This window comes from Oenanthe melanoleuca, chromosome 5, assembly GCF_029582105.1.
Source record: "Oenanthe melanoleuca isolate GR-GAL-2019-014 chromosome 5, OMel1.0, whole genome shotgun sequence".
NCBI lineage: Eukaryota > Metazoa > Chordata > Aves > Passeriformes > Muscicapidae > Oenanthe > Oenanthe melanoleuca.
In genome coordinates this window covers 15355433-15564783 of record NC_079339.1, presented here as the reverse complement: position 1 = coordinate 15564783, position 209351 = coordinate 15355433, and the positions used below count along the sequence as shown (strand labels likewise).

Sequence of the window (209351 nt, the reverse complement as noted above, 5' to 3'; positions counted from 1 at the left end):
GTGGAGGGCATTCCTGCCAAAGACAGGCAGTGGCTGTGCCCCCACCACTCACCCAGGGGCTGCTCCACCTCCCGCCGGGCTTTGGGCTGGTAGAAGAAGCCGCGCTCGCCGCACACCAGGTACAGAGCCTCCACCAGGTGCGAGCCGCAGAGGTGCTGGTTGACGGCAGCCTGGCTGCTCCCGGGGCTGGAGAGGGCCAGCAGCGCCAGCAGAGGCAGGGAGCGGAGCCACAGAGCCATGGTGGGCAGGAGAGACACGGGAAAAGTCTAGGAGGTAAAAACGGGTTGTAGTCAGGCGTCTTTTTATTTCAGCTCCTCGGGCATGGAAGTGAGAACAAAGTAGGAGATGGATGTTGTAGTTTGAGAAGGAAGGATTTACAAGTGACAGTAAATGATACTGACTGTAACCATGAGTCCATCTCCATGCTCCGTCAGCCTCAGGCTCCCTGCTGTCCTGCCTCAAAGGCTGGCAGAGCCATTCCACCATGCCCTTGAGAGCCAAGATCAGCAGACCCCTTCAGAGGAAAAACCCTCTCTGCCCTTTCAGAAGGGGCTGTAATGGGTGATGATGGCCCAAAACCAGCACAGTGTCCTCAAAGACTGAGGAGCCCTCATTCTCTTTGGTCAACGAGGCCCACTTGTCACTGCCTGCCTCATCAGCTTAAGGAGACAGGTCTGCACAACAGGTAGAAAGTGGAAGGGAGGCAATCCCACTTACCCAAGAGGTGGCAGCAAGAGGTGGAGAGAAGCTTCCTCTGAGGGATGAAGATGGTTGGTAGCAATGTCCCCATTCTCTCTTTCCTGTATTTATATGCTTTATGTTAGCCCAAGTGACACAAAACCTACCAAGAGCCCCTCCTCCTTGATGACGCTCTAGCCAAAATTTTGCTACTTGTGCAAATTAATTTCTCTCTGCTTAGCATCCACAGGTCTTTGTGCAAGTTAAGACAGAAGCAACTGTTTGCAGTTTCCATCTCATTTAGTCTGCTCTTTTTGCTTCCCCAAGCTCTGTCCTGAGCCATCAGTGACCCTTTTAGCAGGAGATAATGGTGCTGTTAGAGCTGCAATGACCACTAATGACACTAATGCTGGCAATAGACACCGTTGGCATTGAGGTGGTTCAACAGCTGCTTCTAAAATGTAAAATTAAAAGCAAACATGTTAATCTGTTTGATTTATATTACCTCGGAAAGTATGCAGCAATGGGCCCAAGTGGTTGGTGAAATCATGCTCCTGTCAGGTGTTAGGAGAAGGAAAACACATTATTGTGCTCAGGCTCCCGTGCACAGCGAGGGACACGCGCCCACAGCTCGGGCAGGGCAGGAGCAGCACCTGCATTTGGCAGCACACCTTGGGTGGTCGCTTTGCCTCAGCACAGGGCCAGAGTTTGAGCATTTGAAATTGTGTCTGGGAAAAAAAAAAAAAAAAAAAAAAGCCTTTTCCCCTTCTCCCCCTGAAAAGCTTCACCTGCCCCTTCAAATTCCTGTTTGGGATTAAGCAGAGTAAGCCTCAGTCTCTGCCACTTGCAGGTGGGAGCTCTGAGTATCTCAGCTCTTCTCTCTGGGGCTCTGTCCAAAATGGTGTCCCCACCACCAGGAAACATTCCTGGTAAATCCCAGTGAAAACCAGGAGACATCTGATTATCTCCATTCTGGTGGTAAGTTTGATTTTTAAAGGAGATAGATAGTGGGTCAGCAGTGGTTCTCTGGCTTTTATAGGTCTGATTCTGGTAACAGACCTAGCTCTTGCTCTTTTTCACAACATTATCCAATTTTTGAGTACCTTTGTGTTCAACTTTTCCACCACCAATGGCGAGCTTGTACTTTTTTTCTGCCTAAAGTATACTTTCTTTTTCTTTTCTCCTTTTATTTTTTTTCTGCCTGCAAAGGCCCATTTTAAATGATGGGGATGAGATCATCTTCAAACTTCCCATTGCTCCGACTTTTGAGACTGCAAGTGCTCAGCACCACTGAGCTGGAGACATTTTCATCTGTTTGAACTCCCTTGCTTGTTTAACTTAGAATAAACCTGATTCTCCATACACAGGACAAACCAGAAGGATGCTCACTGAAATCAGCTCAAGGACCTGAGATTCGAACCATGCCTTTGATTCCTTGAGTGGTCAAAGTAATTCCATCCATCAACATCTAGGAGGTAGGAAGTGCCATATGCCCCTGTCATGGCTTTGAGTGTGAAGTATCATATGTTTGCTAAATGACTGTGATTGCAAAAAGGCTCCTGAGAAGCGCTAAATCTCTGATGAGAGCTCAGGGACAGGACCCATTTGCTCAAACGGATGCAAGACAAGGTTATCAGTTACATCCCCTGCCATGTAGGTCTTTCAGCCCCCTGCTAATAAATCCAAGTTGTGATGCTCAACTACAGCTAATAGCATTTCTGCACAATGTGTAACACTATCTCTGCCTCTCTTCCCCTCAAAAAAGATATTGGATGTACTTGAATGACCTAGTGGTATACCCATGGAGAGGGGCTCAGGTTTCAGCAAGATAGGGGTTCAGGGAATTCACTTTCTTACTACTGGTAAAGGTGGGGGATTAGCAGCTAAATAGGATAAAACCTGGCATTTTACCCCAACTGAAGCAGGTTGCCAGAGCCAAGAGCAGAAGTTTAGTGTGACTCATGCTTCCTCAGGAGCAGGAACCTCGCACCTGCAATCTCACACAGAGAGGACAATGCTCAGCATTGCCCTCCAGATCCCCTTGGCAATCATTTGCCTGCAGTCATCACACTGCTGGAGGTTCAACAGACGATTGCCTTGGAAAGGCTCCTGAGCAGGGTGTTCCCCAGGTCAATCTCGTGCTGAGATTTGCCATTTAGGCACTTTTGGATGTTACCTGAATGAGCTCGCCTGAACTCATGTTTTATTGACAGAGAGACTTTGTAAGGAGGCTCCTCCATCCACTATTGTCTCCCTTCTAGGCAGCTTCCCTGCCAGACTCTCCCCTTCCCTGAGGCTCACAGCACCGATGCAGCAGAAAAAGCTGCTTTATTTTGCTTTGAAAGTGCCATGTTCTTAGCTTGATGCTTCTCTTGCTCTTGGCCAACCAAATCCTGGAGGTATCTTCAAAAAGCTCGTGGCATTCCTGCAGCATGCCGCAGCAGGGGAAGGGCTGACTGTACCCAAGCGTTCAGGAATTCCTCTTGGCTCGCTGCAGTTTGGGTACAGAAATAAGCCAGAAGATTTATTGGAAGGAAAAAAGATATCATGCTGGCTCAATGTTCAGCACAGGCCAATTTTTTTTTTTTTCCCCAAAAGTTTCCTACTACGATTTTTTTCCCCTTCCAAAATATGATCACTTTGATTATTTATTGGAAAACGTATTTTCTTACCATAAATGGTCCTCTGGAATATGAAAAATGCTAGCAGACATATAAATGGATATAAAACGGATACAAGCTGCGGAAAGTTTTGTCTTAGAGGGAAAACTCCCTGTCAGCAGTGAACTGAGAGAGGGGGGCCAACTGGGGAGCCCATGTCTAGATGGAAAAGCTTTTTCTACAGAAAAATCTCCACTTACTCCTTCCAGGCTGGGCTTCCCCGTGATTTTCACGTCATTAGGCAGTGATGAGCCCAGCACTCTCCCATTGTTTCAGCTATGCATGTGTCCTGTGATCCCCCAGATCCTCGGGTCCACATTGGGCTGGCTTGGCTGAAGGTGGGAGAGGCTGGGTGGGAGTGGGCTGCCCCTCATGCATCTCCAGACGTGACTCAAAACCACCTCCCTTCCTCACATCCCCCCCAAGCCTGAGCAGTTGCATCAGTGGGAACCAGGCTTAGGCAATCCCCAGTGTCATGTAATCGAGTTTTACAGTCCACTGCCAGCACAATAAAATCTTTACTACTGTAGATGTCTCACATTTTCAAACCCCGTCCTGAAAAAATAACAAGCCCACTACAGGGGAACTAGTTAACAATTACAAGTTTGTGCAAGTTTTAGTGACAGCAAAGGTCAGGGCTGGAGGCCAGAGAGTTCTCAGCACCCAGGGACCCCAAAATGCCACCCACATCCCCCTTGCTGCTCTGATGCCCTGCAGTCACTGCCACTGTCCTTCCCATGCTTGTGCCTTGTCCCAGAGGAATGGCAGGACCCACACAGCAGTGACCACATGACTCCTCTTCCCTGTGGGGTGAATCCAGTGGCCTTTGAAGCAAATAGCCCCAGTGCTCATCTGTGCTGTGCCAGCAGCCTGCTGGAACACAGCCCCAGTCACCCTGAGAGGTCTGCATTCCCAAGAGCAGGCTTTGGGGGTGACCAGCATCCTTGGTGCTCTGTTTCCATGTGGTTTCCAGCTGCTTTGCTCCCACTGGTGTGTCCAAGCACATGTGCAGTGGCACTGGTGTGAGATGGAGGGCAGGGAGGTGAGCCTGGCACTGAGGAGGGGGATTAATTCTGGGAATATCCACAAAGGTACGTGGCCTTGGGGAGAGAAGGGGCTGCTCTAGCAAAGGGTGAGGCTTTGGCTTATCTGGAGTCACACAATGAGAGATGCCCTTGCTGCAGAGGGGCATTGTGCAAGCAGAGCAGGGGGATGCTGGCTGGGATACAGCTAATCTCAGCTATAAACTAATCTGGGCCTGGCTGCAGGGCATGTGAGCTACCCCCACTGCCCCACGGCCACCAGGCTCAAGATGCTCCTGCTGGACTGTGGACTCCACAGTCTTCCAGGGTCTTCCAGGCCAGGGACATTATCCTGCTGCTTAGAGCAGAAATGGTGGGTTTATGGAACAGCAGTCTCCCAAAGCTCAGTGTAACCAAGCAGGTCTGACCCAGCAGCTCCATCAGCTCTGGGCTGGCTGTGAAGGGCAGAGAGGGCTCTGAGTACAGGCACACCCCTGGAGATGCAGTTCACTGGCAGGAGATGCTCCAGGGAGCAATTCCAAAGAGCCAGTAGCTTCCTTTAGAGAATAAGAGAGGTTCCCAGGTGTGCTGCAGCTCTGAGTATATATAACCCCTGTCACAGGGAAATGGTGGCCTCTGGCAAGCCCAGCTCACCAGGGACCTCAGAATTTGCAAATTAGTTTGGCTACACCTTGCTCAAGTCCCCCTGGCCTCTGCAGGCTCAAACCTCTCCACAAGTGCAGCTACCCAAGTAAGCAAGACCAAATTTAATGATCTCCAGAGTAAAGCTCCCAAAATCTCTCCTGTCCACTTTGGGAAAAGCATATGCAAGGTTATAAATAGAGATGGAAAAAACAGCTATGCTTCTTTTAACCCTATGAAAATATTAACAGCCACATGTTTTTTGAGAAGGTAAAGAAGAAAATAGCACCTAAGAGTTGTTATTGGTTCCTAGAAACAGCTATTAGCAGACACAGCAGAACAAATTAGTTTGTTTATCAATGAGGAGGAGATTAAATCTGTGGCTATTAATGGCCCAAAGTAATCCCTGGTGGAGATGGGGAAACATTAGAAGAGGTGATGACGTCCTGCCAGAGGACGAGTACTGAGAAACAAAAGTAACAAATAACTTCCACTGAGTGGAGGGGCAGTGGAAAAGCAGCCTGATCAGCACTGATCTAAAAATACCCGTTTTCAGCACTGATACCACGTCTGTCCTTTGTTTCACTGAATCCACGAGAACAAACAGAGAGGATCTTGTCCCAGTCCTCAGGAAACAGCCATGAGGGGCCATTGAGTCAGGGGGTTTGTCTGGGGTCCAAAACTGTAGGGGCTGAAGTCTCACCGTGCCACCAGCATGGTTTCCACAGCAGGTGGCATCACAGGCACCCTCTGGAGCTGGAGAGGCCTTGGGTGAAACAGAGGAGAGCATGACCTGGTCCTTGGTCCTGTTGCTGGAAAGGATGGGCAGACATAGCAGAAAGTGCTGGGTGCTGAAAGTCTGTGCTTTAGGCAGCCAAAGCAGCAGGTGGGTAAGGAGGGAAATGCCAAAAAACAAAGGAATGTTTTTTACTGGCTCAGACTGGATCTGTCCCAACGGTAAAGTGGTCTCATGGACTGAAAATAAATCATTGTGTCACATACTTCTGTGTTTTCTGCCACTGCACATTGACCCAAAACCCCGTGTTTCTCCATGACTTCTGGAGGTGCTGCTTGCTCCTTCCCCTTCACAGCACTTCAGGTTCCTCCAGCTGGGTTGGGATCTGAGGCAGGAGCTGGGATTTTTCTCCTCCTTCCCCCTCGCTCCTACAGCATCATCCATGTGGCATTTGGTGTTTTGCCTACTGGCACAGCTCTGTGCCAAAGCACCTTTCCCAACACTGCATCTGGCAGTGAAAAAAAAACCCCAGCTCACCATTGCTCTGATGAGCTGTGGTTGTTCCCAGGCATCCACCTTCCTGGCACTGTCATTCCTCACTCCTAGGATGCTCCACTGGGGCCAGGAGGTACTGAGAACTTGCAGAAGGGAAAAAGTTCCCTTTTCCTGCTTGTGGTCGGCCGGACCCACTGCAGAGAGCTCTGATCTCCCCTGCCAGGGAACGGGAACTCCCAGGTCTGATACCATTAATTATCGCTGGGTAAGTGGATTGTTTTGAGCACTTAAAGCTACTTTAGGGATTTGGATGCACATCAGTAACTAGTCCACGGGCTTTCCTGCGGGTTCCTAGACAAGGAGGTGTAAATCCTGCTGATAAGGCTGGTTGGTGATAGGGGGCTGGGGAGGGGCAGCAGGGGGCTGCTCGGAGCCAGGCACAGGGATCTCCGGGGCAGGAGGGTTAAGCCCGGTGCTGCAGCCCCCTCCTCCTGCTGGAGAGCCCCTGGCCGGGGGGAGGCACTGGGGTGCTGCGGGCACTCGGGGTCAGGCTGATTTACAGCAGCAGAGGAACCGGGGCTGCTAATTCAAAGTTGCCGCTTATCGGTGTTTAGAAAGCGAGCTCCGATCTGTTGGTTAGCGATTTGGCCTTTGCTGTAAATAGAGGGGCCCCGTGCTTTGCTCTGACATTTTTGTCTTATTATCTTGTCTCAGCCTCCGAGGGAGGTGGGAGAGTTATTTAAGGCTGACCTTAGTGGAAGGAAAATGAACAACTCCCTTACCCCACCCTGTTTTTCTCTCTAAACCCTGGGTAACAACTGTTGCATCGAAGTATCTGTGCAGGATACTTAATCCTCCACCGTCCCTGAAAATATTTTGTAGATCAATTCACCCTGCTGTGCCCAGAGAAAATAATCACAAAGACGCCATGTAGAAATAATGTCAGGAGAAAAAAAGATTTTCTGTCATTATTCCTCCAGAAAAATCAATGAGGATGGGCCTTGAATCCATCAGAGAATGGAGTTCACCACCTAGCCTGTTCAGCATTGCTGTAGTTTAGGTTTTATTCAAACTAGGTTGGAGTTGGAGAGAGTATTTTGGATTGGGGAAAACTTAGAGACCCATACCCTCTACAGCTCTGGAGCAGAGAGTTCAGGGGATGCACAAGGAGTCTGAGTGGGTCCCATCCATCCCTGTTGGGACGTGCATGGATTTTTTGGATGTGCAGAAATAAACACGTGCATGTGCTGCAGCTGCCCCTGAGCGATTCACACCTTACACAAGATGTTCAAAGTGAATTGGTTAAGAGACACAGGAAGAAATCCTCGTCCATTTGGAGCACAGCACTTGCTAGACTGAAAAACATCTAATCTCCAAACGCTTGTTTTATTGCCCTGTCACCGCCAGCCCCACCAGCTGCACAGTGAGAGGGCAGCAAGGCTACAGTAGCACATCTGGGTTCTTCAATCCCCCACCTAATCTTTGCAAACCTCACCATTCACTTAAAAACAACAACAAAAAAAAAACAAAACAAAAAAAGATCACCACCCAAACTCCCCTCCTGATCAGTTTTCAAAGCATTTCGGATACTTTCCGCTTTCAGCTGTGCCAGAAAAATGTCAAAAGATCACCTTTCCACCTAGAAAACCTAGCGCTCTTCCAAACACTGTAACGAGCAAGTGTCGGAAAACTGAAAACAAATTCCTTGCAGTGGAAAGTGCAGTACCCACTCTGGTCCCTGGGGGAAAGCCGAGCCTGTTTTGAGCTGGATTAGCAGCCGAGTGACAGCTCAGGTCAGCCGCAGCCTTGTCCGCATCAGTTCCCGTCCCCGGGGAGGCGGTGCGTGTGTGCGCGCATACCTGCGGCTACGGCGCTTGTAAATAATTGAGCTCTCCTGATCCCCGCCACCGCGGCACAAGAAGAAAGATTTGGTCCTGAGGGGGCTGACAGAGGTTCAAGCCCCAGATCTGCCACTTAGACGCTTCTTCCCAAAGCTGTTTAGGCATGTAATTACTTTTCCGGCTCTGTGCCTGGTCTGGGTCTCTGATTCTCTGCCTCCTTTTATCTGTCAGCTTTTTACAGGGACAAGAGTACTCCTCTACCTCCCAAGCATGTAATGAAGATGAATTCATTACAGCTGTAACACTTTAACGAGCACTGTTGAAGATACAGGGTATCCTTACAAGTCCTAAATTAGGAAACTCCCTCTCAGAGTGTGCTGGGGTGCCTGGATGCATGGCCCAGATCCGTGCCGGCAGTGCATTAATCCACCTCTGTGCATGATTCTGGAAGGGATTTTAACAAGAGAAAGAGTCTGGCTTTCATGTAAAAGCCAAGTTTGCAGTAGTGACTGGAATGAGTTTCCTTTAACATGAGGATAACTCCAGAGCAGCAAAGAGTGAAGGGATTGGGCATATCATCTGGTCTCTGGATGTGCATCCTGACTCCTGGGCATCCTGTTCCCCATCCACTCGGGTGCAGCAGACACAGAAACAGTGAGAAATGCTGGGAGAAAATGTATTCAGTGAAGGCAAGTCCCCTGGTGTTTTACTGTTTAAAAGAGACCTCCCAACTACTGTTTCATGCATAATTGTGCAATTGGTAATATCCTGCCAAAGAAAGGCTTAGATCATCTCGGCTGCAAAGCATTTTCCACCTCCAAATAAACATTTTGCACGAGCACAAGCTGCAGGTCTTCCACCATAACGTGGCCCAGGCTGGGTTTTGCATGCTACCCACAGGCAAGGCAGCTGACCTCTATCTGGACAGCAGAAGGATGCAAGAGTCAAACTCAGGATGCTAGACCAGAAATATATTTTTTTTATTCTTAATATCATGTGAGCAGCAGCACGATTCCAAAATGAAAAATAATTCTGTTTCATATTTCTTTACACAGAGAGACAGACAGACAGATGCACCCACAGCAGCAGCAGCAGCAGGGACAGCAGCGAGACCGCTCAGCGAGGCGCTGAGGCAGGCACACACCAGAGGGGTGCTGGGGCCTGGCTCTGAGGAAGGCTTTTCCCCTTTCTCCCTCCCCTGACAGGATTTAACCTGGGCTGACCCATCACCTTGGCTTTCCCCAGACACTTTTCACAGAGCTTGCAGTCACGTTTGGTGAGGTTTGGGGGGATGGTGTGAAGGATCCCGTGACCCACCCAAAGGACATGAGCTCTAAGCAGCCACATCATCCTACAAATCTGCTCCATGGTTAGGAAAAGGGAATTCATAACATCTTTTGGTGAAGGGTGTGACTGGGTAGATCCTCACAGTCTTTTTCTCTGAGGGATCTCGAGGCCAAGCTCTGAGCTCTGAGTAACCTGGTCTAACCTGGAAGGTTCCCTGCCTGTGGCGGGGGGTTGGAACCCAAACCATTCTGTGATTCTGCAATCTTGTTCAAGGCAGCTCTGCAAACCTAACCAGCCTTGTGCACAGTACTTGAGGGACACCTTAAGACAAAATTGAAAGCATGGGAAAAATCCAAGACAACTCAGGAAAAAGCCTAAAACCAGGAATATTGAAGAGCTGCAGGAAATCCCAACAATATCACAGATTGCAGCAGGGGCTGTGGGTGCCTCTCTAGCCCACAGGAAGCTGATGGGTGATAGAGACCAAATGTTTCCTGATATGAGAGAGTGGATGAGAAGAGACTCAAGGATTCACTGCTCCTATTAGTGGGACTGTTACAGGAAACAGCAATAATCTATACCAAGGCAACATCAGAACATCAGCAGTGGGAAAATTGTGTTTTGACAGGGTCTATCCAGTGACTTGAAATAAGCTTGTCTTTAGAAAAGGAATACCATCTAGTGGCACAAAAAGGCAATAAGGATGTGCAATGGCAATTAGAGAGTTGGATGAATTTGAGAAAAGAGAAGGAAAAACTACAGAAATAAGGAAGGTATTAACATATATAGTGCAGTGATTCGCCCTGGAGCAAGGGAGAGCTCAAAAGGGACCTGATCATAGTAAATGCAAAGCTAAAATTAGGCACTTGCAAAAGCAGATTGGGATGCAAAAATTAAAAATAACTGCTGGAGCTCCAGAAAATGGTGTAGAGAACTGGATTGGGAGCCATCACAGGAAGATGATGTCAAGGATGATATGGGCAAATGGGAAAAGAAAGAGAAGTTGAGAATAGCTGCCTATCCCACAAAGACTCCACATGCTGTCCTGGGGTAGATGGGTATGGCAGATCAAACTGCTGTAGCTGTTAAAATGAAGAAAAAAATACCCCAAGGCAGGTAGCTGCAGATATGAAGCTATTGAAAGGAAGCACAAAGTAGAGAAACTGCTTATACTTAGAATTAAATGGGGATTAAGTGGTAAATTGATTGGAGTGTGTGCTCCACCAGCTTTTTATACTTTGTACACCGGGCACCTCCTCGATAAACCTTTAATCTTGCCACCATGGGCATTTAATCAAATTGCCCAGCAGGATGGTGGGACAAGGATCCAGTTGGCACAATCACTACCAGTCCATGAGCTCGAGGAAGATGGACTGTCTTTAATAAACTGATAGGGACCTGCTTGGATGTCGTGGACATGAGCAGCAGGACGTGACACCATGTTCCAACCAACCCCTCCCAGTGGAGCACAGGTACCTCCATGGTCCCTGGCAGCCCTGAGGCTGAGTCAGGCTCCTTGGACAGGGCATGAATTAGGAGAGGCATGGCACAAATGCACCCCCACGACTCACACTAAGCTTCCATATGGCAAAATGCAGGGGAGGAAGCAATAGACAGAGTTGCTTTCACATTAGGAAATAAACAATATACCTTTACTTGCATCCCACAGGGCAGAGCACCTGCCCTGCTGCACATGCTTGTGTGAGCAAAGTGTTTGAATGATGTGTGCAGGGGACAAAGGAAAGAGATTACCTTATGTGGTGATGTTCAGGGAACCACAGCTACAGAAGAGGAGGTACAAGAGAGATGTAGCTGAGTTTTAAAATTAATAGAGCAAAAGGGATTTAACGTCAACTTAAATATGGCACAATTAAAACAACCTCAAGTTAAATGCATGGGCTTTGAAACTGGTGAAACAAGAAGATGGATAAATGGCAGAAAGGTTAAGCTTTCTGTGAGATGAAGACTCCCACTAATCAATCCCAACTCTGAAGAAGTTAATTTCTTATGGCAGCATATCTATAGCTGTGCTAGTATCTTATGGCAGTGTATCCATCTTTGCTAATAGCAGCAGAGCCTTATGGAAATGACAGGAGAAGAAGCAGGGAGGGAGCTGGAGCAAAGACCAAGACAGTGCTTTATCTGACATGAAAGAAGCTGCTTGAAAAGCTTCTGCACCCAAATTCCCAGCTAAAGGGAAATTATTCATAACAAGAATTTCAACACGAGCTGATACTGTGGGAGCAGTGCTATTACAGAGAAATAGTGGAGGAAAATGGATACCAGTAGCACATGAGTTGTCTCCAGTGGCTGGACCAAAATTTCCTTGGCCATGAGAAAACCTGGTTAGAGGCAGTCTGGGCTGTGATGGAGTTTGAGGTTTTCCCCTCAATAGTGCAGCTGTATCCCAGTCTCTGCTCTTACATGCAAAGGGAAGAAATGGATATTAGTGTGGATATCCTCTGAATGGAAATCAGGAATGATCCAAAGGTACTGCACACTCATGAGAGTGCTACATTTGAACAAAAAGGAAAAATAACCCAAGACAGTCCTATCAGTGGAATGAGGGAACAAATAGTGGGCAAAGTAGAGAAAGGATCATGCCAAGGAGCTTACAGGCTGTGAGTAGAAGACAAACCCTTCTACCAACATCTGTCTACAGATAGCTACTGCCTGGTAGTAGAACAAAATACTGGTTGCATAATGGGGGGGGAAAGCAATGGCAAGCACATGGTGGGACACCTATGAAGAAAACAGTTCTGTTTCACAAGCTTAGAGGGAGAGTGGGAATAAAATATATGTAAAGGATGTTAAAGTGATGTGAAGACTACAAGCAGTACTGAGAAATAATTTAGTGAGCAAGTAGCTAAATTAACTCAGACTTTGTTTACTGCAGCCCAATCAGGTGTCAGCTAAAAAACAGTGGGATGAATAGTGTGGCCAGTTGAATAAGAGCATCCTACACTTCTTTATGTAGCTCATTCTGGCTGTCTAAGGTAACTGTCATAATGAGCTGCATAAAAAAGTGTAGGGTACTCTGAAAAGAGTGCAAGGAGTTTACACTTGGCCTCAAATGAAGTAAGAAACATAAGACATAAATAAAAGTTGCATAAGGTGTGCAAAAGTGAATTAGTAAAAGAAAGCTGCCAACTCTACTGCATTGGCTAAACTAAAGAGTGTGACAAATACTGGCCAGGGATCACCCCAATAAATGTCACAAACTAAAGAAGGGTATCAGTACCTGTTTGCCACAATAAATACCTTTCCTGGGCAGGCTGAGGTTCTTCCACCTAAAAGGAATACAACTACTGAAACTGTAGCAGTGCTGTTAAAGGAGATTGCTCATAGGTACAGAACAGTACCTGAGACAGGGTAAGATGAACAGAGGGGAGGGCTGGGAAGGGGGAGGTTTTAAGTGAAGAATTCAAGCCTTAATAACTAGCCTGGGGATTAAGCAAGGACTATTTAAACCCTACCACCTGCAATCACCCAGAACGATAGAAAGAAATGAGTCGGACCATTAAAAATAATCTAAAGACAATTGTAGGACAATATCCAAAATGATGGGCTAAAAAGCTAACCTCACTATCAGTGGCTTCAAAAGCAGTGATAGATTAGGGATTGGTTTACCATACTTTGTTTGGATAACCTGTCTCTTAGTGGCCCTGTGTGTAAGAGTCTAAAATATTATGGCAAGGTAAAGAAGAAAGCAATGCTATGGTAGAAGAAGCAACAAGAGAAAAATAGGTAAAATGAGAGAGCAAGGATCCAATTCATATCTGGCTTATGAAATAAAGAGCCAAGTAATGTATCTGAAAACAGATTAAAAGGAATAAAGCTTAGAGACAAAGTGAAAGGGAACCTATTAAGTTATTAATGAGATAAATCCTCAAAGATATTAAATAGGTGAGGGCAATAGTAAACACAAACAGGTTCATGTTTCTCAGATGTCTCCCTAAGGGGCCAAAAAATTCTGGAATCTGTCACGAATTTGTCAAGAACAGAGGCCCTGAAAATGGCCCAAAGAGGCACCTTTAGTGCCTGTGCAGCCTGAGCCCTCCCACCCAGAGCCTGCCCCAGCTCAGCCTCATGTCCCAAAAAGCGAGGGAGTGCAACCCTCCTGGTGCTCCCCTTCCCTGGCTGCAGCACATCTGTTTGTGTGCTGGGTTACCCTGCCAGTTTGGATTATCTGCAGTTTTTACAGGACACCAGATTTTACTGCAGCACCTGGAAAAAGCAGCAGCTGACAGAGTCAGGGAGCAGCAATGCAAACTCCAAGGCAAGGCAGAGGAGTTGAGGTCTCCTGCAGTTTCAAGGATTTCTAAATTGGCTTTTTGCTCCATATTAATGTGTTTGGTCTTTTTATAAATTTCATTAATTTTAGATATTTAAGATATTTAAGAAGGCAGATAATGACTGGCATTGCTGCAGGGTTTGGAGCATCCTTGCTGCTTTCATGGGCAGCAAGCCAGGAGCTGGACCCTACCAAAGGAGAGGAGAAGCAGCAATCTGAAAACCAGTAAAGTGGCACTGCTCTTGTTAACAACATCATAACCCATGCATTAACTATACAGACATAATTGTTATAGCTTGCCTGTTTGTTTTATCTTTTTTTTGGTTTGTTTGTTTGTTTTAGTCTGTTTTACTGAAGTCACCAGTAAGATTTTCATAGCTAGATAGTCAAACTATGGCCTAGCCTGCCTTAGTCTTGCATAGCTTGCTCCAGCTACTTAATCTAATGGTAATATTTGAAGAACCCAAATGAAAAATTGTTACAGCTCTTAAGGGAGCCTTGAGAGTTACAGCTCACAATCTGGATCCACCCAGATTGGGAAATCATAGCTGCAGCTTTGGAAAAAGTGCTCTAAAATGACAATAACTGCATGAACTCGGTAGTTTTATCAGTTTGCAGGACAATCAGAAAAGGAGCAGCTTGAGAAAAAGCAGCTAGCCCTGGTGTCAAACTGCTGATTTCAGTAATGGCCTTTTAAGCAATTTAGGAGGAATTTAGGAGGAAGGGTCAAATGAGAAAAGAAACAGAAAGGAGAGACTGAAGCAGGCAGGAGACCAAGTGCTGTCAGTAGCTAAGGAGTTAAAATTTGAGAGAACTGGGGGTAAAGCACATATATGTGGAGGTCTGAAATGGGATAAAGAGCAATGGATTGTAAACTATTATGACTGAGCCACAGTAGAGGTAACACTGGAGAACAATGTTAGCCTGTTAACAGCCAAACCCTCACTGCCAAGTCTTGCAGCTCTTCAAAGAGGAAATTATAAAAATCATATATCCTGGATAAGGATGGCAAAAGTCGACACAGAAATGTTATAAATGATCATGCAAACAACTCTGTGCAATTCTCCCCTTTGCTGTTCCCCACAGCTGTTTAGCAGCCTCCACACATCCCAAGCCCAGCTCTGATACTGCACAGCTGCATAACCTTGGGCCAAACTTCTGAGCAAACCGCTAAGTTATGAGACAGCCTGCAAAAAGATAAGAAGGGCAAAAGCAGGGGGAGGAAAACTGAGAGCTTTGGGTCAGATCAAGCTGTTAATATCTACACTGAAAACTGCATGAAACTGGGTTTGAGCATCCAAACCAGATGTTTACCTTCCTTGGAAATGGCCAGCAATAGCATTAGTCACACACCTGAGCTACATCAGGTGATGGTAATATTAGGAGAGCTAAGAACAAGACTCATGGAGTTGTTTTGGGGATATAAAAAGGCAGATTAATTTTTTCCCCTCAAACTGCAATTTTAAAAAAATGTAGCTTTTTGTTGTTGTTGTTGAATCAAGTAGATTTTCTCCTCTTCCTTGCACTCAGGAGCCTAGCACACATCATCTTGACATCACCTTGTTAGCTTTTTGTCTCTGCTAAGCCTCCTCCACAGTCAATAGAAAAACTACCCAAAAGTACCCTTGGGTGCACCCCGCTGCCCTCCTCCGAGCTGGCCCTACACACAGGAGTGGGAAGCTGTTGGGGTCGCGTGGTGCCAGGCAGCAGTGCCAATGTTTGGAGACAGGCAGGAATTCCCGGGCGAGGGCAGGGCAGGGGCTGGGAGGGGCGGGGGGCTCAGTTCTGTACTAACTGAGAACATTGAGCGCGTTCACCAGCGAGTGCAGCTCGTCCCTCACGCTCTCCAGGGAGTGGCAGATGGTCTGGGGGCTGTCCAGGAGCTCGATGCTGTGCGTGTAGGGCTCGTATTTCACCGAGAAGGGCCGCTTGATGTGCGCCGCGTAGCTCCTGCAAGGCAAGGGGCACGGGCTGGGTACAAGGCAGGGGTCCTGAGTCTGCTCCTACTCATCACCACCGGCCCAGGAAGATCCCACAGGTGGTCCTTTAGGCAGAGCTTCCACCTTTGCAGCTCCACTACAGCAGTGGCCGAGATCCCTTCTGTCTGTCAAGGAGCACCATGAGTCTGGCTGTGGCTTTCTGAACCAAACAGGAGGGTACACCAAGCTGGTCACCTCCGTGGCCACTGCCAGGCATCCTCTGCTGCAATTCCTTTTTCAGAAAGTGCCAAGGGGATTTAGAGGCTAATTGCAGGGAAAGCCCGTGGTATTATCGTATTATACTACTAAATCCTTTCTGACATGCTTTTATTGACTAATCTCTGCTTGGGGAGGGGGGAACTAGCTGTGTGCCATATTGGGGATAGATTTGACAGGCAGTGGCTCAGACCTGAGCTAGAGGATGAGAATGGTGTCACCAGAGCTTTGTGCTTCAGCACAGCTGCACTGCTGTACCCAAAGCCAAATGCAGCCTGAACATCAGTGATGAGCTTGATTTTACCTGATATCTCTCAAGAGCAAGACCTTGTTGCTGCTTTTCTAACGGAGAAGTATGTGGTCAAGTGAAAGTAAATCAAGGGTAGGGCTTCCCCAAAGTTGCCCACACTCACTTCCAGCGCTAAGATTTGTATACTTGACAAGTTAGGGGGGTTTTTGGTGTGAATATAAAGCTGAAAATCTGTAGTTAGGTGCTTATGGCTGCAGCCTTATGCTGGAAAGGCTTGGGAACATGAGGGGAGAGCCAGCTCTAACAACAGGCAGCTCCTCTCCGCTGCTGAGGCTTCACCCTTTCGCTCCTGGATTGCTTAGCTTAGGCTACCCTCTTGTGGCACCGCGGGTCTGCTCTGCAGGGCTCGGGCAAGCACAGCCTTTCCCAGATGGGGACAGATGTTCCTCTAGCTGTACTTCATGCCTGGAATGGAATTGGAGGAAAACACAGCACGGAGGGCCAAGGGGAAACACGGTTCAAGGTGCAGGCTGGTGCTGATAGAGAGCTGCCATGACATTGCAGGAAAACAACCAAAAAAAGTGTAAATAGATTCTGCATCCTCACATTGTCCTCCTCCTAAGAAATGTGGTTCCTTTCAGTTCTACCAGGCAAAGTCTCACCTCTCTTGTTAATGCCATGAGCCACAGCCATGGCTCACAGCACAGCTGCTAGTGGCTAGAAACTTGCCCTCCAAAATAGGTGTGCTCACCTGACCCTTTTTGAAGCAAATAGATACAGCATGGCTACTTGGAAGGGCACTGGGGGACTGCATCCTTTCCAAGAGGCTTTTCTCCAGGTGTAACCCTGATACTCAAGCCCGTGGTGGCAGCTGCCAGTAAGGCAAAAGAGACCATGCTTTAATGTTTTCACCTCACAGAGTAGCATCTGTGTGGTCTCTGAGCTCTTTAAAGAGGATAATTTACAGTGCTTGTCACAGTCAAGACCCTCTGGCCTAATCTTGGCTGTGTATGTGGTGTATTTTCCCTTTTTAAATACAAGGAAATGACTCATTAGGCAGCAGTTGGGGTTTTTTAAAGCAGCCTAGTATGTGTGTGTGAGCACGGGCTTCCCCAGTGCTTGCTTTTGAGCAGCTGGACTCCAGGTTGTATGAGCAGTGCAAGTGAGGGTAATAAAAGCAGAAGTTGAAATATAGCAGTCCTCACCACGTTATTTATATTAAATACCCCTCTTGCAGGAACTGTAAAGTCATGTACGTCATGTTCGCCTCATCCTGTCTTTTCCTAAGTGAAGATAAAAATGGTATAGACAAAGTTTTCCTCTGCCAATCAGAGCAATCCAAGGACTGAGCTTTCCTTCTGTGGACAATTCTGGGCAGCACCAAGAAAATGCTCTTCTGAATAGATGTCTGTGGGTAGAGCTGACCCTTACCATCCTGTTTGCAGTCCCATGGGATGGGGAAACCAAATTTTCATGGTGGGATGGTGTCTGGGGCCCACTAACCAGCCTAGGAGGCAAAAGTTCATTTTCCCCCTGGATAGATCTATTCATGTCAAGCATGTTCCCTGTAGGAACTGGAGAACTGCTTTACTTTGGAAGACCTGATCAAAGTTTTCAGAGCACTTCTGAGAACCTGGACTGAAAGCAGCCGTAATGTCAAGCCCTATTTCAATACATAACATCTAAATTTCCAATTGTTTGGGTCTCTCTCATTGCCCAGTCCTACCTCAGTTTATTTTTGGCATCACTGAAGCTTTCAGACACAAAATAAACAGGCTGGTAGTTCTGGTCCTGGTAGGGCTGAAGAGCTGCAGCATCAGGGTCGAAGTCCCGCACCTCTGGCTCGTCTGACAAGGAGTGCTGTGGACAGGGCAGACAAAATCCAGCATCAAACTAAGGGGATTGGAGCACATGTGGGGTAGGCAGAGGTGGAGAACAGATGGAGGAAGGCCATTGTGCAGAAGCAGAATGTTGTTTTTCTCTACAGGGCCTAGAGCAGAGGCAAGTTATGGTGGGACTTACTATGAGCTCCCCATAGGAAGAGAGGAGCCCAGCTCCGTAGGCTTTGACTATTCCATTCTGTCTGCAGAGCCCAAACTCCACTGTAAACCAGTAAAGCTGCAAAAGAAAAAGAAAAACTCCTGAGGGACACAGCTCCTCACCCTCATCTCCCTGTCACTTCTGAGCCCTTGCACCCCTGACAGGGTCTGGAGTTGTTTAAAGGCACTGGCCTCTTTGTCCCCTCTCCACATTTTGCTTTCAGAGAAAAGTGCTAAGCTAAGTTGCTGCTACACCAGGACAGCCTGTGTCCCTGGGCTTGTTCTATCTGCTGTGAGATGCTGCTGTTTGGTGTCCTTGGAGCAGGACAGGTCACCTTGCTGAGGGAGAGCCAAAGGAAGCAGATGTCATTTAATCCCATCCCAAAGAGTCCCAGCAGTGCTGCTGCTGGAAATACGATGCTCGATGATGCTACTGGTGCCCGAGAAAATTGGGTTAATGTGCAAGTGAGCTCTGCTGTTTAACTGATCTCTGCTCTGCACAGTCATCATGAAAAGAGCAGGGCTGGGGCAGCTTGGGTGGGAGCTCTGAGCCTGCAAATCTTGGAATACCAGGCTGGATCAATCCCCTTGATCCCACAGAAGCACTTCTGTGCCCCCATCCAGTGAAGGGGAAAACTTACCGTTGCTAGTTTCTCAATTTCTTCATCAGTTGCTCCCAGAGACGCCAGCCCAATGTCCTAGGAAGAGAAGGGAAGAGGCAAACATCAGGACAGGTTTGGTCTGAGGGCCTTAGACACTGATGGCTCTGTTTTATTGCCTCAGGACTACACATCTTGCTGCCCTGCAGTGCCAGGCATCTGCTGGGATTTCATCGTGCTCAGACTAAAACCACTTTGTTGCAGAGTCAGTATTAGGGTCTTGGTCCATCACTGGAACTCTGGAACATTGTGGTTGATAAGAGCAAGAAAGGTTTAGGTGGCAACATCGGGGTTTGGGAATCCAAATTCCCAACCTCTCAAGGGGGAGGAAGCAGACAACCACCTTACCTGGGAGAACTGAGCAAAGGTCTTGTCAGCCAGCATCGGGACATGCCCCAGCAGCTCGTGACAGCAATCCCTGCCGAGGGGAGGGGAAGGAGGAAAACTGTCAGCAGCAGACAGAGTGTGTCTGTTGGGGAAAGGGCAGCTGCTGTCCAGCTTTGGGGCAGGAGCCACGGGCAGGGCGGTACTCACGGCTCGGGGGAGTGCATGGGCGAGGACGCGTGGCGGATGTACTGCGTGCACTGGAAGACGCGGAACGCCAGGCTGGCCAGGAAGTCCCGTGCTGACAGCAGCCCAGCCACCGGCCTCAGCTGGAAGCCAGTCCTCTCTGAAACAGCACACACTGTCTGGGTGAGGGGCACGGCCCTCGGGCTGTGCTGCTGCTCCCTGGGCTGGGAGCTGAAGGGCTGCACCAACCTGATCCGCCTGCTCCTACTGGAACAACAGCTGCTCTTCAGGGGCTCAGCTACACCAACCTGATCTGCCTGCTCCTACTGGGAACAACAGCTGCTCTTCAGAGGCTTGGCTACACCAACCTGATCTGCCTGCTCCTACGGGAACAACACCTGCTCTTCAGGGGCTCAGCTACACCAATCTGATCTGCCTGCTCCTACTGGAACAACACCTGCTCTTCAGGGGCTCAGCTACACCAACCTGATCTGCCTGCTCCAACTGGAACAACAGCTGCTCTTCAGAGGCTTGGCTACACCAACCTAATCCGCCTGCTCCAACTGGAACAACAGCTGCTCTTCAGGTGCTCAGCTACACCAACCTAATCCACCTGCTCCTACTGGGAACAACACCTGCTCTTCAGGTGCTCAGCTACACAAACCTGATCTGCCTGCTCCAACTGGAACAACAGCTGCTCTTCAGGGGCTTGGCTACACCAACCTAATCCGCCTGCTCCAACTGGAACAACAGCTGCTCTTCAGGGGCTCAGCTACACCAACCTAATCCGCCTGCTCCTACTGGAACAACACCTGCTCTTCAGGGGCTCAGCTACACCAACCTAATCCACCCGCTCCTACTGGAACAACACCTGCTCTTCAGGGGCTTGGCTACACTAACCTGATCCACCTGCTCCTACTGGAACAACAGCTGCTCTTCAGAGGCTTGGCTACACCAACCTGATCTGCCTGCTCCTACTGGAACAACAGCTGCTCTTCAGGTGATCAGAGGGGTCATTTGACCACAGGCTTGCCCTTCAGTCACAGCCCCCTGTGCTCACCTGCAGTCCCCACCACTTGGCCACCACTCTGTCCTCTGTGGTAATGCACAAGCCACCAGCTCTCCTCCTAAATCTCAGCTCACACACTACTCCTTTTGGGTTCAGGCTTCCCATCTGTAGCTATCCCCACTGGCAGAGCCTGAGCCTGGGTTCCCTGGGCTCTACCCACCTTTCAGGAAGCGGGAAACCTCCTCCAGCTGAGGGATGTTGTTCTCATTGTAGCCACAGAATTTCTCCAGCAGACTGAAAGCTTCAAGGTACTCCTTGCAGGCATGGGTGGGGTACAAGCTCTTCAGGGTGCTGTACACCTCCTTCCTTCAGGAGGAGAGGTGGCAGGCATTCAGTGGTTAATGCATCCAGTCCTCTCCTGTGCTCTAGCTGTGCACTATCAGGGACTCATGTCTTTAGGCTCTGTGTCCTTTTGCCTTTCTCCACCTAAGTCTGTGTCTCTCAGCATTGACAGAGGTATGTAAACATACAGACACACATTCAAATGAACCTGCAAAGGCAGCAGCTGTGTCTGCACAGACCTATTGCTGCTTTGGAGGTCAGAAGACTGTATACAAGGTATTATCTGGAATTAAAATATTCCCAGTAGGTTAATTCCTGAAGCTGCACTGTGAAGACAGTCAATGGAGCCAGGAGATGATCTTGTTGAGAAGCCTGTGTACTCAGCTCATATGAACTGGTCTTGTTTTCAGAAACACTCCTGCAGCAGCACTCCTGGAAAAAATTCATGTTCAAAGGGAGTGCTTTCCTAAGTGAGGCCCTTGGGGTACCACACATATATTCACCATGGGCCTCATATTTCTTCCTGCAGCTGTGATAACTGTGCTTGGTTTGGAGGCTGCTGCTGAGTCAGGACCCTCAGAGAAGTGGGGCTCCAGATTATCTACCTTGCTCTCTGGGGAGCTCCTTTGGAGGAAACTCCAGGAGGCTGCAGCAGGAAAGTGTTCTTTACAACAAGCCATTGAGTAGGATGCTTGCACTCCTGATGCATTTTTCAAGAGGTTATGCCCTAAATGTTTGGGTTTTGATTCCCAGGTTCTAGTGGTGAAGAACTAGCAGTGAAATCAGCACTGCTAGTGAAACCAGCACTCACCAGGTAGCTGTCTCCTCAGCTGTGTACTCCACGTGAGGGATGGGGTCCCCACTGCAAGAAAAAGGCACCATCACTGAGCAGAGCCCCAGCCAGGCTCCTCTTCCCTCTGAGAAGGAAGCACTTTGGAGAAGCTCTGCGTGATGCTCATAAATCTTTAAAAACCAAACAAAGGGGGGCAACACCTTAGTACTGGGTCATTTGCAAGGTGCAACAAATACATAGAGGCAAAGAAAAGCATGAGTCTAGCCAGAGATTGTGAATAACAAGGGATGATCAAGAGTTTAGCAGGCATAATTCTTACCAGGAAAAGAAAAAAGGTTTTCACAGGAAAAAATTGACGAAATTACAATTTTGCTTTTTCTCATCAGAGTTAGAAGTTGTATTTCGTAAATCTTTCTTTTCTGTGTTTGGACAAATGAGATATTAATATACTGTAAAGCACAGTTTCTGAAGGGATGCCTGAAGGGATGCTACACAGTGGCTCATAAATGCTAACCTGCAGGTGAGATGTTAGAGAAGACCTGTTAAAATGGTGCCCCATCTTAGGACAGGATCCCTGTGTCACTTGGAGCTCCTCCTCTGGCACTGTGACTTTCTGTGCATTTAGTATTTGTACAGGATAAAAACATCACTGTCCATATTCTGGGCTTCCAGTTGGCAAAGTACATGAAAACCTACAGCAGAAACCCTTGCTGGGATCACACCAGTTGCAGGTGTAGCTCAAACAGGTGACCCACATAATTTCTGTAGTCTGCTTTCAGCACTTTAAGTCCTGCTCAGAGAGTGAATGCTACAGTGAAAGGCAGCATCACTGAATAGGATCTAGGGAATATTTTAAAAACCTAACTGAATATTAGACTCTGTTTGATACTGTAGTGAACACACTGAGTGCTATCACTGCATATATCAGAATAGAAGTATTAAGTAAGAGTACAAGGTATAGTCTTAAATCTTTATAAGATGATGATGAGAACATTACTGTAATCTATTTAATTTAGCAGACAGAGTTAGGAGGCGAATCATTTAACCTATAAATATACTCATAGCAAAAAAAAAAAAGAATTATAGCAGTATTTTATCTATAGATGAAAGGCATGTGTGATCCATTGGGCTAAAGCTATCGAAGTCCAGCTTAGAAATAAAACCCACATTTTTTCATGATCTGGATAATGAGCCCTTGGAATAGATTTTCTGGGCATGGGGTAGCTTTTTCAGTACTTGAAACACTGAAGTCAAAACTAGATGCCATTCTAAAGGGATGCTACATTTCCAAATGAAGTTTGAGGTCTAATAGATATATATCTGGCTTTTGTTATGCAGGAGGTTTATTCTTACTATACCCTTACCAATGTAGGAATTAGTGACAACAGATATTTTTTAATTAAAGTGAGACTGGAATGCAAAGAGAGGAGAGACACAAAAAGGAGCCAGAAAGTCTGAATGGGGAGACAAAACATAAAGGAAGAGAAATGTCATACAGGTAGCACAATGACTTCCCAATAGGTTCATTGTCACGTCATTTTCCCCACATGAATATTAGGAAGGAGACTTACTGCTTATAGTGAAAAGCAATCTCTGCTATTGATTTCCTTCTCTGGCGATACACCTGGTCAGAGTAGCCCTGTGGTGACAAACAGGAGCAGAGACAGGACTTTCCATCAGTTACTGAAGTTTCTCAGCCAGGAGGATTCACCACTGGCTGGAGAGGTGTCTCTCAAGGTGCCAATTGCACTCCAGTGCCCTGGAGTGCTGCACTGAGGGGTGCTCTCAGCTCCTGCTTCAGAGGGACAGCTCAGGGGTTTGGCATCAGGGGTGAACACACAGACTGACTCACCGGGTGATCCAGATCCAAGTCGGGGTCAAACTTGGTGACCAAATGGTGGCACTTGTCCAATTCACAGATTTTTCTGGGAAACCAGTGAACTGTGGGGAGAGAGAAAGTGACAGTCTGTCTGTGGAAGTGAAGATCCCCTAAAGACAAGGGGCTCTGAGGCTGAATAAGATACGCCTCATCTGGTGTACCAAAGGCACACATACAACATGGCACAGCTACTTCCAGGCAGTGGTTTCACAACCTCAATGCTCTTTTCCTAGAATCATGTCTAATGCCATGATTTACAATTCATGACTTCCTTGCCCATCTCTCAGCAGAGTATTTTGTGGCAAATTTAAAGAAGAGGATGAAAATTAGATTTTAATGAATGATTCACATTAAAAAACACCCAGAAATCCTGCTGGTCATATATCTCTAGGAATATTCTCCTACAATATCATTCTACAATAATCATCCTCTCTTCAGAACAGGATGGCACAGGAATTGTCTTGTAGATTAGTGCTGGAATCTGTACAGAGGTCCTAATATGTAGGTAGGAAACTACTTTGCATGTATAATATAAAATGCTGCGGTAGGGATGGAGAGCTCATTAGGAGAAGTGTGAGAAAAGCATGAAATTCAACCTCCTATTTCTATTTTTTTCAATCTTTTACCAGAACAACAGGGTCTGTTGTGAAAAGGACAAGGAGGGAAATTACTTTCAGGATTCAGGTATCCCAGAGGCAATCCCTTCTGGTTTGCTCAAATTCAGCACACAGCTGAATATTCCCTTTTCCTTTACTGGGAATAACAAAATCTGCCCCCTGCTTCTACAGGGAGAGCTCAGCCTCTCCACACAAGTGAAAATGTTTGTAAGTTCCTTACATTTGTCCTCCTTAGTGGTCCTCACATCTTCTGCCACCCTCTTGATGGAGCTAATGAAGGTGTTGAGGTCAGAGCTGTGGACTTCACAGCGCACAAAGTATTCCAGTTCAGCAGTCCCTTCACGGGGCTTTCGGCTAAGCCTGGTCTCCAGGTGGTGAATTTTAGCTTCAAATGTCTTTTGAGACATGGAAAGGAAGAAAAAAAAAAATTAAGCAATATTTGAAACACTTTTTTGCTACTACCCAAAGATGTCCATATGGACACAGAATCACAGAATGGTTTTGGTTGGAAGGGACCTTAAACATAATTTCATTCCAACCTTCCTTACATGGACAGGGTTAACTTTCACTAGACCAGGCTGCTTGGAGCTCCCCCCAACCAGACCTTTAACACTTCCAAGGATGGGGCATCCACAACTCCGGGAAACCTATTTCAGAGCCTCATCACCCTCACACCATCACCAGTAAACAATTTTTTGCTACTATCTGACCTAAACCTACTCTCTTTCAGTTTGAATACATCCCTCCTGTCCTGACACTACATGCTCTTGTAAAAAGCCTCTCTCCATCTTTCCCCTAGACCCCCTTCAGTTATGAGAAGGCTACAAGAAGTCTTCTCTTTTCCAGGATGAACAATTCCAGTCTGGGATGGATTCCTTCTTGTTTTTTCACCTCGCTCCCGTATAAAGACACCCATCAATTCCACACTTTTTCCTTCTGCACAAACACCGAGGCTGCTCAATAACGACCCGAAGCAGACTTCCACGGTGGCAAAGAGAAGCGGCTGGCGTGGCAGAGGGCGGTGTTCCGTCCCGGGCCCAGCCGAGGTGTGCTGGGGCTGCGGTGGGAGCGGGTCCCGCGGGGCCGGCGCTGCCCGTGGTGCTGAACCTGCGCTCCTCTGGGTTCGCCGCCAGCGCTGATGTCGTCTCATCGCTATCGGAACCCACCTCCCACACGGAAAAAGGAGACAAAAGGATGTCTGTGGTCTCCCAAACGGCCCTGATGGATTGGTGGGTATTTTCTTTAGCTCAGTGAAAACTGGCAGTACAAGCCCAAGGCCCTAGGCAATGATCCAACCTTCCCAAAGTTCCCGCAGGACCTTCGACAGAGGGAGGGACACAATTTCTTTTGTTAATCAGAGGCAAAAAGATGAGAAGGAACAGATGCAATGTCACAGGTAAATTAAATTTAGGACAATGTTTTTTAATGTACCTACCAACTTCACTATTACATTGCCCCCTCAACAATCGATACCTTTGCATTAATCTGACAGCTGTGATTGCATTACCTATGCTTCAGCTGCATGTAACACATACAGAAGAGTGAAACCAGCTTCCCTGCAGCCTGGTTCATGATGAGGCAAATGTCATTATGCCCGTCTGCTTTCATATCTTGTACCTGCATTGCCAGAGGGATCTGGGAAATGAATCTTCCTCTGTTGGGACTTGACATGCTTGTCTTTTTATTATATTTAAAGCTCTCTCTGTGACAAGCTCAAAGAGCTTTTTTGCTCCAGGAAGAAAAAAACAATATTTGAACATAAGCTGCTGCAGCTTCTCGCTTGATGTTTTTTAAATTGTTTAAATTACAGAGTTTAAATGCAGTATAACATAAAATCTACCAAGAACAAGAGTTTACACATCTGCTCTGTACCCACTGAGCAGCCTGTTGAATGTGACAGTGATGGATTTGTCATGCTTTATCTGGCATCTGTGTGTTCTGGGAAGGAGACCCCAGTCATCACTTTGTCTGCAAAGTTTGTTATAAACTGTTGCTCTTTCAGTCTTGAGACAAGATCCATATATTGCCCAGAAAACAGCTTTTCTTGCAAGAGTCCTCATTGAGAAATTGCAATTGCTGAAGATCTAAATGATTTTTGTAAGATTATCAGAGGTAATACTAAATGAGCAATGAATAACTAGAATGCCCTACAGTTTCAGGCAAATACTTATCCCCCAAACACACTTTTTGTATGTTTATAGTTTTTAAGTGGCATAGTGGTATAGTGTAGATAGCTCCAAACAACCTGCTGTGACAGGACCTGCTCTGAGCAGGAGGTGGGACCAGAGACCTGCAGAGGCCCCTTAAAAGCCACATGACTGATTAATAGGAACAAATTGTCCTCTCCTTCCACTGCTGAAGTCAATGAAATTAAACTACCATAGATAAAAAACATCTCAGAACCTCAGTGTGCAAAACACTTTTGAATCATTCTGGATGAAAACACACTATATGAATGCAAGCTGTCATGCTTGGATTACTGTTTAAATAGGCAGCACTTATCTCAGTCTTTCCATTCATGGCACTGAGATCCTATATAATGCAAAATTACATTGCTGGCTAGGGGGAAAATCTCTATTACCAGTTTTCTTTTGTATTAATGGCATAGACAGGATGCATTGCTGAGGAGAACCAACAGAATCTTTAACGTGTGAATCAGAATAATCCTTGAAATCAATATGCCAGTTTTATACCCAGGGCAAAGCTGTTTCTGTAACTGTTTGACTGAGGACCATTGTGGTAATGACCCACAAGTGAGGTGAGTTAGGTCTGCAGACAGGCAGGGCACACAGCTTGCTTTGAATGTGGGATCAGCCCTGTGCCTGAAGCTGAAGTGCTGAGCAGTGGGAAGGGCTGTCAGAGTACACTACAAGCCATAACAGTGTGGACTGGAGTGTGAAATTGGAAATAATTAAGCAAAATTAAGGCCAGAGCTTAGCACTGCAAGACAGAGGTATGTCTCCTTGTTAGTCATGGCAAGTGAGGACACATCAGGGATGAGCAAAGCATGACTTCAGAGATATCAGACAATTGACTGATAATCTGAAGTAGTCAGACCGAGTCTGAGTCTTTATTACACTCAAGTGATGCTTCTCACAGCCCAGTCACAAAAGCTGAAGTGTGTTCCTTGAGTACTGCACAACAGGTACATACTCACCTCAAACACCTTAAGGACACGGGACAGTGGTGAAGTCTTGGATCCCTTGAGCATGAAGAAGAGGTTCAGCATGGCTCTGCCATCCTTCTCCTCGAATACAATGGTCTCTGTAGACTCTGCAGCATCAGTGGCTGCAGCTGCAGCCTCTCTTTCCTTCCTGGCGTCTTCAATGAGGCTTTGACGCCGTCCAATGAACCGTGGAGACTGAAGGCAGAACAGAAATAAATAACACTGCCCACAGGGATGCAGGAGACCAGAGGCATTCCCAGTAGCTGGATGAGATGTGACTGGTGTGTGTCAGCAGAGGAAGCAGGGAAAGGCTGGGCTGACTAGCCTGGATTTGTTAAGGAAGATCTGCTCATGTGGACTGAGGTTTTAGAACTGAGCTTACAGAAATGTAGGGCTTTGGGGGGAAAAATCTGTGTAAAATATCTTTTTAGCATAACTGGAGAGTGGGCTTCTTCCCTCACCTCCCCCAGCAACAGTTTTCATTATCCTCCAGAAAAACAAGACCTAGAAACAATCTTATGTGGTTTTCAAATATCTGATGAACTCAAGTGGAGAGACATCAGATAAACCTGAAGTCATCTGGGAAAAGGTACTTTGTGAGGGACAGGTGAAACCCACAGCTGTGGCCTGGCCAGGAAACATGAACTGTTTGCAGGTGTATTAGCAGGGCATCTTAGCAAAACTGCTCCCAGGATCCAATATGACATTTACTTTTGACATTAAGTGGATGCTTATCCGCTGAAGTGTAATTGAAAACACAACCATATACCCTAGAAAATAAATTCCTCCCACTGTAGATTTGTAGATATCTGTAGATTTGTTTTGTCTCAACAAACTCCTGCAGATTTCTGTGACTTGGAATTGAACCTAAAATGCAACTCTGTGCCTGAGGTCGTGTTAGGACACCTGTTTATATTTATATAGAACAACAAACTATTTCAACCACTGCTGTTTCTTTTGTTATACAAATAGCTCATATACCAACTTATTTGTTCTTGGTCTTTTTACAACCAGTTTCCTATTTCGAGGCAACGCATCTGGCTCCACTTTTCTGTGTTCACCCAAACCAGATGACAAACCTCCAGAGCTTGCTAAAAGAAACCTGGGGCAGCACTGAAGAAGCACACAAAGTGAGACTGGCTGCAGTTTTCCCTGTGACTACTTTGAAAATATTTAGAACATGCTAACAAATCAGTGCTTTCCCTACCTTGTGAAAATTAAGAGTGTTTTCCTTATAAAAAGGCACCCTGATTGACTACTAAGTTTATTTTCTCTCTGATCTTCAAAGCCCACTATCAGTAACTTATGTTTCCTGGGAGAATCCTCTTGGATGCTTCGGCAGAGTAAAGCTGACATTTTAAATACAGCCTCAAAAATTCAGCACGTCGAGGCACCAGCCCACGCACCTCTATCTGCTCCTGTTTCAGTAAAGATACCCCTCTGAAATTATATTTTCTGATCCATCCTTTATTCCTCAGGGCCTGGAAAAACACCTTCTAATAAATAAGTGCATGCTGCTGCTTGTCTAAATTGGTGGTGTTAGTGCCCAAAGAGAGCAGGCATCTAACAAGTGATCTTAGTCATAACTTTAAAAATCTTGTGTAAAAAGCATGTGCTCAGCTTTAAGCGTGTGTTTTCCATCACTGCAGCATTTTAAGCTAAGCTGGTGTTTACTTTAAAGTGCCTGCAATAAGCAGGGCAAACAGCCCTTTGCCAGCCACAGAAAATGATCTCCACATCCATCCCAAGCCAGGCAGTGCTTTACCTAAGGGTGCTTTGTCACACTCTGCCCCAATGTGCAGCAGGATTTTACTTCTGGGTTGGAGAAGGGGAGAGGAGGGAAATTAGACCCCCATATTTAGGTTGTAAACCAGGTTAAAGTCCAGCTGGGTGGGGTTTAAAATGCCAGAGTTGGGTGACTGGAAAGCTGCACCAGGAGAGCAGACAACCATCCCACACATGTGTTGGGACTTGGTGGCCCCTGACAGGCAGGAGTGGGGGCTTTGGACCCTGTCAAGGGGTCCTGGAAGTTTCTTAGCTGCATGATGGCATGGTTTAAGTGGGTAAATTGAAAAAAATATCAAAACAAAGCAGAAAAAGGCTGAATTTTGCTTGGGAGGGGTGTGCCTGCCTGCTGCCTCCTCTTCCAGTGGAGGCTCCTGGCTGCATGTTCCCCACCTCACTCTGCCCCTCACGTTTATGCTCATTGGGCTATTACCTCCTTTTGCTGGAAATTAGGAATGTGGCATATTTAATAACCAACCTGGTCCCTTGATAAATGCCTTCCTTTCTCCCAAAGGCACCATTACATGGCATTTCTGCATTGCCTTGCAGACTTGCTCCCTGAGTGCATATCTGGCTACAGTGAGAACTGTAATTTGATTTTGCAAAGCATTTATTTACCTAACCAGGGTCTGACTCATTCACCTCTTCTGAAGGTTAGTTTGCACCTCTTATGAAGAGTTTGTTCATTTTTCCTTCCCTGAATTTGCTGTAACTCAGAGTGCCCAGCCTGCATATTGTTCATTAAAAATACTGTGTTCTGAGCTATTTTCTGCTTTTTTTTCCCCTGATTCATTATTTGAAGCAATCAGGAAGGATTGTAAAGACTGGGGACATTAATGTCCCACCCCTGCTTTCCTGGATGCTTTTTCCTGCTTTTTTGGCTCCAGTGGCTGTCTCTAACCAAACTCTGCCCCAGCTACAGTCCCAGGGTCTCTTGCAAAAACTATTAGCAGCAGAAAAATTTTAATACATAACCAAAGATTTTTCCATGGAGTTTGATGTCTGGCTGGCCCATCTGGCATGTAAAACACCTGCTGGTGTAGAGGAGTTCTGGGATTGCAAAGGTCTGGGTTTCCCCCCCTGCAGTTTCCCCTGGCAAGGGAACCCCTCAGACCTCCAGAGTTGATGTGTGCCAGATCACCCACGGTCACAGAAACAACACAAGGGCCAGGGACATGCAGTGTCACACACAAATGCAGAGTCATGCCTCTTGCCTGCTAGAAGCCAGGGTTGTGGGGATCTGTGCTGGGTGAGAGCAAAGAGAAAAGCTTTTCATGCATCCAACTCTCAGAGCAAATCCTCACAGGGCAAAGTTTTAATTTTATTTGTTTTCCCTTTTCTGAAAGTTTTCACTAAAAACAAACACAGACTAAGGTTTTATGTACCCTCCAGGCTGGAGGAGCCACTCACCCCAAGCCCACCTGTTGAACCTGAACTCCCCTGGCCCCTATGGTCAGTGGCCCATTTTTTCATAAAACGCAGAGCAGCACCCCAGAGGGTGTAATAACCAAACACTCCTCACTTCTCCAGACACTGAGCATCTCTAATACTGATTTTACAAGTTGCTTGGAAAATATCAGGTTTTCAAGGGCCACTCAAGTATTCATTATTTTGCTGGAATGAAAAGGACTGTGTGAGAGGGAAGCCTTCCCTGATTTCCATCTATTAGAGAAAGCAAGTTTACCTCCTTGTTTTATAAATGTCTCCCTTCTTTTCCAGCCAACTCCACTCTCCAAAACACCTTTCTGCCAATGCAGTGGTTGATTTTAGTGAGGTAGAGCATTGCACAGGGTTAAGAGGAGATTGAGTGAGAAAGATAATAGGTTTAAGGAAGAGAAATGGGAGCTTTAAAAGTGACCTGCTGGAGTTTGGCAGACATCTGCCAAACACATCTGCTACCTAACCCATCTCTATTCCTAAGTTCCTCCTGCCAGGCATCCCAAGGGGGTCCCCTCCTGGTGCACCCATTGCCACTGGCTCCTGCATTGACACCTGCTGCCCACCCACACCTTTGCCCCGCAGGACTGTCCAATATTGGGAGTTTTCAAGCTCATCCTGCCTGGCAAGGCTTTGAAGTGAAGAGCTGAAATGTCCCTGTCCCTACAGGAACTCATGGGTTGGCCAGGCTTGGCTTTCTAAAGACACTTGACAGCTCAGGGGGAAGTTTTCCTCTCCCTCACCTGACACATTCAGATCTGGTGTGTGCAGAAGCTTTCCCTGGGCTAAACACAGGGCTGAGAACACATCAAGAGGACTGGGAAAAGAAATGGGGGAAGGATGTTCTGGGAGATAAACTGGACACAGCAGCCATGAGCAAACAAGTTAAACTGCCTGTGCCTTGTGTGCTGTCTGACAGCCCCACTTTTTTATTATGCTAGAACAGGTGAAATCTCTGCAGTTTAATGCCTTGAAACCTGGAAATTGTTAAAATCTTCAAATTGCCCTTCACAGGGGGATTCCTTGCTATTCTTGCCTTAGGTCTGTGGGTCATTCACCTTACTTTTGGTTGAGGTGGTTTCATTTCCAAGTTTTCACCCCATAAATGTTTTCATTTCACATGTATCAGTATGTAGAGAGAACTGTTGGAGTAATTTCCCTTTGCCAGCCTTGAGCCCGGGCGTGCCCATGTCGGGGAAGTCCCACAGACAAAGTGTTGGTCCATCTCTCCCTGCCTGCCTCTGCCTAGAGCTATGGGAGAGCTGTGGCTTTTGCAGGGGGAGGGAAAGAAGTGGGGTAGGGTTTTCTTACCATGATGGCCTCGGCTTGCTTGGAGTCCAGCTCCGACACCGCCCTGCGGAAGCCTTTGGCTGCAGAGGTGGAGATGTTCGGGGTTGGCATCTTTGCTCTTCCACGAGCTCTGCTGCCTGCTTTCCAGCTCCTTGCCAGCTTTTTATAGGGCAGGGCTGACGTCAAAGACTCTTTCAAATCTTCTCTTCCCCTGCCACCTCCCCATCACCACCTCCCTCCTTTCTCCCCCTCGGGCTGAGGGAGGAGGGGACGTGAAGGAGAGAAACGTGTCTGTCCCATTAAATCTAATCGCTACAAAGATTGCAGACACCCTGCCTTCACAGACCAGACAATTCCCCACCTGTTTGCCTGCATCCAAAATATTTCTTCTCTAATTTACCCCTTCCCTCCTTTCCCCCTCCCCCCCACTTCTGGATGGAGTTCATTCTCATTACGTGTTTCAGTCCGACACATTTGCTTCCCCAGCCTGGGAGTTGATGAAAGGATTTTGATCTGTGAAAGGAAGAAATAAAAGGAAAGGAGAGATGTAGCCCTCTCCAGCCTTTTTTTCCCCTTGTTTGCCTTGTCATGGAGGCAGTAAAGTAATAGGAAAATAACACTGATTCCCACAAGGGAGCTGTGGGACTGGATGCACCTCCTGGTGCCTGGCTGCTGACAGCACTGTGCCTTCCAGGGCTCCCCCTCCACCTCAGAGCTTGTCACTCTGACAGCAGGAGGGCAAAATCTGACTCCCCAGAAATGAAAAAGGCTTGGAAGAAATAACCTGGAAAAACCCCTCAGTCCTGCCTTCCTTTGTGCTTTTCTCCTCTTGCAGTAATTCCCAAGACACCAAACGCTTGAGTACAGCTGGGGCTGTGGCATTGGCAGGTCAGACCATCCCACGGTTTCTGCTCTGCTGTGAGTAAAACTGGCACTTTTCTGATTAGGTTTGCAGCATCTGTCCCACCCAAGCAAGTGCTGCAGGAGTGCATGGCTGTGCTCAGTGTGAGCTGCCCCCATCCTGGTGCCATGCCACTGACTGCCACAAATCCCTGTGGCAGGGCAGCTGGTGCCCTTTCACCAGCTGGCTGCCCAAGAGCTCCCCCACAGCCTTGCTGACCACAGCACTGACACCTGGCAGGGCTGGTGGCTCATCCTGCTCTCAGCAGGACAGCTGGGGTCGTCCCAGCCTGCTGATGCTTTTGCAGTGCCAAAAAGCTCTGGAGGACCAGCAACCCACTGACCTCCTTGAGGATGCAAAGCTGCTGATGTTTGGCAAACACCAGGGAGAAGGCAGTGTGACCAACACTGGAGCTGGCAGCAGCTAAAGATTGGTGCAGTGTTGAGACAAAATTGATTTTAAGCCGTGTTGAGTATCTTCTCCTGTTGCAGGTGCTGAGGGCACTTGGCTGTTCAGTACAGTAAAAACCAGAGGAAGGAGTTAAGCAGCCATCAGGGCTCATCTATCCCCAGCCTGTGTCCTCCCATGAGGTATCACCTCACACACTGAGAACAGCCCTTGATTTTGCTTTAATTTCATCCCTAATCCCCTCTGAGTCTCCTAAACTGTCTGTTTGCTCTCTGCTAAACCCTGGATGCTCAAAACACGAGATAAAACCCCACCAAAGTGAGGGAGGGCAATGCTGCCTGGTGTTGCAAGATTTTCTCAGAAAATATTTTGGGGGCAAGTTCCAAAACCCTCCACTGCCCAGGAATTAGTCAAGGAGCAGCACTGAAGGCTCAGTCACCTCCTGTCTGCTGGGGTGACTCTGGGGACCCTTTTTCTGGGGCATACAAATCAGCACAATGCTATGGTTGATTTATTTTGTGTCACTGACTGAACCATGGTTCTGGACAGGTTGGGATGCCTGGAACAAAGCTCTGAAGACTGTATGGAAAAGAAGAACCCACTCCAAAAGGGGCCACAAAAATAATGCTCACATATCTTTTGTGGTAGGCACCAGTGAAGAGCCCCCAGTGGGGATTCTGTAACACCATGAATGACAGTAAAGTTGACATATAAAGGACACAGCTCTTCCTCACAATCAAGGATGAAGCTGCAAAGGTACTAAGGATGAAAAGGCATCATTGTGCTAGGTAGTCCAGAAATATTTAATTAAAACTGTTCAGAGATTTTTCTAGTGTAACATCCTCTTAAAAAGAAGCATTGCCAATGAAGGGTCTTGCCAGTTTTGCTGGGATTTCATTTGGAAAGGAAAAAGGGACTTGGGTAGGAGGAGGGTTACAGGAAATGCATTTGAATTTGTGGATTAATTATTATGGCTTGCACTACCTTTTTAAACAGCATGTGGAATATGGAATTACAACATTTTTCATTTGAGGTTTTCAGTTCCATTTAAGAACAAAGACAAAATTGAAATTAATTGATTAATTTAATCCCTTTTCCTTCATGCTGTTTTCTTACCTTAAAGTCAGAAAGAGAAAGCATTTTGCTAGACCTATTATTTTCAGAAACTGACTTAGTTTAAAGGTCTCTTTAGAGACATATTTACCAGTGATGATAAACCTACAACCAGCCATCACAGCAAGTTCCAGTTATCCAAATCTGTAATAAATTTGCTAAGAAGATAGGCTTGAAATGTCAGTTCATGTAAAGAATTTAGAAAATTGGCAAAATAATAAATAGGGGATGAGAACTCAGCCACTCAGCCTTCCTGCAGGCCATAACCTATTCAGAGATCACATATGAAAGCTTTTCTGACAAGCAGAGGAATTAAAATGTGCCAAGGCCATCAGACAAGTTTTCAAGATTATTGTGTGACTAGATGCAATTTCTCTGAATATATTTTCTGTTTTCCTTTTGTCTCGTTACACGTTGTTACTTCCCTTGTGAAATTCAGTATTTCATCAGGATCATCAGTCCTTCGACTTAGTTATCTCATCCCAAAGCCCTTGATTTTTAATCCCTGGTAAATTAAGCATACAACTCTTTTATTCATTAAGCCCTGCTAACCTGCCCACCCCACCCCTGTCTGGTGATGAGAGTCCTGCATTGCATGGAAATGCTGTCCAGCATGGAGCCAAATTCTGCTTTCCATGCAGCCAAGGGCAAAACATCCAGATTGCCATGAAGGAGTTGCCAAGGTAAGAATTTCACTCTGATAAGAGTGGAAAATCAGGCTGGTTCTCCTGTCCTGGAGGAGCTGACAGAGGAGGGAATCTGGGAGAAACTAAGTGGCAGCAGGTGCTCCTTTTGGGCAGCAGGGTGGGGGGATGTCCTTCAGAGCAATTATCAGCACAGCTGCAAAAGGACAGGCATTACTTTTGACCAGACACCCCAGTGCAAAGCTGCTCAACATATTTTCCACCTGTGTCCTTCCAGGCAAATTCCCACCTTTTTTGGAAACCAGCCACATCTTAGAATTTTTCATCTGTATAAACCACCTGTCTGGGCCCATGTTTAGGTTCTGCTGATATAATGACTTTTTGGGGGTGTAAGCCTATTTGGTTAAACCAAGACAGGTTTGTCTCAGCTTTTGTCATGTTTGACTGATTACCAGATTTGCTGATGGGGAAGAGGAGCCTTTAGGAAGCCTTACAAAGGAAATAAGGACAGATGGATGGGTCTTCATCACTGCTTTGTTTCTCATGCTCCAGCCACATGTCCATCCCTGAATGTGTGGGGGTGCTGTGTGTATCCAGCTGTGTGTTTTAAGGGATTAATCTGGCATAAAGCAGCCATGGCAAACACACTTGGGCACTGTTTCACTGCACTAGTCCCCAGACAGAAAAGTCCACAAACTGGGATGTTCTGACTGCTTCCCTCAAGGGTGAAGCAGACCCAAAACCAACCCAGGAATGGGTTTAAAGTGCAGAGCTCTGCTGGTCCAGTGGAGGCTTGTTTCACCTGCCACTGGGTGCAGGATTGGTGGTGCAGAGATAGAAACAAGAAATTAATATCTGTGGCTGGATCCCTGAGGTCAGTTTGTGCACCCTCAAGCCTTGTTCACAATAATCAGCTTTTCTGGGCACCTCAGGTGTGGGACCAAGGGGAACCCCACGTGCCAAACATCCACCCCAATTGTGGGGAGCTGCAGAGATCTCCACAAACCAACCTGTAGCCTTGATGCAAGCCCAGGGTGAACCAGTGGCAGAGGCACTGGGCAGGGGTGGGGGTCTCTCCCTCTCCCCCTCACTGCTCTTCCTTCCACCCACCCTCTCTCTCCCCCTCTTCCCCTCCACAGCATGAATAATTACAGTCTGCTGCAATTCTGAAGCAATTATAGGGGGGTGAGCCAGCTCCATCAAGAGATGTTTTTTCCTCTTCTCCCTTCACAGCTCCATTCAACATCCCCAAGTGCCACAAAGGAGTTTAATAACCCATAATGACACCTTCACATCATTGCATCCTCCCTAAGACTGGGCCAGCATCAGGAGGGAAAAAAAAATAAAAGGGATAATTAAAATCCTCACCTCCCTCTTAACTTTGCAGCCTCCTATCATCTAGAAAACCTGGATTTTGTGCTGATGCTGTCTCCAGTGAGATGAGCCCTGGGGAGGGGGCTGCAAGCAGCAGAGATGGGCTAACTCTGCAGACAGGGCAGTGAGATGCTCTGTGCCACCCTGGGAGAGAAGCTCTGCCATTCCCTCCACTCAGAGGCAACCTCTGGGACATGATGGGTCTCCTGCAGGGTTGCTCTTCCAAGGCAAAGTCAACAGCCAACTATGTTTAAAAAAAAATTTTTAAAATAAAAACATGCACTTTTCTAGAGTGATGGAGTAGGGCTATGGCATTTTGCTGCAGGGTGTGCCAGTACATTTTTACATTTTTACATTTTTACAGGAGAGATCTGCTCCACAGATCCCAACCAATGGCTTAAGGACCAAGGCCAATGCCCTCAGCAGCTGAATGCAAACATCCAAGCCAGAGATTTCACATTTCAGAAGGCCAGATTAGCCTTTAGCTAAACCTGAGAATATTCTTGTAACCCACAAGAAATGTCCTTCTACCTCCTGTTTTGAAGCTGGTCTCATAACTCTTTTCACTTCCACATTCAGACACAAAATTCTCTACTCATGATGTTCCAATCTTGCCTCAAAACCCATTAAATCTCTACTCATTGCAAAATGGTGAAAATAGAATTCTGGGATGATTTAGGAGTAATTAGCTTTTCAGAAGAAAATAACCTGATTTTTGGGAAAACAGTGAATTGTTTGGGGAAAGGGGTTTCAGAGGGACTGAAGGCTACCCAGTATCTTCCCAGGAACTGAGAATTTAGCCCTGAGTTTACAGAAGCAAACCCAGCTCTCTCTTTCAGCAAGTGAACCTGGAACAGTGAAAATTCAGAAATATTGTGTTGATGATTCACCTGCCTCTGCAGAATCCAAAGCAACCATCTTGTCTCAGATCAATGGGGAAGCACTTAGGAGCAATTTTCTCTTTGGAAATGTGGCCAGCAAGCAGAGAGTCAGGAGCAGGTGGTGGAATACAGTGCACACCTCTTGGAACATGCCATTTAGTGGTGGTGTAAAATTAATTGATGACACCTCTGCCCCACTGTATCTCAACTTGTGGACAATTTCTTTAACAAGATCATCAGGGAATGTCATCTTTGTGCAGAAAGGTAATTTATGTGTATTGCAACAGGTTTTCTGCACCACCAGTACTCTTGTACTCCTGATTTTATATAAGTCTGTGACACCAAATATTTTACTCCTAGTTCCTAGAGTTTACTTCCTTTAAAAAAAAAATAAAATTAAATTAAATCCTTTTGAGAAGTGAGGAAAGATTAAAGATTCTATGAGCTCCTAGAGAAGTGGAAAAACCTTCAAGAAACAGTAATTATATGGAGGTCTGGCACAGAATTTTTGCACATTGAGTTTGACAGTGAATTTGCTTTTTTTGGGGGGTGGGGGAAGACTGTGCAGCTAAAGAGCAGTCAGAAAAACATTATGACAAGGAGAATCAAATGTCCAAAGCTAATTTTATTGTCAACCAAGAACACAGAAAACAGGGTCTGCCTTTCTGACAGCTCAGCTCATGGCCGTGGGCAAGTCATTTGACTCACTGCCTCATTTCCTGCCTTCTGCCACCAGGCTGGTAATTGCTGTGACCTTCAGTGTGAAGAACCAGTTAATGGTGGGCAAGAGATGCAGAAATCAATAGAAATATCTGGCTCTCACCTCTTTTCATTCCTCTCACCTGATGCCTGATAGTCCATCAGGTCTTTGCATTGCTGAATACATGTGGAAAAGGGATTCCTGCTACTGCTTATTTTGCTCCAGACCTTGGGAGTCCCAGCACTAAGAGGTTTGCAGTGACCTCAGTTTTTCAACTCTTCCTGTAGATGAAAAAAGAAATAAGAATGTTAAGGACATGTCTCCATTTTATTGCCAAGTTCATTAAATCTCAGTCCTGCAGCATTCATTCCTGAAAGCTGGTTTTGGAGAATTTAGTCTTTCCATGGCTGGTGACCATGGTGTTTAACCTCCTTGCTTATTCACCCACACCATGGAGTAAGACAGAATTTATGTAACTCAAAGCACCATCAGAAAGGAGAAATACAAGCCTTGGTGAGGTACCAAAGCAAGTTCCCACTGCCCTTGCAGAAGGAAACCTTCCCTGTGTGTTGGACTGGTCTGAGCATGGCCAAAGCTGGTGACATGGGACCTGAATGGACTTCAGCCCATGGTCACCTGTGCTGTAGGAGCTGCTGCAAGGCTGCACAGTGTGGCTGGGAAGGGTCTTGGCCCCATATCTGCTCTTGGTCCCTTCCTCTGAGTGCTGTCCCCCTCAGTTTCCTGGCCACCCATCCTGCTGTTCCAGCTGTGGGAGCAAATGGTGCTAGAAGAGGACAAGGGTTTTCCATCAGTGCTTTGTCAGTGCTTGCCCAACACACTCCATGACATGGATCCATTTATCCATTTGACATGGATAAATCTTCCTCCCCCTCCTCTTACCCCTTTTCTCATCTTCTGTAACAACAGCTCAGGTCAACAAGGTGGACCAGCAAAATGAGCTCAATGCTACTTCCATGTGAGCAGCAGATCTTCCACTTCTTACCCAGGCAGTTCCCTCTCTCCTCAGGCACTGGAAGATGAAAACCATCCACCTGTCAAACAAAAGGTCTGATGTGATTTTAGCATTACGTGTCACACAAAGGGTCTCAGACCTATGAAAATGTCACCATATTGACTTTATACAAACGTTTATTCATCGTTCTGTTTATGCACAGAAAGATGTTTTGCATTCAGCATAGAACAGTGAGATTTGTTACAAACACACAACCAGATCTCCACTGGAAATCATCACCATCATTCCACTCTCGAGTCAGTGCTTTCCTACTGATTCACATCTGCTTGGGATCTCATCTGCCATTCCTAACAGGTAGTCATCAAGTAAATAAATACATGAAAAAGAGCATGAGAAAATATTTTCCTCTCCTTTCCAGAGGATGAATGCAAGTGCATCATCCATGCCAAGGTTCATTCCACCCAGCAGGCTTAAGGGGATGACTCATCAAAGCCCTGTTCTTCTCTTCTGGATCTTCAAGGTGTATCAACAATGTTTTATTGATTCACAGTCAAGGAAAGTAAAGAAAGAAAAGAGTCTGGGATCTCTACTGGAACAATATGCCTGGCTTCAGTACTTCTGCCATTAAGCTGCTGGGATGACGCCATGGAAAAACATTTATGAGATTATTTTTCCTATCCTCCCAAACGGTGGGACTGTCACACCACTTATAGATCTGGATCCCTAAGGATCTTTAGATTCATACAGGTCTTAGTGGAGAAGAGAACAAAAAGATCAATAGCTGAAAGTCAGGCAAAGAAGAAAAGTTCAAGTCAGCTCTAGGACATGTGTTTTTGATAGTGATGGCAAGCGAGCCAAATGGGAATTGGGAATGTTTCCCTTTGCCTGAGCTGCACCTTACTTAAAGGGTTTGTGCAAGACAGGACAGGGTCAGACTGATGGGGGTGGACACCCGTGTGCAGTGCAGGAGGAGATCCAGCTGTGATGACCCACCAGGCTGGGACAGGGGCACATCCTGCCCCCAGCCAGGATGCCCCAGGAAGGCAAGGTAGACCCTCCCTGCATAGCTGAGGTCCTTCCACCTTGCACCTGGCCAGAACTGGTCTCAGAAACCTCACAGATTTCCTGAGAAAAGACAGGTAAGAATACATCACTCCTGCAGAGGAAGTTTCTTGGCCTTTCCCCACATACCAGCTAGGAAAATTCATCACTTAACGTGGTAGAAATTACGTGGTTTGAGTGCTCATCCTCTCCCCTTTCCCTGCATCAGGAGGTTTAATAGTACTTTGGCTTATTTAATTTGCATCAGGGACGTGCTGGATGGCAACGAGGTGGGATGGTCCAGGAGGAAAAGCACTACAGAGTAGAGGCTGAAAACTCCCTGGATCTTCATTGCTCTGTCTCCCTTCTCGTTCCTACTTCCGAAACACCACCCAAAGCAAATAAATACCTCTATAGGAGGAGGCAGGATGTGATTTTCTCCTCTTTCTCATATTGATTCCCTGCCTCTCCTGTGGGTTTGCTCTCCCCCACCTCCCCCTTCCCTTCCTCCCTACCCACGTTTGACCTGAGCAGCAGCAGAAGCCTGACCATAGCCTGAAGGGATTTGCCTTGTGCCTTTAGTGGGATGGAGTTTGGATTTCCTTATCTGTCCCCAGTAGGGCCATGTGTTTTTTCTCTGCTCCCCCTCCCTGCAGATGCGTGTTGAGGGCAACAAGAGACAAGGGGTCCTTGTAAGTGCCTTATGATAATTGCAGAGCAGAGACTGCTCTGAAAATCTAAATTCCTCCCTGACATTTCCAGTCTAAAGCTCCCACTGACTCAGCTGCTGCTTGTGATATTTAAACAAGGATTATCTCCTTTTTCATTCTTTTCTTTTTTTGATAATGGGATGGCAGAAGGTTAGTTTAACACTTTCCTATGGCTGGTTTGGCTGTTACAGATCCCATACTCTTCAGGACTGTAACCCAACCTCTGCTTCCCAAGTCCCTAGGAGGATCAAAGGCTGCTGTCATAAAAAACAAGGATCTTTCCCCAGATTGTCATCTTTTCCAAATTTTTCTCCAGAGTGAGCTTTAGCATACCTGAAAATTTACAGCTTTGAGTGTAAAAGGACTCATCCCACTGGCTTCTGCACAACTGCACTGAACATCCCTCCAGGTCCCCAAGCATTCCACCTTACAGCAGATTTCTGTCCACTAGAATAGATTTCATTTCATAGGGATGCTGAGAAACATCCCCACAAAAGAATCTCAAAGAAAGTGCAGGGCACTTTTTGACTCCAGAGAGACACAAGTGCAGCATCACTAGGAGAGAACATGCACTAATGAGAGCTCTCCATCAGTTCAGGAATCACCTGGCAGGCAAGGGACAGCACAGCAAGTAAGTAATACCCACCCAGCCCTTCATTTCCATGCTTGAAAATTGTGTCCAAAATACAGAAAGTTGGTCTCCTTTATGACAGCACAAAAGAGACACCCAGCCCCAATCCTTCCAAGAGTCCCCATCATCCCAAGAAAGCTCTCCATGTCCTAAAGGATGCTCTGGGGTACACAGGCTCCAGAAGGCTGTGGTGGGGATCATTCTCTTGGAGTTTCAGGAGAGCTGCAGCCTCCTCTGCAGCACTCAGAAATGGGAGCAGGATCAATATGGCTGATAACCTGTTATTAAGGCATGCACTGAGTCAGAGTCCCCTGCCATTAGTAGAGGTTTAAATTGGCTGAGAAGCTGGTGAGGATGAGGTGAGGAGGAGCCAAGGGGAACTCACAGGGTGTCTAGACTGGGGTGCAATCCCAGCACCACATGCAGGACCAGCTTCCTTCCCTTGTCCTGGGGTCTGGCAAATAACTGAGCAAAAGACAAGCAGTCCTTTCTGCTTTCCAAAGAGATTGAGGGGTTAGAAGTGGGGAGGGGCACCCACAGCCCACTGTGGAGGCTGGACAAATGCAAGCAGTGCAGATGTGCTTGAAAGCATGGAAGGGGTGGGCACCTGGCATTGCTGGAGCCAGGGAGGGTGAGGATGGAGAGAGGATCTGCATGGCTCTGGCAGAGGCAGTGGGGAGTGGCAGGGCCCTGATGTCAGTCTCAGCACGTTCCCTATCGCACTGCAGCAGTCAGGCAGAGCAAACATCCCTGCATGGAGCTGCTCCCACCACATCACTGATAAGCAGCACGGGCCAGGAGCAGGGACAGCTGCCTGTTTTTCCCCATGTTTCATGACACAGGGCTGCTTTTCAGCCCTGGCAGCTCCTGGAGAAGGCCTCTGTTAAGCTCCTGTTTGATCAGGACCAGCTCTATTTGGAATGCCTCCCTGCTGTGGGAGGATGACAGCTTGGGGCATCTTAAAAGGGGAAAGGGTGCAGAGCTGGTGTGGCTCCACTGTCTGTTTTGGGGCACCATCCACCCTCCTCACCCCCCTCCAAGGGTCAGGAGTGGGCTCAGGGACATCACCCAGGGCAGGAGCAATATGGGCCATGCCACACCTGGGGTGGGCAGAGCACCTGGTCCCTTTCTCATGGTCCCCCCAGCTCAAGCACCTGGTTCCACTCACGGGGTGTCTCCATGGCAATTTGCAGCTGCCAGGCACTGGAGATCATGGCTCAAATAAATGGTGCTCCCTGGTTTACTCCTTGGGGATAAAATTAGAGAGAAGGAGTGCTCTTCTCCTCCAGCAGTGGATATAGCTGAGCACTGGCTGTGCACAGACCTCCTCTCCTGGCACTATTCTCCCTCCCAGAGAGCAGCAGGACACCAAACCAGTCAAAGAAGTGAAGCTTAGGCACAGAGAGATAATGGGGGACTGAGTGCAAGGGTGAGACTGGCTTTCCTTAGATTATCCTTCCTAACTTCTTGTTTTCACAAATTACCTTCTCCATCTGGTCCAGCTCTGTTTGAAGGGCCTTCTGTGCCAGCAGCTCTTAGGGGCTAGTCAGGTGAGAAGGTGGTTAGAACTTCTCTGCCAGAGAAATCCATGCTCCAAGATGGAAAACACATTGTGGGTAGTTCCCACTGGTCTCTTTTTGGTCACCTCTACAGGCACAAAAAGGACCTGGAGGACTCCTCATTCCCAGGGAGGGCTTAAAAACTGGAACTGAAATGAGGTTATCCTCTGCTCCCCAGGTGACATGTGACACACTGGATGGCCAGATGGCCGTGGTGCCCTTCCAAAGGACCTTGACAGGCTGAAGAAGTGGTGAGCTCCAGCAAGTGCCCAAGCCCTGCCCCTGCAGGGGAGCACTCCCACGCACCAGCCCACGCTGGGAGCCAGCCTGCTGGAAAGCAGCTCTGCACAGAAGGCCCTGAGGGGCCCAGCTGAACCCAGCCCCATGCAGCTGCTCTGCCTAAGCAGGGAATGGAACAGGGCAATCTTCCAGCCTCAACCACTCTGCCATTCTGGGATCACCAGTGGAGAGAATACAAAAGAAAAGGAATATAGCAGCGCTTGGGAAAAATCCTCTGCAAAAGCCCACCTCCCCCCTAAATTTAAAACACCCAAAAGCAGGCAAAATAAAAGAATGGAAAAAGACAGTCTCCTTCCCACCAGCTGGTCAACACCCTTTTCAGTTTGCTGGGACAATTTTTATGTAAGGACCACTTAGTGCCCTTGTATATAATTAACAAGGGCACTAAGTGGTCCTTATATAAAAGTACCTGATTACCTTCTTCTGGTTGCCATGTCACATTGCAGCTACTCCCAGATGGATCATGGGGCTCTGTGCTCAGTGCCAGGGGTCCCTGATGCCCGTGGGGCAGCTGTGAGCTGTGCAGATGTGGCAGGAGCACAGGAACAGGCTGCTGCTTGTGACGTGCCTGCTGGCCAGCACCAGCCAGCCCCACTGGCACAGAGTGACTCAGTGCTCCAGGCTGGCCCCTCTGAGTCACACACAGCCAGGGAACCTCCCACCACACCCTCCAGCTGTTCTTAGCACAGGGGGACAGGGGCAAATGGAGGCTCATGTGATTCTTCAGCAGGTGGCTGTTGTTTGTCCATCACTGTAAGGGCTTTGCAGTTCCTAGAACAGGAAGGTGCTGCATTTCTGTTCAATAGTTGCATCAAAAGTCATATTCACATCATTGCTAAGGCCCTTCTGCAATCCTGACATCACACACTGGCCCTTCCCTGTCTCCCATCATGGTTGTTCTCTCAGGGCTCCAACACAGGGTAAGAAAAACAGGCTGAGTTCCCCAGAAGTGCCTCACGAGTTCTCATGATCCCTCTGCCATTCTCCTGTCTCACTGTAGGTGGTAGGATTGACCATGGGTAGGTCAGTCCCTGGGCTTTTGCTCTTGCTAGCAAAATGTAGAAATGCAGACCAGCTTCTCCCAGTGTCCACAGCTGTGCAGGACATAAATTTCTGCTCACACTCCCTTGTGCATGGCTGAATGAAACTCCATTCTTGAGAACTGGTGGCCTGGAGAAGTCTGCAAGATGGTCCTGAACCTGGAATCTCCTTCTGAGTGCCAAATTGCCTTAAAATAGGAGGTAAAGCAGATGTAGAAACTTCTGTGTTTATTTTGTATGCAAATCAGATATAAAGTCCCTTGGCCATCTCCACCCTGGCTTTTGGTCAGTGCTATCAAAATTCTGTTAGGTCCCAAGGAGGTGTAATCAGAGATACATCTGGGAGGAAGTGAAATCCAAATCATCCTCTCAGCTCCCCTGTCTCACCACCCACAAAAGGAATGGGCCAAAAATGTTCCTGATGTTGCAAGTTTCTCCTCACCCTTTCTCTGAAGCCTCCCCTCTGCCCCAGGCTGCTGGTGGTCAGCCAGGAGTTGAACTGGGATGCAGAAGGATGGAGCTGCTCCTGAGGACCTCTGCCTTGATGGGGGGACACATCAGAGGAAGATTGTTAAACTCTGGCATCACCCAGGGATGTTCCTATCCTCCTTTCCATTGACACAAGCTTCTTATGAACTTGGGAGATAAAAAGATGTGAAGAAGTGGTTTCCTGAGACAAGAAGGACTTGGAACAGCTTTCTGCCTTTCAGTAAACATTCATTTATTTAATGGGTGCAGATGGGCATGAGGAACCCTGAAATCTCATCCCCCTGTTGAATTTCCAGGAAGCCAAGCATGCTGAGTCCAGCTGGGCACACAGCCCCAGCCCATAGAAACCTCCTTGCCCTCGTCTTCTCATGACAGCATGTCTGCTCACCCTCATTTTCACATTTCTGATGGGACTCTGCTCCGCTTCAGGGTGACTGTCAGCAATCTCTGGGAATGGGCATCTGCTTCTCCTTCCCCATCAGCCCCACCTGCAGCCTGGGGATATATCCTGACAGCAGACAGGGAACAGCTCCAAAGATGAGCATATCCCAAAGATGAGCATATCCCATGGTGGGGCAAGGCTTGCCACCTCCCTTTCTCTACCCTCAAAACCCACACCACCCAAAAAGCTTCAGTTCAGACTCCTCTGTTGAAGTGATTGTTCTGGACCTGAGTTTTGGGAAAGCTGGGCACTTGAGTAGCTTTTGAAAAATTATCTGTCTGCTGTGAAAAACAGGGCCACAGGCTTCATCTGAAACTGTTTCTAAAATGCCTTAAACCCCCTGATCCTTGTAATGGGTTTTTTACCTTGTTTTTTCCTTCTTTTCTGTGTTGCTACTACTTTCCTTATAAGTGGAGGCATGGGTCAGTTTTGCTTCACTGCATTTCTTTTCAGCATTAAATAGCGACCTGCTGAAGTGGCTCAGGGATGTGCTGGCATTTTGCAGCCTTTTATTAGGCAGCAGTCCACTTGCAGGTGCTGGAGAGGGCTTAACCACCGTGGCTGTCAGGAGGCAGGGAGAGGCGAGGGAAGGGTAATTGAGGGTTTAGACAGTGCCTGGCTCCACCAGACACCTCTCATCAAGCCCAGGCAGGGCTATTGATCGGCCTCTCAAGTGGTCTGCCTCTCCTATTAGCACTGTCCTCAGCAAGGCACAGGGTATTGCAGAAGTATAGATTGTTGGTTGTGATTCCTAGTGACACCGGAGGCAGGTGGGATTGGGAGGCACAAGAAAATAGCAGGACATGGTCTCTTCATGGGGAAAAAGACAGGGTGTTGCACCAGTGCTGAGGCAGGCCTTGGTGCCATCGCCTTGGGTGTGGCAGTGCCTCTGAGCTGGTCTGGGACAGTTCCATGGTAAATCCCTCTCAAACGATGTAGTCTTAATTGAAAGCACCCTAAATCACAGACAGAAAGCTTTTCTGTTCAGGGACATGAGCAGTTAAAATGCACAGAGGAGTTAGTTAGGAACCAACTAAAAAAACCCATGGAAAGCTATATCTAAAGAAAGTACCCTTGGTAAAAGAGAGGACAGCATTCTCTCTAGCAAAGCAGTTTGATATCTTAACCATGGGTCTGAGAGAAAATGATGGTGGCTGAAAAATTTCACAGATAGGGACGACCCGGCAGTGCAGTGAATGCAGAGAAATCTGTAGCTTTCTGTGTAGTGTTTTAAAGTGGAAAACAGATGAAACAGATGACCCGTGCAAGACAGGGGTGATCTGTGCATGTCTGAGGCTACCAGGATAGTGTGGGCTGTGATGAACAAGTGACTGCCTCGCAGGGTGCACCATGAGAGCTGCAAGATGTGGGAGGAGGAAGATGCTACTGGGGTTGCAAGGTGCCATCCCAGCAGCGAGCAGACCCTCACAAAAACAGTGCTGCTCCTGTGAATGCTTCCAGTGTGGGTATCCCCAGCCCCGTGTGCGGACAAGGTCGTGTGAGTAATCCCTGGTCTGCTTTGGGGCTCCACCTGCACCTCACTCGCTTTGCCAGGTGATGCTGGACAAAATCGGGGCACAGACAAAATCGGGGCACAGACAAAATCGGGGCACTGACGAAATCGGAGCACTGACAAAATCGGGGCACAGACGAAATCGGAGCACTGACAAAATCAGCGGCAGACAGGGCACGGCGGGGTCTGCGCCTCAATGGCACGGAGGGGCCGGCTGCTCTGCCGCTGTTTCACCCTGGGAAGGCGGAGGAAGGGCCGGAGTTTGGGAGGTGCAGTCCCGGAATGTCGGTGCTCGGCGGGGCCGGGCCGAGAGGGGCGGGAGCAGCAGCGCAGTGCGGCGGCAGCGCACCGGGAGGCGCTGCGGGTCCGCCGGCAGCCCGGGCATCCCGGCACCGCAGCCTGCCCTGCTCCCCGGTATCCTGCCTTCTAATTCCTCCCTGCTCCCCGGCATCCCGGCACCGCACCCTGCCCTGCTCCCCGGGCATCCCGGCATCCCGGCATCCCGGCATCCCTGCTCCCCAGTATCCCGGCACCGCACCCTGCCCTGCTCCCCGGCATCCCGGCACCGCACCCTGCCCTGCTCCCCAGCATCCTGCCCTCGCACCCCTCCTGCTCTCCGGCCTCATGTCCCTCAGCTCCCTCCCCGGCTCTGTAGTGCAGGCAGCCCCTCTGCTGCCCGATCCGGACAGCAGCACACGCGAGCCTCTGGCAAAGAGCGGCACAAGGGGCAGTGCCACCCGAGCGGTGACATCTGGCTCTCCCTGTCCCGGGGCTGCAGCTGCTTTTGTGTCAGAGGGACGGTACAGTGCCGAGCCCCTCTCCAAGCCACTGCAGCCCACACCCGAGGCGTTTCATGGATTACTGAGAGATATGAGACCTGCCTTTTTTCCTTTGACTGTGTGCGCTGCAAACGGGACATGAAGATGATTAGAGGGCTGGAGTGCCTCTCCAGCAGAAATAGGTGAGAGAGTTGGGGTTGTTCATCCTGGAGAAGAGGAAGCTCCAGGCTTTAGACTGAAAGAGAGCAGGTTTAGATTAGTTATTGAGAAAAAATTGTTATCTGTGGGGGTGGTGAGGCACTGGAACAGGTTGCTCAGAGAAGCTGTGGATGCCCCATCCCAGGAAGTGTTCAAGGCCAAGTTGGATGGGGCTTTAAACAACCTCATCCAGTAGGAGGTGTCCCTGCCTGTAGCAGAGGGGTTGGAACTAGTTGATCTTTAAGACCCCTTCCAACACAAAGTATTCCATGATTCTATGAAATGCCCTAGGACAGGGTTTGCACTTGCAGTAATATTTTTGCAGGGGGAATAAGGAATGAGCTTCTTACCTGAGGAGTAACAGATTTCTTTGGTAATCCTATGGCAGACTCCTGAGGTTGAATGATCTTCATTTTGTGACAATCTACTTAAAATCTCTGAAGAATTTTAATCCAAACTCATTTTAACCACAATTTCTATAAAATTTGGTTCTTTTCTTTCTTTTCCCCATCCAGCCTGCCCAGGCACCCCATTGCTGGGCTCTGGTTTCTCATCAGTGCAGACCAGCAGAGACATGGGAGCACAGAGATAACAAGATGTTCATTGGGCCAGTGATTTGCAGCAGTCCTTTCCCTGGGTGCTCAGTGACCCCTCCATTAGCCTTGAAATGCAAAATGGGATGTTTTTCAGAGAGCAGATCTCACTGGCTCCCTCCTCTCTCTTGGGGCAGGTGGCTCTGAGGGATTGAGCCATGACAGTCACAGCAGTTCAGGCTTTTAGGAGGTGAGCACCCACAGCCAGACTCAGACATCCCTTGCACCTGAGAAAAGCTGCTGTTGCTGCTGTTTTGACACGGGTTGAGCACTGCCCTGCGGTGGACCTTATCCTTGAGTGGACAGGAGAGCATTCCTGACCAGGAACATCCCCAAATGACCTGTTAGTGACAACCAACAGCCATTCCCATGCTACCTCTCTCCTCTCTTGATGCTTCCAGCCCTGTGCAACCCACTCTTCCACCCTCTGAATCCCAAGAAAAAGAAGCCTTTGGAAGCTGGGGAAACCATAGATATTCATGGTTTCTACTCTCTTTGGGACTTTGTGGCTGCAGGAGCTCCCTCTGCCAGCACAGAGGAGCTGTATGCTGCTTTCCAAACGTGCTGAGCAGATGCACCAGCCCAAGAGGGCACCTTTACTGCCACAATGCTGGCTTCAAAGATTTTGGGGTTTTTAAAGGCGCTTAAAAGCTTTCAAGGCTGTCTTAAGAGTTTTGATTTCAGCTCCAGCAGTCAGATCTAGCCACGTACCCAGTCTGTCTCACACCATTGTCACCACTCAGGATTAGAACCGTTCCCACTCACTGATGCATTTTCTCACCCTTGTTACTGTGCCATGCACTCCTGTTCTTGCTGGCTGCACTGTTTTCCAGTTTCAGCCAAGTGCTTGAAGGACTGCAGGAATCTCACCAGACTGTGGCAGGCACAGGCTGCTTCTCTGTCTCTCTGCATTTCTGCTGTTGGGCTATGGGAGGAATGCAGCCCCTCTCCTGAGAAGTGATTTGCAGGTAGGTGAGGTGGGTGAGTGAGGGAAGGAGGGGAATCAAGAAAGGAAAAAATACATCAAGCTTGCCACAGATGAGAAGGTGTCACAGTCTTTTTTTGCCTGTGGGTCCCTTGTCACACAGCTGGGAGAGGGGACAAATGTTTCCCCCTTGGCATCAGCTCCAGCTGGTGAATGTTCATCCCCTTGGGGAGGAGTGGCTGAGGGTCTCCCACACACCACCATACTCCACTTCTTCATTGTAGCTTTTCTGTGGGGAGCAAAGAGCTCTGGCACTGAAAAAGAAGAGGCTGAGGTCTAAAGACAGTCATTGCCCTTGCTCTGCTCATGTTGTGTGGGTTTGCACATAGAGTATCTCCATCCCAGCAGAGCTTTCCAGGGATGAACAGGAACAGATCGGAGTAAACAGGTTTGGAAACTGTCAGGCAAGCATTGATGAGGTCATCTGATCTGTGACTTATTCAGGGAAGTGGGAATCAGAATGTGAAGGGTGGAGCATGCTGTGTTCAGCAAGTGTGTTTCCAAACTGGCACCTGCAATCAATCCGAGCTGCAGCAGCACATCTCCAGGTCAGGGAGGATGCACACCACTGGCTATCAAGCCTGCAGGTAGGGCCTGTCCAGTCCCACATATTTAGCCATCATCTCCTTTAATACATCCCTCAAAGGCAGGTTATTGGTAGCCCTTAATAATAGGAATAGCATTAATTATGAAAATGGAGACTAAGCTGTTCAGAGTTGGAGGGGGAGACAAAGATTTTGGGTTCACAGAGAAGATGTGGGGTGCAGCTAAGAGAAGTGGGAAGGCAGCAGAGGCTGCAGTGATGCTCCATGGCAGGGGCTGTGTGGCACTTAGGGGGTCCAGGCATTTGCCCCAGCCCTGCTGCTGACCCGAGCATGGATGAGATCCAGCATTTTACACAGCCAGATGCATGTGCAGCTTGCAGAGCTGGAGGCTGAGATCTGCCACGGGGCACATTCCTGTCCCATGAGGGAGAACATTATTAATCTAACTATCAACCTTGCAAACTCATCCTGGATCTCACAGGAGTTTTTACAGGCAGTTGCTTGCAGCAGGTCTCCCTCAGCAACCACACACAACCTCCCTTATCACCTCTTGCTGCTGTTTGTGCCTGAGCAACACGCTTGTCCTCGCCATCTGTCCCTGCTAATGGCAGTGCAAGCCCTCTGCTCGATCCATGTGGGGAATGGATCCCAAAGGAGCTGTCTTTGCAAGGCTGGGGAGCATTAAATGTCACTGCTGCACAGCCAGTGAAGGGGACTAGGGCAGCCAGGTGCAGCAAGACCCCTTGGCAGAGACCACTCAGCAGAGGGGACCCACAGCTGAAAGAAGGGCAGAGAGAGAGTGGGGGAAGGTGAGGGAGGTACAAATGCCACCAAAACCCTCCAGGCACTGCAGCAGCTCCCTTGAAGTCCCTGAGAGCCCTCTTTCTGCAGCATATAAATGGTGACCACAGGCATGGTGTGGGAGCTCTGCCTCCCAACAGCTCCAGATGAGCTTCTCCTGCTTCCATTCAGTCACAAGGGTCCCTGTGGACACACAAAGCAGCAGGAACAGAGGTCCTCTGATGCCCTGCCAGCCACTCATTTGCACAAAAGATGAGGGCAGCAGGGCCACCTCCTTGCCTGTTTTCCACCTGTAAAGAGGCAATTCTTCCACCATTTCAAAATAGTTCTTTGGTGGATTTTCCCTGGCACTTGCACAGCTTCCAGGGAAGCTGAGTGCCACTTCTGTAGATTGCTCAAGCAGATGCTGTGTGTAAAAGTGTCTCCTGTGTTAGAATAGCATCCTGCTTCCTTGCCTCCAGGCTTGTTGGGAAGGGCTCAGGCTTCCAGGTGATGTGACAGATATTTGGGCTTCAAGAATTTCTGCTGGTAATGCACAGCTTGCACCAGAGCAAACCCAGCCAGAGGAGCACAGGGATACCAGGGGCTGGGTACCTCTCCTCAGGGCTCCTGGAAAGTGCTGCCTGCCAAACAGAAAATTGCATTACTGAACCCATAGTGGCTTTCTCTTCCACACCATCTTTTCAGCCTTTTGGCTCCCTCCAGAGAGCTGCTCAGAACAGCAAATTAATAAAAATATTTAGTTTTTACTTCCCTTGGACCTAGATCTGAGCTTCACAAAGGAGTTTCCTTGAGGGTTGCCATCCTTTTCTCCCCCAGGTTCTCTCCCTTCTCCTTCCTGGGGATTGCACTGCAAATAAACTGCACCTGTAGCACCAGCTCCAGCAGCTGCTGAAAGGAAGGCAAAAGGGGGGATGGATTCATCCTCCAGAAAAGAGAAAACCATCTCTGCATGCCTTTCAGGCTGCAAATGGTTAAGTGTTGGGAGAGATAGGAAGCAGCTCAGCTAGAGAGCAGCACAGGCACAAAATACGATTAAATGAGCAAAATGACAGCTTGTCACTGCAGGGCTTCAGAAACTGGAATAAATGATATTAAAGAAAACAGTCTATGGATCCATGAGGAAGTTCCCACAATGGCTGGGAGTGAAACCTTGGCCCTCTGGCAGATGGGGGGTTCCCAGCTGTTTTCATCTGTGTTCTGCTGTCCCCCCCCATCCCTTTTCCTCCCTCCTGCTGGATGCAACACTGCAGTGGGTGCCCTCCAAAGCACCCCAGGGGACAGAGGGCTGGCTGTGCTCAGAAATGACACTCAGAAGGAGAAATGTCAGGGTGGCACTGCCCCAGGGTCTGGGGGAGCCCAGGCAGCCTGCAGCCTTCACTCTGCTTGCCCTCTGCACTGCAGAGCTGGAAGAGCAGCTGGGATGCTCAGCCACTGCATCCCTGGCACAAGGATGGCTGGGCCAGCCAAGGGATACCCTCAAACAGCACCTCCCTCTCTGCCACACCATCTCTTGGTTAGCAAAGGGCACAGAAGGGGACTTCATGGAGTTGTGCTGGGGCTGAGAGGCAGCCCAGGTCAATGGTCAGCCCCTGGAGCTCCTGTTATGAGTCCCTGGGGTTTTCCCACTCAGGTCCCCGTGCCCTGAGCACCGAGCAGCCCTGGGACCAGGCACACCAGTTACTTCCCTGATGTCACTCACCTTTGCACTGTAAGTGGGTGGACACATCTTGTTCTCTTGTAAAATGGTGTATTAAATCCCATGGAAGGGCTCCTAGCAGTTTTAAGGAAACAAAGGACAGCATGGATGCTGCTGTAGCATAACAAATTTTCTTGAGAATACTTAGTGGCTATTCCTGTCCCTAAAAGCTGTTTTTTCTCCTTCTCCCTCACAGTTCTGAGCCCCAGAACCTGTGTTAACACCAGCTAGCTGCTTGGACACTACTATTCCTAGGTAATCCTTCAGAGAGTGTTTTGGACCCCACTACAGCAACTTTAATTTATGTTGCCCAATCTGCAGTTCAGTTAATAGCTCACAAGCAAATTTTCTAAGTCCTCCAATTTCTCACCTTTTACCAAGCGCTTGCTTTTTTAGCAGATTGCTCTGGGGTTTCTGGGGCAGGCACAGAGATGGACCCTGCACAGAGGAGCTCTGACACCCACCTTCTGCTCTCTGACCCTGCCAGGGCAGCTCTATACTGTGATGGTGGGTGCTGCAGCCTCATTTTAGGGCTTCAGCACCCACAGGGCAGAGGCAAGGGCACAACACAGGGGCTCCCCAGCAAAAAAGCAGTTTTTCTTCCTTTCACCCTCCATAAAGTGCTGTTTGTGCAAGGAGCTCAGGACATGGCAGGGAAGAGATCTTATACCCGGGGACAAGAGCTTTCCTCTCCTTTCATCACAGGGCAAGTTTTCCTCTAGATTCTGTTAAAATCCCACATCTCACAGTCCTGTGGGTTGCCCACAGCATTCCCATGCCAACATGCCAGTTAGGGTAATTAACCCAAGACCCACTTGTGTCTTTTCTCTTTCAGCTTCACTTCCACCAAGGTGGTGGGAATGGGACAGAGACCTCACCAGCAGCATCCCCACAGGCTCTGGGTTTGAGGCTACTGATCCTTGGGTGTGGCTGGGCTGTGCCAGTTGGTGTTCAGGCAGGGGAGTGCAGTTTTCCCCTCAGCTGGTTGGCAGCTGAAGGCTCAGGATTTCTCCAGCCAGCACAGGATCCTGGCCCTGGGCTGCTCTGATCAGGGTGAGATACAGCCTTGCCTGGGGCAATGTGTTTTCAGCCTCTGCCTGCCAAGGTGCAGGCTTCACGGGGCTGCCAGAGGAGAGACAGAGAGCTGGGAGGGGAGAGACAGTTCGGTTTTCTCCTGAGCCAGCTCCAATTTTGGAGAAGTTGTGCCTGCATTTCCAGCCTGAAAGCACACCCTTCCCTTCTCCAGGGGCCTAGAGTGCCCCTGCATTAACCTTCCTGAGTGAGGTACCCCCCAGGCTTTGAAACTTCAGTGTCATAACCTGTTTGTCCTGTTTGAAGCACAGGGTAGGGCTGGGGAGCTGACAGACCCTGAGCAGGCTGTGCCTCTGGCTACCCTGCATCCTCATGGCTCAGCAGGGGAGAAAGGGGGAAAATCACTCCTAGAGACTCTGCATTTTGCTGTCTCAAGGTGGGACCCCTAGGAAGACCTTACACAACAGCCATTGATGCAGCACAGCAGGTGCATGCACATTGTTGGTGAGCAGTGCTGCTCATCCACATACACCCTGGAAACACTCCCTGTTTCCATAAACCCTGTATTTACACCTTGATGCAGTCATGGCATGGCTAATGAGGGAAGTGGGCCATGATGCCTGTGCATCCATGAGATGAACAGCCAAAAGAGATACAAATCACATTTTTATTGTCAGCAGTGCTGTGTCCAGCACATCTTTTCTGGGATTTCTGTTACTCAGGATCTCTGAGGTTATTGATGCAACTTGTCACTCAAAAAAAAAAAAAAAAAAAAAAAAAAGGCTTCAAAACTTTCTTAATAGAACAGAATTTTCATCTTGACATAGTCAAGACTACTTTCAAATATTTGTGGTCCTATATATTTGTAATACATTTGTAGAAATAGGGGATTTATGTTTTGTTTGGCTCTTTGATGATGAAGATAGTGGCTTTGTATTGCTTGGTGCCTGACAAAATGGGACAAAGCCTGTGCCAGGCTCCAAGATGAATGCAGTCAGGAGTGGGCCAGCACTGAGCCCTGGACAGTGTCTGGGCACCCAGGCTGCAGGACTTGGTAAGGTCACAGGTGAGCTCAGGTGCAATTCTCTGCCTGTTTGCTGGTCAAGACCCAACCTGAACCTGGTATGAGTAAGATGTCTGAGCAGCTGGCCAGAAAATACTTTGAAACCCACTTGAAGTGGCAGTGGGCAGTTACCTGTTAACACACCTCGTTTCCTTCAGCGAGCCCCTGTGACTCCTTCTGGAAATGTGCTTTCAGCCCAAGAACAGATATGAAAGTCCTTTGGCACAGAGGCAGGCACGTAGACATGTGAAGCCCTCGGACCTGGCACCTCCTGGGGAGTGAGCTTTTATGGCTTGGTGGCTCAACACGTGCTCCAAGTGGGGCCAAGCACCTTTGCCTTTTGGAAGTGACAAACAGAAAGCCAAGCACTGCCACCACCTGACAGGAAACTCCTGCAATCAGTGAATCACAAAGCAAGCCGGTCATCTTTTATCCCTTTTTCCCTTTTCTTTGTTTTGTTTTATTTTTGGTTTTGTTTTTAATGACAAAAATAAAGTGATAAGTTTACTTTGAAACTCCTTCTCGGCTTTAGTGCCTAGGAACTTAAAACAAAGTGGTTTATGCCCCCCCTCCCCACTCTGATATCTCTGCTTGCAGGTGGCAGAGGCAGGCTCAGCCTGATAAGATTGCTGATAGGGGGGCAATGCACAGAGCAAATGTGCTCATTAAGCAGGAATCTTTAGAAGCCAAGGATATTTGCCTAATGCCCTCCTCCTCCTCCCCATTCTCTGGAGGCCAGGCAGTGGCTGGTGGAACAGGAGGGCAGCAGAGGGGCTGGGGGCAGAGCCAGAGCCAAAACTCCAGCAGGCACACAGGGTGCAGGACTCAGCTGGTCCCTTGCCTTTGGGATTGCAGCCCAGCTTGGATGTGGGTCCCTAAAGGCACTCAGGGCTGTCTGGTGAGCCTAGGGCAGCTTCACCAGACTGGCTTTGGCACAGCACCTCTGAAGACACCACTGCAGAGTGCCTCCAGATTTGGTGTCATGTTTGTCATGCTGTGCAATAGCTTGCCCTGGCTTAGCACATGATAAACGTCTTAGTCATGGGGAGCAAAGATAGGGAGCAGGCCAGCAACAAGCACAGCTCTGTTCCACCTTTGTTTGAAGAGCAATTGTTAAGCAACCCATTTTTGTTGGCCTTTTTAGTGGTTTAGTGGTTACACCAGACATGTTTCGCTCTTGCCTTTTTCTTTTCAGGAGGGGATAAAACTGTCACAGTGAAAGGAAATAAGTTCCTCTGATTTCTCTCTGTTTTCTGCTTTTTGGCCAAGCATTTCCATACACTTGAATTCATAACTTCCTTCTTCCTTATTTATTGTTAATTAAAATAAAAGCACAGCTGCTTGCCATGATGGAAATAAGAGGGGGAGGCACAAAATGATGGTGTGTCCTCTCCATCCTTGCTCTGCTCCTTCCCTCCTCTGATGGAGCAGGTCAGACAGCCAGGGACACCAGGGCTCAGGGGCTGCTCCAGCTTGAGCAGTTTGAAGTTTTACAAGTCTTTGGAAAGATATAGCCCTAAAGAGTATAAATGTAGAGTGTTTCAGCCAAGCAAGAAGGATCATGGGGAGAACAGATTTGGGAAACCCAGAGTTCCTCATGGAAGAGGATTTCTCATGCTTCCATGAGTTTATTTGCTACCCAGCAACAACACCAAGAAATACCTGGAAACTCAAAGTGGGATTGCTGTAGCTGGGTGTATTTATAACTTGGTTTGATTGCATTTCTCAGCTTGGCTCTAAAATTCCTGTGGGAACTTACCAAAAGATAATGATAGGTCCCAATCTCCATGGCCTCACCCCTCTCCATGCTGTGTGTCCTCTCTGGCACAGCCTTCTCCCACCACATCTCATCTGTCAGCTCCATGGCAGTTACTTAGGGCAAAAGATAACATGCAAACACCTAATTAGCATTCAAAGTGCCCTGCAGTACCAGCTCGTGTAACCACTATATAACAAAGCACAGAGACCACAGATCACAGCCCTCTGCCCAGCCCTGTGGCCTGCCCAGGGAAGCAGCACCAGATGTAAAACACAAAAGCTGCACCATCTCCTTTGCATGTTAACCGGGCAGGCTGGGCAATCACGGGCAGGGAGCACTGCCTTGGTTTCCCTGAGCCTCCTGATTTGCTCCTGTGGCCCAGACTGGGAGATGTTCCACCTCTGTGTCCTCCAGGAGTATCCTTGTGCTGGTTCAGGTACTTCTTCACCTGAACCATCAAAACTACCAAGGGTTTTCCCATCACTGATCCCTCACTGAAACGTGCTGCTTTGCAAAACCCACCTCCAGCAGCAAGACATGGGCAGGAGGGAGATTTCACAGACCTCCTACCAAACAAACAAACAGTTTCTTTGTGTGCCATGCTGAGGACTGCACAGCTGAGTTGCAAGGTGAAAAGGAAAGGTGCCATCTCACAGGATAAAGCAGAACTCTGCAAAGATGTGAAGCCAACAGGGAGGGATGTGTGGAAACAGAGTGCAAGTGAGGGATAGGAAAAGGGGTTGGTGTGGCCTGGGGAGATGAAGGACAGGACTGAGGTGGGCAGGGAAGCACAGGCCATAGGAGTTCAGGGAGGGGTGAATGGCACAGAACAGCCCCTTCCCTTGCTAGAACCTTGATTTCACATGCCAGGGCTGGTGAGGGAAGTGGTGTATCTCCTGCAGCAGCACAGATGTGGCACAGAGCCTGGCAGAAGCAGACCCTTCTTGCTTAGAAGAGCACAGTGTGCTGGCCATAAACAGGGCATCAGTCTGGCCCTTCTAGAAAACAAACAAAAGCCAGCCCAAGTGAAACTCACTGACATTCCAGAAATAACAAATCTGCATCTCTCGGTGTGTAAATCACACCGGCGGGAGCTCAAGCTGGGACACGCCGGCTGGTTTCTGCCCCGTGCCGCGCTTTAGCCGGCTCTCCAAAGCAAGCCGAAAGGCTGGGCTCCTCCTCCCGGGGAGCCGGCAATAGAGACAGACACCCGGAATTACCGCTCAAGGCTGTGCGCTGCCTCCGCGGGGATCCGTGCAAAGCAGCGTGAGAGGACGTGACACGACCTGCCGCAGGAATTGTGCTGAAACTCGGAGCGTGTCAGAGCAGGAGAGCAGCGGGCAGCGACCGGCCAAGATTAGCCGAGATAGCGAGGAGGAATGGCATGTCAGAGGAGGAGGGGGAAGCGATATGGCTACGGGGAAGGGAAGGCAGGGTGGAGCCAGCCATCCGGGCTGGTGCCCTGCCAAGGTACATATATGTTCATTGAGCAATCCTGCTCCTCCGCTCCCCCGGCAGCGACGGGAGCGCACACCTCTGCGGAAAGGGCGCATCAGGAATGCTCCACCGAGCCCAGCAAAGCACTCCCCAGACATGCCCCCTGCCCTAGGGTGGGCCAGGGTGTGCTGACAGTACTGCCAAACCATCGGGGAGCTGCCTGGGATGGGATGGGATGGGATGGGATGGATGGGATGGGATGGATGGATGGGATGGGATGGGATGGGGATGGGATGGGATGGGATGGGATGGGATGGGATGGGATGGGATGGGATGGGATGGGATAGGATAGGATAGGATAGGATAGGATAGGATAGGATAGGATAGGATAGGATAGGATAGGATAGGATAGGATAGGATAGGATGGATAGGATAGGATAGGATAGGATAGGATAGGATAGGATAGGATAGGATAGGATAGGATAGGATAGGATAGGATAGGATAGGATAGAAAAAATAAAATAAACAACAAAGAAAGGCTGGTAAGCCAATGTCAGATGTGTAGGAGAAGGATTATCCTACACTTTTGGTAGGACAGAAGGGGAATGGGATGGGAAGGGAAGGGAAGGGAAGGGAAGGGAAGGGAAGGGAAGGGAAGGGAAGGGAAGGGAAGGGAAGGGAAGGGAAGGGAAGGGAAGGGAAGGGAAGGGAAGGGAAGGGAAGGGAAGGGAAGGGAAGGGAAGGGAAGGGAAGGGAAGGGAAGGGAAGGGAAGGGAAGGGAAGGGAAGGGAAGGGAAGGGAAGGGAAGGGAAGGGAAGGGAAGGGAAGGGAAGGGAAGGGAAGGGAAGGGAAGGGAAGGGAAGGGAAGGGAAGGGAAGGGAAGGGAAGGGAAGGGAAGGGAAGGGAAGGGAAGGGAAGGGAAGGGAAGGGAAGGGAAGGGAAGGGAAGGTGAGGAAGAACAGCTTACCCAGAGAATTTGTGAAGTCTCCCTCACTGGAGATATTTGAGAACACTCTGGACACAATCCTGTGTCACAAGCTCTGGGATGGCCCTGCTTGAGCAGGGAGGTTGGACAGATGACCCACTGTGATCCCTTCCATCCTGAGCCACTCTGGGAGTCTGTGAAAGCCTAGGCAAGGACAGAGACTCATGATCTGAAGTTGGGGTTTTATCAAGGCCAGAAGGAGCCATTGCAATCCCTGATGCTCCCCCACTCCAAATCATCTTGACAGCCACCCAGACTCATAAATCAGCACATAAAGATAGTGAAGGAAGCCTTCATAACTTCTGTGTCCTTCCACACACTCAAGTCTTTCTTTGAAGGTATTTTTCCTAATTGTCATGGCTTGAGCAGGTCTTTCCATGGCCACTAAGGTGCTGAGTGCCTGGGAGAAGGGTTTTAGAGCAGCCCAGCACCTCTCTGCCACAAAGCTGCAGTGCTGAACCCTTTGGTTCCCAGGCTGTCCTCCCAGAAGGAGGACCATGGATGTCCCAGAGATGGTTGAGGTCTAGAGCTGTCCTTGAGAGCTGTCAGAACACATGAACCTCGTTGCTGAGTCTCCTTTACATATGCACTGGCTTTTGTTGCTGTTGGTATTATTAGTTTTGTTTTCTTATAGCAAATCCTGATGGCACAATTCAGATGGCAGGAAACTCTCCCTCCCCTGAGCCAGTGAAGAAAAAGATATTAATTTTCTGTGTTGCCTGCCTGCAGCCCACACATCACAGATGATCCTTTCTGATGGAAACCCAGGACTGGGGGCCATGGAGCAACCCGGGGCAAGACCTTCTGTTGAGAAGCAGTGCTGCCTGCAGGAGGAGTGGGGCTGGGGCCAGCCAGTGGGTTGGTTAGCACAGGAATAATCCCTGGGGCCACTGCTGCTCCACCAGGGAAACATGCTGCCAAGCAGAAATTAATCCCAAGTAGAAGGGGGTCGGGTGGCAGCTCCCTTTCCATGCTCCCAGGGATTTCTGCAAGCTGTAAACAGCTCTTAAGAGCACTCACCAAATAGGAAGCACTTGTACCTCTCCACACAAGTATATATTCCAGACAAGAGGTGTGCAGGCTCTGGGAGTCTTGCTGCATTTCCGTGCTGCTGGGAAGCACTGGGACAGGTTTCAAGGAGAGAGGATCATTTCCAGCTCTGTTGTTTGCCCTTGCAAAAGGAGGGCTAAAATACAAATAGAGCACCCAGAAATAAGGCATCTGTAGGTTTACACTCCTCCATTCCTACAAACAGTGCCAACCTTCACTGCTGCCTGGCACTGGGAGGGTGAAATGCAGGACACATGGCAGCAGAGCTGTCTGAGACTGCAGTGGGAGTGATGGTCTCTAGCCCCGTGTCTCTAGCTGGACAATATGTGAGCAGCCAGCATGTGACACTGCTGGTATCAGGCACAGGCTCACAGGGCCACTGGCACCTTCCCAGCTAGCCCAGGTCTCCCCAGAGCAGTGCCAGCTGTGACTCACATGCAGGACTCCCACTGTCCTTCCATCAAGGCACTGAGATCTGTGACATCCAGGCAAACCAAAAGACACCTTTTGTACACACATGGCAATTTTTGGGGCTGTCAGCTGCTCACCTGCTGGTCACAGCACACAGGGGCTGTCACAGGTTTCAGTGAACACCAGCCACAGCCTCGTCCTTCTCTGAAACAGCCACCATTAGACATTGCTGACCCCAGCATTTGCATGGATTTGATTATGTGGCAGAGCAGACTGGAGCCTTTCTGTTAAGAAGCCAGGGGCAGAACATCTCATTTGCCTCTCCTCTCGTTCACTTCCTGCCTATGTGCAAACTAAATGTGAGTGATGGTGCAGCAAAAGGCACCCCTGGCAAAGCACAGCCCAGGAGGAGCACAAAGCAGGGGAAATCACAGGTTTGCCATTCCTTCACCACAGTGAGCTGTGCTCAGCCTCCTTGGGGTGTGCAAGGCAGCAGCAGGCCAGGTTCACAGCATCTCTGCCCAGCCACCAGCAATTCTACACCCTCCTGACCCAAAAGCAAAATGGTAGTGGTGACTTGCCAAGAAATAATTGCATGAATTTTCATGAGCACAGTGTTCTTTCCATTCTTGCCTATGTCCACTGTTTGACCCTTGGGGAAAAGACATAAATGAAGATCCCTCAGACAGTCCTGTCACACTGATGGATCTATTTTGCCATTTGAATGCACAAGGGAATTGATGCTTTCACATTAATGGGGTGAAATATGCTCTGTTCCTTGAAGTCTGAGGCAAGAGCAGAGCTCTGAGCTTTCTCCTTTCAATAGCCACAAAATGCCAAGAGAAAGTGGAACTGACCCTCAATGCAAATTATGTGCATCCTGGTAAAAGAGGAACACTTCAGCCAGAAAGGTTTTAGCTCTAAGCTTGTTTGCTGTGAGGACAGCATGAATATGAGAAATCAGGTGTAGTGCTCAGGGCTCTTCTTAGGTCCTGCTGGGGTTTGACACCAGCTCTGCTCTCACTGAACCCTGATTTCACACACACACATGTATTTTCTTGCTCTTTTGTTTTCAGCTGAGATCAACAACAGCAACAACTGGTCATAAACCAGCAAGACAGCAAGGGAGGAGGAGAGAGGACATGCATTTCACCTGGAGGTGAAGCAGTGCTAGCATGAAGGAAGGTGCAGAAGGCACTGCTGCAAACCTGATAAGAGGGAACTCACATGCTGGGACCTGCTCAGGGTTAGAGAGCTGTTTGTAGCATCTGTGTCATTATTAGCCCCACATGTCCCATAAACAGAGAAACAGCATGGAGCAGAGTGCTAGCAGGTCCCAGTTGCAGGGTGGGAGGGAGCACAGCAGGACAAATGACAGTCATCCTCATCCAGGAGCAAACACAAGTCATCCACACAACAAGTGCAGCAAAGACACAGATGCATTGAATGAACCATTGGATCTCTCAGTATAGTAACACCATCAAAATTACACAAAGCTGGACTTCAAGGGGTAACTTTAAGTGGCACTAGGCTGGGCAGTTGGAACATTTGCTGTCCAAGAGACACGGGTAGTGTGTGCACAGTGTGTGCACAGTGCTCACTGCACAGCTCTCCTTAAGGATGTGCATGTTTGAGCCCACATTTGAGGCACCTGTTTCTGAAGACATAGCCCCAGGGCTGAGTTTTATAGCTCCCTTTGGTGATAACCAGTACATCCAAGCAGTCAAAGAATGCAGTTACACACGTGGCCAGCTGCAAGCAGAACAACAGCTCATGAAATCTTTGGTACTTTGCAAACAGAGACCAACCTTATCATCTCTGTTGGTGTATATATAAAAAAAAAAAAAAAAAAAGCCAGGGCAGGGCAAGGTGGATTGAAGTTCCACAGGCTATGCAGAAATCAGTGTGTGCAGTGGCACCTTGGCTGCAGCCCTTGGCTACACCAGTGACCTGTGCCCAAAAGAGGTCTCAGGAGCCACCCAGAGACTGGATTTTTCCCTGGGCACCTGTTGTGGTTTAACCTCAGCTGGGATAAGAGCACCACTGCTCACTTACTCCCCCAACCAGTGGGATGGGAGGAAGAGAGCTGGAAGGGTAAAGTGAGAAAAGTAATGGGTTAGAATAAGAACAGCTTAATAACTGAACCAAAATATAACAATAATGATACTAAACTGTAATAAAAAGAAAATAATAGAGAGAAATAAGCCAAGCATTGATGGGTACCTGAAGATACAAACAGGTCTGTCTTTAGAATTGCAGCCTATAATCTAGAGTGCTTCTAAAAAGCTCAGTAGGTGCTCAGGAGCCCCATGGACCTGAATCATCTACAAACCCCAGCCCTGAGCCAGCATTGCTAATGCATTCTTGGCCAGATGACATGTCTGAAGAAACAGTTTAATGCATGTTACATTCAGTAAAACATTACAGCATTAGTATAGCTCCTTTGAAGAGATCATTTAAGGACACAGGTAGCAAGGGAAGCAGAAAACATATCTGCTATTGCAGGAAAGGCTATTGCAGAAGAAAAAAAATGACAGATCATTGTTACCAGTCCTCTGCTGTGACAATGAACTGCAGCTGGGGGTGAAAAATTTCTCTTTTCCTGGGTTACATTTGGCGAGATCTCAAATCAGAGAAACTAAACCACAGCCCATGGTGAGCTTCCTCCTGTTCCCTTGATTTGCTTCACTCACATGACTTTTCACAATCAAAATTGCTCAGCAATGCTCTGAAGAGGTGGGCTGGGAGCGCTGTGTGCTCTGCTTTCAAGTGTTTTTTGTGACAAAGCTTTATTACTCTGGCAGTGGGGTGAAAATCATGCTTATTCTGGCCTTGGTGCAGTTTAAACTGAATAATAATTTCACAAAGCAGCTAATAGGATAAATTTGTAAATGCAGTGAACAGAGATGTTTTGAAGAAGTAGAATATGGCATGTGTGCTGCCAATAGGGCTTTTCTCTTCTGTTTCCAAAGAAAGCTCTCAGAATAGGTCAAGGTCTGGGCACTTTGGGGATTCAGCCTTTGTCTCTACTTGCAGAGGTTGGCACCAGGCTTGCACCAAGCCACATTTGTCAGCAAATGACAAACACCTCTGCTGGCATTTGGTGGGAACATGGTGGTCCAGCCTCACTCCAGCAGGACAAGGCTGCAGGAAGGAAGAGCACTGGGATGGCAGGACAGGGTTCAGCCTTTCCACTGCCAGCTGGAGTCCATTATATGGCTCAGGGGTGACAAGTGGCACATCCCCAAGGGACAGGGCCCATCCAGAGCAGGAAACTCAGGGGACAGTGAGAGACACAGGCACCCCAAGAGCAGAGAGGGTGAATGGTTGGGAGGGCTGGTGGTCGGGAGGGCCAGTCAAATAGGTTACAGCCACACACGCTCTCCAGTCTGACTCCTGTTTCCTGGAAGAAGTTTTATTGCTACTGAAATGCTTCATGCTCTGTGAAGCCCTTGCCAGCTGGAATCGTCTCTTTGCACCTGTCTTTTTGTTTACACAAATCCCTTCTCTAATAGAGCTAATCACTCTGCTTTGATAAATCTGCCAGGCCCCCGACAGGAGCTCCCCCCACGCTAAACAAACACACCATTGTCTCGGCCAGCCTGTTAATGGTTAAACTGGGAGAGGGTGGCAAGGGGAAAAAGAGGCATTGCACACAGGCACACTCCTTCTTTTTCCTGCCTCCAAACCTACTGGTTTCCCCATCCATTGTGGGGGCTTGAAACTCTGCCTGGGTCCCTGATGTCAGCTGGGGACACCAAGTGTGGTCTGACTGCCTGGGGATGTGCAATTCTCCGGGAAGCATCCAGGGCCAGGATGTGAGGTAGGATGGCCATCCCCAAAAGAGGAGTGATGGGGCAGAGAGAGGTACTTTTAGGATGCACTGAGGAGGACATTAGGCAGGACAGAAAAAAATTTAAGTCAATCTGAAGCCAGAACAGCGAGGTTTAAGAGTGTCCCAAGTAAGGAATGTTGACTACCAAGAGAAGATGGAGACAGAAAAATGAAAGCTTGGGCATCAAATAACAAAATCTAGTTAAAAACAAGGAACAGGAGAGATTTGATTGCAGCAGTACTTTCCTCCAGCAGATCTCCTCCAGCTTTGGAGACCTGGTCAATGCCAAAACCTTCGAGCAATGCAGCACCAACAGAACACCTCATTGCTCCCAGTGCTCTGCTGCACCCACATAACCCTCATTTAAAGTTGTGACAAACACAACTCTGCTGCAGATTTCTCTCCCTCGAGGAAGCACTATACCACTGCTTCCCTTCACAGAGCCTTGGCTGGTCATTTTCCAGCTTGTGTTGCCCAACTGAAGTCACCTCTGGTGACACTGCTATCCAGACTCTTCTGCATGCATAAAGTGAGCAAATGCAGAAGTTTTGACATGCTGTTTCATGGTAATTGAGCAATGCCTGCAAAATTTGGTCGTGCCATCTAGCTCCAAGGCAGAGCAGCAAACAAACATTAGGCATCAGCCCTTTGCTGATATTAGCTGCATCTGTAGGAAGATCTTTGAATGCAACAGCCAGGAAAGCTCTTTAGCAAGTTGTAATCGGCCTTGTGGTGTTCAGATGAAACCAGTGTACCCTTTACACCAGCTAACAAATCCATCAGCACCGGTGGATGATTTCTGGATTGCTTTGCTTGGGCCTGCCGTGTGCCTCAGGCAAGCATTATTTGTTTAAGCAGGGAGACAGGAGGTGCCCCGGAGGCAGCTCTGGCAGCCTCAGCTACACTCCAAGCACCAAACAAGGATCCAGCCTTGTCCCATCTGCATTTGCATGGTGTCCAGCCCACCCACATCCCCACCACCATGGAACAACCCTGTGTGCCTTGATGTCCTTCATGGCTGTAAGGGAAGAACCAGCTTTGTTGGAGATCCATAGTGGGCGCCCTTAGGATCTCAACCTCAGGTGTGTGCACTCGTGTGTCAGTGCTTTAGGTCCTTGGAGCTGTGCTCGGGAGAGGCACGGAGCTCTTCAGCCGAGGGTGGCAGGCTGAAAGGGGCAGAGGGACGGTGGCACCATCCTCGCTGCTTCGCGGGAGGTGCCCTCGCTGGAGACCCGGAGGTTAACTCCCTGGGGAGGGACGAGATTGCCAAACTGCGCGATCAGGGACTTGTTCGTGCACGGGCTAATCCTTCTCCTCCGCTTGTGTGGGTGCAGGAGCCTTCCACTCCTTCATACCCACCCCCAGAACAGGACAAAACTTGTGCCTGAGGATGCAGGGGAGCTGCGAGGTCAGGAGGCTGGCAGCGCCCGGCAAGGGATTACACACGGTACAGGGAGAGAAAACAATAGCAGGAACTAAGGCTGATACCAGACACTAGGAGGTTTAAACCACCGATAGCTTTAGCAAGCGTTCGGGTCCTCAGGCACCGCTCAGGCAGAGGGAGGCAGAGCAGATGGGGGTTTGGGTGTAAGGGATGTGTTACTGCAGCACCCACCGCAGCCAGGCAGCCCCACAGCCTCCCAGCCGCCCGGGAAATGGCACACAGCGAGCAGGGATAGAGGAGGGGTTTCATCCCTTCTTCCCCAAAAATTAATGTCAATGCGGAGAGGCAGGTGCTCCTGGCGCCCTGCCCTCCGCTCTGTTTACAGAACACTCCTTGAAGATTATTTGTGTTGAAATCTTTCGGCTTTTCCCTCTCCGTGTCTTTCCGCCCTCCCCCAAGCCCGTTCGCATCTCTCGGCCGGTTTTGGTGCCCGCGGGCTCTGGGCGAGCATCCCGAGCGGAGCGGGGATGCCCCGGCAGCGTACCCCGCTTCTTTGTGCCCGGGCCATTGTCCACGGGCTGCCGCTGACCCCGACATTTCCATCTGAAAAGCCGCTCTCCAGGGAAAGGGGCAGCTCCCGAACCCCCTCCTTCCACCTTTCTGCCGTGCTGTCCCTCCTGTGCTTCCCCCTCTCCTCCTCTCCCTGCTCCCCCTTACTCTGTGCCTTCCTCATTCTCTCTCCCCCTTCTCCTCCAGCTAGCACCCGTGCAGGTTGTCCCGGGAAAAGAGGGAAAAGAAGAGAGAACAACAGCTCCAGCCAAAGCCCTCGGTGGGATGCGAGATGCTCGTCTCTCCTTGGAGCATGAAAAATCCCAGCTGTGGCTCTGCAGAGCCTTTTGTTACCCATCTCAGCCATAGAAATCCTTCAGCCATGTTTATAAAGGGATAGCACGGGGTCAATGGAATAAGCACGGACTCTTTCCTCCCAGCCCTCTTGAAAGCATGCCCTTTTAATGGGGAAATCCATGAAAAATTAGGTAGCTGGCTGTATCACCTTCCTGAGGGACAGGTACAGCAAACCCAGGGATTTACAACCAAAGAATCACACTGCATTAAACATCTTTACTGCCTTTCAAATCCATTCACCTGGGTGCACATCACCCCTATGAGGCTCCAGGAAGACAAACTGAGGCTTCAGGAGCACCTCACACTCCCATCCACCCCTGGCTGGTCCTCACTCTAAATCCCACTCAGGGACCACAGAGCCACCAGCACGGACCTGTGGCATTTTGGAGTGAGTCAGCCCAGTGAGACAGACAGCCTATAAGCAGCTTTATGGTCATCTTCCCACAATTTCAAAACAGAAAGTGGCTGAAACAGGTTTGAGGCAGTGTTTGAAGGTTGCAAAAGATAGAGGAAAAAAAAAACAACAGTGCACTCATTTTAAATTTTTTTAAAATGAAAACTGACACTGAAATCTGTCATAAAAATTCCCATTGATTTCATCCCCACCAAAATTTTGCTTCATGTGCTGGGGATGGCTCTGCTCAGCAGCAGCCTGTGATCCTCCCTGCAGGGTTGAGGGGGGCTTCCAGCAGCTCCCCATCTGAAGGAGTCCATCACTGAATGCCGAGTGAGCATCCCTAACATTCACTCAGAGGAAGAAGGTGACCTTGAATGGCATCTGCATCCACTCAGCACCTCCTCAGGGCTCCCAGGCAGCAGTGGTCAGGCTGAACTCTTGTTCTACCCAGTCACTGAGTTTTGGTAAACAATGATGAATGCTCTGGTTAAACTGTTGCAGCAGTATAGCTCAGCCAAATATTTCTCTGCCTGTAAAATAAGCAAACAAACAACCGTTTAAGTTGATTGGTGGCAGGAAAAAAATGGCATATTGCAGAATAAACTCCTGAGGCATTAAGAAACCACGTGGAGAAACTGTCCAGCACAAAATGAGACATGCAAGCTTTTATGCTTTGCAGTGTACAGCCAACATATGAGTGGGATAGCTGAGTGTAGTGGCAGCAGAGAAAAGATTTAATGTTTCCAGCTGGTTCTTTAGTAAGATGTTTAAATCCTCATCTTGAAATGACAGGCCAAATGACTTTCTGTCACTTTGTTATCATTATGTTGTTTTCTCTGCTGCTGCTGGTCCTCACACAGCAGTCAGCACTTCTGCTGACAAGAATGACTCTGAATAAGTCTAACTGGGTCGACTTTGATAGTTCTTTGTTCCAATCGTCCTACTGAACTGGGATCAGCATCTCTGGCAGATTTGTCATGGCAGAGATGACAAGCAGTCAGGCTGTGAGGGCAAATGCTCCATGAGCCCCAGCAGCCAATGCAGCCATTAAAGAGCTGCCCAGGAAGCTGCAAAGGGCTCCTCTGCTTGGCTGAGGGTCCCAGCTGGGCTTAGAGGCAGTGAGGGAGCTCCAAAACCACCATCAGGATCCTGGAGCTGCAGCTCTTCCCTGCCAACACCAGCAGCACCTAAATGTGCAATTTCGTGGCTCAGATAATTTTCTTTGTTTTTAGCTTTAAGTTTTATTTCCTGCCCACCCTGGAGCACTGCAGGCTGTGTCTTTGTGGGGGATTGCTGCACAGCTCAGATGCTCCATGTCACCCTCTCCAGGAGCCTGGTGCCCCCGAAGGTCCCTGTGGCAGAGCCAAGTCCCCAGCAGCAGTGTGCTGCTTGTCAGGTCGTGTTGCTCACACAGAGCCTGTCCCCACTGCCACCACACTTCCCCTGGCAGGAAGGGCATCACTCCAACACACTGTGCACAGGCACAGCATCCATCCTGTGCCAGAGCCAGTGTTGTACACACACACACAGAGGAAAATGAGCCTTGGCCTCCTCCCTACCCTGTGTGACAGTGAGCAGCAGCAGGGATCCCACAACATGGGATCTGCTATCCTGCATCTTCTTCAGGCATCTCCATGCCAGTGGCAGCATGGGGCAGGAGAGGTGCCACAGCAAGGCAAGCAGCTGAAGTGTTCAAAAGCAGCTCCCTTTGAAACCAGAACACAAGCCAGCCAGCAGCTCCAGCTAATCCTTTCCTCACTGTGCTTGTTGCCTGTGTACACGGCTGGCTGGCTCTCCACGTGTGCACAGGGCAATGTTAAACCCCCCAGAAAAGAAGAAAGCAGGTCAGCAAACCAATCCCCCAAGGAGCACTGGAAATCAGTGAATGGGTCTTAGCTGTGCATTTTGTTACCCAAGGAAGGCGGCTTTGCAAAAGGACTTTCCAACTCACCTCTGGGCCCAAGACTTCCTTGTAAAAGCCTGTTGGACTTGTTGAAACATATTCCAGGTGTGTAAGTGATGCCCTGCCTTGTGCCTTTCACAGTGCAGAGCCTGGGGCCTTGAAGTGAGCAGGGAGGAGAAAGGAGGGAGAGGTGCGTGTGTTCAAATTAAATGAAGCAGAAAGAGAAAGCTGGAACCCACAGTGCCTGGGGCAACACTAATTGAACAGGTTGAACCTGATGGAAGTGCAAAGGAGGCAGCAGGAGGGATCCTCGAGCTCCTGGCTGGTGATACAGACCCAGAGCCAGCCATGCTTGGAAAGCTCAGGTAGTGGCAGAGGGGGGACAAGGTGATGAGGCAGCTCATTTGGGGCTGGAGAAGGGACACTTGAAAAGAAAAAACTAATTCTTCACAAGCATGACAAAGGGAGGCAAATGGCAGCAAGGACAGGCCTGCTCTCACTCTCACTGTGCTGCTCCTGGGATCCCCAGCTGCAGGTCTCAGTGGGATCCCTCTCTGGGATCAGCTCTGTCTCACAGGTGCACACAGGGATGCAGAGACTGCAATGCATGAGCACAGAGCTGCTCAGCACCCTGTGCCCAGGGAACCTGGGGGCTCCTGCCTGGCCTCCTCCTCCAGAGATCCCAGATAACATTACATGCAGGATCCATTCCATCCTCAGCCCCAGTTGCAGGGATGCTGTCCAAAAGCCAGGGCACAGGGACCGTCATATTCTCCTTCCCAGTCTCAGAAGAAACAAAAAGAATCCTACTCTGCAAGGGACCCACATCACCACTTTCTCACCAGTGAGGTTCTCTGTCCTGTGTGGGAGCCAGTGGTGATGGGGCACTGCAGAGGACACTGCTCACACTGCTGTGATGCCCTCACATCCATTCTCACTTCCTGCTCCTGTCTCAAAAAGAGAAAAGGATCCCTTGGCTCCCAGACTTTGCAATGATTTCAGGGCCTAGAAGATCATGCCTCTTTGATTTTTTTTATTTTTCTTTATTTTCCTTCTTCTTTTTTTTTTTTTTTTTGTTTACCTTCTTCTTCCTGTCTGTGGCCCCTGCACCACAGAACAATGATAAACAGCCTGAAGGGAGAAAACATTGCACTGTGGAGACCTTTGTTACTGACTGCAACAAAAACAGGTAATGTGGCAACCCAGTGTCCCTTCTGGACCTGGTTCCCAGCTACTCTGTGAGCTCTGCAGATCACCCCCCACCCTGAGTCCCCACTGCTGGCCACATGGCAGAAGTGGTACAGGACACACCTCTGATCCCTGCTGCTTGAAACAGCACAGTTCAGCTGCACCTCAAGGAGAAAAGGACAGTTTTGTTGGGATGAAAAGCTGGTTTTGTGGGTAAGCTTTCAGGGCCTGGCCTCTGCCCACCTGGATGCTCGCTCTCTGGACAGCAGTGACTCCAGGCTGCTAATTCAGACCTGTAGGCATAACTGCAATATAAACTGCAAATAGTCATAATAATAATTAATAAGCATGCTGAAACATTCTCTGTTTAATTAACATCAGCCTCTAGCAGCTTTATCTTGGGGTGAGTGGCTACTTTGTTGGCACTCTGCCTTCACACTGTGCCTTACCCTCTGTGGCTGGGGCACAAAAGTCTTCACTGTGCAAATGGAAAAGTTTCTTTTTTGCTCAAGCTCCCACCAAATGACTGAACCAGCACCTTGCAGACTGCCTCTCACCTGAGTAAAGCTACAGCCAAAGAAATAGCAGCCAGAGAAGCCCAGTTGCTGTTTTTACCTTGCTGTGGATAGTCTGAGTGCACCCAGGGACAAACATTACAGCCAAAGGAAAACAAGGAGTGGAAAGGTTTCGAGTGGTCAGGCTAATAAATAATATGAATAAATAATAATAAATAATTCATGGTTTGAAGTAGGGAGCTGGTAGCACTCTGGGACAAAGGACAGTGTGGCCTGAAGGGGCACAGCACTACAGGTTCAGGAATAATGGGTTACCTGCAGGCTGCAGAGCCTCCTCAGCATACACCAGGCACTGGCTGCCAACATCCAAAATGCTCAGGTACAGCTGTGGAGCCACAAGCAACAGGTGCTGAGCACCCACCTGTGTCCCCTAGGTGACAGCCAGGTTTCATGGGGGTGCTGAGCAGCACTTGGGTAAAGTCTCTGGAGCAGGAGCTCTGTGGCTCAGCCACCTCACACACATGTGGCCACACTGAAAGCCAAGCTGAGGCAGCTGGGAGCTGGCAGTGAGCTCCAGCCTTGCTCATGGCTCCCTCCCACCCCTCTTATCGTGGGGGCTGAGGGCTCAGCCCTTGACCCCTCCCAGGCAGGTGGGGAGGAGAGGCATCCCCATGGCCCTGGTGGGAGCAGGGTGGGCGTTCACCCATCCTGTTCCATCCTCTGCTGCTTTGAAGAAGTGCATCTGTAATCTTTATGAGGCCTTGGAGATAGGAGCATTCCTTGTACATGTTAAACCACACTGGCCACCTGCTGCCCTCTCTCTCTGCTTTACCCCACATCCCTCCCCAGTGAACCCAGTCTGAGCTGCAGCATCCAAAAGGATGGCAGGACAAACAGACGAGCAAGGCTGGCACTTGGATGTCTCTTGCTTGGCTTCAGTCTGCCACCATCCTAATGCTTTGTGCCTCCAAGAAATGCCCTGCTCTGCTGCAGGAATTCTGGGGAAGTGTGGATGGGAGAGGCTATCAGAGCTGGTGCCAGCATCCAGGTGAGTGTGCAACTTCAGGGCTCTTGTTGCTGCCGGTTCTGAAATGGATGTTAAACACACAGAGCACATCATGGAGGGCAAAACAGGGAGTTAGAGGGAAAACGGAGGGCTCTTGACACCTGAGCTGCCTGGCCTAGCTGGGCTCTTGGTCCAAGCTGGACACTGGCGGCTGCAGAGTCGTGTTCCAGCAGAACCCAGCCTGGGCAGCACAAACAGTTTGGGCTTGCCAAGAGGGGCCAGGACAGGGGTGCTGTGGCAGCCTGGTGTGGGCAGGCTCCACCCTGGCCAGCCGTGCCCTCTCCCTCTGCTGAGATGCAGGAGATAGGGCTGCTGCTGCCATGTGCACCAGGGATGAAGAGCTACATGCAAGCTCTTGCAGGATCAGGGCTCCTGGTGGGGATCTGCTGTCCTCCTGGCTTTTTAATGAGCTCTCCTTGTAATCAGCCCTGTAAAGCCCAGGGTGGGGAGCTGTTACTGATTAACATCCGTTGTCTCCAGGGAAAGTGGAGCAGGGGATCTGCTGGCAAAACCAGCGTCAGAGGAGCTGCAGCCCAGCATGGTATGGCAGAGGTGCACACCCCACTCGTGTGTGTACCCACACACGTCCTCTGGCTGTCTGGGGTGAGCCTGCCATCGCCAGCCTGCCCCTGCCGCCCTGTCCTTTGGTCTCTGCGGGGTCTCAAAGAGCTTTGAGAACGATAGCAGAGGTGCAAAAGTCCTTTCTGGTGATTAATACATCATGTGTACAAAGAAGGTCTGTGGTGAACGGAGGCTGGAGCCGGGATTAATTGCATACCTTGAAGTGGAGAGATTTATGTAAGGAAACAGACTTGGCGGGCTGCCGTGCTCTGGGCTGTGTTTACCTGCCTGTGCCTCCCCACACCTGTTGTGCTGCAGCACCAAAACATTATTTAATAACACTTGAAGGGAGATGTTAACAGTCATGTGCCCTCCCTGCCTGCCCCACCTCCCTGAGCGCTGTGGCGAAGCTCAGCCTTGCTTTGTCAGGCTCCTGGGCAGCCAGCCTGCCCACTCCCCTCCAGAGCTCTCCTGCAAGGGGCAGCCCCATGGCACCCCTCAAGCACCCCCAGGCTGCGATCAGGAGCCATGGGATGGATGCAGAAGGAGATGAAACAGGATGATGCTGGAGGCCAGCTCCTCAGCTGATGGCAACCTGAGTAGTTCCCTGCCAAATCCATGAGCAAAGCAAGGCTTCTTCCTCCTGAGCTTGAAAACACTGGCTGGACGCACAGACATTTGCATGCATGCAGGACTGTATGTATATGTGTGGGTATATAAATGTATGAACAACAGAGTTCAAAATGTTTATAATGATCATTCAAATGAGAGACAAATAATGGGTAAAACCCTGTTCAGAAATGCTTGGTTATGAAGCTGTTTCTTTAAAGGGATTTGGTTATTAATTGAAGTTCGTTTGTTAATTTGCATCCTTATCTGCAAGGGATAAGACTAAAAAGGGCCCCATGGGACTCTAAATGGGAGCACATGAAGCTTTATTTCTTACCAACAAAGCCTCTTGGTGATTATAAGCAAATGAGGGGGCACTAAGGACGTTTGGAGGAGCAAAAATAGGAAGGTATCCCACCTGCTGGAGAATGACCTCAGTCACCAAAACTTCCCTTCTGGAATTACAAGCCCTAGACTGATCTCTGGTTGTCTCAAGGTGCTGTTTCACCTCCTCCCCTGCTGTCACAACAGGTGACATGACCCCTGGGATGATCACCCCGAGCTGCCAGCACTGCCTGCCTGAGAAATGCCAACCCCAGCAATGAGCCACCACCACGGGCAAGCCCTCTCAGCCAGAGGCCTAAACTTTGCCCTTGAACACCCCCAAATCAAAAGCACCCAGCATCAGCTCTCACCGTGGCAGTGTGTTAAGTGCAGATGAAGTTCACATGGTGTCACTGCTTTTCCTCAGTGTGCCAAACCCCAGCACGAGGTGCACCCTGCTGCTCTGGGAAGAACCACTCTGGTGTTTGCAAGGACGTCAGGCTGCTCCAGCCAAACAATCCCAAATGTAAGCACTTGGCACAAGTAGAAATAGGAACACCTTCCCTTTGCACTCTCCTCCAGTGGCAGGGATGAATAATCTGAGTCCCAGCTGAAGCTGTGAAAAGGCATTATAAGAAATGAAGAAATCATTGTCATCACTTCTTGAAAGCAAGGACTCTATTCTGTCCTGTGTCAACACAGCACTGGCAAAGCCAGGGTTTGCTGCACAGACAGGAGAGAAAACAGAGGGAAGGTCAAGTGAAACTCTGTCCCCTGTGAGCAACTACCCCATGGTTTTACACTTTCTCTTCTCCCACAAGGCAGGTGAACCAGCTCCTTTTGGCACCACAGTCATCACTAACCCTGGCTGTTCCAATCCTGACTCCCTTCTGCATTATTGAAGGAAAACACTGGGGCTTGGGTTTCTTTTTACGCCTCCGAACAGAGTTCAAAGGAGCGACTGAGAGCTCTCCATTTCAATATGAAAAGAGCAGGGGAGCTGTTTTCCAGGGCTCACCCCCCTCGGTACAAACCCGTGCCGCCTCATTTCACCCGATCATCTCAGTGGGGGGCTCCGGAGGGGACGGCCGGGGACAGGGGGACAAGGTTCTGCGAGGTTAATCGCAAACTGCTGCCGCATTCATCGCGGCCGCGCCTGATTGATGGGCACATTAATCACTGCCCGAGAGGCTGGAGGTGAGGCAGGAGCGGGGCAGGGGCTGGGACAGCGGAACCGTGCCAGGACAGGAGCGGTGACACGAGCAGCACGGGCTGGGAGACACGGAATGGCCACGGCTGTTCACCCACGGAAAATACACGTGGCGGGGCTTCTTTCAGGGAACAGAGGGTGTCTGCCCCCTCCTAGCCGTGCCATATGTACGTGCCCTCCTGCACAGCTAAGGGCAGGAGTGGAGGCAGAGAGGAGATGTCTCCAGCCTTTTAAAAGTGCTTTCCGTGGGGAATAGAGATTGGGGATTCTGGCAAAGAGGAGGGGCTCAGAGCAAGGTAGGGTGGGCTTGTCTGGCAGCCATAGGGCAGTTAATAGATTTTCCATCTTCTTTATGGACTGGAATGCCTCTGAGGTTTTTACTGAAACAATGAAGGAGTAAAAGCCACCCAAGTGAGGTCAGATGAGGAGCTTGTGTGGGCGAGTGACTCCATTCAGAGACAAGATACTGGCAGATGCATTTTCTGTCGCTCCTTACAATTTAATATACTCTTTCTTTCATACTCACCCAAGCTGTTGCTCGCATCTCTAGGCAGGCTGAGGGTCTGCCTGTAGTAATGAAATGTCCAGCAGTGTTATCTACCTGCAAATGATAGCTGGGACTGGCAGCAGGTTTTGGCACACTGCAATGGGACCTGTTGCATTAGAGAAGCTTCTTGTGCTTTGCACTGCAGACATACGAGCCTCATTTGGGCAGCTGTGCCAGGAGGCTTGGGATGATTTGCTTCCCTCACTGCAATTGCTTCTGACATGGAACACTATGGAACAACCCATATTACTAAATAATGAGACATTTCTCAGTTGTCTTCTTCATCCCACCTTCTGCTGCCTCTTGCTTGGGATACAGGAGTCAGTGCCTTGAGAACATGTGCACACCAGTCCTTCTCCTAAACCTCTTGCCCAAAGCAACAAGAAGGAAAGTTCTAATAGTTTCTAATAGGAATATCCTGCAAGTATACTTTTTAAATTGTTTCCCTTTAAACAGCTGGTGTGACATTTTCAATCTTGCTCTTGTAATGTCAAAGACAGTGTAACATTTGAAACTTGTATGACTGCTAGAACATAAGAAATATATCACCCAGATTGTGTTGGATGCATTTAGTGCCATTTCAAGGTGAAGGATTGATGCCCAGTGCACGAGGCTGTGGGATATTCCAGTCTGTCCCATGCTGATCAGGTGTGGTGACCACCAGCAGGGAACTGGGGTCTGTTTCTGATACTGCCTCAGAGGGTGCAGATATGATACAAATGCCACTGGGAGCTACAGCAACCCGGATTTCAGTGAACTTTGGGGTGAGGAGGTGTTTTTTTCAGACTTCTGGGATGGGGGGGGAAGAGTTTCATCCTCCACGAGCACCCAGGTATATAGGGCAAGAGGCAACTCCTCTACCTGTGACCACCTAAAGCTGGCTGCTGCTGACACACCTCCTCACCACAGACCCACCTAGGGATGTTGAGAGGGCCAGGCATGCCCTGGGGCGCTGATCCCGTGTCAAGCTGTCATCCTGGGGCAAGCAGAAGGAATTGCTCTCAGAAAATGCCTCTGTCTTCGTGGGCTGCTGAAGCAGATGAGTAGCCAAATGACTAACTGAAAGTAGGCACCGCACTCCTGGATGGCCGAAGGGAGGTATTTGGGCTGGATTTTATCCTCTCCCATTATACCCAAGAGCGCCTCTTTCACCAGAGGCTGTTGACTTTCAAACTGAGTTTCTGCAATATCCACTGACAAATAAAAAGCAAGCATCAGAAAATGTGCTTTTATTTGATTGTATGTTATTCTCTCCATAACTAAGGCTGCCAGGCTTGTGGACAGGGTCGGGTTTTTTTTAAGCATGGCCACCTCAGATCCTCCAGCAGGGCTCTGTAAATCTGGGATTATGCTGAATTAATTTACTCTCTGACAGCTATCTCCTCCCAGCAGCAGATTTTCCTTTCTCTGCTTCTGGCAAGGACTGCATTTAGTTCTTTCACAAAGAGCATCTCTCAGCATAAGAGTTTTTGCTCAGACATTTAATCATCAATAGCTATATTAATTTAATATTTATTTTAATCTGAATTACATTCTCTGTGTTGACCAGCATTATCAGAGTTGTAAATCCCAGTTTAAGTAAGAGCCATCATTTCTCAGCTGCAGTGATCCTGGGCACTTCCAGAAGGGTCCACAGCTCTTGGGGACCTATGGAAAAATTCAGCTCTCTCAGGAACCTGTGCTTAGGCAGCCTGGGTGAAAACACATCCTTTGTCATCTCCACCCAATTTTTACTTGAGGATCTTACTACTGCCTAATGAAACCTGCCTGTTGATCTGCATAAACAGGGATGAGGGTGTGCCAGGCATCTTGGAGCGGGCGGCGTCTTTGTGTGAAGGAAGGCATGGTCCTTGAGTCTGGAAACATCTCTAAGTTGTTTTGCCATCCTTGGTGCATGTTCCAACGGCAACATTATTGTAAAACAGCTTTGTGTTTACTTTGTGTACAGAAAAGATAAAATCAGCATTTATATGCAAACATGAACCAACAAGGAATTTCAAAATCCTGCCATTTCACTCTTCGGAGAAGAAGAGCCAGAGTTATTGTGTAACCAGAAACATCTGAAAGCTGGGGATTTTTCTGGGTCTAAATTCAATTTAGATTATAAGGAACTAATTTAGGATCTGACTGTATCACCTTGGGCAGCCAAAATAGGATCTGAAACTCATGGAGACTAAGGCTTTGGGGTGGAGAGCTCTCCGTTTCGGACAACCTGGGGCACTGTGTGGATCTGAGCTTTGCCTTTATGAATAAAGCTGGTGAAGGAACACAAGCCAGATGCTCAGCCAGGGTGAGCCACTGAGCCCACTCTGATACCCTTGTCTGCCCCAGGGAATAGGGGGTGCCCATCCTAGACCTGCCTTTCCAGTGTGCACAGCTGGAGCAGAGCGTGGCACAGGCACATCTGCTTGTATGTCAAGGCCTGAAAGCATCAGACATAAAGATGCAGAATAAAGGCTTTCACTGGGATTTCATAGCTGGAGCACTGTATTGAGCCACAGTGCATTTATGAGTGCTTGGGAACATGTTCCTGGCAATGCCAGGCTGGAAAATATGGCAGGACAGCAGAGGTGAAGTCCTGTGCAGGACCACAGGCCTGGCAGGTGACTGAGCTCTGCCAAAGCCAGCAGGGACTAATAAAGATGGATAAACCAGCAGGAACTGAAGGGAAACATGCAGGGGGGAGAAAAGCCAGGAGAGAAGTGAGCAGCCCCCAGGCACAGCAGGATGGGTTGTGGGTAGGCTCAATGTGTGCACAGAGCACAGCAAATGGTTTTTCCTCCCCTGTGAACATCCCCAGTGCAGGCTGTGGCTGGACGTTTGCTCTTCAAAGGCCCACGTGTCCATATGCAAGTGCCCTTGGCAACTCCAACTCAAGCCTGGCTCTGCCCCTCCTATGGGGCTGGCTGACATAGGCATTTCAATGAAGTGGAAGTAGGGATGCACTCTCTTTTGGGGTGAAATCTGCATCTCCACCTCACTGTAGGATGCTGGCAGGCTGATTGTCCCTGGTGCACAAGCCATTTCCTAATAACTCTTTCATCCTCATCCCCCTGAGGCTACCCCTGCCTCGCTGGGGCCAGTGGGGCTGCAAAAGGAAGCACCTGCCCCAGGGCAGCTCTCTCCATCCCAGCTTCTGCCCATCCCTCGCCTCAGGGTTTATTTACCCGGGGGTGCAGGGATAAATGAGGATAAGAAGGTAGAAAAGGTCATCTGGGTGGTGGCCACAAAGGGGCACATTGTGCCTCCAGGGAGGGGGTGGAAACGCCCGAGGAGACACGGGGGCACTTTGAAGCAGTCTGGATGAAAGCAGGGAGGGGAGGGGAGGGAAGAGAGGAGGGGGAGCAAAACAGGGGGAGGGGACGACACCAAAACCCAAAGAGCGACAAAGCCTCTCCCAGCTGGGGCACAAGTCAGGATGGTCCCTTTATTTAGATGGATAGAGCCAAGAACAATGTGGGGCAGCCAGGGGCCACCCTGCCCCTGTCCCTCACCAGCCCTTTCAATCCCTTCTCCCCACTCCTCCCCTCCCTCCTCAGCCTCTCATTTTCCTCTATATTTTCCATTTTCTTTTTTTTTTTTTTTCCTTTGCTCCCTGTGCTCCACCTCCCACTTCCAGCTTTCTCCCACGGTGAAAGCACAGATAAAGAAAGTGGGTTGATGTCTGGTGCAAAGTTAATTTTAAGTGGAGATGGGCAGGGGCAGACCAAAGGCACTGGAGAAAAATGGGCTTGGGGAGGACCCTGTGAGGAGAACCCCTCCCTAGACATAAGCTGTGACATCTGTGTCTTGGCAGAGTCTTCTGGTCCCCAAGCTGAGCACTGCAAATCCTAGGGCAGAGAGCACTCAGGGCTGCTCATGCCACACAGATCCTGCCCTCTGAGATGTTTCAGGAGCATATTTTGAATGTCAAGGCTACCCCCATGGCTGGAGGAGTCTGGGGACAAGCTGTCACACACATCCATACCCCTACTTTTTCCAACCTGCTGTTTTTCACCTGACTTTTTCTCATACTTGCTATCACTTTGTTAAGGAAGAAGCAGATCCCAGGTTTTTTCTGGTAGCTCAAATGTCATCACTTTGATGTATCTATAACTCAGAGGTACCTTAAAATGAAATTTTAAACCAAGCTGACCCAGAGTGAAGTCTTTTCTTCAGCAAACGGTCTGCTCTATATTTTGACCATGAAGAAATTTGTCAATCTCAATAAAATGTTCATTTTGGAATGAAACATCATTGCATTGAACAACTCTGAGAATGGACCATTTTCTAATGCAAACACTTCACTTCTAAAATCCTTCTTATTCACTGCATCTGCTTTTCTACAAAGAATGGTCCCAAATCCTGTCCATCATACATAGCAGAAGAAAACCTCTTGTGGGCAGCCTGTGTGGCCTCCTGCCCCAGTCTGTGTCCCCCAGAGGACACAGACATGCTCTGAGCCCTCTCCAGCTTTCTGCACCTCTCATGATTTCTGCAATGTGCACAATAAATGCAGCCTGTGTCTGCACCCCAGATCCCACCGAGGAACATGACACTGCCCTTGCTTTCTCCAGCAGGTTTTACTGCACAGAGTAGGTTGGTTATGATTTCTGCTAGGCCTGAAAGAGTGCCCAGAGGTCCCTTTAACAAGCTGTGTTTCTCTTTAACAGCAAGTCTTGCCTGCCGGCAACCATTAGCACTCAGCATCAAATTCAGCAGTCAAATTCAGCTTACACCACGTCTGAACTTGGCTTAGGCACTGGTTTTTCTGCCAGTGCATCACTGTTTTCAACTCCAGTCAGCACTGTTTTGAAGTTATTACTGTCTGGTGGCTGGGGTTTTTTTAGTGCATCCTAAATGAGCTTTGTGGTCTCTTCACTTCAAAAGCTTCTCTGCTCTCACCTCCCTTTACTGGCTGTCCTCTAGCAAGACCAAAGACCAAAGGGTATAAACTATCTCAGCAGCACTGCAGGGCTGTGCAGTGTGCAGGGATGCAGCCTGTGGGACACTCCTGGGGGCTGGGTTTGGGAATCAGGCAAGGAGATGGTGCAGAGCTGTGCTGGTTCACCTAGACTCAGTCCCCATCCTTGTCTCCATTCAAATCGGGCCTGAATACAATGTGCTGCAAACTGCAAGCTGCTTTAAGCACATCTCACCCTCTCCATTGCCCAGTTTCCTCTGGTATCCCCTGGGTGAGGAGAAGGCACAGAAGCACCCTTGGCACTGAATCACATGCAGGTGTTTCACTGAGGGGAGAGTTCCTTCCATCCTGGCTTTCCTTTGATAAAAACAAGCCCCTGGTGAAGGCAGGCTGGTGCCAGTAAATGGGAATAAGCAGCCTGTGCAGAGGGCTTTGCAGGTACTCTGCTGGAAAGGGGATGATGGTATTTACTAATACTTCTAAGCTAGGCTTTTATATACCCAGTGGGTTTCACCTGCTTTTTCTGTGGCTGGTTCTGCTAAAGGGACTATGGCTCCTTTGTGGAGCCTTGAAGGAATTGTATGTGGGAAACAGAGTGAAAGGGAAAATGTGTTATAGTATTGCAACACTTCCTACTAGTATTTAACATCCTGACAAAATTCATCTTTCCTACAAAAAAAACCAAACTTGAAGTGCTTCATTCAAGGGAAAGATATTTGCTGTGTTATAAAAGTGTCAACATTTCACTTACAAATTGGTCATTCTTTTGGCAGTGACTTTAACAGAAAATTCCCCTTGGGGCTATCATGCCTCTTTGTTGGTTTCTCTTCCCTTAAAAAAAAAAAAAAAAAGGCAAAACCAAACAACTTAAAAAGCAAGCACAATTTACTGGGTCTGGTGAGTGGGTAACTGTTGTACTGCAGGCTGTAAGCGCTGGGGCTGAGGCCAGGAGATGAAAGGAGAGAACTGAGGCTTCTCCAGCAGCAAAGTGGATGCTCACAGGTCAAAGCCTGAAGCTCTGCCCTGGTTCCTGCAGCCTTACCACAAGTTTCTCCTTTTCTGATGTTTATGCTTCTGCTGTTATTAACATCTACCCATAAACAAAAGCATTTCTGGAAGGGGAGGGAAGGGTGTCACAGACCAATACTTGAAATCATTTTCCTGGGCTTCTTGCTCTGATTTAATGCACTATGCTCTCCACTGCTGCCCACTTTCTTACTCTTGCTTCTCCTTTGCATTTCTATGTTTCTATGATGGCTTTGGCAGGTAACAAAATGGATTTTTCCTGCTCACCATGCGTGGTTGCTGGTATTGGAGCCTAACATCTGGCTGGGGTTTCTCTGAGGATCTCTCTCCTGCCTCACCTGTAGCACAGCTGTGACAGGACTTGTGAGGGTCACTTCATTTATTCTTTTGCCACCTTGTTGTGCCTGGGGACAAGAGAGGTGACAGCATGGCCGATGCCCGAGCTGGGCAGAGCCCGGCCAGCTCTGCCTGCCGTCGGCTGTGCGAGGGGCTGCCTTTCCCTCCCAGCCATGCACCCTCCCAGCATCCTGGCCCGCGCCCAATCCAGATAAGAAATGACTGAAAATCGTTGCTGCTAGCCAGCTATTCTGTGACCTGCACGAAAAGAGTGGAATGACCTCGGGACTAGTCTCGGCACACAGCCGTCTGCCCACAAACCGTGGCCGCAGAAAAGCCTTGCTAGGCAGACCGAAGCTGGCAGGACAAGAATTTTCTTGGCTGCTGCTCCTCAGGATGGGAGGGGAGGCAGCAACAAGCTGAGCTCGCCTCGCTGCCTGCTGTCCGTAACAAGATCTTTATGAGGTGTTAATGTAAATGTGAGTTGTTTTACATTGAAACCAATTGCGGGCTATTTTCTGCACGACGATCTGTGGCAAAGAGGGTATTTACTGGTGGTACCTAGTGGTGGTAGGAACAGGAGAGAGCCCTTTTCCGCTGGACTCTTATCTCCTAATGTCCTGTTTTCTGTGGTGCTGGGCTCTGCTGAAGCCACTGTCCCTTCAAGGAGGACCAGCAGTGCCATTCTGCCACGGGGATGCTGCAGGGCATCCTCCTGCTTGCTTCCTAGGTACTCCTGTGGTGTACCAGCCTTCAAGGATGCTGCACAGGGCCTTCCTTCAAAATTATTTTAGTAGTATGTGAAGAAATTCGTAAGGAGTGCAGCCATGGAACCAAAGCTGAGGTTGCCCATGAGGGACAACATAGTCGTTTAAACACTGCCGGGCAGTAATGCATGGGGCTGCTTTTACCATGTGCTAGGCTTTAAGTGCTTTGTGTAACAAAAAAAGCTTCAGTCCGAGTAACAAGAAAATGACAAGGAGTGGACCGTGGTTGAAAACTGAAGGGTTCTTTAGCCTGGGGATGGGGGCAGCTAATCTAGACACCATTCTGCAACTTGTTTCTGCTTTATTAGCCATGTCTGTGGCCTGTGAAATGCTGCTTGGGAAAATGGGAAACCCATTGGTGGATGGAGATGTGGGAGGTTTATAGAAGTGTGCTTTGTATCTGCACATTGAGAAGCGTGTGCCCCCTGGAGTCCCCAACCTTTCTTTTTTTTTTCCCTCTTAGTTCTCAGAATTCCTCAGCATATTTTCTTCTGCCTCAATCTGACTGACTCTCCTGCAGCCCTGTACCTTAGGGCTGGGTTTGTGTCTTGCTGGGAGCTGGGGTTTCCATTTTAGGCACTGAGTTTCTAGTTGTACAGCTAAAGAGAAATGATGTTCTCATCGGAGGCATTCCCCATCCCTGCCACAAGCGTTTCGTGTAGCAGTTTAGGCAGGCACCAGGCTTCCTGGGATCCCTTAGGGCAGCTCTTGGTTGATGGCAGCTAACCCAGACACTGAGGGTCCCACCATGGAGTGTAGCTGGCTCCTCCAAGCAGGGAAGTACCTGGCTGAGAGACAGGTCTGCTGTTACTCTCGCTGCTGGCAGGTGACTCTCATGGTCAGACTGCTTTCATCTCCAAGTCTTTGAACTGGCACGTATTTTGCATAAATGGAGCAGAGTTCCAGGTGTGAGTTTTTAGGGTCAGAACTCTTCTCAATGGGGTCCAAGAGGTCTTCAGGTGGTGCTGAAGATGAATGAGCTGGGCTGGCTGCAGGTACCTGCTGCAACTGCCACAGAACCCACCTTGCATCCTGCCCAGTGCTCCCTTTAAAGGGTGGAATGATTCAGTACCTTCTCTCTGGTGTACCAGAGCTCTCTTCAGCAGCTGCATTGAGAATCTGCTAATCACTTGTCACCATGACCATGGCTGGGGAAAGGAGTCCCTCTGTCCATCCTGTTCCTAAAACACACATACGTCCTTTTTCCTGCACCATCTTCCCCCTCAGCTCTTTGGAATACTCATGATCCCTGTGGGGTTTTTAAAAGAAAATCGTACCTTCCTGATTTCCCTCTAGTTTTGACTGAAGCACTGACTGACAGCATTAAGATAACTTGTGATGCTGACTAAGCTCTTTTTTCCTCCCTAATATTAGTATTGCTTAAGTGAAAATTGCTTACAGCTAATTTCTTGCCAATAGAGCTACAGCTGATACGGCTTCAAAGTTGCTGAAATGATATCTTAGATGATCAGATGAACGTGGTAACAATGCTGGGAGTTACTTGACTGAGAGCCAAACACTGCTTTTGGAAATACTAAAATGATCAGTGCACCTAAGGAAAGAAAACAAACACCCTGCCAAACAGTAGTAACATGCTTTAAACAAAAGCATTCTGCAATAAAGGGACACTTGTGCAGACCAATACAGCAGTCACTATTTCTAAACTTGCTTGGAAAAGATGACATGATGTAGGTTTAGGCTGAGAATAAATATGTGTGAGTCTATTTGAGTTTAGGTTTGGCTAATTTTTTGGAGGTCATCTGTGAGGATGAGGCCCCTAAACTCTCACTGGGGAGAGGTGTCACATTACTCCCCCATTCCACCAGCCCTCCCTGCAGCTGCCAAGCACAGCCCAGGTCAGCTCACAGCTCTTGCTCCTACCTGGGGTACTGCTGAAGAGCATAAAGGGTACAAAACCTTTGTTAAGAACGTAACATAGCTTTGTATAAAACATTTATTAAGCACTTGAATTCCCTGTGCTTTTTAAAGAGACTGTTTATTAGAGCAACTTTCATTAGGGAATGAACTTGAAGCACAATAACTATTGCTCTTGATTGCAGGCTACTAAGTGCTGCATGCTCTTAGAGCCTTCATTTTCCCATGGCTTGTTTTGGAGGGTTTTTTTTTCCTCTTCGAATGGAATCATGTATGTAGAATACTCTTAGAGATCCACTGCAATTACTGATCTGGAATTGCTGAGTGACACTCCTGAAAAATTTTGCCTTCCTGGTACTAAGGCAGCAGAGATTATACACAGGTCCCTGTAAAGTAGGTCAGTTTTAATAACCATTTCTGCTTTGTGTTCATTCAGCGTATTCTACAGACCAGCTCATTTTGCTCCATTCAACTCCTAGAGCTCTTTAAGGGAATTAACAGTCTCTGCCATAGCTTTTCATGCCATCAGCCCTGTGTTTTGCTTCACAGCATTCTTACCTTAAAGACAGACAGCTTTCACCTCCCCTTTGCAGGTCTTCAGCACGAGCCCAAAAGTAATGGAGTAAGAAAAAGTTAAGAGCTTATGAGTCTGACTATAGTTTCCAAGGAGCAATTCACATTTGCTCATTGCCTCTAGATGAAGACTAATGCAGCTGAGGTTAGAGTAGGACAAGGTGGGACACTGTGGGTTACATGTGGTTTTTAAAGGACAACACTGATCTCAGAGGTGCTGCTTCCCTGAATAAAGGCACCCCAACCTACCTCCTGAGAGCTGCTGCCAGGACAAACAAACTTCAGATACCCACTTCCTCTTCACCTTCCCATGACTTTTCCATCATCCCAGGCAGGGGCAACACAGCCTCCTGCAGCTGCACCTTCAGGACAGGGGTTACCAGCATTGAACCTCCCTTGTCTCCTACACACATCTGCAGCTCCCTGCAGGACCTGCTCAGAGTGCTGAATTTATAAACCTTGGATGGAGGGGGGGAAATAGTAAGCCTGGAGATTATGCTGTGCTGCTCCTTATTCCCTTCTGCACATGAATCCTGGTCCAGGGAGAACTGCCCCTCTGTTGTATTGCTCCTTACTCCCCTCTCCCACCCCTTCAGGCCAGTTAAATCACCTTGGGCAATTCTGGAAAATACACATATCTTACAACCCTGAAGCCATTTATAAATAGATTTTTATTTATAAAGTCAATTTACATAAAATATGATACTCTCTTAAAAACTGCATATATACAACTTAAGAAATCCTAGCAAGTGCATACAAAAATGCCTTCAATACATTTTTTTTTAAAAAAACTTCAGTTTTCAGAGAGGTGGACTTCACACCAGGCAAACTCAGACACCACGTTAAAACACAACATAACTTTACAGTCTTTTACCAAAGTGTTTGGAGAGAATAATTAAAAAAACCCCAAACAAACACCTTTTCATCTATACCGTGTATGTTCCCAAAGCATTCCAGCTGGTAGTATTCAAGACCGAGTGGACAGGACCTGCTAAAAATAGAACCATCTCATCCCTTTTCTCTAAGGTTTCTTGTACAAAAATAAGTCTTCATACACCAGTGTCCCTATAGGCAGTTCAAGTTACATATAAAATAGAATCTGACATGATAAAAAATTCCCTCCCCCTCCAGAAACAAGGAAGCATCAAGTGTTTCTAATTTTTTTTTTCCTCTTTTCCATCCCTCCAAAGCAACACCAGACAGCAGCGGCGGGGGGAAGCAGGTTCGCTCGGGCATCTTCTCCGTGGGTCGGCAGCTCCGGGCGGGAGGAGCGGGACCCCGCAGCCGGCCACCCCATTGCACTTTGCACAGCCAGCAGACGACGGCTGAACCCGGCGAGAAAAGCAGCCAGCGGGGTCCCGCCGGGGCGGAGGTCAGTCCTTTCGGGGGGATGCTGCTGCTGCTGCCGCCGAGGGCGCGGGTGCCGACGCGCTGCGGAGACACGGCGGGAGAGCCCCGGTGGGTCCGCGCCCGGCTCGGGGCAGGACGCGGCGCCCCCTGCCCTGCGGCCGCCCTCACCTCCCGCCGGGTCAGTAGCTCCCCAGCCAGCTGGTGAAGTCCAGCAGCTCCCGCTCCTCGGGGCTGAGCGCCGCGTCGTAGCCGCTCTCCTCGGAGGAGCAGGGCGAGCCGGGCGCGGAGGAGCCGAAGGAGGGAGAAGCGGAGGAGTAGCCGCCGCCGCCGCCAACCTCCCCGACGGCCACCCGCCCGCGGCCGTCGGGGAACGAGGCGGCGGCGTCGTGCTCGTCGAGGAGGCGCTGCAGGGCGCGGATGTACTCGACGGCGGAGCGGAGCGTCTCCACCTTGCTCATCTTCTTGCTGGCGGCGCCGTGCGGGACGTGCTGGCGGAGGGCGGCGAAGCCCAGGTTGACGAGGCGCACGCGGTTGCGCTCCCGCTCGTTCCGACGGGCCACGGCGGCCGCCGCCGCCCCGGTGCCCGGCAGGGCGGCGAAGGCCAGGCGGCGCTTGCAGCGCAGCAGCTCGGGGGAGGCGGGCCGCCGGCGGCCGCGGGCTGCGGCGGGGGGCAGCGGCGGCAGAGCCCCGCCGTTCATCGCCGGGCGGCCACGGCGGCGGCGGGCGGAAAAATTAAAAAAAAAAAAAAAAAAAAAAAATAGACCAAAAACAACAAGAAGGAGCCAAAACTTTTAAAACAAATATTAAAATTCAGGACTAAGCTGAAAGCGAGACGAAGCGGGCGGGGGCGGGCAGCGCAGCGCCATGCCCGTGCTCCGCCGCCGCCGCGCTGCTCTGCGGCGGGTGCCGCCGCCGCCCGGGCCCTTATCAACGCGGGGCCCGCCGGCCGCACGCGCCGCGCGCGCCGCGCCACGCGCGCCCGCCGCCGCCGCGCCCCCGCCCCCGCGCGCGCCCGGCGCGTGGCGCCGCCGGCACCCGCCGCCCCCCCCCCCCCCGCCCCTCACACACCCACACGCACCCACACAGACAGACACACGGACGGACGGACGCGGCCCGCGCTCCCTGCCCCCTGCCGCCACCCTCCCCTCAAATCACCGCCTCTGCCCGCGCAGCTTGGGACATTTTAATGCAGTTTTTATTGTTACTCGGGGGTGGGGCCCCGCTCTCGCCCCGCCTCCCCCGCACCTCGCGGCGGGCGCTCGCCAGCGGCCGGGACTCCGCGCGGCCCTGGGTGAGGTGAGGGCCGGGGTGCTGTCCCTCCAGGTGTGCCACCAAGCCGGCCCTCCTCGAGCCGGTGCTGGTGTAGGGAAGGCGGGGACCCAGGTGCTGTCCCTCCAGGTGTGCCACCAAGCCGGCCCTCCCCGAGCCGGTGCCTCGCGGGTGCCGGTGTGGGGAAGGCGGTGGCCGCTCCCAGGGCTTTCCCTGCTTTCCCGACTTGGCTGCCGGTCGGTGCTTGCCTGGCGGAGAGACGGGACGCGCCGGGGTTCTGCTTTGATTAAATCCGTCAAAAATGTATAGTAACAAAGATTCGTAGTAATGGCGTGGGTCGTCTTACCAGCGCCGTTCTCCACAGCCTGGCTTTTTGGGCTTCAATGGGAGTTTAAAGGATAAAGGCAAGAAGGGAAATGCAAAGCTTTTATAGCTTGGGGGGTTGCATCCCGGTTTCCCTCTGCCATGCCAAGCAATCCCTCTTGGCTCTCCATCCAGCAAGCCTTTCTTCCAGCTCCGGTGGGAAGAGCAGCAGGGTAAGGTGCATTCAGATAGCTGGATGGAATGGGGAGGACAAAGGAGCTTCCTCTTGGAGTCCTGGGAACTTGTGGGAAGAAATAACTTGCATGGTGCTTTGCTAAATAAACGAGATGAACGGAGGGGGAGCTACATGAACCCACTGCCCTGGGGTTGTACCGACTCTCACTTCAGCACAGCTTCAGGATGTGCTGTCCTCGGGGCTTTTTTCCTCCCCAGACTTAAAAAAAAAAAAAAAAAAAAAAAAAAAATAAAAAAAAAAAAAATAAAAAAATAAAAATCCAACAATGTGCAGCAGTTCAGTTACAGAGCTTCACTTTTGGGGGCTGAACATATCCCAACGTGAGGAAAATGCTCCAAGCCGGCATCTTTGGCACCGACTTGGTGGTGGGGATGTGTCATCACATGGACGGGTGCCAGCAAGGCTCTGCAGCACGATTTGGATATCAAAGGGTCTCTATTCCTCTGGCTGCCCCAAACCACTTTGCTGCTGGTTCTCAGGTGCCAGAAATGGTAGTTCAAAGAGCTATCCATAATTCCTTGATGTGACACGGAGCGGGCTTTTTTTGTACCTTTGTGGGGTATTTAGGGAACAGCAGGGCTCCATTATGTTGAAAGAGAAATACTGTCCCTGGGGATTGGTTGCAGTGGCAGTGGCTTGAAGGAACCAGCCCCACTGCAGTGTTACAGGCTGCCAAGCTGAAATTCCTGACAGTGAGGAGCCTGTGAGCACTTTGATTCTCTGGTAGTCAAGCACGCAGGAGCCTTAGCACCCATATTCTCCTGAGACATTCTTGGCCGTGCTGTAGACCTTGGGGCTAAGCAATGAGCAGCCCTACTGCTTCTCTGAAGGACTTGACCCAAGAGGAGCAGCTCATGGCATGCAGCACAGGCAGGAGCATTTTTCCTGGTGGATTCCCAGCAGTGCAGGGGAGCTGCTTGTCCCTTGCTGGGAGAGCACAGATTGCTTGCTCAGCTCAGGCCATGCCCTGCCCTTGTCTCCAGCATCTGCAAAGCTGCCCTGGCTGGAGCAGGGGCCTTCCCTGGTGCTCACTTAGTCAGTAGGGGCATTACTGCAGTGGAGTAATACTGATGTTCTTTCATCACCTCCTCTCTAATTTCTGCTGAAAACCTTTCTCACAGGAAAGGGGAAGCTGCTGCCCTTGAAACTTTTCAAGAGAAAGCCTTCTGTATCAAAGTGCCACGCTCAAGAGTAATAACTGGATTTTTATCATACAAAAATAGCTACAGGGAATTTTTTCATGAATAACGCACACCAGTAAGCCCAGTCTCAAGGGAGAGCATGCAGCCTCCAGCCACAGAGATTCTGTGCTCAGCTCAGGGATGAGCTTGACTTGTCCAAATTGGCTTTGGGGCTGCTGATCACGACGTTTGTCTGGGCCTGAGCACAACACACAGCAAGTGCTTACACTTTCCTAGCAGTGCAGCTGGCTTCCCAACAGTCTGCAGGAAAGTAGGTAGGAAGGTATAACTTGTACTCAGAGAAATGCAATCTCCTTTGAAATCTCTTTATAAAGTTAATGACTATGTAAAGATCCAGTAGAACAAGACATCATTAAACACTGTCTGTGTTCACAATCAACTTCCTGATCATAATCTGGGGAGAGAGAGCATCCAGCAATGTGCTACCCATCCCCAGAGACTGGGGAGAAGAAATTCTCCTCTCTTGGAGCAGATAAGGCAAAAATGATAACTACATGGTTGGTGTGGACATCTAGCAGCTCCATGTGGCTTCAGGCAATGTGCTGCAAGGTTGGCCAAACGACAATAGCAATAAAAGCAATAAGGCTTGAGGGGATGTATGCTATAAATAGAGGGTGATGGGCAGTTGAGCAGCCCTGTTCGTGGTGAGCCCGTTTACCAGGCTGGGCTGTGTCACAGTGGCTTTGCCAGGAGCAGGGCTAGATGGGGCAGGGCTCACATTGTATCTTCAGGTCTGCCTGCACAGCTGGCTCCTGGGCAGTTATGGTTTGCAATTAGATAGCATGTGAAAAAGAAAAAATAATTTAATTTGAGTAGGGCGGTGTGCTTTAGAGCTATGAGTATGGTTCTTTCACTTCCAGTGGAGAAAGAAGTTCATTTGAGGTTTATTCTTTGAAGGGAACTCCCTGTCTTCAGCCTATGCTCTTTTCCAATGTAATCTTTCTTTGGCTTGATGAACTGCTTTTAATAACTCTTCTGACATTTTGTTTGCTCACCTATAATAATTTCAAATTGCCTGGGAATCACTGGAGGATTTCTGAGACACACTTTGAAAATAATAATAAGTAAAGACATGCTTTGGAAATATTATGATTTCTCTCTGGTTTTGTGTCTTCCAGCCTTGTTTCCATTCCAGTGGAGTTGTATGGTGCATCTGAAGCTTGGCAAAGCCCAGCACACCCCCTCCCCCCCTTTCTCCTCTCTTTCCTTTCTTGAAAAGAGATGGCCCCGGGTTTAAAAGTTGATTTTTAGCTTTGATTGTGTGCATGTGCCATATGAATGCTAAGCAGCCTTTACAATGCATCCTTGTGATGTGCCTGGGAAGGCAGAGGCAGGCTGTGAGGTCTCCCTGGCCTCCCATCATCCCTGTGTCTCAGGGAGGTTAGATATGGACATGTTTTATTTACGAGCCAGCTTTGGGGTGAATCCAGCCGTGTTACAGCAGTAGCTGAGGGACCAAAGGGGCTGAGCCACTGACACTTGTAAACCTGACACACTGGGAGCTGCTTCCTGCTGTGGAGGAGAGGTACCCCAATGGTGCTGTGGGCTAGAAAAGGAGGATGCTCCTGAGAGGCCCACACCTGGCACAGGTGTGTCCTGCCTGGATGATGGGTGTAGTTTTGGTTCCTGAGTGACATCCTCCTTCTTGCTTTCAGCCCATCCTTTCTCAGGAGCGGTGCCCCAAAGCCAAGGGGGAAGTTTCTCTTCCCTGCTGCATCAACAGAGTTCAAGCAGCTGAGGCTGAGGTGCTGCAGTTCCATCATTGGGGGCTGCACTGATAGAGTGAGAGCCAGGAAAGTGGATGTCAAGAAAGCACCAGCATGAATTCAGCCTCTTCTCCTCCATTTGTGTTTAGTGTCTCAAGTTAAGCCCATGCAGCATTAACACATCAAATCCCCAAGCTCTTTCAGAACATCACTCTCACAGAGTGGACATCATTTCCCTCCAGCTCAGAAGAGGGTTGGAGATTTATAACTTAGCAAAGAAGTATGATCTGGCTTTGTTCCCTTTTTTATATCAATCCTTCCCTTCTGGATGAGATGGCATATTGCTCTGAGACCTGTGCAGCTGGGGGTGCTGGTGTACATTTTCATAACAGAAATCTGCAAGCTGCCACAAGGCTAGAAAGAGAGCACCTGTGCTCCCTGGGGTATTTTCAGACTCACTACCATCTTTCCGTGCTCCAGCTGATAACCAGAGATAAGGTAGGAAGCCACAGGCAGGAGCTGTGGTCACCTGTGGTTTTTGCACTGGTTTTGGAAGTGATAAGTTGGACTCTTGCAAAGGGGACCAATTGATGAAACCTGCCAGGGTGGGCAGGAGGCCAAGTCTTGCTGGAAAAGCCATGCTGCCATCCAGCCCACATGCTGCCTGTGAGGGTGCTTCCCTGGCATGCCACCAGCCCTGCCTCTCTTCCCACTGGGATGATGTGGAGGGGACACCCTGCTTCTCACCTGGGCTTTCTGGGCAGAGAGGTAGGTGCATGCCCACTGAGGCAGGTGTGTGCCAACAACAGGGCACCCAGAGGAAGTGTAATCCTATAGAAAGTGAAGTGTTCACAGATTGCCTTGTTGATGGGCACAGGTAGGATGAGCACACAGAGTCAGTCCTCTGTTCTCCCTTCAGCAGTGCCCTTCCATGTGCCAAATGTGCCTTCCTTAATCACAGCCCAGCATCTTAACATGCCAGCTCTACTGATGCTCCTGCTTTCTTTTGGGTGAGGAAGTGACTTTCCTTTTGGCTTTTTTGAGTGTGAGGCAGCAGCTTCTTTTGCTCTTGTTATTTTTGTGATGTTAGAAATCCACTAATGCTGTGCCCCAAACAGGAAACTTTCAAGGCATACCTGTATGGGATAGAGGGTAAGAGAGGGGAAAGAGAAACAGCAGAAAAATCCCTCCACCCCTGAGCCCAGCCGGCAGAGCAGTTAGTGGAGGGAGTGGGCACAAAGGTGGGGCACCAAGCACTGCAGGTTCTGATGCAGGTAATGCATGCTGACCTAGTCAGAAGACATGGCCAAACTACTCAGGAATAGTAATTTTCAACGAAAACAGAGGTATTTGAAGTTACAGACCTGCTTTCAGAGCTCTGTGAGTCAGTGAAGGTACCCATTTTTATGGCTGGAGACAAAAGGAGGTAGGACATATTTTGTTAGAAGAGTAGCAGCCCTTGCAAGGCATGTAGATGACGATTTTGGGACCTCTCAGGTGGACCTGAGGTGAGGTGCAAGGCTTCTGCAGGAACTGAGGAGACTTTTATGGAAGTGGGGAGGGAAATGCCCTTCAGAAAGCCCACGTCGATCATCCCGCCCTTCGGGAGAGGGTTCTGCTGGCCTGTGGGGACCTCTAGTGTGAGACTTGGCTTCGCGCAGGTCTCTGCGGTGGCAGGTGTTTAGGATTGGGGAAGGAAGTGGGATCTAGGGGGAAACGGAGATGGGCTCCATGGTTTTTTCTCTGCCGCTGTGAAGCAGGCTCTGGGTGCGCTCAGGGCAGGTGACACGGTGGCTGTCGATCGTGGCTGGGCTGACGTGGCTTGGTGTTACACACAGAGCTGTGCTCATACTTTCTTGCAGCCCTTCCCAATTTAACCTGTAACTCCACCGGTGGGCTAGCTCTGTTGTCTTTTTGTTTTTTGTGGTTTTGTGTTTTTGGCACTGGCTGTGGCAGCTCTCACTGGGGTCATGGGAGGCTGCAGCCAAGATGATCTGCAGGAAAGCTTGCAAGAAAGCTAGTGATGTAATCAGAAAATCATGACATGCTTTTCCCATGCTCTGAGCTTTGTGCAACTCGCTTTCTCTTTGCTTTACAAAATGCATCTTCCTTCCTTTTTTCACTCCTCCTCCTTCTTTGTCATCTTCCTGTTACTGCATTTACTGTTGTGGGATGGTTTTACCTTTTTACTCCCTTTGTTTGCCACCTGGGGGGAGTGCAGTTATTTTTCATTAGTCTGTTTCACCTGTTCTCCACCAGTCTGCTTCCAAAAGTAAGGATTACTAAGGCACTCAGTCATTCAGTCTCACTTTGGCCAGATCGTTCTTGAGCCTTCTTTGTGATTTACTTTTGAGAAATATGCATTCAGGAGACAGCTGGTTTTGAAGACCAGAAATTACCTGAGTGTTCTGCAGCCATGGATCCATGGAGTCTTCAGTGCTAGGAGGGGGGAAAGGAAGAGTTAAAATCCCCATGGACGGTAAGGGTCTCCTGAGCAGGGGATTATATGTCCATTTAGCCATCTTCCTGGATAAAATACTACCAAATGTGGTTTTTTTTTTCCCTTATCTGCAAATGCAAGTTCTAATAGAGGCTCAGCCAAAAGTTATTGCCATGTGGTGGTTCTACATGAGTAGAGAAGACTCTTACACAGATCTGTTTGGGGAGATTTAATCTCTTCTTTAAACAACAGGTTATTTTATTTTTTTAAAGTGTTTTCCTAGACGTTTTCCCAAAATATTATTTATGAAGATTATAAAAAGAAGTCAGAAGAACAATTTTCATTAAGCAGCACTGCATCCCAGTGAAAGTCAAAACAAGGATATTTTGACTCTCTACTGAACAATTTTTTAATTTTTTTTTTAAAGGAACTTTACCCCAAACTCCATTAAAGATTGTTTTCCTGTATGCCTTTCCTTCTTTCCCAGCTGGCTGGGTGGGAGCTGGCAGAGATGACAGAGCCTGTGCAGAAGGTGACTGCCCTAAAGAGGATTTAATAATCAGGCAGAAGGAGGTGCATCTTCACGTGGTGGGGACTCCACTTCCTGAGAGGCCCCACTGTGGCCATGCCTCCCTTTGGTGGAAACCCAGGCTTTATCAAGAGCTGGAGGGATCAACTGCCAGCTGTCTCTGGGGACAAGCTGCCATGGGACTGAGGTGCGGGATGAGGACCACCAAGTGCCAGCTGCTGGTGACCAGCCTCTGTGTCATGGTGAGCAGGCAGGTTTGGGGGGATCTCTGCAGAACCGAGGTGAGCTGGTGCCTTTCCCATCCCCACTCCGTGTGGGGATGGTTTTCCCACGTTCTGTTTTTGGCGGGTGGAGGGCAAGCACAGCTAACTGCCTGACTTATCATTGCACCATGGGCGGTTATCACTTGCCGCCAGCATCGCCCCCCTCCTCTGATAGACTTCTGGTTTCTCAGGGCTGTCACACCACTGCAGCTCTTTCACAACTCAGCAGCTGCCTCCAAGGAGAAAGAAAAGGTTGCTGATGGCAGAATGGGTGTTTTTCAGCAAAACAATATTTGCTCCTCTCTCCTTGGAGCAAAAGAGTTGTGCTTGCTGCTGGGAGGGTAGTCAACTGCAGGTGGGATCAGTGAGAATATGAAACCACAAGGCTTTGGTGGAAGTGTGTGTGAGAAACCTATGGATTGGCACTACAAAGTGAAAGCAATTCCAAGGACTCTTTATCAGCTTTTGAAGCAAATTCAAAGGGAGTTTCTGGACATCTGCTGTTAGAGCTGATGGGAAACGGCGGAAACTGGAGAACACTTCTCATAAATGCTTTGACTTATATGTTCTTGTTGCCTTTTTTACTTCATCGAAACTTGCCAGTTTAATAATAATAATAACAACAGCAATAACAATAATCTCTATTTAGTTCAAAGAGGGTTGGTGGCTTGTTTGTTAAGAGTGTAATTAAAAAGTAATACCTTATTTTGGGCCACAAATGAAGTTTGTAGTTTTTCGAAATTTCATCGTTTCAGTGGAGTGGCTGTAAGGTGGTTCTCTCTTTCAAATAACAGAATATGCCACTTGGAGGAAACAAAAGGAGGATTGATACCAATCATGCTTAGAGGAAACATTTAATGCACAGCTGCTCTGGGTGGTTAGAATCACATTCTCACTGTTGGGAGGATTTTAGGCTGGTGTTTCTCAGAAATCTGAGCTAACTGGTGTTGCACTTAATATTTTGCTGGGTGTGGGTCAAGATACGCAGTGATGCACAGCCTGAAGGATCAGAAGGTGTCACAAATTAGGCTAGACAAAATGCTATGGTTTGGATGGATTTAGTCTCTGAGACTGTAAGCCTCCAGCAAAAGCTATTAGAAAATGTCACACAGTGGGGATTATGTTGAGATTGCACTGTCATGTTTGACACAGGTATAGCTGCCTCGTGTTTCTGTATTGTAAAGGCACAAAATGATGAAGCCTTATCTTCAGAGCTAGGAGTAGCCTTGCTTTTTAGTATTTTCCAGGCTCATTACACTAGATTTGGAGCTGGTTTTGCTGCTGGTGCCATTGTCCCAGCTCTGTCACCAGTAGTGCTGCAAGGAGCCCAGCCCTAGAGCCAGGTGCCGTCAGAAATGTTCTCTCTCCATCACTTGGAGCGGTCATGTGCAAATAGTTACCCCATGCCTTAGGCATGCCAGTGCTCTCAGAAACAGACAGACCAGCAATGCCTTGCAGAGACAGAAACCACCTCAGACAGCTTAGAGCAGTACAGGACTCAGGTCTTTGCACTCTACCATAAGAAACAGCCAACAGCAGTCAATAAGACAGGTATTGCAAAGAGCAGAGCAGAGAACTTCACCCCTGCTCAAAACCCCTCTTGAGCTGGCAGCTCTCACAGCCACACATGCACAGTCTGCAGTGTGGGGTGGCACTGCACAGGTGTGCTGCAAGAGCATCAATCTTCTCAGTTTTCTCATGTGATGGGAATTTTATCCATAGGCACTGGCCAAAAGACTGTGGGCTGCACAGCATCATATGTACTCATATGCAAGAGAGAAAAACAACTTTAGTATTTTTAGGTGTCTGATGTTTGTCCTTCTGTGTTCATTTTGGGGTACATTTAGTGGTCTCTGGATTATGAGGCTGTCTGCATTTGCAGGGAGCTCAGGAATATCCTCAAACCTTTGTGTGCACCCAGCAAGAGCTGCTGCCTTGTAAATCCCTTCCTGAAACCCTTTTTTCCAGCTGCTGGGGCTCTCCATTGCCACGCTGAGCACAGTCACCCACTATGGGCTCCATTTCACCCTCATCAGCAACATCTCCCTGGACAGCAATGCCTACAGGGTCATCCACCACACAGGTATGTTGTGGTCACATCCCAGTGAGACCTTTGGTGATACCCAGAGCTGCAAAATTCTCTAAAGCAATAGAAGAAAATTCAGGGGTCTCACATTAGGACTAACACAATCCCACAGGCACTTTCTTTCCCCATATCAGACCTGCATGCCTGTTACCAAAGGATGCTGTGGGTGCACAGGGTGCTCAAGTCCTTCTGTGTTTGCACCTGTTCATTCCTCTATTATCTGACCCTTGTGCTGTGGTAGGAGCTCAGGAGGAGCTCCTCAGTCACTAAAAGTGCACTGGGGCTGGCAGGAGAAGCACAGGGAGAGGAACTACAGGAGTTGAAGCAGAACATAGAGAATTGAGACTTGGGAGGAGAAATGCATGGCAGCATCTTGAGTTTTTCTGAGGAAATGTGTGGTGGTTTCGCTTTCACAAGGGAGAAGTATAAACTGAGTCTCAGGTACAAGGCTAGAGCAAAGATAGCCCAGATACTAAAATACCCTGCTCACCACTGCTGCACTTGGATCTGCTGTTTTTCTGGAGTTGCACTCTGGGCTTAAACACACTCATATCCTCTTGAAATCCTGGTTCTCAATTTCAGTTTAACAAGGCACGTGTAAAAACTATGTTAGTCCAAGGCTTAGGTACATTCCTTCCCTGTTCCTACATATATATTGGCACTGATGCAGCCTTGCAGGCTCTCCCACCCCAGCCACCCATTTCCAGCAGTGCTTCCACTTGCCTTGTTTGCAAGCATTACCTCTGTGTGGTGAGGCTAGCAAAGCCCTTTGCAGCACTGTGGTCCCTGAGCCCTGCCCCAGGGTACTGTCTGTGATCCTGCCTGAGCCAGGAGGAAACCACAGGGTGAGTGTTGCACCAGATTAGCAGTGCCCAGAGTACTGATAGAGGCTGTGGGACAGCTGCTGCACACCAGCACCCCCCATTTGCAGGGATCCTTATCAGAATGCTGAAGTAATTGGCAGCTTCTGCTCTGTTGGGTGGACCAACACTGTTCTAGGCTGCTTCACTCTGCTGGAGATGTGAGAACCACTCAGAGGCTTACAGCCTTGCCAGACATATACAGCAAAGCATACACAGACAGGGGTATTGAATAAATTACAGAAAAATTTCAGTTCTGCAATCTGGTCATTTGGGGCCAGGTCCCCAAAATGCACATTTTGACCCCTCTCTGGGTGAAGCATCAGACTAAGCCTCTGGCATCTGACCACAACTCCCATGTCTGTCTTCCTTCCAGCTTTCTACTTTGGGATCTGCCTGAGCATGGCCCTGATCCTGGCAGCCCTGCTGAGCTCGGCCGCCACGGTGCGGGAATCGCAGTGCCTCACTGCCATGGTGCGTATCCATACCTGCAGGGACTGCCTGGGAGGGGCTTCTGGGCACCTGGGGCTGGACCCCTTTATGTGTGCTACTGGGGACTGCATTGCCTTATGCCTGGGAGAATGCACACCTGGAGAGGGGGGTCCTGTTGTTCCACCTTGGGCTGCAAGGGGACATTTTTGAAAAAGCATGACCTTTCAGAGCTCTTCAGGCTGAGGATTGCATCATTCTGTGCCTAGTGTCTTTCACCAAGGTCCTGTGTGTGCAGCTTTCAGAGGGAAGGTGTTTATCTGCCAAGCAACTATGGTGATGACAATTCTCAGGGCATTTTTTTTCTCCTCATCAAGTCAACACACAGTTTGTGTGGGGAAACTTTAGCAATGTGATTTTGAGTCTCACGTGCTTCTCCCGACTTGTGACAGCGAAATTAGCCCCTCTTTTTCCCACCTCACTGCAAACATCCATGCAAAGCATGTCAGCAGGCACGGGGGATTTGGGCAGGACCCTGGATTTCAGCCTATGAGGAGAGGGTGAAGAAGTAGTGTAAGAGTTGAAATTCCCTCTTTCTCCTCTCCATCAGCTTGTTTGGGCTTGGACCACGTTGGCAGTAGTAAACTGCACTGTGAGCTAAGCTTCATTTCAAAACAGAGCCTGCATGTGGGGCTTAGCCTGCACAGAGCAGCTTCCAGCCTCGGAGCTGGAGGGATGAGTGGTAAAGTGCTGCTCACTGCCTGTTTTCCCACGTAAAGGGCAGGAGTTAACAGGTAGGTTCTTGAGCATGAAATCTTGCTTAATATAAAATAATTGCATTGCTGTCATACACTAACTTTAATGAGATTTATCTAATCTGTGTAATTGGGGGAAATCATAGTGATGGCAGAAATGAGAAGCTGATACCTGAAAATGCAGTGCAAAGCAGCCACTGAAATTGTTTTCACCTTCTTAATACACCATCTTCTTTTCTCTATTTGAGATGCCCAAAGGGGCCTGAGTTCCCATGAATTAAGCACAATATGTGTAACTTTCTTTTTTGCTGAAGTGTCTTTAATGTGTGCCTGCAATTACCACATCTAAACCAACAGATGGGTATGCACGGATGTGTGGCTGCCTGAAGACACAGCCAAACTTCTCTATAATGCTTTTTTGTTACTTACTCTGCCACTCCATAGAACAGGCCATTTCCTGAAGTGATGGAGTGCCAGCACATACTGAGGGAACTCCAGAGCTGCTATCCAAAGAGCACTGTCCAAGGGCCACACAGTGCTGCTCTCCCTTCCACTGTAACATGGGTGATCCTTTCCTCCAGCCCGGCTGGTTTGGGTATCACAGGCAAGCTTTGCCCTCCAAAGCAACCTCTGGCCGGCAGAACCCTCAAACTGGCTATATATTCTTGTGGCTCCTAGTGCATCCTGTTGTCTTGCCTTTAGCTTCCACAAGTCCTCTGGGGGATGTGGTCGTCTGCATTTTGGGCCCCCGATGGCACATTTTTAGGGAAGTCGCGGTATCGCTGCCTTGCGGGAGCAGAGGAAAGGTGCGGGGTGCCTTCCCCGCAGCTGCGGCTTCATCCCACGCCGCTCTCGGCAGGGGTAAGGGATGGCTCTCGGCTGCCTGTAAGCTCGGTTTCCGCCGCCTCCGTGCCGAGCCGTGGGGCAGGAGGCGAGAGGAGCGCCGGCAGCCGCGCGGGGCCGCCCCAGCGCCGCGCTCCGCCGCTGGAGGGGCTCGGCCGCTCCCCGCCCGCTCCGGGAGATGCTGCGGAGCGGCAGCAGCGCCCAGCCCTCCGGAATTAACGGGAACCTGGGACACTCTAGAGAACTGGCCACTAGCAAGGCAGTTCTCGGCTCCAAGTCGTTCAAGGAGCTCATCGGCGTCTAAATCACACAGAGGGCGCTTTGCCTATTCGCATAAGTCGCCCCCTCCCCTCCCTACACCAAGGGCCAGCTCGCTGTTTGTTTTGCCCCCAGTTCCCACTCCCAAGGCACACATTTAATCTTTGATCTGCCAGGAAGAAGCGAAAGCAGGGAGAGCCAGCCCTGGCGGCTGCAGCGAGGTGTAATCACAGGCAGGAGTGGGGTTTGGCCCTGTGGGGCTCCAAAACTGGTCAATGTATTGTCCAGCCCTGCTGATCCCTGCTGTGCTGTAGCTCACAGGAGTGATCAGCCCTGCCGCTTGGAGCTTCTTCCTCCTGCAATAGAGAGAATCGTTCGTCTTCCCCTGCTATTGATTTTAAAGGACTTTTCCTCCCTGCATAGAGTGTGTCTTATTTAGAAGACCATTTAATTCACTCTTTAATCAAAGAGGGAAGACACCAGACTATTTGCCTGACATCTGTGGCTGTCCAGGAAACCAAGCCATGCGGGGAGGATGTCTGCATTGATGTGGCTGGTCCACCACAATGCCACTTGGTAAACCAGCCACTCGGGGGAAAAGCTGACAAGGATGCAGACTGGGCTTACAGGAGAATTTTTGGATTACATATCGTCATGGTGCCTGGCTATCTGGAGGTTTGTGTGCCTACAGAGGAGTCTCTGGTCTTTGCAGGCCATATTGGTGCTGTTCTAGTAACAGTAATGGGTGCACAGTGATTAGAAACCAGAACAGGTCAAACCGGTTTAAGCACACAAATCTCAGGAGATTGTCTTCTAGCTGCATTAGCAGCATCACGAGACCAGACAGATGCTACTGTGCATCCACTGCTGCTTGTGAGGAAGCTAGTTCCAAGAAAGTAATTGAGAACTTAAGGATAAAAATTATGTTCTAAAATCCAGGAATATTACACTTAAAGCTCCTCTTAAAAAGGCTTATTGACTGTCCTCCAGCTCAGGCAAACCCTGCTTTCTGATGATCTATGGCCCATCATGCAGTCAGTTCTGAATGTAAATATCCTGCAGCTCTCACAGCCCCTGGAGGCTGTGTTGCTAATGAAGGGAGGAAAAGGAAGAAAAACAGCAGTTTTCCTAGTGCTGTTTGCATAAAGGAAAAATTCTGGTACCGGTGAGGTTTAAAGCATCATGTGTTGTTACCTAGTCAGACAGAGATGGGGAAAGAAAAGAAAAAACAGGGAGCAACATGACAACCATAATATCCCAGCTGAAATTCTCTCATTTGTACTTTGCAGTCTAAAACCTGACTAGTATAGAGGAAAATTTGTGTTCAAGATGGAGCAGATGTTTAAAAAAAAAATCAGTGGAAAAAGCCTTAGTGAATGCCCAATATAACCCAGTTTTTCATCAAGATTGATGAGTTAGTAGGGCCAGCACACAGCACAGGCTGTTTGCTTTATTATACCCAGGTGTAGGCCAGTGTGTAGAGGGTCCTTAATATCACTGCAGCACACTTCAGCATCTTCCTTTCTAATTTAATCTGCCTCCTGTGCTCTCCCTCATGGTGCAACACTTCTGAGTGAGGCATCTGTGTGCCAGTGGCAGAGCTGGTGCTGAGGACAGATTCCTCTTTCAGGCTGATGTCACTGACTCATGTTTGCTCTGCAGAAGGGCAGAAACATTGCGTGCTTTTAGATGAACTGGGTCAGGCAGGGAGGGACACAACCTGATGGATGCCATGTGAAGTTTGCCCCCCTTTCCCCTACCCCTGGGCTCTGCAGTCTGGCAGAGAGCTGGTCCTTTCAATGACCACAGCAGCACCAAAAAGCAGCTGGAGCAGAGCAGGGCAGAGGTCGGTTCTTTCCCTGGAAGTGTGGGAGTTTGGCAGAACACAGCTACAGAGCACAGTATGAGCTAAAGGATCCCTCCCTCAGCCAAAGCAGCCCCCCTTCACCAAAGAGGAAGCATCAGAAAGGTGAATTAAAAGAAGCACCAGCCAACAGGCAGGGTGCTGTTCCTGCAGATTCTGCCAAGTCTGTGAAAGAGAAATTGTTCCTCGCAGCAAGGATGGAAGCAAGGTCATTCATAGAAGAGTAATTGATGTCTGCCTGGTGGCAGCCCTCCACGGGACTGATGTGGCTGTCTCTTGCAAAGGGAGCAGGCAGCAGCCTGTGGATGGTTCCTAGAAGCTCCAAGGGTCTGGGAGATGGTGAACCAGCCTCTACCCTTCCACGTTTTGTATGCAAACTGCACATTGCCTCTTTTTTTTTCTCTCCAAATGTCTTCTAATGTAATTAGAAAGTTGTTCTTCCAAAAGCCTTTTGGCTGGGAAGGGAAAAAGCAGGCTGTAATTCATTTATAGGATCTTCTTGGAGCCATGTAATTGCTGTGCACCAGCTGGATGGAGGGAGAGCTTCCCAAGGGGCTGCATCTTGGTATTCCCAGAGAAACCAGACAGAAATAAAGGGAGAGCTGATGCTGAAGGACTGAGATGTGGGGTGGAGCTGAGGAAAGGAAGATGAGAAGGAGGATTTTTATCTGCTGGGGATTCTGGCCCCAGAGAGATGTTTTAAATGCTGGAACTGGTGAGGAAGGAAGGGAGAGCACAGGGAAAGAAATCTGGGTTTTCACTGGCATGCTGTTGTTCACACTCTCTGGGTTCATGGTGGATCACTGAATTATAGCTTTAATGGAATGATATGCAGAAAAATGGCCACATTGCTATCAGTGCTGGGTTTTCCACCTGACTAATTTTCCTTTTTTAAAATTTTCTTGTCTTTGAACTTGATTTTGGTGAAAATGCTGTTTGTTTGATGGGGAAGTTGTTGGAAGCAGTGCAAAATGCAGGGTTTGGTCCTATTGAGGAGCAAACTGACATGCCTGTGTAACCTCACCTCCTCCCTCCAGTTTGTGTTGCACCTGCAGGTTTGAACCCTGCACTCCAGCTGGGTTTTGGTCTGAAATATCTTGCCCTGCAAGCTCTTCCACGTCTTCATGACTTGTAGCCACCTTGTCATGTCAGTGTTTGGTCAGACTTTTCCTCTTATCTTCTTTAGAGTCTTGTGTGATCTCATTTTAGCTCCTAGCAAGGCAACGAGTGATCTCATCAGCTATATGGTCAGGCAGCTGCCAAAAAAATAAATGAAAGGAGAGACTGGACATACATAATTTAAGATTTTTTGTAAGAGCTGTACCAGGGTTTTCCCCAGTGACTAATGCAGAGCCTGAAGCAGGGCGGCCCCAAAGAAAGTGGTGAATGTCAGTGGCAGTCTTGTTCCAGGAGCAAAGTCCCCAGGCAGAGCAGAGAAACAGCAGATGGACAACAGCCAGCAAAAGGATTTTACTGGCACATTCACTTTCATTTCCAGGATTTGAAGTAGCACACTTTCCTTTCTTGCTGCTTATGCATGAGTTTGGAGCTTTTTTATTTTATTTTTTTTAGTATATCTTTGAAGCAATTTCTTTTGTGAAGCAGAAGTAGTAGAATCAATGTTCTTCTTCCTCACTTAAGCTTGAATTTGGTAAAATTTCATGAAAGATTAGAACTAGAAAAAGTTATTTCAACTATATCATACAATGAAAACAGTCAGAGAAAAAAATTAGAAATCAAAATAAGGTGCAGGCAGCTGGGTAAGTTTCCCACATAATGTTGTGTTGAAAAACGTTCAGTTTCACGGAAAAACTTGCAAGTGCATTAATTTTCAACTGATGCTTATTCATCATCTTTTGTCACTCCAAGACTAAACTGTGGATTCATATTGGATGAGCCCATTTAGCCTTCAAACACTTTACAGGCACTTTACCCTTCCTCTCTCTCTCTCTTTTTTTTTTTTTTTTTTTTTTTTTTTTAATGTGAACAAGATCATTTGGTCCAGCTGTCACAGCAGGTGAGTGCTTTTTATATCAGGGTGTGTGGGGTTTTTTGTCCAGATTTCTTCAAATAAAAACACAAAGCATGTAACTTCCAGCTCTGCAAGCCTAGGAAAGAAGAAAAAAGTCAAGCCATGTCCTGCATCATTGCTGTTATTGTTTAGACACTTCAAGGTCAGTTTCTGGCCTTGATTATATTTCTGTCATCCTGTTGTCTAACTAGAATGGTGCTGATCTAAGGAAGGCAGCTTGGCCATGCAGCTGCCACCTTGCTCACAGAGTAAGTCCAGCCCCTCTTCCAGAACAGGTTGATTTCTGTCTCTGCCCCAGTTATTTGCTTCTCTATGGGCCATTCATGTGGGTTTTCCCCTCTTTGAAGCCAATAGCCAAGTTTTAAATGAAGGGATTGTATCCCATGAGTAAGGAAATGCTATTCTAGAGCACAGTCCTACAGCAGAAGGGAAGTATACTGTAAATATAATGTTTTATACCTCCTTTTATTTGTCCAAGAGGAATTTGAGTGGAATAGATTAACTGCTCTGCAGGAAGCTGCCTGTTTTTTTGGTCAAACTCGTCAATTGGCCACAGTGTAATGAGAGGGCTCCTGATGGAGAACCACATTATTGTCCATCTAATTTCTTTTAAGTAACTGACATTATGAGGGATATTAAAAGAAGGTGATGTTTAAACTTTAATGAAACTTGCTCAAACAAGCATATTAAATATGTACGGATTGTGTTTGCAAATGGGTATTTTTCTCCCCAGGCTGTAACTGTTGGTATTTTTCCTCTTTATCATCAGGGATTTTTCTGTTTTGCTCTGGCCTTTTGTGGATTGATCCCAGCTGCCTGCTGGAGATACACACACAGCACAGAGGTAAGTATTGGCTGCTAGGAAATACCACCAGCATCTCGTCAGAGATTTTTTTTGTAGCAACTATTTCTCCCATAAAAGGGACATCTGGTGTTAATTAAGCCATCCATATTGAGGTCTATCAGATCCATGCTCTGTTGCATCTGTCCTTTGGAAGAACAGGGTCACCTTCACCAGCTGCCTCTTCAGTGGGATCATCTGAAGGGAGAAGCCCATGGAAAACCTCATGCAGGGCAAATATTTTGTGCTGAAGGCAAAACAAAATGCAAGTCTCCTTAGCTTTGGGATTCTTTTTTTTTTTTTTTTTTTTTAAGGGGATGTTTGCTTTGTTTTGTTTTAAATGAAATGCTTGACTTTTGAAAAGTCATTTCCAGCTGGTTCTAATTCCTGCTAATGTCAATCAGGAGCCTCTATTTGAAGGCAATGGCAGGTTGTTCTCCTGCCAGTGGCTAGGAGAAGCGCCCAGGAGATGTGTTTATTAACATGCAGCAGTGGTTCATGAAAAACACAAGAGTGAAAAATGGTGTTTTGAGTTACTATCATGCTGGACCAGAAAGAGAAGATTATAGGAGGTTGAATTTGGAAGAAAGTAGGGTTTTGAATTACTAACCCAGCTGGGTTTTGTGGGAGATGCAAGGTGCTAGGTAAGTTGGTCTTTATTCCCCTTTTTGCATCCCTGCACTCAAAAAATATAAAATTTAAGAGCCCTGGGAGTCTAAAAAATCATTACATCTTTCTTTTGAAAGTAGAACACTGTTTTTTTTGGCAAGTACCAAAATAATTCAGAGAAGTGCTTGGGACTTTGGTAGGTGTTTCATGGATTGGCTCAATCCTTGCTTCTATTTTGCTCCTCCCCAGCCCTGGGCATGTGCCATCTCCTGCAATGTTCTGGGCACCAGTGAGGATGCAATGTGAAACATCATGCCAGTGAATTAGGGATTGATGCTGCCAGCTCATCTTCTTAGGGTTACACGTATTGGGGGTGATCAAAGACCAGTGTGAAGTGTCAGAAGGCTGGCCTTGAGCTTTCCTTCTGTGGTGGAGAAGCACAACTTTCAAGAGACTCAGTCCATCCTAGGACTGTGGCAGTTGCTTTTGCAGGCACGTGGAGCCCTGTCCTGTGCATAAACTAAAACCCAGTCCTTCTGAAAGCGGAGTCAAGGTTAAGGTGTTAAGGTAAGGGATAAGGTCCTGCTTGTCTGGAAAGTTTTCCCAGAGCTGGCCAGTGCCCACAGCAGTTGAAAATCCTTTGAAATGTGCAGGTGGCTACACTGAACCAGCTAAAGTTCTTGGCCAAGGTAGGAGATGTTGGCCAAGGAGACTTCTGGCTGACCTGCTGTTAGCCCTGCTAGCAGCATACAAACCCAGTGAGCACAAAGCAATGCTTTCTCAGATATCAGCAACTTATGCCCAGGTGTCTGCTGGTGGCACCTGCTGGTGCCTTTGCCTTTAATGTTCTCCCTGGGCTTTTCCTCTGTGAATTTGTCCAATTGCTTTGGAAATGTTAGGTGAGTGCTGAAGGCCCAATGGCATCTTTTATCTGTACGCCTAACTGGCTGAAGTGGATTCAATCAGAGCTGAGACATCCACGAAAAAATGTCTTTTCACAACCTCTTTATTGTTTTTCTTATTGTTTCAGGCGAAACTATCAACATTTATTACATTCCCACTAACAGTTTAATATGGAAATAATTTGGTTTTCATGAGCAACACAGAAGGGAGCACTTTTTCCTCCTTCTTCTGCAGACATTAAGTTGTAGATTGAAGTAAAGGCTGTGTCAGTAAAGGAGAAATGGCACCAGAAACTGTCTGGTTGGCATTGTGAAATTGTGTTTTCTAAATACACTTTTTAGTTTTACTGTTAATCCTACGTGTGTAGGCCATAAAAAGACTGCAAGAAAAAGGTTCTATGTTGCATTATGTAATACAGGGATGTGCCATGCAAAAATTATTTTGCTGAAAATATTTAAAGGAATGTTGCTTTGTATATCTCTTAATCACTACATCTGTTTTTACTTCCAATTATTTTCATGGGGTTTTTTGGGTTTTTTTTGTGGTTAGCTTTGGTAATTGGGTTGGGTTTCTGTAAGCAAAACAGATTCCACTAGGCAAAATTAGGGGTTTCTGTAAAAGGTTGACTTTCTGGGCAAAGAACACCAGCAGTGTTTCTGACAACAGAAAAAAAGATACCATTAGAGACCGTGTTGTGTTTCTCTGCTTTCTAAAATCCAGTGAAAAGCAGGGAATATAAATGAGGAAGATTTAATTAGAAGTGTCACTTACAGAGCATATGGAAATTTAGTTTTGACTGAAAAGTAACCTGTCTCACTAGAGAGAAATGCAGATGTGGGAGAAAAATACAGGTGACAGAAAGAAATGCAGATGTGTCCATCCCTTCAGGACAGGAGCACAGTGATATAGAAAATTGAATGAAGCAGGGAGATGACTTCTTAAGCCTCATTATAGAGCTGTTTGTTTGCTTGTCTTTCTCAAAATAAAGAACCAAATTCAAGCAGGTTTCCTCTGCTGCCTACTGCATGTCAGTACTCCCAAAAATAGTTAATTGTGGTAGTTTGGGAGGGGGGAAATCAAGCCCAGCCAAGTGAGTGGGCGTCTTGTAAGCATGATGGGATGTACACAGCTATCAAGAAAGGAATGGAACTGAGGATGTGAAACTAAATAGGGGTGAATATGGCCATTGCACGTGCCTAAATCACTAAGAGCACTGAGGGGTACTGCCCCCATGTTCATGGCTGGAACAAAAATTACAATTTTTCCCATGAAAAATACATTGACTTTCCAGTGGAATGCCAGACAGAAAATTAGGCTGTTCATTTTGGAAATGCCAGCTGGGAGCTGGTGGCAGTAGTTCCTGTCCTCTCCCTCCCTGCTGGCAAGGTGCCGAACACAGGCAGCGCTGAAAACAGTCCTTCCCTCTCTTTGCAAGCTGGGGATGGGAGGTCTCCCCTGCACTAATCCATGGCAGATGCTTCAGTGGTTTACTCCTGTTGGTAAAAAAAAAAAAGAAAAAAAAAATCCACATTTTTTTCATAAAGCGGACCCCTCTTTACAGAAATAATCTGAAACAGTAAACCCCAATACTCAGTTGAAAAACTGTTTTCATGGTTATTATCAAGAGACAATAGGTAGAACTGTTGTTTGAACACGATGAAAATGAGATTTTTACCTGTGTGGCTCTTTCAGGGCCTTTTTTACAGTATTCCTACAGAGAAGCTGGGCAGGGAGAAAGGAAGAGTTATTTGTAAATATTTGATATTCTCAGACCTGGGCACTGTAAACAAAATGAATCTTCTCATTTCCCATTCTTTTCTGCTTTCATGACCTCCTGTAGCTTCTGGATGAATTCTTTCAGACAGATGTCGAATGTTTTAATTTCAAGTTATCCGCATTCCAGATGGACTCGATGTCACCATAGTCTTTTTTCTTAAAGTGATGTAGGCCAGACATGCAGCAGTCATGAACCTGAGATTTATCATGCTTTATCCTAAAAGATTGCATCCAAATTGTTCCTCCTCTTGGTGAGAGATGTGGTCTTGGTAGGGAAGTGTTGCAAACCTGTCTGAGGAAGGACAGTGGTGCAATCAAAGCAAACAAGACACTGACGTGCAGGGGAGAGCAGAGAGGATGGGGTGACCTCTACACAAGGTCTTTGCTGGAACTGCTGTGGTAACCACAGAAATCACGAGGTTTTCGGTTGGTTTTCAGCCACATTAGGAAGTCCTGGCTCCTGAAGCTGAAGAACTGTCTTGTTTTCCAAAGTTATTTTTATGGCAGTTCCTTTCCCACAAACTGCTGCCTGTTTAAGTGAGGTTCCTGTGTCATTCACAGCATGGCCAAAAAGAGCAGGGATGTGGAATGCAGAGAGAGGTGTAGGAGATACAGCCACATCTAGCACAGCTGCTGGAGAGGGCTATTGCTTCCTTCTCCTGCTCCCCACTTTCCTTTCTCTTCTCACCCATTAACTGCTGCTTTACAAACCTGTCTGCAGAGACTGGAGCAAAGCTGTAATTGCAGCTGCCATAGAGGAGATTTGGTACCCTTACTAAAAAGCAAAAACAGAATCATTAAGTTTGGAAAACACTTCTAAGATCATTAAGGCCAGCCTTTGACTGTCAACTAGATAAGAGCGCTTAGTGCCATGTCCAGTTATTTCCTGAACACTTCCAGGGACAGTGACACCATCACCTCCCTGGGCAGCCCATTCCAATGCCTGGCCACGCCTTCAGTGAAGAAATTCTTCCTGATGTCCAACCTGACCCTGGAATAGCTTGAGGCTCTTATGCTGTCAGTTGTTGCCTGAGAGATGAGACAAACCTCCACCATGCTACAAGCTCCTTTTAGGTAGTTGCAGAGATCAATAAGGTCTCCCCTGAGTTTGCTTTTCTCCAGGCTAAACCACCTTCACCTCTGTCTCACTGGATTTCCTCTCCAGAATTCACCAGCTCCACTGCCCTTCTCTGGACATGCTCTAGTACTTCAATCACTTTCTTGTAGTGAGGGGCTGAGAACTGGATGCAAGAATCGAGGTGTGGCCCCAGCAGTACCCAGTACAGAGGGACAAGCCCTGCCCTAGCCCTGCTGGCCACACTACTGCTGATACAAGCCAGGATGCCCTTGGCCTTCTTGGCCACCTGGGCACTGCTGGCTCACTGTCAGCTCTTACACAGCACCCCCAGGTCTTTTTCCTCTGGGCCCCTTTTCAGGGGGGCTTATGTAAGCCTGTATGCTGCATGAGGTTGTTGACCTCACTTGACCAAAGTGCAGGACCTGGCACTTCACCTTGCTCAACCTGAGGTTTGGGTTATGTTCTGGGACCTGCTGTGAAAGAGGCCAGAGGAGTTTCTACTGTTTCTACTGTTTCTTCTGCTATTCCCTTTCTCTGCAGCAGCTGAGCCAGTTCTTCCAGTAACCCTGTGGCCTTGGCCCCATAAGCCAGGATGGTAGGGTGAGTCAGTGACACTAAAATTGCTGCAAAGTAAAAGGAGTTTTGCAACAGAATGGGCATTTTAATTACAGAGATTCATTCACAGGTAAAAGCAAAAAAACAGATTAAATTACCATTTCCCAACTCAAGAATTTGAAACTGGTGAAAATTTCTGTAAAGGCCTGATTTGCCGTGTCCTCTGAATGAAGAGGTTGCTTGGATTTGCACTAGCTGCAATGATATGGTGATCTCTTAATTATTGAGTGGTTTCTCAGGTTGCTGGTGATTTCAAAATGAGTTTTACCCGTGGCTTTTGGCTACACATGAGTGGAAAGGCATTAGCCCCTCTGTGCAACACTGCTTGTACTTCAAGAATAAATGCAAGGATTTAGCTTTTTATGGGCAGGGAATGAATACAAGCTATTTGTCTACATCCTGATTCTCCTGTAGCCTTGATCTGCTTCCTGTTGCTTAAGGTGGAAGTGGAGTCGTCCATGCTTTGTTGCAAACAAGGTGGTACCTTTTGAGATGGTGATTTTCTAACTTGTTGGTACACAGCTGGAATTAACAGTTACAGCTGTTAAATAACAAACATTGCCACATCTGGGTCTTGCTCTTGAGAAAAGCAGCTTCCCTCCTCCCTTCTCTGCATATGGAATCAGCGCTGGTCTTCTGTCTGTGGGTCTCCCTCCCGAGCAGCACCTTTGCAAAGCCAGAGACAGCATTGCTTAGGTCTCCAGGAGAGAAATCATCTCTTACCACACATAAAAACAGCACATGCATCTTGTTTCTGCAGGTATGTAAGGAAACAGCCCAGCACTTCCCAGTTAATTTCTTAAGTGGGACTGTAGAAGTCCTTGCTCTGTGGATTTCCCAGGGTGTGTTTGTGTCTGCCATCACTCCTCTGGTGTGTGTTGGGGCAAAGTCTTGCAGGGACTTAAATGCAGGCTGAAACCTTAGAGACTTTAGTGGGACTTAAACACAAGCTGAAGGTGTGCTCAGGTGTTTTCTGAAACCAGATCTGAAGCATACAGGTAGATTCCTTTCGGGCTTTGATTCAGGGGGGCTGGATCAGGACTGTAGCCCCTCACAGGGGTCTTCCAAGAGCATTTGCAAAAATCACTGATGTTGCTCAAAAACGCTGTGAGCTATCTGGTATGCTCCTTGCTCTTGCTAATCTAGGAGGCACAATCGCTTTAAAAGCACCAAGCTTTTCCCAGTCTCTGAACTCCATGGGAAAAAAAAAAAGGGGGGAAACCCCTCCCTCTTCCTTAACCTTTTTAAACACTGTGCCTCTTTCCCAGTGTTTATGTTCTCACCACCCAGTGACAGCCCACTCCCCCCAGCAAGACACTGCTCTCCTTTGTCTGAGCCTCCACACAGGCATTTGCACTCACGGGTTCTATAATTTATGGCTGCCCTGGCGTTGAACCCACATGGCCCCGTTTCTGCTTCTTTCTGTGGCAGAGCTGGAGCTCCTGTCTCCAGCAGTGTCACCTGAGGCCACTCAGGTGGTTGCCATCGCTGCAGCACATCCAACCTTCATGCACCTGTAGGATGCCCACCACAGCAGAACAGCCACCACCTGCTCAGAGGTGACAGGGCTGCCCTGGGCCTGGCTCTATTGCTGGTACCACTGGTTTATAAGATAAAACTGTTTTCAGCGTTGTTCAGTGCTTTCTGTTGGGAAGCAGTCTTCTCTGACAGTTTTCAAGTGCTACAGGTGAAAGCATAGGGATGACTGAGATAATTTGACCACAGTTTTGGGGAAGGGGTGTTTACAAATTGCTGTGTTGTGTGTTTTGAAATACAGGGACATGAATGGTCAGTGTGGGCCCTTGGCAGCCTGTTGGCTTTGCAGTTCTGTTATAAAATGGACTGAAAATTTGAAGGTTTTTTTAAAACAAACTAAAAAAAAAAAAAAAAAAAAAAAAAAAAGAAGCAACAGCAAACATAAAAAGCTAATCCAAAAAAATCCAGAAGGATCTTGATATACTGGTGACATTCACAGGTGTGCAGCCACAGATCTGGAGGATTTAGAGGAAAACAATCCTTGTTGATATTGATTAACTGCCTGCCTGGGTTTTCTGCACTTCCCTATAAAGCATCTGGTACTCTGTCACAGACAGAGAGCACAGAGGTGGCCTCTGGGTTTTATGGCTTGGCTGAGCATGAGGCTCTAAAGTCCCCCTGCCCATGGGCCAAGAGAGATGTATAGCACCCACACAGCTTGAATCTGCTGTTCTTTTGGGGATGTGGAGATAGGAAATGAGGAGGTGAGCAGTGTAACAGCTCAGCACTTGCTCATGTTTTATGTGTTTTGTGAAAGAACAGGCTGGAAGTGCTGAGGCTGGAGAGAGTTTTGGTTTTTTCTGAATTTTTTGTTCCACAGCAGTTTTTGGTCTGTCTCCTTCTATGTATATAGCAGAAAGTAGAGGGGATTCCATATGGTTTGGCTTGGGGTTTTTTTCATGTATGTATGTATAGATGGATACAAATTCTGTATTTTTATACAGACCTGGGGAAAAAAATGTGAAAACCATTTGGCTGAAAGCCTCATCTGGATCTTCTGGCATCAGTGGTCCCCAGTGACCAGCGTCAGTCAGAGGGGGAGCAGCACCTTCTTTTCTTGTCTCATTTTCCACAGGAGACCTCAAAGGCTGCTCTGATTTGCAGCACTGTCTGGATTTCTGGGGATGACTGGCTAGAGGAAGGCTCTAAAGGAGAGGAGCTGATGTGCAGTGAAGGAAGCAAAAACGTTCAGCAAGCTGCAATGACTGTGTTAGATGGGGCTTGGTCGAGCACGGATGGGGAAAGCTCATCTTACCATGTGCTCTGTCCATGTGGAGGGAGTTGCTCTGTGGCCTGGCTAATGCCCCCAGAGTGCCTTCTCTCCTCTGTTGCCCTGCAGTTGCATCATTGCTTTGCCCAAAGCCAGGCTGTTGCCTGGGTTCTGACACGCTGTGAACGCACGCATTTCTGCACACTGGGGAGGGAAAGGAAGACAAAGACAGCAAAATGCAGAACTGTTTTTCTTCCTGGAACAAAAAAGAGTTTAGACTGAGCTCACTACTTTATTCCAGTTTCACTTCTTAGCTGACTGGCTTGTGGTTCATAGCTGAGTGTGGGAGTCTGCAGTAGCCACCTCTAGAGGGACATTTCCGAGTGAGGCTGCTGAGTGGATCCTCTGTGGTGATGCTAAAAGAACACGAAATGCTGAGCTTGCAGGTTTTTCTGAGCCTGCACTGCATCTGCTCAATTTGTTTCCTCAAAGGCACTAAGACCCACAGGAGAGCAGGATCCTCCTCCTGCTTCCCATGCTTGTCTTCCTCCTCTGCCGTGTCAAGAGTGTTCCTGTTTATTGGAAAGGAGGAAGATGGGTTGTCTTTGAGGCAATCCTGACATCTCCTTTCACTATATTCTCCTTGAGCTTTGCCAAGACATTTTTACCCAGCCCATTTTTACCCAGCAGTTTCAAAGGTGGTTCACTAAGACTCAGACCATTGTTCTTGTACAAGTCTACATTAGTTCCCACCTAAGCAACACTTCCAGGTTGCCTAGACACAGACATTCACTGACAGAAGGATTGGGATTCATTGGCACCTTTGACTTGCAAAGGCATCAGGAACTGCAGGCAAGCCTTGTCTCATCTTTCTGTTCCAAGTCCAGTTATAGGTAAAAATTATCCTGATAAATAACTAAAGTCAAAAAAGTCAGTTTTCTTCTTGGAGGTAAGGTGGAAACCTGCTTTAGTTTTAATAGCCAAGGGCAAGAACTCTAATTGCTTAGAGTGTATGTCTTCCTGCAGTCATACATTTTGCTTCTTGGGGGATAAAGGATTTAGAGGATGATAAACAATCTCAAAATTCCTTTTTTCTTAAGGTGAAAAATGGTACTTACTGAGTCAGTTGGAATCAGCTGCATCAATTTCAGTGGTGATTTTCCATTTGTTGTATCCAGCAACCCATCAATATAATTCCTAAATGAATATTTTATTAAGGAATGCAGACACAAGTGGGAGGCAGCAATTATTTACCTGATTTAGAGCTGAAACATTTCACCCAGCTTCTTCCAGGAAAAGAATTACTGTAAGGTGCAACCTCCATATCACTCAAGCTGGAGATTTTTCTTAACCAAAGCCCAGCTGATGCTTTATCTTCAGTTCTTGTTGTATCTTCCTGATGAGAGCTGTGGGCTCAGTCTCCCTCCAAGGGAGAGCTTTGTCCAGCAGAACTCCTTCAGTGGATCACAGCCTGTCACTAGGAACAGGAAAATCCACTTGACTATTATGATGCTCATGTGTGGGAGGAGTGAAAGACCTTTCAAAAAACAGATGGACTTTCTCTTCTCTTGCTGTATCTGCCCATAGGGTGCTAAGTAGTTTAAGTGATGGGGCACAGCTCTATCTTGATGCACATTATTAACAGTATCAGTGTAAGCACTCAAAATCCACAGTCATGCTGTTGTTTAAACATGAGAGAAGGCACCCTGATTATTTTTGATACTTTTTTCCCCCAACAACCAGTGTAAGACACAGAAAAAGAAACTTGTGTTGAGGCAATAGACTCAGAGTTGCACAGGAGGGGAGTGTGTGATGGGAATCTGTTGAGGATGGCAATTGAGTACAGAGCAGTGCTGCAGTCCAGCTCTTCAGGGTTAGGAGCTGGGTCAACAGAAAATATGGGATGAACTTCTGCTGGATGTAGCAATGCTACAAATAAGTAATGAAACTAGCTGGTGACTGTCTCACGCTTTCAGGTTTTAATTTTTACATCATCAGGCATGCATGAGCGAGCACGATATTTTGGGCAGGATAGATGCTGCCGTGCATGACCCATGCCTCAGAGCTTGGCTGCAGCTCTGAGTACAAACATAACCCCATCCCAGGCAGCTAAGTGTGATGTTTTACTCTCCTTTGTCCTCTCTTATTAAACCAGACCTCTTGTATGCTCTGTAGCAGTGTCTTCTGCACAGAAGGAAACAGCCAGTGATAAATACTGAGATTTTCTACTATCTACCTACCTCTGAAGTATTTAAATGATAAAGCTGTCTGCAGTAGTCTTTGAAAACAGACCACTCTGTTGTATGAAAACAGCAGTTTTCCCCTCTAAAATCAAATGATCCTAGCAAAAATCAGAAAGATGTTGTGGCAAAACTACAAGTGATTCACTCTTTAGAAAAATGGATTTAGAGTTTGATATTCCCTTACTAGGATCTGAATAGCCTATTCAGATAATGTCTGGATATAAATTCTAGATATAATTGCTAGATAGAAATGCTGAGAATGACTAATCAGCAAATTGTACTCTTAGGCTTGCCCAGACACACATTCTAAAAGGAAATTATTGCTATTAAACATTTTCCATTTAATGACTTGTGTTTTCAGCTCTTGGAGGCTGCAGGACAAAATGAGAATTAAAAAATCAGCAGATAACTGAGAAGTCAGCTCACAAGCAAGCTCTGAAATGGTGCAGTTGAAGTCTTTAGTACTCATTTTGTACCTGGAGATTGCCATTATCATTTCCATCACTGTAGCTGAGCTGGCTGTGAAATTATGACTGCTGGTGATTTCTTCAATTATTGTTTCCAACAGCTGAAATAATTTTCAGCCACTGTTTTTTTTTATGGGCATCTTCAGCACATACAGCACTGTTTCCCTTACCAAAACACATATGTATGTTGTCATGGCACAAAACAGTTTTTACTCCTACATCTTAGACTGGGATGAGGATATTCAAAACGTAATAATCTTTTACATTAAGAAACCTGCTGCTCTGTTGTTCCTTTCTCCACAAGAGGAGCTCAGAAGATTATTTTTTTTTCATTATTCTTAATCCAATTCTTCAGTGGAAATGAACGTTCTTTTTATCGAATCCATTTATTTAATTGCTGCTTCTGGAAAGCTATTTCATAGCCCACAAGAAGTTAGAAAACTTGGATCTTTTCCTCTTTATTGGGTTATAAGGTTTGCTGTGTGGAAGGTTGGTGCAGAAGGCATCTAGAAATCTGGTCTCACTGTTGCACCCACCCCACTTTAAGCACTCTGACACACCAGGGGGACAAAAGGAGCATCCTCCTTCCTCACCCGTGTGGGACAGCTCAGTGTCACACGTTTTGCTATGGAGTATTTTTTTCTTGGCCCATAATACCTGAGCTCTGTCTGTCACTGGACACTCTTATGCCATGTTGATAGCCATGGAAATCTTTTGATGTGTGCCTTCAAACTCTATTCCTGGAAGCACAGAGCCAATCTGGCTACAAATAATGTAACCTCCCTCCCTGGTTATCACCCTCTGTCTGTTGCTTGTGTTTTGGGCAGCTGAGCAGGACAGAGCACTATTACAGCAATAGATTGAATGATTGTGGTTTCACCCCTGAGCAGAGAGTGATGGGTTTTATTCCTTAGAGTAATTTCCAAGTGTGAACCCTCAGACTGAGCTGCAAAGCCTCACTGGGAGATGGCTCTGTTCCCAGAGACTTCCCTGTGTGGTCACCTGCTCTGCCTGTCTGTCCCATCGATTTTCCCTCCTGAAAGACAAGCACTGACTGCAGGCCCCCTCAGACCAGTGCTGCTGAGGAAGCAAGGGAAAACGAAAGGAAGAAATAAAGTTTTGACTCCAGGCACTAAAGGCAGCTGCCATTTTTATTTTTTTTTTCCCTCTGACACCCGAATGGGAGTTGGCTGGGATCTGTCAAGCTTCAAGTCTCACATACTTGGTAAATATTTAGGGTCTGACTCACCACTGAATCACTCCCGTTATTTTTTTGACTCTGTTCAGAGAAATAGCTCTGCCACTTAGATAACATCAACTCTCTGAGGTCCTCTCACCTTTGTATTTTAGCATCTCATGGTCATGTGTGCCTGTCCTGTTTTCCATTGCAGGTGGAAGACAGCATGATGGATGTGTATGATTTCGTGTACGAGGAGGTGAGGAGGAACACCTCCAGCTTTAGGAGGCACGAGCTGACTGCCATCCATGAAGCAGTAAGTTGTCTTTCACCTACAGGAGAAAACCTTACCCTGGGATATCTTCCCGAGGGTTTTGGGAGGCTGGGGCTGACACCTGTGCTCTGCCTTGTGAATGCTGCAATGCTATTTTCCCCTCAAGAACTGAGTCCTCCAGCCTGCTGTGGAGCTTGTTCCTCCCTTTGTATTCTTCCTTTCTCAGGTCTGACCAACCAGATTATCAGAAGGAAGAAAGGGTCACCTCTCTGAGCATCACTGTGGTGCAAGATCTACAAAGCTTCCACCCTGCAGCTGCCATAGTATTTTCTGTCTCAGCACCTGCTGTGACTTGCTCCCTATCTGTGGTACAAGACTGTGGCTATGCACCTGGTCAAGTAGAGAGGAGGGGGCAGGAATTCTACATAGTCCAGCAATAGTATTTGCACATGGTTATTCCTATTTACCCTCAAGTTTGTGTCTAAGGAGTACTGGAGACTCTGTGGCCTCTCACACAGCTGGAGACTGCTATCAGGCTCCCAAAAACAACTACCCAGGGTGCTGTTGGCATAGGGATTTTTCTGTAGCTCAGCAGGTAGGCAAGGGTGGTTGCCCAGAGCACAGGGAGGACACTTGCCCCCAAAGCCACAGGAGATGAGAGAGGATGTCCCCCACAGTGAGAAAATCCCAAGTCCCTGCTGAGTAAAGGAGATGCCATTCCTTTGCACAGCAGGGCTTGTTTGGGGAGTGAGTTCATGGCACTCAGCAAGGCTGGATGGGTCAGCTCTGCTCAGCTGTTTCCAGACACCTCCCATACAACTCCCTGTATCCTTCTGTGTTTTCTTAAATCATTGTAGCAAGTACTTTTCAAGGCTATTTCTATCCATGCTTCTCAAAACACAGAAAGGGCAAATGTCTGCAGTGATGACAATGACCCTCAGAGCCATGACCAGGCATGGAAGTGCTTGTTCTCAGGGTTGTGGAGCAGCACTCCCAGCATCCCATTTGACAAGGAGAGGCAGGCACAATGCCTGGCTTCACCAGTTACTTATTTTAGTTGCCACTTGAATTGACTCAGAAGCGATCTTTCTACTCCTGGCTTTTTTTTTTTTTTCCTTCTGCCAGAGCTCCAAACTCTCCAGTGGCACCACAGCTATAGGAAACCAGTTCCAGGCTGGGTGTTGCTGGGGATCCTCTCAGCCCATAACAATCACTGGAAACATGAGTCTGTGCATCCTTGGGCTTTCCAGAGCAGCCACTGTGAGCATTAGTATGACTAGAAGGGGAAGGCTTGGCCCCAGTCTCAGGCAGCAGTCCTGGAGGAGCATGAGCAAGTTTGAGGCCAGATGTGTCCACCTCTCCTGAATTTAGCCTGCATTGTTGTTGATTCCTGTATGCTTTGATCCTTGCCATCCTGACTGGGCTGGGCAGGGGCCCATTGCCAGCATCTCCTGCTGCAGCAGCTGGAAGCAAGGGGAGAGCCCTGGCAGGTAGCTGGCAAACTTCTCCCTCTCTTCCAGTTCCTGTGCTGTGGGAAGCACTCTCCTTTCGGGGACACAACCAATGTTGAGAACAAGACCTGCCCACCCGGCCAAGTGCACGATGAAGGACGGGTAAGGGAAAGTTTCTTCTATGCCATAGTGGGGTTGTGCCTCTACTTTCTAGCTGTCAAAACTTCACTGGTGCTGAAGTGTTAATGGGAATTGTGCTTTTTCATGGCCTGGGGTTGAAACGGGTTGGGATTTGTTTTGTTGTTTCAGTAACACTGGACACAGTGGGAGTAGTGCATTCAGCTCTGGGGTCCAGCACAGGAAGAACATTGGCCTGGTGGAGCAAATCCAGAGCAGGCCACCAATATGATTAGAGGGATGGTGCATCTCTCCTGTGAGGAATGGCTAAAAGGATTGCTTTTGTTCACCTAGGAAAAGAGATGGTGACCTAATTGTGTCCTTCTGAAAAAGGAGAAAGCTGCAAGAAAAATGGAGAGGGACTTTTTCAAGAGAGTGTAATGACAGGACAAAGGGGAATGTCTTGAAACTGACAGTAGTTTTAGATTAACTATTAGGAAAAAAATTCTTTACTGTGAGAGTGCTGAGGTACTGGCACAGGTTGCCCAGAGAATTTATGAATTCCCCATCCCTGACAGTGTTTAAGACCAAGCGGGATGGAGCTCTGAGCAACCTGGTCTAGGGAAAGGTGTCCCTGCCCATGGCTGGGGGGTTGGAACTGGATGGGCTCTGAAAGGTCCCTTCCAATCCAAATCACTCTATGATCCTGTGTATTAGGAGGAAGAGCCCTGGTGGATCAGCAGGTCTCAGACCCACAGATGCGGTTTCCTTCAGTGCTCTAGAAGGCTTTCAAAATGCTTGTGTTTGCAGCCTTTCACTTCCCTCCAGCTTCCTGCTCATCTCCTGTGCTTGCAGAGACTGTGAGATATCACAGGCATCAGAGCACAAAAAACCCTGTTTGACTTTTCCACATGACTCTAATTTCTGACACATAAAATGCATTCCAGTAAAAGCAAATGTGGAATTTGCTGTAATTAATTTTTCCCTGGGGCATTAAATAGGTATTAAAATGAGCAGCTCACGAAGCAGGGTGATGACGCCCAGCAGTAGCTTCTTCAAGTACGCTTCATTCTGGCTCTATCAAGTATCTCAGTGAGGTTGCTGGAGAAGCCACCAGTGTTAAACTGGCTGTGCACTGAAGCTATTACTTCATACTCTCAGAGCAAATCTATTGCACGATCGTTTTTCTTCCACCAGAGTAGCTAAAGCCACCAGCATCAATATATGGTGTTTCTAGGAAAAACAAAACCACACAGCTGCAGCGGTGCAAACACATTGTCAGGTGATGTCAGGTGCTAACAGCACACATGATGCACAGGCCACATCAGCCCGCAGGGGCAGCGTTTCAAAGCACAGCCTCCAGGAATGTCACCTCCCATCCCAGGGCAGGGTGGAACTCATAGAGCAGGAGGGGAGAGCAGAACAAAGCTGGGCATCATATGGGCGACTCATTCCTCCCACTTAGTGGTCTGCATTTCCCTCGCTTGGGAGCCGGGGAAGTCAGTGGGAAGATTGTTCTTACTGCAGAGGATGTGCTCTGTGTAACACAGGAAATCGCAGAGTTTGGTGGCAACACTACATTCACTCCTTGCTTTGAGCACTCTTTCCTTGTTCTGCAAATCCTTTCATCAAGGGCATGCTCTTGCGTTTCTGAAATGGCTGTCTTGGCTAACACCTCGGGGATTTCTGTAGGGCTCTTGGCATGCTTAAGGCTAATGTATATTAAAGCTTGCAGCACCTCGCAAAATCGAGCTGTTCATTAGTAACCTTGGGGAATGCATTTGGCATCACCGTGTGCTCTGCTTTTCTATCTTTCCATTTCCTTCTTTCCATTTTTCAGTGGGTGAATAGAAAAAAGCTTTTGCAACACCACACTTAAGCACATATCCCCCACAGTTTAAAATGCATTGCACCAATAAAACTGTAGGCATGATGGAGTAACAGAAAAGATACCACAGATGTTTGTCTTCTCAAGCTGCAGCAGCAACAGAAGAATGGAGAACTGCCCGGCTGTGCAATGCTGCCCCTCTTTCTTGGCTCCTTTTCTCTCTAAAGCTGTGGAAGTGCTGTTGTGGGGATAAAGCCCCCCATCAAGCTGCTGCTGTGCTGCAAGGGGTATTTGTTTCTCTCTTCCCAGGACTGCCTGCGAGAGATCCAGGACTTTCTGAAAAAGCACATGGACTTTGTCTTCTCACTCCTGGGCGTCGCCATTGGCTTCACGGTAACAGTGTCTGTCTTTAACATTTTGGCCCAGAAAGGCAGGACCCAGTGAGGACAAAGTATCACAAATTGGAGCCGGAGAGGGCCACGAATTAAACCTAGCTTTCTTGTTTGCCCAGCCACTGCTTGGGAGAGATGTATCTCTGTAATTACCTGTACACAAGTGCTCTGATGTGTGGTGATGCCCACCACAAAAGAGCATGTACCAGGACACTCCTTTCTCCACCGTGAAGGCAGGTTTGATCTGCTGTGATATCTCCATGCTGCTCCCCAGCTGGGATGACCTTTCTTGACTAAAAGTGTATTTGGAGATTATTTTATGCCTCGTGTCCACCTTTGGCATAATCATGGATTCTTCTCCATCTAAATAAAACCCAGAGGAACAAACTATTTGTATTTTATACTGCTAGCAGTAAATTACCAAAACAATCAGGTATTGCTATGGAGCTGTAAATGTAAAGTCATGTGTGAATATTTGGTGTCACTTTTCAATTTTTCTCAAGTATAGGGAGAATTTCACTGCAGCTATATTCAGATAAAAGGAGAAGCACTTTTATAATAGATATACTTTTTTCACAGCTTGATGCTATAGCCAGATAAGCCAGCTGTCTTTGAAGCCTGTGCTAAAGGAAATCTCGCTGCACAGTTCACTATTGTGATGGCAGGATGCAAGGGAAGCACGTAAAGAGGGTTAAAGCTGCTCTGATGTCACTGTCCCCCAGCCAACAATGCACACATATCCCCAGATGAAGCTGCAAGCAAAGGCACTAGCACATTAGGGCATACTTGAGGAAAGAGCACATTGTTCCAGCCCTCATTATCCTTGCCACAGCAGCCTTACCTTGGATATGTTGCCTGTGTTAAGGCTGATGTGTCATACACCAGGCAGAGTATCACAATAGAGAGGAAGTACACTGTCCTCTGCATTCATAAGTGTTTAGGGTTGGCTTAGAGGTTTGTCTGTTTGATTGTTTTGTTGGTTTTTTTACTTCAAACAAGACACGGGTGTTGTGGTTTTGTCTCCCCACGGCATCTTTACAAAAGACTACTGTTATGAGAGAATTATGTTTGTTTGCATAGAGGAATGTGGCAGGAATTGAAATCTGAATTTCCTGGTTTCATCTCATTTCCATTTTTAGAGCCAGATTTGAGCTATGCTAATTCCAATCAGATGTTTTAACCATGTGTTACCTTTTTTTTAAGCCCCCATGTCAGAAATGGTGTCCCCCAGTTCACTAAAAACGAGCTCTCTTCAGAAAAATGTGACAACAGGCAATATTTATGACTGCTTATTTGCACAGATGGAGCATCATAATCAGTTACACACCTAATTGTATGCCTGTCTCATTTATTTCCTTTCAGGTTTATGGGATGATCCTGACTTCATTCCTCTGGTTCTCCATCCACTTCAGCAGCAATCTGTACCGGAAAGGCAAATACATCCTCCGAGAGAGGTAGAAACTTGATGCCTGGGCATCCTACCAGGCAGAGCCAGCTCTTGGCACAGGAAGATGTCTGAGGTCACCTGAAAAATGCTCTGGGAAGGTGTTGCACAGGGTCAGGTGGTGGGATGTGTGTCACACATTGCCCTCTCCTGCACTACTACTGGGCTCACAGATGCAGATTCCCTTGAGGGGAGACATATAGGCTGTGGCTCCACCAGGACACAAAGAGCTCTTTACAACCAAATGGAGAGAAAAGCAGAGCAAAAATCACAGCATTAAAACAAACTTCTCTCGTGCTGTCTTCTGAGCAGTTCCCTGTGACCCCCAAAGATGGCTTTGGATCACAGCCCGGGATCAATGTTGCGCTATCAGTAAATAAATGACAGGAACTGTCACCACTGATGGGAAACGTGCTCTACCAGCCTGGACACTTGCAGTGATTAACTTTGGGCATGTTCCTGATCATGCTGGGGTACATGGGCATCCAATGACTGTCAGCTACTTTTCCCATTTTCAAATGTTGCCAGGTTTATAGAACTTTTGGTGAAGATCAGGACAAAAAGTCAGAAGGTAGTGAATGAGCTTTGAAACAGCTGACCAACAGAAGGACATTGTTATTCCTCCTTGCTAATGCAATACAACTTTTTTTTAATTCTTAGGATTTACTCTCCTAAATCTTGATGCCACACTGATTTCACAGGGGCTTGTTAAGCTGCACTTTGACTGCTGTGTCTAATTCTGGGCTCCTCAATTTAGGAAATACGTTGAGATGCTCAAACACATTCAGAGAAGGGCCAGAAGGCTGATGAGGAGTCTAGAACACAAGCCCTTGTAAAGAGTGGCTGAGGGAGCTGGGACTATTTACCCTGGAAAAAAGGAGTCTTGTAGTGACCTTATCACTCTCTACAACTGCCTGAAAGGAGGATGTAGCCAAGTGGGGGTCAGTATCTTCTCCCAGGCAACCAGTGATAGCATGAGAGGACAGTCTTAAGCTACACCAGGGAAAGTTTAGGTTAGACATTAGAGAAAAATTCTTCACAGAAAACGTGATTGGGCACTGGAATGGGATGCACAAGGAGATGGTGGAGTCACTGCACCTGGAGGTGTTTAAAAAAAGCCTGGACATGGCACCCAGTGGCATGGTTTAGTTGATAAGGTGGTGTTAGGTCATAGGTGGGGCTTGGTGATCTCCAAGGTCTTTTCCAACCTGGCTGATTGTGTGATTCTGTAACTTCCGGCCCCAGCTCTATGTTTATCAGGCTTTACTAACCCACTGTGCTCCTGTGGCAAAAGGACTTTGATATTATACACACAAACAGAAGTTTAAATCTATAAAAGAACAGGACTGATCTCCAGCCAGGTCAAACAATACAATGTCCAACTCCACGTCCTTTTTACATCACCTTATCGATAATAAACAGAATTTGTAAAAGGCTGTCAGTCTAGCTGAAACAACAGCTCCCTGGCATGCTCTGCCCTCACATCGAGGAGGCAGAGCCACTTCTGAGCTGAAACCCATCATTGTGATATATGTAGCACCTGCTGTAAATTATACAGCTGTGTGAAATGTCTGTTGAACCAGCAACAGCTTTCAGGCCTCTCATACACAGTGGCTTTTAGGCATGAAGAATGGTAAGTAGCAATTGTTTACTGAGATAAAAATGGACAGCCCTGTGCTGATGTTCAGGACATGTCCTGGCCCTCAGGCAGGGGCTGCTGCATGTACTAGAACAGCCTACAGCACCCTGCTGGCATTTTAACCTGGGCTGAAAATTCCTTGCATTGGAAGGAGCTGTGTTGTGGAGGGCTGAGGAAGGGCTGTCACTTCTCATTCCACGCCCTTGGAACCAGCAGAGCTTCACTATTGACTTCTCTGGAAGCAGGGTGAAGTTCAAACTGCCCCAGTGTAATATTCAAGCTACCTCCTGGCAGTCACCAACACACCTCAGTCTGGCAGGGAATTGGGTGTGATATGCACTTCCCAGCATATGCACTTTCTAGTGGGGAAGCATTTGCTTATATGTGTGTATGTATCATCACATATATTGATCTCTGGAAAGAGACAGTCTCCCTTGTGAGCTCCAGCTGCTACTGTCAGGCCACTGCTATTGTTATTCCTCAGGCCAGCTGGCAGCTCATGTGACTCATGGTTGCTTCAATAAAGATTAATTTCTTGCAAAAGACCATCATTCCTCCTCTTTTTTATGCCATGCATGAAGCTGCCTGCATTGCTTGGGGGTTTGCCTTATGGGGGGGACTCAGTAATTCTTTCAGTGCTGGGTAGAGATATTCCCCAGGCAGCTGGTGCTCACCTGTCCCAGCAGTGTGCTGGAGGGAGAAGATGGCATTGGTCCTGAGTATTTATATGGAAGAAATGTCTATGGTTTCACATTTGTAAGGATTAGGAAGTCTTGCACACTGCTCTGTATTGCCTAGTTAACTGCTGATATTCTACCATATCAAAAAACAGCATAGACAAATTGGTGGATTGAGTGTCATCAGTGTGGGTTACCTGCTAAAGCCTCATCAATGGGTACAAAATGTCTCTGTTAAAGCATCACCACCAGGACTGCTGAAGCTTTAGGTGCTCCACCTTCCCAGGTCAGTTTTTAATGTAAAGGCATAGTTATGGACAGGAGTAGCATATATATGATGAAGGTATCTGCTTTTCTGCTCCTCAAAATTGCAGAGGGATGTCATTACAGGGCAGCAGGAGCCCCTGCTGCTGTATATAACACAGATTCTGGGAGAAGAATGTGTCCAGCCACTGGCCATCTCATGAGCTTCAGTCTCATTTCACTGGCTGCTGGAACTCCTCTGCAAGGAGCAGCACCTTCAACAAGGAGCTGACAGAGCCATGCCCAGGTGGACATGCTCTTCTCCCAGAGTTTGTGTTGTATGTAGCAGCAGGTGCTCCTGCTACCCTGTGATGGCATCTTGCTGTGATTTTCAGAAGCAGGAAAGCAGATACCTTCAGCTCCTTGATTTTTAGAAACACGTTACAGAAATGTGCGGTGTTAACATTTTGTTCACAGTTGTAGAAGTGGCAGCACTGAGGGATGGCTGGATGGAACCTGTGGGGTGAGTGAGTGTTAAACAGTGTTTTTACACCTCTGCCAACAAAATATCCCTGTCCTACAGTTAATGTTTTTGCACTTACTAGTCCCTGATTTTCTGCTGGCTAGTGGCAAATCGAAGCTCTTGTGCGACCAGAGCAAAACCCCAAGAACTTACTGATAAGTGGTGCCAAGATTTACACAGTGTTGAGAGTGAGAGAGATTTTGTTGGGAGAAGAGCATGGAGCTGAGCTTTGGGGATCCAAACTGAGAGCCAGACTAGGAAACACCTGCAGAGCAGTGAGCCTTCCTGGGGCTTGCTCTACAGGAAGCTGTTTGTTATAAACACGTCAACACTCACACTCTGCTAGGAAAGAAATCCTATTTAGGTAGGCATATATGGGAGGGAAAAAAAGGAATTTTTAGGCCAAAGGTGCAAAGTTAAATATTTAGTTGTCAATTGGCTCCAGCTACTTGTCAATTAAGTTGCAGCAATTATCAGTTATTTCCACTAAGGTCATCTGGGCACTTGCACTGTGCACAGTCTGCCTCTCTCTGAGCATGCATTAGTCTCTGCTCATTAGTTACATTTTTCCTTTTACTTTAGACAACTTCCCAGCTGTAGCTGAGGACACAGGAAGAGTGACCAGCAGGTTGCTCTGGCCTGTATGACCACCTTTGGGGCTACCTATAAGTCTGTGGGGCTGAGGAGCATCAGCCCATGGCAACAGCAAGCAACTTTTGTGCTGCTGTCCACCTTTCACTGCTTGGGCACTGCTCTGCCAACAGGCCCATTAAATTCCATAGACACCCTGCATGGGGCTCACCCTGTGCTCGTGGCTGGACTGACCACAGCTTGCTTATGAGCCAGAGGAGCTTTCCCAGCACCTGCTCTGATGGCAGTGGATGACACTTGGTGCACTTGTGGAAAGCACAGGTTAAATAACACAGTGATTTGGTGGTGAGGAGAGTGGGAATCTTTCAGCCTTGTGATGTGCTGTCTTGACTCCAAACTGGTTTGCTATTTCCTGCCCTTTTGACCACGTGTTTGCAAGTTCCTACTGTCCTTGAAATACAACTTCCTTGTGCAGCACCCCCTTCACTATGCAGCTTGGATTGATGCCTGCAGCTCCTAGAGAAGACACTGCTGAGTGAGTCCTTCCAAAGCTTTGGAAGCTGGCAAATCTGGGTGGACCCTTGCAGTGCTGGAGTGTAAGGAAGCCAACTCCTGCCAAGGTAAAGCTGTGTTTAGAAGCTGCAGACACACAAAATATTTTTGGAAGTAATTAGTTGATAGACACATGTTTTTCGAACCAAGAGCAGAAGTAATGCATTTGGAAAAGCAGCTGGCTATAATTCTCCACTAGAAATGCAGCCAGAGGTGGAAGATGCCCCACACAGATCTCGGCCAGCACAGCTGATAGCAGATGAGGTCAGAAGCTGCTGTGAATACACAGTTAGATCACACACATCCTGCAACTTTCACATTGCAGCTCTCTCTGATAGTAAGGGATGTATTTCTTAACTGTGTAGTTCCCCTTCTGTTAGAATGAGCAACAACTGGCAGCAAGAGTCAAGCTTGTCCACTGAGCGATGTAACAATGCGTGGGACAGAGGGGCAGAGCCTGGGAGTGAGGAGGGAGAGCTCTGGAGAAGTCTCGGGTGCTGTTTTGGAAAAACACAGGCTGTATGTGTTTTGCAGCTTTTGTCTAGAGCTGCCAAACCCGTGGCTGCCTGCAGGCCTGCTGCTGAACCCACTCCACTGCCCACCATGCCATCCCTCTCACCCACAGCACAAAACTACTGCTACCTTCATCACCTGGCATTTGGGGATTTATACCTGGAGGCAAACTGCATATCTACCCCTGCCAGGAGGGTCAAGGGGAAAAAAACACCTCTTTGTCTGGAGGGAATATATGTGGTGGTTGTTCAGCTTGCAAGGAAGTGGCACATCTTGGAAGTTAAGTTCAGATGAGCCTGGAGGTGCCCACCAACAGCTAAAGCCCTGCTGTCTTCTAGTTGCTATTCCCTTAGACTGCAGCAAGCAAAGAAGAAAGGTCCTTCCCAGCATTTCTTGCCAGGAAGATGCATATCCCTGCATGGCTCACCCTGGAGTCACTGGCAGTCAGCTAGCTGGGTTGTTTATATTATCCCAAGACAGAATTTCCCCATCTTCCCTCAGCATCATTAAGTGATATTGCTTAACCCCTGTCTGTGTGCAGCAGCTTGGTCACATACATGCTGGGTTTCTTTTTAGCCCTGTTACATCAGCAATAAACTATTCCAGTCTTTATTCACCTACTAATGAATTATACATTGATTATACAATAAGAGCTCTCTGCATCAATGGGCTGGGCTCTTGCTCTCCCACATGGCTCTTCCAAAGCACAGCTCAGCCCAGCTGTGGCTCAGCCTTCTCTGATTCCCTGAGAAAAATTAATGTTCGCTTTCTGAGCTCATGAGCTGAGAAGAGAGAGTGTCTCCTTGGATAGGAGACCTGCTTGGGTTTTCACTCCCTCAGCTGGAGCTCCAGCAGGAGTGATGCTGTCCTTCCCCCCCACTTATATAACCTGACCTATCACCATAGATACTTTGATATAAATATTTAAAGATGGCAGAGAGTCAGGCCAGGCAGATGGGAACCATTTGTTGAGTTTATTAGAAACAGAAACTTCAGGCTCAGCTACAAGTCTCTGCTTGCTGCGTCCCTCTCCCTTGAGGCTGCAAGGCAAGTGCAACCCCCCACACTGTCACAGTGCTTCAACTCAGCCTGCAGAGATGGGCACGGGGATTTTTGAATAAGCAGCCACCATACACTCCTGCTGGGGCACAGAAAGGTATTCTGAAAATGTCCCCTTAGACATGGGGATTGATTCCTCATATTGTTTTGTTTTGTCTCCAAATGAAGGAATTGGCTGGCTCCCTAGGGGTATAGATGAGTCTCTGCTGAGGTGATGGAGCTCCATAAGCCAGAACATACACTGCCCTTGCTCAAGTCTCTTCCTTGAAAAACAGCATTGTGGGGTGTTGGCTGCCAAGGAAGTTACCCCTGTGTGCTCTGGAACTATCAGCCTCCCACGGAACCAATTTCTGAGTTTCTTATCATGCAGCTTCAAAATGTCCTATTTAAAGATCTTTGGTGATGCTGCTGTTGTTTGGGGGTGTTTTACCACCAGAGGTAAATTGGAAATTGAGGCTATTTCTGTTGTATTTTGCAATAAAAATAAGAAGTAGTGGTTTAAAGCTAACTAGGACCTCACCAACAAGATGACATGGATTTTTTCCCAATGGTTTATCTGTCAGTTTTGAGCTGGCTGAGGAGAGCAAGGGGATTGCCATGCAAGTCAGAGTATGACATCAGCAGTAACCCTGTGGTCTCCAGTGGATAAGGGATTCCCATCTGCTCTCCCAAATCTGCTGGAGACCCTGGTCAGTAGGTGTTTAGACCCTGCCTGGATGGTAATCAGTTCACATCCTGGTTGCCAGCTCTTCAGGCCCGTGCAGGAGCTGGGGAGGATCTGTGTCTGTACTCTCCTCCCCCTCCCTCACTTTTTATTAAACAAAAGGGGTTTTAAGGGGAAGCTGCTGGAAGGCAGGTGGATGTCTCTCTGGGATAATCAGGCTCCAAGTCCTGGGTTTGCTGAGTCCTGCTGGTAAGGGATGTTCTGCTAAACTCAGACTGGGAGGCAGCATCTGCCTCTAACGGACCCTGGTGAGTCATACCCAGAGGTGTCAAAAGCCACAGGCATGACACTGGCTTTTATAAACAGGTTCATAAAAAACCTCAACAACCCAAACCAAACAGACACAAAAAACCACCACAAGCACCTCTGCTCTCATCTGCTTCACTCTGCCTGCAAACCCAATTGCAGAACCACATCAAATAGCTGTTTGGGGATGGGTTTGTTTTTTAATTTGGGGTTTGGGGGATTTTTAAAAAACATTTTTAGAGTTTATTTTTTTTTTCTTTCAAGGATGAAAGGCCTGAGGGAGGTAGGTAGCTTCCTCACAGCCCTGCCTGCAGCTGGCTGCTCTGTGAATGACTGCACGCCCTGAGCACTTGAACCAGCTTTTCCTCCTGAAGAGGGAAGTCATCAGCCCTATTCATAGCACTCACACTCGATACTGGCATGTGACACCCAGACACAAACTGAAGTTTTGCAAATTAGCTTCTTATTTATAAAGAGCTGCTAAAGCCCCTGAGAGCTTTGGGAAGGTAGTTGTGGTACTTTATGGGCTGTACAGCAAGCAATGCAGTGTGAGAAACGAGTATGAAACATGAGAAATGAGTATACAACACCTGAAATCACACATAGCCTTGGGAAAGTATATGCTATCTTGTCACTGTGCTATGGTGATGGCATTTTTCTCCCTGTACCTAAAGACCAAAGTTTTCAAACATACCCAGCTGAGCTGCTTAAAATAACAACAATAAGAAAAGACAAAGCTCGAAACTACTTTTCCACTTCCAACTTTTGGAGAAGACTTTGCTGGCATGGCCTGTTTAAACCCAGTAGGCTTTAGGCTGTAACTGGGAGCTTCTCGATGTAAGAGGTGTTGGACTGTGCCCCTGCTGCCCATGCCAGGACCACAGCTATCCCTGAACAGCATGTGCTCCAAGAGAACCTGAAGGAAGGTCCCAGCAGCAGGACTGTGTTGGCTCCAAACCAAATTGTTGCCTAATACAGTTTTTGGAGAATACAAAAGGTTTATTTTTTGCTTTCCATTTTCCTTCACTCCTTAGCATAGAAGGAAAAAAGGGCAGAAAGCAAGAAAAGAAAAGCCAGAGTGTGAGGGATAAAAACAACACACACAAAAAAAAGCAATCTTAAGCTCCCTGGAAGCAGTTTCAATGCCAGCCTTGTGGCAGTGATGGCAGCTGGGGTTGCCTGCCCTCCAGTGCACAAAAGTTGATCTAAGAGTCATTTTCCCTCTTAGGCAGTGAGGCTGCTGCTGCTGAAGGCCTTACTGCTGCTGGTTCCTTCCTCTCCCACTCACAGACTCTCCAAGCAGCATCTCTGAGAGTTTTTTCTGGGAATAATTGCTTAGGTCTACAAGATGTTACAAGGTGTACAAGAGGCTTCTCAGTTCATATAGTTCCTTTCCTTTCCTTTCCTTTCCTTTCCTTTCCTTTCCTTTCCTTTCCTTTCCTTTCCTTTCCTTTCCTTTCCTTTCCTTTCCTTTCCTTTCCTTTCCTTTCCTTTCCTTTCCTTTCCTTTCCTTTCCTTTCCTTTCCTTTCCTTTCCTTTCCTTTCCTTTCCTTTCCTTTCCTTTCCTTTCCTTTCCTTTCCTTTCCTTTCCTTTCCCTTCCTTTCCTCTTCTTTTTCTTTTTTACTGGGGGGGATGTGTTTTCCTATTGATAGCTGTGAAGGACAGAGGTGCAGAAAAGAAGATATTGTGGGATGCTGTGATGTGGCAGGCGAGCAGCTTTGGGATCCTGCTGTTAACATTTGGATTGATGAGCAGGAGCCACACAGGATTACAGCTATTGCCATAACCAGATGGGTCATGCTGATAATTCAGGACAGCAGCTACATGCATAAATAGCCTGGTGAACCTCCAGCTTTGTTGGTAAGCCTGGATGAGTGAATGTGGCTTAGAGACAAAGGGGTTATGAATCCATGGCAAGCCCACAATGGGGACATACTCAGCATAAGTAATTAGGGAACGGGGCCAACTTCTATTCATTCCTGGTCCCTGCTGCCATGTAGTGCATGGGCTGTTACTGAGGGGCACAGAAAGTTTTGGTGAATGTGTCAAAGCCCTGGACCAACTCATCCCTGAGGGTGATGGGATGATTTTGGAAGAAGCTGACTTGATTTCAACATACATGTGTAGGAAATGTGGGATAGCTGACAGCTCATTCCTGGCTATGGAATGCATGGCTGGGAAGACTGTCAGAGTGTGAAAATACTTGGCTCAGAAGCTGCTCAGAAGTGAGACTCTTCACTGGAGGGAAGTGCCCTGGCAGGAAGAGGGCAGGTTTCCACATATGACACTGCAGGCAGGTGCCAGGTTCATATTTAGCTTGGTGAGGTGCTGACCTTGGCTGGAGCTGCTCACCGATGCCTTTTCCAGGCATCTTCCTATGCTCTGGTGGTGTGACTTACTACCCTGCCCCTGGAGAAGTGAATGAGCTTCCTGGAAGCATGACACAGGGTGAGAACAATTTATATTTCTAAGGATGGGTGAGTGGGCCAAAGCGGGTGGGGGGCGGGAAAGGAAATGGGAAAAGTAGGGAAGTAAAAGAAGAAATTAAAATAAAAAGAAGAAAAAACGGGGGGAAATCTCTTTGGTGGGAAGCCCTGAAGCCCCCCTGATGCTCTTGTTACCCAGTAACCAAGGAAAAATATCCTGAGTGGTTCTACTGGGCTTGATGCCACTGCTTGCAGTACCAAAGCCACAAGTTGAGACAAAAACTGTTCAGTAGAGCAAATTTAGAGATAAAATTAGAAGGGGAACTGAGGAAACGCTTCTCTGAATTTTAAACTGATAGTTTTAATGCAAAAGTCCTTTGCTCTTTTTTTAGGATGACAAGGGGGGACCCCCTTATGAATGCACCCTCAAACTTTTCTGTATAGAAATGCAAAACCTCTTGCAGCCTATTCACAGAGATTTCTCCCTGCACCCCAGGCTGCCTGGTGATGTTTAGGAGGTGGCAGTGAGTTTTAAGGGATGGTGGTCAGGTTTGGGAGGTAGGGTTCCTACAGCCCCCCAACACTCGTGGCTCCTACTTGTGTGTAGGAAACTTTCTTGTGAGCTGCCCCCAGAGGGTGAGAAGAAGGGGAAAAGAAAGAAACAAGAGCACATACAAAAAAATAGGGGAAAAGGAAAATGGAGGGAAGAGATGAGAAAAAAATCAGTGAAGATGAAAGAAAGACGGGAAAAGGGAAGGGAAGGGAAGGGAAGGGAAGGGAAGGGAAGGGAAGGGAAGGGAAGGGAAGGGAAGGGAAGGGAAGGGAAGGGAAGGGAAGGGAAGGGAAGGGAAGGGAAGGGAAGGGAAGGGAAGGGAAGGGAAGGGAAGGGAAGGGAAGGGAAGGGAAGGGAAGGGAAGGGAAGGGAAGGGAAGGGAAGGGAAGGATTATATAAGGGGGAAGGGAAGAAGAGAAAATTCAAAAGAAGAAGAAAAAAGAAAAATTAAAAAAGGGGATAATAGAAAAGTGGGGAGAGCAAAAAGGAAAACAGGAGTTAGGGAAAAAAGAAAAGGAAAAAAAAAAAAGAATAAAAAAGGGGGAACAGCAGGCAACCCCCAGTTTTAGAAAGGCTGGGGGGTGCAGGGGCCAGCCCCCGCTCCTGGGGCGTGTCCGGGGCGTGTCCGGGGCGTGTCCGGGGCGTGTCCGGGGCGTGTCCCGAGGCGTTTCCGGGGCGGGTTTTCAGAGCCCGCCGCCGCCCCGCTCGGCCAGGCAGCACAGATTTGGGAGAGCCGTCGCCATGGGAGTGGAAGGCTGCACCAAGTGCATCAAATACCTCCTTTTCGTCTTCAACTTCATCTTCTGGGTGAGCGCAGGGGCGGCGGGGAGCGGGGCCTGAGCCCCCCAGCCTTTAATATAAATAAATAAGGGGGCTGCAGTATAGCTCGTCTGCTTGCGCCTGGGTTTAGCTTCCTTCTTGCCCCCCAGCATTGAGACTTGCTGTCTGGGATGTGCCTTAGGGGCTGCTTGTTTTTCTAATTTTTTTTTGGGGGGGGTAGGCGGAGGAGCTGATTACCCTTTGCTTTTTCATTCTACTGCACGCGTGTGTATATAATTGTACGCGTACATCTATTTATGTCTGTTTTGCGAATAGATATGCCGAGGGGGAGGCAGAACCGCAGGATGGCTGGAGCAGAGCTTTAAGATGCTCGCATCCCGATGCAGATGGGCGCCTTTCGGAGCGGGAGGGCGGGGGGCAGAGCCGGGCTGGGGAGGGGGCTCCCGCAGCCCCTCTCGCTGCTGTCTGCGCTGGGAGGGAAGAGGGGAGGAGGGAGGGATGCAGGGATGCTGCCGGGCGGAGGGAAGGGAAGGGAGGGGAGCGAGGGGCCGGCCCTGCCGCAGAGGAGGGGGCGGCTCGGGGCTCCGCGCCCCCCTGCCCCCGCCGCACGGCAAGTTATTTTGGGATGCGAATTCTGTCCAGGCTGCACGGGCAGCCCTTCCTGAGAAAGTTTCTCATTAATAAAGCAGCCAGACGCGCGGCTAATTTAGCAGAAGGCGGCGTTTCGCGGTTTGCCTGCACACCGGGTTTGTCCCGGTTAGAAGCAGCCCCCGCAGCGCGGGGTTGGCTGGCAGGAGTCCCCCCTGTCCCCCTGCTCCTGGGCTCGGGGACAGAGACATCCCCGAGCAGGCTGCTGCTTTCGTGTTTCAAATACTCCGGTTTCCATTCCACCGAGTGCTTTTTTCTCTTGGAAGCGAGTCCAGCCCCACCCTGCCAGGCTTGGATGCCCCTTGTCCGATGCCCTGTGCCCCTTGTCTGACATCCCGCTCTGTTGAGGATTTTTGTTTCCATTACAGCAGCGAACGTAGCCAGTGGGGCAGGAGAAGTGGGAAGGGGACCGGTGCTTCCAGAGCTAGCCCTGCTTTGGCACCTGGAGTTGCAGTGCCTGCTGGCTCCTCCCTGGGGGTGCCTGGGGAGGCTCTTGGGGGTCCCATCCTTGGGCTCCCCATCCTTGGGCTCCCCATCCTTGGGAGCTGTAGGGCTCAACTCGCTTCGGGCCCGTCCGCCTTGTTTCTGTGTGCAACACTGATGACAAGCTCTGATAACAACGGCGTTAATTGATACCTGATGTGTCGCCAGCTGCGGGAATGAGAGACAGTTCTGGGTTGTTCTTTTTTAACCTTTTCCTCCACCCTTAAAATGGCCGGATGGAGGCGGGTACGGCTGTCTGTGAAGTGTTGTTCCTTCCGAGTTATCGTGCTTATCCCAGGGTTTTTTTCTTGCCTTCTGGTCCCGATTTCCTGCCATTCTTGTGGAAGAAGCTGCAGGCTGTGCTTGCGAGGGAGGAAGGGTCTCCTGGGTGGCAGGAAGGATGCTGGGGGCTCTGCACAGCCACCACTTCTCAGCAAGATCAGTTGTTCACCTCAAAGTCTTGCAAAAGAGCAGGTTTATTATAAATGGGCATTTTGCTTCCAGGAGGAATTGCCAAGCTGTATAATTTCCCTGTTATGACTCCTGGTGCTGTGCCCTACCCTTTGGAGGGTGCTCCCAGTGGGGGTGGATGCTTCAGTTCTGTTCCTCCCCAGCTTTGAGCTGGGACCCACTGGCTCCCCAAACAGCTCCCAGACTTGCTGGTCTCCTCGCACTGTCTCCTGTGCAGACTGGGAGCCTGGATTTCATTAGAACCAACAATGCCTTCTGTGAGGCTGGCCTGCTGAATGGTGGTTGAATACCGGATCTTTTGTGCTGTTTTTTAGACTCGTAGTTGAGGGGAATTTTGGGTTTACCACGAAGGCAGGTTAGCTGCCAGCCTGGCACCAGCAGCTGGGGGGACACTGTGGTTAACAGCAGAGTGGGAGGGTCCTTTTCCTGGGATGACATTTAAGGACAGAACGTGGTGCTGAGCATCCTGGCTGTGCTGGGAAACCACCTCTGACCACAGGGAGGTGTGAGACAGGGCACCTGCAGCCCTTTAGTCCTGCCAGCTGGTTATTGTGCAAGGGCTGATGGGCTCCCCCTGCTTATTTGCTTATGATTTGCCTTGTGTGCAGCTGACGCTGGGTGCTGTTGATGAAAACAAGCCGGAGGCAGAGCCCAAAGTTTGGCAGGCACCATGCTGAGCTGCACAGGAGCTTGTTCTAGTGCAGGAGAGGAAGAAGGAAGCAATTCTCAGCCTTAGTTACTTTGATAACTTTTTTATGTAGCCCTGCTATCCTGCTGGAGTGTAAATAAACTGACACCCCTCTGGCTTCCTCCCCCTGCCCTCCCCTGGCAGCGCAGGGGAATTTCACAAAGCTGCTGTGTTGAAAAAGCAAAAGGAAAAAGGTGACCCTGCTGCCAGCTCCTGGTTCATCGTACCTGAGATGCTTCAGTTTTATATGATTTTTTGCTTTTCCCTTGTGCATGCATTCTTGAGAAGAAGATGCCAAGATCGTGCTTGATCCAAGGTGGCTCTTGAGGGAGCAGTGGCTGCTGCATGGACCATGTTACAAACGAGGGCCAGTCCCAGGAGAGAGGGCACCCACTGCTGAAGGGGTGGGGGAGGCCATGGTCAGCCCCTGGGGGCTTCACCTTTAGCAAAGCAGGCTGGAAAGATAAAAGTTTTCTGTGCTGCCAAGTTGTCCTGAAGCCTTGGGGTGGCTGGTGGCGGGTGGATGCTGTGCCCTGTGACAGGGAGCAGTAGCTGCTGTTGCTGGGCAGTTTGGCTGGTGTGATGGGCAGGCTGGGCATCTGCCAGGTGGAGCTGCTTCTCCATCCCATCCCTGGAAGATGGCTGGACTTTGACTGCTCTCCTGAATTATCCAAACCCAAAAGCAGAGCTCAGTACGTGGGGCTGAACTGACCACCACTGCAAAGAGTCCCTGGGGAGGCTGAAGGAAGCCAGAGAGCTATTTTAAAATATAATTAAACATAACCAAGGAGGAATTGACTTGCTTGGAGAAGAATTGCTCAAGCTTATTAGCTAATACAGACCATGGCAGCCTTCCAGCTCGAGAGCACCGCTGGCTGCCCTACCAGAGAGGTGTCTGATTAAAAGGAAGAGCTTGCTCCTAATGCCATTTTCCAGCCACTAACTCTTCTGTGTGTGGAGGGGATGTCGTACAGCCTGGGTGCAAAGGGAAGGAAGGGCAGGAGCAGAGGGAAGGTGGAAGTGAGAGTCTGTCTCGACAGGGGTGGTTGGAAGGGAAGAGGTAGAGGAGCTGTTTTCTTGTGCAACACCGGAAGATCTGTTAGCTGCACCCCGGAGTGCTCAGAGACACTTGGTGATGAGAGGTGACAGTGTCTGTGGCAGTTGTCCCACGGTAACACTTGTGCTGAGTGGCACAGGACCCTCCCATTGTGGTGAGGAGGGTGGCTGCGTACCGCTGCTCACAGCTTTGAAGGTCTCACGGTTCTGCAGCTCTGAAACAGGCGTTTGAAGTAGCTGAGACCGACAGAGTAGCTTGCATCTTGTGGGTGCAGGGCCAAGCACTGCTCCAGTGCCACTGGTGGTATGCCTGGCTGCTTGGGCTGCTGCTCTCCCTGGGAATTGCAGACAGCCTGGAGAGCAGCAAGGACCTCATGCTGGCCCAGCATCCTCTCTCACAGTTTTTGTTTGGTATCCTTGGACAGTGAACAGGCAAGCATTTCTGTGTGTGCTTGACCCTGCAGCTACCTAATACCTGAATCTGAAGGGCAAGGCAGAGGTTTCCCACCCAAGTTTTGTTGCTGATGTCTCTCTGGGATGTTGTAGGGCGCTCTGTCAAGTGAAGCCTCTGCGTGCAGAAGGGTTTTTGAAGAGATGGGTGCACCCTGCCCTGTGGGGGTACCTGATTGCAGTTAATGGGCTGGGCTGTGGCTGGAGTGGGGATTGCTCTGTTTTCCTCACATTATTCTCCTATCAGCCACCGTAATGCTTATCTTCTGCAAGAGCATTAACGGTGAGGAACGCTTTGATCCTGCACTGTGGAAGTGCCTTTCACTGTGCTATTAAGAAGGGAAAGCAGTTGTATCACCCTTGTAGTTAAATGCTTATGTATGGGGCCAAATTAATTTTAAAGCAATATCTCATATTCTTTTCCTCTCTGCTGAGAGCAGTTAAACCCTGGGAGGTGCTACTTCTGTCTGCAGCAGGGATCAGGCTGGGAGCGATCTGTGAGCACCAAGCATTGCAGGACCCTGCTCCTGGATTTTGGTGCTGGGTTTCCATTCTCCTCCCATCCATCAAGCTTTATTTGGCCTCTGGCATGCTGCTCCTCCGGGAGTGTTCCTCTGGAGCTTGTTTTGAAAAGCTCTGCAGTGTTGTAGGGCTGGTAACTATAGGCACCAGTGGAGGATTTCGCTCTGGCTGGCAGCTCTATTAATAGCCGCTGCTGGAAGGTGTGCTGCTGGGAGCAGAGCAGGGCTGCAGGCTGCTCTCCTCCTGCCTGCAGGCCATGCTGCTCTTCCCTAATGCCTTTCCTGCCATTCCTGGGCAGGCCTTAGCTGCAAACTCTCAGCCTGACCTGCAGTGGCTGTGGAAGGCAGCAGAAAGGCCTTGCCTGTGCTGTCACTGAGTCCTGTCTGACACTCCTGCCTGCAGGGGCCTGTGCCAAGATAACCTTTTGTGTTGTGTGCCTGTCAGACTGCAGCTCTGTGCCTTACTGAAGTCCCTTTGCCTGCTTACACCCTCCCAAGGGGCTCCAGGGCATCCCACAGTCCATCCACCCCGGGGTGCAGCACAGCAGGCATCTCTAGCACATCTCACCTTGAAATTTCTAGTGACTTTTTGGTGTGAAGACTTGACATTGTAACATGGAGGTGGTCTCAGCACTGAACTCAAGTTCCCAGGTTCCTGGGCCACCATTCAGCTGTCAGCCCTTTGCTGCACCCCATGCCCTTTCAGCAGGTCCATCAGGTGCAGCTGTTGCAGTAGGAAAGAAATTCATCTTCTGCTTTCCAGGAGGCAAGGGGCAGGCTGTGGGAAGCTGTGGTGCTACCTGGGCACATTCCATGTGTCCCTCTCTTGCCTGCCTCAGTCCTCAGGCTTGGTAGTGCAGGACCACATGTGCTAGCAAGGGTGTTGCAAGGGCTTGTACTGCCCTTCCAAAGGTAGTTCCCATCAAGTTACAAGTCTCTATCTCCTTGCTTTTTCTCCACTTGTGCTGCTTCCCCCAGAGACCCACAAATGACCTGGGAGCAAAGCATTCAACCCCAAATAATTAATTCCTGGCTGTATGAGGGGCTTCTTGCACAGGAAGATATTTCAGCCTTTGCAAGCCACTTTGCTTTTCTGCATCCTGGCTCCCCACACCTGGAAGGAGCAGGATTCACTGTTACTCCCTCTCAGCTGCTTTGCAGGGTGTGTTGGAGAGGAGCCATGGGGAGCCTTACTTGGGCTTCCTGGGGTCTGGGTGCTGCCCTCATAAAGGGCTCTGCTTCCAGGTGGTGTAAGGGAAATTGCAAACCTCTGCAGCCTGAGAACCTGTTAAAAATCTCCAGTCTCCTTCTTAATCATAAACCAGCTAAAATTCATTAAGCTTTCTTGGCAGCATCCCGTTTCTTGTTAGTAACTGTGGTATTTCCCAGGCATCGTGGCGTGAGCTCTGCCTGCAGCATTTTTCCAGCAAGGCAAGAGCCTCTCCCAGCTCACAGGTTGGGAAGCACAACCTGGAGGCACAGCCATGGCTGTGGGAAGTGGCACTGCTAAAATACAGCATCATGAAACTGCTGGCACCTCCACTTCCCTCCTTGGCTGACTGGAGCCACAGGATGTCTGTCTGCTTTGCCTTGGCATGCACAGCAAGCTGCCCCATAGCCAGAACTTCTTTCTTCTCCTCCTCCCTTCCAGGAAATCTGTTTCAGAGAAGGGTGGAGGGGAGGGAGCAGGAGGAAAAGGCTGGGGAAAGGACCAGGGAGGTGATGCACATCCTGGCATATGTGAGTTTTAGGGAGCAGCAGGTTAAGGTAGCTCAGAAGTGGGGTACACCACATTAAAAGGGGAATGGGGTCATTCCCTGCACCCCTAATTCATAAGAACTTCTTGTGGATGGGAGTGACTAAGCTGTGAAAAATGGGCTTGTTCCCTTGCCCCACAGCTGGATCTGGAAATTTTAGGATAAACAGCATGTCCATTGGTGAGGCTCAGTCCAGGAAGGAGCCTGGATTGGGCAGCAGGGCTGCACACCTGCTTTCATTGTGGTGCTAATCTGGTGATACCTCCTCACGTGGGACACATCCCATCACCTCTGGGGACACAGGGCCTGCCTTTTCCCTCCCCCAGGCAGCATTTGGTGGGACTTTTCCCTGCTGTGTCAACCAGGAACAGCATTCCTGAAAAAGCAAGCCTTGGGCAGGCAGGATCCAGCTGGAAAAGTCTAGCTGTCTGTGGAAGAAGCAATAAATCTCTGGAAGCTGGAAAACAGCAGCAAAGAGGAAATGCTGGAGCCTGCAGCAGCACCTCTGCTGTGCTGGGAAGCTGCTCAGGGTGTGAGCTCTGGGGCCAGCCCCATCCTGGGCAGCGCTGATGTGCCTTCGGCGAGTCCCAGGGTGCTGGCAGCAGGACAGCAGGCTGGGGAGAAAGCAGGCTTTTGGAAAGCAGGTCAAAGTCCAGCACACTGCTGGTGTTGCTGGAGTTGTGGCTTTCAGATTATTGCAGTCCCCAAAAATGTAAGTGGAGAGCTGTGCCGGACACTAAAGATACACTTGTACTCAAGTATGGCACTTGTGTGACAAGGGATGGCCCCAGCCTCTGCAGCACTGCTGTGTGGCAAGCTGGGAGCACACAGATCAGTGGGATAGCCCCTGTGAGATTACAGATATCCACAGCAGAGAAACCAGTGATATGTCTGAGGATGTGCAGCCCAGAGATGAGTGTGACACTGCTGTCAGCTCTTCAGGCTCTCGTGTTGGCAAACAGCAGCTCTAGAATGGAAAGGGGAGAAAATATCAAGCTTTTTATCTGGAACAAGTTGTTCCATTAAAAATGAGATTATCCCAAGCAAGGTACAGCGGAAGGCAGAGTTACTGTGGCAAGCTGACAATGTTTTCTCCCTCTTGTTTTCTTTGCTTTGGGAAGAAAGAGCCTTAATTCCGTTTTGGGCTTCTTGGTGGTGGGAGGATGTATGGTTTTCATGGAAAAAGTTACTCATCATAGCCCAAACGCTGTTTTCATTAGTAAGAGAATGTCATTTTCTCTTAAGAAATCCAGCTGCTATTGGATTAAAGCTTCCATTCAGAGGTCTTCCATGCTCTGCTAAAAATGCAAATGGAGTCAGGCGGTGTGGGAGGGATGTGTGATGTTCCTGGGGTGCATTCAGGATGAAACCAGGAACATCTGGAGTTGGTTCAGCTGGCTGTCTCAGACCTCACTGCTGGGCTGGGTTTGATGCATTAGGAGAGGCTCCATCCCTCTAGCTGATGTTCCCAAATGATTAAAAGATACCTTGAGGACCACTTGCAGCCTGCTTTCGTTTCTGTCGGGCATTTTAAGGCAAATTTGGTTGGAAAGGAGCTGCTGTCACCCCAGCCTTGCCATGGGCAGCAGGCTGTGCTGGGGTGGCACTGCTGAGTGTGGAGGGCAGCATGCCAGGCAGAGCAATGTGCCCTTGCAGGGAGGAAACCAAAACAAAAACGGCTGCAGCCTTTTTTCTTTACCTCTTCCAGCCAGCACAGAAATCCAAACCCTCCTCGGGATCTCTCCTCTCCTAGCAGCTACCAAGAGAGCTTTACTTTGGGTGGCATGGGTTAATTTGGGGACATATTCTTTCCTCTGAGAGTAAAAACACAAACTTTGTTCTGCCCTCAGACAATGAACGAGCCATGCCAGGCTGGATTTGGGTAACTCTGTGTGAAGCCACAGCCTGCCTTATTTGGAGCTGGGCTTGAGCACAGGCTGCCTTTCGTGACTTTTCTCCATAGGCAGTGTTTGGAGAACCTCAGGCTGGCCCCAGTGCAGGAGGGATGAGGGACTGTGCCAGCAGGGAAGTTGCACTGGTTCTTGTGGGAGAAGTGTTAAAAGCCGATTACTTTGGTGGCAGACTGGGGAAAAGCAGAGATTTCCCTTCCTCTCCAGGAGCTGGTGAGGATTTTCTCCCTCTGATAATGAAAAAGCCCCAAGAGCAGTTTGCAGTGTGGGTTTGCCAGTGGCACTCCTGGAAAAATCTTGTGGCTAGGATTTGTAGAAATGAGCAAAGAGGAAACCACCAGCTGAGTTCCCAAGGCCAGGCTCCCATCGACAGCCTGTCTTGCAGATCCAGTTCTTCTGTATTCCCTGCTGCATTTGCACAACTGGACACTTTGCACTTTTACTGAAAAAGCCCTGCTCTTTTTTTTTTTTTTTTTTTTTTTAATGTGACTTTCCTGATGCTTATCATGCCTGTAGCTGGCCTGATTCAGACTCTTTTAGGAAAAGCATATTTCCACTTCTATACACTTTGGTAGTTTTCTTCTCTTTTTTAAGATGAATGGCTTCAAGGATTTAGGACACTCAAAATTAAATTGGATTTTGAACAGGTGATTTCAGCATTTTGCAGCAGTGATATTGGAATTCCTAAGGGCTTGTGTTTTTTCCCAGATGTTTATATCTTTTTCCCCTCTCTCTTATGCTTTTAAATAGAAGGAGAATGTCACAGAGGACACAGTGAGTCCTGCTGGAAAGGCTCTCTGGACCTTGAGTTCCTCTCAGTGACACCTTCCCTGCTGGAGTGCCCCATATCTGCTCCCATCTTTGTGGCCATTCCCAGCCCCTCCCTGAAAGAGAAAACTGTGAGGAAGTCAGTCATAAAACTTCCCATTGTTTGTACCTAAGTATCCCAGTGGCTGAGTTGATGTCCCATGTGCAGAACGTCTCCTCCCACATCTGGAATTGTTTTTGTCCTTGCTCTGGTCAGCCCTGCATGTTGGTGTGCACATGTGGATGTAGGTGTGCTGCTATTCTGCTCTTTGACAGCGTGGGCAAGGCAGCAGGAGGCCCCCAAAAGTGGTGTGGTGGTGCTGTGGCCTGACCCCAGACCTTGCTCTGCTTCAGTTCCTCTATTGGGACATTAAGGAAAGCTCTGTGCCTGAGGAACACTGGGTGTGTTTGACTGGAAGCCTGACCCTGGGTGGAAAGTAGTGTGCATGCAAGACTGGGGGCAGAGGGGGAAAATGCACAGTTCCCCCACTCTCTGTTTGTACCTCAGAGAGAAGTGAAATGGGGTGATAACAGCCCACTGGAAAAAGGGAGTAACTGGTGCTAATGATAACTCCTGTTGAAAAGCTCCCCTAGAAACCTTAGTGACACATCTCCTCCTGCTTGTGCAAGGCAGAGCCTTCCACTGATAAAATACCTCTTGGGAAAGATCTGCAAGAACTGGAAAGGGCTTTGCACATCCCTAGAATGAGGGTCTTCTCGTAAAGCAGGGAAGATCATATGGTTCACGATCTATGGGGCACGAAGCACGTTGCAGGGCTCATGGCTAGAGAGGATGCTCTTGCATATCTGTGGGGAGATGCAAAGCAAGTCTTCTGCTCCTGGCTGAAAAGTGCCCTGTCTGGAACATGACCCTTGCTTCCCTCTGTTTTCTCCCCAGCTGGCCGGGGGCATCATCCTGGGAGTGGCCCTGTGGCTGCGCCATGACTCGCAGACGACGAACATCCTGTACCTGCAGCTGGGGGACAAGCAGGCCCCCAACACCTTCTATGTTGGTGAGTACTCTGGGCTGCTGCTGCTGAGCCCAAGAGCTGGGCAGAGAGCTCCAGGGAGCAACAGGGAGGTCACAACAAAAATACCTCCTGCTGCCCTTTACTCTCCAGACCTCCCCTGCTGTGCCAGCCAGAGCCTTCGGTAAATGCTGGAGCAGAGTCCAAATCCACACGGGCTAAAAATGCAAGGAGACGTGGGGTGGGGTGGTGGGTTTTCTCCAGAGCACTTTTGGGAAGAGGGGGGACTTCTTGGAAGTGTGTCTAGTTTCCTATCCAGAGGGATGTCAGAGTAGCTGACACAGTGCCTGGCAGCAGAAAGCAGAGCTCGGGGAGCGTGTGACTCATGTTCTCCAGGAGGGGCAGGTGGAGCCTCTGTGCACTACGGTGAAGCTTTGCATGATTTCTGTTCATTTGACAGCGCTCCAGCGTGCTGGAAGCTGAAACCCCATTTTCCCCCTGTTCTGCAGTGATCCCTTGCAGGAGGGGCTGGCTGCCAGGCAGGAGCTGGCTCAGAGCACAAGCTGACGGGGCTGGCAGCATCTCTGATCCGATGTCCTGTTCTCACCTGTAGCTAAAATTACTTTCTGGAAAGGGTTTTCCTCTGCGTTTCCCTGCTTGCCCATGAAAAACAGCATGCCTGAGCCCTTTCCCTGGCTGTCCCCGGTTACAGAAGGTGTTCCTGCTGTAAATAGCTGTGGGTTTTTCTCCCTTGCTGTCTCTCTTCTCCTGCCTCACACACAGAGCTCTACTTGCAGCATTTCCTCTTTGTAGATCTCACTTTTAAAAACAGAAAAGGGAGCTCACAAGAAGTCGAACTCTCTCCTTTCCAGGAACCAGTCCAAAGCTCTCCTTCTTTTGGGGTGCTAACAGCTGATATTTCCCTCTAGTCAACACTTTCTGCCCAAACCTGGGCAGAGTCCTTCCCTCCTGCCTGTTGAGCATCTTTTGCTCTTCCCCCCTTATTTTGTCTCTGTCCTCAGCCTTTGCTGATTAGAAGACATTGGGGAAGGACTGTGGGTCCCACCACCACACTGACTTTCCAACACCCGTGAGCAGCCCATGATTTGAGGCTGGCTGTCTTTTCAAAGTTATATTCAGCAACAGATTGGCCTGGATTCCTTCTGGCAGCTGTAATTTCCATGCAGTAATAACAGCAGAGCATTTCTTTCAGTTGCTGCCTCTCCCAGCCAGACCTCTGGAGTCTGAAGGCTGGGATTTCTTTTGGTTCTCCCCCCCCTATTTTTCCTCTCTCCTACAACTGATACTCCCTCCTTTTTCTTCTCTGGCATGCAATATACACATGCACACAATGTTCCTGCTCTTGGGAACGGGAACCTCTTTGGGCTTGGCCTCCAGAGCTCTGTTGTTTTTTTCCCTTTGCAAACCTCATTTTGGTGTCTGGCACAGGGCGCTGGTCCCGGGGTTTGTCAGGAGGCTTTTAAAGGCCAGCCAGGCTTTGCTGCAGGACAGGGGGAAGCAATAAACACTGTCCAAGGAGGAAAACTTCCATCATAGGGTGTGTCCTGAGCGAGAAAGGGAAGTAGGAAAGCAGGGATTTGGTGTCTCCCAGTTTCTTTCTGTGTCCTTTCCCCTACCCCAAAGCTGGAGCTGTTTGTTAAAGTCTATTTTTTGAGGGTATCTGTATGTTATGGAAGAGGAAAAAATACTGGATTTGAGAGCAATGGGAAAGTGGGAGAAAGAAGCAGTGGGGAACAGCAAAGCTACAGAGTACCAGGCATGATACTTCAGGCTGCAGCAGGAGCAGGAGGAGAGGAAAGTCCTGGCCCCCAGACTGGACCATCACAGCAGCCCCCAGGGCACAGGCAGCTGTCCCCCTGCTCGCCTTCCCAGCCCCAGGGAAGGGGCTGGGGCTTCCCACAAGTGCTACCCCTCCTCCCCAGCACTTTGGCACTGCCTGCACAAGTTGTCTTGTGGGCTGCCCTGGGAGCTCATTAAACAGGCCCTTGTTCATGGGCTTTTCCTCAGCATGGTGTGCATACCATCTGATCCCCTAACCACTTGTTGCAGTCTTGGCTTTTGACACTTCCATTTTGGCTCTGGATCCAGTGCTCCAGCAAATGCTTTAACTCCTTCAGCACTGTAAAGACCAAGCAGCACCAGGGATGGGGATAGCTGGAGCACCTTAGTTCTGTGCTTTCATAACTGTAAAGGAAAATACTTGTTGCTTAGCTTGTGGTCTGATATGCACTTATTTGCTTTATTTGAAGTTCAGAAACCAAAATCCTTCTTGCTCTTGGATAACACTGTGTCTGGAATGCTTTATCTGTCTGGAGGCTGGGAAGATGTTGGTCACAAGGCCAAAAACATCCTTCAGGATAGCTACAGGCATTGATAAGTTGCTAACAGCTGGCTAATCACTTCTCAGTTACTTGCTGGTCCTACACATAAAGGGTTTTTTGAAAAAAACCCAAACAAACAACAAAACTGTGATTCAGAGTGTTATGAGAGACTGTAGAAGGCTGAGGTCTCTCTCTGCAATACAAACTGGAACAGTTCTGATCTCTCCACAGTAAGTTAGTGCTGTGGTGTCTCTGGTTATAAGAGCATCTGGGGATCTTGAAGAGGAAAGTGACCCTGGACTTACTACTTTTGCCCTTTCTTGGTGGGATGACAGTGGGAGGGAAAAGGCAGGTTCCCCATCCTTCAGAGATTTGGTTATGTGATGCCTGGAGATAGATGGCTGTTGTGGATGAGACACTTTGAGGAGAGCAGGAACAAAAACCTCAGCTGTTGTTTGCCTTAAACCCACTCCCCAGGATTTCACACTTGCCCCTTGCTGGGCTGCCTGTGTGCTGGGAGCATGGCTGGGTGCTGGTCCCTGCTGCTGCCCTTCCTGTATTTCCCTCAAGCTGCCTGGCAGGGAATGGAGCACAGCAGCTGGACAGTCTGGGCTCCACTCTCTCCTCCCAGACCCAAAATAGGAAATCTGCCTCCAGCTGCTCCCAGCAAGTGGCAGGGCAGCACGACCTGTGGCTCTAATTAGCTGGGCCCTGGGAGTGGGGCCAGCCACAGTGAGCAGAGCAGAAGTGTCCTGAGCTGGGGTGGAAGGGCTGTGCTCTCCCTCTGTCTGGTTTTGTGTGTTTTGCTAGGAAATCCTCTGCTGGGCAGTGTCCCCTCCCTGGAGCATGGCACAGGGGAGGAGTGTGAGGTTTTGGACTGGCGTACAGTGGTGGGGTGAACTTGGCCACCTCTGCCTCTCCCTGTCACCCTGCTGAGTGTCACTGTCCCAACAGAAAGGCAGGAGGGTTGGGTTTGCTTTTTGCTGGGTTCCCTAGGTAATGTTTATGCTGCTCCCAAGGCAGTCAGGCAGCAAAGCCTGAGGGAGGCAGGTGGGGGATGGCTGGGGGCAGCCATGGGTTGGGGTGAGGTGGTGAATGTGCCTGTGCTGGGGCATGGAAGGGACATCTAACAGGAACACAGGCTTCCTTAAGAGGTGAATCACACTGCCTCACCATCCTCCTCAGCACAAATACATCCTGGGTAATGATTCCTGCCCTGGAAACAAGTTCAAGCTGCTTTTCACGCAGACTGGTCTAGGATAAATGGGCCAGAAAGCACAGGGAGGCTTTGAAGTCTTTCTTACAAATGAGCACATATCTGAGTTGAACTGCAGCTGCTCACAAGCTTTCATGGGTGTCTTCAGGATTTTGGAAGTCCTGTCACGAGGTTTTGCTGGGCTCAGGGAAATCTGACCCTTGCAGAAGGGAGGGACTGTGAAGTGGCAGTGCACAGGATAGGGATGGGGACACCTCTCTGAGCTTTCCCCAGGTCTGCCCATTGTCCTTACAGCACATGAGGATGCCTTGGCCACTCTTGCTGTGGGTCTCAGATGTGACCAGCAGTGCAGGGCACCCCAGCCTAGCACCCAGACAGACTTGTGTTGTCTGAGTGGTGATAATCAGCCTTTCTAGCTAATTTAGCCCTGTCAGCCTTTTCAGGACTGCCTTGGGTGAAAAGCAGGATTTCTGGGAGGTTTTCACTGCAGAGGGGCTCAGCAGAGCTCCAGTGTGTTGCCAAGGCTCTAGAGGACAGCAGTGCTGCAATGGCAGTGGGCCTGCTGTGAGCAATGAGAAGGTCTTGGTTTCTGTTCCCACTCCCATCCTTGTCCCCATCCCTCTGAAAATATTAGGCATCTTCCAGAGCTGGTGCCACTTCCATACACCGTGGGGCTGGACTCAACAGCACATGTTTTGCTAGACTTGTTGTGGCAGGACAAGAGAAGAGCCTTTGGTCTGTAGGTTCTGCAGTAAACACCAGTCAAAAACCACCTTCAATCTTGGCATGAGGTGCTGCAGGCATCCCTGTGGATGCACACAGCTGGCTCAGGACTGGTTTCTTCTCTCACCCATTGGTGCTCTGCTTGGTGAAGGCTCCCTGTGTCAGATTTTCCACCAGGCACACGAGCTGTGGCCAGGCTTGCGTGCTCGGCAGTGGAAACCAAGGTTTGCATTTGGCCTTGAACCACACCGAGCAAAATGGATTATTTAAAAAATTATGTATGTGGACTTTTAAAAATAGAACTACATGCATTTTTCTGTCTTGGAAGTAAACTTACTTACAGTTAAGGACAATTTAATTATTTAGTCCCTTAAAGGAAAAAAAACCAAAAGCTGAGTTTTACTTGTTCTAGGTTTTCCTCTAATCACCATCAGATCAACTTCTTCAATAACATTGGAATTATTTTTAAAATAGTAGTTTTAAGACAAAACACATTTTTAGTACTTTGCTTTCTGGCTTACACCATGTATCTGACAGTACAGTGCTTTTTTTGGTATTCTTATCACAGAATTCAATTTCTGGTAAGAAAACAACATGTTATTTCATTGCATTTCCATTTAATTTCCATTTAATTGTAATTCATTCTATCTTGGTCTTGACCAACCCCTGTGCTTCATTTACTCTGCAGACTAAAACTGGTTCTGTCTTTAAAAATACATCAGTACCATCAGGTTATTTTGGGTTCAGATCTATCCAAATACAACTAAAGTAGTTGTTGTTTTCCTTTGTCCCTCCCATTGGCTTTGCTGCCCTGGACCTGTGCCAGAGGTGGCTCTTTGCTTTTCAGAGCTATTTAGACCTGTAGCTTTGGCAGTTTTCCTTAGAAAACCTGCATCATTTTTGAAGCATGCAAAACCTACAAGGAATCCTCCAGTGGGATTTGTGCTCTTTTTGTGGGTGAGATCCCAGGGCACATAGAAATGGCCAGGAGTGCTGTAGGTGGGCAGCAGAGGATGGGCCAGCATATTCCAGCCTGGCTCTCCTGTGCTGTGCCACATTGTCCATCCATCTTCCCATCCTGGAGATGTGCCATAAACTTCCCCCCAGCTTTTGCAGGTGTTCTGAATTTGCAAACCTTGAGTCTCCTTCCAGTGTTTCCTGGGTAGGCAAGGGAGAAAAAAGGTGACTGTGGCATCTGTGTGGAGTGGATTTGGGTACAAGTGTGTGCACACCAGGACATTCTTTGGGGCTTTCCTCACAACCTCTCTGTTTTTCTGACAGAGCTCGTGCTGATGGCTTCTTGTTGCCTTGTTCTTGCAGATGAGGGCAACATGTCCAGGCTTTCATCTCCCAGTGAGAGCTCTCCATGCTTTGTGACCCTGTTGCTCCATCTGGAAATCATTAGCAGCTACAGAGCAGCAATGTTTTCCTTGGGAAAGGGGGTGGAGAGGAATGGAGGGGCTTCCCACTTGTCATCTTCCCGCAAACCCTCTCTTTTTCCAGCCCCCCTCTCTCTCACCCCACTCTGAAGAAAGCTCTGCTGGGCCAGTTCCACCAGGCAACTGGACAGAATTCCCTGGGAGACCCTGCTTTGCTGGCTGGCTCACACAGACATCTTTTCCTGCCTCAACCCTGCCCTGGAGGGACGTCCCACTCTCTGCCTGTATCTTGCCCCCAGGCTGCCAGGAAGAGCATCGTGGTCATTTCTTTGGCTGCTGGGAAGGCTGTTCTTCCACAATGGGTGGTGTGGGCTAGGAGAGAGTCTCCCACCCTTCCCTGCAGCAGCAGTGTGAGCCCAGTGAAGTTCAGCATCTCCAGGCCAGGAGCAGCAGCAGGGTGGCCCTGAAGCCTCCCTCCTTTCCTCAGAGGCTTGCAAAACTCTTGGATGTGCAGTTTCCCCGCAGGAGCCTGTTGGGAGAATAAACATCTCTCTTTGGTCTGTTCTCAGCCAGTTTTGAGAGCCCATCCCATGGGGAGGGCAGGCACAGCTTGGAGAGCTGCCTGGCCTTCCCAGGAACCATAGTGTCACGCTGGGGGGGGATTTCTTATTTGATTTCTTTTTTTTTCTCTTTTGGAAATACTGCCATGGTGACCTGGGGGCAGTGGCTGGCTTCCATTTAGCCTAATGAGTTAAGGGTGCTGGGAGAGGACTGAAATGAGGGCAGAAGTAGGGTGCTGTCCAGGAATGGCCATGCCTGGAGCTGCACAGCATCTCTGAGGGGCATGGGAGGGGAGCTAGCCAGGGCTGGCCTGCTCCCTGCTTGTTTTAGAGGGACATTCCTGTGCTTGTTCCTTCTTTTATTTGTTTTCTCATCGTGTCCTTTTTTTAAGACTGTTTATTTCTTCATGTTTTCTTTATTTCTCAGCAGGGACAGGACACGGGTTTTACAACCCTGCAGGCACCAGCTATGCTGTTTTAGTGCCAAAGCACTTACACTGAATGCTGCCTTTTTTGCTCCCTTCCCTGCTCCCAGAACTGAGCATCCTGCTTCCTACCTGCCCTGCAGGTAGAGGGCCCTCCATGGAGGCATCATCTGCTTGAGCTGGGAGCTAAGCTGGCCTCTTGGCTGCTTTTTTTTCCTCTTTTCCAGCTTGCATCAAACCAAGAGAAGTGCTCAATTACTATCAGTTTCCTGGCTCTGATGTTTGGGGGCTTTCCTAAAGCTTTACAAGATCCCTGCAGCCCAGAGCAGCACATGCCCTGGTTGTATTGGGGAAAGAGGGATGGTGTTTGGTCCACTGCTGCTGCTTTTTCTGATCATCATGATGGTCTGGAGCGAGGAGATCATATCATGGTTCCTGTGCTCCTGCTTTGAATTCAAAGTGAAGCTAACAGTGGTTGGCCTCTCTCCTAAAGCTCTCTGCTCTAAAGATCTGTCTCAAAAGGAGATAGAGGACTCCAGGCAGTATTGGCACCACTCCTCTGACTTCTCCAGCTCCAAGATACAGGTCCTGAGGCTCACAGCTTGCTTTGGTGTGTGGCTGGTTATGTGTGGCCATTCTTGCTGCTGCCTTACCAGAGAAGCATGCCATAGGGTTAGAAATCACAGTGTGGTGGTGCTCAAGGTTGCCTTGGTACCATGAACACCTGTACATGATTTGCTCACTGTGCCTGTTGCTGCAGCTCCAGCTGTTGCAGGGTTATGCACTGCTGCTGTGTGAGGGGGCAGCGTGGCTGCAGGCACTGCAGACTGCAGTTTACACCTCTCTCATTTTACTTTTTGTTTATGGCAAACAGCACTGCTTGTTGTAAAACCCCAGAGAAAGCTGCAAAAGAAAAATGAGCTGGGAAGTGGCATGTGAAAGGCAGATGGAGCCTTGCTCATGCCAAATGATGCCAGTTCGGGTGGAGCCCGAAGGAGCAAATGCCATTTTAGTCAGGAGTTGCTCACCCAGGAGAGGATTTTCGGGGTTAACCAGTCTCTGATGCTTACACAGAGGAGGGGGAGGCTTGTGAGGAGTCTCCTCTGACTTTGAGGATAATGTGCCATTCAGGATGGGGATGACAGGTGCCTTGCTCACAGACATGGAGCCCAAAACCACACTCGGCGTCATCCTCTCTGTGTGCCAGGAGTGAAAGCTAAGATGTGTCAGGCTGCTTTCTGGGAAAAGGGCTTGGTTGTTCCAGTGTGTGCTGTGATTGCTGTGAAACAGTCCCCCAGCTGCCTGGCACCCAGTCTGCAAGTGGAGATCCCCCACCAACCCCGTTCCTTCGGGGGAAGGATGGGTGTGGGAAAACAAACACCACTCAAAGCATGTGGTTGGGCACTTGGATTGCCTTCCTTTGCTTTCTCAGCCTTCAGCACGGCATTTTTATGGAGAAACACCGCTGGCATTCCTCAGACAAGATGCTATTGTTGCAGTAAATATTTTGTGCTTGTTTTTAAATAAACTCCAGCACAGAGTCCTGCTCTGCTGCCTCCCAGGAGAGGCTGTCGTGCTCTGGCCCTGGGTAACAAAAGGCAGCTCCATAACAGCTGCTTGTTGTGCCTGGGAATGAAGCTGGCCTTTCTTCCAGAAGCCTTCCAGAGTTTTTTTGTGGTTTGCTGAGCTCAGGCCAGTGGTGGCTGCCCTCTCCCCTGGCTGGCTGTGCGTTCCTGCTGCTCCCACCGCACCAGTCGCATCCGCTGGGCTCCGGTCAGGAAGCTGCACGTGGTGCACATCTTCTTCCCTCCCCTCCTTTCCTCCTTGCTGTTTCCTCACTTGATGAAGAGCTGGTGAAGTCCTCTCTCTGATGAGAGCAGGGAGAGAAGGGGGAAGCCACTTGACAGTCCAAGGTCTGCACAGCCTGCTGGGGTGGGAGTTCAGCAGGTCAGGATTGGTTTTGTGCTTTTGAAGCTGCCAGAAATCCCAGCAAGAAGCAAGTACAGAGGTCACTGAAAAACTTCTCTTAAACAGCAAATGTCTGTGTTTCCTCTTAGTTACCTCCATCAGTTGAGGGTCTCACTGTGCTTTAATTTCCTAGTTTTCAGAGCAAAACTTTCCTAGCCCGTGTTTTCCTGATGATCACAATATCAGAAAAACATTTTTTACAGTAAGAGTAATAATTTACTGGAAAAACCTCCCCAGGGACACAATAGAGTCCCTATCATTGGAGGTTTTCAAGATATAATTGGGCAGGGTTCTGCAGTCTCATAAAAGGTTGGACCAGGTGATCATTTAAAGTCCCTTCAACCTGGGCTGCTCTAAGACTGTGATCTTGTGGCAATATTTGTTCAGCCCAGCAGGTGCCTTCAGTGTTTATTTTAAAAAATTGAGAACAAAACCTTCTGTCTGTGATGTCCTGGTTGTTGGGGTCCCAGCATCATGCTGCTTGGTCTTCAAATGTGCTGCATCTGCTTGTTACCCATACACTGGGGTGGTTGGCATGAATAGTGACTTGTCAGATGTGGAAAGGACTTGCCCCTAGCACAGCTTTGTCTTTTCTCTCCTGTCCTAATGGGAGAAGTCAGAAACTGCTGCACTGGGGGATGAGGAAAGTTGATTTTCTGACTTGTGATGAAGACTTGTCAGTTGAACTACCCAGCACTTAAAACAGAAAAATCTGCCATGGTTTGGGTTGAAAACCCAACTGGTACAAGCTGGAGTGGCAAGGGCTGGTTCCTGGGTGTAAGCAGCTTCTGGTGACAGTGAGCAGACAACTTTTTGGGACAGCACTAGTGGTATGCAGTTCTTGGTGAGACAGCAGTTATGCAGCGTCTGACAGTCCCCATCAGTGTCTCTGGGGCTTGGCAGGTGTCCAGCAGACAGCCTTCACTGTGCAGGGTTTATTAATGCCTTCCCACCCCCTCCAGCCCCTTTGGGGCCCCTCTGTCCTGCACACAGCCCAGCCCAGTGTTTGCCATGCTGTCTCCCTCGTGTTATCTCAGCCACAAAAACACCTTCCCCCACTTCAAAAACTCAATCTGCCGGCCCGTCCTTTCCAAGAAACTCCCCTGGGAGGATTCTTCTGCTTGCTTTCCCTTCACCTCAGGAGGTGTCTCATCCCCACCTGGGGAGCTTTCTGCCAGTTTTGGTGTCTCCTGGGCGCTGCTGAAGCCCATCGGACCCCACGGGAGTTTTGCTGACCATGGAGCCGCGAGGATGTCGCTGTCTCCGGCCTCAGCTCCCGGCAGGTTTTGTGAAGAGGGGCTTCCTGCAGGGTCAGCCTGCTCCATTGTGGCACTTCCCCTGCAGCTGGCTTCCTCCCTCCTGCACTGCCTAAAAATAGTGAGCACGGTGCTGCTGAGAAACACCGGCGAGCGCCGGAGCCGCTGGGGCGGCGTTTCCTTGGCTCGCCAAGTCATGCTTTGGGCATTCTTGTTTCAAAGAGTTAAGAGTGGGAGCCAAAAATCCAGCCTTTCCCAAGTTTGAAGAATCTGTAAGGGAATGTTAAAGGAGTGGAGACCGTTATTGTGTGTGTCTGGTGTTTTAGAGAAGGGTTTGCTTCGCTTGCTCTCGGTGCGTGATGGCCTTTAGACTTTGCACTTGAATTATCAGAAGATTGTTTAAAAGCTACAGAGATAAGCAAAACGTTCAACATGACAGGCATGTACAAACAGTTTTAATCTTGAGCTCTGTTTATGTGTTAGGGCTGTTCCTAAAGGAGAGCTGACAGTCTGATTAATAACTATAAAACATTTTCACTCATAGCAGAAGAAAACATTTAATTGAAGGGATGTGTCTCCCAAGCACTAAGATTCACTGTGTTGCTGTTAGTTCTAGGATGCCCCATGTTCTTATATCCTCATCATGATTCTTTTTGTTTCTTCACTGTCCATTAGAAATAGTAACTGCTGTTACAGTCGTACCTGATTTGTAATTTTTCACATGTATCAAATTGCTTTTGAATGGGAAATAAAAGTAGCAGAACCACAATACTTGAGAATATTAGTTAACCAAAAATGCACTACATATAAGGGATAGGCCAGCAGAAAGCTGTGTCAAATTTAACTGAGCTGGTAGTGTTTGGCTGAGTAATCCCTATGGCTTCACCAGTCTCGTGGTTGGTGAGACCATGGTGATTACTCATGGCATCAGACTTGGGCCTTGAGCTAAGCTCTTGTTTCCTGAATGAATAAACTTTTATTCCTCCGTTTTCTGAACCACTCCCAATGCTTCATTTCAAGCTTTGAACTAGTTATGGTGTAAATTCAATAAGTCAAAGTAAAAAATGTTGTATTCTCTGTGGAAGAACCTATAACAAAAAAAAGCACCAGATTTTAAGTGAGATGCTTAAGCAGTACTTCCCCCTTGGTTCTGTGGTTCATCCACCTTTAAAATGTTAGCCAGATAAATATTTGTATGATGTTTAATATAAATAAACCATGGGCCTTACTGTTTATTTTACAAGATATGCTAACTAATCATTTTCATCTCTGCTTAAATATTTAAAACAGCATGCCAGGGGAACTCCCTGCTCCAGCTCTGAGGATGCAGTAGAGCCCTTATCTTGCCTCCTACATCCTCTGTCTAGAGCTGCTCTCAGCATTTCCTCTCATTTCAGGGGTGATGGAGTTATGTGTTGGCAGCTTCAAACACTTTGAGACCCAGCTCATGTGCACGTTGTGTTCTACGTCTGCTGCCACCTCTGCTCACACCTCTCAGCCTTAATTCTGCACACCCAGGAGCCAGGATGCCCAGGCAGGCAGGAGGGTGCTGCTGGGCAGACTGTGCAGTGACTCATGTGCCTCTCTCTTTGCCTTGCAGGAATCTACATCCTGATCGCAGTGGGAGCTGTCATGATGTTCGTGGGGTTCCTGGGATGCTACGGCGCCATTCAGGAGTCTCAGTGTCTCCTGGGAACGGTAAGGGACACAGCTTTGCACCCTGCTTTCCCTGCTGGATGGCACCTGGCTGTGCTTGCCTTGCTAGGGGTTTTTCCAGCAGGCAGAGCTGGGAGGATGTCTGAGCACAGAGGTGGGATGCCAGCTAGGTGAGCTGTGCAATTCTATTTCTTTTAAGGAATCATCTACTATTTTTATCTGTTTGGATGAGGAAACAGCAAAGACTTTCCATAATTTCTTAGTGAGAACATCTAGGTACATCCTGGAAAATCCATTACTGAAGTGCTACAGGCGTCCTTGATGTGAGGCAGCAGCTCAGGATTCCTGGCACGGGATGAGCTTAATTGGATAAACTGTAGCCACACCAAAAGCCTTTACCTTGGGAGCAAGGGAGATCCATTTATTTAAAGCAAGTTCTCACATGTGGTTCAGTTTAAACTTGATGCATAAAAAGTAAAACTGGAAGGGTAAACCATACGTTTTTATTATTCTTTTAAATTCAAATGACTTTCCAGCCCTTGGCTTCATTGGGCTGGAGGATTCTTGGTGGCAGTGTAGCAGCTCATGGGTGTGAGCTCAGCTGGGACAGAGGGAAAGGGAGCTGCTTCCCCTCACTCTTGCAGATAATTTCACCTCTGGTTGCTACTGATTCCCAGTAATAAGGGGGTGCTTCTCCCCAGTGTTGATAAAGAGTTTTTGAACATAGTGGACAGGAGCTCCAGGAGTTTGCAGGCATTACCCTGGCTGCTGGGAACATGAGCCTGCACACAAATCTGACAGGGGTTGTTGGAGCACAGTCTGGCAGCTTTGGGTTTTTATTTTATTTTGTTAATACAATTGATTACAGACCCTGAACTACCCCTCACTCCCTGAATTTGCAGGATTACCAGGGCAGATGGTACAACATACCCAGGGTCCGGCAGGGAAACCGGCTGCTCTGGCTGAAATTAGCAGCTCTAGCTGCTGTGCACTGCCTGTGTTAGCTCACACCTTGGCTTGCCAAGAGAAGTCTGGAGATGTCCCATGAGGATGCTTTCCTCTGGCCAAGGCTCCCACTGTGTTCCAAGGACATTTCCAGGCAGCATCCTCAGGGTGTTTTAGGGAAGCAGCCTTTCCTCTACCTAGCTGAGGGAGTGACTCTGGGCATACTGCAAAAGGGAAAAGTACCAGGAAACTCCCTGGTAAAATCCTGTGTATGGATGTGCAAGGTGGCATGGAAGCTGAGCAGCAGCACCTGTGGAAGACAGGAGGGAGCCCCTTGGCATGGAGCAGGCTCTCCTCCCTGGAAAAGGGCTGGGACAGCCAGCTGCCTGGCCAGGAGCACCACTATGTTCCCATAGCATCAAGCTGCATCTCCTGGTGTTCTGCAGCCAACTTGCAGAAGAACTGAATCTGCAGGAAGTTGCACCTCCAAATCTGGGGTAAATGAACCATCCTTCACTGAAGGGTAACTCCTGCAAGAGTGAGCCCTAGTGCTTAACCAGACTTACAGTGGCATTGCACCCACAGTTTAGGGTGATGTGAGTCCTTGGGGGGGATGTGCTAGTCCTTCAAAGATCTTCCTGCAAAACTAGGCATAGGTAGATGTTTACATAGGAGTTGATTGTTCAGGAACTGGACAAGGATATTGGAAGTCCTTTCCTGCTGTCAGGTCTTGTTTCCATTTTGCTGATAACCCTTTGCTTTTGTACGTGAGAGCCAGGTCATGGCATCATTTTGGAAACTCCTGTTTCCTCTATTGTTGGAGAAAATGTCCTGAATGTGTTTTGAATAGAGACTGCTCAGGAGCCAGCAGGGGCTGTTTTCCCACCTTATATTGTAATCTGGTCTTTCCTTGGCTGCATTCACTTCTTCTGCTTCTTGACTTCCATGGCAACTTCTCCCACTTTGGGGCTTTTCCCAGGAAGAAGTCACTGAGTGATGTTGTCACAGAGGTGATGTTGGCTGCATATGGAGCATGCCTCTCTGTGCCTTCTCATGTGGCCCTGATGTATGAGTTTACAGCTTCCCACTCCCAGTTCAACTAACCAACCATCACAATGTGTTCCTGCAATCTGAACAAAAAGGGGGGATGGCAGGGAGGACTGCTGGAATTGCACAAACAGGGTGGGACTGTGGGAAAACAGCAGTGTTAGTATTTATGCAAAAAACTGCAGTAGCCTTGCAGGGCTGTGGATGCCAGAGAGCTGGCCATAAATCACACCCTGACACCCCTAGCTTCTCAGCACTGAAATGTGCTTTAACCCTGCACTGGCAATTCCAGCCCTCAGTTTCACTATGACCTCACATTAGAAAGACAAGACAGTGTCTTCTTTGTGCAGTGAAAAAAGGTACTGGTTTATTTTATATCCCATTATATAGAGTTTGACAAACTGTTTCTAATCAGTCAGTAGCTAGCTGTTACCCTGTTGGATGGGTCACCAGAAGTGTCTACCTGCTGGCATCTCTTGTTTGCATATTTATCTTCAACGAGTCCAGATAGTTTACACAGGTGCTATTAACAGTCAGTCTTAGGATTCTTTCTGCAGGAAATAAGCTGTTTCTCACCATTATAGAATTCCATTCTCAGGAAAGGCTGACAGGTTTTCTCACAGGTACACATGCCCAGGTTAGAGTCCAGCTCTTACAGGCCTGCTGTTCAGCCACCACACCTTGGACACACCACATTTTTGGAAGAGCAGAAACCTCATCTGGATGGTCCTGCAGGTGCATGAAGCAGAGCAATGTATCTTATGGTACACAGGGCATCTTCATCCCTGCCAGTCCCTTTGTGGGAAAAGTTTTGCTAATCCCTGCTCAGCAATGTGGGCATGGGGTGGTGTGTGGAGTGGTCAGTGCATGTATGAAACAAAATGATTTGAAGTCAGATGACACCTTGCTCTGATTTGTCAGTGGGAGTGCTGCTCCACACCTCTCCCCACCTAATTGCTGCAGATATGTTAAGGATCCCTCTCTTGATTTGTCTTTGCAGTTCTTCACTTGCCTGGTGATCCTGTTTGCCTGCGAGGTTGCGGCTGGAATTTGGGGCTTTGTCAACAAAGACCAAGTAAGACTCTAAAACCTGGGTTTGTGGGAGGGGGAGGCTGGGGCAGAACCACAGCAGATCCCAGCATGAGCTGTTCTGCTCCCAGACTGAGTAACAGGAGCTTGGATGATGGTGTGACTTGGGCAGGCCACCTTCCTCCTCTTGGCCAGGCTGATGAACTTTAAATGTGAGCACTTGACAGTAGCAGCCGCCCCTTAGGGTATGCAGGGTGATGTCTGGAATAAAAATAGCCTGTCTCCTTGGGTCTCCTCCCTGCTGCCACGCTGTCACTCGCAGGGGGAGTCGATTCATGCATGAAGTTGTGAAGGAAAGCCATCTGCACATCCTCGGTGCCAGGGAACAAAGAGCAAACCCAGCCACGTAGTGCCAAAGGCTGGGAATGCCATACAGGGAGAGCCTGCATTAGCAGGATGGCTTGGTGCTTCCTGCTCTTCTCCAGTATCATATAACCTGCTTCAGGCTTGCTGTGATCCATATGCTGTGCACACATGAGGGGTACCAGTCCTGTGTCTGTCCCAGGCACCCTGCTAGGGACTGCTCAGATAAGGTCTGCTGGCTGGAGGAGCTGAACTGAAGGGTAGAAGTGAAAATTGCAGCTTTTCACCTTCTGTTTCTGCTCACCTGTGCTCACTGTGTCACCTGTGCTCACACACACAGGTTTGGTGTTGAAATGCAGAACTGCCCCTGTATGGGCACCAGGGCTAGGTGCTGATCACTGGCCTCAGGGGTTTGGAGGACAGAAGGGGACTGCATGTGCTCAGAGCCAAGGTTAGACTCTCTGGCAGAGCAGGAAATATGTTTACTTTCCTAAGCAGCTGTGTAAGTAGGTGCTGGCCTGCTCAGCTTTCTCATGCATGTGAGCAATGGCTCAGCCTGAATGGGAACACCCTTGTAGTCATTCAGGAGAGAGCATGACTTCACTGGAATAAACTCTGCTGTGGCTAAACATATTATTATGCAGGCAGGGTGCTGTTTCCTAGCAACTTTACTGAACTAATTAACCTTTGCAGAGGGGCTGTGCCTCCTGCAGATGTTAGTTTGTGAGTCCTGAAGAGTCCAAGATGTGCAACTGCAACTGACAGCAAAAAAAAAGGGAAGGCTGAGTAAGGAGGGACCCCAGGCTGTTGTGTCCCATCCTGGGGAGAAAGCACTTGGCCACTAGAGCATGAAACTGAGAAATGCAGGGTTTTCCAATACAGAAGTGATGAGCTCAGCCCCTAAAATTAATTTTGCAGTTTAAAATGAAGGGTGGCAGTCTGTTGGCATCAGCTAGTTTTGCAGCCTTGATGATGAATGGCTGTTTTGAAGTCCCTGCTCACAAGGCAGGCTTGCTTCTCCCTGCCTTGGCTGGGAGCACTGCAGGCTGGGAGGGAAGCACTGAATGATCCCAGCCACCGAGGGATGCTTCCAGAAGGGACACATTTTTCACAAAGCTGAAGGCAGTCTCTCCCTCAGCTTGCCTTCTTGGAGATGCTGTAGATTCACAAAGGGGAGGCAATAAATAGATTTTTAAATTTTCTTCTTATTTTATGTACCAGAATGAAATGGTTTGGTTGGAGAATATCATCCTCCAAAGCAAACTTTTTTGAGCAGTGAAGAAGGAGTTCTGGGTAATTGATTGAAATCATGCATCATCTTGCTGCAGTTTCTTTTTTCGTATGCTAATCCAGCCTGTGCTGCCAAGAGCAGATGTTCTAGAAAGCATTTTCCCTTTCTTGCTTTTATGTTTTTCTTTTGCTTCTCTTGCATGACCTTCTTTCATCTCTCTCTCAAATTATTGAAGGGTGTTAGAGGAGAAGTCACAAGGCCAATTCCCTAAAAGTGAGGAGATTTTTGCACTTATGGGTGGCTGCAGTTCCCCAGCTGGGTGGCAGGGTTAGAGTATGGATGAGATGTTTCACATAACCACTTACAGGACAGCAATGTCCTCAGGGACCCAGCCAGGGTTTTAAATCCATCTAAATGCACCTAAGCTGCCTGACCCAAATGAGCTGCCTCACAAGGCTTTATTGTGCAATCTCCCAAATTCCTGCCATCCCCTCTGAGCCATTCAGTAAGTCAAGGTGCCCGTATTTACAGGCAGCCCCACCTCCTCCTGACTTCCCCAGCATGTCCAGCCTCAGTGGGAAATGTGCCTGCTTTGTCTATGTGTGGTTCAAAATGAGCCATTTCTGCATTCCTGAGCCCCATCCACATGGGCTGAAGGCTATCTCAACTTGTGGCTCACCCTCCAGGCCTTGGCTGTCTTTATCTCCCAGAGAGAGCCTGTGGAGCCCTTGGATAGTGTTGGCTGGAATCTGCTGGCTGGTGGATGGGGTTCTTAATATTTGTGACAGCTGAAGAGGCTGGAGCCTTATGAAAGACAGGCTTTTTTTCATGTGCAAACAAATGGAGTCCAAATCTATTCAAAAACTGCTCATCTTACTCCAAGTGCCATTAGAGGGAACCTGTCCTTCAGGCACATCTGCTGGATAGGTTTTCCCTTCCTCCTGTGGCTGACAGGGGGTTTGTCCTGTTCTTTCCTAGATAGCCAAAGACGTGAAGCAGTTCTACGATCAAGCGCTTCAGCAGGCGCTGATGGGAGAATCAGATGCAAACAATGCCAAAGCTGTAGTGAAGACCTTCCATGAAACGGTAAGGTGGTGCTTGTGCTGGGGAACTAATAATGGAGCTCAGGAAAATGGATGGGAGAAGCAGAGTCTAAAGCAGATGATGCCACGTGCAGGTCTTAGCCTATCAAGTTTGCTAAGAAGCAGAATTGTGCTCTCTTCAGTGTTCTCTCCATCACATGGTGCTAGGAAGTCTGGATCAAACTCTGATAAAGTTGACTTTCATTTACCTCAGCACCCCTGATTTAAGTAAAATTCAGTGGAAGAAGAATGTAGCTCTGAGGAATTAATCTTGATCTTCATCAGGAAACAAAATCCCTGGAGAGAGTTGGGTTCACTCTCTTCCAGCATATCTATGCCAGATCTGTCTGGGACTATTGTAAGAAGCAGGAATTGCACGGAAAGGAAGAAGTTAGTTTGGTGACTTACTTCCCACCCTTGTTTCCCCCTCCAAGATGCCTACTCAATCTCGGGTGGCTTCAAGAATGTGTAATTGTGGGGAGAGCATTGCATAAGTGTTTGCTGTCTGCTAATGCTGGCTTTCCATAATTTATTTTTTTCCTCTCTCCACGTAGCTGGACTGCTGTGGTTCTGATATTGTAACATCGACTTTCACTCCTTTGTGGAAGGAGGACCTCTGCCGAAAGGATGTCCTGAAAAGCCTTTTTGAGGTAGGCAAAGCAGCTCTTCAGTCAGCACAGCTGCTTCAGGAAACCTTGGCTGCCAGGGAGGTTTGGGGATTTATTGGGAAATAGATAAAGGGTAGAGATTGCGTTTATTTGGGGATATTGTAAAGATTCCCATTTGGTTCTTCCTTTGCTGTTCCTGCTTGAGGGGACTGACAGGGGCAGGGGGATGAAGTCTGGTTGGAAGTCCTGGGGATATGTGGGACCAGGGGGAAGCTGATCTGCCTTTCTTGGTGCTGGAGAGGAAAGCAGGCTGTGTGACTGGTGTGCCTCTCTGCCTCAGAACACGAACTGCCACAAAAAAATCGATGAGCTCTTCTCCGGGAAGCTCTACCTGATCGGTATCGCTGCCGTCGTGGTCGCTGTGATCATGGTAAGTGTGACAGCCTGGTGGCACAGGGAAAAGACACCTTGGGGCACCCTGCTCCTCTTCCAGCTGGGCTGGGTCTATCCCTCTCTGGATGCTTCTGCCACTCTGCATGCAGCACCAGCCCTATGCACCACAGAGCTCTGGAACATGGCGAGACCAAGGGTTTAATCATCCCCCTGTGGAGTTGGGATGTTAGGGAAGGCACCTGGCAAGCTCAGTAGAGCAGGAGCACTTTCAAGCCCAGCCAAAAGTGCAGAGCACCACTGAAACCTCCTCTAAAACCACTCATTCTACAGGCTGCTGTGTTTTGTGGCTGGGGTCTGCAGTGGGAAGAGATTTTCTTACTTTGCTATGTTGGGTTTGCTCCCTAATGGGAGCTGAGTGCTGTGAGGATGTAACATGGCATCTGTGCAAAGGCTGGGAGGGATCTCAAGGCATTTGCTGTGTAGGTGGCACTTAAAAAGATTGTCAGGTACCACCACTGCTGGCTGTGAGAGATGGGAGGAGAGCACCTTATCTCAAATTGGCCAACTCCATATGAAAACAGCAACAAAGATGTAGCATCCCTGCCATTAACTCTGGCATGAGAATATTAATGGGGAGTGGGTTGTTGCATACAGGTAAAACCTTATAAAATCAGGCCTTGCTCAGCTGAACTAACAGAGCTAACATGTTAACTTCCCATGAGAAAGAATCACAAGATTGCATAACAATCTATTCTTGTAAGAATAGGCAGTTTGCATCTGTGAAAAGCAAAGTCTGTCCTGTGAGAATCCACAAAGAAAAAATGTAAACAGCTGTGTAAAAAGAGATGTATATGTACACGAATAAGCACCTTCTTACCAACGAATTGAGTGGCAAGAAAGTTACTAACCAGTTGGAGGTCTTTGAAAACTGTATAAAAATGGGGTGTAACATTAAAGTGGGGCTTTTGCTGCTGGAACTTTGAAGTGTTATGCTCGGGTTACTCGCTGGTAATGTTACAGTGGGGGACCTTGGGATGGAGGAGCTCCTGCTTCGCACTGGTTGTTGCCTCACTGGTGCCCCTGTGTCTCTCAACAGATCTTTGAGATGATCCTGAGCATGGTGCTGTGCTGTGGCATAAGGAACAGCTCCGTCTACTGAGCCGTGAGAGCCGGGCAGGGGAAGGGGGGAGCAGGGCGACGGCGCGAGAGGGGACCCCAAGTGCCACCCAGTGACCAGGAGACATTGCAACAACAGACAAAGAAAATTCTGTATATAAATGCTTCCAATATTACCATACCATACTTATCATTTTTATTTTGAAATACTTCTTTTTTTTTTTTTTTTTTTTTTTTTTTTTTTTTTTTTAATAAATAAAACTTTCCCGTATCTTTGTGGCTGAGTTAGTTACACATCAGTTTTGTGTGATGGGAAAGCTGCTGTAGCAGGAGATCAAGTCCTTCCTCCCCCTTCCCCATTCCCAGTAATTCAGAAGTAACATTGGTGGAAGATGTGTGGAGGAGATAGGTGCAGCCTGGTCTCAGAAAACTTTGCCTTGGTTTTGCCAATTTTTTTAATTGGATGCTGAAGCAGAATTTAGTATTCTTGTTAATTTGTACTCATTTTTTCTAACCACCACCCCAGCTCCCTGCTGTTTCCAAGCTGTCCGTAGGGAAGCCTGGCTGACTGTCCAGAGCCTGGGAGAGAGGAGGGGAAAGGATACAGCCTCCATTGCCTGGGTGCAGTCTATCCCAGGGGAAACAGGCATTGTTCCTCCACAGCCTGTTTCCATTTCTAGGTCAGTCCTTAACAGAATTCATGCTGAAACTTTTTTACTCTCTAATGAGTAAAAATGTTTTTTGGTTTTGTGATTTTTTTTTTTTTTTCCTTGGGGCTGTAACTTTATAAATTGGCTCAGTTTCACTGATTCATTGCATTAAAAGGTCAGTGGCTGAGGGTGAATTTTAGTCCCAGTTTTTCAAATATAACAAACTGAAAATTAAATTACTTTTTTAATGTCCTTCAGTGTTTCATTATAGACATATGTTTCAAGGAGAATCTAGTTCTATATCAAGTTTCCACTGTTAAGCTAATGCTTACATAGAAATGGTATTGGAAAAAGAAGAAAACATTAAAAAAAAGTCATTGATTTTAGAAATCCTGCTTTTATGTACTGCAGGATGATGCTTGGGTGTTCCCAACCATATGCATACATGCTTAAAATTTAATCTTTGCATCACTCTCTTGTTCAGTGAAATTATTCTTAATTATAGCATATTGTCACACACTGTAATATTGCTCAGAAATCATCATAATCTGATTATGGGAAAAAAAAGGTTATTTTTAAGACCTTCCAGTTATATTAACAGCAGATCAGCTTATAAAATCAAGGTAATTTAGCATGTTAGATTGCACCAGTTGAAACACATTCTTGTGATCTGGTAACTTTGGTTATCACTTTGATGTTTGTGGCTTCTTTTGTATGCCACTGTCACCATGTAGATAGAGGGAGAGAGTGACCCAGGAGCTATGTAATAAAATCAGAGTGTCACTAAAAAGATGATCTATATGTATAGTTCTATAGATATATATTTTTAAGCAAAGCCTTTTCCTTAGCTGTATGGGCACTTGAGCTGGAAATTATAGTATCTCTCAGCTCTTTTGCCACCTTGAAGGAGGTAAGGGGAGGAGTTTAAATTAGTGATCACTTTCCCCACTTCAGGAGTATTTCTGTTTCTTAAAGTATTTCATTCTCTCCCTGTGTCACAACAAAGAGCTTCAGATCTGACAGGGAGGGAGACCTGTGACCATCAATCATTTTAAACTAGTACCATGTCCACTGCACGTGGCTGTCATGGCTGTTGCCACTACAGGATAGAAGATTCCTGCACTGGGGCAAATTGATCCATTCAGAAGTTTTTCTTCCCTTCTACTCCCCCACTTTCCTCTTCCTGCCTTTTAGTATATAGGGCCTTTAAAAAGTATATAGGTAAATATATATAGATATATATATATATATCAAGTTGTGCTGGGTAAAGAGGAGGAAGTGCTTCAACAGATCTTCATATTGAGGGGTTGGACAAGAAAAGATTCAGCCTTAGAAACAGCCTTAAAGCAACACTGCCCTGAATGTCCACCTTGTGCACAATGAGAATGAGATGAGGTTTTGCAGTAGGTAACCCCTTCCCCTGCTCCCCAGCATAGCTCCTTCAGGTCATCTGCTCTGTTATGTGGTCATGTGTTTATGCATCATCCAAGCATGTGTGTTTACATCTATGTGCATCAGGATTGTCAGCATACAGAATGGATGTGTAACTTGCCACCTTTTTTTGTTGACTGTTGGTAAATGTGTATAAATATGCCATTAAGCATTTCAATTCTGTTTTCTTTTCCTTATACCGTATTTTTGATATTGTTCAGTATTCAGTTGATGCTGTGTACATAGCTGGAGCTCTGTTTGAAGACAGGCTGTCTCGATGCAGGTCAGATGTGTCCTCAGACATTGTACTTTAAGGGTTTGAGCTGTCCCAGGCAGGAGCAGTTGGGAGAAAGTGGTACTTGAAGAGGGAATCTGAGAGCTGTGAGAGAAGGAAGAGCGAGAAGTTTGCTCAGACTCTGTCCCACAGGGGTTTCAATTCACCCTCTGGCTCATTTCAGAGGTGGCTTGCCATTGTGGAGAGTTCCAGAAGCCATCTCATGTTTCTGTGGCTGCTGCAGGAAAGGTGCTCAAGGGAGGGAACAGCTAGAGGAGGGTTGTGAGAGCAGGGACAGAAGGATGTTTGCAGTGCTTTCTTTAGTTACCAGCTGAGTCCCCACACTTGATGGGATGGTTCTCAGCTGGAGGAGTCAGCCCTCAGAGAACAGGGACAGAGAGGAACCATCACACTTAAGAACAATTAAGTAGTTGAGAAACCCTCTCTAAAAAAACAAACTACCTACTTGGGTCTCCTGTGAAGCTGGACCTGAGTTAACACAAACTAGAAAGGGAGCTGTGAAGGGCTGAGGGGACTCACCCCATTGCAAGCCCTCATCCAAAAGCCACAGGGCTCTTCTGCCACTTGGTCAGTCCCAAAGCTGGCTGAGGTGAAGGGGGAAAAGCCACTTGGCAGGAGCCCTGCTCTGCCCCAGCACCTCTCCTGCATATCTGCACCTTTCTGTGTGCAACACGGCACCCTGTACTGCTCCTCTCTGCACCCCAGGGAAGGAAAGGATGGAATTGCAGCCTGTAAATACAAACCCCTCCCTCTCCATGGAAGCATCCCTCCTGGAGCTAGTGGCAGCTGAGAAAATGGCTGTGAGCTGAGGTGGGATGAGGAGTGTCAGCTGTCCAGGTCTGAGTTCAAAGACTGCATCGAAAGGTCAAACAGAGCTGCTGACAGCTTAACTGAATGCTTGGGATTTTTTCATACTGTGGAGCATGCCACAAAGCAGTGTGTTTAACTTCTTTCTGCCTTTTTTTTTTTTTTTTTTTAAAGAAATGAAACAAAAATCAATTTAATAAACATTTCTCATAGTGTGCATAGTGTGATGAACTGCTGCAGTTTTACAACCAGTTAACCTTAACCACCAGGATGCTTTGTGAACCAGGCTTCCACAGCATGGGTTTTTACAGCCTCTGGGAGGGGGGCCTGCAGCAGGCTGAGTATACATCCAGACTGGTGCTGGGGGAAGGCAAAAAGGTTGCTTGCCAGAAGTGGTGGCTGCTGCAGTTGTGCCCCCGTCAAGGGATGGGGGGCACAGCTGTAGGGGAGCTAATGTGGTTTGCAAAAAGAGTGACTGTGCTGAAATTTGGACGGGGAAGGGGGAGGGTGTGGTGGCAGTCCTGTGTACACTCCAGGGGCTCCTCCTAAAGTGACCAAAAATGGCCCAAAATGCCCTGTGCTGCCGTCTGGGCAGGGACAGGGCTGGTTTGCTTTCTGTGGATGGTCTGGTGATGCCACCATTGCTGCTCCCACCTGCCCCTCTGCACCATCAGGGAAAAGCCTGGCTGAGAGCAAGGTGGGAAGCCAGGTGCTGTGATCCCTGAGCTGCCTGCCTTCCCCTGCCCTGTCCTGGACTTTGCACTGTGTTGGAATGTCCTGAGGTGGCTGCCAGCCCTGGCCATGCTGGTACAGAGAGGGAGGGATGCGGGGTGAGGGAGAGCAAGGAGGGACCACCACAAGGAGGGTGAGCTGCTGCAGAGAAAGGCAAGCCCTGCTCCCAGCAGCTGTGCCTGTGCTGCGAGACCATGCCCATCTGTTGTTCTTTCACTTGTTTACCTGAATGTTAATGGAGTCGGACATAGTGACTTCTGGAAAGAAAAAAAAAAAAAAAAGTGATATTTAAAAACAATAAACAAAAAAAAGAAACAAAGCGATTCTCCCTTGTTAGTGGATTTTTAATGATGTGTTGTCAGATCTCGTTTCCTTCCATCGCGTACTGATTTCTGCCGTGTCTTCCAAGGGAACAGGCTTGTCTCATTCCTGTACTCAAGCAAAATTTGGGCTGCAGGGGAGACTGTCCTCAGCTGACCCTCTAGGTGGTTTCCCATGAATGTGATGCTCTTTGCTTCATGCCTTAAAACGTTTGGATTGTGACACTGTATTGTTGCTCCAGATGGGGATACAATTATAGCAGCCCTCTGGAGCTAGGATTAAGCTGATGTGAGTCACTGTCAGACCCAGGCTGGTGTTTGAGGGGGAAAAACAATAGTGGAGACCTACTGGCAAAGCACAGCATGTATTTGGCATCCAGGGTGTGTGCCTTGGGACCTAGCCTGGAATTACAGCTGGGATCTCAAACCTTCCCCAGCTAAATGCAGTCCCCCCTGTTTGCACTTCATGAGCATTGATGTGCTCAAAACAGATGAGCTGGCTATGATACTGGGAGAGGACTGGGTAAAACAGGCCCCTTTAAGGTTGTGTGGAGATAGGGGTTATCCTTGGAAAACAGCAGTCCTGCCTTGTCAGAGCACATGAAGCCATGTGGATAACCGACTGTGAGGGGAAGGGTGGATGGAGTGCTTGCAGCTTGTTTGTGCTCAGAGTGCACAGACAACCCTGGCTTATGCTTCTCTTTAACATTTTTCTCCAGAGTTCTGAAGGATCTGGAAAGTCACTGGAGACCGTACTGGGGAATTCCACTGCCTAGGAATGTGACTGTGGAATTATTTTTTTTCTTGTGAAACAAGATTTTTCAGGAATTAAAAATACAAGCATGAATTTTTCTAAACTAGACCAGGATTTTTTCCAGTGGAAATTCTTTTCCTCCTCCCTCCCAAACTGGTTAATTTTTTTCTTTTTAAGACTCCCAGAGTGTTTCTAACGAGACATACTGGAGGTATCTTTTGCCTTGGCGAGCTCTGTTTCGTAAGCTTTTTCTGGGCTGTTTGTTTTCTAAGTAGCAATGAGCCTAATTGTCTTGCACTAAGACAGCTGTGATTAACATGCATAAATTGCTTATGCCATTCCCTAATCAGAGGTTGTCGAAGCTGTAACCAAGAGTTGCAATATTCTCACAGGAGGGAATAAATCCAGCCAGCACTCCCATTCCAGAGCTGTTTATGGTGGAGGTTTCTGCAGAGGAAAGCACCCTCCCTGCTGGATGTGGCTGCCAGCTCCACTAGCCAGGCTCAGGGATGAAGGATGTGTTTAGTGGCTGTGCTCACATTCCTGCTCTGAACCACTGTTTCCTTTGCTGGGCATGGCAGCACGGCCCTTCCAGTTAGGGCAGGAAAAAAGGTGACTTCCAACAATCTCATTCACTGTTGGGGCTGTGGCAGGGCTGGGAGCTGTGACTGCACCAGGCAGCAGTGGAATTACAGCCCCGAGGGAGGAAACATCTGCCACCAATGGCTGCTGAAGGGGACAGAGAAACAATTACCTACCTGAGCAGCTCTGGATTAAGTGGTAGACACAGGCTGGAACCCCAGGTCCCATAGGTACCACGCTGTGCACCTGCAGCAGGTAGAGGCTGCATATTTTTCCTGACCACTCCTGAGTTTCAGCCTGGGGAGCATCACATTGCCTTGCACAGGGATAATCAAAGCAATGGATGCAGAAGTGCTGTTCAGTGTGATCCCTTCAGCTGACCTCTGGCAGCCTGATGCTTTCACTTCAGTGCTCAGGGACCTGGAGCACACAGAAAACACCTCCCAGGTGCTAAAACTGCTGCAAACCGAATCCCACCGTTGTTTTCACACTTGCAGACGCATTAGAGGGGATATAAACTTTGCATTACTGTGGACTGCCTGGTGTTTCTCACTGGATTTAGATGACCCAGCTCAAGTGGCAATGGCTGCAAGTAACACTTCTAATTACAGAATCACAGATAAGGTTTAATCACACCTTTCACTTTTTAATTTTTTTTTTTAAAGTGTTTCTTGGCCCTGCTTTGCTAGGGCATTCCCTCATGCCAGAACACAGCTTTGCTGAGTACTGAGAGGTGTTGGTGTTGGGCCAGGAGAGATGGCATGAACACAACACCCTGCCTGCTGGCTGCAAGCAAACTGCTGAGATTTCCTCCAGCAAGGACTCGTGCTATTAATGCAGGGCTCAGTGTTGGTTGATGGAGCTCCCACAGGTCTTGTTGGAACACAAGGTCTGAGAAGTTTTAGGGTCCTATAGGGTTTGTTGTTAATGTTAACTTCAAGCCCTCTCAGCTGGTTCCAGTGACCTTTTTCAGCCTCTCATTATGCCTTTTTTCAGTATCAGGCACTTCGGGGCAGGAATAGGAAAAAGAAAAAAGCAGCAACATTGGGAGAAGGGTTTTCTTAGTGCAAATATTCTGTAGTTAAATCAAAATGAACAGACGCCCCCAACTGTTTCTGTTTCTTTTTTAAAATTGGAGTAATTGCAGAGAGTATTAATTTTGCTTATAAATGACTTCAGTTCCCTCCCACACGTGCAATGTCTCTTAACAAAAAAAAGGGGTTGTGGTGTTTCCCTGCAGGTCCTCTACAGGCTGGCAATAACATTGTTATTGTGAAGAATAGAGTTGATAAAGACCTTCATAGCCTGCCTGCATTAAAACGCACTCCACAGGAACTAATTTTATGTAGGTACTTTAGGGGAAAATAGCACCTACATGGGTAAACAACACTGGAATAAATCTAATCTGCTTGCAGGACCAAATGAAAGTATGAAGTAAAGCAGATAAGCGAAGCTCAGTGTAGAAGAGAGGTGGAACCAAGCACTGCATTCTGAAAACCCACCCCACCAGGGATTTCAAGGCCATTTGTAGGATTTCATTCTGGCAAATGGGAGAGGACAACTCATTTATTTCCCTCAGTCTGTACCAGTCTGGCTTGGTGTGACTGCCTTCTCCAAGCAGAGGAGTTTGCAGTGGTCATGACTTAACTTTTCCTTTTTGCCTGCAGGAAAATATTCCTTTCCCACCCCACCTCCCCTCAAGAGCTCCAGCATCAGCTGCATGTAGCCACATCTGAGTAACCTCCACACTCTTTCCAGATGCAGGAGATGTTGAAAAACGCATCTTATTGCTCCATCTGGCTTGCAGGGTCTGGGTGGCTGCTGGAGAATGACCTGCTGCTGTGAGCCATGAGGAGAGGGACCAGTGGTACCCCAGGCTCTGAGGGCAGCAGCAGCAGCAGCAGGAGCCTGCCAGGGAGTAGCAGAAAAACACAGGGCCAAAGGACAGATTTATTTGCAGGAAAGGAGGATGGGGCTAAGGCTGCTGTGCATTTTCACATTTCCCCACGCTCAGGGACACGGAGCCATCCCCGCAAACGAGCGGCTCCTTGGAGCCTGCACGATGGATACAGCCCGCTCAGTGGGATGGTGGCCTCTGCTGCAGCTCAGTTCCACCTTCCAGCCCCCTCTTCCAGCCACCTCAGTGAAAACACTTTACCATCTGTTGGTCTTCAGGCTCTGACTCATTATTTTTATTTCAGCTGTCGCCAAGCAATAGCAAAAGTCCCAACACAGCGGCATTTCCACTGCTGCAAGCTGCCTTGTCCTCAGCCACCAGAGAATGAGCAGCTCAGCCCCGCTTCTCTGTGTGTGTGATGCTAAATATCACAGATACTATCACAGAATAGCCTGCCTTGGAAGGGATCCACAAGGATCATCACGTCCAACTCTTAAGTAAATGGCCTGTATGGTGATCAAACCCACAGCCTTGGGTTTTATAACCAGCTGAGCTAATTTCATTAATAAAAAACCAAGAAGGAGGAAAGGGGTACATTCAGGTTCCTTAGCCACCAATACACACAGCATCCAGGCAAAATGTGAGAACTTGTAGCCTCTGGAAATGGAGGCATGGGGCTTGTCCCTGAAGGCAGCCACATGCACAAGTGACAGAAACACTGGAGGTGATCTAGCAAAGAACCAAGGTTCAAAACAAGACGGTGCCATTGTCTGCACCAGTGTGTTGTACCCTGCCTGTCTCCACTCTTACAGAAATGGGACATGCCACTGCTTACATCCCTTTTCCTGCCTGCTCCTTATCAAGCTCAGACTCTCTCCTGCTGTCTCCCCAACCCCAGACCGTGTTACACAGCACTGGCAGCCTTCACCCAGGTTTACTCTTCCTTTCATTTACCCATTTACTGCTCTCCTTTCCATTCCTGCTCACCTGCTACAAGATTCCTGCTTTCCTTTCCTCCCTCCATCCATCTGAATGCCTGTGACCATACCACCATATGCATATAAAAAGAAATAGGATCACCAAATGGGGAAACACCTCTAGAGCTGTTCTAAAACTACAGCTGGACAGAAGACATTTTGCAATAACCTCATCACTGCTGCCAAGCCTATTCCAAACACAGACCTTGTGTCATGAATTACTGTAATTAGCAACACTCCAGCAGGCAAAAGAACGTATTTAAAACCTGGGGATGCATAGGAGGTGGCTGCAGTTTATATTAAGGGTGAGTCACGGTGAGGCCCGGCTTGAAGGGAGCCAGTGAACAATGCAGCCACAACATTGTCTGGCACAGACAATTTTTCCTAAACATAGGGAAAACAAGCTGAATGCTGAAGCCTCTTGGGAAATGTATTTTGAACTTTTTTGCTGAAATAAGGGGAAAAACAAAAATCGAGCCCCTTTGGCCAGCGCCAATAAAACATTTTCAGACGGAGCTCCACTTCTTGACACACGCACAAAAAATGTTCTTCTGGGATGGAAAATGGAAACTTTTTTTTTTTTTTTTTTTTTGGATGGATAGTGGTTGGTTTGAGAATAACACGTAACAGAAAAAAACAAAAAACAAACAAACAAACAAAAAAAAAAAAAACCAAAAACAAACAAACAAAAAAAAACCAACAAAACAAAAAACTGCGGATGTGTTCGCGAAGGCCAAGCGCTGCTTTTCCGAAGAGAACAAAAGCTGTGACGCGGTTTTTACTTTCCCAGACTGCGACAGCGGAGGGCGGCGGAGCCGTGCCTGCCCCTCACGGCCCCGGCGGCTCTGGGGGTGCACGGGCGAGCCCCGAGCCGGCCCCGCACAGGCTGCGAAATGTCGGCGCCGCGGTGCGCCCTGGGAGTTGTAGTCCCGCCGCTCAGCACCGCTTGGCCCCTCTCCCCGGCTCGCAAAATGTCCCCCGCCGAGGGAAGGCGGCCGCCTACAACTCCCGGGAGCCCCGAGGGAGGTGAGGCGGCCGGGAGGTGTCGGCCCCTTCCGCGCCGCTCTGCCCGCCGGGAGTTGTAGTCTCGGTGCCCTTGTGGCCGCTCCGTGGAGCCGGGCAGGGGACTCGGTGTCCCGGCGTGCCGCGGGCCGCGGGCGGAGGTGGGAAAGGCGGCAAGGCGGGCAGCGCTGTGGAAGGTGTTGGGGCTGTGCGGTGTCGGGGTACGGGGGCTCCCCTTTCCATTTTCTCCCCCTCCCCTCCCTTCCCCGGCGGTCCGCGCCGTGTGCCCGGGGTGCGGGGCCAGCGAGGGCCGCGTGTGGGGCGGGCGGTTCGCATCCAGCAGCACCCCGGGCCGCGAAGGGCGCTGGGCCGGGCCGGCGGGCGGCAGGGCTGGGGCTGCCCCCTGAGCTTGCCCTTCTCCCTGTTCCTGTTCCCTGTTCCTGGGGCTGTGGATCCCTGTCCGGGGGCTGTGCCCGAGCAGTGGTGTGCGGTGACTGAGGTCTCCCTCCTCCTGCAGGAAGATTGGCAGTCTGTTTGAGCCGCAGCAGGATGGAGGAGCCCGCTGGGAGCCTTCCCCTCCGCAGAGACACCCTCCTTTCCGAGTACTGGGATCACGTCTCCGTAACCAGCCTGTGAGTGAGTCTGGTGTGCTGTAGGGCCAGCATGTTCGGCCGCTTTGTTAAGGCTAAAACATCTTAGGAGCTGAATTTCTACTTCCTGTGTAAGTGCCCTCAGCTAAGAGATGCCCACCATGAGCTCTTCCGTTGCCATATGAAAACAGCTATTTTATTTAATTATGCACTTTCTGAGTTGTAGTCGTTACTTTTCACGTGTTCCAAAACTACTGAGCAGAAGACTGTATCATTTTAAGAAGATTATTTCCTGCCAGGGGTTACATGGAGGGCAGTGTTTTCAAAAGCAGCTGTCAGATCCTTTCTGTCAAAGACAGCCAGACTTGACATGGAACACAGCACTCCTCAGAAGGTTCTCTGTGTTTTATGCTTCATGAAAATCTGACCCTAACTTTGAACATGACCTTTCTTTGAGAACAGAAGTCTGTATTACCCATGGTCTTAATACTTAGCAGCATTTAGTATTTGCAATGTATAACTATTATTTTTGTATCTTTTTAGCTGCATTTAATACTGTTTATTTAGTACTGGCTTTCTGCACGTGCAAATTACAGCTTGAATTTTTTTTGAAACCTCTCTTCCGTTCTACAGGATAAAGTTGGCAGTGTGAATGTGGAGACTGGGTAAATATAGTGGTGCTTGCCTTACTAGGCTGTGTGCTGTTCTTCTGCCAAAAATTCAGTAATATCTGCAGGCTTTTATACCACCGTGAGTTTGTGTCAGATTTAGAACCCAGTTCTGCAGCTTTGGATGATTCCAGGGGACAGAATTATTTTTAAAACTACATTTCCAGTATTGTGATGGAAATGTTTGTTTTCTAGGGTGGAAGTGCTGAGATCTTTGGTGGCTTTAACTGACCCTCAGGAGGGAAAGCTGACTCAGTCTCAAGAGAAAGTGAGTGACTAACAGACTTTCCATGTCTGTTTACTGCATCCTTTCAGAAGAGCCTATAATTAGGTAGTCAAGCTTATTCTAATCATATGTTAGAACTGTTTCACATGAGCTGAACCAAAATGTGTGTGTGTGCCAGCTCTGTTTCCAGTTGCCCAGCAAGTGGTAGCTTGATCATCAACCACCTGAATTCAGCGAGGCTCCCTTCAAGCAGTTGGCACTGTCAGGTATTCCAGCTGCTCCTGAAGCCAGGCTTCAAACCACCCTGTCATTTACTGACTGAAGGGCCAGCTCTTGCAGGCCTGTGGTTGCAGCCTCTCCTCGTGTCCATGTGTGACCATGGCATGTGTGAGTAGTTTTCTTAATCCAATGGGATTGATTTCTTGAGCTGGCTCATTTTCCTACTCCTGGAATCTAGCAATGACTTAAGAGCATATAGCCAAAGGAAGGAGTGGAGCTTGTACTTTATGCCACAATAAAGCAAACTTGAAACAGTGGCTCTGATATTTTTGTGGGTGTTCTGTCACTGATGGGGATCAGTGGTAGTGTCCTTTGTAACAGGCAGAACATGATGGTTGTTGGGGCAGCAGGTACTGTTCTAATGCAGCAAGGGTTGCACTGGCCAAATCAAAGTGTGAGAAATTGGATGTGTTTTTGTGGATTTTACAGTGTGAATAAACACAGGGTTTATTTATTTATTTATTATTTATATGCAGAGGTCATTGCTGTCTCTTGGAAGGTGTGCTTTGGGGCATTCAGATAAACTCAAGAGCTTTATGTTCATCTTTTAGTAATGTAACCTGTAATGAAATTTGGTAGCATTACTTTCAATTACTTCATATTCTTGTATTCAGTCTTGCGTAAATCTTTAATTTTAACGTGCATTCGTTCCTTAAATAATGTTTTCATTTGAAGCAAAATTGCTTGGGAATCCCTGAAGCACAGCTAATTGTTATATTGCAGTTATAATTACTTTGCATGACACTGAATGATGCTCTCATTCTTGATTCTCATTTCACAGTAAAGTTTTTATGCTCCTTTGTGTTCTAGGCACTAAACTTGCTGGGCATTTGGAAAACTGTATTTAGAGTTGTTCTTGGGCCTACATCAAAGACCTCAGTGGAGTGACAGCTCGAAGATGGGAGACCAGGAGGCAGGTGAGCCTTTCCTGGGGATAGTGGCTGGTGGTGCCAGAGACTACGAAGGAGCTCTGCCCTCGGATACAGTGTCACTCAGCGACTCTGACTCGGATGACCTGGGGCTGCCGGGTGAAGCAGAAGTTGATACAGTATCTCCAGAGGAGCCGTCTGTAGATGAAGGGGATTTCAGATCAGGAGAGACACCCGACTCTTCAAACAGCAGTGACAGATCTCCTGTCCAGCCATTCCATCTGAAGGGCATGAGTTCTACGTTCTCTCTGCGTAGCCAGAGCATTTTTGATTGCCTGGAAGAGGCAGCCAAGCTGTCTGTGCCCTCAATGCCTGAGGATAATGTTGTTGATGGGAGGTTTAAGCGTCCATTGCCTCCAAGCACAGTTTCAGGTAGCATGGTCCCAGAAAACATGGGAAGGCAAGCCAGAGCAGGGCAGGCTCCCAGAAGCTCTCCTGCAGTGCCTGACTACGTGGCACACCCGGAGCGCTGGACCAAATACAGCCTAGAGGGAGTTTCTGAGTCCAGTGACAGCACCAACAGGGCTGTGGCCATGGAATTTCTGGGTGGTTTGAAGAAAAGAGGGGAGCAACAGAGCTCGGCTGCTCAAGACAGCTACACCCCATCCTTCAACCAGGACCCTTCCAGCTGTGGAGCTGGGAGGATTGTCTTCACCAAACCAACTAAGAGAGGTGTTGATGGACTGGAAAAGAAAACACCAGCAGGGGAGGATGATAAGAAACAGATGAAGACAGATCTGAAAGGAAAATCTCTTAAGAAGAGTGATGACTTGAGAGAAGAAGATAAGGTTGAGCTGGGGCACTTAGGCAGTGACAGTGGAAAGGCAGCAGAGGAGGAGGAGTGCATGGTGGAGGGGGACCAGAACACAGAATATAAACCTGATGCAAGGCTTAGTGGTGCAGGTGAAGAGCCATCCTTGGGAACAGTTGGATTCCACTGCAGTAAGAAGAAGAGCAGGAAAAATTTCAGACCTAAAGTAGATGATGAGGGGGAGGAGGAAGAATCCTGAAGGATGCAGCACATTGGAGACATCCCAGGACTTGTCTTGTTCTGTTTTTATTTTTTTTTTTCTGGTCTGTTTTGTCCAACAGTTTGCATCATAGCCACCAAGAACTTTTTATATTGTTAGAAATTAAGCTACCTAAAATAAACTCCAGCCTTTCTGTTTATGAGAAGTTCATGGGCACAGGATAGTTGCATCTTGGCAGGAGAGAATAAAGTGTGCTTTGTTTGCTTGAACAGCTCCCTGGGTCTTGCTCTGGAGCTGAAGTATCCAAAGAAACAGAAGTGTTAGCTAAAAGACTGCAGGGATTCCTAGTAACTCCCAGTTTTTGGAATTGTTCCCAAATCCTGTGGAATCCTGGAGAAAAGGTGATGAGCTCATTATGTAGAGATTTTTAAACAATGAAAATAAAACCTAGTCTTCCACTGGATGTGACTTCTCCTGGCCCTGCCCCAGGAGGGAAAACCCTTTAACTTTTTTGTTTAAAAACACCCTTCTCTCATTGGCTTTGAGGGTAAAAGCACAACAGTGCCCAGTTATATGATGTGATGATTTGCACCTTTGTATGTCCTTTCCAGGAGGTGCTGCTTCCCTAATGATTCTGTATGTGGATTGGGGTATTTGTGGGAATGAGATTTATACCAGAACTGGAGACATTTTTGTTCTATCTGATACAATAAACTTGTGGTTGTAACTTGGTTTCATCTCTGAACCACCCTGAGTAATGAAGCCATAGGAGTTTTACCAAACATTTTATTTGATTTCAGAACTGTCTTGAAAATCTTTTAAAGTGTTGCTCTAACTTTGCCATCTTGTTAACTTCTCCCTCAAGTCTTATAGATTCTAAACCTCACATTTTTAACATTTTCAATCATTTTACAATGTGTAATCCTCTCATAGGATGTGTCATCTCATACAATGAATCACATTGTAAGGAATGTCAAATATGGTGGGTTTTTTCCACAGTATTAGTAAATTTAATAAATAAAGTTGAAAGATTAAATTCTTTGAAAAGGCTGCATGATTTGAAACTCCTTCTGGTCAGTTTGAACTGACATTTTTTGGTCAGTATTCTAAATGAACCAAATCCAAGGGTAGTATTTATAACTGTGTAGTGAAATATTCATTCTTAAGAGTTTGTGATATTTCTTGGTAGATTGTGCTTGCTCAAACTCTGAAGGGTGTTTGAGGGGGTGACTTCCTCTGAAGGGGAGATCCATCTTAATAATTAACTGGGAGGCCCAAACCACTTGGATTTTGTGTTTGAACAGATACATCATGTGGCAGAAGAAGAAGAAAACAGTATAAAAGGGGCAGTTGTGCTCCATTTTTCTAAACTCACCTTTTAGTTTTCAGAGCAGAATGTATTTTCTCATGAGTGTGCAGTTGGATGCAGATTTCTTAGTGGGTCATGGTAAATACATTGCTTGTTCCAGTGCATGGGACTGGCCACACACAGCAAATCCAAATGGATAGATTTAGGGTTCCAGTGGATAATTAGTCTGCTGATCACAATGAAGGTAGTAGCCATTTCAAAGTGGAAGCTGCTGCCAAGAGCAAGGAGTGCTGGCTGTGAGATATCTGTTATTTCTTAGCAAAAAGAGACTTACTGGGTTTATGAGTTCTGCTTGCTCAGGGTGAGGAGCAGGTAGGACTATCAAAATTCCATTGCTGCTAATGGAGTCACAGGCCTGGGGCACAGCTGAATAAACTGGACAAATGCCTGTTTCATGAAGCCATCATAACAAGATTAATATCTGTTAATAAAAGGCTCATTTTTGTCAGAGCTGAGATTTATTTTTTTTCCACCTCTGGTAACAGAAAGCTTTTGTGCAATCTACAATTACATTGCATAGAGACAATATTATATGTGTGAGGAAATGCAGCTGAAGCTTATCAGTGTCAGACACAGCCCAATACTTCCCTCTTCTGATGCTGTTTATAGTATTCCAAAGAAATTTCCCCTTAGAGGATGCTATTGATATTTTAGTGATATATTTTGCAAAATTCTAATATAATCAGTGAGTTTTTGTATGCTAGAAATGTACAAGCCAGTTTTAAGTAATGGAAAAAGCCACAAACAGCCCAAATTCCAAGACTGCGGGATAATTCTTGGTTCACATTCTTGTTTTCAAGTCTCTTTCTTAAGTGATTTCTTTTTTCCCTTGACCTTTGAGAAAGAAAAGTAAAATGAAATCAGATGCTTAGATGTAGAGAAGATACTCTGTGTGGTGTGATATGTGGAGGCAAAGGCTCCTTTCCAGCAGGAGAGTGGCAGCAGCTGTGGTGGGGCATGGGAACAACAAACACCAGGTGATTCCATTCTCTGAGGTGGAGTGAGGAGCCCTTAAGAAGAAATACCAGCAAAGGAACACCTTTCAAAGGAGCCAGCGTGGGAAGAGAAGCTGGTGGGTACAATTGTTTGGGAGTTGCAGGAACTCCAGGAACTGTATGGATTGTAATGTTTCTGTTTTCAGGCCCTTTCCTTGGAAACTATTTCTTGATTTCCTTTTCTAAGCAGCTCAGGAGTACAAGCTTCATTTCTTGGCCAAGGAAGGAGCTTGTTTTTAAGTGCATAAATGATTGGCCTTCCAAAGGGAGACTCCCTCGAACAGAGAAGTGTGGAATTTGGCAGTGATGATGGTGGATTGAGGGTGTGGTATCTGGAGAACAAATGGTATTTGGAAAATAAGGTGGTAGAGTCCCCCTGGAGGAGAAAGCCTTAGTGCTGTTTGTGGAATGGTTTTGGAGAAGGGACTGAGTGCTACGGGAGCAGCAGGGATGAAAGCTCCAGAAACTGAAGGACAAAGACCAAGAAATTCTCAGTAATGCCAAGCACTGATAGTGCTTAGCCTAGAGGGCTTGTTGCCCTTAGGCCTTCAAGAGATTAGGATTTTACTCCTACAGTAGTTCAGTAGGACTAAAGGTTTAATGTGAAGAAATAGAATAAAATTTAATTATCGATGTATTCGATGTCAGTCTCAAACTGATCTGCACGCTCTTCTCTTCCCTGTCTTTGTGGTGAAGGCACTTCTGTGTTGGCACTCTTCATGCCTAAGGGGATTGGAAAAGTCATGTGCTTGTTTAAAAACCTTAGGATAAGGGGCACCTAGTAATAATTGTTTAGGAAACTTCAAAATGGTGAAAAAAAACATACTGTAGATTGTATTACTTTGCATTTGCTCAGTAAATTATAAACACAGGCTATTTTCAGCTGTTTAAATTTCTAATTTTTATACAGTTAGAGTATTAAAATATCTGGGAAGCCTGCTATGGGATGGAGATTTCCTTATTGGAATACTGATAATGAAGCAACATAAGTGTTTTATAAAATTAGGTAAAACTTGAGTTTAGCTCAGATCTGAGTGGCTTGAGGTCCTGTCATGTCATGACTGAATTTTCCAGCTACTGTGTCGTATGTGTATATATATATATATAAATATATATATATATACACACATATATGTATGTGTGTGTGTGTATATATATATATGCTTGGTTTATGGGTTTTGGAGGCTATTTTGTGTAACAGATAGCAATAGGTAGATGTTGAAATATGTCATTATAAGAAGGATATCCAAAATCTTTATTGTGTTGGATATCCTGCAGTGGCTGAGAAATGGTTTGTTCCTGTCTCTAATGATTTAAACATACAAAGTGACAGTCCTTGCCCCAAAGCTTTTAAATGTATTTTACAAAAGATTTTTTTTCATTCTGAGGTAAGAATATTCTGTTCCTTGTTTATATTCCCATTACTTCTAGGAATCTCCTAATGGAGTTATTTTCCAATTTTTTTTTCTGCCTTGCATTTTTTTAACTACATTTTTCAGCTGTATTAATTAGCTTTTCCATGATTGTTTTCAGTACTTACTTGTATAGTTTGGAGCTGGTTGAGTGCACAAGAGGTTGGTTTTGGTTAAAACCTCTGCCATGGAGGAGATAACAGCTGTACAGTAGCAAATCTACAAAACAGGGAGTGATTAAATACCTGCTCTTTTTTGTGAGTACATTACATTATTCCAAGCCAACATACTAAAGCATTCCTTGTGTGTTTCTGTTGGATCTGTATAGCTTGACTTTTTTTCAGGAAGCCATAAAAGGGATAAGAAAGGAGCAGGAAACTCTAGGAGGAGTATTAAGATAAAGAACTTTCAGCAAGGCCAAAATTATACAGGAGAGTTGTAGAGATAAAGAAAACAATAAGAGTTGTGATACATAGCAGGTGGTTTAACATTTTCAGACTGTGTAAGAAATGTTGTTTGTTTATATTGCAAGGGTTTGTCATCAAAAGTGCAAGACAGAATTTCCTGCTATTATTTGGATTTCATAATTGTATGCTGGACACTTCCCTTTTGAGATGTTGGTACCTGGTGTCTTAGGAAAATTAATAAAGCCAATGTTCAAGATTAGGTCAGATCAGACAGAACATGTATGTTTTCCAAGCTGACATTGAAAACAAAATAAAAGATTAGGAGAAGGACAAGAATGGAGGGGGGGAAATGAAGTGTTCCATTCCAGAAGCATCCTTAACAAAGGAAATAAAAACTCTCAAGTGAACTACCAAAGAGAGCAAGAAATGTTGTATTCCCTTTTCTACAGATATTTAGAAATTTTTCTTTACATATGTTTATCATGAGAAAGCAATCAGGAAAGTGAAACCATAGTACAGATCTGGTTTTCTCTCCCTTTATCCCGAAGTAGGATCTGCCAGACCATGATTAAATGAAAGATGCTGGAATCCTAAAGCTGATATAAATGCCTAGAAAGTACTACTTACCTGGGCTTCCAGAACTTTAAATCGTTTTTCTTGTTCTTTCCACCCACTAAAATACTTTGACAAATTGTCCACTCTGTGGAAACAAAGCAAACACCTTTGAAGTCTGTTTTATTGTAAGAGAAAACAGCTGGGATAGGAGTTAAAAGCTTCTTCAAGGAGTGCTTTTCTGTCCTAGATTCTGTTCTCCCTGCATATAACTACTTTGAAATTATTTCAGTGAGACTGAAAAGTTTAAACCTCTGAATAATAATTTAGGACTTATACTTTATCAGGTAAAACCAAACTAAACCAATTCAAGTGGTAGTCCCAGTGGGGAAGTATAGAAAAGTACACAAATGGAGATTCAGTCCCATCCCATAAAGGCATAAGTATTTGTTCTTCTGCATCTGTGGCTAATTCAAGGTATCTTAAACTTCCATTCAAAAGTCTGTGTTGTATTCCTACAGGGGATGAAATTATGTGTGCTGCAGTTTAGCAAATGAACTGTTTTTCCACCATTTTCTTCATGAATAAGATTTTCATTGAGCTTGGCTGCAGATTTGGCTGGAACTATAATTATACATACTTCAAGAATGACAAGCACTCTAATATTGTAGTGATGCTGGCCTCTTACATTTTTTTCATGGACAGTATTTCCTAACTGCATTCCAGTTGGACCTTTTATATAAGCTTTACAAGAACTTAAATGCTGAACTCATTGGAAGCTGAAGGCTTACAAGTTACTCTTGCTGCAGGTCTGAATAACTTACTTGTTAGATGTGGCCTTCAGCCTCTCTTCATTGCTTTCTTTCTTTTCTTGCTCAAGGTTTACAAGATAGTGTTCTTTTTGCACCAGCTCCCATGTTATGATTTTTTGATCAAGGCCCACTGGAAGATCTCTTTCTGTAGGAAGAATAAGAATTGTATTTTACCCCTTTTTCTCTGATACTAGTAGTGAAAATTTGAAATGCTAAAGGAAGATTGTTTTTTGGGTTAATATTTGCTAAAACTCAGGAGCAAATAAAATAACTATTCCTTAAACCTATCAATTGTTAAATCTTTAGAAATAGAATCCCTGTAACCCATTTTATATTGCTACCTTTGTTGTAATAACTATGATCAAGAAATGCATTGTGGGAAACTGTTCATAGTTTAAATTATAAACCTTAATTTTTCGTTTGTGCTCTCCTGGCACTCTTTGTTAAAATAAATTGTGAATCTTGGCTTATGGAAATCCAGCTTGCTTTGCTGTTTTGTGTATGCACCATGTCCTTGGAGAGAGTCAGGCTCTGCAGTTGCTTGATCTCATTTGTTAACAACTCACCCAGGTGTTTTTTCTTGTGCTCCATTTTGTTGAAGAGTCTTCTGAGAACCAGAGTGATGTGGTTGATAATGATAAATGGTGGTGCCAAGGCAGGCCTGCCATGGTATTCCACAATCAGGTTGTAGCGCTGCACTTTCCAGAAGATGTCTGTATTGCCCTGGACAACTTGAAAAGTGTAGCTGTAATTTTGGGTGGGGGGAAATAAAAGCATGTAACTCTTCACCACAACAAGCTAAAGATGAATATAACAAAATTTTGTCCTGTATTTATATTTACTTTAAAAAAGGAACAGCAAGGTCAGAAAGTAATGTTGGTTAAATCTAAAATTTGTGCAAATGATTAGATATTACAATAATTGCAGCTGCAGTCTCCAAGTGTTTAAAAGATACATTTGTTTTGTTTGGCACTCTTTTGTTTGTTTTTTTTTTTTTTTAAAAGATAATTCTGCTTTGCTCAGGAAAGATCAGCAAACATGCCACATCAGTTCTTCAACCAAATGAATCATTATTAGCTGTGTTGACAACAAGCATTTCCCTGATGTGCAAATCATCCACTGTGAAGTCTGCCAAGTTTGACTGCTGTGCACCTGCAGATTTGATTCCACACAGCCAGGAACTCAGACCCTTCTGTGCATGTTTAATTGAATTTTTAGCAGTGAGAGAGGCTTCTTTTCTCCTAGTCTGCCATGTGGCTAGAGTCAGGATGATGAGAATTCAAGAGCTATCTGATCACAGGACTCTCCTATCAATCCCCAGGTAATATTCATTAGGGAAATTACAAGGGATGGCCAGCAGTGAGGCAGCAAACGTGAGCATCCCCTTAACGCTTTGCAGGCTCTGGTGCACAGTGCAATCACCCTTGCCTGAACATGGCAATGAGGAGGTTCATGAGCAGGACGTTGGTGACGAGCAGGAAGATGACCAGCAGCAGGATGACGAGCCAGTTGGCGTAGCTGTTGGGGCAGGACGGCGTGTTCTCCTGCAGAGCCTGCAGGGGCTCAAACGTGCAGTTCCTGGGATAGCTTCGTGATGCTGCAAAGGAGGATGGAGGAGAAAAAACAAGTTATTTCAAATCCTAAAGTCACTTTTCTTTCCTTGATTTTTGTGGGAGTATAATCGTGTTGTGTGTGTGAAAAGCCGTTGCATTGTTGGGTAAGATATTTGCAGCCCTAGGGCATACAGACCTCCACTTGGCTGCTCCTTTAGTGGCAAGATGTCTGTCACAGCTGGCTTTGTACTAATGTTCATCAAGAAGGGATTGCATTGAAAGGACTGTATCCTTTTTAGTTTTGAGTTCTCTGAATCAAACTTCCTCTGAGTTTGTGTTCCCCCACACTCTTGTGGCATATGGATTAGAGGAGAAAACTCAGTAAAAGCTGGGAAGCAGGTTCCTCATTCTAAATTTAAAGTGCTTTGTGAATCTGAGTTTGCAGTTGAGGTTAGGAAGAAGGTCTGGTTCTACTGCATCAGACTAGAGGTCCAGTGCTGTATTCTGTCTCCAGCTATGAATTAAACCCACAAGTTTAGAGTAGCATAATGATATTTACTTTTTTCCCCTCCATTTTTTTCCTAGTAATCCTTTTCCCTGGTGGTACAGATAACCCCCTGGTTACATTCACTAGAGCACATGGTTATATCAAAGCTTACCAAGCTGGGATTTCTTTCACCTTATGCTTATCTATACTGAATTTCATTTGATGATTCAGCACTCGTGAGGCTCCTCTGCCTCTCTTAGGTGTCAGCTTTTGTCTTTGCTACCCAGTGATGTAGTTTTGTCAGCAGATTTTGTCCTCCTCATTATCCCTTTCCATATATTTCATAAAGATGTTAAACAGAATACGACTCAGAGGGCCCTGGGACAAATTAATCCCTTCTGGAAGTGCCAATGTAATTGTTTATTTTTCTTTCTTACTTTTAACCTGTTATTTACCCAGGTGGAGACACCCACTGGAGTTTCAGTGAAGAGAAACACACCTTTCTGTGGAGTGCTGCATCTGACTTTTTGGCAAATGAGTTGAATTATATTCCAAAAGTGTTTGCTTCTTTCTAATTACTTTAATGGAAATAGGAGTGACTGATGGTGCTGTACATGCTTACACCATAGGTTTTTAAAATGGACACAAATCGCATTCCTCTCTCGTGTTATTCAGGTATTTTGGCTTTTCTAAGACATGTTTTTTCTTATGAAGCTGAGTGAACATGAGAGAATGCTTACTGGTTTGCTCCTGTCTGTGGCTTTTTTTTTTTTTTTTTGTTCTATTTTATATTACTCCAAGTTTAGTCCCACTTCATTATTGCCAGTGACATTTAGCACTGGCCAAATGCTGTGGTGTTACTGCAGACTACTTTGGGAGGTGACCTATTCTGTGTTTCACCTGCTTACCTATCAGAAATGTTGCCTTTGAACTTTTATGCCTAATTATTTCAGTGTCTTGTGATTATTTTTATGTTGTTTTGTTTGCAGTGCTGCACATAAGCAATTACTAGCATTATTTGATTTGGGCAGCTTTATCTCCTGAGTAAATAAATGCTCTGGAGTAATTTTTATTCTGAAACATTTGTTTGCTTATGGGCAGAGCAGTATTGCTTTAACACTGTTGCATTAAACTACTGCCAAAATGTGTGGAGGTGCTGTTATTTATTATTTGAGTTTACACAGGGTTATCTGAGTCTATATTAAACTGTAAGGAAATGGACTGAAGTGAAAGCAGGTATGCCAGCCTTTAAACCTGCAAATCCTTGTGTATTTCTGAGAGCTTATCTAAATAGGGCCAGCCCTCATGCTCTAATGTAACTTCACAGTGCCCATTATCTCTCTGCAAATACACTTCGTGTGACAGTAATGTGTAAGCTTTGGCCTGTAGGACAAAGATGTAAAAAAAGCAAAATTAAAAAAGGGCAATACTCGGAAGGAATTCCATGCTCTAATCAGAAGTGTGACCAGGTTAGGGGGAGAGAAATTTCCTCACTGTCTATTTCATCCAGTGGAATCTGGCCAAATATCTGAAGGTAGGGACGATAAAGAACCCTTCTGAATATCCATTCCACTCTGCTGTCGTCGGGATGGAGCAGAGCTTGAGTTGTCACCCCGTAGGCAATGAGCCACACGCTCAGGAAAAACAGAAAGAAGAAAACATCCTTCATCTGCAAAAGAGAGGGGGAGGGGAGAAAAGGAGGGGCAGTGACTGTGGTAGCAGAGTCAGGGAACAGTAGTCTTTCTGTATGAATACAGCTCAGATAATTCTGTTTCTTTACAAGCTTGTTGAGGTTAAAGGAGGTGGAATAGGATACAGTTCCATGCACAGAATTCCTTGTCTGACCTTGCTGTTATCATATTCTTCTTGTTCTGGCATTCTTTGATAGCTCATTTAGATAAAGGCACATTTTTAACTAAAATCTTGCTTTCCAATCATCAAACATTTAAAAATGAAACACATTTAATCTTTTTAGTGACTGTCACATTTTTATCTTTTAAGTGCATATTTTCTATGAGATATGAGTACCATGGACTGCTTTACTGTGAATTGCAGGAGTTCTGCTGCAGCAGAGAATCCTGGTAGCAGTCAGTGCTCATTGATGGATACTGAGCCTCTGATACAGTAGGCAGGGAAGGCTGCAAGGATCAGATTCCTTCTGTCTTCAGTTTTCAAGCTAAGTGATGCATCTGAAAGATTCTTTTTGGGGCTTCCTGCTTTTAAACATTGTGTTTCTCTACAGAAGCAGAAGTAATTGAATCCTAAAACACTTACTTAAAAAAAAAAAAATCTAATATGCATTTCAAGTGCAATAATTTTTCCCTGGTGGAAGAGGAGCACTTCATCATCTCCCCATCTGATCTGACAGAGTTCATTAGGGACTGTAGATTCATTTCAATTAGATTATTGGATTGTACAGTTACCCAAAAGTGTAGGCATTTCAGAGCTCTGGTATGTTACTTGGAGTTCTGATAAGAAACACCATCTCTAAGCCAGGCAAGACAGAGTTGTGTCTGGCTTCCATCAATATATTTTTTTTCTGGATGATCTAAAATTTAGGAATGCTGCAGGGCTGTAATGCTATCGTGGTGATGGGAGAGCGGTGACAAGTCTGAAACTGTGTTTTCTTTTTTTATCCAGTCTGCAGTCTCTCTGGAAATGAGTATTGTTCTGGAATGAGCATTGTTCTGGCATTTTAGCAATTACCAGACCTGTTTCAGCAAATCTGTAGCAAGACTATAAAGGGGAAAGACACAGACCATCTGGGATTGCTCCTCTGTTAAATAAGGGAGGTGCTTGAACCCCCTCAAACCCTTCAAGCAGGTTCAATTTACTGAAGTACCTTCTCTGTTTCTTGCTTTGATGTAAGGTTCAATGCTGAAATACCAAAGCTGAGGCATGGTGCTGGCTTGGGTGGGGCAAAGATGAAAGGGAAACACGTTAGGGTTTTTTCTAGGCTGCTGTTTATGTTCTTGTTTGCATCTTCCCAGTGCCAGTGTTATCTTGCAGGTGCCAGCAGAGTGGACACAGGCAGGACCTGCTCAAGGCCCTGGTTTAGCTTGGCAGCAGCAATGGAAGGGTTAGGAGCTGTACATCTGACTTGTTCTCTTGCAATGGAAGCCTGCTAATGCCATAAGTTAGATAATGAACAAGAACAAATGTTTATTTGCCATTTACTCTCTTGCTAGTCCGACCAAATGTCATGTTAGAGTTCCAGTTATTGCATTTGTAGACAAATCCAAATAGCTTGGTAGTTATGTTTATTCAATGTATAGGCTTGTTTAGACTGCAGAGCTTTTACTGAGTTCTGCTGTGAGTCACAAATCAAATATTTGTAGATTCTGTACAACTGGATGAACTCTATTAATCAGTTAGCATGAGCTAATTGACCTGGAGGATTAACATGCCTAAATAAAAAGCTATTTCTACATACCAATGCATACCCAAGCACAGTAACTGTAATCCCAGTGTCTCATTTCCTGCAGGAGAGCAGTAATAAATAAAAATACTTTATCAACATCTTCCAACATCTGCTTGCAAAGTACTAATGTGTTTTCATTGTAATGGACAGCTAAAAAGTACAAGAAGGAGTAACTCCTGTAGGAAACTTGTAACTATCATTTTTCACTGATTTCTTTTTTTTTTGTCCTTTCCTGCACTTGCTGTGAGAAACATAGTTTGTTTTCCCAAGTCAGTCATTGGAAGCCCTGCCCTCCTGTACATGCTCTGTCATCTGCCTGAAGTCTCTGCCCTGGATACAAATTACTTCTATTCCTCCTACTTCCTTCCACAGCTTAGGAAGTGGGAGGAATAGCAGTAAGACAAAGATTGCTCTTTGGATAATAAATTATTTGGAGGATACATTATTAGGTGAGGTACAAGGATTAGTAAATTGCAGCCAGCTTACTGCACTACATAGCTCTTTGAAAGGATCTATTTAAAATATTGCCTCTTATAAAAAAATGCAAGAATATGCAAAATGACAAGCTTCAAAAATGTAAAAATAAAGGCAGATTATGAAGGTATTTCCTTTCTAAAGACAAAATTTCCTACTCTCACTTCTTAGAAGACACAGGTATTTATCTGAGACAGACTGCACACTTACCATCCTTTCCACAATTATGATCTTTGGTCCAAGTTGTTTGTGAATTGCAAAAATATGGATAAGTCTGAGTGTGAACACCATGAAATCGATGGCGAGTATTGTACGGCCGGCTTGAAAAGTTGAGTTCAGCATCCTGCAGAACACATGGAATGAAATATCAGCTCTCAGCAAGTACTGCTAATGTCTGCACAGTGGTGAGAAATAGCCAAATTATGTTTTCTTCTCTTGGCTTCAATGAGATTTATTAACAAATAAAAAAAAGTACCTTGAGTAAAAGCGATTTCTGAAGACAAACAAACAAAAGCAGAGCTTTTCAGTACATGTGTTTGAATATATCAATATATTTTTTTTGTTGTCTCTGGAGCATCTTCCATGATTTCCACAGAATTTTAGAGGCCTCTACTGCAGAACCATTTCTCAAAGCTTGTAAAAATGAATGTTGGAGCCTGTTCTCTCATGCACATGAACATAACCCTTGGTACTGATGCTGACCACCTCATGTGGAGCAAATATATTTACCTGCAGGTCACCCCAATTATGAAGAGATAGATGGCCACCATATCACACTTATTCCAGTTATCCTCCACATACAGTTTAAATTTTTTCATTAAGCTTGTGTCTTCATCTGTATAGAAACTCTGAAAAAGAGAAATATCCATTGGTATTGATCTCTTTCCACTTTCACTGAGTTTTAACATAATACCTGTTGCCTTTTCCTCTTTCATTGCAAAGAGCAAACACAAATTCTGAGTGTAATAAGGAAAAAAGCAAGGTGTTAAAAAATGCAGCTTCCAGTCAGAGTTCAGTTTCTAGGCATTGCTACCCAAACAGCATGAACAGATTTGGCCATTTGTGTACTGGAATTGTCAGCAAAGGCACATTTCATTATCTAGGCAAGGAGCTGGCTTTCTTAACTGGGTTTTAGCCTGGCAGTCTTCATGTTTTACAGGTTTATAATGAAATGTTCTTTGATCCAGATATTTTCCATGTCCTCCTCTGGTTATGGCCTTGCTGCATAATTTCAAATAAATTGGGACAAACTTTCCTGTCTCTTTTGCTTAAACAATGAACACCTACTGGTTCTTCCAAAGTAAATTATTATAACTGCTTTCTTTTTGTGTCTAAGGAGAAGAACTTTATGCACCCACAGTTGGCAACACATTTGCAGCACTGTTATTATTTCAGTTTTTAAACTGAGGACATTACTCCATTACTCCAAAACCAGTAAAAGGAGATTAATGGAGAAGGGCTTTTGGTGGTTGGTGGTTTTGTTTGGTTGTTTCTTTTTAAGAAAAGCGAGCCCAAAAGAGATCTGCTAATATTTTGAGTTGAAAAGTATTTTAGGAAAAGCCACAGATAATCGGAATTCATTTACTTGTGATTTTTTTTTTAAACAGTCTCCAGCAGGGAAGAATCTCCTAAAAGGATGTAGAGCTGTCTGCTGTGTTTCCAGGTGTAGAATATAACTTACACTATTTGTGGTGGGAAGACCTAGTTCTGGGGAGTGAAATCAGAGAAGGACTTTACAAAGCAAAAAATATCTGAGTGCTGGCAGCCCACTTGACTTGGCTAAGGCTGGAGAAGGATGGAAAAACAGAGGTAGAGCTGTAGGTTTACACAGTGCAGGAAGAGCTTGCTCTGGGAGAGAGAGGTGAGATGTTTAGGATGGGGTCAGTTCTATATTGCTCACCTGTGCCCCTGACATTTGAAATCTCCAAGCTTGTATGCTTATACAGACTGTAAATCTATGGGAAATCCTGCTGCAGGTTTTGCTGTGCTGGTGCCAAGGTGATGCAGGTTACTCACCTGTCGGATCTCTTCCAACACAAGGGTAAACACCCAGAAGTAGAGGACAATTTCTTTAACAGATGGGCCCTGAGGTGGAGGTGGTTTAAAGTCCAGTAAAAGGACATAAGTAAATAGAAATAGAAAAGCAAAGTACATTATAACATTCCCCATAAACACAGTTACAGGGGCACTCCAGAATTTTCTCCACCGGGTAAACATGAATGTTGCCCATGCTGTGTTTGCAGAAGGGTTCTGTTTTTCCAGTGTGTCATTTCCTCTGCAAACCAAAAAGAATACATGCTTGGTGACAATCTCCTAAAATTAGTTCATGGGAATAGGCTCAATATAATTCTATATAAAGCTTCATGCAAGATAGTAACAGGCAGATGCTGGGGCTGGCCAAGGGGGAAGGCTGCAGAAGTCAGAGCAATCATATTACCATAGCAGAAATATTTCAAATAAAAAAGGAAGGTTTTGATAAACAAAGCCACATCAGAATTATGTATGCATTTTTATTATTTCAGTTTGGTTGTATTAATTTTATTTGTTAACTTCGTTCCATTCTGCATGGGCTGCAAATGCACAAGGAGAGGGGAGAAGGGTAGTTGATATTTATAAACCTAAATAACAGGAAAGAAAAGAAAATGGGCAATGCATTTTTGTGAGTGAGCTCTTAATTATTTTTGCTCTAAAGTTTTCTTGCACTGTTTGCCTGCCTAAGTTCTTGTTGCTGTGACTTTAAACTTGTGACCCAGTCTCTAAGTGCTGGGTCGTACGAAGCCTGTGTTTCCTGACTATCCTTTCTGCAATCTGATAGACCTACTGAAGAATGAATAGCTTGCTCCTTTGCAGAGCTGGCATCGTGCCCTTGGTGATTAAATTAGAGTAAGTTGCAAAAAAAGCAACATAGAAGCCTTTTAGCAAAAAGAGTTGACATAATGCATAAATTATGTATTAAGGGAGTCTTTGAATGTTGTGGAATGACACAAGTATTTTGGTAACTGAAGGGAAATTTGACCTGTACATCTACAGCTGTTCTGCTGTGTTTTGGAACATGAAGTGGTATCTATTGGCAATGGAAATTATCCTGTGCAGAAAATGCAAGTTTGGTAGCAATTTGATCTTTGTGTGAGGATTTGTTTCCACATAAAATGCTCTCCTGTGTATGCTGGGGATGTTATTGGACCTTTAATTTTGTGATTCTTACTCTGAGAAGTTTGATCTCCAACAAAGGATGTGCACACTAGGGTATATTTTCAATTTCGCTCACAGAAAACAAACAATGACTCTTCACTGGTTTTTAATTTCCTCTGACAATCTTGCTAATTATTAAATACATTTTTTACAAGGAACAGGTTCTCTTTGTGGCCAATCTTTTCTATATGCCTGATGCTGTACTACCTCTCAATTTATGACATTGTGAGATGCATTCCCATGGTAACTGGCTAATATCATAAACAGATAATTGCAGCTTTACTGTAAGATGCTGAAATAGATCTGGGAGGGAGAGAGCCTCTTTGTTAAAATAAATTGCTAGGATAATACCAATTGGAATGTGGAATGTAATGACCAAACCGTGCTGCACTCAGAATATGGAAGTGCTTTGTGATATTGCTTACAGATAGCTCCTAAGAGGCAGATGCTTTTACACCTATTTTATAGGTTAGGGAGGGAGAGAGAAGAACTAATGATTTTCTCCAATATACCAGCAGTTAAATGCCAGAGGTAAAAATAGAACCTAATAACTCTGACTTGGTCCAGGACTTCATACAGCAGCTGATGCTTCCTCTCTACCACTGTTCATGTATTTCTGGAGTTCCCCTTAAATAATGGAAAAGCTAAGTGGCAATTTAGCTCTGCTTAACCATTAAGAGGACTTGTGCCAATCAAAAGTCTACTTTCCTTTTCCTTTAAATCCTTGTGGTGTCCCACAAGGTGATAGGTGTGTGGTAGAGGTATAGGGAGAGATTCTGTTCTGAATCAAAGACCTATGACTGACCACAAGCAACTGACTGAACCTTTGTGCTCAGTTACCCATTTGAGTGATGCTCCCTCTGACTCATAAGGGCTCATCTGTTAAAATATAAATTAAGCGTGTGAGAAGCTGCCTCAATGTAGAATTCCCTGGTAGTGATGGGTGCAGATACACCTTTGTAAGAAAGCATGCAGTGATGTAAGGTTTTGCTGAGAACCTTCTTTCTGCTCAGCTCAGTCATCTGATAACTTCCTAAAATCCACTGAGTATTGGTCATCATGAGCTGATGGGAATGTCAGGAGATGCTGTTTGATTCCCAAGTCAATTCCTTGTAGAAATTACCCGCTCAGAAAAAAACAAACTGGTGTGTCCTTAAAGCAGTGCTATATCCCTGTTTATTTTCTATATTCCTTTTAGAGAGCAACAACAGCAGTAATCCAAGGGCACAGCACTTCCTGAGGGGTAATGACTTTCTTGGCCCTTCAGCTGCCCCTTAGATCATTAACTGGTCACTAATCCACAAAAAATGTCGGGTTCTTTGGCTGTTGTCATAAAAGTTACATTAGCTGATGGTTTTAAACTTACCTATCTTCCCTGGAGAGAAACAGAGTCCTCTCTGAATTCAAACTGTCCAGCTCTCTAAATGGCTCTGGCTCATTTTTTGACTGTTTTTCCTCACTGTAAGGAAATAAAGTCATTAGTTAAAAGACGATGCTGAGCCATTTTTCACTACTGAATTGGCATTGATACAGAACTGCTAGCATGTATTTATCTTGGATCTGCTCTGTTGGGGAGCTATTAAATAGGACATAAACTTTTTCTTTACAAATTTTGTTTATTTTTATGGAGGAGGCTGAAGTCACCTACAAGACTGAGAAGTGATAATTGGCATGCTTCACAAAAATGGAGTAGGATGCTCAGTTTCCTCCAACTAGTTATGATTTGAGCAGAAATAAACCCCTCAGTCTTAGAAGATAATTGCTCAATGCTCCATTCCTAGTTACTCTTAGCAGCAATTAGGAAGGGAAATGCCAGAAAGAGTCTGGGACATGTGACAGTTCTTGCATTTCCAGGGAAAGGAGGCAAAAAAAAAAAATAATGGAAATTTGGAAAGGATTGCTTTGATTATGTATAATAATTTAGACTGTTCTGTTAAAACTTTGCCAAAATATCACATTAAATGCATTTGTGAATCTGGCAGTCAGGTCATATTTAGTGACACAAACAGAATCCAAATCTTAAGTCAGCTTTGCCAAACAAATTTTTCTCTTTCTTTTTATGTAGTTTAAGAGTTAAGAAACATGTATTTCATAATAATGTGTCATTTCATATTGCCAATTCTTATGCTTTGTATATGATTCTCTAGTTGTTATGACGTTTTCCTAAAATTTCAGATCCTCAGTTTTTACAACCATCTGAGCAGCTTGGCTGTTCATTTTTTATTTTCTGGTTTCTTAGTTTTATTTAGTTGATTGGTTTTTGTGGTATGGGTTTTTTTGTTTTATTTATAGTGCATGGACTTTTTTTCAAGAAAACCTAAGACTGTAAGGCACTGCATTTAAAAATTTGATTTTGACTGACTGATAATTTAATGTCAGTCTTGTGTTTTTAAGCTTGACTTGTGGTTATCAAGGCTTGTGGCTGATAACATGCTTTGTGATTTGCTGTTTCCCTTGGATAAGACACTGAGGTTTGAGCCAGGCATCTCCAAATCTAGAAACAAATGGTGCTACAGCTGCAGATATTCTACACTTTGTTGTGTAGAATCTGAAGCTGACAGAATTCCAACAGGTTTTCCTGTGGACTGTGCAAAATAGAAAGATTTCTGTGAAACCATGATCTTTTAAGTGTGGCAACAGGCACTAGGACAGGACACACAAATCACTCAGCCCTGTAGAAAACTGATTTGGTTAGGTGATATTAGGTGATGCTACCATTTTAATCACTTCAGGGGGAAATTTTGAGTTTGGATATTTTTTGTTTTGTGCCCAAATAGTTTTGTTTATACCTGAATGATATTAAATTTGTGTAGATTAGGAAAGGACACCAGAATGCACAGATTAACTTGAGGATCTTTGTGCTTGTAGACATGTCTCCCCACCATATTTTTGTCAGGAAGGCCTGAAAGGCAAGAAGAGGAAAGATGGCTTTAATGTCACAAAAAGATACTTGCAGATGAAGTACACCTATATTCAGTGGCTCTGAAAAACTCAGAGCTTCAGAGCAGACAGGTTCTCTGTGTGTCCTTTTGCAGATGTTGAGTATGCAAAGAGTTTTTCAGAGACCAGTGGAAAGAGCAGCAAGCCAAATGGACAAAGCAAAGAACATCTGTAGTACTTAGGAAGGCCAAGTCAGGCACTGGGAGATAAAAGCAGCATCACTCTTAATTTAGCTTTGTGTATGCAGGGAGAAGTCAGGTCGTGAGAGCCAAGCTGAATAGTAATTTAATTTAACTTTTATCAGTGAGCTCTCTCTTGAATCTGAACAAGGAGTTACCTCACATCTTGGAGCAGCTTCATTATGCCCCAGGCAGATTTACAGTCCTTTTTGATGCTTCTCTATGAGCAAGGAAGGAATAAAAAGCAAAAAGCACATGATGGATTAAGGGCTAAACCTTCTCCTCAGCACACTGCTCTGTGTGCCAGCTGGATGAGAGGGTGAGGAAAGGGGGAATTGTGCTGCTTTGGCAAGGACATGGTATAAAGTCCTCTTTGTCTGTTGCTAGGGGGAGAGAAGAGCCCCTTCTCCAAAAAAATGATTCATAGGGGAATATTTCCATTTGTATTTTCAGTTCCTGTGCCATTCTTTCCTGTACCCAACTTAAAGCCCTGGGAGCATGCAAAACTTACCTGGACACCATCATGTGCAAAGAAAGACTTGGCATCTGCTTCTGTGGCCAGCTGAAGGCAGGTGGTTTTGCTCCAGTACTGATTTTTCCTCACCAGCAGAGCAAATGCTCTCTCCTCACTGTTGTGGTAGCATTCACTAAACAGTTCTGCCATATGAAGGAAACACAGACAAAAAATGTATCTCGTGGGTGATCCTCTTACACTTTGAAGGATGAGTTGTCATGCTGTCCTCACTCTCCTGAACAGACTAAGGAAGACAAGCAGCTCAGCTTTGTCTCGTAGACAACAAGTCCTTCATTTTAAGACAGAGCTACTTGACATAAAATAATATTTGGCTTGGTGGAGTGTTATGGCATAGTTGTTTCCAGAGAAACTGGTTCCTGGAGCTTAGAAACCAGGATAAATTTAAACAGTCCAAGGAAAAAAAAAAAATCCAGATCTTCTCATTAGACAAGATCTGATTTCTCGTGTCTGTTCCATTCTAGTGATTCACTTGATTATCTCAATACCTTTCCTAAGCCAGCCTACACCTTGTTACACTGTGAGCCTGGGCAAAAAGATCAAGTGCACTTAAAATGATATACAGACATCTTTTCTAGCTGATGTGGTATTTATCATTCTTAAGGGAAGTTTTCTTTGCATAATCTAGGCCAGAAATTAAAACAGAGGATCTGATCCAATACTTATCAAAGCCCAGGAGGAGAAGTTCTGTGTATTGGATTAGGCCCCCTAATTCTATGACTAAATTACTTGAGCTCTGTGATTATATGAGAACCTGATTTTTAATTTTTGTAAATTATAATGGCCCTGTGAGAAGAAGGGAAAATGTGATCTGTGTGTAAATAATGCAGCAGCACCTGCATGAGCCTTCAGCTGCTCCATGAACTGTCTCAAAGGGAGAGGAGCCTCTGTGCTTGTTTCCATGTGGGGCATGTTCTAAAGCCCTCTCCTCACAGTGAAGTGTGGATTGGACTGAAGTCAGGTGAGCAGAGAAGCCTGTATGTGCACATCTGTTTCTAAAGCAAGCAGAGGGCTCAGCATTCCAGCATTGCAGATGCCTGGTCTGACTGCTGTAGGGAGGGCCAGCTTGTGTGCTGCAAAGCCAGCCTGAGCCTCACTGCAGTGTGCAGTGCACTTGGCCCTCTTCTGGGTGAGGTAATCTCAAATTATTTTTAGCTGCAATGACAAAACTTAAAACTTGTTGCTCTAGTGGCCCTTACAGAGCAAGCTTGATATTGCAGGAGGAGCTGGCTTGCTGTGAGCCTGGAAGTGTTTTGGTTATGCTGTCTTCCACATCACTGTAACACACCTTGTACTAAGATCAGACTATTAAAATACCAGCAAGCAGCAGGAGAGTATCCGTGCATCCCAGGGGGCCTGTCTTGGAACACAGATTTTTCCAGAATGAGTGGGTTTTAAATCTTTCCTCTGTGTCTGAATATTTGGGACTGCCTGTGCTGCAAGGCTGTTAAATTATTCATGGCAGTTGACCTTTTACAACCGAAACAGTATTTTTTTTTTCACTCGCTTGCCTTCCAATGGCAGCTCCTTCTTTAATTTTCAGTGCTATTCACAAAGTGCCATTACTTACCGACAGCGAGCTGCTCATACTTGGCCTCTTTCATTATGCAGGCTGCTTTGGTCTCTGTCTCCAGGCGGGACATCTCTTTAAGGATCTTGCAGGCTGCCAGAGCTGAGGCTACACCCTCCCGACCCTGCAGGATTGAGAGGGGGGCTGCTGTCACCCTCCAGAGGGCATTTCTGAACGGGAAGGCTCCACTGTGGGACACACCCAACAGCAAAAAGTTCATGCCTCTCAAGAAAAATCTTCCCTCCAATACAGATTTGAAAATCGAAAATGCTGATCAAAATGAGAGTTTGGGTGATATTAGAGAATTAAAATCGCATCACATCCCTGGCAGTGCTTGAGGCCAGGCTGGGATGGGATATTGAGCAAACCTGTCTAGTGAAGGGTATCCCTGGGGCATTGGAGCTGGATGATCCCTAAGGTCCCTTCCAACCCAAACTGTTCCATGATTCTTTATTGGCAGTTGTTGTGCCTTGTAAGGCTGGACACCTCTGGGTGCAGGCTTTTAGAGGGACCTGGTTTGGAATAGCAACCAAGGAGTGAGAGGAGAATGATATTCTCTGGAAACAGAGCAACACTCTCTGGCTGTGCGGTGACGGAGCTGGAGGAGGGAGCGCAGCTGGCAGAGCCGGACAGACAGACAGACAGACAGACAAGCGTCGGTGCCGATGTGCCCGCACGCACACACAGCACCCAGCCAGATGCTGCCCCAGGGTCGGGACGGAGCCGGGAGCTGTGTGTGTGTCCGGGGCAGGGCGCTCCCAGATGTGCAACAGGAGCCGATTGTGCCGGAGCTCAGCGCGGGGAGCGCACCCAGCACGCAAGGATGCTGCCGTGCTCCCTCTTCCCTGGACCCACAATTGCCCTTTGTGCCAGGCACCAAACCCGCGGCTGGGGGCAGGCGGGGAGCCGAGCTGCAGCCTGGGCTGATGTACACCTGCCCTGCTCCATAAATGCCACCGCCCGTGTTTTGGAAACAAACCTACCTGTCATCGGAGCTGCAAGGCTGCGAGAAAAAGCATCTCGTAAACTTGAAATGTGCCGCTATTCTCCCCAAGCAGCTACAGCTCAGAGCTTACCATAGCCCAGAAGTAGTTTGCCATCTTGTGCCGGTTTTGTAGTACTGCCCACACAAACAAATCCCTCCAAGGATTTTCGCTTTTCTGGTTCATGTCCAAGGGCCCAGGTAATCGCTTTGTGTTCGTTTTGTCCTGAAATACGGCGTGTAGAATTTAAAACCCGATTCACAGTCTCTCTCCATGCAAATAGCACTATCCAAGATGCTCTCAGCCTCACTCTACACTCCATATTTCTTGGACTTTTCAGTAGGACCAAAAGCCAATGAGCTCATTCTGTGCTGAGTTACAGGATCCTTGTGTCCCCAATATAACCCAATAGGTGTGAGAACATTCTGGATGAAATGGTGACTCTGTTGAAGCCAGTGCTAAAGATTTCCTTGACTTTGTTAAGATCAGGTTTTCATCACTGGTGTGTAATATCAGACAAGACAAACCTGTGATTAACTAATCTGAGCTTGCCTTCAATTATATCAGGCTCTGCTCAGCTGCCACAGAGGACATGGCTTCAGAGAAAAGGGAACAAAAGGCATTTTATTTCATCAGAAATAAATCTTGCCAAGGCCCTGTATGAGACAAGAATAGAGTACATCAATGCCCCTTTTTAGTCTTTCCTTTGAGAAACCTTTCCCTCATGCAGGGAGCAGTTTAAGTAGAACACTGCTTATTCCTGTAGCACTTGATAAAAACCTGTCTAGAGGAAGTGGAGCCACTTAGGTCAAGTTCTGAGTTTCAAGTATATTTTAAAACTAGCTTTTTATCTATTGTGTTGGTTGGAAGCAGCCAGGGTGTATTTATTCTTAATTAAACAGGTTTTTGTGAGAATATATTTTTCAATCATTTAAATTATGAGATTGTGTTCAAATTTATTTTAATGGCACTTTTGGGGGCTGTTGGGGTGTGTTTCTTTAGTTTGTAGTGAGCTGTTGAATCAACTAAATTGTGTTGAAAACCTCACAGGAGACAAATACCTTAAAAGTCTCATCTGTCTTTGTAACCACTAGTTCCAGCTTGAAAAAAGAGACAGAGTTTGGCAGCACCAGTACTGTGATGATCTTTCTGTTGCCAATGATAATGGGATTCAGCCAAGGGAAGAAGCTTTAAAAGGGAAAAGCTGGTAGGCAGCAGGAGCTGATCTCTGAATTGGGCCTTATTTACAGCACTGGGCTTTAGCTCTCTTCCTGCCAAAGGCCAGGAAGGTCAAGTCAGGCTTTGGGGGCAAATTTTTATTTCTGTCAGGTTTGTAAGTCTGGAGTATGCTTAGTGGCTTCAGAGGTATAGTCTCAAGTTGTTCATCCTTGTGAGTGAAGAAAACCTGAGTAGATTCAAACTTAACTTTTCATACTACTAATTAATTTAGCTAGGCTTTATCAAAGCAAAAGCTATTTATTCTTAAAAATAATATGTTTTTTTAAAATGAGTTTCTAGTTTTAACAATTTTTAGGTGTAGTTAGAACTTGACAAATACCAAAAGGCTTAATTGTTTAGTTGGTCTGAAACTGAACCCTAATGGAATTTCTTTATACATCTTTGTTTTAAAACCTTGCACCCAAACTTATTTCAATGCTTTTGCAAGCACTTTGGTACTTAGGCATTTTAATGTTAAATACACTGTCAAATTGCAAAAATGATGATGCATTTATTGTACCCCTCTGGATTATAGACATTCCACGTTGGTACCACCATCACATGTCATCCTTTTCATCTGGTGTCAGCACACTTGCCAGGACCATGCCACACAACTGTTCCTATTTCTTGCTCTGTGTTCTGGCACTCCATAAAAAGACTAAAATGATCTAAAGGCAAATATCAAATACTGGATATTATTGAATATCAATATCTGAGCATGGTTTACTCATGCAGAGTATAAATCTGAGAATAGTTTTGTGTACAAAGATGAATGTTTCCAGACCTGGGATTGAAAATCTCCATTGCCTGCTTTTCTTTCTCCTAGGAAAAAATTGCCTTTCCAGACCACTATTTTTATGTCTGATTGCACCTTAGTAAATGCAAATGCAAATCTGATTTGTATTCCCCATGCATCTTTAACTAAATCTGTTCCCTGCCCCACCCCAAAGACTGAACCTAGTTAAAATTGCACAGATTCTGGATTGGAGGGGAGCAGAATTACGATGCAAAGATGTGACTCACTGATTTCTTCTTGCCTCCATGTCTGAGGTCTTGATAGAAACCTTTGCATGCATCATGAAGAAAATCCTTGAGAACTCTGGAGACCTCACTCAGAGTGAAGAGGGGGCAGATCTCCTCCTGCTCGTTTCTCTGCTGACCAGTGAGCCCTGCCAAGGTCAGTTTGCTTTCTTCATGTTTCTTCAGGAGAAGTTCATAGAGGAGACATTTCTGAGAAATGGAACAGTAGAGCCTCTGCAGACGACTGTAGGTCAGGAATTCGTACATGTTAGCCCCATTGTCAATAAATAACTTTACAAATTCTGGTTTGTTGTTGACCAGAGCATCCATCATCACTTCCTCCAGGTCACAGGACTAGATTGATGAAAGGGGAAAAAATAAAAAAACAAAAAGGGAAATTTTTGGGGGTAATCATGGATGAGTGATGAAGAGAGAGGTAAAATTTAAATGTGCATGAGGACATGCAAATTTTGTTTTCCAGCAGTCAACAGTGAGTGCAATGAGAAGGAGGTGGAACTCTTCACTTTTCTCTGACAAAATGTCTGTGCCATCATTAATATTAAAACATCAACATAAATTGTATGCTGTGGGACTCAGTGTGAGGTACCCACCCTGGGTATTTATACAGCAGTTGAAAACAGTGATTTTTCACATTCTAACAGTAATACCTGCCTGCTTCTTGTGCTTTGTAAACTTTGGCTTATTTGCTCTAAAGGTGTATACAGAAAGGGGGGAAAAATCTGCTCTCAAACAGCTCAAGAAAGAGATGATGACCACTGAGTTATTCCTCTGTCTTTGGCCATTATCATATAGGGGGCCAAAATCATATAGGGGGCCAAAAACAGCCTCAGGAAGCACAATACCCCAGCCCAATCTCTTAGCAGAGTCTGCAGGCAGTGCTAAAAACTGAAGCCACCTTTTGGGATGTTCCAGTGTCCTGTACACATTGGAACATGCACTGAGTGTCCTCTAAGGCAAAAATCCTGGTACCTTCCACTCCACATCACCATTGAATATTTCACTTTTAGCAATGTCTACTCTATTCCAGGCCACTGCCAGCTTCAGTTCATCCAGATATTCCTTAGCCTCCTGGCTCTGGCTTTTACAGGCTGGAAGAGAAGAGGAAATGCAAATAAAGTCATTACTTCACAGTTATGTTTAATTTAATACAGTATTGGTATTTTGATTAGCAATGCAAGTTCTCCTTCAGCTGTCACAGATCTGTGGGTTGCTTAACCAGAAACCCTTCACAAAAATGTTTTCCTAAATTAAGAAACATTAATATTCAAAAATGTTATTTTTTTTTTCTAGATGAACTCTATTAAAAGCATTAAGTTTAAATGGCTGTTGGGTATTAAGAGGAACACTGCCCTGCAGAAAGCAGGGGACAGGACTGGCTGTTGATTTTTGCCTTGTGTCAATTAGCGCATCAGGAACAGAATGTCTTTTTTTTTTTTTTTTTTTTCCCCTCCCATGCTAAGTTTAAGCTAACAGAAACTGAAATAGATGGCAGCATGTAATGTCTTCTTTCAAAAGATATAGTGGAGATTTCTTAAAGGAGAAATTGATTGTTTCTGAAACAAAGGCAGTTTGTTCTACTTGTGGGTTTTGGTTTTGTTTTCGTGGTGTTTTTAATGGTTTAATTGGAATAATATATTGCTCCAGTATATTTCAGTTATTTTATAGCCTCTGTTATTAAGAGAAGGAAGTAGTGAAATAAAGGAATGACTAAAACAGTACCATACTATAGCATGAGATTAAAAAGCAAACACTAATTAAAAGGAAATTTACAACAGCTACAGTAACTGCCACAGTTAATTTGTCAATAAACAAACAAAAGAACAGTGCATCAGAAATGAAATCTGATCCAACAGTCAACTGAACTTGCATTGGAAAAAAAGGAAATATGTTTATGGCATAGAAGTCAAATAAGACAAACATTACAGTGCTTGTTTATTGTATCTTACCTTTTACTAAAGCTTTTAAAATGACTGTGTCTAGTTCTTCTGAACCATCTTGCTCAAAGTTGTGCAGAGTTAGAAGATGCTGGTGTGAAATAATGGTCTGAATCTATTTGCAGTGGAAACAAAAGGAATTTTACACATTGTCCTTGGGATGTTCATTAGTGCCCAAATGCCCAGTGGAGATCACCCATACAGTATTTCCCAAAAACTTATGTTCTTATTGCAAAGCTGAGGTCTGGCAAGAAGGCCAATATTGTTAGTTTCACATATATAAATAACTCCTAAAGCAAGGAGGGAGTTACTGCCTTTTCCAAGTGACCTACCAGGATAGGAGGAGCAGAACTTGGATATCCTAGACCAGAGCAGTGCTTTAATTAAAGATCCTTCCTTAATTTACATTCTTATTTGACTCAAAGTCGTGTTATAGCCAGCATACCACTAGTTTCATTTTACCTCATCCTGCTTTGACATTTAAGTTTTTCCCTCTGAGTTGTTTATTTAAAAGCATAGTCTCTAACTCTTCTCTGAGTAAAAGTCCTCAAATATTGATATATATACAGTGCTCTTTCCTTCTGCTCCTCTGTTTATTGAGTTTTCTTTCTTGCAGTGCAGCTGCACTTTGTGAGCCTCTGGCAATATTGCTTCTATTGCCTTTCATCCCCTTTGGTTAGTGATCTGGCAAAGTTCTTCCTAATGGAATTAGTATGAATTTTTAAAGCTGAGGATTATGGCAGGGAATGCACAGAAGAAGTAGTGGGCCAGGTCAGGTGGACTTGGATTATCTCAGAGGCACCCAGTGTTCTTCACCCTTCCCACAAGGACAATCTCAGAGTGGGTATTTGTTTCTAAAAGGCTTATGCAAGTGTACCCCAAGACAAAGACTAAAGAAGATCTCTGAATCTTCCTTTCTGTTTTAAGAACAATAATACTTAAGGAACAAGTAACTGACAATAGATAGGATCATTTCTAAACACGCTGCATTTAATTTATTCATGCTTATCCACAACGAGGTTTCCATTTGACAGCTGTAGACCATGAATCAGGTCTCTTCTCTCACAGCTGCACAAGCTCCACAGCTGTGGATATAAATAATGCTTCGTGTCCTGCAGAAGGACTGTCAGATTCCTGGATGCTGGCTGTTACTGGAGGAAGTGATTGAGGAAGGACAGAGCCCTAAGTGTTCAGATGGGTTACTGGGGCAACAAAGTAGTTTGCATGATCAAATGACCACTTGATTTGTAATGCTAGAGAGGCATTCTGTGACACCAGCGTCAAAGCTCTGGAGCTCCCAAGACTTCTGAGCAGCACATGGTGACTTATCAAACACATGAACTCACTGTCACTGTCCACTGGAGAATGTCCTTCCACGAGAAGCTCTCCGCTGGGAATTTCTCCTTGAATTGCTTTTCAACAGCCTCTGGCACGACAAGCTGTGGGTCATTCATGAATGCAGCCAAGATGTCAGCTGTACCTCCAGACCCTGCTAAGATAAGCCAGGGAGCAGAATTTTCCAGCCCTCTGCAAATTCTCTGTGGTTTAAAACAGGACATTTTTAGAATTCATAAGCAGAAAGAAAATGTTATTCAAAAGAAGGACTTCTAGCAAACCAGGAATAAATGTATAGCTAAGTCAGATTCACTGTGGAATCAGTCCAGACTCCTCTAAGCTATTAGGATTTTTGGAATCATGCATAGGCCTCTGACTATGCTTCTTTTCATGACACATCTGCTGAGTAGCTAAGCAACTGATTTGGACAAATAATGCATAAAATTTCTTTGACCCTGACCTTTTTTTCCTTGAAGTGTCTGTTTCAGCACAGTCAAGTGCAAGAGTAACCTTGTACAGAAATTATCAGCAGGCTTTTTTTTATAGTTCTGGAGGTTTTTTTTCTGTCTGCTAAACCTGGCAGTATGTTCTGAAAATCAGGAATTTGCCTGTGGGAATACAACATTGGGCTACAAGAAAAAAAAAAACCACTGAATCATAGCAACTACAAGAGTTAAAGGCTACTAATTGTATTACTTGTGTAATTAGAATGAGTCAGGCAAGTTGTTGAGAGAGGAAAGCAGAGGCCATGGCTCCATAATTGCAAAACTGTCTACTGCCAGTTTCTTTCTTCCTCTGGAATTATAGAAGACAGCATTGATTCAATTGTGGTGCAGGGCTTTTTTCTTTAGTTTAGGTATTGAGGTTTTTAAAAACTGTTTGTAGTCTCTGCTGTGTATTATCCATTTTAAGAAATCCATTTAAGAAATTGGGATTCTAAAAAAGCATGGGCAGTGCTCCATTCCCATGTCAGTTTAGAGTAACTCCAGTAACTCCTTTGTCTTCCAGTCACACTGTTCTGTAAAACTTTGAAAAGAGGATTTACACATCATAACATGGGATTTTTCTAAACCAAAGATATAGGAAACTCTGCAATATTTAGCTTCTCATGAAAGCAAGCAAGCAAGCTCATGAGGTAACATAATCTTTGTTTAAACAGTGAGATTTCTAATATGAGTGTGTGTTTTAGTCCAGCTGACAAAAGTTATGACAGCATACAAAAAAATGAAACTAGAAAACATCCCCAGGAAAAATTCATTATTCTGGAAAGGGGTTACCAGCTTGCATGTCACAATCTCAACACTTGGAAACTTTAAATTATAGTTAAATTATGTCTCTCAAAAGGTTTTCTAGACTGAGAGCATTATAAAAAAGAAAAGTAAAATAGAATAAAAATCAAAGACTAATCTCCTTGTTAATAGGTTCTTCAAATTGTAAAACCACTCAGGCAAAAATCAAAACTGATCCTTTGCTGAAGGAGATTTGGGATTATGATCAGGCAACACTCCTGTCTACTCTCTTTTTCTGTGCATGTTCTCAAGCAATAGCACATTATTTCTGTTTCCCTAGATCTGGAGCTGGTTTCTGTGGGTTTGTTTTGGGTTTGTGTTCTTTCTTCCCACTGGACAAGCTGGCAATTGGAGTTTTAATGATCAGCTGGTGCATATTCAAAAGTAAATATTTCTCCCAAACAAATACTGTCAAATTAATATTAACAGAACTCAGTTCTTAATGGTGTATTAGACTTTAGATGTGAAATTAGACTTTATGTGAAGTGCCAATAGATGTGTTTGTCATTCAGCCAGATTTTCCATTAATTACTTGGCACCAGTTAATTTATTTTTCTAAAGCTGAAAACAGCTTCTTACCTCAAGTGTGCCTGGTCCTCCATTTACCAGTAAGCAAAGCACAGGGATCTCAATGCTACCTGTTCCTGTGAAAGAGAGGGTTTCATTTTTAAAAAGTAACAGCTTTCACAAATCTATTGCTGTTTTGCTGACCCCTTGAAAATATTTCAAGGGTAGGATGAGATGAGTCAGGTAAGAGTTGATAGGAACCATATATTGTTTATTACTCTGTTTAAACAGCTTGAAGTTTCATTCAGCACAGCCTGGTGTGTTGATTAATAATAACACAGCCTGATACTTTTAAAAGAAATGCTGATTAAATATTTAACATGTCATGGCATCAGGGGAAGAAAGGAGGTCAGGATCCCTGTCCTAAGCTGTCTTCCCACATAGGTTTGGATGGTTTTTACTGTAAATGCTAAACTCTGTAATCCAAAGGTGACAGATTGGCCTGAAGGAGCTCAGTCAAAACATTAACATCAAGAGATGAATGCCTCTTTCAGCTGGAAGATAAAAGGCATTTGGTTCAAACAATTTTTTGATGTTTCCCTTTGTAGATCTCCCAAAACTCAGTACAGATCCCTACTTGCTGTTTGTTGTATCTCTTTTGTGATGATTGCAGAGATGATGTTGGACTGAGCTGGAGCCAGGATATGGTTGGCAATAAACTTAACTTGTTTCAGTGAATGGCATGGCATTGTCACACCTCTCTAAGGTGATGATCTTTGAAGAGTGACCTCTGGGACTACAAAGGTTCCTCAAATATGGTTAAGGCTACAAATAATTTTAATTTGCCAGAGATTTAGATAAAATTTAGCCAGAGGAGGGTCAGATGGATTCTGACTTTACACTGTGAATCTAGAAAAATCTCAGTTGTAAAGAATATTCAGTATACAAAAAAATTCCTCTAAAAGATTTTTAGGTGTTTGTTTTGGTTTTTTTTTTTTTTTTTTATTAGGGAGATTCTGCATGACCTTATTAAAATGTTTTACTTCAGTAGAGCCACACAGCTTTGCTCAGCTTGTTTATACATGAGCTTAAATGAAGGACATTGGTTTTGTTTATAGAAGATAACACTGAATTCAGTATGTTCCAGCAAAATATCTGTCATATGAATCAGCATTCCTTGTCAGAATTATGTTCCCCTGAGATTTGTTCAATCAGATTTGGTTTGTGAGCAGAAAGAGGCTGCTCTGTAACTCTCAGTACTGCAACCTCAGGCTGTCCTTACAGCCTGGCTGTGATTCTTCCTCAGGTAAGGATTCTTCAGGTGCATTTGTGCTCTCTGTGCTATCAATACCCTATGGGCTGTGTAAGTGGATATTCCATGGATATTCCACTGATGCACACAGCTGTGAACAAGTGAGCTCTCCCTCCTGTTTCAGCTGTGCTAGCACTGCATTTATGACATAAACAAAGGTAAAGTAACTGCGTTATCTCAACAGCTGAGTTCTTTCCACCAATAGCAGTAGGAGACTTCCCAATACTCAGTTCTTGTTATAAAAACAGGTCACAGAAATTCAGATGGACATTAGATGCTATGGTGTTCACCCAGGATAAGGTTTTATCCTGAAACAAATAGGGCTTAAATATTTCAGAGGGCTTTGGAACAAGTCTTTTCTTGCAGTGTGGGAGCAATTCAAGACCCTGTGTGAGAGAGGGGATAAAAGTATACAACAATGACTATCAATCTCATAGAACCACTGCTAAAGGCACTTGAAGCTGGACTTATTTTCCATATGTTATCTTTTAAGGCAATTTGAGCCTTTGAAGATCAGCTCTGAGCTGCAATAAAAGTGCAGATTTTTGGTTCAAAGAGCAGCTCTCAACTCGAGACGTTACCATCGTCTGCCTCTCACACGGTGACAGAAGTGTTGGCTTGCTCTTGCCTGTGCCTGTGCAGGGTCTGGTTTGAGAGCTGGAGTTAGCTGTGCTGTCAGTATTACATTATTATTGAGGTTAGGGGTCTCTGCAGGAGCTCTCACCCCCGTATCCCGTGCGCTGCTCTGAGATGTGCTTCTCCAAGCTGAGGCGGAGCTCGGTGCTTCCATCCAGCTCCTCTGGTGAGCTGTGCTCCACCAAAATCAGGTGGGAATGGTTGTGATCCAAGGAGTAGGGTGGGCCTTGGGTGCTGTCATCTGACTGGTAGTGTACAAGGCTTTCAGCCTGGAGAGAGGAGGGGAGATGTCAGTGCTCTCTGCAAAGCCCAGCCCGTGTTTTAATATCCTTCCTCTCCATTCCTGTGCACTCTGCACCTGGCACAGCTCACCATCTGTGAGACACTCTTAAAAAAGAGTGAAAACAGAAAATCTACTCCTTCTGGAAGATGCCAGATCTGGCAGGACTGATAGCTGGAATCCTGAAGTTTCCCTCTGCAAAATATAGTGATACCAATCATCATCTCTGGAATGCAGGTTTTGGAACAGTTTATTGGACAAATGGAAAAGGGGCCATGAGACCTGATAATTGTGTGTGGAGATGTGAAGCCTCAGCTGGTGAGAAGAGGGCAAACTATTAATTTCAGTCGTGCTTTGTCCATGTTTAGGCCAGTGAATGAGTTAGCCTGCTCCATGTTCCTGTCAATTTATACACAGCTTCACTTAATTGAGAGAGTCATATGAAATCTGATGGTTATTCTCAGTTTGGAAATTGCATTTTGAAAGAGAGAGTGGCAGACAGATTTTAGAAAGGGGAATACTTTTATTTTGGGTGAGTGGTGCTGTACGTTTAAATTGTTTAATAATGTTTGTTTTTTGTATAAGCTCATCTTCTAGGTAGAGCAGAGCAATTGCTACAATCTTTTGTTCTAAATATTGCACTACACATGGGCGTCTATAAGTGCACTTTTTCAAACTCCCCTTTCTCTCTTAATACACCTTTCTTTCTCTCTGTTGCCCATCCACTTTTATACATCATTCCAGGCTGTAAATGTCTGATCATTCTTTTTCATTTTCATAATCATTGTCCTCTGGCAAGCAGATAGATTACCACAACTGTTCAAAATCTGCATTTCCTTCTATCCTGCCTCTTTTCCAGTTTCTGCAGTGCTGCTGGGCTAAGCTCAGACTGCCAGCCTGGCAGTTGTCACTGTGTGTTGCATTTTCCCCACACCCAAAAGCAGTAAACTTGCATGTTTCTTATGAGCAGCGAGTGCCACTAATTTCTTTCACTTCCTTCTCTGTCTCTCATTCCTTGGGGAAAGCTTCTTGACATAATTTCCCTCAGATTTTGCTTTGACAGAGGGCGTGCCTCTATTCTGCTGCCATGTAACATTAAACCTCCTCATTAAAGATCTGGCCCTTGATTAGGACCTGGAGGCACAACAACCAATTGAAAAAGGCCCTTGGGGATTTTCCTCTTTATTCTCTGAAAATGTGGAACTGATCTTTCAATGATGTTTAAAGCATGCAATTAACACAGAAGAGATGGGAGGGATCCACTGATCCCAGGGCTTGTTTTCCTCCTTGCTAGTGTGGGTTGTTAGCTCTATTTTATACAACAAGCTGCTTGTGTTAGTGCCAAGTGTAAAGAGAGTTGGGTTTACATCAACATCCCTGTCTGTAGTTCCTTTGTCTTAGTCTTAAAGTTACTGACTAAAATCCAAAATATCTTTGGGTGGGAGCTGTGCCAGAAGTCACAGGGTCAGGAACGCTCTTTGCAAAATATCCCTTGACAAAGAATTTGGGCTTTGGTGGAGGGGGAGAAAATGAAAAGAGAGTGCACTTGTTTTGTAGCTGCTGATAGGGAAAGATCCAGATGCATTTTGATCACTCAGCCTAGAAGGGAGGTGAAATAGTTGGCATTTGCAAACTTTCCTGAACAAAATTCACAAACACAACGAACAGAATTCTTTCCTTTGAGGCCCTTTTGGCCCTGTTGCCACACAAATAGGTTAAAGTCTTCCAGCTAAAGGGTTCCACCTGGTACAGCACACAGGTAGCTGTCATTGGCCAAAAAAAAAAATTAAAAAAATAAAAAAATAAAAAAATAAATAAAAGGAAAAATTGCTGGTATGGTCTAGCAGTCTCTCAGCTTCTAGCTTGTACTTCCAGACCTGTGTGAGAGAACAACTAGGTGTGAATTCAAAGAGCTGTCTCTGTCATTTGTTTCTTAGCTTCTGCAGGGAAGTCAAACTGTCATTCATTGTCATTAAACACCTATTTTATTGTTATACTCTACTTAGGACAGACTGTATATCCAGTGACAGGAAGGGAATGCTATTTTTTTTTTTTGTCTCCACTTCTACATCCATTCAGCAGCAACAGTTTTGTTGGGTGAGGTTTTTTTTATTTGTTGGTGTATTGTTTTTGTTTACTTCCCAAGAACTTTGATCCCCTTGACTCAAATTGAGAATTCCTTAGAGCTCCCTGTAACTAGGTGAAATCCTGCATGGTTGGTATTTTTGACCTGCTGTATTGAGCAAGTTTCCATGTATTAAATACCAATTCAGTGGCTACTTAAAGAAAAATTTGTCCTGAAATATTTATATCTGGTGTCCCATAATATAAAATATGCTTTTTGCAGTATTTTTGTAATAGCTAGGAGTAAGTGCTTCTGCAGAAAGTGGGCAAGGGAGAAGTACAAGAGAAGTCCCTTATTCCAGAGTATTTTCTTGGTGCTCAGCCCTGTGCTGCTCGCTGGGCTATGCCTAATGCTGCCACCCACTGGGCTCAGCACAGAACCATCCAGCAATCCCTCAGCTCTGCTTCTGTTTCCTCCCAAAACTCAGCTTCAACCCCAATGGGTTTGTTTGTTTAAAGTTTTATCAAAGCTGTTCTGCCAAGTGCTCACAAATTTTGCAAGGGTGCGGTTTGTATCCGAGCAATAGAATAAGAGAAAAGTACCTTTGTGTTATCCAGAATTTCTCTGTGCTGGATTTCCCTGAGGGAAGTTATTCCTATGGCAATCACACTCAGTGTGGATGAGGTGCTGGCCAGGGCAAGGTCTCGGACTGCTTGCACAAAGTGTCTTGTTACTCCTACACGCAGAGCACTGGTGAAAATCCAGGCACCTGAAATCGTTTTCAAAAGCAGTTAGGTAATTTCTTTGCATTGCAATGTGTTTGTGTGTCAAGTAATATTACTTACAGCACTGGATTTAGGGAGTGTTAAAAAAAAAACAAAACTAGATAAAGTGAAGACATTGATAGACTATAACTTTTAGAATTAAAATACATGCAAAGTTCACAAGACTTTAATAAGGAAAACGAGAAGGAATTATGAGCTCGAGCAAAGGTTCTTCACATATCATGTGAATACAACATTGTCATCGTTACTCTGATGTTAATATGCTCATCAAGGATGCTGTGTCCACTCTGGAGTTACTCACTGTCTACATATGAGCAGAAACATCCCTGTACCAGGCAGGTCTGAGTGGGTTACAAGGAAGGGAAAGGGACAGAGTCAGGGAAAAGTTGTTGACTTGAACAACTGAACAGTCCCATGCAATTAACTCTTAGCAGAAGAGCTCAGGCATAACCTGCCTCATCTGGAGTTCTTCCTCCTGTTCTTGTGTGAAGAGTGAAGTCTTCAGGATAACAGAATTTACAGCAGTGTTGTTACAGTGACAAGGAATTTGGAGAACCCTAGGTAAACAGCAAGCTGGCCTTTTCCAAATAAGTAACACAAAGAAATTTGGGATCTTGATGCGGCTTCTGAAGTACAGAAGGCAGATGGAGATAGGGAATATCTGTGTGGCACAAAAGCACCAAAAGGTACTGGGCTGTCTCAGTACAAAAACTGCTACAGTCTTGTCTGGAACAGTGAAGCTAAACCACGAGCTTGGTGTGAAATGCTCACAGATTTTCACTGTATTTTTGCAGGTGAGAATGCAGACATTCTTATTTTTGACCTGAATTCACCCTTGTTGAAGTCAAATTGCTCTGCTCTCCTCAGAATTATTTTGTTATGGCACAAAAGAGGGGCAATTGTATTTGGTCCCATCTTGATGCTCTTTCTAGTGTCACCTCTGCAAGAATAATATCAGGTAATTTTACACTTCAGAAATGGTTACCCAGAGTAATTTGCTTTGAAATTACTTATTTTTGCTACTGTAATACAATCACTTTCATTGTCAAAGTTATTTATGTGTAGGCTGCATTCAGCAAAGTCTTGAATTTTCAAAAATTATCATGTGAGCAGGCCCAGTCTGGTCATTACCTGATCACTAGGGGAGGCTAGGTGTGAGAATCCATCAGGAATACAAATTCATTCTTTAAAGCCTAAAGCACTCACCTGTGCTTTCAGCTGCCTTTATAAATCCTTTCTTTAAGGTGTCCCGTAGCCAAGGCTTCATCTGAAAATTTTCTTCTCCCCCTACTAAAGAAATTACCAAATTGGGAGCAGGTAGCATCCATTTGTTCAGCATGACTTCAAATATAATTCCAGGGTGAATGGTACTCTGGACCTTCATAAACTTCAACAAACACAAGAAAACCCCAATGAATGACAACAGGACAGAAAGATAAAGTAAAGAGCCTCTTCGTGGTAAATGCAGTGGGAAATTATCACCAACTTGGATATTTAAGAAACAATTATTTGAGTAAGATTTGACAAAGAATGAAATACTTGAATTAATTTGGCAGAGTTCTGTATAATTGCTACCTCATTAATTGGGTCAGTTCCCTGGGTCAGTTCTGTGTTGCAGACTGACAAATCACACTCTGCCTTAGATCTTCCTCTTGAGCTGCCTTCAGTTTCATGGCAGCCTAGCAAAGCCAACATATTTTGTAGGTGTTTGTTTTTTCTGCAAAAGCTGAAATATTTACCTGATTTCATATTTGTTTTTTGAGGACATGTTACATGACTCCATTGCTTCTTCCAGTTCTGTATATATTTTGGTTTTCTGCTTTATGATGAAACAAAACCTTGAGGCAGATTTCAGGAATTACTAGGAATTCCTTCTGCTCTAGTACTAACTTGTGCATGGGACTAGTGAGGAGGTGGGTTAGTCCATTTACAACCCTCTCTGCACATCAGCAGAACAGAGAGAGAACTTGAAGGAAAACCTTGGAGCAGCTCAAAAGTGTGCTTAACATGTAAAAATCCATAGTGATTATTTTTTGGTGGGTTAAACTAGGGAAAGGATACAAAAGGAAGGAAGCAGGGCACATAATTGATTTTTCTTTTAAAGGGAAAAGTGATCACCTGTACTTGTACTATGTAATTGCTAATCAAGTGATTGGTTTCTGAATATTAAAAGGCCATGTTTTAGACCACATTCATGCTCAGGAAGGCATGGTCCCTACCTGGGGTATAATGTGGTGCCTCACTCTCTCCACATTGATCCTCATTGTCTGCTAAGAAGTAACAGCTGAACAACAGCAGTACTGTAAAAGGAATAAAACTCCTCACCTTTGCATGTTTCTTCCCAGAAGCTGTGAAGTCTATTTCTCCTGTGCAGTAGGGTAATTCTCTTTTGAAAGCTTCCTCTTTGTCACTGCTGCAGAGCTTGGTTTCCATTTCCTCCACTGAATTCATAAGGTGATTGAGCTCCAGTGGACCAAGGTGTTCACTGGGATGACAGAAAGTTGGCAAATGAGAAGCCATTTGAACTGGAGAGGCCACAACATCCATGAAAATTAATCTAGATGAGTTTTTGGTCAAATGTTTTACTTTTTTTTACCATCATGCATGTAATGTTTAGCTAAAATTGGAGGTCTTTGTACCAAATGTCAGATGCTGTAGACAGAAGAAGGCAGATTCCACACCAACACCAGGTAACCTATGGTATGAAGGAATGAGGCTTCCTGAACTCTCATTCAGCAGGCAGAAAGCTGAGTTGCAAACTGCAAGATCCTGCAATGTCAGAGCCCAAAGGTGACCCTGATTCTACAAAAGAGGAAGAGGAGTCTCAGCCACACCAGCCCTTCGAAGCAAGAGTGGAGCAGTGTCAGTCTGAGTCATGGTTTCTTGCTGTCACTGCCTCGTGCTGCCCTGCCCTGTCTCAGCTGAAGTGGATCCAAATAACCCCGTGCTGACGTTGTGTTTGTCTGCAGATGCTGTAGCACAGGTGCACTCTCTGCTTCCTGCAGGAGCAGGCCATTTATTTGTGAGCCCAAGCATTTAGGGCCAGGCTGTCCTAGAGCAAAGGTCATACAGCAAGGGCTGCTCATCTGCTTTACATGAGGCTGGAAAAGTCTGCCTGCTTTTCCTATGTTCCAGTTTGACTGAATTATGATCTGAAAAATACAGATTTGAACTTGTTTGTATTATTTTCAAATATTTGATTATTTTCAAAACAAAACCAATGAAATAGCTCTCTCCCCTCTGCCTTCAGCTGCATGTTGAACTACATAGTCTTAAAAAAAAAAAATCTTTGTGACATTAAACCAGCGATGGTAATCAACAGT

General features: G+C 46.9%; 7 protein-coding genes across 17 annotated transcripts in view; 3 read left to right on the top strand and 4 right to left on the bottom strand.

Moving 5' to 3' along the window:
* INS (insulin) overlaps positions 1–255 on the bottom strand; it is a 2633-nt gene extending 2378 nt beyond the window's left edge. Inside the window, exon 1 of the mRNA XM_056493151.1 lies at positions 53–255. Coding sequence (XP_056349126.1) covers positions 53–239 — 187 coding nt within the window. The 5' untranslated portion in view covers positions 240–255. The remainder of the gene's footprint in view (positions 1–52) is intronic.
* A 13740-nt stretch (positions 256–13995) lies between these two features.
* Positions 13996–31759, bottom strand: TH (tyrosine hydroxylase). Its single transcript, XM_056492713.1, has 13 exons — positions 31648–31759; positions 27106–27309; positions 24169–24343; positions 23305–23393; positions 23024–23091; positions 21471–21521; positions 20538–20683; positions 19333–19468; positions 19147–19216; positions 18781–18837; positions 18123–18218; positions 17827–17960; positions 13996–15605 (listed from the first exon to the last, which is right to left on the bottom strand). The coding sequence occupies exons 1-13, from the start codon at positions 31735–31737 to the stop codon at positions 15446–15448; spliced, it is 1476 nt and encodes a 491-aa protein (XP_056348688.1). The 5' UTR covers positions 31738–31759; the 3' UTR covers positions 13996–15445.
* Positions 31760–84259: 52500 nt separating this feature from the next.
* On the bottom strand, positions 84260–85912 carry ASCL2 (achaete-scute family bHLH transcription factor 2). Its single transcript, XM_056492905.1, has 2 exons — positions 85126–85912; positions 84260–85038 (listed from the first exon to the last, which is right to left on the bottom strand). Exon 1 carries the CDS (start codon positions 85653–85655, stop codon positions 85137–85139), a length of 519 nt encoding a protein of 172 aa, XP_056348880.1. The 5' UTR covers positions 85656–85912; the 3' UTR covers positions 84260–85038; positions 85126–85136.
* A 6874-nt stretch (positions 85913–92786) lies between these two features.
* On the top strand, positions 92787–122190 carry TSPAN32 (tetraspanin 32). The gene is made up of 8 exons (XM_056491999.1): positions 92787–92904; positions 94894–95008; positions 96248–96345; positions 102822–102896; positions 114722–114823; positions 116302–116394; positions 118487–118570; positions 119932–122190. Exons 1-8 carry the CDS (start codon positions 92839–92841, stop codon positions 120025–120027), a joined length of 729 nt encoding a protein of 242 aa, XP_056347974.1. The 5' UTR covers positions 92787–92838; the 3' UTR covers positions 120028–122190.
* Positions 122191–130451: 8261 nt separating this feature from the next.
* CD81 (CD81 molecule) lies at positions 130452–163038 on the top strand. The gene is made up of 8 exons (XM_056492000.1): positions 130452–130567; positions 140230–140344; positions 151769–151866; positions 154817–154891; positions 157418–157525; positions 158076–158171; positions 158470–158559; positions 159619–163038. The coding sequence occupies exons 1-8, from the start codon at positions 130502–130504 to the stop codon at positions 159679–159681; spliced, it is 711 nt and encodes a 236-aa protein (XP_056347975.1). The 5' UTR covers positions 130452–130501; the 3' UTR covers positions 159682–163038.
* Positions 163039–169175: 6137 nt separating this feature from the next.
* On the top strand, positions 169176–173784 carry TSSC4 (tumor suppressing subtransferable candidate 4). 11 transcript variants are annotated; one of them, XM_056492762.1, is made up of 5 exons: positions 169218–169306; positions 169603–169717; positions 170539–170611; positions 170748–170956; positions 171659–173784. In XM_056492762.1, exon 5 carries the CDS (start codon positions 171747–171749, stop codon positions 172785–172787), a length of 1041 nt encoding a protein of 346 aa, XP_056348737.1. In that variant the 5' UTR covers positions 169218–169306; positions 169603–169717; positions 170539–170611; positions 170748–170956; positions 171659–171746; the 3' UTR covers positions 172788–173784. The 11 variants fall into 11 exon arrangements, with proteins under 11 accessions (XP_056348738.1, XP_056348742.1, XP_056348736.1 ...); XM_056492763.1 differs by lacking the exon at positions 170748–170956 and having other exon boundaries at positions 169176–169246; XM_056492758.1 differs by lacking the exon at positions 170748–170956 and having other exon boundaries at positions 169195–169306.
* An 83-nt stretch (positions 173785–173867) lies between these two features.
* Positions 173868–208548, bottom strand: TRPM5 (transient receptor potential cation channel subfamily M member 5). The gene is made up of 24 exons (XM_056492399.1): positions 208354–208548; positions 207235–207415; positions 205846–206012; positions 202987–203167; positions 201023–201087; positions 199166–199357; positions 197832–197934; positions 196855–196973; positions 195868–196218; positions 193720–193851; positions 192644–192767; positions 191053–191198; positions 190212–190324; positions 188789–188881; positions 186247–186505; positions 184960–185078; positions 184441–184573; positions 181830–182004; positions 179724–179892; positions 178862–179040; positions 178308–178440; positions 177559–177631; positions 176653–176743; positions 173868–175835 (listed from the first exon to the last, which is right to left on the bottom strand). The coding sequence occupies exons 1-24, from the start codon at positions 208546–208548 to the stop codon at positions 175735–175737; spliced, it is 3594 nt and encodes a 1197-aa protein (XP_056348374.1). The 3' UTR covers positions 173868–175734.
* Between the last annotated feature and the right edge of the window lie 803 nt (positions 208549–209351).

Excerpts from the sequence above, each read along its gene's own strand:
- TH (XM_056492713.1), bottom strand. The coding sequence starts at position 31,737 with ATGCCAACCCCGAACATCTCCACCTCTGCAGCCAAAGGCTTCCGCAGG. Across the intron at positions 27,310-31,647 it reads AGCAAGCCGAGGCCATCATG|TCTCCACGGTTCATTGGACG; the intron begins GTAAGAAAACCC and ends TTCTGCCTTCAG. Across the intron at positions 19,469-20,537 it reads GGTTTCCCGCTTCCTGAAAG|AGAGGACTGGCTTCCAGCTG; the intron begins GTGGGTAGAGCC and ends GTGCTGTTTCAG.
- ASCL2 (XM_056492905.1), bottom strand. The coding sequence starts at position 85,655 with ATGAACGGCGGGGCTCTGCCGCCGCTGCCCCCCGCCGCAGCCCGCGGC.
- TSPAN32 (XM_056491999.1), top strand. The coding sequence starts at position 92,839 with ATGGGACTGAGGTGCGGGATGAGGACCACCAAGTGCCAGCTGCTGGTG. Across the intron at positions 92,905-94,893 it reads TGACCAGCCTCTGTGTCATG|CTGCTGGGGCTCTCCATTGC; the intron begins GTGAGCAGGCAG and ends CCTTTTTTCCAG. Across the intron at positions 116,395-118,486 it reads AAGTGCACGATGAAGGACGG|GACTGCCTGCGAGAGATCCA; the intron begins GTAAGGGAAAGT and ends CTCTCTTCCCAG.
- CD81 (XM_056492000.1), top strand. The coding sequence starts at position 130,502 with ATGGGAGTGGAAGGCTGCACCAAGTGCATCAAATACCTCCTTTTCGTC. Across the intron at positions 140,345-151,768 it reads CCCCAACACCTTCTATGTTG|GAATCTACATCCTGATCGCA; the intron begins GTGAGTACTCTG and ends TTTGCCTTGCAG. Across the intron at positions 151,867-154,816 it reads CTCAGTGTCTCCTGGGAACG|TTCTTCACTTGCCTGGTGAT; the intron begins GTAAGGGACACA and ends TTGTCTTTGCAG.
- TSSC4 (XM_056492767.1), top strand. The coding sequence starts at position 171,747 with ATGGGAGACCAGGAGGCAGGTGAGCCTTTCCTGGGGATAGTGGCTGGT.
- TRPM5 (XM_056492399.1), bottom strand. The coding sequence starts at position 208,548 with ATGGCTTCTCATTTGCCAACTTTCTGTCATCCCAGTGAACACCTTGGT. Across the intron at positions 196,974-197,831 it reads TTTAAAAGCTTTAGTAAAAG|CCTGTAAAAGCCAGAGCCAG; the intron begins GTAAGATACAAT and ends CTTCTCTTCCAG. Across the intron at positions 176,744-177,558 it reads TTAAAGTTCTGGAAGCCCAG|ATTTGCTACTGTACAGCTGT; the intron begins GTAAGTAGTACT and ends CCTGTTTTGTAG.